Raw genomic sequence first — 288,358 nt, forward strand, 5'->3', positions numbered from 1 at the left:
TTTGGCAATATCCACAACACAGGAGTGTTCTTGCAGTTTGATTTCTCTCATTTGGTGTAGTATTAATGAACATAGAGAATATATGGAAGTGGCCCGCAAGAATCAAGCCCAACTCCTACATTTAGACTATCCAAGAAAATCTAAATACTAAAATATAAAACTCTCTGGGTAACACTTCTCAAGTGTTCCCTTGAGCACAGGATCAGCCCGGCTTTGACGATCGGTTTCTGAGAATGGGAAAGTTGCTGCAGTTCTCTTCGACTGATGACTTGCCAATCTTTACTGTGCCCCAGTGGGGAATGGGTGGGAGGATAAAGAGCCCTGTAATTAGAGATCGGTGAAACATGGTCTGGTTTAACTACAATTTTTTCTTTTTTTATGTTTTTGTCACTAAGCTGTCCCTTAGTAAAAGATGGCAGTACTCCTCTCCCACAGTAGGTCAGTGTGGTTTGTTACTGGATCTGACCAAGTGTTTGGATGTCTGGGAGATGAGGACCACAACAGAACTTCACTACTTCACTGAACTACTTCACTGAACCACAACAGAATTTCACTGTCTGTGAGGCCTCTTCTTCCCAGCAGGGCCCCTGCGGTGACAGCTCCGTTGCCAGGTTGCCTGAGTGCAGGCGCAGTCTAGGCCGATGGCAAGACTTGGTGGTGGAGCTGCTCAACATCCTTGGACGGCTGAACCAAGCTGTGAAAGCTGTCTGCTCCTAGAGCAGTTGCATCTTTTCAGAGGTTGTGCTGGTGGAAAAAGATCAATCAATAGGTTGCGTCTGTCTTTGCAGTGTAATGTATTTATGTTGGCAAGCCTTTGTTGTGTAGGCTCAGCTGAAGCGTGTTACTGATGAACAGGGTGATGTGGGAATTTTTCCATCTGCTCTCTTACTGCTTTTGCTGATCTGTGTAACAGGTTTGGTTTTGACTGTGAAGTATCACACTCTTGTAGCTGACAGTAATAGAGCATACTCGCACAGCTGTGATTTAATTACACTACAGCCCCGTTTTCATTGAGTAATGGCTAAGTCCGCCAGTACAAGAGGCATCTTCTGTCAAGTACAAGAGTTAGCTTAGAGAAAAACTAGCAAACCTGTGCTTTTGAGGTTTTTGGACTTGAACGTCAGATAGTGCTGGCAGAGGCTGTAACTCTTCTTTGTTGTCTGTGTGCGAGTCTGAAGATCTGTCTGCATATATCTGTATATTTTCTCTTCTAAAATCTTGTGAAAAGCAGCATTTTTTAGGAAGTAGTTGAAAATTTAAGTAGTTTCTTCAAGGACAAATACCAGATTCCGGTCAACTTCTGGTTGATGTTTTTTTCTTAAAAGCTGCCAGTTTGTCAGGCATTTGAAATGACATAAATAGAAAGTATTGACAAATTTATAATAGCTTATAGCTGGACTATGCTATATTTTTGCTATATTCAGTAACACAATCAAATGCTTTGGGAGCAGAGATTGGATGCTGAATTTGTGATTCCAAGTATAAAAGAGGTCCCTAAGGCATGAATGTAATATCTTGCTTATAACTTCAAATTACTTTTTATAGCTAGAACTAGTATGTCTAGTGGCTAATTATAACGTAGCCTGATGTTATGCCCAACCACCTCTTTCTCTGCTTTCTCGCATTTAACCTCCTAGGCCTTCATTTCAGAAAGGATTAAGTGCGTTGGAGTCTCATTAAACAAAAAAGCAAACAAAAAATGTTAAACAGTTTACGGAACAGGAATGGATTTAAGCATGGTCTTGATAGTTAAATGTGTGATGAGGTGTTTTACTGAATAAGTTTTTCTTTGTCTGGACCATCCCAGAAATAAAGTGGTGTGAAGCATCTGGTTCTAGGAAAACGAATGCAATGTTACGTACAAATAGAAGTTATTTATACGTTTCTAAACCAGCAAAAATAAATCCAATTGACATTTCAATCCTAAAATTGATTTCTTGGGTGCTTTAATGTTTAGATATGAGGGGAAAGTACAGCACTTTGGAGATCTCGGGAAATGTTTTCTATTTTCCACTTTGAGATTTAATGGTCATGGTTGACTGAATTGGCCCAGAATACTCCTTCCCTTCCTCTCATGTTATGCATTAGTCACCATGGCTGTCTTTGGTGTAATCCTTTGGTGTAGGCACTAAAGCTACGCTGACTTCAGTGGGAGTTTCAGGTGCTTGTGAGTTTTGCTGAATCAGGGACTTAAATTATGCCTTGGACCGTGCTTAAGCAAATAATCCCAGACACTTTCACCAATTGGGTATTTAAAACAGTCTGCTGACACGCACGTTGAGAGCAGTGCGTGTCTTCACTGAAAGAAAGTTCAGAGCAAAGGCCTTCAGTTGTTGTAATTGGGCAGCACAACACAAGGATCGAGGCTTGTTCCAAGAAATCCTGGCAATGCTGACAATAATTTCAATCTGTTCATGCACGTCCAACGTTAGTCATGTGGAGTCTCCTGTCACTAGTGCTGGAAAACTGCTGAAGCCTGTGATGAGAAATTTACAGATGTAGAGTTAGAAATTAAGAGGGCAAATGCTTTCTTTTGGAGGAAAAGAAATGAAGTGCTAGGTGTAAGCTAGGCATTGTATCAGGCATCTGTAATGTAGGTGCACGGGTTTGGTGTTGGTGGCAGGAAGAGGACACCTGTGGTACCTGGGAGAGCTACTTACCCAAGTTGTGGAGGAAAAGTAAGTTGAACATTATCTGTGCCGATAACTTGAACAATGAACATGCAAAAATGGGAGGTGGGAGAGAGAGGCCTTTTACTAAAACAGATGTGGGAAGCTCCTTAATTTCAGGGTAATCAAAATCTGGTTTATTTCATTGAAGCTTTTATCATCTGGGTTTTAGGAATAATTCTTGGCTTGCCATGTTAAATATGTCCAAAGGGCCGGAGAGTGTGACACTGTGCACTGTCTCCTTTCTTTGCATTTTCTAAAAAGGAGAGGATTGGCTTTGGGAAAGGAAAGGGTGAGATAAATGACACCTTGCCTTATGAGCAAACTAGTTGGGGGCCACGGAGGGAGGAAGACTTCCAAAAGAACTGGAAGTGTATCAGCCAGGGGAGCGCTAATTCTGGGATAGGTACTGGCACCAATGCTACGTATTAGCTGCAGGAAGGGTTGGGAATAATCTGACAATTGTACCTAGAAATTGAATGGCTGCACACCTTATTAACTAAAAGACAGGCTTATACAGGATGTGCTAAAGGTGTGAAAATCAAGGTGAATGTGTAGCCTCTGTCTGAAAAGAAAGAGCTGCCTTTCAAATGATGCTGTAAAAAGAAATGAGGACCTGTAGCATCGCAATGCCTTGTTTTCCAAAGGAAGATACATGGATGAATGCTATACCATTAGTATTTGTATGGCTGTAGTTGTCTTAGTTTGACATTTATGTGTTAATGTGCGTGCTCTTCTGAAAGAACTGAATCATGCTGTAGCAGAATGAATGGATTTTATTACAGAAAGCGGGGCTATAGAATGGAGCTGTGATACAGGCTGATGATCTTTGCTTTACTTAGATACTGTTTATCTACTTGTTTATGATTTGCACAATGCATTTATATTATAAATAAAACTAGAAAATTCCTACTTATGAAACAATTATGTTCAGAGGCATGGGAGTTACAAACAGTAACGTTACTCTAAGTGAGCTTTAGTCAAATGGTAGAACTGGACTTTGTGTTTTGCATTTTTCAGCCACACGAGTATAATTCTTCTGAGTGTGGAAATGCTTGGAATGCAGACACCGTTAGGGACAATATTATCCTGTGTGTTTTCTTATTATTTTGACAGAAAAATGAACTGGTAATTTACTTGCTGGGCCGATAAAATATGCAGAAATGGTTAATATTAGTGGCAGTTGTGATTTCTCAGCTGGTATAAAGATATTCAAATTTATGCTGCTTTCTGAGTTACCACAAGCAGAATACCTACCGTGCCCTGCTCTTTACAGCGTATCCATTCTATCATCACGTGAATCTCTCTGCATGGCTGCCCCTCACACGGCAAGAGCCGTTCATTAGGAACGGCTGCCCAGCACTGGCTTGTCTCATTCACATAAATTTGCTGGCACAGACAGTGCACACTAATTCCACATACATGGGCTTTCTCATCCCTTGGGGAGCAGTCTGTCTTATCAGAAACAGAATGACCCTCCTGTCAGCATAACAGATTTATTAACTTACAAGAATCTTGTTTTGGAACCTCCTGCTGTGTTGTGAAGTTCCAGATGGCAAAACAGAAGAGCATGGCAGCATTTCTCTTTGCTTGCAAGCTCCACCCCACCCCGCCTCCCTCATTAAGTGACTTGTTTTTGTCGTAATTTCTGAGCGTCCAGGTACAGAAGTCTTAGAACAAAAGGCTTCCTTTTACATCCGAATAGGGGTATTCACTGCTTTATTTATTTCCCTGTGTATATTTTTTTTCCCGAACTGCTTAACAAGATAGGCAGCCTAGATTGGTTACAGCTACGAAGGATGTCGCAACTGCATGTAGCATTGCAGCCAAAATGGGTTATAAAACATTATGCAGAGTTCTGCTGCTAAAAATAGCTATGCATTGAGTTGAACAAAATGCAGAGAGGCTGGATAAGGTCAGCCTCGGTACAACACTACCCAGTTCTCACAACAGAGAATCTACCCACCTAGTCCACGTGTTATGCAGGAGACGTAGTCCTGCTGTGTACTGGATGAGGACATACTGTTTTTCCCTTCTCAGCCCATTTGGTTATCTGTTGTTCTCCTTCTCTTTACTCCCTGGGCTGTTGTCTGCAGGATCACAGCTTGTTCTTTTCTCTTGCATCAGTGTTATCAGGCAGTGTACCAGTATGTCATAAGTAGAATTGCTTAACATTTATTTATCAGATAATTTATTTACATATATTTAACAGCTTTTAAATGTAAATATACATTACCACCCCCCCCCCACTTTTTTTAGGCACATGCTTCTTCCAGAAAATGGAAGTCTAGCAATGTTTAGTAAAAAGGATAAATCTGATTTGAAAAAATTGCAGGAAATACTGAGCTACTATCAAACTTTTTTTAGTGCTCATTTTTTTTTTGGATACTTCCCTAGCCTTCCCTAACCTATTTGTTTCCTATGAAAAATTAATTATTGTCTCCAAATGGGGCTTAAGGCCTGGATCTGTTAATTCATTTTTTTTTCAGGAGTAGTTCTCTTTCTACAGTAAGGCCTACAAGTGCTTCCACAGGGGGAAAAAAAAAAGACAAAAACTGTAAAATATGCAATATCTTTTCCAGGGGCTGTGTCAAGAGGGGAAGTCAATAACCATTAGCCTCAGTTAAAAATGGGAGAACTGACATTCAGAGAAGAAAAAAAACTGTAAGTGGCTTGGCAAGTCTTAAAAGAAACTTGTAGCATGTCCTCTGAATTGCAGTTCATAAGAACATCCTTCCTCTTAGCAACCTAAATAGTCTATTGCTTGAGTTTGCCATTCCCCTGCTAGTTTTTCTTCCCTTTTCATGTCACTTGGGAAATAAAATTGGACCACAAACTCCTGGGAATAGGATCTGTCATCTGTCTTTGTTCTCTGAAATGGCGGGCACGTTCTTAATTGTAAGAAATGTTAAATTATTTAAAAAAAAATAATTTAACCACTTCCTTTTTTTCTTGCTTGTTTTGTCAATAAATATATCTATTTAAGTGTTGGGCATCATGTGATCATAGCTTCTTTAAACATTCATGTTCCAATGGATTTAATGAGCGTTTGGGAGCCAGATGGCATGCCATATTTTTTTTGAAAACACTTTGGAGCACATGGCAGACAACTAATGTTGAGAGGAGTGCTACATTGAGGTGTCTGCAAAGCAAATGTGTTGCTTGTTACTATTAGAGCAGAATAATTGTTTATGAAAGGCATCCTCAAATTGAATGATGATTTGATGAAGTAAACAGGAATGAGTTCCGCTATGTAAACATTCCACACTGCAGAAATGTTTCCCACTTGTATAAGTTGCCTAAAATAATTGTGATCTGTGTGCATATGCAACTTTGTATTATGCAGTGGTAGTCAAGTAAGTCTAGATTTGGGCAATTTTGCTTGAAAATCTTCAGTCTGTGAGCAATATTAGGGAAAAAAAAAGTATGATTTGCAGGTGATAAAGATGACTTCTTCTTGTAAGACAGAAAGAAAAGCATTCTTTATCCTTCTGTATAGCAGGAAGGGAGAAAAACACGAAAGGAAGAATCACGTAGAAGAAACAATGGAAAGCAATGGACTTCACCATTCCAGTTAAGGTTGGTTGGAGTTGCAGATACATCTTAAAAAGTCATGCCTCATGACCCTCTTGCTGCACAGAATCAGCTATAAGGAGAAGCAGCTATCTTGTTTTGGGAAATAGCAAGGTCTCTGATGAAACGTTTTGTCATTGCTTACGTATTTTCTCTGGCTCAGTAGCTAAGCTGAGACAATCAGGAGGGAAATGCTACCTTCAATCTCCTCAGAATATTCGGTGTTTCGATTAAGTAATTCTCTGAAAAGCTAACCTTCAAGTTCTCTTTTTTTTTTTTTTTTTCCCCAAACATGGACAAATGTACTTCATTCCTAAATGTTAGTCATGATTTTTTTTTTCTGTGCCCTTCAGAAGTGACTTTTTGGCAGATCTATAGTTCCCTAAAGAAATTTACCCTACTCAAGCAGTGGTATATGAATTTTGTGTCTATTGAAAGAACTTGGATGGGCCGAGGGAAAGAGCACGTCCTGCATTCAAGTATAAACACACTGTGAAGAAACTGGATGAAGGGAAGTTGAACTCTGGCAGAAAAGGGAGCTTATCCACAGAAAGCTGGGAGTAATCTGCCACTGTAGTATGTAGAATATAGTATATTTTGTATGTTCAGTATAGAAATGATACAAAACCTTATAGAGAACGTTTAGGCAGGTGAGGATAAAAACAAACAATATATATATATGTGTGTATATATATATAACAGGAAAATTCCACATATATATATATATATAATAATATAAATAATATATATATATATATATATTTATATATAATATATATATAATATAAATAATATATATATATATATATGTGGAATTTTCCTGTTCTAGAAAAGTAGCTCAGACTCCTGTAGCACCCTACAGCTGCATCAGCCTGCATCACATAAAAGACATACCTTCTAGACTGATCTTGTAAATTGCTCTTTCCCCCCCCTTTGCAGTAAATATTTAATTATTTTATAAAATGAATAACTGTAAATATATATGATTCATAAAATTCCTTTCTGAGGTTTCAGGATAATAGCTTGTGCCATCCTAGATTGCTGTAATACTAACTGTGTGTGGCTGGGCAGGAGTGCTTACTGGACCTGTTTTGGGGATCTAGAAAAATGCGTTGGACTTCTAGGACAATCTTGTAATAAACTGTGCTCCTGAAAATCAATACCTATGAAAAATGATTACAAATTAAAACTGTTGAAATAAGGCAAACGTTTTATATAATCAGCCATCACTTGATCTGACATAGTCTAGAGTGAGCAATAGTTAATTCTTTTCAAGAATGCTAATCGATTCTGCTAATTTTTGAAGGAAAATACTCACTGTGATAAATTAAAAAATGGCACTAGCAATCATCTAAAAATACCTCTTCTCATTTTTAATAACCTACTTCCTACCTCATTAAGCCAGCTGATTGGTATTATGATTTACTACGCTAATGCTCAGTCATTGGAAGGAAATACAATGTCATGGGCTTCTGTATCTCACAAGGAGATGAAGTCTTCAGCTGCTCAGTAATACATGAGCAAGATGAAATGACACCAAAGTATTTCTGTGAGGAGATGAGATATGAAACTAGATTTATTTAGGGCAATCTGATGGAGAAAATTGAATGTTGGGTATTGAGCTCCTTGAAAGTGCTCCAAGTGTTACTGTATATGTTTCGGGCTGCAAAATGGGTAACAGCTGTAAAGAATATTGTCTTTGACATTTCCTATAATACTGGTGAAGATAAAGGAGGTGAGCAGTATATGAGATATGAGTGATTGTCACTATCACTATCACAGTTGCTATTTATTATGGACCATGTTCAACACTCATTGTTGGCAAATCATCAGCTGAAGTTCTGCCAGAAGTCCTTATGGTTAGGATCACATCTATTTGCAGTTGTGGCAGGATGACTGCACAGTCCCTTGACTTGCTGTTTTCTGTCAGTAAGTAGATGTGCCACATTAAGCTGGTATTCCTGCACTCAGTAAATCTGTGCCTCATTAGGGTTAACCTTGAAAACATTTTCATAGTCCTGTAATGAACAATCCTGCTAAAATAGGAGGTTATAAAAATGGCTTAATGCTTGTGGATATGCCTTCAGTTTCCTGCTTCAAACAGCCTTTGGTCTCCTCCTGTTCACAAATGTTACAGATTTCTAAGCAGACACTAGGAATCTTGGAAGTCTTTCACTTTCATGTGTCTCAGGTCTGAGGGCTAATTACTGTGTTCACAAAATAAAGCTTTTGCTTCTATAAGTTCTTCTTAGAGCTTATAAAGGTAAGGTAGGTGAAGGATCAAGTCATGTTGCTTATTAACTGTTTTACTACTCCTGCAGTGTAGAGCTTTAGTTGTGTTTATCTCATAGAGTTCAGTTCAAATCATTACGCAAAATCTTTCCACATTTATTATCCCTCCTCTTCTTTCTGACTCTGTTCACTCCCTTCTCCCTGTCATCATCTCCCAACATCCCACTTTCTTCCCTTTCCCCAACAAAACAGACGACACAGTAAATACAGTGCACTGAATATAAATATGAGTAGACATAGTGAATTTCCAGAAGGCTGTATCACAGGACCAAAGTGGGCAACGATTCAAAGCTGTCTATACCATGAGTGGAGATTCAGTAACCGATATTGTGGTTAGTGATGTATTAGGGCAGGAATAACTTCACATCATAATATGACGGAAATCTTGGCTGTTTAGAACTCTTTGCTTATAGTCCGAATGCTGACAGCAGATTATGAGCTAAAGCCTAGTTATATTTGCTGAGAAATACTTTTCACCAACAATCGGAGGAATATCCAAAGAGGCTGTTGCATGGTAAATTATTGAAATGATAAATTCTTAAAGTGATTGCCATAGATATTATTGTGCAGTGTATATAAAAGCACGTAGTGAATGGGAGTAGGGATGACTATGCAAGGCAGAATGAGGAAAGTTAGGACCGTTTTGATATACGGAGAAGTAAAGACTGACGCCCTCTGTGGCAGTGCCCTCCTTAAGTGAGGAGTCAGATGTATCGGGGGAAGTGAGCTATAGCACCAGAGACAGAGATCGCAGTGGAAATCTCTTAGGTCCGAAGTCCATTGATAGATGGTAGGAGGGGCCAGTGCCTGGGATCTGGCTGGAGTCCTGGCCGGAAGGTCATCCGTGCGGTGTTTCTGGAATAGATCCTTTTACAGAGTGGGTGGTGGTGGTAGTGGTTTTGTTTAATGTGTAACTGCCCTGGAAGGGGAGTGCTTGGTGTGAGCAGCGGTGAGGCAAGCTGCTCCTCGCTGCCTGGGCCAGGGAAACGCCAGGGCCGGGCTGTACAAACAGGAGCACAGGCCTCACGCTGAGGTGTGAAATAATCCTCCTTGTGGTGGGGAAACCTGTTTAGCCAGGAGGGTATGAAAACACTGGGTGCTGTGCCAGAATGCTGATGGCTTTGTTTTGTGCAAGCCTGAGGGTGGCGGTGTGTATTTTTTTTTTTTTTTTGACGTAACTTTTCACTCAGGTACAGTAAGTTTCTCAAGAGTGAAACTTGCTCACATATTTGTGGAAAAAGTGTATCTAAACAATTGGGGCGTGATAGTGTTCACTCCTACAGCAGAATCAAAATACATCAGAAATTTTGGATATGCTGGGGGGGGGGGGGGGGGGGGAAGAAAACCTTCAGTAATAAAGATGAGCTAAGAACAAAACCGTGGCCCTTCGGCTACAGCTCCGTGAAGGGGTGCGACTGGGGATAGCGTGCTACGTCGCTAAGCAGCGGGAGGAGCAGGGAGTGTTTCCCCTTCGCACAACCCGTGCTGTTTCCCCCGGCCGCCTAACGCCCCTTCCCCTCTAACTCGTGAGGGGGCGGCGGGGCCCGCCCTGCCACCGTGGCACGGCCACCGCTGCGCGGGGACTACACATCCCGGCGTGCCCCGCGCCGCCCGGGCGGGCGGCACCCCTACGCGCCGCGGGCTCCATCTTGAGCGCCGGGCCGCGCCGGGAGCCGCGCCGCGGAGCCCCCGCCCTACCCCGGCGCCGCGCCGCGCCGCGCCGCCCCGCCCCGAGGAGGTGAGCGCGCAGCCGGGCGCTCGGCAGCCGCCACGGCGCCTCCGCGGCCGGCGGGAGGGAGGGCGGGAGGGAGGGCGGGAGGGCGCCGGCTGCCGCTGCCCGCAGCGCTGGGGAAGGCATGGCTGCGCGCGGGCGCCCCCTGGCGGCGGCCGTTAGGGGCCGTTGGGGCGCGCGGGGCGGGGCGAAGAGGGGAGAGGGGGGGTTCGCAGAGAAGGCGTCCCTTCCCCGGCCGCAGTCAAAACAAAAAGAGAAATAAAATTTTAAAAAAGGGCCCGGCGGGAGGGGGGGGCCGGTTGTCCTCGAGGGCCGGGGCGGCGTGGCACGGCTGGTGAGGGGCTGCCCTCCTGCGCCGTCAGGAGCTTGTATGTGGTGGGCTGCGGGGCTCAAACCGCCCTGGTGTGTGAGGGAGGCTTTTCTTCCCTGCAGTTACGTGACCAGGGAATGTCGTGTTATTCATCCTACTGCGTGTTTTTTTTTTTTTTTCCCAAGTCAACCTCCAAAGAAGCTGTGTGGCTTTTTTTGTCTTAAAACACAGATTGTATGTTGTTTTGTTGCAACTAGGCTTACGTGCTCCCCCTGTGACTACCTGGTTAATGCACAAAGAGACTGAGTATTTCTGAAAACACTACAGTCACTGGGCTTTTTCCTTTGTCACAGAGAACAGGAAGGGCAGAACGATAGATTTTAGAGGCAGTTTCGTCAGCCCAGAACAATTCATGGCACCTTTATTTGCACCAATAGCTTTTGGGGGCCTGTACACCTAAGCATATTCAGAGAAAGGAACGTACATACAGGTATGAAAGCATTTATAAACAGCGTGCGATGGCTCACTGTAGCTAACCCCAGAACTGATTCTGAAGAGCTGCAGAGGTACCTTACACTGATTAAGGCAACACTCAAGATTTGCTGTGAGTTTTTTCACGCTTATGAATATCCTTCAGAGCTCAACTGGACAAGGCCCTGAGTGACGTGACCTAAGCTGACATTGCTTTGGGTGGAGGAGTTAGACAAGATGACTTCCAAAGATCCTTTCCAACCTGTATTATTCCAGGTTTTAAATAAAAATAAGAGAGTAGGTATGTTCAGTGCTGGTAAGAACAAAATATGGAGGAAGAAACAAATCCTAGTACCACATTGTTGCAACAATCAGGCAAGAACTTCCAGGAGCCTGTGTGGATAGATCCATCATGATGGACAAGGAATTGCCTTCACACAGCAAGTCTTTTTGTACGTGTTCTTTTGAAAGGGCCCCCATCTGAGGCACAAGTATTTAGTCCTCTTCCTGCTCCTAGGAGGCCAATTTAAACTTGCCAGCTGGGAAGGGGATGCATGGGTTGATTCCAGGCACTTGGGTTTACTTTCTATTATAGAAAAGGACGGACTGCTCCTTCAGGAAGGTTTTGGTCACAGAAGACCAAAATTGTTATGTCATTGTATGAGTTGACTGTGTTCATTGTTCATGTATGTTTAATACTGTGTGTGATTATCACATGTCAAAAGGGTATAATAGAACTAAATAAGACAAAGGGTAGGGTGACAGGATTAGTGAGCTTGGGCAGTCTTTTATTGTCTTCCACAGGTGTGAGAGTAGCTAAGTAAACCTGGAAGAGGATATAGGAAGAAAGGTAATATGCAGAAGTGTACGTAGTCTCAAGTTATGAGCAGAAAGGGGAAGATACGAGGAGAAAAGCAGAGTATTCACTAATCAGAAAGAAATTTAAGAACAAAAGGAAGTACTTTTCCACAAATAATGTAACTCGTTGCCTTAGGATGTTATAGAGACGAAGTATGATTAGATTCAAAAAGGATTTATTCAAATGTATGGAAAAGAGGTTCATTACTATTACTTGGATTCTGCCTCTGGCTCAGGAAGTCCCTAAACAGCTGATTGGGCTCTGGAGGTTGCCAAATAGAAGTCCTCCATTCTATAGGAGTACTTCCATCTTACAGTCCTGCCTAGACATCTAAGCTAGTTATTTCAGAGTCATTTCACATCTCAAAAAGCATTTTCTTTCTTCAAAAGTAGAAGCAAAAAAATAAATAAATAAAGCTAAGGCTAGTGGTTAAGCATAGCGTTAGTAACTTAGTAGTGTATCTTAGCATTAACCTGGTATAAATATATCAAGTCATATATAAAACATATTATCAACTCATGCTCAAGTAATGCTTGTGGTTTGGGTGTCTAGCACAGATAGATAGGATGGAGTGAGACCTTGAGGCTAAATGGTTTTAGTACTAGCATAGTGCAAGAGTAATATAGTTACAACTAGTATGTTGGCTTTGAATAAGCAGCAGAATGTTATGTCATGGCCTTTGGATATATAAAAATAGATATATAAATTTCCTCAGCTAAATAGGAGTTATAACACTAGTATTGAAACGCTGGATTACATGCATAATTTTTTTTTTTTACTAGTTCAGAAATGTTTAAGAATTTACTTGCATTTGTAGGAGTGGTGTCTAATTTAGTTCCGCTTTTTTTTTTTGAATAAAATTTTAAAAATCAATAATTTTATAATCCAGTATTTTAAAATGCTGCAAAATAGTACGAGTCATGATATTGGCAACAACAGTGTTTGTCTTCTGCAATATTGGGCCTGAAATTCATGCTTGATTTGCAATTTATAAATTATTTTTGAAGATGGGCAAGGTCTGCGCCATTTTTGGAGGATCCCGAGGAATAGGAAAAGCTGTTGCAGAACTATTGGCACAGAAAGGCTGCCGCCTGGCGATTATTGCTAGAAATCTGGAAGTAGCCCGAACTACTGCACGTAGTCTTGGTGGTATGTATGCTGCTTTGTAATAATTTCTTCACTGTCGAATGCGTAGGTAACTTGTGAAAGTAGTTAATCATTAAATAAGCCTTTTTATTTAACTAGATGAAAACAAAGGCTGAGAAATTGGCAGGGGGAGGGAGTTATATCAGTACAATTCTGTTTTTGCAATGTTCTATGGGAAAGTTAAGTATATTACAATTCATGTCTTGCCAGTAGAATAGTTAAGATTCAAGGAAATATTCAAGGTCCCAACAGGGAGTTGGTGTGAACGGTCTCATCCATGGCTCCTGACCAAGTGAGAACTGAGACCAGTCAGCTCATGCTGACTTCAAGAGGGCAAAAATACTGTATACTGTTGTCATGTAGCTAATCAATATAGTACTTGAAAATTGTGCCTGTTTAATTCTCTGAAGATGGAATGGGTTCCTCGTGTTATAACTAGTTCAACAACTGTTTTTTTCAATTGAGTTTATAAATTCTTAAGAAGACTTATGAATGATGCACCTTCTTTTACTATTATTATCATGTGCCTTTATTTCAATACAGCGGGACATCTGGCACTTAGCTGTGATGTATCCAGAGAACAAGAAGTCCAAAATACTTTTGAGGAGATACAGAGGAATTTAGGTCCCATTAACTACTTGGTTAATGCAGCTGCGATCAACAGGTTAGTTATTAGTTACAAGATTATATGTAATTCTAGACCACACTGTTGTCTTGTAAGGTGCCAAGTACGGGAAAGGGCTTTTGCAATTAGTGTGTTGTTAATGAGAGCATCTGAAAAACAGTAGTAGGTATTCACCTGCATTGTATTTCTGATGGAAGTAAAATTCTGACAGCTGACAATAGCTCTCACCGTAGGTTCTGAGTTCATGAATTCCCCCTCTACTCCTTTTTCTTCCGCTTCTTCCCCCAATATATATTTATATTTTCTGGTCTATTTATCAGGGATGGCTTGTTACTGAGAACCAAGACTGAAGATATGATATCCCAGATTCACACTAACCTTTTGGGAACAATGTTGACATGCAAAGCTGCTGTAAAAAGTATGATTCAACAACAAGGAGGTGCTATTGTTAATATCGGTAAGTTGCTTGTCTATTCCGGTGGAATTCTGTGTGAGCAAGTTTTCTAGAAAGGTTTGTCATGTGTAACATGTTGAATGTTACTTGTTACAATTGACAATTTTCTTTGTATTTCTTTGTATTCTATATTTAGCATTTCTTTATGAATTCTTATTCTTTCATTTAATTTTAGCAACTTCTAAATGTTGCTAAACAGCATGTTTCAATAATAAACACCCGAGAGTTTACTGAAAAAAATAATTTTACCATTCTTTATTAGCTCTTTTAGTAGCTAAATCTACCAGCTACTACTTATGAAAAATAATTAAATATGGTGGTTTCTTTTTTCTGTGCAATGATATGTTTTTAAAAAGCTTTCCAGTTTACTCTCCTTGTACGTGTTCCCCAACATAGATACACGCATCTCATCAAAATCACAGATAATTAAGGGATTGCTTATCCCGGAGAGAGGCTATAAGGCTCACTTAGTAATACACTTTCAACTCCTTTTCTTGTAATCTCATTTTCCATTCCAAATTTCAAACTAAAACAAGCATTCAAATTAGTCATTTAATCTTTTCTTTTCTTTGATGTTCCTTTATTTTAGGAAGTGTTGTAGGACTTAAAGGCAACTCTGGTCAAAGTGTATACAGTGCTAGCAAAGCAGGAGTAGTTGGATTTTCACGGTCTCTTGCTAAAGAAGTAGCAAGAAAGCAAATTCGAGTCAACGTGGTTGCTCCAGGTTAGTTTTTGGGAAATTCCTAAGTTCTTGACTGTTGCAATAAATGGTCGTCAAGACTGCTGGATATTTGCTCTACTCTGAATGTAACTTAAGGTAAATTACTTTGATTTTCTTCAACCTTTGTAAGTACATTTTTTGTTTGTTTGCTTTATAAGGTATAATATATTCTTTTACAAAAAACTTCAGTCTTTTCAAGGGAACACTGAGAAATTTGGGGGCGTGTGTCTACCTGTTCCTCTATCCACTCTTACATAATAAATAGCTTTTTTTCTTTGTTCCTCCTTCAAAACTTGCCATCCTTACAGCAGGAAGGATTAGAGCTAGTTATATACAGATAACTACTTTCATGTCCTGATAGAGAATGCTTGTTTGTTATTAGAGAGACTTGAATGTCAGTGAGAAGCTGGCATGAAAGTATCCCTGTTATTCCCATTAGTAAACAGAGAGAGTCTGGATAGACAGTTCTGTGAGGATGAGGCTATTATTTCACAAGTCAATCTATTCCAGGCAAATCACTGCCCTTAAGGAAAAATCCCTTTTGTCTTTTCTGACATTCTCTGCTCAGTGCTGTGTACTCTGCTGCTCACCTTGTGCTAGCTGTCATGCCTTTCAGATTTCTACATAACCAATCCAGCTTCTGAACTAGGCAGGGAAAACACTTTTTCTTGATTAGTAAGTTGAATGGCTCACGAAAGGGACCAGAGCCATCATAAAGGCGCAGAGGTGTACAGTAGAAAGCAAAACTGAGACTTCCCATTCTGGGTGTCAGGTAGAGGTTACAGATCACACATGCTGCAGCTTCATAAAGAAAAGAAACGCAGCAATGGGAATATGGAGCCTCAGAGAGCTGAAATTGTAAAGAATTGTCCTTCAAAATTGTAAAGAAATATTCTTGAAATAAGGGTTATAACAGAAATACTTGCAAGTGCTAGAATAAGTTCTGAAACATAATGGAAACACTTGCAAGCTGTTGGTGTTCCTTGCCAGAGATTTCATACCTACGTTATATTTTGTTTTTCAGAAAAGTGATGCTAAATATGGTTTTTGAGCCCAATTTTAGAGTTACCTTTTCTTTGTTTTCATTGACTTCTACAGATCAGTGTGTTTTGATTATTACATCAGTTCTTTCAAAACGAAGACATTTTATTGGTTAGGTAAAAATTTGTTCTTGGCTCTAAAATGATGTAGACTGAATTCTGAGACTTTGGAGAATGGTAGCCAGTGCTGAATTGTGGTAGTAGATTTTGCTTTAGAGGATTGCAGGGAAAATCCACTGGAGAAATTTAATTGGAGGTTAGATAACTCTTCAAATGTTTTTCCTCTCTTAGGCTTTGTTCACACAGAGATGACTGCTCATTTGGAAGAAGATGAGTTGAAGAAAGCAATTCCTCTTGGAAGATTTGGAGACCCTCATGAAGTTGCACACGCTGTTTTATTTCTTCTAGAGTCCCCTTATGTTACAGGGAGTACTTTAGTTGTAGATGGAGGCTTGCAGCTTCTGACTTAAATACTACCTTGAATAAGTACCTACGTAAATGTCACGATGATAATCTATAAATGTATACTAATTAATGAGAGGGAAATTAATTAAAGATTCACATGTGTGATTAACTTGATATTCTTTAGTCAGAGGAGTAATTCATCAGGAGTAAAGTAAGGTGTGTATGTTTAGCTGCCTGGAAGAGTCCATTTGGTAGTATGAAGTCTGTGTATGTAACAATTTTAAAAGGATCTGGTTTTGGTATGGTGGTACTTTTAAATAACATCCTGATAAATTTTTGAAGTGCTATATTTTTATAAAGTAATGTTTTCCAATGTTTTTTTGGGATAGAGTGGAGACTGTATTCTGAATTATCATGTTACACAAAGATTAATAAAGTGCAGAGACATGTATTGGTTGGCAGTTATGATTGCATCAAGTTTTGCATGTAAGCTGATGACTGTGAACAGTAAAATTTTTTATTCTTATCAGTCAGGCCTTACAAAGCGGCAAAGAGTTTTCTTTGGTTTTTGTTTGTTTGTAGCTGAAACTACGAAGCTAGAAGATTCTGGATCTCCAGCATACCTGAACTGCCTTTAGGAGATGTAATTATATGCATGCAATTATATATGCATACATAGTATGTAATATATAAAAATTATATATTTTTATAAAAACAAACTTTGTAATTCTATTCTTAAATGTACGTACAGCACTTATTTAATTCAGTTGCACTCGAGTATAATGAAGGAGTGTTGATTGGTCACTAGAGTTGCTAATTCTGTGGTATTCTGAGTTTCAATGACACTTGGGCTGGCCACTGGTGAAGAGCAGGGTTGCAGGCCTTGCCGCATAAAAGTCTTTTCAGTGACTCAGTACGTGTTGAGAAAACAAGTATCGCTTCCAAAGTGTGAAGTCAAGGTGCACTGCTGTATATCTTCCTTAATGCTCAGCTCAGCGATGTTATGTTGATGCTCTTTAATACGTATGTATAGTCAATAAAATAGCTGTTTATTTGATTCAAAGCGGCTTTTGAAGCAGGGTAATTATTCAAGTGTAAATGATCTTGAGTGTTCCTCTCTTACTGAAAAATTGCCAAAAGGTTGACCTCAGGCTTTTCTACTGAGATCAAGTAATTTTTGGTAATTGATGTTTTTATCTTCTCTGAAGAAAACTGTGAATGTGGTTTAGGACCTTCTCTTAGCTCCAGTGTTCATTGCATCATGATCCAGATGTTGATTCAGCTTTTGAAATTACTTCCCGTCTTGGCACAAACTGAAGTACAGAAAGAAGAGATCTCACCCATGATAACTTTGAGTCTTTAAAGTCTGACATTTTCTTCATTTCTGCAGCTGAGAAATTTTGTCATTGTGCCAGGAAACAGCACATGTTCAAGCTTCTTGCAGGTATGTATTAAGAAATAATACAAGGAATGGTTGTATTTCCAGGGAGTTTTACAGTGGGTTGTGTTACTCACTTTGGTGTCTGAAAGGTAGGCCTTTCAGGAGGCCTTATCTTACTGATATCTCTTTGATGAGACGTGGTGTTATTTGCTGTGAAAAGTTACATCATATGTGTCTTTGCACCAAAACTATAATTGCTAATTATGTTTCTCTTTGATAGGAAGAGCTGGTCAGAAAATAGCTGGTTTTTTTCAGAGGGTGCTGAAGGTGAGGAAGGACAGCTGGGACTCCCATTTTTACTACTCAGGCAATCATCTGTCAGTGACTTGGCTGCTGCCCATGCCTTTCCTTAGGATTTTACAAGCTAAATCTGTGTGACATATCTTGACCAGAAACCAAACTTAGGCTAAAAATAATTCCCTGTTAGTGAGTTCTGACTATAATTATTATTATTATTTTGTTTAATAAGGGAACTGTTAAATAAGTTATTAGTAATAACATTCTGAGTTTATATTTATGATTAAAACCTGGATTAATACCTTTAGAAGAATTTAGCAATATGCTGCTAAATAATTTTCTGAAAACATTGCAATACATACTATGTTTTTTTTTTACTGTTGTTGTTAAATATGATATAGGACCAGATTGAAGTGTTGTAGCTTTAAAATAGTATTTTTAAAAGACCTTTTTTTTCTCTTTTCTTCAAACGTGGAAATGAGAGCTGAAAACTACTTAAAAGAAAGAATCCTTTTCATGGTTTACTGTGTAAAGCTACTCTGAGAAGTGTGTGTATATATATATATATATATATATATATACATATATATGTATTTAGTTGGCTTCAGAAATTTCTGTCTGAGAAATCTTACAAATAGGTTGTACTTTACTAGCCCCAACATAGGTGTTTGTGGGATTCTTTTGGTGATCCATGCCCTTAGAAAAGTATGCCCGCTAGTTCTGTCCTTAAGCTACTTAGCAATATGACTATTTCTCTTGACGGCACAGCATCTTTAATAGTTTTGGCAAGAGAATGTGAATTTTAGAATTTCAAGCATGCTGTGTAAGTTAGATCTCTGTACTCAAATGCTCTTCTAGTCTTCAGAATAATTCTTAAAATGTTTATAAAACATGCCCTTCCTGTGCAAAAGCCACACTGACTTTCCTACTTTCCTCACTGTGTTTATCCAGTTGTTTATGTGCCTTAGTACAATTTTTGGCAGTTTGCTATGTGAAGAAGTAGGTAAGTAGCCCGTAGTTCCCTAGATCCCTCTGGAATGTCTTAAAAACAAGTTATCCTTCTGCCCACAAAGTTCCCCAAAAGCTTGGTGTCATTTTTGCCAGCTTCCACTCATTTGATGAGGAGTCGGTTTTAACCAAAAAGTTTCAGACTGCAGTCACTTGATTTCATGTAGAATCCAAGAGTGAAAGGCCCCAGCCCTGGCCTAATGTTTTTCTCTGAGGGGTAAAACCTCCAACAAGTTGCCTGTTGAGGTTCTGCCCAAGTTCCTGCATGCTACCAGAAACTAACATAGGGTTTTGTTCAGGGTTTGGGGATTTTTTCCTCTGTGACCTTGCCTGCCTTGAGCACTTGGCTTTTTATTTTGATCATGGGCTTTTTTACTAAGAACCTCTTCCTAAGGTGCTCAGTTTTTATGCACTTTTGCAAATCATTTCTTTAAACTCCGAGCTGTCTGTTAACTTTATGTTCAGTGACAGATGCCATTTGACTTCTAAAGCTAGACTACTGTTCTTCTTAAGGGTGACTTTTACATTCTAGTAGCTTTTAACCCATGCTAGCTTCCCCCACCCCTCAAAAACTGTTTAATTTGAGCTTCTATATTTAAAGTCATCATAGTGCATAAAGTGCATACAATCTCAGTGTTGTCTTTATGCATTGCACTGCATCTTAATTTTTTGACTCATTCTTTTGGTTTCATTTTAACAGATTTCCCTATGTTGTTCCTTTTTTTTTTTTGGAAGTCTGCAGTAGTGGACTGCTGTCTTTATTAATAAACTTGGTCAGTTACCATCACATAGCCAGTCTTTGAAAATAGCGTTTTGAATCATGTCTTGGGACCACAGCCAGAGCTGGGGGTCGCTGATTGGCTGCACGAAACAACCATGCATTAAAAGAATGTAATCTTGGCATCTCTGCTGTGACATTTATCCAGCCTGCTGATAATTGCCATCTTTCGTTACAGTTACATTGCTGGCCTTAGAGTCCTTGATATTCTGCAGGATGTCATGGCTGCTGCCATCATCTTAATTTGTGTGGGTAATAATACAGTCAAACAACAGAGTTTACATTGTTAGGCTTGGAAATTCAATCCCTGTTTGATTTGATGAGTTAATATATTGATATCAGGTTTGACAACTTTCCTATAATTTTGAATCATGTCCTAATTTGTCTTGCTTCCATCATGTTTCTGGGGTGTCTGTTGCATCGCTGTCCTTTTTTAAAAACAAAATTCAGGTTTTCCATCATGTGCTTCTACCATTTATGCCAAGCTATTTATAAAATTTTTGGTTTGTTTTTTGTGCCTGTGTATTTCTTGAATAGGACTCTGTGCTTGACTGACTTACCATGGTTTCTTATTTCCATTTTGAAAACTTCAGTCCACTCTCTTATTAGACATGCAGAATTTTTGTGACTCCCTTCCTACTGGAAGTGAAGGTGTGTGTTCTTACTCATCTGATGTTTCCCACCTGCTACATTGCTTAGAACTCTCCTATAATCTTTTTTTTTTAAGTACTACCATTCTGCTACTGTGTTGGTATAGAGTGAACTCTTAGAAATTCCTATTATTCCGTAGTTCTTAAAGAATCTCTTTCCTCTTCTTACAGTTTTTTTTTTTTTTTTTTTTTCAGAAATGGTGTTCTTTTTTCCTCCTGGATCAGTCATTGAAGCCTTACTTCTTCTGCTTCTCTCTTAGGAAAAATATTTGTAACTTAGAACTTGCTGTAGTGAACTGACTACATCAGGCTTTTCCTACTTCGTAGGCATTGCAATTGGTTATCATCAGTAGATGCTTCTAGCAGGACACATAATGTTGGTGAGAGTGGTTTTGTTTGTTTATTTGTTTGTTTTTAATATTGCGGCTTGTGAGTAGGAGCTGTACTGTGGAACAGCTTTTGCAGTCTTTCTTTTATTGTAACAGAAGTATATAATATGTGCTGAGTATAATGCTCATGTGTTCTTCCCATGAAGAGATCTCATTTCAGCCTCCTGAGGGCAGTCTATCCTAAGGCATTATTACATGGGGAATTGATTAATATCTCTATGCACTTCTAGGGAAGTGGATTACCTGTGTAGATACAAAGTTGATACTGGCATTGCTGTTACCAGTGTAAAATCCAAATGCATATATCCTGGACTGTTTGTGGATGTAAGGAGTGATTTTTAAAAATGGCAAAGGTTTCAATATTGAGCTCAGTGAAATCTGAATAGAAAGTAGATACCTAAATCCATGCTTTCGACCTCTTTAGTACATTAACTACAGTTAAAACATGCACTGCAATGATTATAGCTGTTGGACAAATTTTCCTCCTTTGATCTGTTGCATAGTGTGAGAGCTTGTATTGCACGAAACTGAGGTGACTATTGCCAGTTACAGTAGTGTGAGCCTTTTTTCCCCCTCTTTTAAGCAGAGTGTAGTTCATTTAAGAAAAGCTGATGAAAACTGAAGTTTCCAGTACCAGATGCACCATTTAATTCAGGTAATCAATCGGTTTGAAGGGATGGGGCAAATGTAGTGGTGGAGAGAAGTCTTTGAAGAGCATTGGCTGTACTTAGTGCCTTAGAAGTAAGAACTCTGCTGAAGCCCCAATTTACGTTGTATTTTTACCCACACATTGTTCAATTTCAGCCCATATGCTCATGTGCTGAAGGCTCCTTTTTGCTGTAGATAGTTAGTAGCTGAGTTAGTAACAAATATTATCTGTACCGTGCCTGACATCTTTAGATCAGCATGACTATGACTACAACTGTTCCATTATTTTATGCTTTTATTTTTCATATTAACAGCTCATATCTTTTACAGTCTGGGATATTTTTGGTTCATTTCATGGAAGTACAATATGGGAACTGACAGTCTGTTTTTTCCACTCTATTTTTAAATACATCGGATCCAATTCTGATAGATTTTTTTCTTCTTCTTTCCTTGGTGTACTTTACCAGCATAGTCTCATACATATTTTGAAATAAAAACTAATATTTCTGTCTTAATTGTTAAAACCAAGGTTGCTTTGGCTACTTGCCAGTAAATTGCCAAAAATCTACAAATTGCCAGTTTGGATATGATAATACCAAACATGTTGAGACTACATAATGTGCTGGTGTCACACCAACGGACAGCCCAGCTCCACCACACCACTCTCTCACTCCTCTTTTTTCCTTCCTTAACTCTGCTCTCCCAGAGGCCCAACCATTGTTGCTGCCTGGCTCGGCTCTGGCCAGCAGTGGGTCCCTTTTGGAGCTGGCTGGAGCTGGCTCTGATCTGACATGGGGCAGCTGCTGGGCTCTGCTCACAGAGGCCACCCTGCAGCCCCCCATTACTAAAACCTTGCTAGCTAAGCCTAGTACACATACAAGTGAAAAACCATGAAATCTTACCTGGTATCATCATACCCAAGTTTGGATCTTTTAGGCACTGCATGTCAGTATGCTTAATAGATGTCTCATTTTCGTAACACAAAGTCAGTCCTAAAAGAAGCATCTGGAGTAGTTTTTGACATGTCTTCAGCGGCCACTGGTATTTGTATTTTTTGTTGTTACTTCCCATCTACTGAGCTTACTAGGTCATGCAGTTGAATTTCTTGCATTCTAAATCATCTCCTTAGCTACTAAATAGTGATAACTATTAGTCTTGCTCATTACTGTCTTAGCAGTATGTTAAAAACTGGAGTTTTGGTAATTTCTTTAGAGATAACTGCAAGGTGATTATATGGAATTGCTGAATTATGTTAGTGAAGCAGTTTGATGTTTTGTGAATTCTAATTTACAGATCTCACAGCTCTGTATCTCAAATTCTAAGTGCACTGGAAGTATGTTTTACCTCTGCATTGGAAACTGTATTTTAAAGACATCTCCACCCAAATGTTGAAGACCTGTTAAAGTGTGTTTTACTTCCTGCTGCTGTCAGTGTGACTTTTTTTTTTTTTTCTTTTGGCTAGCTTGTCTTGTTTTACTGAAAGCTTCCTGCAACTCTAGGGAAAAGAAACAATAGTTATGGCATGTGCTTTATGTAGAGGCCATTTAGTCCATCTATGTGCATGAATTTTGATCATGAGATGGCTCTGCCAGTAGTAGACTGGAACTGCATCCATTCTCTGTGTATTCTTGTAGCTCTTTTATCAGAAGGCATATGGAATGGAGACGACCTGTAGTTTTATAGCTCACCATGATTTTCAGCATATCAGAGCGGAGGTCATGCTAAGCCTTCTGCTATACAGCGGAGCTGTGTTGTTTATCAGTAAGTATTAGATGGGTGATGAATTTACTGCATGTTTCTGCAAAGCTGTTCACTACGTTTTCTGTAAAATGTTTGTTTCTGTTCATACCATGGTGTATTCTTTCTAATGACCATGCCTGTACTATCTGGCTTCCAGGAATGCTTATCATGTGCCCGTACTGCTCTTAGATTAATCAAGGTGGTGTCCTTCCATTTCAGCGAGAGCGAAAAGTATTAGATTATTTATGTGAGGTGAGTTCTGTTCATAATAAATTATTTAATGAGAAGTATTTTGGAGGAGCTACTTGCATTGCAGAATTAGTAAACTTAGTTTTGCCTCTTAAAAGGACATTTCATTTGAGCTCCCCTTACTGTATTATTCTTTCTAAGAAGGAACTAGATTTCTGCTGTAGTAACTGCTTAGTAAGGCTCTGTGTAAGCTTCCTCAGGTTTCCACATTGAGAATAACATTGGTTCTGAATTTGGACTTGACTTCTGCCAAAATAGGACCAGACAGATCTGAACTGTGAAGCAAGGACTGTGGAAATGCACTAGTCATCAACACGTTTTTTTCTCACTTAAGGTGCTATGTTCTTTTTGTTCCATCGTTGCCCTGGGCGAAGACAGATAACTGATGTGTTTGTCCTCAGAATTAGTGATTAGAAACACTGTCAACCCATCTCCATTTTTAGGATGCATAGGCTGACCAGAAATTTGTTGTTTCAGCATGACAATTAGTAGTGGTAGCTTTGCCCTTTATTACGCTGGTTTTTGTATGTTGCAAGAAAACACTAATAATCACAAGTGAAAACTTTGTTCTGTTTCTGCAGAGTTGGTTGTTTAATGGATTTGGCACTCTGAAAAAAAATGCTTGGAAGGGAACAAGTGTTTAGTAAGTTAAGAATTACTTCATTCTTCTGTGAAAGCTTCTATTAAGTCTTCTATTATTTCTATTGAGGCTTTGTATCTGTTTTATGCTCTTTGAGTACAAGACACATGAGCGAAACAAGTAATTGAGCCTATTTAGTATTAAAATGCTATTTTTTAGATTTGGAAATCTACATTATGCAATTACACTTTTTTTTTTCCAGGTGGAAAGTGGATCTGGAGCTTTTCATAGTGAAATTCTTGAAAGCTGCTGCTGTTGCATACCTCAAATGACAGCATTCACGTACAGTTCAAGATGTTTGGCTTTACGAACAGTTGTACTGTTAGAGTTACATTTTATTTTGCTTTTTTGTTTATTATACATTGCATGAAGTAATAAAAGCTCAGAGATTGTACAGCTGAAGCCAATCCAGAATTTGAGAAAGGTAAAACTTCTATTGCAGATTGTGTTTAAAAAAATGTTCAGTGACTCTTAATTCTAAAGTATTGTAGGAGGAAGTGGGTTGATAATTAGAAGTAGCACGGTACATTATCCTATGGAATAGTGTGGTAAAATAGGCTTGCTTTTAGACAGGCACTTTCCTACAAATAACTTTAGCAGTTGCTTGGACAAATACTGCATGTAAAAAAAAAAAATCACCAAAATCAAAATCCATTAGTTCTTCATCTCCAACAGAATAGAGATGTGTTACCTGTTTGTACGGGAAATTTTATCGTAATAGGTAATTTTAACACCTTGTGCAGTAACATGGAAGGGTCCTGGCCTTGGCAATACATTTTTGTACCCTGGGTTCATCTTTGTAGAATATCTATGTGATTTCTGGGCCAAGAGTTCACCAAAAAAGCTTGACAATGTATTTAGTTACAGGTTTAAAAAAATCATTAAAAAAAAAAAAAAAAAAGAAAAAAAACAACACCCTAATCCATTCAGTGTGATATTTGTGTTCCTGCTGTAAATGATGTAATCATTCTGACTAGCAGCTATGTGCTGTATTTTTTTTAGTGATTTTTTTTTTTTCTTTTCTTGTTCTGCAGCTGTTTTCTGGCCCGTTTCGGCTACTACAAAACTGGACTGTGAGTGACAGCAATTGCAAGACTTGGCCCTTCCCCAGGGTTTACCTATTTGCACTGCAGTTGTTTTGTAAAGGAAGAATTTCTCCTTCTAGTGTTGGATTTAAGTTCATTCAGCTTCCTCTTCCTCTCGATAGCTGCTGAAATGGCTGTACAGGTACTGCCTCTTGTAATCTAGCTTTTTGCTGTAAATGTGAGGTGAGCATTATGTTTCCAACACATTTTATTGGAGATTGAGTGCAGTGTGGGATTATTTTACGTATTAATAACGTTAAGATTGCAAATTGTAGCTTAATTTTGTATTATGGTTCCTAGCTTTAAGACACTTTAAAGAATACTGTGTGATGTCTGGAATAGATTGTAAAGTTCTTGGGGCAAGAGGGGTGTTTTCATCTGACTGATGTGTTTTACATGCTTACGGTTCTGTTCAAATAGAAATGCTGTGCAGGGGAGGGGCTTTTGCTTTTAGCCTGGTCAGGAGAACTAGCTTAAATGTGAGCAGGCTCTAGTGCCTGCGCGTACAGCTGAACTGTGAGGCAGAGAAGTGAGTCTGTTGTAAACATGTGTAATCTGAGCAGGCATTTCCAAACCATGCATTAATTTACCTACCTATACTCCAAAATGTGGGTTTGGCAGATGGGGCACACAGCCATAGCTGATCCCCCTAGCACCACTACATGGTGGGTAATATGTTCTCACGGACTACTCATATATTAAATCTGTTTGAGTTGCTTGCAGAGCTCAGGATGCAGTTCCCCATATCTGGGGAATCGAGGCTTTTATTAGCATACAAAGTGAATGAAAATGACCTTTGACAGTGGTAGCAGAGACTGAAACTATACTGCATCAGCTGGGGCTTCACACCGGACTGTAATTTAGTTTGATCAACCTCCAGTTGGCTGGGGTGGAAACTTTTTTTAATGTTAGTTGCTGTTGCCATGAAATTGCAGGATAAACATTTATGCTGTATTAAGGTATGCTATGAGCTGGAAACAAACAAAAAAACCCTTCATGCATGTGGAATTTTGCACATCACTCTTGATGCTTGACAGGGGTTTCTGTCAGCATCCCGAATGGTGTTGTATTGGGCCTTGGACTGTGTTGAATACACTTGGATTGATGAGCTTCCTAAATAATTGGAAGTCTTTCCATAGCTAAGCCTGCACTCTTATAGAAGGTTAGAACCCCCCCCCGCCCCCCCCCATGAAGCGTTAAAAGTACACTTTCACATAATACTATCTATCTGTCTTTGGAGTTTGTGGAGGGAGATTGAAATGCTAACAGTTACTTTGATGCATCCAAGAATTCCATTTTTTTTGGCTTGAAAAGTATGTCACTTTTCTTGTGCCACGCTTCTATCTCTGAATCTGTAAACCCAAACAGTCCCAGTAACTAAGTAACAGCACTGCTGAATGTTTTCATAAAAACAACTTTGCTGCTTAGAGATGTGATTTACTACATAAGTGTGTGTATGTGTACATATATACAGAGGCAAAAAGTGATGATGACCTCATCTTAACTAGCTCACAAGAGCAGTCTCAGTTTTTCACTCTCAGCCAAACCCAAAATTACTGTGAGCAGACAGAACTCCATTGACTTCACTTGCAGTTAATCGCCATTAACGTCAGTACTCACTCAATTGCTGATAGTTGTTTGTAGTGATCAGTGCTTGAAATGTAAACCTAAAAGAAAAAAATTCATTACCTTACAGCTTTCCCCGTATCTTTGTGCAGAAAGCAGAGAAGGAGAAGCTAGTTAACATTCAGGATTTTACATGTAAGTCTTAACATTTTGTTTGCTTAGTTTTGGTGCAACCTTTTCAGAATTCTGTTCTTAAACCAATTTAACAGTACTTGCACGGTGCCCCTTACTTAGAATCAGTTGTTAGTCATGTCATATAGCAATTACTAGTTATGAAAACTAGACCTTTTGTAACATCTTGGGGAAAAAAGCATCTTCAGGTACTTGTATTGTGCAGAAGTATCTCAGAATTTATGGGTCATGTTCCTGTTTTATTTAAAAAGATTTAGGGTCACAAGGGCAGCATTATGATAAACACAGTGTAGTCAGCTGTAGATGCTTCATATGGCCCTCATTTTGTCTGTATTCAAAAGATTTAAATTTCTAAATCTTAAATGCGCATGGTTGTAGTGAAACAGTTAATAGTCTTACCAGAAGCAAAACGTTCTATTTGTGTAATATTTATTGATGTTAAACCCACATTATACCAGCACAACAATCCAAAGTAATGATAGTACATTTTTATAAATACAAATAAAAGGTGGCAAAATAATGCTAGTGAAGCTAAACAAAAAAAAGTAAATTAGCATGTCACAGTTGTGAAAAATTTGGCAAATGCTATGACATACTTGTTCTAGAATATAATCAGATTATTCCCATATGACGGACTATGACATTAATTTAGAGTAACGATCCCCGGCACTGGTCATATCCTGCACCAGTTTGCACCGAATAGTACTAACTTATGTGCTAAAGTTTATTAGTCACTAAAAACAAAACAAACTTTGTGTACTTACAAAGCAATACACGTATAGCAGTAATGCAATATATGGTGTACACAATTACAAAATTAAAAAAAAACTAAGTACAGGACTTCTGAATAACTGAACTGAGATAAAAGATTTCAACACTTTTATTATAAATAATGAAAGATACCATATATGTGCTTCATATAAGGAATACAGTGTTTTCCTTTCATAGCAAAGTATGCTCGTACCATCAAATGCTCATTTTTCTTGTCAGGTCTAGTAATTCTTCCATCCCTCCCTCCCTCCCCCTCATCCGAAATTCATTTGGTTCTAATTTAAAACTACCTCGTCAGGTCTGACTAGGTAGGGCTCCAGTTTGATGTGGATTTGCCTTGCATTCTGTAAGTAGCTTTAAGGCATTTCATCTACTGCGCACAGACTGCACCCATTAAAAGAGCTGTAGTTTGCCTACAATAGAGAGGATAATAAAAAAAAATAGAAGTCCACCAGAGACATATTCTATGTTAAGAAGAAAAAATGGCGCACATTTTGGTGGTGTTTTTGTCCATCTTCATCTTCTGCTTCCTCAGATCTGCGAGCTTCTCACCTATGGTGTATACTTGTCATTGAAATTCCTGTTGCAGTCTCAACCCATTTCTCACTTACTATGCATTTCTAAAATCCTCATACGCGTTACGCAAGCTCTAAACAGTCAGACGTCCCATACGTACATTCCCTAATTTTCAGCTCACCTTAGAATTTCAGACTCTTCCGTGGGAGCGTTACGAGGTCACAGGCTGTCCTCGGGAAATCCGCAGAGAGTTTCAACCTCTTGCCCTGACCCCCTCCCACCCCTTGCAGTAACCTACTGCACTGGTCGTACTGTCGGCATTTTTTTCTCCTCTAGTTACTAAGATTTATAGTCTGGAGTAGACTTATTATGTCAGCTCTTTTTCTTCATTAGCTTGAAGAAGTTAAATTACTTACGCTTAAATAATCTTTGCTGTATGTTTGTACGTAAGCTTCCTCCTAGGTGGCAGAAAGGAAAAATACAAAAGAATTTAAAATTATGGTGTCGATGTTGCTTTATAGAATTGTCCATACTAATGGCACTTAAGGCAAGGTTTTTGTTTTTTTTCACTGTAGAATAAAAAGCAGGTTTCAGAGTTACAATGTTTGCTTACGTTTCTCTTCCTTGTCCCTTCCTGTTTTTTTCTTACAATATTGCACTTGTTCACTGTAGCTATCAGAATGCATTGCCATTTCAGAGCTATAGATAACCATACATTCTAATTTGCTTGTGATCTAATGGCCTCAAATAAAACGTCTCGCACCATTAAGATTGTGTAGCATCTACTTACTGCTTACGAAGGCAAGTAGTGATAAATAGTGTTTTCTTCTGAAAAATCTGTCTCACTGATGCAGTTTGGCCTTTATGAAAAGGGTTATTCGTAAGAGCTGAAGCAACTTAGGTATAAGGAATCGGTGAAGGTGATTTGTTGTGCAATGTGTACATTTCTATTAATAATCTACCTATTCTTCTAATTTGGTATAATGAATAAGGAATATATGGTTATTGTGTTTGTCGTTTATCTTTCGTACTTGAAGGTGTCTGCCTTTGCATAAAGTGACATAGGAGTATCATTGGTCAAGGCAATGGCTTTCAGTGTTTCTGCTTTGAAAGAAAATGATGGAAGTGGCAGCTCGGGTCTACAGATCATCGCTCTCTACCAAACCAGACTGCATTGTCAGATGGACTGGATTTGCTTCAGGCTGGAAAGCTGCTTTGATGTCTAGTCCTTGGTCACAAAGTGCAGCGTATCGGCTGGTCGAGGGCCGCACCTTCTTTGGCTTGGTTGTCTGAGGTTGTTGTTGCCACTGAGCTACAGATTAAAAAGGAAAGAAAAAAAGATGTAGACATCTTGACCTCTGCAACAAAGCGTACCAGATGCACAATCAACCCTTTGTGAAGGAGATAACCAATTTCTGAGCAGCTGAGAAGCATCACATCAAAGGCAAGTTTGTTTCATTTCTTGGTGTATGGTTTTTTTTTTTTTATTTTCCTCAGCATCTAGTTTCACCATCAAATGTGGTTAGTAAAAACCAAGTATGTGTTTGTTCCTTTGCCTTTTTGGCATTGCTTTCTACCTTTCTTTGTATCATCGATAAGGGCAACAGCAAGGTATTTATGTCTGTGCACTAATATTACAGTGACAGGCCTGTTCTAGGGGTGGTTGTTGGTCAGGAAAAGAAATCATCTGGTTGTTGTTTGGGAAAAGAAATCATTGCCACCCCTTGTATTCAGAAGAATGCTGAGTGGAGTTTCTAATTCACGAGTCATTGAAACGATCATTTATCGTTCCAATTTTCTCACCTCCTTTGTTCTTGTTATGAGGACTGGTAATGGATTTTAGTTTAAGAAAATGGTCACTGTGCAAGGGGCTGCTTTGGAACAAACTGAATAATTAAGCAGAAAGGCTACTACTACTACATCTACTACACTTCTGGTAGTCACCCGTGTATTACAGACTAATGGATGAAAGAATACAAAAGGTTAGGGAAGTGCTAGCAGAGCAATAGTAATAATGATCCACAAAATTAATGTCATCATGCCGTTATCTGTTGTTAATTAGCTCTATTTAATATACTAAGTAAAAATAGAAAGCATGCATGCTTGTTTTGCTTTAGGTATCTGAAAGATGGTGGGAGTACTTTGACAGAGCATGTGTTGTCTTGATGTGGATCGTTACTATTGAGGAGAAACTATAAACAAAAGAAAAAGAGACCCATGTAAACCATTCTGCGAACAAACCGAAACTTGGGTAACTATTGCTTTTGGGGGATCAATGTGATCATGAAAAAGGAAGCCACTTACTATAAACATCCAGCCTGGCAGTGCAGGACACAATCCCAGCCTCGTTCTTAGCTGAAACGGTATACCAACCGGCATCCTCTTTTGTAGCTCCCTGAATAAGCAGGCAGATGTAGCCATAGTTATCCTGGTGCATGCTAAACAAAAGAAAAGTAGAAAATTACTATTTAAATTGCAAACCAGCGTAGACTGTTTTTAAATGTCCTTATACACAGGCCCAATCCTAGTTATAGATTAATTAATTGTAGTCCACTTCTAATTAATTTAAAACTTCCTCTGAAATTAGCAAGTGGAAAATAAAACCTTGAATATGCCTGATAATTTGGCAGTTTAATATCCTGTATTGAAAAACTAAGCAGCAAAACCACATGCAGCAATTTCTCTTTCAGAATTACAGGTTAAGACATCTGGAAGTCACACTGACGTAGTGGGGATGTCAGAACTTACCCAGACTTTGTGGGGAAAGGATAAAAGATTTCACTTGAGGAATGAGGTACTGAAATATTTGTAGTTATTTTGAAGAACCAGTAATTTATTACAGTGTCATATCAGTAATGAGTTCCTTTTTATATTATTTTTAAGTATTATATTAAATATTATATTAAAATTTTCTTTTTATATTAAAATATTTATATTTAAATCTTTTATATTAAAATTGCTCTTCAGTGTTTTTACAAAATGCAATCAAATACTGGTGACAAGCTTAAAGATCTTACAATCAAAAAAAAATATATATAACGACATTTTTCCCACTGCCCCTATAGTATTTCTACATAAAGATGATTTGGGGGATTTAAAGGCCAGCACTAACTCATAGCTGGATTCAGAGACGTGCACACGCTGTAGTAGCAGAGCTGGGCTCAGCTTTTAGCTGCCTTGGTTCCCAGAGGGAGCACGGGAAAATGGAGCGCTGAGGAACGAAGGAGACAGAAGTGAGATGCTGCACAATTACTCTACTTGAACTAGCATTTACTAAATGCTGGAGAAAAGTGTGCATAAAACCCTGCATAAAGCATTTACCTCTCGTAAAATTTTAAAACCCTCAGCTGTCTCATGGAGTTAGATCCACTTGAGTGGGCATAACTAAACTTTGGGCCAAACGGAGCACACATTAGCTCCTACCAGTCAGGATACTGAGCGGGGAGAAGGAAGAGATGGAGCGTTAGCGTCTCCACTACTTCTGCGTTATGATTTTGCACTGGTATGGATATTTAGCTATCCCAGTACTGTCATTCAGGAAAGCTCTTTTGCTTAACTACACAGCAGAGTTAAGAATCAATGTTTCCGCTGAGAAGCAGATCGAGAAATTTTACTGCAGAAAACCTGGGCTTGTAAGTAAAGCTAAGTCTTAGTTCTAAACGAGAAGAGACCACTACACGGTGCTTAAAGTGCAAAGATAGCTGTTCAAGTCCAAGGCTGGAAAACAAAGCTAACATTTTAATTCTAGCTCAGCCACCAGGCTGGCTGCAAGTTTGAATAAATGTCAAAAAGTATTACAATAACTAGTTAATATTTATGACCTGCTGTTCACCCAAAGCACTCTTATCTTCTAGTTTTTCAGTTGTATTACAGGAGAAACCATTATTGAAGAAGTGATGCCTGATGAGATTACTCTAAATCCAACTAACCTCACTCGGTCAGTGCTGTGTGTGAGTGACTCATTCTCTTTCTTCCAAAATATCTGAGGCGATGGCTCCCCCGAGATTCGACACTCCAGTCGCACTGGAAATCCCTCAGTCACGCCTGTGTTTTGTAGTTTCTCTATAAACACAGGTGCTTTGTGTACTTCCTTAGCTGTGGAAATAAAAATCACAGAAAGGTTGACACTAGTCTTTAAAAAGTGAGCTTTTCTTTCAGCAGTATGCGAAAAAACAGTAATGAAAAATGTAAGTGGCAGGAAACTTAAGTGTTGTCTTCATTAATCATGAAGTCCAACCCTGATTCCTCTGAAGAAAACAGCCACACCAGTATTTTAATAAAGGAGAAGTGAGCTCTAATAGAGCTGAGTGTTTTCCTCCCCCGCCCCGGCCCCCAGGAGAACTGAAATGTGGAGCATGGAGATGAGATTAATTGGCTGCACCGTGCTTGTTAAACAGTGCTCCTTCATACTCCATAAAAGGATGAGCCTTTAATTATAGAAGGAAGTGCTCTGCCAGCAGGTTGGAATGGCATTAGTCTCACATCCTGTGCAATACACAGATCATATCATGCTAGCAACCCAGAGATAGATACGGCTCTGCACAAACTGCCAATAAGAAGCACATTGGGGTGAACAGTCTGGTTTGTGGCCTCAGCTGTCCCTCAGGCTGACAGCCCTCTGTTCCTCACTGCGTGCGTACCCGCAGGTTACCTGCAGCCAACCAAGGCCAATGCAGAACGTAACCGTGCCGCCCAGAAGTGTGCTGTAGTCCCGTTACTGCGCGCTTCCCCCGTCTTAGCCCCCTGCCCCCTCAGCCACATCACCTGACAGCACTTCACTTTTCCTCGTGCAGCGCTCAGCACGAAGGCGTTACCTGCAACAACGAGCTCCAGGCTGAATGTGTTTTCACCAGCTCGATTGCTGGCAACGCACGTGTAGATCCCAGCATCTCTAGCCGTGACTGGCTCTATGATCAAGGAGTGCACGCCGTTCTCACGCACCAGCATCTTGTGCGAGCTATCGGGACGAATGGGCCTTCCATTAAGTTGCCAGCTTAAATCGGGAGTTGGTAATCCACTAACCTTCGGTGGGAAAAAAACAATGGGAAACTGTTAGCCATGCAAAGCACTGGAGGAGTCCTGACTTGTTGCTTCAGAGGAGCTGGGGTTTGTTTGCTAGTGCAGGTGTACCACAAGATTTACTAATTCCATCCTGCATTACACATTGACTCAGTTATATTAATTTACTTGCTTTCTGGCCAACTCCCTGAATTCCGTGATGTCTTATGGGTGTGACTGAAAAAAGATCGGTGTTTAGATATGCTAGAATCTAAATAATAATACATTGCAAAACAAAAGGCAGGGTGACACCTTTTGTCATTTTTGATTGTTTGCTCTTCATGTGGAATAAAAAGATACTCCTTTCTGAATTAATTTCTTGTGGAAAACTTACAGACAAAAAGATGTTAGCTGACTACTTATGGAACTCTAAATTCCATTGCGCTGAGGTATAACCCAGTGACAGCGCTGCCTGCACTAGTTTATACTTGGTCTGTGTGAACGAGTCCGGCACTGCTGAAAGCCGTGCCACTTGCTGGGGGTACTGCTCGAAAACAAACAGCTTCTCCCAGATGTACCAGCAGAAAGCAAACAGAAGTAGTCCAAGCCTTAATTAATTCTGCAAGGCAAAGTCATAAATCAAGATTAGGCTGTCTGAAACTAACAGAGGATCGAAACTGAAGTGGTAAAAGGACTTAAAATGGAGAAGCACTGTCTTTATGGTGTTTGCTGCTTCCCCCCACGCCCCAACATAGCTCAACTCTAAAAATCAGCTTTTTGTTAGCTGTAAGATTTGCCTGCAGCAATTTCACTGGAGGCAAGTTTTTATTGTCAACTTTTGCTGATAAGCAGTGAGATTAATTAACCCACTGACACTGCAAACAGGTAAAATAGCATTAAAAAAAAAAACTTATCTAACTTGTTTTTTTCGACTCAGCCAATGTTATGGAAAGGTAGCTGCTGTCCTTTGCTTGACACTTACCTTGCAGTCCATTCGGCATAGTTTTCCTTCTTGAACAGTCATGTCGCCAGGAGCCTGCAGAAAATGAGGCCGGAAGAATCGTTCCTGAATTGGTTCATTTTCATCACCACTGTCCCTTGATCGAGATCGTGGTCTTAAAATAACACGAAATAAAGGTAAATTATTTTTTTTCACTAAAATCAGAAGAAGTATCTAGAAACATCTAGACAACAATCTTGCTACAGAATACTTACTTGTAATAATCATATATTTATACATGAGAGTACATTTTGTTTAGTCTTTAAATCACTGCAATACAAAAAAAAAAAGCTGGCAAACCTTAGCACATAGCTTCAGTTCCTCATTTCTAGCGTCTTGTGCATTTAAACCCTTCACTGTTGCTGATTACAGCAGACAACGCGCGTACTGTTTGTTAATTATGTTTACCTTTCAGAAAACAACAGCAGCTAAAAGCTAACTCATCTCAGTGGAGAAGAGACTTTTCACGTCACACTTAGTTATTTTTCATCTTCTCTTGTTCTACACCACCGAAGGCTGTATAGAAAATTCTGTGGATTAAAATGTAGCCGCTCTGGATATTTTTTCCTCATTTAATGCTTACGTAGCTTTTCAGATGTCTAAAGCCAGCTCTGAAGCACCTAACTTTTTTTGCCATTGGGCATGCCCACAGCTCCTTCAGTAGCTCCCGCTTTGCAGCTCACAAGCAATGTTTTGTTCTAGTTGGCGATTCCCTAACCATTTTTGCCAATATACATATCTCATATGCATGCAGCTAGGCTGAAAGATGGATGGGTAATTAAAAAAAAGAGCTGTATTCATATCTTTTGCTAATTAGTTCTGTAAGACCTGCTAGAAACGATGGTATCTAGTCAAGTGCAAGCTACCCATGCAAAATCTGCTGTCACAGCGTTTATACGCATCCAGGTCAGGTACTGCTTTTAAGAAGACAACTTAAAGGTCCAAGTGACGAGTGTTTCTCAGTGCCTCGTGAGGCTGAGCCAAGTAGGTTAACTAGCACCACAGAAGGGTGAAAGTACTTCTGAACACCACCACCTCACTGCTGCAGCTGCAAAATGGCAGCATCGATCAAAGCAGGGGGGGGAAAAATTACACCAGATGAAGTGGAAAATAAAGAGGCTAAGTGTTTGTCATTAAAAGCAGTTTTTTAATGATAGTATTTTCTTGAATCTTAACTAGGTTTTTTAAAGCACAGAGTTGAAAGGAAAGCTAAATCAGCATGCTGTTTGGTCTAGTGTCAGAAATTAAGAATGCATTTCTTTTTGCCTCTATAAATTTACCCCTAAAATTGCAGATGGCTTTTAAGCCTTAACCTTGAGAGTAGAAACCACTTATTTTTATTCTAAAACCTGTTGTGGTTAAAAAAAAAAAAAAAAAGAAAGAAAGAAAGATAAAGAAATGAATAGAGCCAAATACTTGAGATGTCTAGGAATGACAAAGTGCAGTAGGCAGGAATACCCTTGGATTAGCTGCAGGTTCGTTAGAGTTGCAATGCGGGCATTAAACTGCAGAGCAACTTGCAGCAGCGCTGACATCATGGTCTAAATGTGTCCAGGGAGACTCCGTGGGGCGGTGTGGTACAGTGCACACTAGCAAGCTGGGGAACACTTCATGACAGACCACGTGATAATCATTACTAATTTGGGATAAAGGAGATCAGGTTTAAATTAATGCTCTAATTGAGGGCAGGGGCAATAGGAATACATATATTTTTTTTTAATTTTCCTTAAATCCCATGCATTTTAAAATGATTTGTTTGGGGCTGTGGCTGCAGTGCTCTTGCAAGAGCACTCAACACCACTTGGGTGCTGCAGTGTTGAGCACCATGATGTCTAGGAGATTGAGCCCAAGCTTGGTACGCCTCAGGTAATTCAAAACCTCATTCCCAGAAGAATGCTAAGAAGGTAATTTTTGCAAGCTAAGCAAATTTCAGAAAAATATGACATTAAAAACAAAATGACAACTAGAAAGTTCTAAATGCTCTAAAACGGCTGCAAAGTAGTGAAGATAACAAAACCAGAGAGCTCTTCTGCCAGAACACGTTCAGTAGGAGATTAACAATACCTCAGGAAAAAGCCTGTCAACAGCGTAACAAGTCATAAAGTTCATTAAGATAATAATTACACTTGTAAAAAAGTTTTTGTTGCTGTGAAGCAAAAAAAGCTTACAGAAAAAAAAACATTGTAAGGCCACAGGAGTATTACTTATCAAAAGTGTATAGAAATATGCATGACAAATCATGCAGCGTATGGGGGAGCGCAGCACTGTGGTATGCTACATGAGGGAAGCTGATGGTGGGAGTCTGTTGTAGGAATGTGTTACATGCTCGAATTTCATCAGTCTCGGGGAGAACGGGGTGATGGGAGTAGTGGGAAAAGCTGCTAAACAGAAATAGCACTGTGCTGAATGCTTAGCAGAAACAGACCTCCTGTACAGGAAATAAGAATTCCCAGTAATTGCCCTAATTTTAATTAAATTGCTATATGGAAATCTCCCATTTGTAATTCATTACTCTACTGGACACCCATCTAAAACTCCAGTGGCACCTGAGTGCTTGCAGCAATTAAAAAGCAAAATACCAGCTGTAAGTGGCCTTGGATTTCAATTGCATTTAGTGAGACTGCAAAATGAGCCTTCCCCGTTATTACCCCTGGGTTCTGCCTGTTACCGAAAGAGATCCGTCTGCATTTTATCCTTCAGAAAGGAGCAGAAGTGTCGCTGCTCGGTGTTCCCTTGCCCTTACCTGTTTTCCTTTCTCCATTCCCCATTTTTAAAGACATTCCTCCTTTCTCACCCTTGTGCATTGACTAATTCAGTTGAAACCTGACTCTTTGAGGCATTTTTTTCCTTCATGGATTATCAGAGACTTTTCATTTTTACCTATTATTTGCAGGTGTAATGTGTCTTATTTACTGGACAGGCTACGCCAAACAGACACAGCTTTTCTGGGCTGTTCTCACAACGCAGCGGTGCCAGGAAATTCCCTCCTGCCCCAGTAAGCGCTTTGAGCTCAATAGGCCCAAACCTGAAGCATGGGAGGGGGCTGGCGGAACACCTCCCCGAGAGGTGCTGGGAAGCACTTTCAGGGCTGTGGGAAGCCCCGTTTGGTCAGGGCAGAAGTAAGATTGATGAGATCTTGAAAATCCAGACACTTCCTAATTAGCAGGTTCTCCTACGTACAGTTCTACAGTACATAACTGCACGAGCAATGTGAGTTTCTTTGCTGCACACAGACGTAAGGGAATTACACCTATTCTACAAGTCATAATAAGGCAATACCGAGCTTCTCTGGCCTGTGTGACCATTAAGCAAAACACATGCCTCGTTATGGCAACTGAACCAGAGCCCTATACTCTGTTGAAAGCAGTTCTGTTTGGGTAACCAAAATGAATTTTTTGTATCGTCTAAAGATGTCTAAGCTGTGCTAAATGGCCTCATAAATGCTTTGGGCAATGGAAAAAAAAGTATTTGAAAGGAAAATTCCCTTATATGGTCCAAAAACATAAACCAAAGCTCTGTATGTGAATAATTGTAAACCTCACCAAAGATAAGTTTAATACTTTATATCTGACTCATAACTCCTTGTAAGAACCTAAACTGAAATCACCAAAATACTAAAATATTTCAAATGCAACTCTAATAAATGATGTGGCTTGCAGTTATTTCTGCTGTTTCTTTAAATGAACGCTTACTAAAAGCTGCAGAAAGTATAGGCTTCCAAGAGAATCCTAGCCAGGTGAGATGTTTTAAAAAACATGCAAATGACAAGGTCTTTCCTAGCAGCTTACAGTCTAACGTGAGAGACAGAGTAGTTAGTGAACACCACAAAGAGAGGAGGAGGCAGGCAAAATAAAAGATACTTTAAAGTCACGTCATTTCAGAAGTTGCTTGTAATTCTTAGTGTGCACATTTTGAAGAAATTTTAGCAGAGGTGAGGTTTCCTCCTGTATGCCATATGTCTACCTTACCTTCTTAGACCAGGTTCTTTATCACAGCAATTTTTCAAAACAGGTATTATTGAAAGAAAAAAAAACACGCACAAAGTACCTTCTGATATGAGGCTGGCCAGGAGATGTCCAAGGGCTGCGGCCTCTTTGATTTACAGCCTGAACCATCAGCCTTCCCGTGCAACTTATTCTGCCCTGTTATGATGATGGAGAGGAGGAAAATTAAAATACTTAAAGCATGTAATAATAAATGTTCAACCTTATCTCTTCTTTGCTGCCCACTTGTTACAGAGTCTGCAACACAATCCCTTCTTTCACGAAGTTATTTAAAATCATTTGTCAAGATACCTTCAGATATTAAACTATTGTATCAGCTTGCAATCTAACACCAAACAGACTGAAATAACTGTGACTGTAATAAAGTTAAAATGTTCCACCATCTCCTTTTTATCCCAGAGGTTTTTTCATTAAAAACAAAACAAAACAAAGCCCTCAGCAGTAGTTCCATCAGCAATTAAGTCTTACAGTACATTGACTAAGTTACTGATGTGGGGGCACTTGGACGGGTTCTCTGTGTATGGCACATGGAAAACAATTTCACCAGGGACACAAGCAGCCTTCAAAAGGCAATTGCCTTATTGTTACTGCTGGACTGGTAGAAATGAAGTCTGTGTCCCACTTTTATTCCCATGACCCGTTTAGTTCACAGGAAAAACAACTGTGTTAAAATAAGCCATTGCACATGACCTACAGCAATTTCTTAGGCAAAAGCTTTTTTTTGTGTTACAAGACCATTAAAACCATCTGGAACAAGTAAATTTCTATTTTAGGCCCACTGCATATTCATCTTTTTCTGGCAGGTGATGAATTCTCACAATTTGGGATCATCTCTGTCTCTCAATACATGAAGGCTACACAAATGGAAACACAAAGGATAGGGAAGAACCAGCTGGGAGCCAAAGATTTGGAAAAGTTGTGGGATGAATGGGAAGGAAGTGATGAATGCGGGAAGTGATTCATGAGAAGATGGCCTAGAAAGTATGGGAAATCCAGACTTGTGGGTGCCTATTGCAAAGTGGAGAGAATGAGATAAAAGGAAAGAAGGCGAAAATAAGGACCCAGCTTGAGGCGATACTTAAAGCTAATGGCAAGAGATCAGTTAAGGGATGTAGCCCGTAAGAAAAGGCCTAAACCAGGCAAGATTTTATGTTTTTCTAGGTCTGGGGTCAGTTTGCTCTGGATTAAGTTATATGGCAAGTTTTACTGCAAACCCCAGTGGTGTCAGAAGTTTAATTCCAGATCACTGCACTTCACATCGTAGGCAATGGCGCAGCATTAACCACCACGGATGATTTCCGAGGTGTGTCAACAAGTCGTTTTACACACATAAATTCTTTAGTATTAGTCCGGATAATGAGACAGCATCAACTGGCAGAGCTTTAACGAACTGAATCCTTTGCTTTAATGAAATAAATCGATTTCTAACAGCCAAGAATGTGCCTTTTTGGTTTGTAGTTTGATGGTCCTAATAGCAATGACCAAAACCCAGCAACTGTCTAGCAAGTATCTGCCAGTCCATCAGAACCCTGATGGGAGCTCCCCGATATCCACATATTTTGCTTTTCTTAAGGAAAGGTTGCCAAATGTGCCTAACTTTGTGATAGCTTTGAGATGTGGACAACTTTCCATTAGGATTTAGGAAGCTATGCCAAAATTATTTCCACCCGGGATGACTTAAAAGAATTGGAATCCAGATCTTTTAGTGTGAAAGGCTAGTACATTAACTCATAGCCCATCTTTGCCTCCACTGTACTGTTAAATGCATAGTAAAAGCAAGCTAATAGCAGAAGAGTATCTTCGCTTGGGAATTGTACTGCGAAGGAAGAATATAATGGGCTTGGTGAAACCGACAGATGTTTTGTTTAGGGGAGCCAGAGAAGGATGCTTCTGTTTTTTCTCCAAAGAGGAAAAAAAAGCACAGAGACAGAATTTTATCATTTAACAAAACTGCTTTTTCAATCCCCAAACTAGAGATAGTACAAAAACACCTCATTTTAGTACATTAAAAAAACCATTAACAAACTAGTGTCATCAACAACAAGAGCTAATAATCTAGACTAATTCACTGTTGTGTCATCAAATGAGCTTTACTCAGAATAACAAATGTTCAAAAGCAAGCCCTAAACATGCTCACATGAGTTATTCAGGGACAGATGTCAGCGCCCAAATTCAAAGGCAGTTTATTCATCAAGTTATCTAAGATTTTGGATCCCACAGTAATACTACATAGGAAAATGCTGCACATGCACTAAAACAACTTTCATAGGAATATGAACAGGATTTGCATCCTAACTTGCATATCTGTGCATTTTTTTTTAAATCATTTTTAAACCTGCTGTTAACTTGCTCAATTTAAGTTGAGCAAGTTAACATGCTTTAAGTTAATTTAAGTACCAAGTGTCGTAACACAATGCTCTTCTTTCCATGTGTAAAAGTTCCCAACTCGAAGAATTCCCTCGGCCTTTTGCTATTTCTTTATTCTGTTATTTGTATATGTAGAAAGAACATAGGTTTAAACAACCTAGATTTAAGCACTGCAATTTGTAGAATCAGGGGGCTAGACTACAACTGCTCTTTCCACGTTGCCTGTGCACAGTCCCATACGTTCACACGCTGCAACACGAGCGGGATTGACAGTAAAAGAGCACGGCACAAATGGAAGTGTCATGTTAAGTAACCTAGCAACATTCATAACAGAGCACAACACTCCTGTTTAGATTAAACTCTGTCTCAGTGATAGAGTTTATTATTTTACAGTGTAATTCTACTTGCAGCCCTGGTCTTGGCAAGCTATTTGGTGCTACAGAAGAAAGTAATTCATTATATCCCTAAGTTATGTTACTGCCTCGGTTTCTCACGTGCAAATAATTTCCCTGGGTTTGCTGTGCTGTAGGAAAAAGTGGATTGAAAAAGTTACTTCACTAGGATGCTCTTGCATTGGATCTGTGAAGGAGAAATAACATTATGAAGCAGTAACGCCGTATTTCAGAACGTTGGTTAAGACTTTGGGATCAACACAGGAGACCGTCCCCCCTATATAATAGGGGCCTGAATTTTTTTTTGTCTGACAGAACCACAACCGCTGCCTCATGTAACCATGTGGAGGTGTGATACACTCCCACTCGCTTCAAAAAGTTGGCCTCAGTCAGTAAATGGTGTCAATAGAAGAAAAATGAAAGAGCTGATCAGCCCGCCTGGGTTACTTCTGCTTGATTTTTCCCCCTTGTATAACACATATGCTATCCATACTCAGTTAGGATACTGAGATGTTATCAGCTGAAACAAATGGCAGAACAGTGATTAAAAACAACATCCATCCCCTCTGAAACCTCAAGCCCTAGGAAAAAAAAAATGCTGTTGAGTTGCTCATCTCCGGAAGATAGAAAGGCCCCACCCTCCTGATGCAAGGTGAAAACAGAAATCTAACCTTATATACTTGATGGTGACTTCATCATTTAATTAAATTATGCATATGTAAGATGAGATAGTTTTCTGAAGATTCATGTTCAGAAGCATGTTTGCTCTGGAGCCAAACCTTCATTTACCTGTGGGTTAGCAGCCATAATAGTGTAATTTCCGTCATCATCCAGGGTGGAGGCTGTAGCATGCAGCGAGCAAGTTCCATCAGGTTCTCTTTGAATTCGGTAGTGATCACTTCTTTTAGAAATTTGCTTCCCATCTTTAAACCAATAAATCTGCGGGAGAAAACAGGGCATGGCTGAGAAGAGGTAGGTGCTCACTGTCATCATTTCTCAATTCACAAACATTCACTGCCGAAAACTTCTCTGGTAAGCAATGAAAGAAATCTGGTTTGATCAACTAGTAGAAGCACAGAACCATGCTCCGTGAACCACTTTCAATAAAAGCCAAGTTAGAGAAGAGCAATGGTTCGGGGAGAAATACTGGAGCACGAGCATTTATGTAACAAACATAGATGTGCAAAGGGCTGTGCAGATCCCAAAGGCAGAGCAGCAGCTGAACATTTCAAGAATTGCAAATAAATGTCATTACAGAGAAACGTTCCAGATCAGACGAGATTACTAACTCTGCATTTTTGTTTCCCTTAAACCTGAAGAAGCTGGAGAAAGAACTTAAAGCTATGGCTCTCTTGTCAGAAAATAAAAACCTAAACCACGGTGATTATCAAAATAATTTGTTCAATGATCTGTTAAGTAGAACTAATGACCTCACTGTTGAAACACCAGATCTGTGGCATATTCTTTACACTGGCTGGCCAGACCAAGAAGCCAGAAGGGGACTCAGGCGCTCGCTGGCAGTGAGCTGTTCCGTATGCACGGGGCCAGCTCAGCGTAACAGCATGACTGAAACCCACAGCGTCACCCAGCTGTGACAGATACCTACAGAAACAGACAGCTTCACATAGCAACAGGAAACACTTCAAAGTCAGCATTTAGACAGCCTTTAATAACTGCGTGCCAACAACAGTAGAGTTCCAAGTTGTACAGACCAGTTAAATTATCTATCAAACAGAGGCCTTTTCCATTACTTTTGATACACAATTTTACTCTCTGGCTGACCCGAGATCTACTTTTGATGAGCCAAAAAATGATGCATGTAGAATAATATCTTACAGTAATCCATAAGTTACACACACACACCACATATGTGTTTTAAATGCCTTAGACTTGAGGTGAAAAAAAAAAAGACTCAAATATTTTGACTTTATTTCTCCTTTTAAAAATAAGATAAAACCCCAATCTGAATTCTGCTGAAAACAAGAAAGAAATGTGAAAGCAGACACAGAAACGTGTGAAAACATTACAGCAGGCTGTAGTCAGCTCCCCAAACTAGTATTTGAGCAGAACATCATTTCCTTGTCATTTCTGAAGTGTGCATTACTCCTAAAGCTCAGCTAACCTCCTTCAGGCACAGAGCTTTACCCCCAGCCCTCACTTCTCTTTAAAACAGCGTTAGCTGAAAATGCATTCCCAAGTGGCCGACGTATAGAGCACGGCACGGAGGTGCAAGAGGGCAGGAGGCGGGTTGTGAAGCCGGCTCCTGCAGGAGGTGGTTTTGTGGTAAAGCCTCAGATCACCTGCAAGTGCATACACACCCCTGCTGCCCTGTAAACAGTTATTCTGGTGGTTTTAGGCTCCCAAATTATCTGAAATTCACCCCGGGTGCTGTGCTCCGCCTTTGCTGGCAGGCATGTCCCCAGGAGGCTGCTTGTGCAAGCGAGGAGGTGTCGCTGGGGTAATGCCGGGGCTGTGCCCCAGCCGAGCCCCCCTCTGGTGGCCAGCAAGCCCCTCATGGTGGCCCAGCCAAGCCCCTGGGTGCTGGCACCTGTCCCTCCAGCAGGGGGGCGCCTGCACGCTCCTGCTGGCCAGAAAGGCCTGCGGGGGGCCAGGAGAAGACGGAGGAGCTGTATGCGCTCCCCACGTCCAGTACTTTGAAGGTACCACTTGTAAAGGCGCATGGATGGACAGCAGCTACAGATAATGACACCAGCCTGGGTTACACAGAATCACAGAACGGCTCGGGCTGGGAGGGACCTGAAAGCCCACCCAGCTCCAACCCCTGCCATGGGGAGGGACACCTCCCACCAGACCAGGTTGCCCAGGGCCCCATCCAGCCTGGCCTTGAACACCTCCAGGGATGGGGCACCCACAGCTTCTCTGGGCAGAAGTTGTGTTTAAGCTGTGTTAAAGCAGAGCTTTGGGAAGATCTGCGTTCAACAGGAAGCGCTGGTGAGCTCTCCCAGCCCTGCCCCACGAGCTGTACTTCCAATCAAGTCATTTCTCTGATGTGACAGGCAAAGGAACATCCAAATACAACGTGTTTCTGACTCACCACTACTGCCAAAGGAGGGAGAAGAACAAGTCCCTCTCTGACAAGTAGAATCAAGTATTAGCACAACAGATGACAGGTCTGGCTTTTACCGTGCTACAAAGGTAACTGTATTTGTCCCGGTTGCATGGCTGTCAGACTGCTTGCAGGAGGAAAACCAAAACGTTTTCCTCATAGCAACTCCTGAAGTGGGAATTTAGGTCTTGTAGTGAGGAGAGGGTGCCTGTTTTCCAGTAAAAATAAAGCAAATCACAATTCCTAATAGAATTTAATTTGCTACCATTATACAGAGTATGTTCTTCATACTTGCCAACATTTCAAAGCTCTAAATTTAAATACTTTTAAATTGCACTAAAACACAATAGAGAATGTTTGGGAGAGAATGAATGGAAATTTCCCTTAAAAATTAACTACCATGTATGGTTTTTATATTAACAAGCATTATGTGTAACTAGAAATGATTTCATTTCCTCAATAGCTGGTTATACTTGTTTCCCATTTTGTCTGTCAGCAGGCTTGCAGAGACTCTGTGGTGCTAACAAAAGATTTAGTAATGTCTTCTCGTCTGCTGACAGAGCACTTACTGGAGATGCAAGAGATATTTGATCACTTCTATACACATGCTAATGGATGTTGGTAACAACATAGCTGCAAAAAATGAGTTTTAACTTGCATGCTTTACATGTGTCATAATGCTGCTTGGAAATCTACTGCATTAAGTAGCAATTATTCAGTAACAATGCACTTATCAGAAATATCAAGAGACATGCCAGGAATTATTACATGGAAATACACACAAATATTAACTGAACCAGCTATCCAAACATCATGCATATGTTGTCCAATACTCATTTCCACTAGGTTTAAGACAATTGACATTGATTGGTTTTACTTCCGTGTGGTAGATTCTTAATGTTGCCTTTATCTGACATGGAGTTAATAAGTAAAACGCTACCACTGTTGGAGACAATGGCCCTTGCAGTAAAGTATTTTCTTTCTAGGACACCTTTTAGTAAATGTACGATTAAGCTACGTAAGCACCGAGCACTGCATCTGGATTGCTTTTATTTGTACCAGATTTTCAGAAACCAATGTGTAATGACTTGAAATACAATGGGATACACAGTACGAAAGGGTTTTTGATCTTGGGCAGAACAGTCATTTTTAATCACTATGAATTATATTCAGCCATGTGAAGAGAGATCGGTACAAGCTTTGTGCAACATTCAGGTCTCAATTGACCTTTCATATGGCATTTTTGCTAATTCTAAAGAGAAATATCCTTTAAAAAGAAGTATTCCACAATCCCTCTTGTATTACCACAGGTTCTCATTTTAATGAGAAAATAGTTTTACATTATGCTGAAGGTTACAACAAAAGTACACTCAGATTTAAAAAGTCATATTTATGAAGACAGAATTTGCACATCAGTATTCAATTTACATGGCATGTTCAGGGGAAAAAATAATCAAACCAATAACCCTGCTTTAGAAAAATCCCTCGTAATCAATGCCAGATTTTAGAAACACTACAGTCCTTCCCAAAGCCATTCCTTGGCAGAGCTGACAGAATACTTAGAAGGGAGGAGCTTTAAGTTAGTAAATTATTTCCAGCTTTTCATTTGCCAAAGTAAAGAATTTATCTGGGGGCAAGACTTCCAGCTTCAACAAATGACAGCAACAGGACAGCCCTCAACCATCGAGCATTTCAAAACTGCTGTCTTGGCATGCTCAAGAAGGTGAGGGGATGATAGAGCCTGAGTATCCAGCTAACAGGTAGCTAGCTATCCAACGGGCCTGAAATTGGTTCTGTCCCAAGCAACTTGAGAAATCGCACCAAGCATCTGCAAGTGAATGGAATAAAGGGCCATAGTCCCAGGTGCAAGAGCAAATCACTTAATATGCATGCTTTGACACTGCACAAAAACAGAGTGTCGTATCTGAATCGGAGCATGTTCACAGCAGCTACTCCTTTATAGTGCGATCCTTTAAGGAAAGCATTAACAATGTGGTCTCCTGGCCGTGCAGCTGCTAATACCAAAACAAAGAGAGCAAGGGAAGGAAGAAGAGACATCCTCTTTCATCTGTCTTAAATCAGATTAAAGTGACTGTGAAACTACACCTTAATTGAAAACTGTGAAAAGAAGGGAATGGCCACAGTTGACTAAGGCTGACTCATAATAGGTCATTCAGCAACTTAGTCATAAGCTCCAGGCAAAAAGAGCACACTACACCTCTAACAGCAAGGAGGCGATTCACTTTCCACCCTTATTCAATGCAACAGGCTTTTCTGTACGGTCATCCCCAAAGTAATGCTGGACACCAAAGGCTTGGTATCAATCGGGCTTCTCAGCGTGTCTACACTAGCTCCAGCTTGAAGCAGGAGTGCTTTTTTTGATACGAGTATCCTGATCACCCGCACTTACATTGTAGTGGTTTGCATTGTGAAGTGGTCTTGGAGCACAGAATTGGACCCCTTTCAAATGAAACTGAGCCATAAAATGTGCTCCAAGAACACATCTAATGTGCTGCATCTGCTGCACTCTGTGGGAAGAGATTAGAGCCAGCCTGCAGTGAAACCTCCTGAAACGCACGCAGGGACAGAGAGCTCATTCTACAGATTTGCTCCTCCTGGTCTGCCCCTTTCTCTGCTACCTGACAAAATCCATTTCTCCTATTTACAGTTTGTGCAATAACATACACTTATAGCATTGGACATGTAAAATCCGTTCAAAATCCTCAATACCTGTACAACTTATACCAGAGATTTTCACATTCGCTCCTATCTAGGAGGTAAAAAGAGCCCCTAGCCACAAGGGGTCACTGTAAGAACTGCAAGGACCTCAAAGGGAACATGCTGGCTTTGACAAGGAGTAGGATGCTGCTGCTGTTTGCTTGCTACCTAATGAGTCGGTTGACTGCCAGGCAATTTTTGAAATGATTAAATACCACCTACCAAAGAAAGGCATTATTCCAGACTACTGACATCATGCAGCTGGTACTTGTGCATTTGCTAAAAGGAAATGCTTCCCAAGCCCAACACTCCCTCAGAAGCTCATCATTACAAAACTCACCATCATGTCTCATCTTGCTATTGGGATATATGGGAGCTTACGGTATTTCAGTCTGCCTTCCTCTAACCTTCAACAAAATTAAATCTTGTTAGAGCGTGTAGATATAAACTCTGCAGTGCTGAAGAATGCAGAGACACCACACTGGTTCCCGAACCAAAAGCAACGTATCTTTGCATTAGCACGTTGCTGTACTTGAGCTAATTAATCCATGTTAACCTGGTGTGCCTGCTTTTGGAACCACTGTGCCAGCTCACATGGGAATTTCTAGCATTGCGTTGCATTCTGTGGTGCAGATACACCCTGAAGGTAACTGAAAATGACAGAAGTATTACTTCTAGGTAAAATAATTGAGATGAAGTCTCAGGAGGGAGGGATTAAGAACTGAAGTCTCATAGTAGATTTTGCCTGCTATAAATTTAAATACATCCAGCGATAACGAATGTGATTTGTCATTTTATACCAGCTAGGGATCTTTCCTGTCAAGAGAGAATGTCTGTTATTCCTGTAAAACATGGTCCATGGGGTCTAGGGGCTCACTGTAAGGTACCAATACAGAGCTCTTCAGAGCGTATCTAGAACCGTTCACCTTCTTTTCTTACCTTTGGCTTTGGATTTCCTGCCACTTTGCATGTAAATGTGACTGGCATTCCCTCAAAGATTTTGTAATGCTTCAGCTTTATCTCAAAATACGGTGACATATTGTTATCAATAGGTTCATCTCCATGTTGCACCTCATCATCTGATTCCTCCACAGGAGATCTCTCCAGCCTGTATTCAATTTCACTGATCAATCTTTGCTCAAAGCTGGAGACTTTATATTCCTGTCAAACAAGAAAGGTACGTATTAGTGTGTAGCTTCAACACATTACTTAGCAAGTTATTTTTCTACTTTTTTCTTGTTGTTGTTATTCTACTGATCTCTGACAATCCATTAAGGTTTTACATATAAAAGGAAACTGTATCTTGTTGAAGAAAAACACTATAATCCATGCCTCCAATAACTTCCCTATGAAACAACGAAGACATCTGGTATGAGGCAACAATTGTATTTCATGTTATCTTAAGGTCTAATTTATAAGGGGAAGGAAAGTCATTGGTTGCTTTCTTTCCATTTTTTAAAAAAGCTTATAAAAGTATTCTGAAGCAGTTCATAAAGACGAAAGAAACACTCTAATATTTCCTTCAGGGTACAGGCAGATTTAGGGTGGGTTTTGTTTCCAGATGGCCATAAGACCATATGGTTCACATCTGCTATTTGCATAGAATTGTACCGGAGGCTGAACCAGAAGGCTAAAATGATTTTGTTTACAGTTGCCTGTAAAAATGAGAAAATGGCAGCACTGTCCATGATATTTGCCTCCCTTCACTCCTGTTACCACGGTCCCCTTTGGCCAAAAGTATCACTTCTTCCTTAGAAAGAAAATTTGTTACGAGAGTATTCAAGATTTAGAAAGAAGAGCGGAAAGTTTCATCTGGTGTAAAATACTACTTCTTGTTTAAATTTGCTATTAAGATACTGGGAAATGTTACTGTGACACACACGCGATCACTTGCCTTCTTGAACTGTTCCTTCTATCTACTTTGCTGTACAGAAGTCCTGCTTCGAATCTTACTGATAGCAAAGATAAAGCCAGAATTCAAAGAAATTCAAAAGCAGGAGAAAATCTTTACAAGGCAATGCTCTTCTCAGTCAGCAGATATTTAGGCACTCTTGCAGATGACCTCTAACTATTTTCTCTGCCCTTACTTTATTTAAGGTAGAAAACACATCTCATATGGAATTTCCTTTCACATACCCATCCTCTGTCATTGACTTCAGCCTGGAAATTACATGCAGCCTTTCTGCTGGCTGGTTACAGAACTAACCATCACCCTCAGTAAATGGAAGAAGAGAGAAATCTTTGTAAACTGCAGACTTACTTGTTTATTTATTTGTTCCCTGAAAGTTTCTCATAAAAGTAGATCACATACTTTGATGATATGATCTTATATGTGGTATACATAAAGAGCAGCTGATTTAGATGCAAGGCAATTAGTATAGGTTAGCATTACAGCAGAAAGATACTGGAGCACACCATTACTGAAGTTAAGGGGCCTGCACTCAGACCACCTTTAGACCAACTGAGTAACAGACCAACTTTAACACCATGAAGGGAATGCATCCCCAGTCTCCCCAGTTATTAATGTTGGTGACCTCTTGTTATTAACCAAAAGAACAGTAAAATGGAAAGGGCAAAGATGACGGGGGGGGGGGGGGGAGTAAAATACAGGAAAAAAAAAAAAAGAACAAGGAAGAAAACGGAGCAAATGTTAACCTTTTGAACATCCACAGGACTCACTACAGAAGCATCAACAGAGCGAGCTTCCTGTAAGGACAGAAAAAAAGATCAAGAGGCAGAAAGAAGACAGAGAAGCAACCATGACAGTTTCTCAGAGCGTTTATCTGGAGAAGGTACTTTATGCGGTAACATAAACAAATGAATGCTACACGTTTCCGAATAGCAACTCTGGCATCTGAACAATGGAGAACGTGTACCTGGTGTTCCAAGCAGACTTTCTGTTGTGTTTTTGGTGTGCATCCAAAAAGTGCAGATTACACACATAAAGACAAGATGCTTTCAAGATAGTAGATGTATTTTTGCCTTGAGAGACTTAAAGGGCAGGACTGAATAGGATAAACGGAAGAGTTTAAAGCAGACAGAAGACATTTGAGAACTCTCACAACCTTATTCAGTATGGAAAAACTGAGCAATAGGCATGTGGTTCTCCAGTTTACTTCACCGATATATAACATATGAGTTCTGTAATCAAAACCATCCTATCTTGTGTATATTTATTGTCTAATGTAGGGCTTTTTTAAAATAAAAGAATCAGCCCGTTAAAAAGAAATTTGAAAGAAATTTTTTCCTATGAACTTGCAGAGTTATGCAGCACCTGTATTGCAGGCTCCTCTTCTGGTTCCTGTATATTGAAGACAGTTGCAGCACTGTCTGCTCCCAGCAATCGACGAGCCATTTTTTCCTCGTACGTTAACCTCTGAACAAAAACAAAACAAAAAGGGAGGGGAGTAAGAATGAGGGAAAAGCAGGAAAAGGTTTTCATTACTCGTTAAGAACTACAAGCAGGGAGACAGTAAGCAACGCTTTACGTAGTATAAAAAAGAGCAGCAATATGTTTTTAACAGAAATTTTCTACCACAGTTTGTAATGCATTTTTTTTGCATTACAAGTGGCTTTTCTGGCTTAAGCAACCCTTGCCCTGACTGTGCCATTTGTTTCCATCCTCTTGCCAGGAACTTGGGCAGGAATGAGCAATAGGAACTGCTTAAATCAGCATGGCCATCAAAAAAGTGCATGTCAAATCATCCCAAATCTTACTCCTAGCTGTTCTGCTCAACTTTTACATTAGAACCACACGGCAGAAAACTCTCCCAAAATGCCAAGGGTGTACTACTCTACTACTTCATTATTCTGTCAAACATAAAATGATAGTTTTATAGAAAAAAAATACTTTTTTAGATTTTAAATTTTTACTTCTTCTTACTCTTTCTCAAATTAAGGAGACAGCTTATAAAAGACAGTGGCAATTTACACTCAGAAGATAAAGCAAGATAAAAGAAAACTAAGTGTACAATTCAAGTTTTCCAATATTTTTCCTTCTGTGTTCAATAGAACACTTCATGCACTTAAGATACATGCTTACCAAGCAACATTGCAAAAATATGTCAGTGAATGAAAGGCAAACTTAACTACATGGTTAAATGTCTCATTTAAAAAGAAAAAAAATGAAAGAAGAATGGAAACTGTAAAACATTACATCTCCTTAATGCTTTCATTTTTAAAAAGCTCATTGAAATTCATTTTTAAAAGATGTGACATAGTTGCTAAAGCATCAGGCTGAGAGTCATGAAAACTAGGTACTAATCTTGGCTAGGTTACGAGCATCTAAACAAGTCACAAACTTTTCTTTAATTTCTTCTGTGACACTCCAAGTGTCCACAGCCATGATTACACAAACAGAATCACCCAAGACAGGAATCTGCAAGGCAAAAGCCTCAAGGCAGACACAAAAACTGAGTATATTCGTTTAAGCTCCCGCATCATCTGATCACAGACTTCTGTTTTCTTGTCCTTGGGCCATGTGGGCTTCTTCAGGACATTCCATTCATTTGTCCAGGCCAAACATCTCTCTCACTTTCCAAAATAGGCCTGACAGTCATGGTCAGCCCACCTCCTTTGAAAAAACATGAACCTATACACTATGAGAGTGATTCTGCCTAACTACTAAGGAAACTACCAAACCCTCTGCAGTCAATGGAGAAAAGTAAGCACACCTGCACTAGTCACTCGCTGAATGCTTCCCCTACTTCACTCCATTGACTTTATTGAGACTTGGCATCTGGCAGCTGTAGAATGGACAGTTGGACTCAGTGGGGTATCTGGAACTTAAATACCATTGTCCATATCCCAGACACTGTAGCGAACTTCTGAGTACGGTCCTGAGAAACCTAAAGCATACTATCTTTCAGTGACACAAAGCTATCCCCAAGTCATTCCTGTGCTTTTGAAAACATTTCACTGACAAAATAGGGATGACAGTCTACATTTTTTATATTACCTTCTTCTTAAAAGAAATTCCTGTTTCAAAGATGCTTAAATCAAGGCCTTAACTCCTAGGAGAACTTTGCAGCTGTTCATTTCAATTGTTTGTTATGCTTGCCCATTTTACCTCGTTTCTTGTCTCCCCAGATTGTTAATGCTTGATAAAGCCTGTGAATTATTACCATAGGGTAGTTCATATCCTTTTGATCAAAAAAAAAAAAAAGTCCCACAACTGCACGATCTAATGATGCCTGATTCCTAATAGGTTCATTTCTCATGATGAACTACCTTGCGCCCCTGTGATGTCCACCTATCACCTATTCTTTCCCCTCTGTTGTCCATCAACTGGGCAAAAGGTAGAGTGGACCTGGGCTGATCAAGTGCTATGTGTACCCTGTCTGTCCAGCCATTCAGTAGTAATGAACAATTAAAGAAAATGGTCTTGGAGGCTGAAAATGCCCTTGAGGTACAGACTGTGATGGATTCTTAAGGGAATTCATCATCTTTGAGCCTCTATTGTTTCGTTAAGTCCAAGTAAAGTTGCCCAGCAGGAGAGGTAACTATAGGCCGAAATGTACAGTATCAGTCCTTAGAGAAATGCAGCTTTGGAAATGCAATTAAAAAGAATGAATACGTAAAATATAAAAATACTTTACACAGAATTATTTCATATGCAGATTATCTGAGAAACTACCCTTGATGCCCACACCCTTTCCCCATGGTATTTTATGTTTTTATACCGGTTGCCCGTTGTTCAAAAGGTCTTCCTTGAAGCGAAGTTTTCTTTCCAGATCCTGAATTACAGCATCTTTTGACCCTTGAATCTCTTCATCTGAAGCTATTCTAGCAGTTCTGCCTGTTTTCTTGGGAAATCCCCTGCAAAACAGTACAGGAAAATTCATTAACTTCCCTGAAATCATTGGTATTTAGGAATTACTGGATGAAATCCTGCCATTAGTGAAGAAAATGACATTGTTTCTTTGAGATTAGATGTCTGGCATCTTACTTACTATGCTGTTCCTTCTAACTCACATCACTGATTTAATGGTTAGTTTAAGGACAAAGTTGAAATTACGCTTTATTTTTAAGCATTAGATAAAATAGGGCTCAGGGTAGCGTAGCCGTGGCTGTAAACATCATCTGCTCAAAGAGGAAACTGACGAGTGATGGCAATAAAGCAACATGAGAGGAAACATGAAAGAGAAAGCATGACTAGATAAGTGGGGACAGAAGATAAAGTAGGTTCCTATTAAGTACCAGATGGGTGAAGACCAGAACGAAGTACAACAAGGCAGTTAATTATTAATTTCCTATATTATTTATTAACTAATTCCTTGGTTCAGCTTTTCTATACACAATGCATAACTTGATGTTTATTCTTCCTATCTCTGTGAACACACACCCGGAAGGCAACATGTTATTTCTGAAAGAATGGCCATTCACAGAGTCCAGGTTACACTGGCAAAAATTAAAATCATGCCTGCAAAGCACTTTTCAGCAGCAGGGTTGGCTGCCAGATGGTAACCACGTAGCAGTTTGCATTCACAGGGCAAAGCTATTCCTCATAATCTGTCTACAAGTCATGATTATACGTTCAGGATGTCTCACTCCCAGTTTCTGGCATGGCACAGGAAATATTTTTTTCCAGTCTGTACTAACACTAAACACTTTTCAGTAATGTTGTGATGGCTCTATTGCTGGAAATACCCCAAAGTTTCTTCTACTGGAGATGAGCTGTTAGTACACAAGTTCATATTGTGAAGAAATGAACATGGCTATCAGTTTTTAAAGCTTGTAGCACACCGGATTTCTCTGGTTAAGTTGCACAACATCATTTAAAACACCAGTACTTACTCACTATTAGTTTTTGTTTCATCTTCAGTGGTTAAATGGGGCTCAGCCCATTACAAGGGAATGACTTATGCAAAACATAGAATCCAATCAGCTAAATTGCCAAACTCACAGGTGGTAGAGATAGAAAAAAATAAACCATCATGCTAGGGGTAAACTTCTTTCCAATATGCAACCCGATAATAGAATTACCAGCACCAAAATGTTAAACTACAATCATACAGAGATAACAAATTTCCTTGCATATTGCTGGTGTTACGTTTCTGTAACATGGTCCACGGTCAGATAAAACTTATTCTTCAGAAACTGTTTTCAATGGTAATCTTTACCATTACTTAAAATGAAGCAATACATCAAAAGCTATCAAAAGCCAAAAAGGAATTAAGTGAATAGATGAAGAAGACAATAATTGGAAACATTTCTGTATAAATTCCTAAAACATTTCATACTCTGTTACTGAAAGTAAATTTAAAATTACTGGAAAATGGTGAAGTTCTTGTGAAAAGAGTTTCATTTTCTTATCAAATCACAGGAGAAGAGCAGACATGTGCCTAATGTTTCAGAATGCCAGAGAATAACATCCCTCACTCTAGAAATATTCAGCCATTAGCTTTGGATCTTTTCAGTCCCCAAGCAGAATTATTCCTTCAGCATTTGGCTGGGGATGTTCTCAGTCACAAGTAACAAACTCTCCCTCACTCTGCTTTGGGGAAAAAGTCAGAAAAAGTATCCCATCTACAGGGAGGCAGGAGGATGCTAAGAGGAAAGGGCAAGGTCTCCAAGGATGCCTCAATAACTCAAGAAATTGAGGGACAGTAAACAAAGGAAGATACCAAAGGAAAACGGACTGGAGAAGGTGAGACGTGGGGATCTGAAGGTAATGTCCCTCAGGAAGCCTGGACAACTGCTGGAAGGCTAGGGGAAAGGTGGCACCTGTAGACCCCCCTGTTTCTCCCCTCGCGGTCTCTCTCTTCACCTTCCAGCATCTTAAGCCACCCAGAGCAGCACTGCCACGGAACTGAATTTTGCCATTCTTTGGATAATTTGGATAAGGCCAAAAAAACAACAAAAAATATGTTAAGAAATACAGTTTTCATTTCACATTCTTATACATTTCATACTCAGGTGATAAAAGCAGTATGAGACGTAGCAGAAAAAAAAAAAACTGCTTGGCACTCAGTAGGCTGTAAAGGTAAAATTTACAATTTACTCAAGAAAGTCACACCACTGCAATAAAAGAAGGGGTTGGGCTAGGTGCACTGGAGTGGATTTCAAGCCACAGGTGAAAGCATTCTGAGGCGTTATCTCAGAAAACAAAAAGTCCCTAAGCAAGCACACCTACTTTTAAAAGGGGAAGGCATACCAAGAGAATCACAGGTCAGTAGGTTCAATGTCCATACCAAACACAAGAAAACAATACTACAGTCAGTTTCAAAACAAAGTAGGATAATAAGGCAATGCAAATTGTGTTTATCAAACCTCATTAATTTCTCTCTCTGTGGGGCTGGCAGGCACAGAGACAGGCAAAAAGAAGTAGCTTTGATACACTTCAGTTTATGTGTTCTGAATAAGCCTTCAGGAGAGTCAGTAGTTCCCTAGCGAATCAGGGAAACACAGCCTGGCTGAAATTTCTATCATATGGCTGCATAACTGTCTAAAAATACTATTCAGAGAGCATTCTTTTTTTTTTTTTTTAATCAGACCAGAAGAACAGAGATCAGAGAGGTCTGTCAAAGGGCTACACTTAGTATTTCAACCTTCACTATTAGAATAGTGGAAAAAGGCACATTTCTCAAATTGGCTGATGACATTCAACTTGAACTGCAACTCGCTTGCAGGTAACACAACTGTCATTTACAATAATCCTCATAATTAGTCTGGAGGTGATCTAACGATGATGAAACTCTGGAAAAATGTTCAAAGCCTGACAGCAATACAAATGTAAAATTAACGCTAGCGTATTAATCATCTCACAGAAGAATCTGAGATTAAAACCTGGACACCAATGCCATTATTTCAAAAGGAAGATCAGTACAATTCTGGGACACAATGGCATAAGACAATAAAGTTCATTGTTTCCTTTTATCCTTCTTGTTGGACACAGAGTCCAGTTTTACCACAGCACTTCAAGAAAAATAAAAACAGACTGAAGAATTTGAAAAACAAGAAAACCATAAGATGGTTTTAAAACCATCTGTAACAAACTCCCTGTAAAAATGTTGGGAAAATCCTGCTTATTTAGTAAGGAAATGAGGAGAATTAAGATAAGAGAGGTGAATCAAACATAAAACATCAGAAAATTGCTGGCATTCAATGATTCTCCATGGCCGCTGAGGACAAGTAGAGAACTTAATTTGAAGACAGACAGAGCTCGCTTTGACAAAAACAATGCACAACTCTCCTCTCTCCTTTCCTTCACCCTCCAACAATGGTAGTAAAACACTGGAACAAGTTATGTAGGGAAGCTAAGGAATTTTTCCTGAAGAACAAGGTAAGCAAATATTTCAGCGATGGCCTAGGGATCCCTGGTAGCATTTAACATGAGAGGCAGACTCCCTAACAACCTTCCAGATCTCTGTGGATGTGCCAGAACATCCTGAGCTTCGCACAGCGGGGCTGGAAGCACTATCCAAGACCCGGTCAAAGCAGCTTGTCTGAAAAACAGATTCTCATCTCTTTACTTACATTAACAAACAAGTATTTACGCAAGAAGCAGCCAGTTTAAAAACATAACTATAAAAATGAATATTAGCCAAAATGTCTTGAAATGCCTTTAGAAGCATGTCTTCCTTGGTTACTCTCATGCTTTCTTTTCATCTTTTCTCGGCAATGATATCAAACAGAAAGTTCTGTCAATTCATTCGTGTATTTGTATGTTCATTTTTTGCCCGATGCAATTTTCAGAGAATATTGGAAGTATTAATAGAGTTGGAAAAGGCATATTTAAATACATTGACACAACAGCAACCACAAATGTGCAAAGAAATGATCAGCTTTTGAGTACTGGGCTGAAATTCATGTCGATTTTAAGCACCTCTAAAATGGGCATCACTGAAGTCACCGAGTGCCTGAATACAGGCATAGATAAAAGCATGCAAGTCTGAATTCTTTTGGTCAGAAAGGGAGCAAGGAAGTTGCTAAAACTCAGGCAAACCTAATTCACACACAGAGATTTTTTGACAGCAAAGATTTTTGCAACCTTGGCTTGGCACTTCTTAGTTTTGAGTGTTTGCCCTAACATTTGTTTAGAAAGAAGGCCAAACCAGCAGTACTTTTCATGTTTTAATTACACAGAGTGCATACTGGATGCGATTCCCTCTCTTTTCCTATGTACCTTTTAAAGTGTAAACAAGGGCAACAGGCTGGCTGTTGTTATCCTTCCAAGAATAAATTCCTGTTTGCAGCCAACATGGCTCAGTTTCACAGAAATCTAAATCAATTCTCCAGTACTGGGGAAATGAACAGTAACTTGACTTCTCTTTTAAAACTAAAGTCTTCCAAAAATACAGCTAATTCCTGTAACCATTTAGCACATTTTTTCACTTACTGTAAGAACAAAGTTACTATAAGCACTATAACAGGCCACGAACTTTGAAGTAGCAGCTGCATATTAAAATTGTTTTAGTCTGATCTTGTCATATATACAGCTCTGTTAGGTAATGTGACATTAAATGCACCCAAATCAGGGGAATGCCTGAGGCAGAGTCCTGACTAAGGATGATTTGTACAAAGTGAAACAAAGGTAACAAAGTTCAATTATTTCTACCACCCAAGAACAAGTTATGAGACTACCAAAAAAAAAACCAACAAAATCATGCTTCAGCAGTGGATAGGATCAAGACTGACGTGAATAATATATAATCCTGAGCACGTCTGATCCCTCTTTAGGACTTGATTAGACAACACACAGAACAAATCACCTACAAAGTGCATGTCTACCACCCAAAACTTATTTTTCTAAGTCTTATCTTTAAAAATGCACTTTTGCTCATTCAAAGAATTACTGTTTTTTCATTCTCCTATTCAGTTCCTTCCCCACCTGAGAAAATTACTCTGCTTCATACTGCACTGATTACCACAGATACGTAAGTGCTGTTTGCTTTTCAAAAGATGTCCACATATTTTATATCAATTGAAAAAAATACTACCTATTTTGTGACTAGTAATCTCATCTGCCTTTTGGATTGCTAGCAGCATTATACTAGAACCGAGGGTCAAGAAGAAATCACAGAAGCACTGACTGCTCTTGAACGTAGAAAGGCTGGCACAGTTCTTATAGTCCTGAACTCTTGAGAAGAGATAGGTAACTGCCAGAAGAATGTGAAGTAAAACCTACACTGGTCTGAGAAAATGTAATATATCAAAAATATTAACTTTAATGGCACATGATGAAATGCTACTGGTTAAGGTCTCCACTAGTGTCAAGCACTGTACCTGGTTTTTAGATTCACAGACATTTCTGTAGCATCCAAATCTACATGAAATAAGAAAGTTATAAAATTAAATCCTCAGAAGGAAAAATCTGCAGACCAAAAAAAGCTATAAAGCAACAGTGCAATTTGCATTGAAATAAATGAATGGGTACAAATAGCCTCCATATCTTTTCAGCAGAAAGGTATATGTACTAGTTCTGTTAGTTAAGTTCACTTGTCATCTTGCCACATTCTTAAGCATCTATAACTATCATGTAGAAAAAGAACTAGATAAAAAACATCTAGAAAATTAAGTCTTCCAGATCTAATGATTGTCAGGAGGTCAGTTATTTTGGCTACTGTCTGTGTGTCTCCACATTAAACTCTTGATCTCTACTTTTAAGCAACTTGAATAGATTAGATCTGGGGCACAACCAGGCTTTCAAAGTTCAAATAGAACAAATACGCATTCATCATATTTCAAAAAAGCTGACACGGATATTCATTTTACAATAATCACTTGCATGTACATAATAAAAAGGTGTTACACTGCCAAAACAAACCCCCCAATATGAGTTGTTCCTTAGCACAATCAACAAGAAGTGATCTGGTACCACATATAAACCACACAGGTGCTGCTCTAATAGCCACAAGTAAGATCCAAGCCATGGGGAAAGGAGGTACAACGCAATAAATCATGAAGCTTTAAACAAAAATGTTCTAATGGACAGGAACAACAGCTTAAGAAAATTGGAGGTTGGGAATGAAAGTAAACCCCTAACATTTGCTGGAATTTTTCCAATGACAGAAACACTTGTTTTCAGATACAGTTTCCTGAGCCCCAGGGTCAACTCCAGGTATGAATGGATGAGCAACAGAGAGAAATGAGGTGAGCTTCCTCAGAAGCGGGAAGACACCCTGACTGTTCTCTGTCTTGTGGTGGAATTCTTAGTCAGGAATTAATTAATCCCTTCCTACATATCACAAATTTCTCATCAGCCATACTGTAGGTAACCTCAATTGTTTTACAGTTGTGAGAAACACAACTTACAGAAATGGGAAAAGTAAATGTCAGATCTACATAGGAGAGCAATACATTTTACTCTAAAATGAAAGCTGACATTTGTACCGACAGACTGTTGAAAGCTGTTAAGATATGAACATGGAGAAATATAGTTTTTCCTCACAGTGGTCACCATCACCGCTGATTCAAGGAACAAAAGGGTTACTAAAATATTTGTCTCTTGGTGCTATTTGAGACAGAATTCAATGCACAAGTCACTGTACACAGCTGCAAGAACACACCATCAGCTCTGATTCAAAGGGGAAAAAATGTGCAGATCTCTCTGATGTTGCTATTCTCATGATTCCCACAGAATCCCTATTAAGATTTTGAATCATAGAATCACAGAATATCCTGAATTGGAAGGGACCACAGGATCACTGAATCCAGCTCCTGGCTCCACACAGGACCACCCAAAAATCAGACCCCGTGTCTGACAGTGTTGTCCAAACGCTTCTTGAACCCTGTCAGGCTTGGGGCCCTGACCACATCTCTGGGGAGACTGTTCCAGTGCCTGACCAACTTCTGGGTGCAGAACCTTTTCCTCACACCCAGCCTGACCCTCCCCTGTCCCAGCTCCATGCCGTTCCCTCGGGTCCTGTCGCTGTCCCCAGAGAGCAGAGCTCAGCGCCTGCCCCTCCGCTCCCCTCCTGAGGGAGCTGCAGGCTGCCATGAGGCCTCCCCTCAGCCTGCTCTGCTCTGGGCCGAACAAACCACATGATTTAGATTTAAGATTCTGGAGATCACTGAAATGGCAATTGATTTAAAAATCATGCGCAGTGATAAAAGCAGCTTATTTAATTAAATTTTAAAAGAGGCTGTAGACGATCTTGTCTTCAAAGCAATGTTTTCTTTTCCATCTCTCCTCCAGAAGAGGAGTATTAAGGATCTCCTCCAGAGATGAGAATTAGAGTAATTCTTCTCCAGAAGAGAATCTAGAGTACTAGATTTACTTTCAACCATTCTTTATAGTCAGATTTTTTTTTCCTGTTTGTGCCTATGGTGATATCATTGAAGATATCTACTTGAAGAAAAAGCTTAAGAAAAAAAAATACAATTTTTGAAGTTATTTTCAAAAGGATGTATGTATAGCTGACAACACATGTTTTTAGAAACTGTAAAGGGACCCAGGTTGGATGACTCCACACCTTTCTGTATAGCAGGATTTATATTCTTTTTATTTCATTATGTTCATTATTTTATTTTATGCTCTTACCCAGAATTTGTCTTTTCTGATCATTAAAAAATGTATACCTATTTTGAGATAGATATGATTCATTTTTGCTATGAACGGTAAAGACCAGATTCTAGCTTTAAAAGATTTAGATGTGGACAAAACACTTCAATTCTAGGTTTCTGTCACACCAAGTCTGTTTCCTGCATGCTTTTTGTAACTGAAAGCTAACCTGAGTCCAATACATTTACCCGACCAAAGAGTTTTCTTTAGGTAAAGGAACAAAGAGCCAAGATTTTTACCAACAGTATCCAACAACATCACTGCAGCCAAGTTTTACCTCAGAAACAACTGATGAGTGTTCATAATTCCCGTAAGTATTTAATTAGCTATGGAGCTCCACCAGCACTTCTTGTCTTGCTTAATAACACAACGCTCTGGCAAGATAACGAGTTTATCAAATCGGCCCCACCACAAAAAAATGGTTGTTCCTAAAGCTTGTTCAGCTAACATCACTACAACACACCCTCGTTTTCAAGCTGTGGCTAACAACAAAGTGGCTAGAGCTTACTGGAAAGTTGAGATATATTTTATTCAACTGAAACATTTACCATAAAACTGTTGCAAATAAATGTTTAGACTATTTAAAGGTGAATTAGTAGGTACTAACTACACAAAGCTGCTGTCCATGTTTCAGATGTCCAAATGAAATATAGAAAATTCATAAGTAGCTGTTCCCATGATTCAGACAAGGCTATAAGACTACATGCTGGGAGGCAAAAAAAAACAAACAAGCGAAAAAACCAACCCAACAACATGCACAATGTCTATCTATCAACTGGGAAGAATATTCATTTTATCAAACTGGTTTAAGTAATGGTACATTATCTACAGAGTCCCAGGGTCCAAAACCAAGGAAAAATTCAACTCTTAGCTAAAATGTTAGCACTGCAATGGTTATTATTTACCTATATTCTGCTCCAACTACGAAAGCAATCAGAAGAAAATAAGAATGCTGCACACTTACTACTGATTTTTTTAAAAACATTTAGTCATGAAAAAACACTGAAATGTATGAAAAAATAAACAATTATTCAATAAATTCTACAGTATATCAAGACACATAAAAGTAGTCTACAGGATTTCTTATTCTGCCAAGTAATGTTTTTTTGGTAATTACAGGAGACTGACATGGCTAAATAATTATTGTTTTCTTTCAGACATTTGATTATCATTGTCAAGGTACTCATGCCTGAGTGAGAAAACAACAACAAACCAACCAAACAAAAATAAACGACAATGGTAAAAAGACCATATAATCAAAATACTAGGAGTGAATTACCAACCCTGAAATATACAGTCACACAGAAAAAATGACAAGAGAAAGGAGCTATGAAAATACTGAAGGCAGACAGGAAAACTGTGTTAAGCGCATTTTGTCTCTTAGAGGCACTTGGTACGAAATTGTAGAAGTATCTAAATGCAATGACAGATTCAAGTCTACTTCCATTGAAGTGAAAATATAATAATAAATAAAGTTATCTTCTAAAGAAGACATCCTACCACTTCAAACACTGTAATTGGAGTCTCTAGTCAAACATGCATCTCCTTTCCATGAAGGGCATTTCAAGCAGTAGCTAGTTCACTTTCAACAACGCAATCATATTCTCAATATCACCACTACATGACAGATTTGAAAGTAGAGATAAAGCTAAATGGCTTGACTAGCTTTTTAGATGCTGAGTTGAAGCAAAACTGAATACCTTAATTAATTCCGTGCACCTTGTCTGTTACAGCACACTGACAGGTAACAGTATTATCCTTTGCAAACAGTGGATCTCAGAGATGCATGGAGTACATGGTAAGAATATAGGTTTAGGATATGGAATACTGTGAGTGCTCAAAAACTAGAGCATCTCAGAAAGATACATATGTTCAAGGAAAGAGTATTTGTGAGGGTAGAGAAAAAGTCAAGGGGAAAGATGAAGCAAAAGCGAAGGTGTGAAAACAACAAATACAGAACTGAAGTTGAAGCACAAAGCAGAGGAGACCAAATGATATTTACCCAGCAAGTCTAAAGACACAGGCATTAGTAGCCTCTAGTAAATGTAAAATGAAAGGGGTGAAGCCAGAGAAAAACAGGCAAAGATATATAACAATATACTTTTTTCTGCATCAAGCAGTACATCCTTTACCATGTTTTAATGTTATAATTAAGATGACAAATGCTCATTGTAAATATATATACAGATGTATAAATCATACACACATACACTCAGCATGGTTAACATGATCCAGCTCCCATCTGGATTACATTTCCTGAGGGAATGGCAGGCCAAACAACCCCAACCACCTAATCGGGCCCAGCTCAGAACCTGAGGCTGCTGTCTTGTCCTGGGGGGAGAGAGACACCCTGTCACATGCACACCCAGGCTGGTGGCTGCTAGTTTTGGGGAAGCATCCTTGCAGAGTGCAGCCTGTGTCCAAAGATAAAAGGAAATGAGGAACACAGCTGAATGCCTCAAGTAAGAACATATGCCCGAACGTAGCACAATACGGAAAGAACTGTATAATCATTCAGGTTGTAAATGACCTCTAAGATCAGTTAGTCCAACCTTTAACCTAGTGCTAAAGTCCACCACTAAACTACGGTACTAAATTCTACATCTACACGTTTCTTGAAGACCTCCAGGGACGGTGACTCCACCACTTCCCTGGGCAGCCTGCTCCAATGTCGCACAACCCTTTCAGTGAAGAAATTTCTCCTAATATCCAACCAAAACCTTCCCTGGAGCAACTTGAGACCACTTCCCCTTGTCTTATCACTTGGTGCATGGGAGAAGAGCCCAATCCCCATCTTGTTATAGACTCCTTTAAGGTAATTGTACAGCACGACAAGGTCTCCCCTGAGCCTCCTTTTCTCTAGGCTAAACAACCCCAGTTCCCTCAGCCGCTCCACGTAAGACTTGTTCTCTAGTCCCTTCACCAGCCTCATTGCCCTTCTTTGGGCAAACTCCAGCACCTTGATGTCCTTCCTGTAGAGAAAGACGGAAGAGAAGCACAGAGAAGCTGCTCTCCACATTAATGGAACACAGTGGAGGCCTGAGCTGTTGCTGCCACCATCACAGCACACAGAAAGGAAATCAAAAAAGAACCCAGTCCCCATGGTTGCCTACAGTGGATTGCCCTAAGCAGAACAACAGCACGTGCCCACAGAGCTATGTAGCTATGTGTCAAATCATGGGCAATTTCAGGCTTTCTTGGGCTGTGCTTACCTGCCAAGCTGTCAGTAAATCAATCATGCAACTTTCAGCAGAGAAACTCAGCCAGTGCAAAGGACACAGAGTAAGACAAAATCATAACCATTACAAGTGCAAGAGCAAACTGTACTATTTATTCATTTTTCTCTCAATTCTGTTTTATGGCCAGATTCCATAATGAGCCATATGACAGAAATCAAGATAAAGAAATAGAAATGCTTATTAAAGCATATATGTGATTTATTACTCTGATATCTGTCCACCTTCCTCCTCCTCTTCCTTTGCATATCTTGGACTGAAATAACAGAAGTTCCCACCACAACGGTATGTAGCTGAGCAAGTCACCTAGATACTGTAGATATGTTTAGACAAACTTCTAGACAAAGTTATAAATAAGCCTTGGATGCAGCTATTCTCATTTTTGTTCTTCAGCATGTCTCTTTGTTCTCTAAGGATGGAATGAGAATCTAGTGCCAGTGGAAAGACAAACTGATCTATGACGGGAGCTGACATGCTCCAAAATACTATTTTGGCCTTTAGGGAAGACAAAAGGGGAAAACAAGTATGTGGAGTTGTTAGGAGGAGGGGTTCTGTTTGCTTTTATGCACTTCTTTTCAAAATCCCCTCCTAAACCCTTTTCCAAACTTCCTTAGGGGAAAGAAAGAAAGAAAAAAAAAAAAAAACCTAGGCAAGAGTCAATACATCATTATGACCACTTTGTTGTCAGATGTACACTTTAATACCTTATACTTCAAGTATCGCAAAGCTATAGGGACTTTTGAAAAATGCTCCCTTTACTTTCTCTATGCACAGATGCAATGGGAACATAGATCACGAATATCATTGAATATGTGACTTTAAGAGAGCTGGGTCATGGGAAGGGTTTTCTTGGATCTCCTTCCACTTTTCTGGGCATGCAGAACCTTTTACTGCTGCTTTCATAAATTCATCAACTCCAGTGTAAAACCTTAGATTCTCCTCTGTTACTCCTACTGTAATACTCTTTCAGAATCTCTTTTCTGTGATAGTTAGAAAACTGTATCTAATCTTTAGCACAGAGGCATTTGCAAACAATTAACATCTCTCTCTCAGCTGGCAGGTAACAGCAAGGGGCCCTAGAAAAGTATAAAATGAAGCAAGTGCAATAATCTTCAGTACAATCTTCAGTACAGTCAAACTCAAGGAGCTCATTAGCTAATACTTACGGAGGTGTCACTCCTTTCGGGAGGCCTAACGCGTTGACAGAAATGGGTGGTGGCTGGGATGGCAGCATGGAGCTGAGAAAAGCTGCTGGAGACTGGCCGGAATTAGGAAATCTGGGAGTTGGAGACAGGCTGTGGGAAGGTGAAGAAAGTGAAGGAAGAGGAGGAGGTGGAGGAGGTGGAAGTGGAAAGGAATCACACGCCGGATATGTCGCGGTTGGACTAAAGACAGGCGGAGGCGGGGGAGGAGGGGATGGAGAAGAAGGAGACCATCCGTACTCCCCTTCTGGAGCAAACTGCTGAGAGAAAGGCGGAACAGGCACTCTCCCAAACTGTTTTTGGGAAGCAGTTGGAGACATAGGAGAAGGCAGGCTGGATGTAGATGATCCTGAAGAAGGAGTCACATAACCTGAAGCAGGGCTGATGTTCTGAGCAGCAATAAACTGCTTAGGTCGAGCGTAGTTGAAGGAGCTGGAAGACTGCATGGTTGGGGAAGTATGAGAGTTGAGAATACTCATTGGCACAGGAGAGATAACAGACTGGCTGGACTCAAGCTCCTGGAAGGAGGGGGGAGGAGGAAAGGAAGGAGATGAGGGAGGGTGCTGATGGTGCTCAGGTTGCTGCTGGTGATGATACCACTGGCCACTTTCTTGTTCCAGACGAATTTGGTTCTGCAGCTGCTGTATTTTTATAGGATCCCTGTAGGAAGGAAAAATAGACAAAAAGATGATCAGACATGCAGTGCTGGCCGGGAGGAGGTAAAAATTCCACTCAGCTGTGGTCTAGGAGAGTCAGAAGCCAGGGAAAGTTCAAAGCATTTGCATATCTTGAATACCCCTATTTTTTCAGAGCTAAAACACTGTTACAGAAGTCCTTTTTTTCAGCTCAAAAAAGGGGGTGGGGGGAAGTGTATGCAAAACAGAAGTCAACAAAACTTTCACTGCTTAAAAATGGTACACTATAAGACAATTTGAAAACATTTAGCATATTTTAAAAGTGATCCAGTTAATGTAAGTAATGTTGATGATCTTAGAAGTTTCATTTCATTTCTTGCCTATTTCATTCTATGGCCAAGTTCCCATAATACGCCTCAGATATTTACTCAGTGACAGCTTCAGCTTTGATTTCTGCTGCAGCCTACTTGTGCAGATCAGACAAGCCTAATTACTGCCATCCTTTTAATGAGCTACTTGGAGAAAATGAACTAACTTCTTTGTTAGAACCATCCATGTACCTGTAGATGAGCAAAGAACACTTCCAGGAAAAATCTATAACCTAAGGAGATGGTAAACTGAGCTTCCATATGTATCTAGTCCCACTTTTTTTTTTTTCAGGTTTTGTTCTTAATTGTAGGTTCTGAGGTATATCTTAATAGGTACTGAATACAGCTCTAAGGAATTCCTAATTGCAATACTATCAGCTCAAATGGAAATGAGACTTTCCTTTAAAAATGCAGACATTCTCTAGCAGAACAATAAAGAATAAAAAAACAATACACAGAAGCACCCAAAACCGTTAATTAAGTCAAAAAATGCATTATGTTCAGCAAGGAAGCAAACCAGAGCATGCATTTATTTCTGTCCACAGAACATTAGTTTGAATGACATTGTGACCTTCCTATTCGTTGCTCCTTTATAACGTTCCTGTCTCTCCGTTTAGACGCTGCAGCAGTCTATTTTAACTGCTGTTCTGCTGAAAAAATAGGAGTGCAATGTAACTAAGGGCCCTATGAAAACGGAGATCAAGCTTAACCATCTGGTCTCTCAACTTAAAATTCATCAGACTGACTTGCTTAAAACTTGTCATGTTCCAGATGGAAAGCATAACTTTATCTCAATACTCCAGATGTCTACGAAGCTTCAGCATATGCACATATACCTTTTCTGTATATTTCATACATAAATACTTTATTATATACAAGTGTGTCATTGTTTATGTATAATTTAGGTCTTTTAAGCAGAAATTTTAGAAGCTGTCTGCTTAATGCATGGCATATGAATGTATGATTCTAGCACAACAGTATACTGTTGTTGGTAGCAACAAAATTGGAAATGCTACTATCATATTTTCCATTCTAAGATTAATTTTGATATTCCAACCATCCACATTTCCCAGAAAATGTTTTCTGACAATAATTCTGCTTATGATCTCAGGCCAAAGGAGATATTTTAGATAAAACAGGGGAGTAAGATTGTTTAGGACAGAAAACTGAAAAATCAGTCCTTTACTTTTAACAGTTGCTTTTTACCTTTTTTTTTTTTGGAATAAAGATAAATCATTCTAACTACATAAGTTATCTCACCAACAATACATATTTCAGTACTTAAAAGGAGATGAAAGTTTTCTGATTCTTTTGAGTCAACAATATCAGTACAAATGCAGTTCAATTGCAGATTTTTATACTTCATTTTTTGATGTTGACAATAGCAACTCTAAATCCATCATTCCATGGGGCATGGGTTGAACCTTAGTCTTCAGTTTTTACAGAACTACGTAAGAACCTCCTTTCCCTACGCGGGCTAAAGCAATTGTGCTTTTTCTTTCAGTTCCCATCATCATTTGATTCTCTTGGCTGATGACAGAAATACTTGATGTCACCTCCGACTGAGGAAAGTCCTGTAACACTGCTACTTTCAGCTCGTTCTGTTTCTTTAGTCTGACTATTTGCAGACCTATTGTCCAATGCCTCTAAAATTATTTTAAAATACTTTCTCTTCCATCATAACATTCCCACCCCTCCTAATTTTTTTATTCATTACAGAGAGGTTAAGGTTTAAAAAAAAAAGAGGAAAATTTAGTATTGTAAATGGTGTGTTGAATATAGAAAAAAAATAGCTGTCTCCAACGCTCCTGTTTACCCAACATATGCTAAAAGCAAGTCAGAGTGTCTTGTCTTGGGACTTTTTTTATTTTCATTGCCAAGTCACATGGCTGCGTGCCCAGCCAACAGCACAACACAAATGACCATCTATGGCCTTGTCAATGGTAAGTAAGCACACTACTACAGTGCCTGCCACCGAAGCGCTGCTGTACCAATCTGGGCAGCAGCAAAGACCAGATTCAGAGTATGACTACAAAAGGTCGGCAGGCAAACATGAGGTTCCTCTGCTCTCACACTAAGCTTGACTCGAGGCCACAAGAATATGCATGCCTGTAAGTCAGGGTTTATTAGCTCGGGACAACACTAATTCCATTTGCAAAGCCTTCTATCGGCTTAGGGTCCAGACAAAGTGCACGTCTGCTTAAAAATTAACATGCAGACATAAGCGTTATCACATCACTCCATGTAGCAAAAAAAATAAAAGATCTTAAAGCAAATTTTCATGTAGAAACACACGATCCTTGTTTGTAAAGGGATGTTCTCCACCTCAAAAACTACCCTTTTAACAGCAGATGCTGCCCTACGCTTATTAATTTCTTGAGCAGATGTACCCTAGGGATGTGTCATTATGAAGAAAGAAAAAGAAAAAAAAAAATCAATTAATCAATTCACAAGTGTTACTTTGCATTGACACTAACAGCAGGGGAAACTCTGCACAGGTCGGTCACTGAAACTCTGCTGTGCCATGGATATAAAGGGTCCCAGCAGTCAACACTGTGCAATGGAATCCGTCTGTTATGTTGTCCTCATCAGTAGTGAAGCAAAGATAATTAAAAAAAAAAACCTCAGTTTTGGATGAAATTACAGGAAGAATTAGTTTAATTGTAATTACATCCTCTCTCCAATTAGCTGTAATATGTTTTGTAATCCAAGTGTTTTAAAGGGCACACATGCTTTAAGGGAACACATCAAGCTTGTTTAAACAACACTGAATAAAACTCATTTTCTCATGTGGATCTTTCAATTTTACCAAGTAATTATAACAACATAAGAATGAAGGTTTTTTTTTTTTTTTTGTAAAATTTGATCAGTTAATGGCAGAAGAAAATAATAAAAAATTCTAACTAGGATAAAGCATATATCAAGAATTTTCAGGAAGTCACTGCAAAGTGGACCAAGTAGTACATAAATATTCTTAAAAGGCCTGCTTCCATATCTGTGAATACTTTATTCAGTACCAAGTATTCTTACCCAAGATTTTTATACAACATTTCAGATGTTCTAATAGATATGTTAAAACAGTTAAAGAAATGCAAAAAGTAGAGTAGTAATATTTTAGCTGAAGCAGACACTAGCTGCAACAGAAGGAAAAATAGCATTTATGCAGTTATGATTCATGGTCCGAACACATATAGATGTACTGTTCACAACATTTAATCTTTTCTTATCAGCTACTAGAATGGGAAGGCACAGCCTTTTCACCTTCAGTTATACGCTTGTATCACTTTGTTTTCGACTTATTATAGATTTCTAACTGCGAAAAGAAGTTGGTGACTGAGGAGGAGGAGGAGAAAAATCCAATTTGTTCAGCAGTTAAGAATGAGGATTTATGTGTGCATCACTAGCAACATCCAGTGCAAGAAGACGTGACAGTAAATGAAGTTACTCCTGGAGCAGTGCTTGTCTACACAATGTCAGTCTTCCTTTTCTTTACAATATTAAATATTGAATAGCTAGAATTAATTTGGGGTGTTTTTCCATACTGCCTCTTCAGGAATTCTTTTACTTACTGTGCAGGTGACTCGCAAGATGCAACATTACACTTTCCCAAGTATTTCTGTAACCCCGCTTTCCTCTCTGGCCTCCCTTAGAAACTAACAACTGAACGAAGACACAGCAACTAGTAATTTTTTAATTAATCTATTGGCTAACCTCATGGAAATTCATGCTTAATAAATTTTAGGGAATTGAAAACTAGAATATAAAATCCATCAGGAAAGTCAGAGTTTCCCTTGCCATTAGAGAAGACAGTGAGTCTCCTCTTACTGTGTCAACAATATTCACAGCAACCTCCAAGCACGGCAGGAGGCTCGCTACTGCTGTCAGGGATTTATGCATTTCCTCAAAGGCAACACAACTACATGAGAACAACAGCAGAGACGAAAAAGCAAGGAGCATCAGGTATCATAGAAAATAAGATTTATTTTTTTAAATTCTAGGAAGCTAGACTCCAGTGTAAAATCTGCAGTACACCACAAATTAGCACTAGAAAGGAGATATTTCAGACCAAATGAGAGAGAGTAAAATCAGGAGACCTGAACTGATTCGATCCTGCAAGTCACTTTTCCATCTGGACCTTGGTTTCCACAGTTTTCACATGAGTTATATGAACTTTATGATACTGTTATTAGACGCCTGGATATCTACTGCTAGCAGCTCACTACTAACATTGTTATTAGTGACCCACGGGTGCAATGTGGCAAAGTGCTCTACCTGCTAATGCAAATAGAAATTCTGGCTGGCTGGACTTTAAGCTCACCACAGGAAAAAATGTTGTATTAAAAATTCATTTAAACTATTGCTCACAGCGGTGCAGATATATGTAAGAATGTTTTTGAACAGTACTGTCTGTAAAGGCCGTGTTTCCTAGAGATTTGGCACTGTAGGGTCACAATCCATGGTGACAACAGTATCCTGAAGAAACAGTCCTTCAGCACTGCTCTCTCCAATGTGCCATTCTCCCCTGCTGCCAGATCACGTATATAATGTTCACTGGCAGCATTAACCTTATGCAAAGATCATAGAATCATAGAATATCCCGAGTTGGAAGGGGACCCATAAGGATCATCAAGTCCAACTCCTGGCACCGCACAGGTCTGCCCAAAAGTTTAGACCACGTGACTAAGTGCACAGTCCAATCTCTTCTTAAATTCAGACAGGCTTGGTGCAGTGACTACTTCACTGGGGAGCCTGTTCCAGTGTGCGACCACCCTCTCGGTGAAGAACCTCTTCCTGATGTCCAGCCTAAACTTCCCCTGCCTCAGCTTCACACCGTTCCCACGGGTCCTGTCACTGGTGATAACAGAGAATAGGTCACCTGCCTCTCCACTCCCTCTCGCGAGGAAGTTCTATACTGCGATGAGGTCCCCCCTCAGCCTCCTCTTCTCCAGGCTGAACAGGCCCAGGCTGAACAGGCCTCAAGGCTAGCTTTAACAGACTGCCAGAAGCAGAAACTGGCCATGGTCTCATTTGGGTCAAAGCACTGGCAAATCATGCACACTCTTGGTGCCAGTGAAAGGTTTGCCATGTGCTGGGAGGTGATGACTGCTGAGGGGACCACTCACTGACAGAAGTGGAAGGGGCAAGCTTCACTTGTCAGTGCCTGCCCACTGCACCTTGCCTCATTTCCAGCCTGGTTTCCATTCCTCTTTTATTCCACAGCAGCAGTCTGGCTCTGTGTCCCCCCTCTTCTTCCATTCTTCACAGCTAAGTCGAAAAACTAAGTGCTAAACAATGAAAAGAGTGTGAGCTAAATGCTCACATTTGAAAACAGATGTTCAAAGGGAAAGCTAGATACGTTCATTTTTTTGGTGAGTAACTACAGAATACTATGTTTTCAAAAGCAAAACACTGATTGCATGGAAGAAGAGCAAACAGATATTAGCAGAATATTCTCCAATGATGCCAGTAAAGATGGCATATTTTAAGGGTAACAGTTACTTGAGGATTCATATTCTGAGGTATGCACTTGGTTCGGACTACAATAGGCTGATTTATTTTTTTTAACCCACTTTAATTTTTGTTTTCTTCTTGATACCTTTTTGGTATCACGTTATTTTTACAATTAATAGAGCTGTCCTTTGAGAACTAAACAGGTAACAACCACTACAAGGAACTGTAATCCAAGCCCAGGCCAAGGGCTTGGACGTAGTGCTATGAAACGGGAGGTACAAGAGAAAGGCAGAGATGGTTGTATATCTCTGAAAAAGTCTCAGGAGGAACTGACCAGTGGGTTGCAGAGTACGTGACAGCAGATGACATTTTCAGGGTGGAAGGAATCCTTCATATTGCAAGGTCTCCATCAGGCTTATTTCCAGGTTCCCAGTATGAGGATATGTACCAGCTTTATGTTTATCTTACATCTCTGGATCTGTGAAAAACATTAAGATTCTTGGAGGAAAAAAGCCCAAAACCTCCTCCGGGAGGCACCCGACTATTTGCAGTGTAACCACCAGCTCCTTACAGATCTGTTTTTTTATATCTTGAAGGAAGAGGTTTTCTCTGCCTAGGTCGACAGTGCTGTCTGTGCTAAGGAATGATAATGGCAAGCTGCTGAACTGAGCTGACTAACTTGGTGGTGCTGACTTTGTTGTTCTCACTGTAAGTCCACAGTTCATGATGCTGCTAGAGAACTGCCACTTGATACTGCTTGTTCCACCCAGTCCTGGCATCCAAAGTGATCTAGAGTTACAATCTGCTCCCTGTACCTTTTAAATGCAAAAACTCTTAAGAAAGCCACTTACACCCAGACTGTCCGTCTTGGGGGAAGGTTTCTCCCAGGGTGGTGCCTGCTGTCCAGGCCTTGACAGGAATCAGCCTTGCACAGACTGAACTCTATCCAGGTAGTGTCTACCACAAAGTGTGGTAAGGGCATTCATGTTTCTTCAGTGTTTTACAACACAGTATGTGAAATAGATTGAAACCAACCACCACAGATAAAGAACCAAGACTAAATACAGTTTTTCTATGTTATAAATTTTTATATTTCCTGATTTGGGCCCTCCTTGGTCCTCCCTCATCATCTTACCAACAGAAAAGGAGCAAATGAAAAGCAGACAAAGAAAAGCAATTTTTGTTTGAAAGAAAGACTCTTACATATATATCATGTATGGAAGAACAATGGACTCACTTTTGCCCCAGATCATTCCTGAGTGAAAGCAGACCGACCCCTTCATGTCTTTCCAGTAACCTGCCCTTTCGGGAACAGATGGTGCAGTTCAACAGAAATATACTAGACATACCTCTGAAAGTACAGGAATACTTTGAATGAAAATAATCAGAATTAACCACAACTTTAAAAGCTTGAGCTAGTTTTCTAAATTAAGATTTGAAACTAGTGCCAGAAAAACTTTGTATTTTGGAATAACAACTGCTCATCTCCATGAAACCTACATTCCAATGAAGATCTAGCTTCTAACTCACGACGAGTGTCTCATAATCATGCCAGAGTTCTACAAGAGCAACCAGTCTGTGTGTTTGCTTCTTTAAGGCACCATCATGCTGTATTGAGAGGCAAGGGTGTTCTCAGGTAACACCGACTTCCATGTCACTCAATATCTATGTTCAGATATATTTCTTCATGTATTTAGATATCACAGAATCACAGAATCATTCAGGTTGGAAATGACCTCTAAGATCAGTTAGTCCAACCTTTAACCTAGCACTGCCAAGTCCACCATCTACACATTTCTTGAAGACCTCCAGGGATGGTGACTCCACCATTTTCCTGGGCAGCCTGTTCCAATGTTGTACTACCTTTTCAGTGAGGAAATTTCTCCTAATTTTCAACCTAACTCCCGCCTGGTGCAACTTGAGACCATTTCTCCTCATATTACCACTCAGTACTTGGGAGAAAAGCCTGATCCCCACCTTGCTATAGCCTCCTTTAAGGTAATTGTACAGCACCATGGGGTTTTCCCTCAGCCTCCTTTTCTCTAGGTTAAACAACCCCAGTTCCCTCAGCCAGTACTCATAAGACTTGTGCTCCAGACCCTTCATCAGCTTCGCTGCCCTTCTCTGGGCGTGCTCCAGCACCTCAATGTCCTTCTTGTGGCTAGGGGCCCCAAACTGAACACAGTATTCGAGGTGTATACATATATAGAGAGATATAGATATTTACAAAATCTAGGACGGAATATTTTCCATTATGATTTATTAGCATGAGAACGCACTAAGATGCAGTTAGACCACTCAAGCTCCTTGGCAGCCCAGTTGGGTAGCTGGCCGGCAGCGAAGGAATGGAGAACTGGAAGTGCTGGGAGCTGCTGTGGTTCCCTTCCTACATAATGCTCCCAGTGCTTCTGCATCTGTGGCTGTTTGGCAGCTGGGACAGCAAACTCACCAGGTTAAGCTACCTCTTGAACACACCGATTAATTTGCTTTCTACAACTACATTTTGTGTCTTACTGGTATAAATGGTACTGTTGGAAACGAATAATTTGCTAAACTGCTGACAGTTACTATTTTGGAGACTGAAATGCACTGAATGCTTTGGAGAGGCTCGTGCAAAGTTTGACAACAGTTAAATTTTCCTCCGATAAGATTGCTAATATATACTTTTCCACCAGATGTATCAATGCTTGAGAGTTATTAAAAATGAAAATATCAACTTAAGCTAGCAGTGAATGAATTAACAGCTGTACTGAAAAGAAATACTCAGAATACAAATGTAATTCCAACTAAAACTGTGTCCACTGAATACTTAGTCAATTTCAGAAATGTTAAAAAATGCTTTTTTAAACAACAAGAATAAACAAAAAACAACACCTGCAAGGCATCCAAGACACAGGCAGCTTTCAGGCTGTCTCATACAAATACATTTACCCGAACATTAAGCTCCCTGATACTGAACAATCCCTTATAAATATGAGAAATAAACATGCACTGTTTTAAAACTTGCAAGGGTTCACATTTATATAAGAGTGGAAATACCTGTTAAAACAAAAACTGAGGAAGGCCAGGGGAAGTGGAGAGGAGGAAAAATGAAAAACAGCACCAGTTTGGGTCCTACCCTGCAAACATGCTGAGATACTTTTTGTCTATGATGACAGATTTCAGGGGGGCTGCAGGGATGTTATTTAATCGTTGTGTGGAATACCTAGAGCTATAACTAGGAGCCATCTCCACCAGCTGCAAACTTTTAACATTTTCACTGCTTACCCTTCAAAGCTTAACAAATTGACAATGCAGATTCACAAGAACTAGTATTTTTCCTTATTTCATGTCAATATACAGCAGTGTTTATAGTTATCTAATTTCACTGTACCCTAATGTACTCTGAGGATAATCAGCCTGGTTTTAGAGCTGACACAAGTACCATATTATGAGCATTCTCTGAAACTAAGCCTGACTTTTCATCAGAGAAACTTTGTACATGCAGACGATAAATGTAAAATGTCTGCATCATGCCTGCATCGTTTGTGAACTCACCTTTAAGGAAATCCTGCTGTAATTTGGCTGTTAAAAGCCTGTCTATCCTAACAAGTGGCAGTTGTAGCTGTGCCCATTTTCCATTATTGTTTGATTATCTGTCAAAGACATCAAGGTAATTTCTGTACTAAGGAAACTAACAGTAGTTATAGTGCCAGTAGTTAGTGAACACAAGGCGGCTCCAAGCAATTCTTCTGGAGACAGGAACCTTTTTCATATCTCTGTAACACTGCAGGGACATTTTTCAAAACATGCACCAGTAAGATAACACATTTACCCTGGGTACAGAAAGAGAGGAAATTGTGCTCTTGTGCACACTTATTGTTCCAGAAAGTCATAAAGACACAATACAGCTTCAGTAAAAAAGCTGAACTTCGTAACTCCGTTAGGGTTACGCCACAAGAATTGGTCTGGTAAAGGAAGCAGAAAGTCTGTTATTAAGACGTAAATTAGTAATGAGGCATTAATAGCAGCACAAGTCCCAGATTGCAGCTCAGTTTACCCAAACTGTAGGAAATCATGACTTCAAATGCAGGAATGAATTAGCCTGAGAATGCACAAACAGGTCTCTGGCTCTAACTGTGCCAGACCACATTGAAGGTTACATTCTGTGCTTACTGGTATATATCCAAAGCAGGTATGCAAAAAATAAAATAAAATTCAAGTTTCAAAAACTTTAGCAGCCTAAAACTCAAAGTGAACTGAAGAAGACTGACAACCATTCCTCCTCTTCTAGATGCAGTATGATACATTTTTTCAGTGCTGCACAGCACATTCACTTTTTTGATTGTTTGTTTGTTTTTTAATTTTATACTTTTGATTAACAAGATACTCTACAAATTACGAGTATTGGCCACCAAAGTTGGGAAGTTAGTTTATTTTCATTCCCACCCACCAGTGACAGCAGGCTCAAAACTGAACCTCCATACTTTCAATACCTGTGAAGTATCTGTGCCTTGGGTTACATGGAAAGACATTCGGTTTGTAGAACTGAAATAGCTACCTTTGGGAGTCAGAATGAGCCATGTTTTTTAAAAGAAAGAAAAAAGGTAGAAAAAAAAAGATGTGTGATATTACAAATCTAGATGTGTGATATTACAAGAGCACACACGTACTGTCAATTGTGTCTTTGGGAAAATGAAAACTACGCTTTAAAACTACTTGAAGAAATAAAGGTCATTTTACAGCCTACATTTGAGGGCCTTTTCCCAGCTATTTTGTATTCACAAAGAAAAACAGTTCTGACATGTGAGCAGGTCACTGCTTCACGTATATCTCAGATATTAGCAGCTGACACATTAGTATTCTGTTTTACTGAAACTCAGTGAAGGTATTCCATCCTTAAAATACCATATATAAAGGAGCCATTGGAAAGAAAATCAATGCATAAAAACTGGTATGTTCTAACTGTGAAATAAATATGTAATTTTGAGTTCTCCCACCATGACAATATAATGCCTTTTGGGTGGCAGCACCACCTTCGTATCACAAAGTTCCGCTATTATACCATTCTTGCTCAATTCCTTCCATATGCACAGACATAACCCATAACCAACATACACCAGCTTTTATGGCAGAAGTAACAAGTGCTGAAGACAGCGATAATCATTCAGCCTGGTTCTCAGTAACTCTACAATATTACTCACAACTTCTGCTTCATGTATTCAATCAATGTAATCCTAATGCAGTCATTTCTTATGCAAGACCGAGAGAAGGGCTCTATGTCCCTGTCATGCAATCTAGGTTGGTAATCTTAATGAAAGTTGTGGCAACGGATAAAAACACAAAAGGATATACTTAAAAGGATGAACAATTGTGTAGTCACTCGACATGCTGCACACCTCCCAGGGAATCTGAATTTACTGCTGTGTTAGGGATTGGTATCATCCAGAGACATTTGGACATCTATTGCAAGAATGTTTCCTCACAGATGCCTTCTTAGATAGCCTTTTTAAAAGCCCTGGTGAAGGATGTCCCATCCACCAACTGGAGAAACAGCAGACTTTCACTGCCGTTGTTCTCTGGCACCTGAAATAGGCACCAGGTTGCTATTCTCTACACATTACCTAGCTGCTCGGCTCCTGCTGCAGGTACGAGTTTGTTCAGGCACGGACAACCTGCCTGACCTGTCTTCCACAAACAGGCCAGTTGAAATACAAAGCTCTGATTAAGTGAATTATTCACTTTATTGGGAAAAAAATACAAAAAAATACCCCAAGTGTCCTCAGCGTTTGCATACAAACGTTTCCACAAGGAGTTGGCAACTGCTCAGTCTATTCATGCCCAACAGATTCTCTATGGGCCGCAGCAGTCACAGAGAAGGAAAACTCCAGCACAGACTGGCAAAAGAGCAACACTTGAAAAATCAAAACACTTGAAAGTGTGGCGAGATGGACCTTATGACAGCTGTACCAGTTGGAAGACAGAGCTCTTTGTAGTCTTGGCTACAACAGCATGCACAACTTGATCTGCTACTGTAGACCGATAACATATTTTTGGTTTATCACGCTTTTTTTGTTTGTTTGTTTGTTTGTTTTCCTATCAGCAACTTGCACCAGCTTCAGTGTGGTACCTGCCTGATGAACACTTCTTTGACCTATTTTGCAGCAGGAGCAATCTTTCTGGATATGGATATCCAGCCAACTGGATGGACTACTTAAAATACAGTGTACAGGGTGCTGTCACTCATATCTGGCCAGATGTGCCCTTTCAGGGGTGTGAGGTATTTTGTCCATTTTTAGAGGCATCTTCCCCAGTGTATAATAGAGATGAAAAAAATGCCAAGTCCCAAAATGTGGCAAAATCACCTACTGCTTATTACAATTGCTCGATAAGCTTAATTGAGATGTCTTCGGCAAATCCTAATGAGAAAATAGACTTGCAGCCTTACTCCTTGACTGAACTCTGCACTTCACTGTAACTTCCTCATTGCTTGTTACAAAATAAAAAGCAAACACCTACCAGCAGAATTACTGAGCAAAGACCTTGCACAGTACACAGATACCACTGCTGTCAAAATCTATTTTAAAATATTCAGAATTTCCTCTGCTCCTGAACAGATTGAACAGACCTGACCAGCACTACTCCCATTATCTATTATCACAAAGAAAAGTGATCATCTTGAAACGACACACATTTGGACACAGATGCTCAGGTTGAATTAACTTCTTGTGCTGGCAACACATCGTTTTAAGTTATATTTTCCTGGTAAATAGATTAATTGATTTTACAGTGCAAATTTAATTTCTTCTTCAACTGCTAGCTGTACAGTGCATTCTGGTAAAACATTTAAAATGACTGCTTTACATATAAATGACGGGGCACATAATTGCTTTTGAACATTTGAGTGGGAACACATTCCATAAAGACGATTCATATCAAAGGCAATTTGTTTCTCAATTTATCAAGTAATATTGTTTATGGAAGACTTATGCAGTATGGACTTCTTCCCTGAAGTACGATGTGCATTACATAATTCCATACAAAAGAAGGAAATGTACAGGTAAATTATGTGGTGATAAACATCTATTGTGGCCAAATATTGTGTTAATGATGCTGAATGGCAGGTCAGCTATATATATGTAGCTGACATATAGCTATATAGCTGACATATATAGCTATATAGCAGATGTATAAACTAGCATGAGGTATCATTCTAAGTCACACAATCTAGAAGGCATTTAAAAGCAAGTATGCTGATCACAACAGGCGAGGCTCTAGCTTTACATTTTGTGTAAGTCTCAATTTCTGGGAAGTCAAATATGTGTTTTGCTAAACAAATATGCTGAAAATCAATCTCTGCATTTACTTTATTGGTTTTCTTGAAAAAAATGTGTAAGTATATAGAATATTGATGCATAGTACATTTAAAAATAGCATGCATTGTGCCCTATGTAGTATCTACACATTCAGAATCAATGTACCCTAGACATTGATTTTACTATTCTATACACCACAGTACAAATTTTATTATTCTTGCCTGCAGCTGATCTCCAGAATTCAATTAATTCTACAACATCTGTCCTGCAGTAAAAACCTCCAAGATGCAACAAACACATCTTGTTCATCTTCAGTTTGATCACAGGGTAGTATGTAAAAATCTAGTTACAAAGAAAAAAGTATTCTTCAATGTTTAAACCCGTTATGTCTCACAAGTGTGAAGGATGATTCTCTCTGTGGACTTGTTATTTTGATCACTCTTGACCCTTCTTAGACCAGAACTGATCACTCAGGGAGAAATACTGGCCTAGATGCACTGCTTCTCTGATTGGGGGTCCCATATTTATTAAAAACACCTTGAGTTTTATGTTAAAATGAATACACAGAAATGGATCATGAGAAAAATAGTTTATCTATTCCTAGAGTGAAAATCCATTTATTTTACCTTGATCAACAGAATTTTATGCTTTGTCCTTGCCAAAAAAAAGAAGTTTTTACATTGAATAGTTAGTAGCATAACATTTTAAGTGTGCTCAATTATTTATGTTGTTTCCTTAACATAACTAGAGTTCTTGGATTATATTTGGAAACTACTGGTAAATCAGTTAGTTAAAATGAATTAAAATAAAAATGGTGCTTTGAGTCCACAAACCTATAAACGTAGTGATACACATCTTTCTTACTGAAGTCAACACTACATAAGTGAGTCTTTTCCTCTTTAAATATCACAGCTTGGACTCTACCTCACGAGTAGATGAGATTTTTATTTTCTCTGTGCTTTAATAAACAACCTACGGCTCCATAATGAAAATATAATTTTGGAGTAAGCTACTTCAAAGAGAAGAATTTTGACAACACCAAACTTGGTAGCAGTACAGTTAGCATCAGTGTGGATCATAATGTTCTTCCTGCATGAACTCTGAGATTCCACACAATCCTCTGTTCTCTCAGCACTTGGACCACAGTGTAGTGCTGGTCTGTCTTAACTTTTTCTCCTCACTGACTTCCCTTTCTCTAGTTATAGTCTTCTCTGTCTTCCTGCCTCTTCCCTTGGCCTACCACCACTTCTTCACCACCCTTCTACAAGCTCCAGAAGTGCTACTTAGGTGCAAGACAGTAGGCCTGTGACTTCACATTGTACTTCACCTTGTATGCCATACGATAATTCTTCGTAGAACGAGGAATCATGAAAAGCCAGAGAGACCAGACAGCATACTGAAGTACTGCAGTTTTTGCCACAGAGGGCAAAATAAGGCAAAGACTTAAGGTCTCTAATGAGTTGTGCAGTATATCGGGGAGAGTGGGTACCCAGATCTGCAGAAAGACTGAGCTGCTCAGTATTGTTGTTTGGAAGAAAAGAAGTGCAGTTCCCTACAGTTATCCTCTTCTGCATGCCAAGACTCTAATGAGCCCTTGCACTTTGACTTACCACATTAATTGCATTCTCACGCCCTACTGGCAATGTTGTCTGAAGCTGCACATTTTTAGGTCATTTCATAAACCTTCAGAGACTGCAGTTTTCCAAATAGATTTCAAGACTTCAACATTAAAGTTACTTAAATAATAACTAATCTGCAAGGCCTTAGCTTTAAAAATGGGGAAATAAACTTTGCTAAGCAAGAATTGATAGCACATAATTCTTGCTGTACACAGTCCAGGCAATACTTCACACATTAGTTATGTCTGATCTTCTACACAAGGGAGAACTTTTGTCCTCAAGAGCCCAATACTAGAAATGGCATCTCATGATCCAAGGCTTATTGTTTTGTTTAAGTTTGTCTTATGTTCAAAATCTGATATTTGAAATTAAGTGGAATCTGTAAGGCATAAGGTCCGGCTTGATTAACATACTTCATAATTGCAGGAAATGTTTTTTGACCCTTAGTTGACTCAAAATTTTTTCTCATGATTATTTAACAGCATGATCTACTTCCCTAATGAATCATTCAGAATGAATGAGAAAAAATTCACATTCTTGGAAATAGTAACAGAATCTTGCAATCATTCTGAAATCCCCTATATATTAAATAACTTTATATTTTTAAAACAAGCTCCAGATGTGTATAAGAATTACTCTTGATTTGTGATAGGCCTAAAAGATCATTTACCTTTTCTTTCTGGCCTTGCAGCACTTTAGTTTGCTGTCATATTGCTCTAATTCTTCTAGCTGAAAGGAGACGTAGGGGAATGTTCTCATCCCATCTTTGGTATCTCACTTACACGAGTACTACAGCCTCCCAGATAGTCAGGGAAGCCTCCAGAGTGCAGTTCAGAGCGTGTAAATTAGATGCTAAATGTCAGAATGCATGAATACCCTCTTAAAAGAGGCATCTTCAGAAGTCATCCCAATAAAGCACATGCTTCGAAATGAAGACAGACGAATCAGATCCAGGCGGAAAACATACAAAATGTCCAACACATCCCCACTGGTGCAGATAAAAATAACGCTATCCAACAATTCTTTCCCTTGTCCATAGCTTAACGGCTCATGAGTCAACTGCAGATCCCACAATACATCACGCTGTTCCACAATCACAATGGACTACCTCACAAAGGTTAACATTTAATTTATTCTCTTAGAAGTACCCCAAATTCTTCACATAAACTACATAGACAACTAGTATGATAGCCAGGACTTATCAACAGCTAACAAATGTACTCAGCTACTTTTGATGGGGAATGCTCTTCTAGGCAGACTTAGTATCAGGGAGGATCCATAGTTCCAACACCACCACACCCAGCTAGGGTCACCATGTAGGAGGAAAATTAACAGAAAAGGTCAAATTGTTCAACAGCATTATGAAGTAACATTGTTAGAGTCAGGAAGAAATCTGGTGATTATTTATCAGCACCATCAGCTGTAGAACAAAGAATTGAACAGAAACCAGGCAAAGCAAAACAAAAAAAAAACCCTACCTCAATAAAAAAAGAGACTTCAGTAGTCCTAAAGAAAAGTCAGAGAAGGTAAGGTAATAAACACAAGATATGCCAGGGTGGTTTTAAACATCACCAAAAAGCATAGTATTGCACCGTATTCCATATGAAGAAGAATGCAGATATTTCAGGCTAGAAGATCAGACTGGAATGTGTGTGTCTGGACTGGTTTTAGTCACATAGGTTAAATGTGAGGATATCTGCACTACTAAGACGAAAATCAGTGTAAATAACCTTTCTGTACTTCGAATTCTTTAAACATTTTAATTCAACTGTGTTGCTGATTATTAAGCAATGCTTTGCAGCACAGAAATACATATATTGCAAGTATAAATGCTAAAAGACACCCTAGAGTCTTGTTATGCACCAGCAGCAAACTTGGTATTTACTGTTCCCAAGTCCAACCTGTTTTATTTCAATAAGATGCCCCCAAATCTTTTTATAATTATTTCCATTGCATATAAACATAATATCCTGGTATTAGTAAATTAGCTTGGCTAAATATAGCAAGGAGCACTCATGTTTTATGGGGGCATTTTCTCTGGTATGCAGCTAATATAAATAAAACAAGCAGAGAGAAGCTGGCAGTGTTCCACGGACATTACATCACTTTGCCTTAATAGGAAACCTCTCTGCAACTTAACATCTTGCTTTAAACACTCAGAAGTGTCCACAAAGTCTTCAGCGAGGATCATCATATAAGGCCAGCAGCTGGCTTGAAAAGGACTAGAACATGCAGCTGGGGATCTCGGTGCAATGCTGGAAAGAGAACCTCTAATGAAGACCGCCTTTAAGTTGTCACCAACTGCACGGCAACAAAAGATACATGTGAAATTCTGGTAAAAAGCAAGGAATCAAGTTCTGATTCCTACAACTTTACTTCAATAGGCTCAGGATTTTCTCTAGTGACCTTAGAAAGCTGCAAGTGAAAAAGGCAAGCCTCATCCCCTGGTCAAAAGTCAGAAAAAGTGACAAGCATCTCCCATATTCTTACATGCTGTTTACTCTTTGTGATCCTGAAAAAAAAAAAAAAGCTGTCTATTTTATGCTACCATCAATATCATCCCTCATCTCTAGTATGACATTGTTCTGAAGAAATTAGTTAATTAATGTAAAATACTGTATGATGTTCATTTACCAACAGCCAGTTGTTGCCTCCCATCTATGTGTTGAGTTTTTCACCATGAACAACAGTTCTCCTTGATTGTACACAATAAAAATAATAAATTAAACATGGAGTAAAAGCCACTGGATCTACAAGGATTTTCTGAGAAAAGATGGTCCTTGCACTCAAATGTTTGCAGCCATTACTGAGAATGGTTTCCATCTCTCAGCGTATAACACAAACAATAAAGTCTAGCAGACAACATAGTATATGAAGAATGAAAGCACCCAGAGGAATTTATGTTCATGCTGTAATTAATGTAAACATAAATTCCAGCTATTGTATTTCAAATGTGCAATTGCTGAGCAATAATCCAAATCCCTCTTCAAGCCTGCATGCAGTATTTGCTGGCATGGAATTTTATTGAGAGCATAATTTATTTAGGCACTGTCACACACATAAAAATGCATTTACCACAGCACAAAACGTCAGGGTACGTCATGCTGTCCTCTGTATTTTCCAGAAACATTTGAGAGGAATTCACTGAGTGGCTCCTAGAGATTTTAGTGGCAGCTGAGCAGCATACAGCCTTTGGAGACTCACAGTAAATGTTGCTGTGTCGACATCAATGACACTCAAAAAATAAAAAGCTAATCAAGTAAAGGTATGCAGCAAATATGTGTAAAATAGAGTACATTGAATACCATTGCTCTCATTCAGGAAACAAGTGGTCTTAAGGTACAAGTGGCACTATATCCCCTTTACTCAGTAGGACATCCCCAAATGTGCCTGTGTACTTTTCCATCCTTTCACACCCAGTAGTGATGGCACAAAGGTTTAGAATCCTTACAGGAGAAGTGGGTGGGTTGGTTTTCGTTTGATTGCTTTAGTTTGTTTGTTTGCAACTTGGATCTGTTCACTGCTTCAGATTAAAGAGCAGCCACACATAGGGTTCTGCTGGTGCCTGTCCAGGAATAAGCAGCTGACAGCCGGACCGAGGAATTCCCTTCCAAAGGAGGGTTTGTGAAGCCATACCTTCCGTATGTAATCACGAAGGATAGGAATGAACTTCCATGTCCACTTCACTTCTGAATGACAGCATTCAAACAAGATCTTTAATTCACACAATCATTTGTAATGCAACTGCCCTAAAATCAATTAAGTCTTTAACACAAACAAAACCAGAGTTTTAAGTTACAACAGAAAGAAGCAATTTTAAACTGGTTAGAGTGGATAACGAATAAATGGAGTAAATCTCATCTCCATCGCTGAAACAACCTAAAGATTTCAAATGGAAAGAATTTGTTCCAGATTAAGACGCTCTCTCCCAATACACAGTAGAGGCCTTCATTTTGCTAAAAAATGTGCACTGATGACACTGAGCTGTGTGGTACGGTCGATGCACTGGAGGGAAGGGATGCCATCCAGAGGGACCTGGATAGGCTTGAAAGGTGGGCCTGTGTGAACCTCATGAGCTTCAACAAGGCCAAGTGCAAAGTCCTACATCTGGAGGACACAAATACACAAAAGCACCAATACAGGCTGGGCGTAGAACAGATTGAGAGCAGCCCTGAGGAGAAGGACCTGAGGGTGTTGGTTGACGGGACAAGGAGTAATGGTTTTAAACTAAAAAAGGGTAGATTTAATTAGATATTAGAAAGAAATTCTTTACTCAGAGGGTGGCGAGGCACTGGAAGAGGTTGCCCAGAGAAGCTGTGCCTGCCCCATCCCTGAAGGTGCTCAAGGCCAGGCTGGATGGGGCTTTGGGCAACCTGGTCTGGTGGGAGCTGTCCCTGCCCATGGCAGGGGGTTGGAACTGGATGAGCTTTAAGGTCCCTTCCAACCCAAACCATTCTATGAACTTAAGACTCAACTGCCTGAATGACAAAGGTATAAGAACAATATTCACCTGACCAGTTTCATCTTTGCTGTACTTTTACTGGTCAGTGAATTGGCTCCTTACTAAACAATTCAATTTTCTTTATTCTAAAATTATACGCAGAATCATTAGCATCAGCCACTGCTCATTTTCTAAAATACCATTTTACCAGCTTATGCCTACTTTTCACAAAACGTCAGGGAAAGCAGAGGAATTAAGTTAGACTCAAAAAAAAAATTTAAAATACTCTGACAGCTATATTTATCTAACATTAATCACATCTAAGTTATGATAAGACTTCACTAAAACCTACTGATTAGATGCCACTGTTCCTGCTAAATAAACTGTTGTAATTCTCAGTTAAGTTTCAACTATTGTACTGTGTTGCATTGTCATTTTGGAAACAGAGAAAACATCTGCCAAAATGAGCTGTAATGGAAAAAATTCAACTGAGTCTCTCTTGCTCATCTATCCAACACTATCATTATGCAAGTTTACCTACTATATATAGCAGCCACAAGAGGACCTGATATGCTAACTGGGCATGTACACATCATATCTACTACATTTACGTTTTATCACAGAAAAAACAAGCTGCAATGGCTTTCCAAACTTGTGTAAATGGGTTCAGGAATTCAAACCGGTAACCTATTTGTTCAGGCACACAGACATTCCATTGAAACTGATGGGAGCAATGGCAACGAGAAGCTCTGAAAAGCAGGTAACTTTTGTGTGACTTTCACTTCATTCAAACAAATCTGTAAATTTACATTTAGAAGTTCATCCATGTTTTATAATAATTTGTTTCAAATTTTAATTCATGCTTTAGGAATATTTTTTAAGGTGAATTAAGTATCTCAGTGATTTGCCTTTAAAAGTCACAGAGGTAGCTGGAGATGCAGAGATTTCATATCCAGATCCCCCATTCAGTCCAATCAGTAGTGATGGAAATGAAAAATAGCTGATGAGAATTTGATAGTATGACTGAAATAAGTCAATCTCCATTCTATTCCCAGAAAAGATATCATAAAATCTAAATATACTACCTTTCATCTAAATGCAGCAGATTTAAGCACTGGAAACACAAAAACTTTCATGCATGGAAGATGTCACTATATGCAAGAGAGCGTGCAAATATTAACTCCGTGACCCTGGTGTCACACTGGAGTCTTTTAAAAGTTTTAAATATTCAGATCAAAGGCAATGCTTATCATGACATTTAAATCCAGATAATTTAAATAACAGTGATGAATGACATCATTGACTTAAAAAATTGCAACAGAAAAACCTTCTTATTGAAGGGTATGGTGGAACTCATGCTGTCTTCAACTGAAGTTTTTAGCTATGAACAAAACAGAGAATTCTTTTTATTCTTGACAAAGTATCTTTGCACTGGAATACACAAAATCCTACCAATGTTGTGGAAGACACCTAGACAGCATTTCTCACATTTACTCTCTGTACTTGCACTGTTCTATACAAAGGGGAGAGGAGAAGAAAAAAAAAAAGATTCTAAGAACAAACCAGCTAAAGAAATCACTTCAGCTACCAAAGATACAGCTTCATTATCTGTGGAACAAAGAGTTAACATTGCTCCAACATTTGTTTTTCCTAAGCCACACACGCCACATTTCTCCTGTACTTGACCACATATATTGCAGCCTGGCCCCCCAGCCATGTAGCCTGGGGAATCTATCAGAACATGCCACAGCTCCTTCAGCTCACGCATTTGGGGTTTCTCTCAAATGCAAGCTGCACAAATGACGTATTCCAGTCTTGTTTCAACATCTACCAGCTCTTGAGACTCAGCACTGTGGGCTACACTCCACAGCACGTTTGTGCTACACAGCTAAGGCACCAGCAATGACATCAAATGTTAATGTACGAGAGGATCTCATGACATCAGTAGAATTTGTTCAATGCCCTGCTTCTGAATGAAAAGTGTTGGCATACAGCCAAGTTTTCTCCTAAAAACTTCAAAATTTCATGTCATTAGCTAATTCATCAAGGGGGAAAAAATGATGGTTCTCCCACTGGATAACTTCTTTTGCTAAATGACTGTGGAAAAGGCACTAATATGCAACTTGCAAAGGTCCATGCATGTTTATAATACTTCGGGTTTCAGGTACTATTAAACATATTTAGCATCTATTATTGCTCACACTCTCTCAACTGCTAGTTTTATTACTGCTCTCTAGTGATTTGACTGCCTGAGCTATAGAAAAGCTACAAAAGGTAGCAACTCTTCCCAGTACACAGAACTGTAGAAGAACTAATAATTTTAGATTAAGATACAAATTTCACATTGCAAAACTAACATAAGACTGCAAGCCAAAATAAATGAAATCTTGAGAAAGTTTACACAGTGAAGCCTCAGGAAAAACTGTACCACTATCAGGTGAGTAACAGTTTAAAATGTCTAGAAATATGCTGTAAGCCAGAAGGTATCTCCTTCAGAACCAACCAAGTACCATTTAATCAGCTGTGGCTTAACAAACGCTTGCTCTCATTTTCTGCAGGAGTTTTAGCCTACATTACAATGGTCTGGAAATGTTTGTTGCTTTTTCCTTTGTTTCAGACTAGGAAACTAGCAGCAAAGGGATGAGTTGGGTTTGACTATGGATGACCTGATACCAGCTAACAAGAATATTATGTGGTCAGCAATTCGTTGGACAGCCAGCTAATTCCAACCTGAATGTATAGATCCAAGACTTTTCAAGGAAAACTCCAAAATGTTGAGCTGCTTCTCAGATTGATAAGGGAAATGTTTTTCCATAAATTTCACATGTCCTACATCTTCTGGAAAGCCCTTAGTCTAAAACTGCTTTTTATCACCTACCTGTCCTTCATGCAGCATGCTGCAGCTACCTCTACCAACCAACCATGAAACACATATGAATGGTTAAATTACTCCACAAACTTTGCCAGTGGTCAGTGGTTTTAGAAAATCCAGAATTTTCCAATACTAAGAGCAATTAATTGAGAAATGAACGCATCATATAGATAGCTTCCTTCCTTTTTAAGTGACTCTTGTCAAAGACGTTGAAAATTTTGTGCAAAACAGTGGACAATCTATAATAAAAATCTTGAGGAATCTGAGATAAAATTAAGTAGAGGAAGCATTTGAGAATAAGCTCAACAACCAACCGCAAAGATTAATATCAGTAGTTCAGGAAGCTTGACAGCAGATTTCTATGATTCTTTATCATAAAGACCATCAGTGATGACATCGAGACAATTTCCCTTACTCATGAGCACATTATGTATTATTCAATTATGGCTTTGTAAAGAATTTAATGTCTAAGACAAGCTGCTTCTGCCTCATATCACTCACTATATAGGGCCCTGGCATTTCTAAACATTTCCATTAACTTAAAAGGTACAGTTCACATGTTTTACAAATGTTTCCCAAACATCACAGCTTCACGTTCATTAGACAGTCCTCCAACACTCTCTACAACCAACTTGCTCTGCCAGTACCGGAGACTTTACAGACACACCAAACATTTTTGGAAAAAGGGAGGATACTTAGTAAAATGTTGTATGTTCCTAATAATTCACTCAATCTCTCCACCAAACTTTCATCTACTACAGGTCAGTTTCCTGCTTAAATGCATTCCAATTCTATTCTGCTCTTTATCAATGAGCTTGTTACTGTAAATATTAGCACTGCAAACAGTTCCTCTAGTTCCGTACACACACAAGAATTCACTCAGTAAACAGGGCCTGTCTTTTGCATTTGTAGGCTTTAATGCTTAAAGCACAAACATCTATCTTCTTAATCCAAAAAAGGACATAATGTGAGCACAGTGTCTTAGTTGCAAGCTGATAATTAGCCTTACTGGCAGACGGAGCTCTTTTGTAAATCATTATAATAAGTGCCCCTATGTGACCCCTCTTTTCCAGTTACCATCTACCACCACAAATGTCCAAGGTTTGTACCGAACAGGAATGTTAACTTTCTGAAGTTACGAAAGTACCATAAAACAAACTTCAAGAATGTCCAAAGTGAAAACGAAATAGCCTTCCCTGGCAGTTTGTAGGAGGAGCATACTGCAGTTAGAAGACAATGAAAACAGAAGTACTTTACTGCCTTCTACTAAAATAACGTGCTAAATCTAGCATTAAAAATATCAACACTTATTTCTAAGTCATACACTTGACCACAAAGAGCCAAGCCTATAGATAATAATCAGATCTCTGTAAGAAGCGTAGGAATGGCTTGCTTCATCTCAAGACTTGCATAACAAAAGAATATGAAACTAATTTACAACAGTTTGATAACTGCCCTGAACTATTACTGAGGTCTGTAACAGACAGAACATCCACTACTGGTGTGTGTGTTTCTGGGGTCTACATTTCTTAATACTTTTGTAGACCTACAAGAATCCCTGAGACGGTTTGTGATCAGAAAATTTCCAGTGTGGTATCACAGACCAGCTGGATACCCTGAAGCTTAGACAGGCAATTACAGGGCCCTGGTCCTTCAAAATGACAGTTCACGCTCCAGAAAGCATTGCTTCTCTCCTTAAAAGACTTCTCAGAGTTGAAATCAGGTCCTTGATCCAGGGCTAACTGCAGTGCATGTGGTCAGGGCTGAACTTCACCATCCTGGGAGTGGTTCCCACCATACAATGATTTGCACGCCACCAGACATGCCCTTGACATAAGACTAGATTCCTGCACCACGATCCATCAAGGGCTGCAGAGAAGGCTCACTTGTTGCTTACAGCTGGTTGCTGAAGGCAGTCATACAACTGGGGAGAGAACAAGGGCAACATGGCAAAGAAAACCTGATTTCTGAGACTTCTGCCCGTTTTTCTGGGTATTTCATAGGATTCAGCTCAACATCATTACTTTTCAGGACATTACTTGGCTTATACTCTTGCTCTCGTTTTACCTCTTAGCTTGACCACTAAATTTTGAAGGGATTGGGAACACAGGAACCTAGAGTTCTAGATGTGGTAGTTTCTAAAATCTCTAAAACACTTCAAGATGCTGTGTTTTGTGGGCAACTGACAACCACAGAACTAACCTCAGAGTCAGCAGCTGAAAGTTCATTCTTTGAGAAAAGCTTGACATACCATTTTGGTTTCATGTTAATATGCACTCTTTGTCTCTCCACCTATGTGGGCAAAAACGCATGCAACGCTCATCTAATTCAGTTGTATATACATGAATACAAGTTCTAAGCTTGGCTTTTTCTTCCCCCTCTTTTTTTTTTTTCCTTCTGAAAGCTGTATCCTATGAACATAAAAAAGTTCCTGAAAAACAACTTAACAGTTTTTCCTTTCTCTCTCTTCCCCCACCTAAAAGAAGGGGTTTAAAGGGTGTTTTAACATAAAGCAGAAAATGGAAGCAGTCATTTTCCAGAAATTCCTGATGAACAACTTAAGAAAATGCTAAACAGTTAATAACCTCAAAATCTCTAGCAGAAACTCCAAAAGCTGCTAAAGATAAAAGAATGGAAACCACATGCAACATCCTAGAGACTCATAAGACAGTATAATGTACTTTCAATATAGTTTGAACTTCCGTAGTCTCACTTTATAAATTGGATTTCATGTCTGTAGGAACTGATAGAAGAGGTGTGTCTCTTTTTCACATTACATGCAGATCTCCAGATTTTTATAATGATATAAAAACTCTGAACATTTATAGGAAATCAAGACTTCCTCCCTAGAACACAGCCAAACAGTATGGCAAGCTATTTAGTGTCTGAAAAAATAGGCTACAAGGGTTATACATGAAAGAGTAAACGTGATTTGGGAAAGACGTTGAACCTAGGTATATCAGAATTGTAACAGATATATGAAAATTATAAGGTAGCTTTAGAAACTGGAGAAAAAAAAAATGATTTTAGCCATGTTAGATGAGGAAACTTTTGTGAAAAACAATACACAGAAGTCTCCAACTCCTCACTGAAAATAATCACCAGTTCATAGAGCAAAACGTTGCCTTGTCGGTTGAGTAATTTCTCAGACATCTGTAGCTATGCACCAATGCTTCTGTCAGTGTGGATATCAATACTTCCTCTACAATTTCTTTACGTAATTATGGTTTTAAGCACCTCAGATTTGCACAAAAGCAAATGGCATCATCTTGCAACCAAGTAGCTCATGCTTTCATTAAAATCCCTGAAAGTTTTGTCAGGAAACACAGATTACACTCAAATGGATAGTGCATGGAAATACCCAATCCACACAATACTATGACCACCTGCAAGACTTTCAGAACTTCACTTATAGTACAAAAGATCACTAGATCTTTAGTCACTGCAGCCATAAATCAGGGTGCTCTTCAGAATCCTTCAAACACTGACAAGAAAGGCTTTATACACAGAGCCAAATTAAGTACAATGAGGTGGGCTGGAAGAAATACAGCACCACTGGGTTTCTGTGCAAGGAAACTCTCCTTTAATTTGTGCAAAACTTTCTACATTGCCTTGGTGAACCTGCTCTGCTATCCAGAGCTGGACTTATTAAAATTGTTTTGCACTTTAATAGCTGCTTTAAACAAGTCATCCTCGTGAGTCAGACACAGGTTTTTACTCATGCTGTGTATGGGGACACACACAAAGATATATATTCATGCACCGTTACATAGATGTGCACACAGAAACAGATTTTCATCATCTCCTATCACAAAAAGGATCCTCATTACCTGTTGTTTGAAGTCAGAAGCATGCATTTTACATACATCTGTATGTACAAATGCACATCATCTTTGAAACGGAGCTGAAAGAAACAACTCTGTTTCTAGGGATTACTTCTGTCCTGTGATTCAGCCTGCACAGAATAATGAATTGAGCTGAGGATTGAAAGTTACAAAAGACAATGAAATCCAACTACAAAAAGAGCATGATGATCATTTTTAAGGAGAAGTCTTCCAAGTTGCGAGTAAGGTGCAAAGATGGGTAGGAGCAAGCCCAACATAAAGCTTGGCCTAAATACAGCAGGTTGGCTCTCCTGAGAAAAGTTGCTGTAATACATGCAGGTCTTGATTTAAACCAGATTTCCGCATTCGGTGCAGCCAGAGAACTGGGGTCATGCTTCTCAAATGATTCTGTGGCAGAAGAATCATCAGAAGATTGTAGTTGGGCTAGATGATCTCTGAAGGTCCCTTGCAACTGAACAATTCAATTCTAAGAATAACAAAAAAGCAAAAGTATTCCATAATCTTCTTCTATTCACTATAGCCTAGGCAGGAGCTCATAATGAAGTTCCTCCAGACCAGTAGATATTGCGTGCATGCATTTCTTGCTCTCCAAAGTGGATTCTTCTTCATCATAGGAGAGAAATTCTTTTAAAATTTCAATTTAAAAATTAAATCCAGCCGACTGAATCTTCATCTGAATTCAATGCTTTTAAAGCACAGTTAAGTCACTTTCTTGTAAATGCAAAACTTAAACCAATCCTGCCCGAGACAGCAAAAGCAAGGAGTTAAATGCTGATGTTGTAAACTTAATTCCATGTGTTGTCCCGTTATTCACATGCATGCCTCAGGTACTGTGTTCTGCTCATGTGTACAGTAGCATACCAAGAAAGAATATCATCTTCCACTCTGAATTTGATGGATTTTGTTAGTTGGAAAAAAAAGTTGACATCACTAAAACAGATTTTTGTGTGTTAATCTATTTTTACATTTCAGCCTGGAAAATAAATGTAATCATGTTGCCAATGAAAACCAAAAATATCTTTTCCTCTACATTTCTGCTGGCTGACACATCATGTCTGCAAATAAGTGTCTTTCTCTAGAAAGCCTTCGCTTCACAGAAAACCACCAGGACAAATGAAACGTGCCACCTTATGAACATGTACCAAAATTTAGATACTCTGGCTATGCAGAACAGCAACTCCTGACACACAGACTCAACTCTTCAAGCAAATAACTCTTCCGTATTTTTAAGGCTGAAGTATGAACTCAAGTTCACATTGCTGCTTCCTGCCCAAAACATTCAGTAGTGAACCATGATGCGACGTAAAGTTGGGTTCTTCAGAAGAATTGGCTTCTTCTCCTTCTATGTTTTAGAACAGCACATGTAATATAGATTACCTTCTGAAACTGGTAACAACCAAAATCCTACATCCATTTCCAGGGGGCGTGGGGAGAGAAGCATTTTTTGGAGGCAAGAAGGAATAAAATTCCCAGACTCAGAAGAATGCACTGGGAAGGACTGGAACGAAGTCTGAATAATTGCTACCAAAGGACGGTTTTAGGACAATGCCATGTTCTACAAGTTGATCTAATTTAATCAAAGATTTCTTACTCAAACCATCCCTGGATATGCACACTATTTTACTCATCTCATGCAGATGCACCATGCAGAAAAAGGCCTAGCAATAAACTGAGCCCACTGCATTTTTATTTGTTTATTTAAACAAACACTGTTTATCTTAAACTCCTTCCCTTTGTGGAAGAGGAAAGTGCTGGGGAGTGCCATACACAATACATCAATTACAATCACTTTCTGCTTCAATAAAGGAAATACAAACTTCCCGTCTTGGCAAATGCTTGAATGTCTTGAGCAGGTGTGAGAATGACCGTGTTAAGTGTCTAGACAGTAATGTGGAGGAAAAATATTTCCTAAGTTTCCTATGTGTGCTTATCCAGAAAGTATAGTTCAGATATGTAAAAAGAACGGCTTTAATTATAGGCTATCCTTCTACAATACTCATGGCAGCACAGAGAGCATTCTTTTTTTTTTTTTTTTAATTATATGAAATCTGAGATGTTAAATTATCTGTAAAGCTCCAGGAAGTTCTGACACTCACAGTCACAAAGGACCGTCCTCTTCACTTTCTGCAGAATGAGAGGTTAAAATGAGTCTTCCAGGCATACTATGACTCGTCTAGTAATTAGACTGTATATATTCTTCCTACTTCTTCCAAATGTGCATGTTACCACTACGAACTCCGTGCTCAGTATTGCTAGTGCAGAATGGGAGCTTCACTCCAAAGGGTGATGATTATTACATAATCTAGCACTAAAATGCTATCTGTTAAGACTATGGGAATATTTCCAAGATGGACAACGATGGATGAATAACAAATTCCATAGGCATATTTTGATTAAAGAATATTCCCAGGATGAAAGATTTCCAGCCAAAGATTATGTTACCAAGAGTACATGGGACTAACAGTTAGTTAATATGTTTTACATTACTCTGACATTTTTATTGGGAAAATAAGCATCTTAGGGTCACCAACTCTTCTAAGGTCAGAAAAGGTCCAGTAGACACCCAAGTATTAGAACACTTCTTTCTTGGAGAGTGAACAACAAATGGAAAGGCATATGACAGTAACAGAAGACATTTTGTATGAAAATTATGTAACTAGCAATACAAAAGGTTATCCTCATCTTTCAGTTTCTTCTCACTGCACCCCATGTATTTCCCCTATCTACACATTTCCATCTTAGAAATTCAGCTTTTCATAACAAAGGTTTTTATCGTTTCTTCCATGTTTAGTGTCCACCACGATTGATAATCTACAGGAAATGGTGCTATACACAGAGAAAACCTATATACAGGACATCACACTGCTTGATGCTCTACTCTGCTCACAGGCACAGGGGTTTGCATTAACATTGGCATGAATAAAATCACAAGGCAGCTACTTAGTACAAAAAGTTGGCCAAGGAAGTAATTTGCTGTTTGAAGAGTGCAGTAACTTCCCATCAAATGAATGATTTTCACAAACCACATCAGTTTACTTCGCCCAGCTGAGAATCAGGTCTCTCACCAATTGTTTTGAAGCAGAGCAATAGAAAGAAATTTTATACAGGAGAGAAAGAAACAATTCCCCATTTAAGTGGGACAACCAGCATCCCATCCCACAGGTCTGTTCCAGTTAGACTGCTCCCTCTTTCTTCCAGTGCCCAAAGCCCAATAGCTGAACATTACTCATCAAATTTACCACTGTGTCCTTACAGAAATGGAGGCATGCTGTTCTAACATAGCTAACATAGCTCTTAGAAATGGCTGCTTTAGTCATTCCGACCACAAAGCGGATCACAAAGCTGCAACCCTGCTCCTATTTGTGGGGAGGTTGGTTTATCCTGCCCTACACAGCCATCATGCAAGCTCAATACATTCTTCAGTGCAGAGCAGAGAATACTGAGCTGCTTTTCTTTTGCCTAGAACTGTAGATCTGTCCTATGCTGCCTAAACTAGACAATAATTGCTTTAGAATAACATTTTGCAAATATTTGTGTGTTCCAATCATCACAGTCTCTGCAAAGAGAAAGCCATAGTCCTGGGCTAGTCAAAATTAATCAGCCCACAGTAACAGGCACATGAGTGACCAGCAAGATGAGCTTGACCAGGACATATGTAACTGTCCGACTCTTACAAAGAAAGAGAAACAAAAACCAGTTTGAAGATCCTAGAGAATTTCCTAGAACTTCATTAAGTAGAGGAACACAAAAACATACATTTACCGCAGTGCTTTATAATGGTATCTTGACTGGTCAGGCTACTTATTGTTACTTAAAACATGCTTTAAACTTGCAGAACAGTTTTTCACCGAGGGGGGAAAAAGAAACAACTTCTTGGCATACATACTGCCAAGAAACCACTACCACACATCCATCATCCTGATTTTAGGAAATCTTTTATGGCAGATTGCAGTATATGGTGACTCTTGGCAAAGTCTGACTATGTGATGTATGCTTTCTTCTATCTCAAAGATGAGAGAAATGTTTTTTATCCCAATGAGACACTTCTACTTCCAACAAAATCCTACCTGCATATTTTTAAGTTTCAGAATTTTTAAGAACATCTGTACACATCCTAACCCATCTTGCCAGTTTCTTTTATTCAGACTCATTGCCCACACCTTTTCCCAAAGGGTTTCTCCGTCTGGCCAGGAAAATTAGTACCAGAATATTATTTCACAGACAGTTCTTCCAGGTTTTGTTCCCCATCCAAAGACAGGATGCAACAGAGTCTCTCTTCGAATTCTGTCCTTACAAGCATTTGCCCCTTTTTCATAGTGAAGCGGTTTAGATACGATCAGCGAACAAGGGCTGAGAGCCACTTCACTTTGTATATGTTTTTTCCATGCTCTCGTTATCAGTTATAGATCTTAATCCTTGTATGTCTGGTATGCACTGTGAATCACAGGATGCCTGGAAACTGTTCGGCTTCCTTAAGAACATCACCAAAACTTTCCTCACCCCAGCACTCCAGTGGATTTTGGTGCACACAGACTTGCGAGTGGACACAAAATTTCCCATATAATAAATAACGCATCCTGCGGAGTTAATTTCACAAATCTACGGTTTGATCCCAAGAACTGTGGTTTCAGTCCAACACAGCCACAGAGTATCGTGGAAAAATGGTTTCTTGACCTCAAAGCCTAATGAAACATAGGATGTGTCCGCTCCTATTTTTAGCTGTATGCTCTGCAGTGCCATATTCCTTCATATAAGGCTGATCCAAATGTTCCAGCAACAGACGTTGGTTTCTCCTTGATAGCCAACGCATATCTCTGCTTTCCAAGTTTCTGTAAACACATCATTATAAGGAAGGCCAGTCTTACTTGTCCCAGCCTTCTTTCTAATTATGTGCCTGCTGCCAGGAAACTTTCGCCTTTTTTTTTTTTTTTTTTTTTTTGGTCTTCGCTACTAAAATTTAAACAAATGTCTGCTACGGACTTGGAAAAGAAAAAAAAAAAAATCTCCTAGGCAGTTACTGTTATAAGCCACTAAGTTACTAGGTAACGCCGAATTCCTCTCAACGCTCAATTACAAACATTTGCCCAAAAAGCTAGCTGCTAGCTGGTCACCAAATATGTCTTTCCTCGTGAACTCCGCAGGAAACCCCCTCAGCGTTTTCTTTGATTTCGGCTAAATCCGGGTGAGGAGCCGCGGCAGGCTCGGGGAAGCATCGGGTCTGCTGCCGGTGGCTCCTCGGGTCCCTGCGCGTCTCCCGCCGGGGAGCAGCCGCGGCTCCGTCAGGGGCTGGCACCCGAACGCCCGGCATGGCTCCGGGGCGCCCAGCGCCGCCACACAAAGCCCGGCTCGGCGGCTCCGGGGAGCCGCGGCGACGCCTCCCGCCCGTCCCATCCCGCCCCGTCCCGTCCTTACCTCGGGGCGCCCGGGGCTCGCCTGGCATGGCCCGGCCCGGCGCGGCTGGGCTCGGCTCGGCGCGGCGCGGCGCGGCTGGGCGGGCAGCGCGCAGGTAGGGGCGCTAAATAGGGCGGGCCCGGCGGCGACCGGAGCCTCGGCCCGAGCCTCCGCGGCGGCCGCTTCACGTTAAGAGTCCCGGGGCGGGGGGGAGGCGGGACCCGGCCGCCGGCGGCAGCCCCAGCCCTGCCCCTGCGGCAGGCCGAGCCTCGGGGCTTTTCGGCTCCTTACCCCCCGAAAGGCCCGGGGCTCGCCTCAGGGCTTCGGCTTCTCGGCCCAGGGGAGGCCCCCGCGGTTCCTGTGGCTCCGTGAGGGAAGGGGTGTCGGCACGGCCCGATGGGCAGCTGGGGAAGCGATGGCTCGGACTGGCCTTAAAGCTTTTCAGTGCTTGCTGCTCTGGTACAGTAACGCTCGCACCACCCCTCGTCAAGGCCCGGGGCTTTCAGGTTAAACTGAATTCAAAACTTTTTTTCTCAGAAAATCCGTATCACCCTCAGACACCTACTTTGCAAACAGCCCCCCGTGCCTCCTTGCCAGTCAGGGAGCAGCATCAGAGCTCAGAAAACATTCACTATGTGCTACAAAAGCATGCCACTTTGCAGTCTAATTACACAAATCCACCCTGAGTGCCAAACACAGACTTTAAACACATTGATTACTACTGCGTGCTCCACTAAACACATCTTTTGGAGCCAGATACCTTGGTGTGTTTCCCCCTCCTACAAGCATATGAAGACCAAAGAATAGATTTCTCTTGCTGGTTCACACCCTTCCCATTAGAATCCACTTGGGCAGGATCCAGTGCTTTCTTACAGATTACATGGCAACATCAGTTTTATAAGGACGCAAAGAACACAACAAATCATCAACAAGATCTACTTGAAGATATACTTGAAGCAAGACAGACAAGCTCAAAGATACACCTAAAAAACTTCTATCCTCAAATCCACTCTTAATCCACCGTGGTGATCGGTGGTATCACCTGAAATTTCCCCAATGTGGACAGCAAAAAAGTGTACAAACAGAAATGTATTAAACACCTTGAACAATGCTTAAAAGATTTTAGGGCAGTTGAAAGCAAGGGTGCTCCTCTTTTTTCAGCTCCACTTTCCAAACTGTGTGTATTATAGTCCAGCTCTGGATGCCTGGAACCTGTTGGATTTACAAGAGCATCATCATAACTATTGTTCTCCAGCTGGAACAAACCCACAAGATGAGCAAGACCGGCACCTAACACATTTCACTCCACAGTGAAAAAGAAGAAGGTGGCAATGAAACTGCTCTGGCTTACTCAAGCCCCTTTACCCCTTTTCATTACCCAGCCCTCTGTAGGGCTCACAACTCCACCTCACTCCAACTCACTCCAGCATGCAGCAGAGGAATGCTGCCAACTGGGAAAAGGGGAGGGCGAATAAAGCATCTTGCAGCTGCTAGAGCAGAAGGTGACAGGCCAGATCCTGGCAGTGACAAAACTGGCGCTGCGCTAGAACTTTGTTTCTAGTTCTGGTACAGGACTAGGGGAAGAAGCATGGTAACTCATACACATAGTTTTAAGATAGTATAAAGGTAAAAAGGGTATCACTCATCAGTAGTCAGGTCTCTATATGATTTTGGGTAAGTATACTGCCTACGGATAACATTTTTTCTAACGAGCAGAACACAGTTCAGCCAATCATGGCTGTAGATAATCTAACACACATAACAAAGAACTGACTGACATACAGTAGGAAGAGCATAGCATAGAAAAAGAGTAACTGGACTTCATATCTCTTTACTGCCCCTTCTCCTTTGTATTTGCTTATAACTGAGTTAATATTAAAATAACTGAGCTCTCCAATATTGTTTCTTCTGTCACAGCTCTTATGTTGCACATATTTTGCACATCTGTTGCAAGAATTTGGGAAAAGAATTCTATGTCTATGCATATATGCTCATGTTCACTTCATGGGGCTGGAAGATGAAAGCAAAAAGACAGCTTGTGCACATCAGCTTAGCTTGAGACACTTGCTCTGCTGTGACTCCACAAGCATAACTGGGCATGGAAAGTAGGAATGAAGCTCAACTTTCTGGGAACCAAGTATGAGGCACAATGGGAGATAAAGATCCAAAGAGAAAGGAAACAAAAACATATGCTTAACTTAAAACTTAATATGATCTGTGATTCCTCCTTGTAAACAACTTTGCCTATCATTCCACTTCCATGAACATTTGCTTCTAGTTTAAGTTTCCAAATATCTGTAGAGAATGTCTTGCAAACTAAAATGGGGGATTTACACACAAAAGGTGATTGCATACAACTCAAATGAAGTCCTGATATTTAAATGAAACATTAAAACAAACAATTTTTGAAAAAATGCAGTAAAATCAAAAGAAACGATAATTAATTTCTACGAACGAATGGAGGTAATGGTAAATGCCATTAGTAAAACAGGGAAAACAGGTAAACCCCAAACTGGCTGAACAGGAGTCTTTTTTTTTTTTTTTTCCCAACATTGATTCAAACCTTGAGAATCCTCACAAAATAAAGATGTCAGTTTACACAATTCCATGAAAAAACAGATTGATATAACTGACTCAATTTCACATGAAATTATAACATTGCTAGTTGAGTACTTACTGTGTAATGATCTATATTAAGTACTATTGAAGTTTGTTCTGCAGGAAAGCCAAGTTATTTAAACAACTATTTTTCACGTAGATATAGTGTTTTCTGCACGGGAAACTCAAGCTCATTCTGAGTTAAATCACTTTTTCTTTTTGCTGAACTTATTTTTCTTTTTGAAATGGGTTGAGAAAAACATTAAGTGGGGAGACAGTTTTTATACCCCCTTTTAAACCAAATGAAAATAGTGTTGCTTAAAGCATGAAAACTAGAAGGGATGACTTCAGAAAAAAAAAAGCCTTACACAAAGTAATTACATCCAGCAATCTGAGAGAAAACAAATGAAGATAAAACATTTCAATGGACTTCTCAAGAGAAGAATACTACAGAATAATACATAGTATATAAATGCAATCTTTTTGCTTGTCCTTTATCTTCAGTGAAAGAAGTACATTTTTAAACTGTGTATATACACTGTCATTCACAAAAGCTAGTTTCCAGGACACTACACTACAAATAATTACATAATTCTATTTCTTTTTTTTTTTTTTTTTCTATATGCCTACTAGTTCTTTCTTCATTATGACATGCAAAATTTTAACATCTTAGCTGTTTAATAAAGATGTGTTAAAAGCTACATTGGAGAGTGCACTTTCTAATCAGGCCAGTTAAGAACAGATCTCAAATTCTTTAAATCAAACCAGGATGTTTTCAAAAAGAAAACAAAATATAACTCAACAATTCTGAGGTGTAGGAAGAAATTATGACTGAGATTCAAATGGCATTTTCTACATGGGGGAGATGCATGGCACAAGATTCTTTCAGTCTTAAAAAGTGGAAATTAATTCAAGAATATAGACATGCCTGTAAATCAACCCAAGTAATATTCAGCTAGCCACAGTGGAGTTTTGCATCATATTACAGTTCAAATGTTGTTAAGCTCAGATGGAAATGGCAAGTAACAGACTCAGAAGGACTAGAAGAGGGAACTGGAAGAGTTTACAAGCATTCAACTGATTCATACGCAGCTGACTGATTTCAGTGATTTATATAGCCAATTCAGCAATCTTCTTGTTTTTCTTACATAAAGGAACTGCATCCCATTTACACTAGCCATGCAAAATAAGCCCTGATGTGCCAACTATTGTGAATTTTCAATCTTTTATTAAAAAAACAAACAAACAATAACAAACCACAAAACTTCCCAATAAAATTACATCTCCTCCCATACTTTCCTTGACAACATTTAAAAGCTTTGCATGGGGACTACTAAAACATGAACAAGACACTTTTTTTTTTCCTGAATGCATAAGATTTTGTGATGTCTTTAGAAGACCAGAATGCAAAGTTATGCTTTCCTAAATACAAAAAGAACTAACTATACCTCTGAAATGGCAATTGACCAACATGTACTAGTCCAAACTATTTAGCACTATTTCAAAAGTCTCCTGAATCCTACATTACAAACATCCTGGACTTGCTAACCCTTCTGGCATTGGCAGACACTGAGGTGGTAACCGAAGTGCTTTGCCTGGTGCTGTTTCCTGTTGCTGAAATTTGCAGTGCCTGAACTAGAAACACCAAGTTGTTTGGAGCTTTTGTTTTTCTTAGCAGTGCTGGAAAACAAAGTATAACTGTATATTACAAGAAAGATTACCTCAGCAAACATTTTCCATCACTTTCAATTCTGCAGATACATGCCAAAGTTGTGTTTTACAGAGAGGAGACTATAGCCAGAGCCTACTTTCGAAAGTAAGTAATACTGCAAAGTCTTGGATCTAATAAAACATGATTCAACCAAAAATAGAATGAAGAGAGGGCCTTTTCCTCAACTTCTAAATATACCTAGAGGAAAACAAAAAATAAACATTTCTATTGCGGAGACACTTTTCACAAGAAGGCAGTTATCACTCTGATGGACATAAACATACACACATGCATATATACATGGTGATGAAGTGACTCATGCATAAGGCTTCTTTGTTATAATACTGATTACTTCATCTTTTGGACTAAATCAGCGAAGGCCTTCAGGGCAAAGAATTGTTTAGATGATATTGATTAGACTTACTGTGCAACCCCTATGACAGCATGAAGAAAATGCTGGGTCTACTACACAGGCACTAGCTAGCAAGGAACCAGAGCAGTGATGGCTGAACATGTGCATAGAGAAGCCAAGCATCCCAATGGCTTCCTTAAGGTACCAAGACACTTGAGGTACCCCAGTTTTCAGTCTTCTCTGACTGTGAGTAATCCTGAAGAGTTTCCTGGCCTGCACAACTATGGATAGAGCACGCTGATGAACTCTGGAAATAGCTACTGTAAAGATAAAAAATATAAGCTGGAAAACAACTCACTCCTCAAACTCACAAGGATCTGGATCTGTGTTAAGCTGCCAGCTTCACTAACCCTGCAAAGGAGAACCACTTGGTAAGGTTCTGTCCAGTTTCTTTTCTCTCCCAAGCTGTGCAGCTGATTCTGCTCAGTGTTTGCTCCCAAGTCTTGCAGCTTTTGCTTGTACTTTCATCCTCCCTCACTCTACTACGCTTTTCAGATTCTCTATTTTTAATTCATGAAGAAAATTGTAATATATTCTTCTGTTTCAATCAGCATATTGGGATCAAAATCTAAATAACCTTGCCTCAGGCTTACCCTCTGTGGTTTCTTTAGTATTGCCTTTATGATTTCTTCTTTAGTTCTTGGTAAATTTGGCATAACATGCTTCAGCTGGGATATTAACATCATATTTGCAAGCATCACTGTGGATCTCTGACCGGTCTACCTACACTTCAGACAGTAAGATCATTAGGAGACTTACAAGCTTATAGAAGGTCACAGGTGCTTAAAGAGACCTGAACGTCAGCCGGATGTCTAATTCCCAGTTCCCAACTCAGACCTCAACACCACATTCTCTTTTTTAATACTCCTGATATGGTAATATTGAGTGTTATATCTTTCCATTAGTCACACTGCAGTAACTTACAGCTGCTGTAATTGGGAGGCCTGTCAGGAAAGATAAAAAAGCTGTTTCTTCCGAGTCAGGCTTCACCCACAATATTTAAAACACTTTTCAGTAGCAGTTTAGGAGCTGATCTAGTCACAATTTCAAGATCAAGGCATAACTTACTTCCTTTCACCAGGGTGTCATGCTCATAGTGCTATAATTGTTTGCTGAAGAGGCTGTGAATTTAAGAAACATTCTACTGCAAACATTTTGAAAACAGAGCAAAGCAGGCCAGCACATTAAACAGTACAGCTTAGGTCTGTGCCCACAGCTATTTAGTTTTCTCTGTTGTAGCTTTCACACAGCCAGCCGAGATCACAGCTGCACCTTCATCTACTGAATGTTTCTGTTGTGTTCATTCTTCCTGCCCTGAGTAAGTCTGAAGTGAAATGGCGTTCTGTCTTTTCTCCTTCTGGGAATAAGACCTTTTAAATTCATCCCATATAAGTAGGAAAAAAAAAAAAAAAAAAAGACATGGGGGATTAGGATCACAGGGTGTGGATTCCATACGTACGTACAAAATGGTAGCCTGCTTGCATTTCTAACATTCCAGAACATTTTCCATCAGGTCATTTTGCTATGAAAGTATTTTCTGTCAGAACTGTCAAGATTGTTTTTGTGTGTGTGTGTGTGTGTTCTCATTTTCTCTCTTTTCTCTTTCGTAAGAGAAAAGAGATTCTCTTTTCTGATCTCAACTACGAAGACCTGTCAGTGTCTCAGGGATGGATAGGTACCTTTCCAGATGAATTTGTAAGCGTTCAACACTGTACTAGACAAAAACCACAAGTTTATTTTTTTCCTAACTCCAGCAGAGGACTCATTTATCTTCAGGCTGCTGCACGACGGGGTTGCCAAAGACCCCTCCTCCGTAAACAAAAATCGATAAAGGGCTTTCGGAAACACGAGCACACATGACAGACACAGCCCGAGCTCCTCAGCTTTGCTGGCACTGGATGACAGGAGGCCAGGGGCGAGCCCTCGAGCCTCGCTCCCCCGCGCTTACCCCTTGGCTCCGGAGCGGCTCCCACAGCTCCCAGCCCGCCTCCCTCCCGCTCCTATTGTGAAAGCCTCCGGCTCCCGCTGCCATATTTGGCGGCGGGGACCGCTCTTTGTCCGCCTCAGCCCCATGGGCCGCGCCTCCCCCGGCTGGGCCGCGGCCCGGCTCCAGCCTCCTCCCCGCCCGGGCCCCGGCGGCCGCCGCCATGCCCATGTAAGGCGCCGCTGCCCCGCCGGGCCGGGCCCTCAGGGCCGACCCCGGGCCTGACCCGCCGCCCGCGGGCCCCCCGCTCCGGCCGCCCGGCCCTCAGCGACCCCCGGGGTGCTCCGGGAGCTGCCCCAGCCCCCGGCGGCGAGACGGAGGCCAGCGAAGGCACCCGTCTGCCGTGTCGGAGCTGGGAACGCGAAAAGTCGTCGTGGTTCTCCCTGTTCCCCAGGACAGGCTCCAGCACGTCATTCACTGCTGCTTTCTGCAGAGAGGGAGGAATCCCTGAACAATGCTGCCTGCTTTTCTTTCTTTTTTTGTTGCACCACCTGAAGAAAGCAAACAAGACTAGATCTCCTCTCAGAATACACCTAAGCTCTTTTTAGCTGTATTATAACGAACAGCTTATCTGCTGGAAGTAGGTGTAAACTTACTACATTTCCACTGCATGACACCTAGTAGCACATTAGGTAATTCACCAGAAAGAATTTACAGTCCCACTGTCCATGCGCGCACAAGGCCAACTGCAAGCAAGGAATCACAGAATCATACACTTAAAAAAATGCCGTACTATTCACTGTATGTTTTATTCACATCATCTAGATTTAATCTTGTTAAAGCGGGATATTGTGGACATTTCTGTGAGTCTTTTTTAAAGAAATAAATACCAAGGAATCCTCCATGAAGTGATTACTTTCTTTAAATGGAAATCTGGAAATGATAATTTTTCAGGAGAATTTTTACTGAATATGTCTACAGTGACAACTGAAATAAAATGAATATGCAGACATATTTCTGCCTAAGGAAATTATTGAGCTGTGACTCCTTAAAAGGAATATCCTCCACAAGTAATGATTCAAAATTAGTAAAAGTCTTGTGAGCCCTCTCTCAGGCAGCATGACAAGAAACAGTATTTTGCAACAAATTAAAGAAGTAGCAGCTAAACTTCTGACTTCCTAATTCTGTCTGAGAGTCTGGAAGCATGCCCATACTTCTCAGTGAGATTCCTCAGTATTAAGATGTGAAAAGATGTCCTTAAGCAATGCCAACCATTCTTGCATTATTGCAGGCTCCCGTGGATGTTTGGGTGAAGCAGAAAACAAGGAGCAGACAGGATCAAAAGAGAGCACTGCGTTAAGTCATTGATGTACGGGGCAATAGTGACTGCTCCTGGGCACAAGTGCCTGAAAAAATAATTAGGGAGAGTACAAAGGTACAATTATAACCACTGTCCTGTAACACTCCTTCAGCTGCACCCAACACATTGAGCTAGTTATGTTTTCCGCTTCACAGAAAACCAACTCTGGTATTTTTATATTGCATTCTTGCCCTAAATAGAGGCCTAGACAAGCTTGTTTGCTTGTGAGAAACTCTCAAACTAGAAAAATTTAAGGAAGCAGCTTAATAAGAATAGCAGAATAAGAAATATATTGACCATATCATATTTACATTACATACATAAGCTACCATGCTAAAATTCAGCTCAAAAACAATAAAAACCCACCCTAAAGCAAAATAAGAAACATATAGCCTACAAAGAAGAGGAACAACTTAGCAGAACTTCTATCCAGCAAAATCTCCTAGTTTCAAGTTATCTGTTTCTAGATGAATTTAAACATTTATAAATGACAAAAATGATAGCATTAAAATAAAACAAAAATAATAAAAAAAAAAGTTAAGCAAAAGTCATAAGGACATACTATTGTCAAACAACAAAACAAAATGGAATGACTCTTAGAGCTCATCCCCTCCGTTCCTGAAGGCTACAGTAGCACTAGTTTATTTCCGACCAACTCCATCATTTCCAGCAGGTGTTCGGGCTTCTGACAAATAACTCGCTGCTGATTCTGCAAACAATTTATTGTCCACTCCCTGTCATCTGACATCAGTTCTTCTGAATGGAACAGATGACACCAGAATGGATATGGTCAGGGCAAAACAACACATCCTCTGACCTCTGAGGTGCTGTTCTATGTTTGTTCTTTTGCTCATGATACATTTCACTTGCGCAAATACCAAAATTACGTCTCTGCTGAATGAGGAACTTGCGATGCCCTCCAGAAAGCTATATAGGAACTTCAATAAATGCATACAAAAACTTAGGCCTCTGCTCTTGAAGATGAAAAGGATGATCTCCCAGCTGTCTGGAAGTTACTCAAGCTACTTTCAGTGACAATTCCAGACCCCTCTCCATCTCATCAAACAGGTTTCAAGGTACAGGTTTTCTCTCTCTACTCTGTGTAGTTAGATTACTACCATTTGCATCAGTGACAATGTTCCAGCCAGTAGAGTGCATGTGTTCCCCACGCCATCTTCTCATCCTGGTAGCTGCCAATTTGTGCACACAACCTAATCTTTCCTCCTCCCTTCAGTGAACCCACTCTTGTAAACTACTCCACTGCACGCAGTAAATCACCAGGTGCAGCTAGACTGAGATGTGGCAACAGCTTCCCTGAGGGCTTGGAATGCTGCCCTCGGAAAACTGAACTGCATCGCTGGCCCACTTGCACCTTGGCCAGGGTGTGCTCTGTCAGGCCAGCCTGACATAAATGCTATGACATTTCTATGTAGTTAAAAAACTGAAGACTCTGTAGGAACAGTGGAATAGATACATCCCAGAAAAGATCACATCGTTAACTTGCTGGGCCTAAATAGTTTTATCATCTGAATATGAAGATGCTAGGTACTGGAGCTCAGACTTCAATCAAATGCAGAGTACCAGCAACAGCTGGTTCAACCTGCTACTGGGAACACTGAACACATGGGCTACAATACTCTTTAATGTTATTAAAGGAATTGTAGAAACAATAAATAAAAAAATCACTGTTTTATCAGTAAAACTGACTTTCTCTGTTAGTATTCAACCTTGAAAAAATTAAGAAGGGAATTGTAACATAAATATTAAAAAAAATAGTAATATTGTAAAGCATAATCAACATATAATCACATTTCTCAGACTTAACATCTTGCTATATTCGGGATGTATAGAGGAACACATGATGAGCGGTACCAGATTCAGCACAGTTCTATGTGAAATTCAACTGGCTACTTACTGCTCCTTTGAGAATTGACAGGTTACTTCTATTTTTGGTTTCTTTCTTTCAAACACTTATTTTTATTTGTGCAACAAGATGTATTTTATCAAGCTTTCATCCCTTGGCAGCTTAGATTTTTCAGAAGCCTTTCAAAATGGAATGGGTTGAAAGTCTTTGGAAATCCAGTGGACTGTATCAACTAGATTTCACTTATCCACATGGTTCTTGTTGATTCCTTCATACAGTTTGAGAGGTTGTGAGGTGTTACCTCTGTTTTGATTTCCCCCAAATGTCACATTTTAATTTCTTTATTTTAGATCATACTATTATTTCTATATTTTCTACTGTTTCCGATACTCGGCTCATCAGTCAAGAGTCCCCTGGAAGTCCCTGAACACTTTTTAAAACTGGGGCTATATTCACCACCTTCAGTGTGTTAGCTAAAAAGTATCTTCCCAAATTGTTGGCCCATGTATAGTCTGTAGTCTTAACGCATTTTTCCTTTTCTGGAGTTTTTTGGATACTCAGGAAAGAAATAAATGTTCACATTGAAAACAAGACAATGTAATCAAGGACTGTTTGCTAACTATTCCTTTCCGCAAACTTCTCCAAGGACTTTCATGTAAAAATAGATATAAGCATGTAGGTGTCCATAGGCAGCCATGTAAACACAGACCAAGAAAAGCATTTCCCATTTTAAGATTAATCTATGCAGTTTAGCTGATCATTAAAATGTTTTCATGGAATCACAAGAAAGATGGGGACAAAACATTTCTATCTCAGCATTTTCACCATAAGCAAAACACTTGATAGTAAAAAAAAAAAAAAAAAAAAAAAGTCTGCATCATGCACTACATGCCTGAACTCACAGCATAGCATTAAATATTTACACATGACTATGTAGAAAAGCTTTTCATGATGCCATAACCATAACATTTTTAAAAATACATATATTTTTCAAGTATCACAGAGTTTTGTCATCTAAATATGTAAGTGCAACTCTAAAAGAAATGTAATTTTTTACTGAAACCAAAAAAACATTTCTTTAATATCAAGACTTTGGTCAATAATATTTCAGTACCACAGATCAATTTATTGCTTGAAATGAATTTTCATTTAATCTTAAAACATGCTTTTCTGATTCCAAATCCATGTGAGCAACATTAACATTAGGCATCTGAATGAAAACCATGTGCTTTTGTATCAAAATAGTATTGCCAGAGCCTTCATTGCAGAAGTACTAAAACATATCCTGGGGGAAACCTGGATAAAAGCTACTCTGAAATATAATGCAGTTATGAGTGGTAAAAAGTCATACATTTGACTTACATTACAGCAGCAGCCAAGGACAATGCTCATGTAATAGAGAGTTGGGCACACATTCATGGGAATAGGAAGCACTATTCTCCATATGCATAGTTGACATGCCCCATTGAATTGTACTGAGATCTGGAAAACATCTTCCAATATATTATTATTGAAATGGAGGAAATGCACTGCATGGTAGCAGAAATTACTGTTAATTGCAAGTAGACGACCGCTTTCCAGAGAGAAATAATATACTGCACAACTTTGTCAAGTGAGAACTAGTGATACTTATAAGTGGTAAACCATAAATAAGCACAGATTAAAGTGAGAAGTGGCAGAATGAAGTTAAGAAATGACAAACTGAAGCTGGCTATAAAGGAAAGCTTGACAATGTTATTCCATAGCACTCACAGTATTTATCTCAGTCTGTTGAGCGAAACAAAAGATCCATGGATCAGGCAGTGCTGTAATAAAATTAACTATGTGATGCAAAATCATTTTAATGCTAGCTCTCTCAGTCCACTGTACAAGTGTGATCTTTTGTAAGAGTCATGTTTACTGGGTGCTCAGAATAAGAATAGAACATTTGAGCAAGCAAACTCCATTGTAATGTATACGAAAAAAGACTTCCATCACAAAGTCCAGGACTGACAAAGCACGTTAATTTTGTCCTATAGAAACCAAGTTTCTTCTCCTTAGATATTCCAGTACAGTATATATATATATATATATATATATATAAAAATAAAAGGACAAAAGGACTTACTTCAACACTAATTTGCAATAGCTGATCTTATAGATAATGTACTCCTAGTGGGAGTTCAGAATGACTTAGTGTGAAGACTTGTAGACAAGGTTTTTATGCTCTATTTACATTTTCTGGGAGCTTAAAAGAAAACAGTCTGAAATAATCTGCAGCTAACATGCTACAGGAAATGAGGGAAGAGAACCAGACTTCTCAAGAAAGACGTACATTTATATAATGGTGATGGCTATGATTTGGCTTAGAAAAAGGAATGCAGTTGTTCTAAAATATACAGAAAAGATGTTGACTGGCGCTTCTCCTTACTTAGCAGATCATGAACTATTGCAGCACTGTATACTGCATCAAAATGCTTTTCAGAGAACTCTTTCACCATTGTATGGTACTTTGTTTACTGACTACAACTTCTTTCCTCAGCAAGTCCTCTCTCCATATGGGAGCCCAAGAGACAGCCAGCACAACCCTCGCCTATGCCAAAGGTGTTGGTGTGAAAACCATGAGGACATTTTCCATCGTTACAGGAGAAAACACTTATAGCATTTAGACACTTTGTTGATGAGTAGCAATATGCTGCTTCAAAATGTAGCATCTTCTTTCATTAAAGATGTCCACAGCACATTGCTAAAAGAAACTGCAATGACCAGCTTACAGCTTTGCAAAATCTTCTATTTATGCTTCCTTTCCATGCCAATCATCTGGCCAGAATAACGTATTTTTAAAATGTTTTCTACAAAGAAGTTTTAGGTGCCTTTGAAATAAAAATTTTGAAGTTGAAATTAATAAAAAGGAAACGTATTTCTTACATCTTTAGGATGTTCCAGCATGTGAACACTTCTCTAGAGAATGAATTTATTTGGCAGAGGATTTTGCTAGTGCCAGAAATGTCTCTTTTCTCTGCACTGAACTATGCCTATATTTGGCCAGTTCATGAGCTCTTTTGTTTAAAAATAAACCCAAAAAACCCCCTTCCCACCAAAAATTCAGCTTTACACATGCTCAGTATGATATTAGAATTTATCAGCCAGATTTTTATCAGTAGGTCAGAAATCCATGGCTCATACACAGAGAATGGACTGTGACAGACCTCTGGGCTGGTTTAGCAGGATTTTCACAGAAGACTTTCTGAATCACAGATACAAGGCATGAGAACTGAAAGCAAAGAGTTCGGCTTGCCTGTGTTCCCAACATTTGCTCACAGGGTGACAGGGCAACTGGATGAGATTCTTTGTGAAGGTGAGAGTAGAGATTAAAGGGAATCATAGGAGGTTATAAATTAACCTCACGTACTTGACTTTACAAATTTCATGTATTTTTTTTTAATTACATGTATGGATAAAAATGATGAATAAACTTGTCCAAATTTGTATTAACTTCAATTTTCATCCATAATTACAAGCTAAACTTCCACAAAAATCCTTTGAGAGAGTTTGAACCAAACATCTCGTTTTGGCTTCTTACCGGTATTTTTGGGAACCATCAAGTTTTGTATATATCAACTATTCAACTGAGATGAAAATAAGCTATAAAGGAATAAGGAACCATAAAAGTGCATTTCCAGAGAGAAAGAAAGTACTGTTAAGACAAATTTGATTATACTGCAGTAAGCCTGAATATTAAAATGATGCATGTTTCATTCAAGCAGGATTATTGGGACTTTTTTTTTTTTCTGAAAATCTCTGAAGTATAATATAAGACTGCAAATCAAGTTTTGATGCATTCTTAAAATATATATGACTTCTTACTCTAAATCACTTCACAGCTATCCCTACATTTTGGCTGGCTATCTAATTTCCAGAAAATGCCGTATTACCTGGACAGGGACAGGTGAAAAAAAAAACAACAAAACACACACCTTACAACAAAACTTCTACTGTTTCATCTTGAATTCTGTGTAAAACATTCTCCCTCTCCCTATGAAATACTGTTAATGACAACAGTGTTTTTCGCTTTTAGCTCACTTCAAACATGCAATAAAATGTCCACACTTCTGCTGTCGGACAGGAATACCACAGAAAGCCAGAAGATTCTGAAGAATCCTCCAGTTAATTATTTTTCTCTTGAAAAAGGTTTTCTGATCATTAAAAATGAAGGTTAAGTAAAAACAAAATTGGAAGTCTCTTTAAAAATGAATTTGAATGTCTATCACGGAGTGGTCAGTGATAAAATATTCTGAAAAGTCAATGAAGCGGTAGATATATAGACTTTCTTAAAAGCACTGAAATTCTATGTAACAGTATAGATTTTCATTAAGTACAGCAACTTAAAAAGTATGCAATTTTGATGGTTGAAGAGGACCATGGAAATACTCCAAAATCACTTTTTTTCCCACTATTATATACAAATTTTTATGAACAGCATTTTGTTTCACATAGTTGTATTAGTTTTTAAGGTCCTAACTGAATTTGTAGCTAGGCTTTAAAAAATAGCGGACTTAAAGTATGTGGGTAGAGTTGACAGATAACATCTACTAACTGACGATATGTAGGTGCTATCAACCTTTGCTGCTTTCCCTTTTATGGTTTCACCTAGGCCACCAGAAGGCCTATCTTGACAAAACACAACACCATGCACCCTTTGTATTACAGAAGCATCACAGGGACTGTTAAGTGAAGTGTGGGTTGAGGAATGGTCCTTCATGGTCAGGGATGCTGCATCTTAACCAGAACTTTTAACAGTGAAAGTACCTTTGAGAGAATACACCAAGGGAGCAGTGCTGCAGGCTGGTGTCTCGGCAGCAATCTATGGTATGCCAAAAGTTTCATGGACTTCTCCAAGCATGCATCGTGACAACAGCAGCAGACAGTGGTTCTTAGGCAGGTTTAATTCATTGTTTTGCTAAATATGTTGGTGACTGATCATTTGGCATATTCACTAATTCTACTGATATCAACACTGATATCCAATTAGGAAAGATAACTAGAAAGTCTTTTAAATTTCTTAAAATGAGTTTACCTTCTAGCCCAAAAAATGCACTCATCCAGAGGAGTTATTTTAAAAGCACTTCAGAGTCACTTACTACATATAGTATGATCAAAAGGGGGAAAACACACAGAACAAAACCATGCCTCCCCTTTCCATCCCCTCAAATAGCCCCCAAACCCATAGCAAATGAAGATTTTTCCATATCATAACAACAATATGTGTATATGTTTCTGGCTGGAAAAAAGATTGCTATCAGTAAACTGATACTCACTAAAACGGACTTTTAAGAACAAGTCTGGCCTCCTTTTTTTTTTTTTTTCCCCAGCAATAGTGTGGGTGCCAGTAAGGAATGACTGACAATTGTGTATTTTCCCTCAAAATTCTATTATTTTGATTAAACTAAAAACATAATATACTTGCAGCAAGGCTTTTGCTACAGTACTGTCTAACACGTATGGTTTGTATTTGGAGAAACATAACACCTTTTGTTAAAACACAGACCTTATGATTAAAATACACAAACATATGCTGACTTACAAAATTTTATTGTGGTTGCCTTAAACTTCAAGAAGTTGTAGAATCTTTTTTTATTTTAGGGAAAAAAAAGAACCCTAGGAATTCATTAAGGAGGATGGAGGGGGTAGGGAGTGAAGGTGAGGATGAATAAGACAGTCCCCCAATATACTCCTTGCCAAACATATTCTTGGATTACTTCTTTGCCAAACCCAAAGTAAATCTTTTGCTGTGTTTGGCATAATGAGAACTCCCTATAGGTATCCTGCATAATGGAACACTGTTTATTTTGCTGCTAGGCCTGTTCAGTTTATGGAGAGTCTGTTCTGAAAGGACTACTGTGCTCCTTTTACAACTTTACACTCTGCTATTCTGTAAAATCTATGCTTTCTTAGGAGGAAAGCTTATTAGGAGGAAAAGCGTGTGTGTGTGTGTGGGGGCAATCTAATTCTCCATGAGATAACCCACTGTGTTAGTTGAAATTGTTTTATATTTAGGATTTTACTGTAGGATGTTTACAGGATTGTGCTATAGGATGTTTATGTTAGAAGACTTTGTAATAATAAATTGTTTAACATACTGAAACCAGCACTTGCACTTAAAGAAAATACTTTATCACATGATAGGTATACCATCAAGACCACTATCTGTGAGTGTGTGGGCCCAGGAAAACACCACTGTCTCTAAATTAAATCAATCTTCCTTATGTGGAAAATTCTAAATAAAGCAGTCTCATCATTATCATTATCATTCAAGGTGGCATACTTAACTGTAAGTATCTCTCACTGAATATTTACAGACATATAAAAACAAAAGGCATTCCCACTAAGTTTTCTATAGCTGTAATGAGATTTTTTTTTAACATAAGACCCCTCTCACTATATTTACTGCAAGTTCCGTAAATTCTTGAAATATTTTGTTTTAGAAATATTTTGCAAATGTTTCGTACTTTAAAAATAAAACAACTCAAGTCCCTTCAGTCATCCAATGGCTATAAAATAACCACCTTCTGCAGAATGCAGTTCCATAAGTAACAATGGGGGAAAAGGTTTAGCCATATTCATTTCTAGGTAGCTGGACAAATACTTTACAGATGGCTCAGTCACTTCATTATAGGCCCCCAGTACTGTTCTAGCTGCACAGGGAAAAGTTCCCAGCTGATGTGTGGTTGCTCTGCCAAGTCTCTGATACCCCTAAAGATGGGCATGATGGAAGATCCAAAGAAAAATCATGGTGGCAGCAGGTTTTATTTCAGCAGCCCTTGCCTAGCCATATGGAACTGCTGCTGGGAAGAAGAATAGAAAAAGAGAGCTCATGTTTCAAGCCCAGGGTGCTCTGGGGAGAAAGACCCAATATTCGGGTTTGCCAAAAGAGGCTTCTATTGTTTCAAGCAGCAACAAAGCCATGTTAAGGATCTCATCTATGTGTGAGGGGAAGGTGAATGCACAATAATTACAAAACTAGATGGAAAAGGTCACCTGAGAAAGTTCTACAGATAAAAATGGTATCAATCATGTAAGTAACTTGGGAAATATATTTTGTTTGGTTAAACATCATCAACAATGGTATACACAAAGTGATATAATAATAATTAGGAATTTTATTTTATTAAAATAATGCAAGAAGCATATTTTAGATCTTTACTGAGTACACGTAATCTTTATTAGTGAGGACTACGCTGCTGTAACATAACCAAGCAGCAATCCAGACATACCACAGCTCAGAGTTTGATGACGCATGAGGCTGAATTCCCCCAGTTAATTTCTGCAGAACCAGTTTTAAGCAGTATTTCAGTGTCTTTAAAAATGGGACAACTGGAATCAATTTACGCTAAACCTTGCACAAACATGAACAAATTTCTACTAAAGGATGTCTCTGCCATGGCCACTTGACTATCTGTACCCATCTCAGGAGTCTGTACCAATCTCAGGATCCCAGGAGGTGTATCCCAAGGGGAGCAACTTCTCGGGCCTTTAACTCTTTGAGGGGCACTAGAGCTGGAGAGGGAAATTCCACACTTTGATACTTCTTACTCTGCTGCTCAGACTACTACAGGTGTCATCTGTGACTAATTCAGAAGCTGGTCGTAACTCACATTTGTTTCTTCACAACGAAGTGTGTTTTATGTCATAGTACTTAAGAGCATTGCACTAAATCAAGAAACATGTTTAAACAATTCCAAAACCAGAAAACAAACAACACCAAAGCGCATCTTACCTTTTCCATGCAAAAAGGAGAAAAGTCTAGCATGGCCACCTACCTCTGCACTATTTGCTACTCACAACCTCAGCTTGTTGCTGGCCTTATCCTCTGACATACCTGGAAGTCAGAATCTTGTTACTGTCACAGGTTACTTTCTTCTCCTTGAACACTGTCTTACACTTTAAGGCTTTTGTCCCCCTCAGCCCACCCTAGGGAAAAATATGTAATTGTTTTTTGGATCCAGTCAGCTAGGTAGTTATACTAGCTCACTTACTCTTAGCACCTTCAAAAATCTGTGCGTTTGATTTATTTGCATCATTATTTCCTGCCTTGTTCTTTTAACAAATACTGCATGGCTTCGTTACTTATGTGCACATTCCAAAGAACACAATACACAGCGAGGTGAGGAAATAGCCCCACATATACATGAAAAGGTAATGCAGGTATTTTTTTTATTTTTTAATTCCTCAGTAAGCTGTGAGAAAAACATGCTTTAAATGATATCAATGGCACAATAGTATGAGTGGCAGTATGCTTTGATACATTTTTTGGAATGTGGTTCTCAAAAAAATAAAATAAGTCTGATAAATCTGCTCACAAAGTGTACTTTCTTATCCTCCTTTAATCAAATAGTGCTTGGACAGTATCCCATACATTCTGTAATAAAACAATATATAAATAAAGGACTTTGGACATTTGAAACAAATAACTGCAATCCTACTCACTGATCTGGGAGCGTTTTTTAAACACCAAAACCCCACATCACAAACAATAGCCACTAAATCAAAGCTGAATCATTTCAGGCAGAAAACTGGGAAAAGAAAAACAAAAATACAACACCGAAAAAGCAACCCACACTTAACAAAGCCTGAATGAATCAAGTGGCTTCAAGCCAAAAAACGCTAATGGAACACACATTAGCTGAGAAGTGAAATAAGTTTCCAGGAATCATGAAAACTGTTTAAGATGTGCAAGGGGGGGAAGCTACTCCACTGGACCATTTTCCAAATGCCTTATCTTGCATTCCTTGCACACCCAAATTCCCTTTAAAGTAATTATGAGTTTAGGCTGCATGCCAGGATTATATAATTATGTCTCAGAAAACAAATGCACAGTAGCACAAAGCAAAAATCTGTATAAACGTGGGATCGGGAAAAAGAAATCCATAGCTGGGAAAAAAAAACACAAAAGTTTAAAAAGAAAAGTACAATGGAAAAGCTGAACTCGAGGTACAATTCAAATCCCTTTCTCTAAAACTGGAAAGCATTAAGGAAGGAGGAGGAAATTCAGAATAAATGGGCTGAAATTGGAAAAGTTAAACAGGCTTTAATGAAGAGGAAATTCAGAGTAAAGGGGGTAAAACTGTAAAAGTTAAACAGGCTTGTCAAATAACCGAAATATTTGAGTTACATTTCCTAAACTACTTTAAAAGGGAGTAAACTAACCAAATGCCATCTGAAATTGGCTGTCCGCCCGTAACTTTGGTTGACTTTAGGGTCAATAAGGCAGAGGACAGACATAAGCTGGACTAGCTGAAAAATCAATACAAATATAGATAAAACACAGATGGAATTTATTATAGAGCAGCTGGAAATGCAAAGAAAGAATTCTGTGGATCTATACTGATGGTATAACTTCGGAAAATATTCTCCAAGTATGAAAGTGCTTTACAAAAAAAAAAAAAAAAACACACAAAAAAAACAGAAGAAGTGAAGTTAGACATAGCCATACTACAGAAAACAGACAGTGCAGCTCTGAAATTCTGGTGTAGTGTTTCTGGTCAGTTCAATGGAGTTAGCATAGAAAGTCCAAATGGACTTGCTAATGAAGATCAATAAAACAATTGCCCAACACAGAACAGGAAATTCTAAGCTGGTTCTTTTCCCATTGCTTTTCTCCCAGTATATATTTTCATTAAATTCTCAACTTCTTGTACTGTGAAAACTTTAAAGGATACCTGGAAAGCTTTCAAGACATTCATCAATGTCGGGATTTTATCTTGCAGGGAGTCATGTCAGAACCAACACAATAAATGTTACCATGAAGTACTGTTAGTAAGCCATTCTTACAAGAAAGTTCCCTCGTGTACCACTGCACGGGACAGTCAGTCATATCTTGCCAAGGCTTATATTTCAACCATCCCTTTTCTAAAATACTCCGCACCAAAAGTAACATTCAAAAGATTTTTAGTAAAGGTGTACTGAAAACATCTTCCACACTTAGGACACAGTTTCACTGTTTAAAAGCTTATCTAAATCTTGGTAAAAAAAAAAAAAAAAAAGGGTGATGATATGGTTGAAAAACTTTTTTTTTTTTTTTTTTGACATTTTTCAACCATACCAGCTTTCTAATTCAGCTGGCCAAGTGGCTGCATGATTGCTAGTGCCTTCACAGGGAAAGAGGTGGTAAGATGGGGGTCAGGAAAGCTTACGCTTTTTAGTGTGAAATGTGGCCCTTGGTGTGGCATGAGGCGGTGAATGAAGGTACTACTGTCTAACTCCTTAGGATATATATGGTACCTGAGACTGCAGGTGAAGAGTCAAGAATCAGATAATTTCATACTTAGAAAGACTAGACAAACAACGCATAGCAAGAATACCCAAAATGTTCTTTAGAGGAAGCTCTGAAACTCAATGGACAGCAAATTGGCTGGGTGGCAGGTCACAGGTATTTTACTGAGACAGAATGCAGCTCCAGAGAGCCACCTCATTTCTCAATGAGGGTATGCTTCTCTCATTTTTATTTATTTTTTTTCTATCTGTATTGATGAATGTTCCCTCTGTTTCTACCTTGCAAAGTTACAAAAAGCCCTTCTGACAGCAAGAGCACACATGCTCCATTAGATCTTGTAGTCCCACTGCAAACGGTATAGAATAGTTTACTTAATAAACATTAGAGGTTACTAATCCTATATTGGATTCACAAATCAAAACCAGAGAAGTGTATAATCTTTTTCAGATGTTTACATGAATGTTGATGTTGGTGAGAATTCAGAAGAACACGTGAAGACAACAGAGCATGTCAAGATTACCAAAGCACAGATATAAACCTTTGAAGACGGATATGAATTTAAGCAAACCCTTTTCTATAATCTGCTTCTCACCTGAATTAACATGGATGACTGCCATTCTTCCACAACAATAAGCAGTACCTTTCAATTTTTCCCTTTGTATGAATACTGAAAAAAGGGCCATAATATTATCAAACTACATTTTTGGGTTGTTTTTATAAGGCATCAGTGGGATTTTAGAAAAGCGGGCAGCACAATGGCCCTATTCCCTCTTTAATCCTCCAACTAGGAGTCCAAGGAGGAGAACCAGATTCCTACTTGGCAAAACAGTCTGGTTTCTGCATTTCTGCTGCTGCAGGCAGCAGTCATTTGCACTACCCCACCTACTTGAACAAACTTTCCTTATTGGCAGTGACCTTCACTTTGGGAGTGCATTGCTAACTATACTGGTAGAGAGAAACCTCTTCAAATCCAAGCTTGCCATCCTACCCACCCACACCACCAGCTCGCACTCTGCAGTCCCACTGCATGGTTTGGGAACGTCAGTTGCTTAAAGCATCAGGAAGATCTGTCTGAAGAGACTTGCTATCAAGTCTCTTGTGGCTATAATCTGACTTTACTGAATATACAACTGAATTAATGTATCCTATTGTATTTGATATACTTGTATATTATTGTGTATTTCTATATACTCATCTCAACTCAAAAAATATCACTCAGCCATACAAATAAGCTCATTTGTGTGCAATTGCCATCAATCTAAAGCACGCTTATTCCAGTTTCATGTCACTGCACTGAGAGATCCAGGAGGCAGCCTGTTTGGCTGAGTTTCCATGAGACAGGTTTTGTCTCACTGCAAGAGAGGGGAGGAAGGGAAGCTATCTTAAAAGGCTTTCAAGAATTTCGCCAAGCCTTTCCAACCACTTGGCAAAGAACACTTTGGGATATACTGAGTCTGAACTATGATGCTGAGCCAGTTCATGAGTGTAATACTGACCACACATAAATTTCAGGGATATTACTTTATACTCAGTCCAGAACACAGATCAGTGTGATGTCAGTCTTGATATTCTGCAGGACACTGTCAAACACTTGTCTTGTTTAGACACTTCCTTTGGAAGCATCGACTCTTAACTTTCAGTTGTTGTCTGTCTGAGGTAAGCTGAAGCTCTCTTCTCCTCCCACCTCCTAGTTAAACTGCATGAATTCAAATGTTATTATTATTATTTTTTTTTCAAACAATGAAGAACTGAAGGAGATTTTAATCATTATTACATATGACTAAGATAAGCTTGAAACAAAAACTCATCTTTAGACTCCTCTGGAACTCAGATTCATATTTTTCAGCCTGAGACGTTTCTTGATCCTGAGTAGAGAGAACAAGTCTGGGGAAAAACTGAAAGGGAAGTACATGAAAATAAATCAAATGCTGCATGGGTTATGGTACTGAAACTCTGCTGTGGCCCTGAAAATGAACAGCCAAAGCACAGAGAGGGAAAACAGCATGGCATGTTATGATTACAAATGCCATTTGTAATAAAAATCTACAATTTCTGTGTAATAGAAACTTGCAACATTATGGTCTGTAAAGTGTTATTAAATCAAAATGCAGGGTTTTTAAGGAGTGTGTTATTCCCTAATTACCTGATTCCACCAATTAGTAGTTCAGCATTGTTCCTCATTAAAAACTTCTACCAGCTTTTATAATCTGATAGATAATGGGTGAAAGTGAATGATTGCTTTCACTGAAAAGAGGCTGGTACAGATTGTTCAGATCCTTCCCATGACTTTCAAACCCCTGCCAATATATTTTAATATCAACAGAAAGCAAGCAGCCTTACTTCAAATCTTTATGCTTTGAAGATATGTGCAAACATTTGCAATAAAACAAGACTGGCACCAGCTTCATTTGGAATGTATAGGCTATGTCAGATTAATGGGAAAGTAAGTCTTGAACATAACAGTAAAAACAGTACAACTGCCAGTTGCTGGCAGTGTAGCAACTGGTAGCTGCTTAATATATTTTTCATGTAGAGAAAGGAAGGCATACTCCTAGATCCTCAATATACTCTTGAAAGAACATACAGTATGACATTTTCCTCAATATGGAAATTGTGGATAATAAATGTATTGTTTTCAGAAATATTTTTGTCTGACACGATTACTATTTGAAAGGATATAAGCTAATGTTACCTGCATTGGCATTTTGTTCTTCATTACAGAGTTCTCAGAATAGGCACTATAAGGAACCTAGCTGAGAAATTAGCAGATGACCAATAGCATTGGTTTTCAAAGACATAAAAGAAAATGGAAAAATGAGAAAAATGAGGAAATTCAGGTTTTCTTGATGTAAAAATAAGTTTTTAAAAGAGGAGATGGTGGATCCTGGGGCTTCTCATGAAATGAAATCATAATGTAATTTGATGGGGCACCTGGACTTTGAAGTCCTTCCAGGTTCTGCAGCCCAATAATCTGAAACCACCCCCATAAGAGTTCTCCCTCTTACAAACCACATAAGAGATGATGCACAAGCACCCTCCTGATATGGCTTTTTTTTTGTGTGTGCATTAAGCAATATGAGCAACCCATATTTCTTTGCAGGCAACCACTTTCACAGTGATTGGTAAATATTTGTTTAATATCAAATGCTGGGACAATTATTGCTAGACAAGGAACTCATCACAAAATGAATTCAAGTAGTTGGCCAGTAGCTGTAATTGCTCTGAGTGGTGATTGCTAGCTAGACTACACTACCATCATTAAACTAAATCAGACCGTACCCGATTTTGAGGCCACAAGGCCATAACTTTAACAAAGCAGTAAGTTTTTCATGAGCCCTCGGCTAGTAAGTGTAGTATTAAATGCAGCGAGTGACCCATTATTTGGAGAACTGCTTAGTTCTGGAAGCATTTGTCCTTACTGCTAGGACTTCAATAGTCTGATTAAGTTTAAAGTGCTTCATGGGTGGTCACGAGTAAAAAAAACCCTGACAATCAAGAAATTACAAGAAAATATGGGCTTCCTGAATTACCTCCCTTAGGGAGATTAAACTAGGAGGCAGGGAATTACAGCATTCTTCACTGTTAAGCAGGAGCTTGGAATTATCTAAAGGAAAAAAGAACTAACAACTCATGGTATGTGGAAATCAGTGGGAAGAAAAGCATTTAAAGCCTCTTTCTAGTTTACAGTAAGTGGCTACAGTCTTCCCTGAGATACTTTTTTTTCCTAATACGATAAAAAAAACATCCATTCAGATTCTTCTCTAAAAGGCAATGCATGAATGTTCCTCATTCTGTTTCCAAGCAGACTGATAAATATATGCAAACAGATACATGCCCACAGGGAGAGGAGTCTGGTTCGGCAAGTTAGTATGATTCATTCTGAAACGCTTGATTGTTCTGTCTGGAGCACCCAGGGTTTTACATCTGCCCAAGTAAATCCTTTTTCTCATTGCCACTTCAGTAAAAGAAAGGCATTGTGGAAGCACATTTAGTCATACTTTTTTTGCTTTGTGTAAACAAACAGTATTAGGGTCAAATCTTTAAAATGAGAAAAAACAGCTGCGGTGTATGGTTAGTATTACTGCACATGGGGCCATGCTGCAGCCACCCACAAACATCCAAACACAGATACCCCACAACCGTTCTTATGGATGTTTAGACTAAGTGCTAATATAAACACTGCATATAACACGTGCATATAACAATTGTGCATACACGATTTTTTAAAAATTTGGCACTTTGTTTCCAAAATCTGAGCTACGATCAGAAAAAACAGATAAAGATTAATTTGTGACACTGGTCTCAACAGCTCCGGATATTGCACTGGGGTTAGACAGAACCATTAAGACATACCTTAGAGCCAAAAAATCCCTTGATGATGAAACTTTGACAGCTAACAACAAAAATTGTAAATATTTTTTCAATTACAATAGGCTGGGATGACTGTTCTTATTTTATCTGGTCTCATTTCCTTTTTCTAATTTTTAGAAAAACACTCAACTGCAAGTAATAGGTTGTTGAAAAAGAACCATAATATCAGAGGTAAATGATATGCTTAAAACAGAGTTGTCAACTTGTGAGGAAAAAAGCATTTGCCATAGTTTTTAACTACTTTAATTATTTTATTTCAGGATTGATTTGCCTTTATTGAAAATAGTGATGAATGTTGTGAAATGCCTGTATGGTTCTGAAATCATCATAATTCTATATGAATTATCATGCATCATGTTCATGCTGTAATGATTTTCATTACATTTTAGAGAGGTTTCTGTGTCTGAGACACACACAGACAAACAATTGATCTTGCACAACCTGAGAGAGAAGATCGCGTGGCTGGGGATAGAGAATGGAAACTCTGAGCAAGTGGAACAGAAACATTTTCCATCAGTATTTTAGGAATTTGTCTTTTCCTTTCTTCTTCAGTTACTTTATCCCTCTAAGCATCAGTGCTAGAGTTTCCCACCTCTCTGCCATGCCAATACAATTCTGTGTGATTAGACTCTCATGTGACAGAAATAATAATTTTGTTAAGTGATAATGATTTATTTCTGTCACCGTAGATGCTCACAGATTTGTTCTTCTCTCCTAAATCAGCTACTAGTTAACCTTTGAAGCGAAATTCACAGTTACATTAGGGAAATTTTGAAATGAAGAACTAGTACTAAAATTACACAGTGCAAGACTCCCAACAGCACTATCACTGCACAGAAGAAGGAAAGATAAAATCACTCCGAAGGAGAACTGAATCTGTTAATTTTTATTGACAGGGGGGTTTGTCTGGCTTTGACTAAACAGTGGAAAAATGAAAAGAATTCAGGGAGAGGCTACTGTGTTTGAAGAAACAAGAACTGAGGGGAGGAGGACAGGGCAGGGGATGGACAGGAAAATGCACAACACAGGACAACAAAGAAAGCAGAAAGCAACAGTGCTTTCTACTGCTACTGCACTGCTCAGTCCCCATGGACTGTTCTCCTCTCCAGATTTCCTCACATTTTTCTGAAGAATGGGGTGAAACCCACTAACAGAGTATAAATCAATTGAAAGTGTTTCTTTGGAGTCTGATGTTATACAATACTTATTATAGCAGCTTCATCTTTTTGGTTATGAGACCCCAAGGGACTGTAAATTCAAGATAAGAAATAAGCAACAGCAATAGAAGGAGCAAATGAACTCTTGGACAAAGATCCCGGGCCAAAAGTCCTCTCTGTTAAACTAAAACCCATTTATACTGCACTGTCGTAAACAAAAACCAGAAAGCAACAAACCCATTTCTTGCAGCGGAGCTATGGAGCAGGAGGCACCTCTGTGGGCACTGCAGGACTTCTGAAGTCACAGCTTTGCATGCAGATATTTTAAGTTGGCATTACTGCTGTAAGAAGCTGTCCCACCAACCTCCAGCTACTGCTTGCTGCCCTCATCCTGGTGCCAGCATTTCTGCAGGCATCTGCTGCCAACCATCTACGAAAAGTGGGTTGCTAACAGCTGGTTTAAAACCACCTCCTCCCCTTGCTATGATTGGGATCTCTTGTCCTCAAATTATTCTTAGCATTAAAAATTCTCTGAAAGAACAAAGCTGTACAGTGTACAGTATAAACTTCCTTGAAACTGAATAGTTTTCTAAGCTTTCCATGGGGTATTTGTGGGTCATCGGGTTATTACAACCACCCACTAAAAATAATAACTGCAAGTGTGTAATTAATTGGTCAAGAAAAAAATACTGCCTTCTCGCCTTCCCAAAGCATGTTTACAGGGATTTTTGGAGTGACCTGCTGTGCTGGGGCAGGTTGTCTGAAATCGCCTGGGCTGAACAAACCAGTTTTAAAAGAACGTCTTTACTTCACCTGAAACAGCATTTGGCAGTTCGGTAAAACAGAAGTATTTTGTCACCATGCAGACAAAAATCAAATTTAGTTTGCATCTAGAGCTATAGAGTTTTGTTTTGCTTAAGAATATTCTCATACCACAGCGACATTGCAACTATGTGCCACGAAAAAGTCAGCATAATGTAGGCTCACTGCAGAAACTACAAATGCACCATCATAGCTCTACATCTTGCTGCTCTGGCAGCATTATTGTGCTGTAAACAATGCCTGGAAAAAAGACGCACACAAAAAACAACAACAACAAAAACAAGAAAAAACCAACAACCCAAGAGTTGAATCCAGTCCAGCAAGCTTAGATTAGATGGCTACAAGCTGACTTGTAAGAGATTGAAGCCTGACCTCTAGCAGACTGTGTGACACCAGCCTTACCAGCGAGACCCACGTGCAAAACATACTGAAGATCATTTGATCACTTAAACTTTGTGATCTGCTTAAGTCAACTGCAAAAGCCTCATGAAGATGCTTTCTCCATTGAAACCTCTGTAAGCAAATTAACTTCATTGCACAAGAGTATTCCGTGAGGAAGTTGAGAATTGCTTATACAGATTGCAAACTCGATCCCCAGGCTTCTTCAGTCTGCCTGAGGGCCAGCAGTGATCCCAATCAACTCACTGCAGAAGCCTTGCAGAGCTCTGAGCAACACTCTATAACAAAGGAGCCAATGGGGACTACATGCGTCAACACCAACAGCATCAGAAGTCATAAACACAGCTCTTAGTAATCAGCACCAAGAGAGAAAGGTCAAGTGTCAATAATTTTGAACCTGTGAAGAATTAGAGACACACAACATCCTAACGCTCTTGAAATAGCAGCATGCTATATCTAGTCCATCAATAAACCTGGAACCAGTTTCAGGGATGTATATTCAAATATTATTAAATAAGAAAAAAAATCATACAAACAAACAGAAATGAGCAACCGACAAAAAAAAAAATTAAAAAACCAGAACATCAGCAAAAGTCCTTTTCAAGGAAATACCACAAAATCCAAACTCAACTCCCATTCAGCACGTTATATGCATAGTGCAATGTCTACCTCACATCATTTCTGAGCTGGTAAGATTGAGGTTTCCCCCTGAGTGCTTAAAACAATCTTTAAGTGAGGGCATCTTTTACAAATATTACTGTAGGAATCCATACACATATGTGGATATGCTCTTATTCATTATCATAACCATAGACCTACTCAGCTTACATTTGACATAACTTTTGTTAATAAAAGAAAGGATGTAATAACCTTACAACTTCCACATTCTAGAAGATCTGTGTAACATCACTGCTCTGAGGACTGGTGAGGAATGTATCTGGGTTCTACCCCAACCAGCACAAGACCAAAGGATCTTTCTGGAACTCACAGAAAGATGATTACTATTGTCTGCAAACATTCAGAAGAGATGAAATGATTAGTTTCTGAAAAGCCCCTTCTCCTTACTTTCATGTTGACATATACAGCTCATTTCAAAGGGTCTTATAAAAGTCTATCCGTTTCTAACCTGAAAAAGAAAAGGATTTAGTGGTATCAAACAAAGAATGAAATCCATTTGAATTTCTGGCTAAAGTAAGCTACAGTACTGCTGTTTTAAAAAAATGTTTCCAAGAAGCTACATACACATGGGGAATTAAGTGGATATTCCAGTAAAGCCAAAGAAAATCCGAGTCAGGTCACTACAAATGAAAATGGGGATCTGAAAGTTTATGTTCTGGATATTTTTGAAATTTGAAATTGATTACTAAAAAAACACAAAAATATCTTTGTCTTCTCAGATTGTTTTTGCATTTTTACCAAAGCTAAAATACTCAATATTTTATGTTTGTAATACTTTGCTCCCATTTTAGAGGGAGTCCTTCTCTCTCATTCACTTTTTCTGAAGTTTATTAAGCATTTCTCCCTCTATTGGGAAGGAAAAATGACCTTCCTTCTAACCACAAATTAAAGTAGTAAAATACTTCAGATGTCAACAAACAGTGTTTTCTGACAGTTTATGCCAAATCCTTTGATCAGATCTAAAAATAAATTCTGATTTATGGAGAATAGTAGATGGTATAAAAGCAATAATAAGAGTCGGTCACAATGTTTAAAAGCATATGGATTCCCATACAAGCAGAAGCAAATGGGTACAGAGATCTAAAAGAATTTGGTACATATTTTCAGCAAGGTCAACAACCAAAATCAACAGCCAACATGCAGAGCTAATAAATTTACTGTCTGAAAGCTAGACTCTTAAAATGTTATTCTGTCTTTAAATATGCTGTACTGCATTTTTCATTGGCAAAAAGCTGATGTAGTTTCCCAATGTTTTTTTCTGAGACATTCCAGGGGTGTGTAAACATGAGATGTACAAGCGGTACACAAGTTGAATACAAACAGCTACTTCCTATTCTCAATATTTCTTTTAAGAAGTTAAATTTATCTTGTCCAAATCCCCAGTCATTGGTTTCACGAGACACTAAAATCATACCGCTACTCATCTGTTGCTACATTTTAACATCTATCCGTAAAACGTTGCAGAATATCATTATCCTGAGCATTGATTCTAAATGTTTGGCTCCAAATATTGCCTGCTCAGGCCTGGCAGTCCAGAGCTTGCTCTTTCCTTGTTGGAGGATAAACTGGGATGTTACATGTGGCTTCAGCAGGGGGGTTTAATACGTGTATGCCTTTTAGGAGGATCACATTTTATCTTTCCAAGCTGTTCTTTTGTTCTGAATTTTGCTGTAAGAAATCACATAACATACTGTACCAACAGTTATTTATAACAGAGGCAAACATTTTCTAAGTTTTACTGTTTATGCCATTATTTGTATTGGTATTAATTGTAGTTTAGTAAAGGAATGTAACACAACATGTTTATGTAATGTACATTTTACCAACAAGTTTTTTTTTTTTTTTTAGCTTACAAATTTCATTAACTTATTTTATTAATAGGTTATTATTTTGTTAACAAGTTATTTCATTAACTTTATTAAAATTTCATAACTTTCATTGACATATTTTGTTTTTATATATATATATATACATAAAAGGAAAGTGATGGCTGCTAAAAATGGTGACTAGAAAGTCTGTTCTGAATTGATCTCATCTCATTTTGGAATCTATGGCACCATTTATTTAATGAACTAAATCTATATCTATTGTCAGAAGCATCACTTTAGTAAGCTACAGTGTCATTGCTTCCTTCAAGTTACATAAAGCTATTTTCTTAAATCAGGGTTAACTTCAGCTTACTTTAGTAAGACTGGTTCTCTGGCAGAAATCAGAGAGGTTTGTTTGGAAAAGGGTTTGACATACATGCTCTCTCTTCTGCTCAGAACTGGCAGAACTAACCTAATATAAAAAGCCTGCTCCATCAAAGCCTGGGAAGCTTATCCACTTGTATATTTAGCTTTTTTTTTTTTCCCTCTTTAAAAACAAAACCACCACCTTTCCTTGTTCTTTGGCTACTTTTGATGAACTATACCTTATGTCCCACAATGTTACTTGCAGATTGTACAGGCAGTAACCATACACAACACCTACCCATATACTTTTTTGAGTTCCTGTGCTTCTTTTCAAAAGCATGACTTAAAACCAAAATTTCAAACCTACCAAGTCCCAGTTTAACAAATTTATGAAAAGCAGCTAGATACTGTAAATGAAGATGATTTAATTCTTTCTTTCACATTTTTGTGTCAGTAACTTGCTAGTATTAAACTCACTTTTCTTTCTGGCAGTAGAACAGTATGTGGCGAGCCTATTTGCAGCATCCTTCAATTCCTTTTTTCTAATACTAACAGAGAACAGGCAAGCTAAGTCTACCAGTCAGCACAGAACATCACCCTATGTTGGGTATCTACTATGACTGACTCAGGTTAAACTCTAATGCTTTCCTGAAATTCTCAGCTGAGTTTGTTTCCCACTAAGTCAACGTGCTGTAGAACCATTTGTGCTCATTACTTGTTGGAAATTAGAGCGTATCAAGGACAAACAACGACTTTCCTAAGATGCTCCTACAGTTTCTTAACAACTGTTTTCTCTACACAGCTAACAGAGGAGAGCCTTAAACAGAGTGTTAACAACCCCGCTGGTAAGAGGACTCTGACAAAGAATGGAAAGGGCTGCCAGACACTGCCTACAACAAATGTGACAGTAAGCAACATGGAAACTTGAATGGCTAACATGCTTGTTCAAAAAAGCTGTGAGAGATGGCTATGACAATATTCTGAGTGCAAGGAAAAGCTGAAGTATCTGTTGTTTTACAGGTTTTTTTTCCTTAATGAAACACACTATCATTAGAATTCAAATATTTACATTAGCCATGACATTCTCAAATATCTTAATTAACTGATGCTTCTTCAGCAGTATCTCTAGCAAGCTGTTTTGTCTGGTTCTACAGTGACAGAGAACAGAGGTGACAGACTGCTTTGTCTTCCTGAAATACAGAACTGATTCAAAACGCCCAGCAATAGTACTTTAAGAAACAGCATGCAACCAAAGCCAGTTTTAACTAATATAATCATCAAATATAACAATGCAATGTGCAACACTCATTTACTATAATGACTTGCCCTGTTCTGTGCATTTCTTGAGAGAAATGTTTTATGGGGAACATCTGCACACCTGAAAGCCTGTTATTTCTACCAAGCTATTTTGGATATGTTGAGTGAGAATTCTGAAAATTAACTTCCTGATGTTTAAAGACATGAACAGAATCGCATTGCTTTTTCTTGTTTGTTTGTTTTTCACCTTCATTTTTCCTCAGACTAGGAATAGCCTGTGAATGATATTTTGTGCTTCAAGATGTATTGAAATTATATATTATGTTTGAACAATAAAATCAAATTCAAAATGCCATAATTGCAGCTTTTTCTCTTGATACACATTACCACAACTACAGTCAATTGTGAAATCCCATGAACCAGTGACAGAAAGAGCTCTCCTTCATGTCTCTTGTCTCTCTACTGTCAGGAAGAAGAATTCATGGCGGAAAAGTAAATTGCACAGAGGAAAAAGTGCACACATCAGCATTAGAATTCCAGGCTTCTGTCTCAGTGACTTAAGCATCTATAATTTAATAAACAAAATACTATCTTTAATTGTGAACAATTCTCAGTCTCACCTACACAAACACATGCACTACGAAAGAAAAAAGAAGATATATATTACCTATCCTACAGCAACAGTCAGTTGAGACATTTGTAATACCGGACATCTGTAAGTTGTTTTTTTTTTCCCCCTAGTTTCATATTGTGAATGTTTGTTTTGAGACAGGTGTTTTAGATGCATGACATGCTGCGTCACAGGGTCAAAATCTTCTGTGACTATGGCAAAGCCGGGACGAGGCTTCTAACACCATGTCAATGGCTATGGCCATGGATAGAATGTTTATGCTGTTGGAGTATTTATGGTGTACTTTTCTGTGGTGTTTACTGATAACCAGCACCATGTTTATGTGTTTTAATGGAAGCTTACGGCACACATTTCTGCCTTCTGAGCCCGACTCGGTGGTTCCACTCAGACATGCGTTTACTAGATAACAAAGTCTGCAAATGTCACTGAAGTACATTTTAGACTGTGTTGAGAGTTAAGTAAACATGATTAGTAAGGGGCCAAAAGGGTAGTTGTGAATTTCTGTTTCTGACAGAAAACACTGTTTATCTTATATTAGTATAAGGAGGAAGAGTTTAATTCCCAGTGAGCATTATAAAAGTAAACAAAAGTTCAAGTGTATCCAACTCAAATCTTTAAGCAATTTCAGCAAGCCAATAACATCTAAGCCAATATGACAACTATTTCCCTGTCTTTAAAATACCACATATATTAATCAAAAAGAATATGATAAAATGAAGCACTTCAGAGGACTTCTCACTTCAGTGTAATCTCCAATGACAATTTTATCCTGTAAACAATTATGAAAATTTACTGAACTGTAAAGATGTAACTAATATGCATATTTGGAGCAATCAACTGTTGGAAAATAAAATCAGACTTTTCTAATAATATTTGCAATGTCAGTATTATAGGTTTTGAATACTTAATAATAAATTTAAAAGCTCCCCTTCCACCCCCCTCCCTTCCCAATGTGCAACAACAGAAGTTAGTAGCATTGAATTAAAGAATGCAGGAAATAAAAATACCTCCATCCTTTAGGTAAAAATGGAAACAAATTGCTGCAGCAAAACTGTTGCCATTTGAGGTTGGTTGAGCTTTCTCTCTGAGAGTATTCAATTATTGTATCACATTCTCAAAATAAGTATGCCATCTGATATTCATTAAACTTCCCCTAACCTAAACCAGCAGCAATCCATGAGATTCTACTTTGTTTTTTGGGACAGCATGTGCTGTTGATGCTCTCTAATTTATTCAGCTACCAGAGAAATACACTACTAAACCACAAAGTTGAGCTCTTCAGCCAGATCACCCCTGGCATGACTCTACCTATTCTTGATCATCTGAGAAGATTCTGCAGAGATAGGAGGTTTGCGTACCCAATTCCCACCACAGCAGCTGAACTATGAAGAGGGAGCATTCAAGCACTCTGAACGCAGGTCCTCATTAGGACTGTAGAGGCTTTAAGCCTAGCAAAGTTTGTTTGCTTCCGCCATTCTCTTCCAAATGAAAAAATAATAATATTGGAATGTAGTTGCCAACAAAAAAAGCTAAAGCAATCCTTAGTTTAAGAAATCAGCTACAGATGGAAATACAAAAAGAAAACAGGTAGAGATAGGAAAGGGAAAAATTCCAATGGAGTCGCACAATGCATTCACTGGCAAGGCACTTTCTGAAAGGCCATGAGATAAACCCAGAAAAATTACCGTAAGAGCACTACCTGTTAATGTTTGGCAAGTACACTGCAAACATACAGGACTGTAGAAGACTATTTCCTTCCAGAGTCCAGGCCAAAATTCAGTATACAGAATAATCAGAAAATTACAAGATGAGAAAGTACCTTTCTGAAATCAGAGTAAGAATTTTTGATTATCCCACAGATCACTCGCAGGATCAGGTATGTTTCTAATATTGTTACATCTCTATTCTACTTACATATAAAACAAGAACAGAGGTTTGGGATCTCGAACATCTACATTCAAAAGTTATCAGCTTACCATTTGCATGGCAGATCCTCAGGTAAAACAATGACACTATCAGCAAGAGAGTATCTCGTCTGATTTCCAGTGAAACAAGAATTACTGGTATACTTTTCTGTACTTACAATGAGATCATATCCAGTTCTGCATGAAGTCTGGAGAAAGATCTGCATTAACCGAAGTCTAAACCAATATATGGCAATTCCGAGAAGGCAGAATTTATAAGGACTATATGAATTTTTATTTTTTATTATTTTTTAAAAACATTAGGAATTTGTAACAGAACATAAGCAATTTTGAAGCTAAAAGTACAGATACTTTTAGAAGGCCAACACATTGACTGCTTCACAGACGTATATAAAAGGATAATATTAAGATATAGGGATATCATGGAAACTGAAAACATCAGAACAACAAAACCTGATTAAGGAAGAAAGAACACTATAGGTGTGATTAATAGAGAAACATAACACATTTCCCAGTCAGATCAGCAATAAAATTCAAACTCAAAGTATGTTAAGTCATCTCTAGAATACCCTGAATACATGGCCTTGTAATGTCAGTAACATTAAAATCAACCAGTATAACCATTTAATATTACAATGAACTCATCGGTTCACTAAAAGCATTTTCCATAGTGTCTTCAATGAAACTTCCTACAAATTTTTGAATTAAAAAGTCAAATGTTTACCTTCTTCCTTCAAGGTTTCACCCACTGAGACCTTAAATATTTTGATCTGTATTTTATACATCTGTCAGGATCATCCAAATATTTAATTCCTTCAAGCAGGAAAATGAAATGCAACAGCTAAATTATAAACCTGAACTCACAAACAAGAAAAGGAGTTTCTACAGCAACTGTTATGTTACTCTATTGAAATGGAAGATATGCTGTGAGGTTTTTCTCTGAATTGACTAGGAAGCCTTTGAGGTCTCATGACAACATGAAAGTGCAGTCAAAACAAAACAGTCCTTAGACTGAAGGAATCATAGAATCATAAAGGCTGGAAAAGACCTCTAAGATCATGTGGTCCAACCATCACCCTACCACCAATGTCACCCACTAAGCCAAGTCCCTAAGCGCCAGGTCCAACCTTTCCTTGAACACCCCCAGGGACAGTGACGCCACCACCTCCCTGGGCAACCCCTTTCCAGTGCCTGACTGCTCTTTCTGAGAAGAAATGTCTCCTCATTTCCAACCTAAACCTCCCCTCGTGCAACTGGATGAACCTTGTGCAGATCATGGATCATCTGTCTGAATTGTGAGGGCTTTCCATCACAATGAGAGAAAGAATGAGAGTGAGGGAAAGTGAGTGAAGGAAAAGCAACTTCAAGCTCTAGTTATTTCAACTTTTTTTTTTTTCTATGACAATTATTTTAACAAAAGTGCCTTAAAAAAGAGAAATGTAAAGAAACACTTTCCTTTAATTGCATTCTTTAAATTCTTAAGCCAAAAGCTTTCCATAATGTAATTTAAGCAAGAGAAAATTTTGCCTTACTTCCTACCACTGTCTCCCCATCTCCATTTTTCACTGCAGAAGTACATCAACAACTACAATAGCATTTGAGTAAACTAACCCTTGGACTGAATTCACTTGACTGAAATTAATGTCACTAAGAGAAAATACTAAATATTTGTAAGTTTTAAGTACTAACATACCAAAACTACTAGAAATTTAAACTGTTGTGAACTTCATCAAGCAATTATGACTGACTAAGCTTCTTCATTCAGTCTTAAATATTTGTTTTTATTTAACTGAAATTGTTAGACAGATTTTAATGACATTCTACCCATTTCCTTAAATACATTTTTCAGCTGCTGCTATCATTTTCTGGATGTCAAACCAGCATTCTTGTAATGGATTGATATTTATCAGCTGTATAAAATAGGCAAAAACACAGGCACTCAGTCTAATAGAGAATTGGAGGCTAAGTAATCAACAAATCAAAGGTCATTTTGAGCATACTTTCATTTGCAAACGTTTTTCTCATCTCATTTTTATTTTCCTTATTGCATTTCACATCATTTCCAAGGTTATAATTTTATAGACAGTCTTCAATTTTATTATGAATCCTGACAGATGATGAAAACACCAAATAAATTGATGTAAAACTATTTTCTGACATGTCTTTGCCAGGTATTTTACAAATTTGGGGCCCTATGACTTCCAAACCATGCCTATGGAGTTTAGTGTTTTCACAGGCACATGGGCAATGGTTGCCTGTAGGTCTGATCAATTTGACTTCAGTTATTCAGTCACCAAAAAACATACATTTGTATATACATATTATTTCTTTGTGTTCCAAGTATTTGTAAGGTCTAAGAAGCTCCCCCTTCTTGGTCAAGTGACCATGATTTCTAGACCTTTTCATGGCCAATAACTAAAGATGCAGTTTTAATTTAGTATTCAGCTGACAAACAACTGCTGTTAGTAACTAACAAAGTTAATATGTAGATTACAGCGAGCCAGAAATCAGTTTAGAGACAGGAAATCAGAACTAGAACATAAGCTCAACTTGAACTAATATATGACAACCAGTATATTTTGCTTATTGTTAACAAGGGTGACTGAAGATCTAATAGTCAGAACAGTAAAAATGTGGAAGGCACCAGAAAAGGAGGACAATTTGCAAAAGGCAAGACAATGAGGGTAAATACAGAAAGGTTGGATGAAGGCAGTGGAATATAAGTAGAGTACTAGAAAGAATAATGCTTGGGATTTAGAAAATGATGTCTTGAAGAATTAACATCAAATAGTATAAATTTATTTAAGAGTAATTGCAAAAGGAATGTTTAAGAAATGTAGCAGTCAGACAATTACATCTGTAGCAAAGAGGAGAAATACCAAGTCATTACCAAAAATTAGACTCATTCTCAGAATAACATTTGCAAAGACAAATGCTAATTAAAAAAAAAAAAGCACAACACCTCATACTTCCAATCCACGATTTAATAAACTCATAATCCACACAGCAGTAAGAAAGAGGAATAAGTGAGCAGATCTATGGAAGCGGGCGGAAAGGATTTTGTGATGTTCAAGTATTGTGATGTAGCTAAGTATGGAAAACCAAGAGAGCAAATAGAATGTGTTACACAAATACATGTAAAGAAAAACCATGAACCAATGGATTTTGTCATGCCATCAGAAAATAACATGAAAAAATACAAGATTCATAGAAAGCATAACAGAGCAAAGTTTTGACTAGTTCTTGACACAGCATGAGCCTCAGTGCCTTTGGCAAAAGTTGAGTCCATATATAATGTATCACTAAGAACCCTATTGAAAAGTCTTTATGGGAAAGTGATTACATAATTTGCAGATTAATCTTATTTTGGTGGTCCTGGAAGACCTCTTCAGGTTGATTAGCTGTGACTAGGGGTACCAGAAATAGAAGTGGAGTAGTAGGAGAGCAGCTGATGATCTTTACAAGCACAGCTGGAACTAAGCCAACACCTTCACTAGGATGAAACATGGACCTAAAATCTGTATCTTCCACACCTCTGTACTATCCAATTTATCATTGCTGAGTCTGAACTCCAGGGGTTTTGATCTTAGAAGATGAAAACAAAACATAATCAGACTTAAAAAACACAAGGTATAAAACACAAATCTCAATGAACGTGCAACAAACTAGTAATTTGCCCACATAAAGGCATGTGGAGTAAAGATAAAAACATAGATTTTAAGTTGCAGTGAGTTGATGCTTTGCATTTTTGAAAAAAGATATTTTATACAGTATGTATTACCCAAATTTGCACAGGTCAGCTTTAATAAATCTGCATTGAGTAATAACAAGGAAGTACTTGAAAGAAACAAATATGCAGTGCCTTAAAGAGGTCATTAAAGAGCATTGCCTAGAAGCATCCTAGAAGCAAAAATTTGAGACATTTACTAGGGTGCTGATTGCATTAGCTTCACATATGCTAATTACTTTTCTGACTAAATACACCACTGCATTTGGTGAGGATACATAAGGCCTGACACAAGCTAACAGGCAGGAGTTTTCAAAGTTCACAGATCTCAACCATATTTAAAGGAGTATTCGGTAGTGATAATTTTATATATTATCTATATAAATATAATTATATATATAAAATATATATGAACATGCACACACACAAATAGCCAGACACTAGATTCACACTTCCTACTTGGCTGTATTCCTGCTAGGGCATCAATGAGGTCTCTGAAAGCGGTCTGCACCACTGGCTCATACCATAGGCTTTTTTCTATAAATGTTGAGCTGTCTGCTGGACAGGCATCTACCTACCCAAGCAACACAGCTCCCTCCACTGGATAAGCCTTTTCTGTTCTTACCTCCACAAATGTCTCTGGGCCAGCAATCAGGCTATTTATGGCAAGAAAAAGCATTAATAAGGCTGGCAGAGCAGGATCTGCAGCACTTGCTCAGTTCTTAGGTCTTCTCTAATCTATTTAGTTGGGGCATTTGCTTGAGTAGATAAACTAGGAATATGGCTTTAACTGACTGACATGTCAGTATCTTTAAAACCTTGGCACCTCCATTGACTCCACATAAGACAAAAACTTAAAACAAGAAAATTCTTATTCCAAAGATTTAGAGCAAGCATAATGAATGAGACAGAAATGGATGCCACTGAGTTCTAACCTCCCAATTTTTTCCACCAGAAAACATTTCTTGATGTGGGGCAGAAAATGAAAACACAATGGAATTAAATGCAAAAAAGAATGGAAGATAAACCTGAGGGCAAGGAACCAAGCCCGAAACAACATACAAGACAAGCTCTGCAATATAATCAGAGTTGGAAACAGCTTGGAAACCATCAGCCAATTATATCACTTCAATAAAAAAAACTGGCATATATAAGGAGGGAACAGAAGAATAATAAAACAAGTAGCTGTGTAACTATGTAAGTTTATGATTAAACTTCGTAAGCTGTAGCATCCTGTCCAGCAATTCTCCTTGCCCAAGTGGAAGCTCCTAGTTTTGCAGAGTTTTTAAAGCACAGGCAAAAACAACTGCAGCTAGATAGGTAGTACCAATTGCAGGTGGTTGGATGTTTCTGCAATATGGCAAGTTCCAGCAACAAGTTTATTAAACAAAGATGACACCCTAACAGTAGCTACTGGGACTCTCAGAGTAGCCAGTGTTTAAACACGTAATCTGCTTTGCTACTTTATTGTGAAATACATGTTCAAAAAAAGTACACATAAAATAAGCTATCCAGAAATTACCTTTGTTAAAAAAGTCTTCAAATTATTATTTTTTTGTTTGTTTCTTTCTTGAAGGAAAGTATACTAAAATGCCTCTTTTGCTTTCCATTCCTTCAAAATTTGCACAGGAAAATGACATAGTTGTCTTCTCTGCTCTATTAACTCTGTGAGCATCTGTGTAATTTCCCCCTACACACACACACCCATGAGTGTATAATTCACCTAACTTTGTTGAAATTCTTTGTAATTTAAAAATAAATCCCTAGGTTCTTGATCACATTCTTTTTATTTCTATGCCATTTCCACAGAATCATCACATTCAACATTAACATCACATTATGCAGGACATGCGCAGTGAAATTAGAATTAACGTGCCAGTTTCAGAAGATGGTTTCACTTGTCAGACACATCCTGAGCAGTGACACTCACATTTGATTTAGTGTGCCTGTAAATCCCGTAACTTGGCTCTCTTGAAAGCTTTGACCAGTATCTCTCAGCCTCTTAAATTTATATTGGCTATTCTTTCATTTCAATAGATTCTTGATCAATTTTATACTCAAAGAATCTGAGAAAAAAATACCATCAAAGCCTGTACAAAAGGTATACACCGTTTTTTTTTCTGAAAGGCAAATCCTCCTGAAGCATTTTCTAATATTAATCAACTTCTTTGTCATGGCTTGATTGAGTAAGGAATTCCAGTTTCACATTTTTGATTAGAATATAAGTGCTGAATGCAGAAGCTTTTTTATTTCTTCACAGGCCTGGGCACCAGGAGTGGCAGAGTGATCTTATATCCTATTAATTAGAAGCTCTTAGCCCAAACCAGAAGATCCTTTCTCTAGGAAGTCACTCAAAATGTACGGATAATGGACGTATTATTATTGAAATTTTAAAATCAATTTTTCCTCTTTTTCTCTTTCCTGCAAGCCAAACACAAGATGGTGAACACAATCTGGCTCAGTTTTGAAGCATCTAGCTGCCACAGCCAAAGTGAACAGCCCTGGAAAATGAATTTTTCTATACTGAGGCAGAACAAAACAAAGGTAGTGTGAAACAAACAAACAAAATCTTTTCTCCCCTTCCTTCCTCCTTTTCCTCAGCAAAAGATGGTATTTTTACATTTTCAGAAGTGGATAACTACAGATAATTGGGGGTCAGGGATATAACAATACCAAGGCAAATATGGCTGCACACCATTTTCAAAGCCATGTAAATATGGAGTAGGTACATATGATATTAAATCTGCAAGGGTTAGTATGCCGGCAAGCATTTCATGAGATTGTTTGAAAAATCAACCCTGTGATACAGAGAGAATCCATGAACACTTCTACACAGACTTCCTACTCAAACCACACTGAGAACCTCTAAGAAAATGTTACATTAGGAGAGCTTGGATTTGCTTTGCTTGATCATTTCCAAATATTAAATTCATCCAGTTGTTTCAGCTAGAAGCAAAGAAATAAAAAACCACAGAAATGTATCAAAAGTCAAAACGTGTCATTTGAATGCTTTTAGTCCAAGACTATCATAAGACTACCATAAGCTGTTTTTGCAGATGGATGGTACGTTTCTTCCTGTATTTTCTGGTTCAAAGGTGCATCATAAACTGCTGGCATACTGTTCTAAACCTTGTTACAGAAAAAAAGCAAACAACCCCAACTGCACAGTCCTTGCTCCCTGACCTTTGCCATCTTTATTCTGCAACAGCGTCTGGTTAGTTTGCATCCACAGGATTCCATATGCTTCCAGCACCAACCGAAAAGGCAGAAGGCCCTTAGCACTTAGAAAGCAGCAGCTCAGATTAAGTGCTTTTTAGAAGAAAAGCCTACTCTTCTTATCTTGGGAGGAACTGGGGGTAAATACTTTGGCAACAAAGGTGTGAAAGAGGCAACATAGCAATGAAGCAACAGCCAGGCAGAAGAGAAAGGGAGGCCACTCTTTTGGAGGCACTGATGATATAACAAGCTTATACCATGTGTTTAACTAAAAACTTAAAATACATACACACAAACTATTGTCTGAACCTGTGTTCATTTCCCTGCTTATCCTATGACCCTCATTATTTTCAAAGTTAGAATAAAAACCTGAAAAAACGCAGAAGTCCTGTGTGAAAATTTTGCTGGCAGCACACACTGCTGCAGTTTTGGAAGGGTATACGCTAAACACACATATTTTATAACTTTCTTAAGGATGTTTGACTCTTCCTGTAAAAATACTGATTAGCTTTTATGTAAGCAGGATGTACAGCTAGTTCTCGCCATTTACTAAAGGTCAGGAAACATCAATGCAAGAGGAAAAAAAAAAAAGAAAAAAACTTAAAAATGTATTTCTCATCTACCTTTAACCTTTCTTGTTGTGGATATCAATTGTTACAATGAGTTTCAGATGTCTATTGCCGCAAATTTTAAATGGCTTAAAGTTCATTTATGTATCCTCTTTAACACTGTTAATAAAGGCATTGGTAAAAAGGAAATTTATCAGCAGTAACTGCTAACGTTTTTGGATCATGCTATTCCTTAGCCTGAAATAGGCAATTAAAGTAACTGAAAGTGGAAGCAGCACAAAAAACAGACGAGTAATTTTTATTTACAATTTCAATTTTAAGTTACTATATGTTCTTAGTTTTCTTTAAAGCCACCTCCAGGAACTGGAACAAAAGTGACATTTTAGTGCCTGACCAGGCTACCCCATGGTATCAGTCTAAAAGTTTTTCCTAATATCCAACCTAAACCTCCCCTGGCGCAACTTTAGCCCATTCCCTCTCATCCTGTCACCAGGCATGTGGGAAAATAGACCAACCCCCACCTCACTACAGCCTCCTTTAAGGTACCTGTAGAGAGCGATAAGGTCGCCCCTGAGCCTCCTCTTCTCCAGGCTGAACAATCCCAGCTCCCTCAGCCACTCTTTGTAAGACTTGTTCTCCAGACCCCACACCAGCTTCACTGCCCTTCTCTGGACTCTCTCGAGCACCTCCATGTCCTTCTTGTAGCGAGGGGCCCAAAACTGAACACAGTGCTCGAGGTGCAGCCTCACCAGAGCCGAGTACAGGGGGACAATCACTTCCCTAGACCTGCTGGCCGCACTGCTTCTTATACAAGCCAGGATGCTGTTGGCCTTCTTGGCCACCTGAGCACACTGCTGGCTCATATTCAGCCGACTATCAACCAGTACTCCCAGGTCCTTCTCTGCCAGGCAGCTTTCCAACCACTCATCTCGCAGCCTGTAGCGCTGCTTGGGGTTGTTGCGCCCCAGGTCCAGGACCTGGCACTTGGCCTTGTTATGGTGACTTATTACTTCCATGTATCAAACAATTATTAAGGATGTAATTATTTCTTACAGTATCCTTTCTTGAAGCCCAAGCGTCACAGAATGATCATGACTAGAAGCATGAGTAAACTCCAAATTAAGCAAATGGCTAGCAAGAAGATCAAGTTCAGGATAATGTCAGTGAAGAGTGAAAAACAGTGAAATAAACATTTCAGCAAAGGGCATAAGGACATTCTAGAAGTGATGGAACTAACATCTGCTTGAAAAACATCTGAGGCGTTGCGTACAAAACGGAAGAAACCATGGAAGACAAAACTCAGCTGCTGAGGCATGACAACTTTTCCATTGGACCGAACTGTGGTAAATCATTATTATTTATAGCTGTTGGTTACAGCAATGTTGAAGAGGGTCAAATGTATTTCGTATTTCAAGAAGGTATTCAGTCTCTTCTTCTTGTTAAACTAAACACATGCAAGTGGAACTGTGGACTCCAAGTAGTCAGGGAGAAACTGATAGAAGAAATTGCACAAGCCCCTGGATTAGACTGTGATTCATTCCATGCCAGAAGTATGCTGAGCTTAAAAACCACAAAGTGAAAGTGTTCAACAAAGACAACTGAGCTTTGCTTTTGCTATTCTAGAAGCAGAACATAGAATTTCATGCAGATTATAAAAGACCAGCAAATATTCATACGACATTGGTATATCTGGATTTTGAAAGAATAGTTCAAGTCTCCTCTTACACTAGTGAATCTATTAGCTGACTCTCTACAAGCTTTGGTTCACCAAATTAAACTATTTTCACCAAATTACCACTTTGAACTTCTGTCAATAAGGATGAATTTAATCTCATGCAGTGCTGTAGCTCAGCTGAGACCAAAAAACTAATCTGCTCCTCCAGAATAAACCACAATCTCATGATAAATTATAAGCTTCCAAGGCTTGGTCCATAGTCTTCTATTAGTGATGAACTAATGTGGCTATATTACAGTCTTCAGTTTAAATGAGTAAGTGAACTGCTGATAAAGGGTTGGGACACACCTGCTCCAGGTCCAAGCTCAGGTGAAGGTAAGGCAAAGGTAAAAGGTATCAGTCTAAAAACTAAGCATCTACACCACGCTTACTCCTTTTAAAACCACTAACTGCTTTATCTTCTTTCAGATAAAGATTATGTTCTTCAAGAACCAAGAAACTCTTTTATCATCAGATCTAATTGGAAGTATTTCCAGCTTGGTTAAGGTAACAGCTATCTACTTCTAGTTGATACTGTATCAGTTGTTCTTGCTTTTATTCATTAGATGAAGTTCAACACGTTATCTTTGGTGAATCATTAGACAGTGATTTTCACTGTATTTTTAAAAACAAAACAAATTTTTCGTAAGTAGCAGTGAACACTATATAATGGGAAGTCTGTTACACAGCTTTCTCTCCTCTTTCCAGGGCAACCTTACTTCTGAGAAGGAAGGCTCTGGGGTGAAGCTTGCTTTTAACTACTCTGCTGGAGCTGCTATCTCCTTCTTTCACAAGTGGGTCTTGCAACAGATGTGAAGGGTAGAAGACCACCTGGCTCACTCCAAATCACATACTATCATCTGCAAGTTGCCTTGCTCAGCAACCTCCCTCCCAGACATGTAATCACCACCATATACTATTCTCCCATCACTCTTTCTATTTCTACCACTCCTCCTCCTCTTCTACAGCGTTGACTCCTTACAATGACAAAGGCCAACAGAAAGAAAAAGGTGATAAATGCAGAAAGGGAGCCCTGACAGCTTGCTCCCTCAGGCATGTATTTTTGTGTGCTTAAGATCAGAAGATGTAGTATATGGTTGCTAAAAGAACAATATTTTTATATTTTGTAAGTTATCCTGTGAAATCATATAATTCAGCAAATGACCTTGCTAAGCCTGAGGACCTTATTTCATTATTCTTATTATTTTTTTTAATATAATTAATGATCCCTTTTGATTATCAATGCAAGTGAAATAAAATATCATTTCAATTCCTTTGTCACACTGCAAAAGTCTTTGAAGGAGATGGAAAAATGGAATCTGCCCAGTGCTAATATCAAGCTATAAATTAAAAGCATAAAAGTCACTCTTGCATAAGTAGGGTGTCATCACTAACATAAGGTAAAAATATTACTGATTTTTTCCCCACACATTTCTTCCTTTCTTGAGGCTTTTCATTTTCAGGTTTTGGGTTATAAAAGAATGACTGTAAAATAGCTGACAGCAGAATGAGTTACATGCTACACGTAAAAATAAGAAATAATACAACCATTACACACCTGAATATGTACTGACTACAAAAATAAAAATAAAAAATAAGAGTAGTGAGAATAAAAAAGGCTAACCAGTGTTGAAAAAGGAACAGCATACAAGAATCTCGGGCCACTATGACATTTAGATAAAGTGACCAAGACAACAAGCACAGAACAGCAGCCAGTAATACTTATTGCTTTTTTTGTGACTTTACCTTAAAACCTTCTATAGAATTTGGTATATGCAATACACTTCCCTTTCATATAGCACTATGAGAAAGAACTATGGATTCAAATCTTTGGGATACAAATTACAGCAATAAGAAGCATTAAGGAGATTGTTCAAGGGAAAGGCACAGTCATTGCCCATTATTGGCCTAACAGTAAATTAGTGTAGGCAAAAATTTACTTCCAACAGATAAAAAGTTTATAGAGACATGAAACAAAACAAAATACTCACAGTTTTGGTTTGGCAAGCACAGGTGGTGGCTCCTTTGCAGGTGAAAGCAAGACAGCTGGAGGTGAGACCGATTTATCACCATTTGGCTTGCTGTTAATCACTCCATTTACTCCATGAATGGGATGGATACCATTTGTTTTTTCCTCAGACGAACTGAGCTCTAGCTGAAGGGCTGCCACACCAGATTTCAGTTCAGTATTATTTGCTTGGTGGTTCTCTGTGTGTTTCTTAGGAGGAAGCTCAAGAGAGCTAACTTCAGCTGGAGGAAGTGGTGGAAAATTGTGGAAATCATCACTGTTGGATTCCCTTGTCAACAATTCATGACTAGAGCTTTCTGAGTTGGCTAAAAGAAATCAAAAAGAACGTCTCTCTGACAAGTCATAAATAAAGCACAGGGCACAGACATGCTGTACTTTGAGGCTGTTAAAAGTGAGATCGCTTTGCTTCTGTGGAGGTATTTTTCTAGACCTGTTGATAATTTATGCTGAATTAGATACATGACTATTTGTTTTCTGACTTTGCCTCATGCAAAAGGCACAACATGGAACCTTATGGATATCTCTCAAACTGTTCCAGAAGTCCAGTCACTAACTGAGATGGCCAAGTACTATGGGGCAACAGCAGCTGAAACAGTATTTCCTCTTCCTGGAGTTGTAGCATCATTTAAAAATAAATCATTTTAAAACACTGAAGTATGTGTGTATATATAGCATGTTTACAATGGCAGCTGCGTTAACGCATTGCACAACAGTCTGTATGTAAACACACTACAAAACTAAACATACCACAAACAGAGTTTTCTATTTTACAAAATGCATATGCCACATTTGGTAGCGTAATTTCATTTGTTTTCGTTTTGCCTTTGCTGCCATCTAGTCCCAGAAGCCTAATGCTTAAAAATCTGCCAGGTTTGTGGCAGACACTTTAAAAATATATTTTACACAAATAAAGATATTAAACTAGAAAGTGAACCAATAAAAAACATTCAGTTTGTTTTAGATGGACAATTTGTGGTTGACAGTATGATTTATAAATATTGATATAAATATTGACAGGTAGCTCACTCCCCCATTTTTCAATGATGTAAGTTAGAAAGGGATGTCAGAGACTATCCTAGGATGACAGTATCCGTCAATGGTAGCACTGGGAGAAGACAAGTTTTTAGCTCTATAATCCCTTGACTCAAATGGAATTCAGTTAAGGTTTCTCAAGATACATATTTTCTGAGTAACAAGCCTGGGATAGGTACAAATAAAATTAATTTCATGAATTTCCTAAAGGTTTCAATTTATTTTCTACAGTTATTATACGGTAATTTCTTTCTGTCCATCCCCCCCATGTATTTTTTTTTTAATGGAGGCAGTGTTTTAATCTTATTAGCAAAATGCTAGCTGCTTGACTAACCTTTGTGTTTGCTAATTTATTTTCTTCATGTATTCTTTTTAGAGGAACCCTACCCTCTAGAAAGAAGTAACGCCGATTCAGCTGTTACTGCCTGAGAAGGTGCTTCACTCTCTCTGTTAGTAGTTGGACTTTTGAAATAGACCTCCAGGGATTAATCTCATGTTATCTGAGGATAAGCAAAATCACATTCACCCATCCCCCACCCAACAACAATTTTTATATTCAGATTATATCATTCAATGTTGTGGGAAACGTAAGAAGATTCGGAGACTAAAAAGGAGATCTACCAAAGGGACTCCTGACTTATGGGGGCTCTTTTCTACACAAGAAGCAGTCCAATAACTTCACAAGTAAATTAATTATCTGAGCTCTATAATTAAAATGTCCTCTTTCCTTTTGTCACAAACCTGAGCAGACGGTTAGTTGCGCACTGCTTGTTACTGAACCGTGTTCATTCGTTGCTGTGCATATGAAAAGTCCTGAATCTTCAGGAAAAGTTTCTGCAATTACAAGGGTACATATCTCTTCTGGAAATAAACAGAAAAATAAGCCACATTATAAACTACTTAAAGAACTATGTAAAGTTTTTGCATTGCACGTTAGAAGGACATGTTAAAGGGCTCCTTAGACAAAGAAATGGCCTTCCAAAGGACATGGCTTCAGTGTAAATCACTTTGTGTCTGAATCAAGTAAATTTACTCAGTCTTCAAAAGGGGCCTGTCTTGAACAATAATTTTGCAATCACGAGTCTGCACAGTCATTTTACACATACGATATCTCCATTTTTATGCAGGAGAATTACTAATTCGTACAAATCAACTTATTGGTTTCCACATACAATTAATACTTGCAAGCTCTTCTTGAATCTGTGTAAATGCCACCAATATAAATATCATATCATTACTTCTTTCCCTTGAATTTTCTGTATTTAATGAACAACTTAGTTCAATTCCCATTCCTCGTAAGGCCAGGAAGTATTTTGTCATCACTTCGAAATTTTTTTATGTAAACTGACCAGAATTAAAAGCTCTGGATGCACCAAGTATGTCCCTTCTATAGAGTTTGGGAAGATGATTTCTGTCTCTAAACAGGAGTGGGAAAACTTAGGACAAAACAGCATCCCCTGAAATTCTTCACAATTCCATGATAAAGACATTCTGCGGCTGTTTGAAATCTCTTCATTTTCCTCTAATGTGCCATCATATATGATGCCTGCCTTGATTATAACAGGGCCCCAGTCTAAAAACTTCTCTGAAAGCCGGGCAGTTCACATTTTTGGGTCAGGTCTCACAGTAATATTTTCTAAGTCCATTCCATTCATTTATTATAGACATATTGAATTATCTAGGTATAATTTTTCCAGATTCTTCAGAGAAGTCACTTCATTTTACCTTTAATTGTAAGTGTATTCTAACCTTTTTTAAAGCCTCAAAATACAGTTAATCTAAATAATCTTAGTATTTACACAACATACATAGACAAACTTACTCCTGGACATTGTTACATCATAGCTTTCCTTAATTAACCAGGAGTTTCTTTCAATTAAACTCATTTTCAAGCCTCAAAACCAACCACGGAAAAGGAATTGACTATAAAACATATTTCAAAGTTGAACAGAATTCTGTTTCATTAAGAAAAAATTACATTAAAGGCATATTGGACATTCACATAGAATCCCAAATATTACAAAAAAAAAAAAAAATCAGTGGACTATAGCTAATAAAAGCAAATTGAGAAGTGCACTAAAATATTTGAGACTCCACTAACTTTCATATGAAAATGCTCAGTAAGACTAGCCTCATTTATTTTAAATCACACAAAGAAAATATTTTCTAGTAGCTTTTTGTTGTTGTTTTCTTTCCTATTTTTATTGTGGAAGGGCAAACCAGTGTCTCATTTAGACAGTTAACAAAAAAATTATGGATTTTTTCCAATGTTTTTGACAATGTATCCAAGAACTTAGTGTGCTGGAAATGGGCTAAAAATGAATGACTAAGTAAAGATTTGGCACAGAGCTGATTTTCAGACTGCAGAACATGCTTTTTTTTTTTGGCAACACAGAGCAGTCATTCTGTGTAGCTGCAAGAGGCATGTCTGGTAATACTGTAGCACGTTGGATCTTATCTGACCCAGATGAAGATTAATGACTCATGAAAGGTCTTATCAGGAAAGTAATGGGTAGCACAAGCTAGTTTTTGAACTACTGAGATCAGCTTTTTTTAGTCTTGGTGTGTCGTAAGCAGTTTAAGCTATATTGTTAAGCACACGTGTGTACTCCTGGATTGAAGTGGCTCTGGGGATGCAATCTGATCCATGCAACATTCTGGCTTCCTGTTAAATGAGCAGCAGAAATCTGAAAGCTGGGTATTTCAGGTCTGCAAAAGAAAATCATTCCCACCATGCTGAGAACTGCTATTTGAATGAGGGCAAAGGTACTACAAAATATAATAACCAATGGAATTCCTATTTTCTGCACAGCCAAATTAATTCATACAGTTACTTCAGTTTTATAATTATGACCACATGAGAAGAGCTGATCTTCAGTGATGAAAGAATTCCAATGGTTTGTTTACTGAAGCAGTATATTTGAAAATTATTCACGGTAAACTGCAGTAATACTTGTGAGAGAAACTGACATTAAATTGGTAATGAAAATAATGAAAGCTTAAAACTCAGTCTTCCTAGCTGAATGAGCAAGCTAAAACACATTTGTGATCAATGATGAGAAAACCAGCTAAAATGAAACATTAAGGGTGGGGGGAGGGGGAACAACAAATCAAAAGGTAGCTTAGGCTAAAAGCATGTAGGAGCGACACAATGCCATTGTCTTTAGTCACTTTGCCTCCATCTCCAAGTCAAGAATCGCTGACCTCCAGGTCCTTGCTAAAAGGCTTACCACTGTGGAAAATGTAAAAATAAAGCACTAGTTTGACAAAAGAAATATTATTTAAAGAATTCCATAACATTATGTGGATGCATAATGCTCTGAGTATTTTTCCAGTTTTAGATCCTGACTTATGTAATTAGTGTTCTTTCTGTTGCTGTGCTGAGTAGAATCTGATGATCTGAAGTAAATAATGTCTGTTCTACTTCCCGGTAATCATCAGCTGACAAATAATTTCATCTCAAAAATGTGTTCCAGAAAGCAGCTCTGAAATGCTGTTCTCAGGGCCTTAAAACATATTTAACACTTGACTAAATGAATACAAAAGCACTCTGTTCACTGAAACATGTAAAATGCTTAGGCATGCAAGTACTTGACTATTTTGTCAGTTATTTAGAAAGAAAGATTACATTTTACCAAGTAATCCCTTCCCTTTATGGTTCATGAATCCATTAGGAAGAAGAATCTTTGCTAAGACCGAACTCCAGAAATCTGTTGCATTTGAACAGATTTCATCACTGACGATGTGTTTATTTCAGAATGTTTCTGTGTATCATACGAAAGGTAGAGTATTTCTCATATCTGCACCTTCATCTCCAAATGTGATCATTAGCTTCCTATTAGTCCATATATAGTCCTGGGAAACAAGTAGGGTGTTTTACTAGAAGCTGTGTATTATGGTGCAATGAACAGAGCTGTTTCTGTCCATACAGGTTCAAATCCCTAAGTTTCCTTCTGTAAAGACAGTGGGTTGTCACAGTGGTGGTTTTCTGTTAGAAATCCAACCAAACCTGGCCATCTTATCTTGTAGAAAACCTGTCTCTAATTCTCCCTCTTTTTCTCCAGCCATCAGATGTTTAACTGCAAAGCAATATGCCCATCAGGTAACTTCTACTCTATTTAGGTGTCTGTGCATCTTAGAGAGATAGAGAATGGAGATGTGGAAATAGAGAAGAACTGAACATGTGGAGTAGCATGTTAGAGGGTAGTATCTCAGCCCTGAAAACACCCTTAACTTTTAACAACACAAACAATGAAAAAGTTACCTATTTCTGATGATCACTATTGCCCATAACATGACCTGGCCAGGCAGCAGTTCTGGCTTATTTAATGTACTTTATGCCACTCAAGAAGTGGAAGGCCAAATTTTTGAAAGATATATAAATCTACTGTACAAATCTGACTATATTTGAGGATCTCTCAAACTGCACTTACAAAATGCCAAGAAAAAAAACTGAACAACAGCAAATGCGATGGTAAGCACATCAATGTAGTTACAGGGCACAGAACCTAGGTTACAGCATACATAGTCAATACCAATGATGGCTGTTACCTAGCTAATTCAGGTACAATAAATTCAAATACTGCTATTGGCACCATGGACTTCAGCCTCTAAGTCAGTGTTCAGAGCTGAGGAGAAACGAAGCCAGTGTAAGTGTCAAGGATAAGTTTATGCTAAAGCTTATACAAAGTCAGATACAAAGCTGTAGATACTTAAGCCACCTAGTTTGAAGTTGTCAGATAGATACTGAAATGAATGCATCTAGCAACGTAACTGAAAATTAAAGCACCCCAATAAGCTTTACAGATTTACAATTCAAGAGGCATAGTAGCAATTGTTTTTAAATTGCATAGTACAAAAAAGATCAGGGGGTTACTTTGGATTTGGAAGTACCAACAAGCAAGAGCAGCTGGGGCAGTCAGACTTAAGATGGGATCGCTGACAGGATTCTGTAGGTACCTTGCGAGAGCAGAGTACAATTGAAAATGTACTTGATAAACAACAGCACATCAGTTGATCAGACTGTTCACCTTTCAAGAAGGGTAACTGTAGATTATTTTCAGTTTTTCTCTTCATTTGGAACCTTGATTTGTACCTTATTTACAACTGTGAGATTGCTGTCTTTAAGCGCTTCTTTGCTCCTCGGCAGTAAAAGAGGCATCCAGATTCCGAGTCACAGCTCCCTCGTTTTCGCTAAATTATGCAGGGATCCAACAAACATCCTGACCTACTGAAGCTCCTGTGTTTTAAATTTTGTCAGCTATCAGAAAGCTCATTTTCTTGGGGGGAGGGGGCAGTAACGATTTCCCCATATATTTTCAGTTTTAAACATTATGCAGAAGGAAAGAGACTGAGTTATTAGAGTTGGAACCTTGGGACACAGCGGCCAGACAGCACAACAAGAAAGCACAACCCAAGAGAAGTGATGATTACTGAGATGTTTTTGGTGAACATACACAGGACTGTGTTTAGGGAAAAAAAAAAAAAAGCATGTGTATGTGGCAATTCCCTGGCAATTTAAGAAAAATTACTTCATATAGTTTTCTTCTTACATGCCATCAGACAATTGTTTTAATGTAATTCAAGACAGTTTGTGGCTGACTCCAGACAGCTGAGTAATGGTCCAAATATCAACAGCTGGCAAATGACTCCATAGGATTTTTCATTCTCAGGCAGTCTGTTCTCCAAAGGATTCAATCAGGATGGAGTCAAAATGTCAAAGAAAGAAGTACAGAGCAGGTAATGCTACAATCTGTGATGCTGGCTTTAAGTAATCTGACTAACTATTAATTCACAAACCAGTCTGGAGAGATTTGTGATGCAAACTGATTTCTGTCTAGACAGCAAGAGGAGTGCAAAACACATTAGGGTAGATAGAATGTACCAAAAAAAAAAAAGTAGCAAAAAAAACCCCTCTTGCTTCTTAATTTCTTATCTGTGAGAGTTCATGGAACATTTTTCTTTTAAATTATTAATATCAACCTAACAAAGGATAACCGATGTTTCTGAGTGCTGTAAAATGTATTGACAGCTGGCATTTAGTTCACAACCAGCAATTAAAGTCCTGCTATGACTTGTTACAATATATGTAAAATTCCACAGATGTGCACTTGGAAATAATTTTAGAAATCATGTCCATCTCTCAAAATTATCAATACTTTTCTAGTATAGGCATGTTGATTTCCCTTCTCAGTCTTACACACATTCTCACCACCTGCACTAAGAAGCAGTAGTATGTCTGCTTATGAGAGATTTCCTCTGCAGGTATTGTTTTGTCTGGCTTCTTAGAATGTGAATTGCATCGTAAACCAGTGCTGTACCTATCTGCTGAAACCCACCCAGCTTCCTGTTGTAGAAATTCCAAGACTCTTCATGACATTCTAAAAAACACTGTAAATTGCTAGCAATGCTTGTCATTTACATCATAAGGAAATATTTACATTTTGCCCAAACTTGATTAATTTACATTCCCATTGCATGCACTGAGTCAGCTTCTACACACATAAGCTGAGGAGTGCACTGTCATCGATTTTAGGGGTGAGTAAGACATTGCACATTATTTAGTGGGGCTTAGTAGGAACTGTCTCAGCACAGCAGGAAAAAAAAAAAAGAGTTTACTAGTATACACACAGTATACAGTGCATAGCAAGTCCAACAGAGATATCACTTAGTTTAATGAATTCAGAGAGAAGAGAACACCAAACTGAAGTCTGCCAAAACAGTTTCAGATTAGATATTACAAGGAAAAAACAAAAACAAACAAACAAAAACAAATTAGTAAATTGCAGACTTAGAAACTTTCTGTCACGTTAGAGGAGAGTGTGAATGTAGTCCATGTGATTCTACACAAAAGAAGCTCCTTGTGGCAGTGAGTAAGATGTACTTGGTACTATTCCCGTAACAGTAGTAGATTAAATCTAGAAAAGCGGATCCTAAAGATGCCGTTACTTGAACAGGAAATATGTTTCTCTGGGAAGGGGAAAAGAATCAACCCAATTATACATATTTTTTTAAAAATTAAAGAAAACAGCTAACTTGGGAGGCTTGTGTCCTGACATATATTCTGAGAGAATGTTCCAAGAGTGATACAGAATTGAACATACAGTAACACAAATCTATTGTCCTTATTACTTTTCATATCTAAAGGCTTGATATGATATCAGAACTCTCCTAAAACAGTTTTGCACTGTAACTTACAGTTTTCAGCCTTAAAGTTTGGGCTATGACTATAAGGTACCAACAGTCTGTCTGTTAACACTTAGATGTGTTTTAATTCCTCTTTAGAAGTTAATTTGAGTTTCCAGCACTTTGTCCTTCAGATGGCTCACATTTCAAGCCTCCATAAAACCAAATGATTCAGACACATGTATTCTGGGCATCAGCTGTTACCAGTGGGGTGATACTACACATCACAATTTGTACTATTAACTCAGGATAAAGCATGCATGTGCATACATGTTTGTATATATGTATGATGGCCATCAAATAAAATAGGTACTACAGGGAAATAATTTTGTGAAACAGTAAGAAAATTAGTGAATAACTGAGAAAGAAAAGCAGATTTCCTCCTCCCCTCCCCCCACGTTCTCTCCATTCCATGAAAACTAAGAGGAAACAACATTTCTTCTAGGATTAACCCTTCACTGCTTTTCCTTAGTCCATACCTCACAGTCGCACTGCTACTTTACAAACTATTCTGCTGCTAAGCCCTGCAGTCAAAGACTGCCAATGCAGCTCCTCAAAGTTCAGACCATGCCCACATTGCAAAGGTCCTTCAGTTCAGTGACACTCTTTGGGAATACCCAGGTCTCAGAGAACTTTTCTGTTTTATCTTTCTTTTTCCATTACAAAATCTCTTTCTAAATCCAAGCATATTCAAGCACAACCAGCCACCCTCTTAAAGCCAGGCTCAGGCCATACCACTGCCTTCCTTCCACCTGTTGATTGACTTAGAAACATTAATGCAAAGATCAAGCATTCTCAGCCTTTTAGCATCTACTTATTATTAAAGAAACTGTGACAGCACATAAGGGCAGACAGCAGCCAGAGAAAACCTGTAGTTGGAAGAACACTTTTTGTTTGCTGAAATGTAGGAGTTATCTTGCAAATAGGCTTGAAAAAATCAATGTGCCTTTCTTTTGGAGGGTCAGATTTTACTTGCATCTAAGACAGCTCATTTCTGTACAGCTAGATTGCCAAAACTAGCATTTAGTGGTTGGGTGTTATGAAATTCTTCTGAGTACAATTTGGGTAACGGAATTTTGTGGGATTTTTTTTTTCCCTCCTCAGTAGCATGTAAATTGCTCATTTTCTAAGAATAAAGTTTGCTTCAAAGTTTAGGCTGTGGGGCTCTCCTTGCTGGTCTAAATGGAATTTACTGTTTAACTAATAAAGGAATTGATGTAAAGCACAGTGTAGAGTATGGAAGGTGTGATAAAGAAACATTGTCTTTAAGGGGGTTTCATATTACCAGTGCTCAGCAGAAACATTTTTCTATTTACATCTTGAATACAAACTCAAAGAGCTAGTGAATCAAGAGATTATTTTTTCATATGATTCTTACCAGGTTCAGTTGCAGATCGTGGCTCTGCATATCACATCACAAGAAGGGGAAACAAACAAGAAAAATGGAGTTAGAGATTACACTAATGAACAACATTATATTGGATGAACATATACTGAAATCTTGTAGGCAAGTACAAAATCTTTGCAGACACATTACAAAATAAGCATGACTAAATGGTTTGCTGGTAGCAATAGTTCAATTATTACTACTAGCCATTAACCATTATAATCACTGGAATGTGAAGAAGAGAGGACTCTATCCAAAACTCAGTCCTGATAGACTAATTTCATGATAATTCCACCCCCCTCAACCTGCCCGATATTAAAAGTAGCCCTCTCAGATTATTGTCTTACTTTTTTGGAGAATTCTGAAGTCTGGAGAATCTTGAATTTCAATGCCCTGTCGAAACCACTTAACATGAATCGGAGGGGGTCCTCTGACCCTGCATTCCAACACCACTACCTGTCCTTCAGAGGCTGTGGAGTTTTGTAGCTCCTGAAATAAAACAATCACAATTCAAATGAACCAGCAGTATTTTACATTAAAAAATATTTTATTTTCTTCCCTTTGTATTTCAACTTTATTTTCTCATTTTATTTTTGCAGTAGTTCTATGAGCATTGCTTTCACTCTGATTACATTTGACTGAATGACTGAATAAGTTATTTTCAAATACATTCTTAACATGACTAAAGATGGAGAAGGTGCATAAGTATTTAATTCCTCAGACCACAAGAAGCAGGCAGTTACGGTCTCATCTTTCATTCTTCATCCACAAAGTGAAATGAAAATTCTGCAGCTAAGCACACATTGATTGACTTGGTCTTGAGAGAGCAGCTTTGCTGCTTTCAGGTCAGCCTCTAGAACAGAGTTGCTTTTCTTCTGAGCCATTTATAACCATCCAAGCAAAATCAAATGACACAAATATGATTAGGATATATTAGCGTGTGTATGAGCACCTTCTGAAGAAACATTATGGCTGTAATATATTCTTACATACATATGAAGGAAAATGCAGACCTATAGTGAAGATCACAATGAGAAAGGAAAAGCACTACTTTAAGTAACAGAGTTGACAGGAGACAGTCACTATTTTTGCCTTTGTTATCTATCTGAAGATTATAAAGCAATCTGTCTTACTCCCTTTCCAGTTCCAATTTGAACTTTGGTCTAACCTCAAAATTATTGCTAGTTACTATTCATAGATCTCTATTTAATCAAATTCATAAGAATTTTGTAACGTGGACAACTAAATTTTTTGAGTTGTTCCCTGAAGTTTATATAGAAAGAAATTTGTGTCAGGAAGCTGGATGAGTGTATTTTTTGTTGTTTACGTATGTTTTTTCCTTCTGTAAGAAAAGTGATTTTGGTTTGATATATCCCTACTGGATTAAACCAGTTAATACTGGATTTCAGAGACAAGAGAGCTGAGGATTGGGAGGCAAGAGTGGGGTTTTGGTAGTTTCTGAGTGGGGACTAGACTTCTCCAATTTCCTACTCTTACTAAGATGTTGCCTGCCTGCCGACCTTGCAGCAACCACATTCTCTAATTTCTTGCACCTCCTTTATTCACTCTCTTGAGATAACTGCAGTTATGTGTGCAGAATTCCAAGGAATAGAATCAGATCTTTCCTGCCATGAGAAAGGGATATGATGGATCCAAGATGGACAGTTTGGAACAGGGCTTATATTTATTTTAGGCAAAATAATTGCTGTTCCACATTAACTTTCAGTCAAATTGTTTTTCTGAAGTAATAATCAGAGAATCTATTTTTTTTTTTAATTTCAACTTTAACAAATAGTTCCTGCTGTGAAAAGGATGGTTTAAGGGCACAATTAAAAGCATGTTTTCAATTAAAGTTGCATCTTAGAGATCAGAGAAATAAGCTGATCTTTTTGCTGTTATGTTTTCCTACCCAATTCCTAATTCTAAAGTTTGATTTGGGATGAATGTGAAGATAAATATTGACTTAAATAATTACTTAAGAATTACTGAGTAAAAAAATCCCATCCAGCTAGTCCACGCTTTATATTTTACAAGATACCCCAATGAAAAATATCTGATTTATTTATTTTTTAATTAACATAACTGGGTGGATTTTTTTTTCCTAAAACAAAGAAAAGTAATTGTCTGCATTATTTGTTCTGTCAGTGAATTAATTATTGTGAATGACGCTTTATCATGATTATGATGTGCAATTGGTGACTACCTTGTTTGACTTTACAAAGATTTCTCAATGGAGAACAGTCATGGGCATAAGGCAAACCCATACAGAATATTCATGTAATTCTTCTAGTGATATTAACAGGGTAGAAGCATACAAACTTCATTGTGGCAGCAGAAATGTATTTCTTAGGGAGTCATTAATACCGAAAAGGACCCACGTAGTGAAAACTGTACAAAAATTTAACATGAGCAAAGACTCCTGTTTTAGGATATAGCATTTTGATATTTCCTTCTGGACTATATGAGTATGATATAAAAGTCATGACGGATAAAGCATACCTTTGTAAATATAGGTGCAGAATTGACAGGCTTAGATCCATCCAGACGGTGCAGGTATGAAGTAGGGCTTTGGACCTGCAAAGAAATGCAACGATAATGTAAGAATGCAAAGAATGATGCTTTGAATAATATGACCCGCATATACCTATGCAATAATAAAAAATTCTCAAATGCACAGTCTTATTATGATGTTCTCATTATGGCACACTTGAATGACATCACTATTTCTCTCTGTTGTATTTCTGATATCAATATGTTTCTATATTTCCAATGAGAACTTTGTAACCAAGCGTCTTCACCTTGAAGTATTTTGTGTGTTTGATTCTTCTTAATATCATTCAAATAAGTCCTTTGCACCAAAATGTTTTTGCATCTTCTGTTATTACATCCCTCAACTGATGTTGTAATAGATAAATCAGGATACCTAAAACCTTACCTAGATTAATCAAAGAAACAGAAAGTAATTTTAACATGTGCAGTCTAACAGTGATTTTAATTTTATTTGCATTTAATGATTTACGTGTAAACCTCTAGGTTATCCACAGTATTATTAAAATGTACCATAAACTAAAGAACACGGATTTTCCAAATTTTTCTCTAAAAGGCACAGAGAAATGATAGTAGTATTTAATTTAATAATCAAGTAACATTCAAGATATCAAGTGATATCCTCTGTAATTTTCATCATCACCAGATGTCAGCTGGTCACATGCTGTGGTGATACATGCTGCATAACAATCCATATGTATATTTACATTTACGCCACATTCACAAGACAACTATCTAACTTTTAAAAATCATCATTCTTAAGAGAATAACATAAGTTTATAGTTCAATGGTATAATTCATTGAATTGACAGTTTTTCAGGACTTACAAATTTTGAAATAAAATTTAAAATACTTCTACTTAAAAAAAAAGAAAAGTGTCTAAAAATACCTGCTGACTGGGCACAGAGATAGGTTGAATTACAGCTGTGGTGACTCCAGACTTTGGTGAAGAAGGTCCTATTGTCAAAGAAACAGAAGTGGTTTTCTTTTGGGCCCTGCAGAAAACAAACAAACAAACAACAACAGACAACTTTATAAATATGAAATCAGAATATGTTACTTAGTAACCACTAAGCCAACTTGTATTTTCTGCATCTTCAATACTTTTATTCAAACTGGGTGCTGATTACATACTCATATCTGTATAACCATCTTACATTTTTATTTTGACTATAAGGCAATTATGTATCTCATTATCAATGAAAAGATCAGCACTGGAGAAAGCTTGAGTAGAACACAATCTTTGGCTAATTTATGCTTTCATAGTAAAAAGTACTCTTATAACATAAAAACTAAAATATATTTTGTTTCTTTGATTCTGTACCTCTGCATATTTTTCTTGAGGCACATGGCTAGGTGGTTCCAAACAAAGGTTTGATTAACAGAAAGTTACTTCTAAATATGAAAAGTTGATTATCTACATGAGTTGTCGGTAAGGGTAGACTTCCCAGAGAGAATAAGCACATTAATAAAGTCTACTGTCATAATACTGCACTTTTATATCACATCAGATGAGAAAAGACAAGACGTACACAACTACACTCCAGATGCTTATTCAGATGTAAAACTACCAAAGATTTTCCAGTGACCCTCATTAAGAAAATTTGAACAGCACTGGTTCTACTTTGCACACTTACTGTGGCATAGCTCCAGATTTTGATTTGAAAACTAAACTTTCACTCTCTGAATCTGTGGAACTGGCACCTGGAAAAGAAAATATATTCAATAATCTTTTACTGATATCTTTGATGTTTATATTCCAAAGGAAAAACTGTGCATTTCACTTCAAGTGACTTGTACTATGCACCATAAGTAAAGACCTTGTAATATAGTGTTAAGAATTCTCTGTAATAAACTAATGCAGTTTTTATCTGATAAAACATTGTAACTATGTACTTCAGACAGTTACAGAAATCATGTCCATGTCAATTGCAAACCATTTTCCTTAGGCTTTTAGCTGTATTCCTTGAAATAAAAAAAAAATATGATGAAAAAACTACTCTACTGGAAATGTACAATTTTATTTACTTGAATGTAAAACTTTAAGCTTAGGAAAACATATGGCTTATATACAGATAATAAATCTTCAACCTTAATTAAGACTACTCAGTATAGCAAGACATTTCCAGACTAAACTTGCTATCCACTATTTCCACAGTTCAGACTATTTACATTGATCTATACATAACATTTACATACTGGTGTTCCTTGCCAGTGGAAGTCTTGATATAATGTATGTGTTTGGAAATATCTTGAACTCACTCAAAGAAAAGATAAGAAACCATTTGTGCCCATTGTCTTAATTTTTCTAGTAACAACTGGGACTTCAAGCAATATTTATTCTAGACATTTATGCAGTACATATCATTCCTCGAAGGATTTGTGCATAAATATGCATAGCTATATTTGTAATACAAATCATATACAATATGCATAGCACAGCATAGCTGGCATAGCATAGCACAGTGTAGCATAGCATAGATTGACTTACAGTGAAACAGAGCTTGAACTCAGGGACTCAAGTACCCCATTTATTTACAGAGTTTAGGCTACAAAAATCAAAGCAATAAGTACCACAGAAAAGGTAAGAAAAGAGAAGCAATGTCAAGTGAGCAAGGTGAATCTGTGTGAAAGTATTTCTCATGAGCAAAGGATAAACAAGTCTTGTGTGGTTAGGGTTGCTGTACAGATGAAGGTGTGAGGCATCAAAGTCATCAAGATTATTAACATACAAAACATTGTTTGAATGACTATCTGCTTTCCTTAAAGACCATAGGGAGGAGCCTAACAGCTTGCACAATTAATTCTCTCTTTCAAAGTTAAATCTAATAAATCTTCAAGACAGCCCTTCCACATAGTAAAACAGCCAGATCTCAAAAAATGATTTTTTATTCGCTGTATCTCTCTTCCTAGCTATCCTGTTTATAGTGCTGCTTCTAGAAGTAGTGCTGCTACTATATCTGAGTATTTCTGAAATCAACCTTCCCTCTTTGAAGAAAATATCTTACTAGAATCCACAAAATTCTGAAAAAGTCTTGGGAATTTTGCTGTTATTATCCCAAGAACACAGTTCTGAGCATAAGAGAACAAAAGGAAGGAATCCCTATAAATAATGCACTTCTGTCACTTTCAGCTCAGTTATAGAGAAAAAAAAATATTGCTTTATTAATCAAAAGCTATTTAATCAATTTGTGATAGTATCATTCAGATTTGTTACACTTATTTGTTACATTAATTTGTTTACCTTTTCAATTAATTACTTAATGAATTTTAAGTAGTTAAAAAACTGGTAAAAGAATAGACATTACCAATACCAAAATATTTGAAGATACATCAACTGAAATAAAAGTCAGATTTCAGTTGATACAATCATGACATAATACAATTATTCACATACAAAAAAAAATTAAGAATTTTATTTGTGGCTGAGACTAACTTTTTTTCAGAAAAAAAAGAAATCTTGCATTATGACTAATTTTGAAGTCAAGAAAGATTTTGACAACTACTAGCATTTGATTCTGGACAAAACCAGTATGACCGATTTATAATCTGACTTAAAGTCAGTGTGCTGAATATGAAGAATTACAGCACACTCACCCATGACTGAGGAGGACTCATTTGGGACTGTCACATTTAATTGCATTTGGAGGAAGTTCAGAACTGACAAAGGAATTACTGTTATCCTGAAAATCATTAACGGTAGAACTAGTCAAATCTCTTATTTACAGAGGCTACTTAAAAGCTACCTTATAGTAAAAGCTCTGCTTGTTCCTACTTTTCCATTTTAATTTTCCTTTTACACCAAATAAACAGTAATCTACCCACTGACGCTTGGAACATCCATTGACATATCTGAATTAATATGATGTGGTGTTCAAAATGTGTTGCATTAAAGGAAGGCTGGGAAACACCGTACAAATACCACTAAAGCAAATGCAATCTTAACATGCAGAACCATTACCAGAAGTAAACTTCAGCTTCGTTATCGTTTCATGTATGTGTTGAGTATCTTTTTATTTCACCTCTTACCTTCAATGAATATTTCAGCTGATGTACTGTCTGAACCAAGGGGATTTGAAGCGAGACAAGTATAGCGTCCAGTATCGTCTTCAAAGGCTTCTGCTATAATTAGTGAATGAAGTCCTCCACTTCCAGAATGGATTTTAATGTCAGGAGAATTCTGGAGTTCTTTTCCTTCACAGAACCATCTGTAGCCCACACACATTTAGAAAGACAAAGGAAAAAAAAAGAACATAAAAGATTGGTTCAGGCTCATCACACAAGAAGACACTACACTGCTGCAAAAATCTAAATTGCTATTGAAAGCAGCACATGGTGCTTTGAAGTCTTTAATGGCATTTGCAAAGAAATAACTTGCTGGCATCAAATTTCTTAAAGATGCAGTGAGACATTTCTGAGTGTAAGTGAATTGTACACACCTACAAATTAAAACTATTCCCTGTCCTATTCAGGTAGAACGAATGCTTTCTCCATATCCCATGTACTGGCCTGCTTTGACTGCAGTCTAATCCATTTCAATTTAACTTGCTTCTTCTTTCATTCTAATACTCACTGATTCTCCATAGAGGATGTTTGATTTTTGTCTATCATGCCCAGTCAACCTAATGTAATCACATGGTACAGATTCTATCTTGCTAAACTTTAAACAGATTTAATCCTGCCTCAGAGCAGGAGCATAAGCTGGTTTTCTAGGCCTGGATTTTTATATATATATAACACATGCTCCCCTATCAAAAAAGGGTATACTCCAGCAAAAATGCTGGTTTCAGGTACAGGCAAAAATAAATACTTATCTAGGGTGATTTACTGCTACATTAAAGCACAGCCTACATTGTTTATGTTGGAACAATAAAGTGTTTGCCAACGGATGCTGCCTGGAGAGCTAGTCCCTGTTCTCAGCCTGCGCTGCTGCCATAAAGGTACCAGCTCCCATCTTTTTCTGTTTGATTCTCTCACATCAGCTACTCCTGTTCTCATAGGCTGCTCCCTGCTTTACCCATATCCCCAGCAGCCCAGCAAGTATGAGAAGTAGACAGCTCTTTTTAGCATTGGGTGGCTCTTTTTTTTTTAAAAGGGCTGCCTTGCATTTTTGTGAGGGCTGGTAGATCAGGGAGTCACTAAAGGAAAATAGTTAGGGAACAGCCTTCCTGCCATTTTCAAACTTTCCTTGCATCCTGAAAACAAATTAAACAAAGTAACCCCAAGGAGTTACAGAATTGCCCCATACCTATTTAGGAAAAGCTTGCAATGCTTCAGGATGACAGCATGCAATAGCAGTCAGTGAGCAGCCTTGAGAAATGAGCTGCCTCACTTTTATTGCCTCTTTTTTTTTTCTTCCTAGTAAAGTATGCAGAACTGACAGAAAACTTTTCACAAAACTCTCTTCTAAAAACATTAGACTGTAAAACTTGAAAATTCATGTTTATTTCAGAATGCAGAGTTAAGAAACCTAACAGATTTGCACATAAGACAATTCCCCTTAATGACTCAGAACTGTGGGCAAGCCCTCTGTGTTTATGAACAATAGGCCTTTCATTCCTGAAGGCTAAAAAAAAAAATAAAAGAAATGTTGATAGTGGCATTAAAACCATATGTAATTCTCTTCTGTAATTAAAAGCCCAGCAAGTTCCTTTTCTGCCTCTTATTGTGCCCAGAAAGTGCACACAAAGTATCATTTTTGGAAGGAACTAACAAACTTCCATTTGTTTACTCAGCAGACCCCTTTGGCCTACTTTTACAACTGTTGGGCTTGGAGACCAATTTATTCTGTCAGCTCAACTGCCAAAATTAACATTTCTCTCCCCCCTCCTCCCCGTCCTTTCCTCTCCTCGTCACAAGTCCTCCCTCTCCCAGCACGAGGACCTCTGCTACTATTTCTACTTACTAGACCTTCAGAGGCCTAACCTCCGGGAAGCCTTGCCTCAGTTACAGTTTAAATGATATGCACAAGAGAGAGGTTAATTCAATTCCTAGACAATCACAGACAAGAGCCTGTAATATGAGGCTCTACTTAACCATTGGTTCTATTTTTCTTTCCTTCCCAGAAACATCCTGCAAAGGAAACCCTCTCCTCCGCGCTTAATTATTTTCTCAGATCGATCCCATCTTAGTTTCATGTAACTTGGGCGGCTTTCCACTCTCTCCCAAATTCCACCCTCACAAAATGTTGAAGAAGCTGTGATAAGCACTTAACCCTAAAATAAAAAGCCCATGTACACATTTTTGTCAGGTGATGTTTAACAAGCAAGCTGCTTTCTCCGGAGGGCAAGTCCTATACGCTTCCTCACTTCATGCATGTCTGCAGCTAGCCTCAAGCAGCGGGCGCTGCTCCTCAGCACTTGTTGGACTGAGCCTCACTGCAGCACGCCAGCGACATCCCACCGACAGCAAGCCCCGGCCTGCTACGTCACACGCTGCCTGCCACACGTTAGACTAACACGTTAACTATGCCATGCCATACAAAATTATCTCAGCCATCATTAACGTGGTGTGTGAGGACTGGAAAGCAGGCCCAACGTTTGACTGCACTGCTCATGGTGGAAAGAACCACTCACATTCATAAAGTGAATGTGTTGAAATGAGGAATACTGGAATAGGTTTAGCTATATTCTCTTTCCTTCTCCAATTGTAATTTTTTTCTTGTTTATCTACAAGTTGACAGAAGGAGAAGATTAATTAATGCGAGTTGCTTTTGGAGATTATATCAAAATTAAGTGAGCAAGAAAATACTCAACTGAAATACCCTGCAAGAACTTGCTAGTTGCCAGTTCAGTTCACCAGAGCTTATGAAAGAAAAAAGAGCTAGCTAAGAAACCTAAATGAAGTATTTTTTGCCAAAACACTGACTAAATTTTAATTTTCCATCTTATATATAAAGCACCAAATTGCTATCTACAGGTCTCATCAGCCCTACTGCCATCACATTTGGAATAGTCATGGTAAGAAGATTTCCTGCTCCTTAAGACTGAAAAGGGTTCAAAGACAAATATTTGAAGCATTTTCTCTTTCTGAAGAGGGATCACCAAAGCAAGAAACAAATCATTATCAAAGGGAGTCTGAGCCAAAGAAACCTGAAGGACTCATGGCTAAACACAGAAAAACATCCACTAAGCAAGTCTTACAGGAAAATTCCAGCCATATACTAACTGGGACAGCATTAACTCATGTCCAGTCTATTCCAGCCTACTGAACCTTGAGAGGATAGGAGGATTACTACCTAGGTGTGAGAAGACGATAATATTGCTTCTGGAGAGCCAAAAAGCCCCAGTCCAAACCAAAACCAAAAGACACTGGAAGTAACACAGGAATAAATCCACTGCCCATGCTTTGCAAAAAAGAGAATTCTCTGTATAGAGGACATAGGTTTAAAGATATGTATATATCACAGGCTCCGGTTAGCAAAGTACAAACATGATCTATTTTTTATGCCTTTGAGAACATACAACAAAGTGTGCAGACAGAAACAAAACAGACAGAGACGAAACAGACAGAGACATTTTTGCATATGTGTGTACATCACAGAATAAGGACTCGAGCTTGCATCCTAGGTTCATTCCTGTAGGCCGTGTTCGTGTTTGTGCAAACTTGGAGAACTGCCCCCTTGAAAAAAAGAACAGTAAGTACTGTAATGATGCCAGAAGAAGACAAAAAGATCAAATAAAAGGAATATACATTTTATGTAACTGGAATTTACTGTACCAGTCATTAACATTTAGGAAACTTCGAATTACACTGAATTTCTCTGATCTTTACTTCTTTCTTCTTCATTCTCTTTCCTCCATTTCTCTTCCTGTCTGCATTTCCACCGTACTACTCTCTGCCTTTCCTGTTCTGCAGCTATGCTTAGTTCTGACCTACGCTGTATCTACTGTACGTTAATATGATAGCAATTAAGTATTTAATGCAGGCACTGAAACACAATCACTAGACTGGAAAGTCAATTCTCCAAGGAAGCAAATCAGAGGTATGCTGGTAGTGGGGGAGCAATGGTTAAGAGACTTGCTTTTCCTGATTCAAACCCTATTTAGCTTTTCCATTGGTTACATTATGGGATGACAGCAAAAAACAGTTGCCAGGTGAGAGGCAGTTCATGCACACTAACATCAGGTAGCAATTCACACAATATGTCTTTCGTTTTCACTCTTCTTTTCTTTATGCCCTCACAACCTCCATGTATGGAAATACATACAAGCACGTGTGTCTGGGATTTTAATGACTGTGAACAAAATATAAACAGAGCTGAACAGTACACTGACTGAGTGAGCACCAGGGCCTTAAGAAAAACAGTTCAGGGTTCTCTCTAATGCATAATCCTGCTGGAACTTGTGTTTTTGGAGAGTCACTGAGGAATAGAGAGGTTTTCTTTTCTGCACACTCTTAAAAGTTAATTTAAAATGGCAGCTGAAGTGAAACTTTAAGATATAGCCTTAGGGAAGAATTATAATAGTGAACTCTGACCACTACAAAAAGTGGAGAGAGATAAGTTGTAAATTAAAAAGTAATTTTATCCTTAGTGGTGTTAAGTATGTCCAGCAAGAGAAGTTAAACTGAAATACGTTAACATTCCAGAACTGGCAGAGTCAGCGTTCCCATCTCTATCCCATGTAACTTCCATTTTGTAAAGTCTCCATTCAAGTTAAACAGTCCAATAATTCCTGACTGTAAAACATCACTACTTAAGGAATCATTATAATATTTTTTTAATCATATTTGTCATAAGATTTAGAGTCCAGTAAACAGATTATTTCAGATGCTTGTTATTTACACACAGCTTTTTTTTTTTTTTTTTTTTTTTAACTATTGGTAATACGGTATTTTTATGCCTTTTTGTTACAAGTTATTTGTAATGGAGCACCCTAATCAAAACAATTGTGAATATATTAATATAAATTATTTGAGTGAAGGTATTTGGAAGTATGACTACATCTCTTGGTAATTCTGCACTGAATTTAAGGTTCAGGACAAAATTGTCTGGAAATACCAATCTATATTTTTTCTCCCTTTTTAATTTTTAAAGGAATTCTTACAGCAGTCCTACTTAGATTCATACATTTATTTTCTTATTGAAAGTCTTAAAGATGGTGCCTTGGTGTTGGAGGACCATAAACAGTAATTTAAAAAGATAAACCTATTTTTTTTTTTTTTATATTTATAATAATTTGACTCTACTACAGAAAACTACAGAGAAGAATGAGTTAAAGATACAAAACTATTCTAACTCAGTAAAATTTAATTATGATAGATTGAATGTCTCTGTATTAAACCTGCATTCTTATAAAAACCTAGAAGATATGCATGATACAATACAGTAATGGAATAACTGAATGTAAAGGAAAAACCAAGGAGATTTAAGAAACAAAACTGAGTTACATTCCTTGTCTATCATGAACCAGTTTAATACTATTTTTTTCTTTATAGAAGCCAGAGATAATATACCATAATGAAAATAGCTTTATTTGGACATGTAATCCAAAGCTATTTATTTGTGATTAATAAACTTTTCTGCTATAGGAGGCTGTGCAAGAGGTTATGGTAATGTTCTGTTCACTACTGGCTACTCCTTGCAGGAAGAACTTTTTTTTAAAAAATGGGTATGTAGACTTTTTTTTTTTTAATTTCATTTCATTTTAAACTCTATGATTATAAGGAAAATATTTAAATGTTTAACAGAAAACCAATGAAAACTATCTAACAACTTCCTTGTTGAACTGGCTTCAAAGCCTCGTAAATACGTTTATGACATAATGCAAAGAATCAAGGGAAGCGACGCGTGTCATCCATGGTATTCTGGTGCCGGGGCAAATGGTATTTCACAAATGCATCCAGTAGTATCCAAATGAGAGATCATATTTCAGGTAATCCTGCTTCATCATGCAGAACAAAGGTATCTATGCTGTTCTTACTGAATAAATAAAGTTGCAAGGAGATAATCTTTCAAAGGCCAAAAAGAAAACAAAAAACAACAAAACAAAAACAGTCAATATTGAAGAAAAAGCCTTTAGGTTTTCTTCTCTAACCAGAATTAACAAATATCTTATGTTTATACAGCAACTTCTTCTAAAAAATATAGTGTATACTGCAGTCAGCCTTCATGTAGAAAATAAATGAATGCTGAACTATATGCTGAATTACTCCTATTCCGTTCCTGAAGTCCAAAGTTTAAATCTTACCTCACATCATATTTTATCTTTGCCCTTTGCCCCAAAAGATTTATCTTTTTTCCTTATTTTTGCCCATCACTAAAACACAAAGTAGCTTACTACTCTTGATCTTGCTGCATGTTTTTTTCAAAACAAAAGTCTTGGCCACGTGTAGGTATAAACCATAGATTTCACAGTTTCAGAAACCTTACACAGAACTTTCTTTTCTGTATTTGAGCACAAGTTAATTATATGTTCATTTCAGAAGCAACAATTTAACTGACAAATACGTGTGGATAAATAATTCAGCTCCTTCTGGATGTGGTTAATCATCAGATCAAGGAAGAGAGAAAATGCTGTGCAATTTAGTTACCAATTATGTAAAGCAAACAGCAGACCTTTTACTACAAGCATGTTGATTATTTACCACCCATGCAGATAGTTATTTAAAAATAACAAATCCTTCTCATTTCATTGAGTAACTTCTATAACTAGTGAATTCATGCCCATATAAACTCAATTTTTGTGTGTTCATATAGATAAATAAAATGCATGAAAAAGTGCTTGAAAAGGAAGACAACAACCTTGCGGATATTAAAACCAAGAATAATTTATAGACAGTTTAAGGTACTAAGGTTTTCTTGCTTTTATCTATAAGGTGGACATTTTGGAAAACTGTTCACTCATCATATAAGTGGTACCCTACTGTAGGTTAATTTAATGAGATTCTTTATAACAGTAATTTCCTTCAGTTCTACCTTACTGTAGAATGAGTGATTAACAATATTTAATGTAAAAATTTCCATACATCATTTTATGTTAGACAGTTCCTTGACACTTTATTTTCTGAAACATTATTTTGGTTTTGGAAGCTTCAAGTCTATGGGAAGATGTATTATATAATCTTCAATTTGACTGAGAATGAGTTCCTAAAAACTCAACTATACATCTGAGATATAAGTCCTATTGAAAATGGGCGTCATTGCTGGTGGACCTGCTTTCAAAGTATGCAAGATGCATTATTACATCGAAGACAGGGATTTCAGAACAAAACCATGATTTTGGAATTCCTAAAACTCTCCTGAAGTGGCTTTTGAGATGAAGTGCTGTCTGTGAAGAGATGGCTAGAGCATCTTCACATGAACTTAAGAAATAGTTCAGCTGTCTCAGAAGTTAGCTAAGCTGAGGAAGGATAAGTTGAAAGAGTCAAAGGGAAAAGAACTGCACTCCTCATCAGAAGTCAGAGTAGGGCACCTTGCTCAATTGAAGAGTCAAAAGAACTCTTAAGCTGTAGCTCCACCACAACTACAGCTTTGTACAACTACAACACAACTACAGTAATGAAAACACTTGCTCAACAGCTTGGATGGTTGTGCTTGAGAACACAATTTTTTCAAGGCTTTGTTACATGGTGTCATTGAAATAAACTTACTTCAGAAAAAAAGCCAATACTGCCTCACAGCAAAATACCTTCAACTTCAAGAGGCCAAGCTGTTAAAGGTCGAGACCGGAAAATCTTTAAGATTAATGTTTAAGAACATATATATGTTTTCTCATTTTCACTAACTGCAGATATTTTGCAGATACTGCAAAATAACTGAACAGTTGCACATTCCCACTTGTTGTTAGCCACCAAATTACATGACATACTTAGTTTTGGAAAAAGATCTGGAAAACAATTGCTTTTTTCATAAATACATCAATAAAAACCATCTGCAAACTCTCTGGGTTTCAGAGTTAAATCAAAAAATTAAAAATTAAAAAATGGATTGTAAGCTGGGTCTTTCATTTGTAAAATTGTTTAAATTGTTTAAAATGCATTAAAGAGGAAAATTCTTTGGCATTCTGACCTATCTACAAATGCAATTCTCCATAACGTGTTAATAAAAATAAAACAAAAGCCAAAAAGCAGGGCAGGAGATACAGAAAAGGAATGTTCATACAGTAGTTTTGTTGTATATATACCTGCATTTCAGCATATTTTAGGCTAAAATCCATAGGTTCTATGAGCAGTGAGATGAAGAATTAAAGTACAATTACAAATTAAAACAAGCAGTGTACATATGGATGAAAATGAACATTCTTTTAATTTCTCAACATTTTACACAACTTTCTATTTTTTTCTTTTCAGGTTTCATATTTCTCCCAAAGTTTTTTTCTTTGAAAAAGTTATATATTTTTATACATTTTTATCTTTACGGCAATATAGGAAATAGCATGCTTCCAACCCCAATAAACATGGAAGCTGCTTCCATGTATCAAAGCACAAAGATGGAATGGTTTATAAATGTCAAGAATGAGTAACTGCACTCCTGAAGTCTGACAATAGCTGACTGTGCAGTTCTGCCCCAATATTATTGTAGATGCTTACATTTTTTTTAAAAATATAATCTAGGTTTAAATGATTATCACTTATAACCCTTAATTTTCCACACTTTTAGAGTTTTATACTCTTAGAGGATTACCACAGAACTGTGAAATACTCTATACAGAATTCATCACTGAACAATAGAAAATACCCAGCATGTGAAACACACAGCATTTGCATTTAACTAGTTAATGTATAAGGAATCCCTATAGTTTTAGGGCATGGAATTCCAGATACTGAGCAATAATTTCTTTCTTTCTGACAGGTAATTAAAGTGAACGTTTTTATACAACTTCCTTCTTGGGCCTGGAATATCTTACCCTGAAGTCACAGTGGTAGACATGATCTTCATTTCAGATTGTTCCACTAATTCATTTGTCAGTATGTCAATCAGCCCCCTTCAGCTGGTGCCTGTAGTTGTGCCAGCAGAAATTGATTTACTTGCTGTTTTGTTTCATGAAAAATTATCATCTCTTTCCAAAAAATCAGAATATAAGATTTCCAAAGTAGAGACGCTGCTCCATATTTTCCACCCTCTGGCTAAAGGAACCCTTTGCCACACTACTACTTGCAAGAATGCAGGAAATATACACATACAATTTTCCTCTCCAAAATGGATTCCAAGGATAATCCAGAAAGCTCTGCCAGTTTTGTTTTCTATTGAGCTTCCTCAAACATTTGTTTAAAGGAAGTTATAGTAAGATCTCTCATACATTTTAAAATGCAGTCTTCAAATGGAACCAGCCCTGTATGAAGAGCTAAAGGTGGAGGAAGCATGTCAGAACAGAGTTACAGTTCAGTTCATCAGAAGAAACACATGAGCATGTGGCATTAGAGATAACATCCTACTTCCATAGCAGTCTGTTCTCAGCCTCTGAGTGTGCTGGAAAAGCCAACGACAACAGCATACTATGCCTCATTTTGTTCCACCCTTCCCTCCCCTCACCCGATTTTGCCATTGTGTTAGGTCAGACGTACCCTCGTGTATTTTCACTAAGACCATTCATTCACCACAATTTCCCAGAGTGTCTAGCATGTGGCACCTATCTTACCACATATGAGCACTGGACCACCTGGTAACAGCAGTCTAGATGGGATCTGATGGTTCAGAGCAACGGTTCCCTCTCACCTATGCATGTTGGCAGTTGTGCAATGAATGCTCTTTCTTCCTGAGGCTGCCCAATAAAATGTTATTCTAAAGAAAAGCTCTGCCAACAGGACTTTGAGCACTGCAACAGTAATGGAGCATGAGGTAATTAGATATGTTTTATTACTGAGAAACAGAGGTTAAGCACTTTGTCCATGGTCACCCATGATATGCAAGAGCCAGGTCAGAACCTAGCTCCCACTGCCTTAACTTTAAGACCACCTTCCAGGTGCTGACTAGGTCTCTAGAATAAGAATAAATTCTGACCTTGCATTACCAGATGTACTGTAAAGCCATAAAATTATTATTCAGCCTTTTAAATAATTGATCAGATTGGAATGAACAGGCTGATGTAAATTATTATACAGCACTGCATGGCAATGCTTGGAAATTATTAAATATTGGAGCTTCATTCTTAGGAGTCTGTTTGCTTGTTGTTGAGGAAGGGCTTGATATGGCTGACTTCCCTTAATGCTGAAGGCAGTTACACACATAAGTCTTCAGTGTGCACACCAAATAACTGCAGCTACATTCACACAAATGGCAGATAGCTTCCCTTGGCTTACGTACACCTAGGCTTACATCAAGTTACCACTTTTAGTACCTGATGGGAGATTAACATGATCTCAGAAGGGAAGAAAAGAAAGAAAACTAGAAGCAGTGAAGACAGTTACAGTGGGATAGAAAAAATAAATACTGAATAATCACATGTAAAATGCCAAACATTTTTTAGACCCCAAGAACTGTTGAGGCTTGTAGGATTAACACAATTGCCTCTCTAGCTGAAATGGAATGTATATTGTCTAGAACTGAAATGCTGCTCTTTGTATACTTCTTAGACCAGAAAAAGATTTTGAACTAGAATACTATAATTATTTTACCATTTGTGTAAGGGAACCTCTTACAGAACTGCTAGGTATAATAACCTTCCAGTGGAATAATATTTTGGACTTTGAGGGAAGGACTATAAAGAGTTAAAGAGTAAAGAAAAAGATGGAAAGTTATGAGGAGAAAATTACATTTGCACAGTTTAAATTCTACACATAAGGTACATCACATTTAATACAATTGTGGTGAGTTAGTGCTGAAATCATAGCTGGCAACACAGACATCCAGGAGTTCACAGGAGAAAAAAAATGCAACAAGAACAACAACAAACCACTGCATAAGGAAACCTTATCAATTTGCAGATCAACAGTAAGCAAAAAGAAACCTTTATCCAGTGTACATTGTCTAATTCATACTGAAAACACAGAAGTGACAACTGTGGAACTTGCAGGCTTTCCTTCAGAACTGGCAGACATCTTGCTGGAGTTATGAAGCGTAGAAAATTATCATACCAACTATTACGTGTATTGCAGTCCCTGTGCTTTTTATAGGCACAACTAAATGATCCCTACAAAAGACAATTATCTACTTTATTGGAGCTGAATTATCCTTTTATTCACATCTGCAACATTAGCCAAACTACACCAGATACGAAGTGAGACCCTACATGTCCAATACAAAACTGTTTCGTTCTTCCATGGGTGCTGTTCCTACCATCATCTCTCTTTTTCTGTGTAAATTCCAAGCCAGAGCCTGTGAATACAACTCTGTTGATTAGAAGATAAAATACTTAATTCATGCAATACTTAATTCAGGGCAGTAATGTAGAAGCTGAGATCAAAGGCAGAAAGCTGTCAGCGGTTTTGTCAGTGCCTTGCATTAAGCCTGACAGCAGTCAAATTGACTCAGTGAGGCTCAGGCTGCAGAGAAAGGCATTGTCCTGCAGAGCAGCCCAGGCTGCAGAGAACAAGCACCTCAGCACTCCTCTGGCTGTGATTTTCAACAGTAGCAGCACGTCTCAGGCTGCCAAGGGAGGAGACTTCTGTCACTGAAGCATTTGAGATTATGATGATTTGTATTCACGGACTGTTGCAGGGATGTTGATGATAGTTTATACAGAATGTTATACACTAATGAATGCAGACAGAAGAGGTAACACTGATCTATTTACCCATCTCTTGACTGTGACTATGCAGCCAAAGCATGACTGAATCTGTTTCATGTATTTACAGATCACAAAAGCAGCAATCATACAATTAGAACAGATGGTTTGGCTGCACTTGCTGGTGTGTGACTTAAAGCTCTATGTAACAATTTCTGTTAACGATTGCCGCAATTTTCATCTCCTGAGCTTAAATCAAAGTCCTCATTCAAGTGCCCTTGAGACTACCAGGAAAACCAAAATGTGTTTTCTGTGGGTTTGTGTGAGGCATCTAACAATGTATACAAATAACATCTCAGAAAAAAATCCTAATGCCTTGGTGTATGCAAAAAACTAACTAGCAACTATTTACACTTTGGTTCTTAGTTTCAATTTTAATTTAAGATATTTACCTTTCTATACAGTGTTTTTTAAAGTTTTATTTATTTTTAACTTTTTCCTTTGTTTTTCATATTTGCTTACTAACCCAGGAGCCAACAGGAACTAACTAGTCAAGGCCCAGCAATAATACAGCTAATTTGCACTATTTTTAAATGGTTAACATTTTTGTCAAATTTTGTTCTCAACTTATGGATGCAAGCTTTCCCAAATATGGTGGTCTCCTTCACCTACAAAGATAAATCCTGCTATATTGTATATATTTGTAATGGCATTGACTACTTTCTTCATATAAGGACAGATGGAAATTTTTGAGAAAACTATTTAAAGAGAAATTGAGAAAAGAAACTATTAAAGCCAGAGCTAAAGTCACTTGTATAATCATAGCATTACAGTAAATAACCTAGAAATTAACTTTCTCTCAATAACAGATCAGTATCTAGAAGAGTCAGGCAAGTTTAGACACTGCAAACCCACATTTGTAACATCATAACTAATTTCTAACCCTGCTGGTGTGGACTGAAACTAGAAGCTTTCTGAATTCAATTTCCACCATTAACTAGCACAACAGTACACCAGCAATAGTAATTAGACCTGTTCTGATTCATAATATATTATTATGAAAGACATTTTTCCCAGTTCCTGATGAAAAGAAGGCTTGGTCTCTATGTAGCAGCAGTCATCTTCACAACTGTACTTTCCTTGGATATGCAATTTCCTTCTATTCTATCTCAGAGGTAGGTACAACAACAGACATGGCAAAAAGTCACCCATTACAAGAGCTAAAGTAGGATTCAAAACGTTGGATTCCCAGATAACATCTGTGGTGTTCTAGGACAAATACAGCGTGCGCCAAATGAAAGGGTCCAGCTGAAAGAGCGGATCAGAGGAAGGAAAGGGTGGGGAAGGAAAACCGACTGTCTTTGGAGCTTCAGTTCTCCCAAGGCAGCAAAACCCATGCCACCATTTCCTCAGCATCCTTCTTTACACACAGCATCCTTTTACCGAAATTACATAGCCCAGGCAAAATGTGACCCGCTTACTTAGCTTATGCAGACAGATACCTGTCATCAGGGTTAACCCCTGCATTACTGTGCACTTCAAAACTCAAAGACTTTGGGGTAGGGCTACATTCACCACCTACATTCATCCCCTAATTAGTAGTGATTAACTGATATTAATGATGTTCAGCATCTACTGAGTACTGAGTTAAAGCACTTTACATGCTCTCACTAGCTGCAAGACACAGCAGGGCTCTCACCCAGCACTTTGGTTCCAGCCTTACCAAACAAGCTTATATCCATGGCTGCCAGCTGCCAAAATGGCACGGTCCAGAAGCACACACGTACCAGTGCCATGTGCTTGTGTCACCATCTGTGTAGCTATGGCCAGTGCCTACTGGCTCCAAACATTCATCTCTTCCAAGATTCGTCCCACCTGCCAACACGTGTCTCAAAGCCAGCCATGTCTCAAAGCGTACCATGTGCATTTTTCATAACCATTATGAAAACAGAAACATGAAACGTTATCAAAAGCAGTTTTCACTGGAAAATTGAAAATTCCATAGGAAGCCAACAGGTCAAGGGTCAGTGCTCAATTCTGCTTTACGGTATACTCATTTCTGTATTGACTAGAATTTATATATATGATTTCTGTGGCCCACAGAAATCCTAGAATTCTTCGATCCTTGTTTCCAGCCCTTTTCCATCCTGCCCCTCTCCACTGTTTAAAAAACTGACCAGAGAGAGGGGATCTATTTTAAATATGAGCTGTGCAACGCAGATGGTGCCAGCATTACAATCAGGAAAGCCATATATAAGTGGTCATTAAGTTTGGCAAGAATGACAAATGTCAGTCTAGGTACAGATTAATACCCATATGCCCTTAACGGCCCTATCAAAGCTGGCTTTAGAGATGTCCCAAAGAACTGAATAATTCAGCCTTTGTATGAAAACACCCGGCTATACCATGCAGCAGAGACTTACCACCTCCGCTTCACTGTATTTGTGAAGCACAGATGTACCTGGAATTTGTCAAAAACTTCAGGCAGAAGATGCCCCATTTAAGACCAGGCACCGTAAGGGCTGTGCTTCCTTTCCTCCTCCCCCTGGTAGAAAACCGGGGAGTTGTATTTTTTTATCCACACTACAATTAATATTGTACTGTCTGAAAACAATTCAGGTTGGTTTTAAGTATTTCATGAATGTTAATACAGTAAAACTGAACAATGACAGAACACGATACGACATAAGGGATAGAGATTTCAGGGTGCTGTAGTATACATTTTGGCCTCTGATTAATCGTCACAACCATTATTCAAAAATACTAATAGCTTTCCCATCTGCATTGCACACTTCAAGGTTACAAAAAAAAACCTGCAAGTAAGTTTTAAACACTTAAATTGCAGTTTATGTGAGGTAGAAATTAACTACACAGTGGTTCGTGAACACCGGCTAAAGGGTTTTTGTTTGTTTTAGTTTTTATCTTTTTTAAATTTATTTAAAAAAAGCAGTTAAAAAAAAGTTAATGTGTCCTGTAAATCAGAGAGAGAAATAAATTTAGGCAAGAAACTATCTCAAAAGGATGTACACAGCTGTATGAGTTATTATTCTCATTTTTTCCCCAGTTTCATCCAGCTAAATTTACTACCCCAGTAAGTAAAGACAGTAAAAAAGTTATTGTATTTGCTGTTACAGAATAATACTTACATACAATTCCTAGAAAACTCTTACAGCACTACTGTAAGAATTGTTCTTCATATTTGCTTCATCCTCCAACCAGAGGATTTTTCAATGTTAGAACTTTTAACCTATTTTTTTTAATTTGAAACTCCATGGATTTGTTTTCCCATTTGTATATAAAAATGCAATTGCCCTTTAAAAGTCACATCCTAATGGTCGCACATCCAATGTGCAACAGCCACACTGACAGGAAAGATGCAGGGAAGACTCAGGAGAGCAGTGGCTCCTTTAGTAGAGTACAACAGCCAGATGTGGTGGAACTTAGCAGTGCCTCAAGGGCAGAGATCATTCAATGTAGGGGCTTCGAAAGCAACAGCATTCTGTCCATGGGCCTCCATGGACAATGAAAGCCTTCTATCAAGTGCTGTACATCAGTTTATGGGAGAAAGGATATAAGGGAGAAGAAAGGACAATGAGAGTATTGAGGGACAAACAAGACTGGCTTAAGAATATTTCAGAATAAACAATATGCATAGAAAGAAAATAGTATTATAAAGTGCTTACAATATAGATAACTACAATTTCATCCTCCGGATTAGGGATATGCTATATTTTAGATAATTACAACAGATACCACTTAGAGAAATTAGGTATGTCAGAATTTTCCTTATGATACCCACGTCATCAGAATGGTAAATTTGGAGTTAAGACATAGAAAAGGTCTTTGTTTATTTAATTTTTGTAAGTTTTTTTTTTTTTTTTTTTTTTTTTTTTTTTTTAAGAATTTAAACAAGACTGGTACACTAGCGAACTATAAAAATTAGCTGGTATTCAAGTTCAGGATGAACAGAACCTTGAGGACAAAGAATGGATTTTAGAAGCAGTATTGATTCCATCTCAGAAGTTAAGTAGACCTTTCAGTAAATTCAGGTCATCCTTAGCCACAATAAAACCACCTTCTCTTGAACATCAGGCTTACATTAATTTCTCTCTAGTGTTTTATACATATCATGTATAAATTATAAATTATATTAATTAAATTATATTAATTTTAATTTACATTTAAGTGTTTAAATATATAGACTTCTCACTCCTCTTCAGAGCAGCCCAAAGTGTTGGTTTTGGAAGCAAGCAATTAAACTGTGTACAATCAAAAAGGTCATTGTCCTTTGTTTTTACTTTTCTTATGTTGCAGAATTTATTTGGAACGGAACGTATTTAGTGTGATTTATGACAGGGAGATCTTCCCTCATATCTGTCCCTCTCCCTCTCTCGCTCTAAAATCAGGCCACCAGTTCCCCTATAACATCCAAAAGAATTCCTGAGATACATTTGCTGTCATGTAAGACAGAGGAATGTTTGTATTCCATGCAAAATATTCAAAGAAGCCAATTCTCCTTTTAGTCAAAGGAACATTAACAACTATGTGTTTTAACCCTGACCTTACCATTAAATGCCATGATCCCAACTCAGCCTCCAGGCAATTAAAAAAAAATAAATCGTTTGAGAATATCCAGCCAACAATTTCCATGAAAAAAAAAAGTTTAAGTTGGAGCCATGTGGTCTCAATCAGGCAGTAAAAAACTCTCTGTATGTTCTTAAATGCACAACTGCAGTATGCCCATAACCTCCCTTTTAAATCATCTTAACCAGATCTGAATCACTCTCACCACAAATGATTCGGTGGCCCTGGAATGTGCTGGGGTAGACAGAGTTGCTCTGCAATGGACGTTGGGACATTTCCCACTTCCCTAGTGTTAAGAGAATAGTCTGCAGGGAAAGAGAAAAAAAGGCTGAAAAAAAAGGCTAAAGCTAAGACAAAAAGTGACATCACAGTTCAATCATTCAAGGGAAAAAGGAAAAAATGCAACTACTGCCTAATAATTCAGTGCTGTGTGCCACAAACCACAGTGAGCCAACACAGCCAAAGAACAGCTTTTTTTTTTTTTTTTTTTTTTTTTCTGAAGCAGAGATACCACAAGCAGCTGGCAGATCCATGTGTAATTGTATTCACAGAGAGCTATTGAATTCATTAAGCTAGCCAGACTCGAAGAAGTTGATCAATTAAAAAAGCAGAACCACCATGATTTCAGTAACAATTTGCACATCCCTTTATGAAGCACTACAGCACTGCTTACCATGGGCGGCTGCATTTTTTTTTGGCACAAATAAGAATTTATGTGGCCCTTCATTAAAAGCTTGTAGGCTGATCACTCAGGATCAACCAACACCTGTGAAGTACTTGTATCACCTGGATAAATGCTGCTAGCCTCCTCCACTGCTCCACTAGAGTAAGCAGGAACTGTAGGCACTAAGCACCTTACCTTTCTCAGGACATCTCAAAAGGAGTTCCAAAACATGACTTACTTCTGCAGTTATAGTAGAGGAAGGGGAATGTAATTCCCTGGGGGCTCCTAAAAGTCAAATTTAAGCAGCAAATAAGCAAGCTTCACTTAACTAACTGTAAGATTCTTATGTCACTTACTCTTTAAAATCTGTCTGCAGCCTGAAAGATTTCTTTCGGTCTTAATCACCTCAAAAACAATTTAAAGATGTAGCCAAAGTGATGTGCATTTAAAACAGGAACAGGCCAGAGCCAAGAAGTTTGGATCCAGATATTAACCTTCTCCTTCTTCAGGGATGTTGGAATCCAGGGGTTTTGGTTAAGGCCCATCTCTGAACTCACTCAGTGCCAAACCTCACAGTCAGTAGAAAATATGATTTAACATATCAAAGCAGGAAAAACAGCATAAAGATGTCAGATTTTTCCACCACATCAATGAAGAAAAAAAAAGAAGTCATTATAGCACCCATGTAAATTGTGAAACTGAAAGCAACTTCTAAGAAAACCTGACATAGTGCCATCGGCAGGGGGGAGCCCAACTCTGGAAAACACCATTCCATTTTTAGCTCCGAAAAAGAATCTTTGCTAGTTCTAGTGTGCAATTCCAGTTCAGTGAATAACTTGCCATAAATAGAGTTAGGAACTGCCATAGAAAGAAGTGCCTCAGTCCATTGCAAACAAAACATGCACTAAATATCACCAACATCCTAACACATTGCAAACTACCCTGCTGAGCATCATTTTGCAATTTTTCCAAAGTAAAAGAATTTAGCAGATTTATTTATTACCAATTAGCACACCAAGCAGACTGTTCTTCCAAATGAATGGTGAAGGTCAGAAAGGGTGAGTTTTGGTTATATGTTTCTGAACTAGAAAAAAACAAAAGTTGCAGACCTCAGAACAAATAGGTTATTGACAGTGCCTGCTATAGTTTGCACAACCACCCATTTGAACATTCAGCATATTTTTCATGTGACTAGATTCACCTTCACAAATCTCTGACAAACTAGCAGAAAATAAGGCAGTAGAGGAAAGGTGCTGCATGCCAGTCTGCATAAAACACTGAAGTAACTACTTGAAGTAGTTAATGGAGCCAGAGTTAAGAGATGAGAAAGGAAAGCTTTCCTCTTTTCAGGTCTATTGTCCTAGTAACCTTTCCCCAACAAGTACATAAATATGTTCAATGACCTGGTCTTCTCTCCTTCCCTACAATTACTACATATTTGAACGTTTGGATTTCAAGGGTTTCTTTTTTATCACTTAAAGATAAGCCATGTAGCAAGACATAACAGCACGCTGATAGCAGTGCTTATCACTAGCTTTAAAACAAATGGGTCCCTAGAGTGAATTTCTTTTGACAGCTAGGTGCCATTTCTGAAAGCAGGGCATTTGGATTAACCTGCTGCTCTGCTGATTTTTATAAAACTTTTCTGAAAGACAAGATAGGGAGAGGGAAAAAAAAAGATCTTTGTTACAAAGCAATTTATTCTGCTAGCAAACTTAGAAGACAGCAGTCTTCTGACAGCAGTCAGCTTTTAAATAAAGCAAGACCAGCTAAATCACTTTGCTTATTGGAAGACAACCAAGTTACTTTTTGCAGCTCTTGTCCTCTCTAAGATAGTAATTTATCCAAGCACATCCACTCTTCCACTGTACGTTAGCTTTCACTTGCATGCAGTAAAACGGAAGGCCCTCCGATCTTTTTGTTTTTAAAAACAGATTTGCTCGGCCCCTAAGGTTGGGGAGGGGGGGGGGGTAAGGTAAGAGGGGTAGGAGGGGTTACAGGGGGCAGGGGGGGACGACCTCTGAATGAATGCCAATCATTTAAAACCAGTCTATTTTTGGTTGCTAAAGATAAACAGTCTTAGGAAGCATCTCATCCCTTTTCACCCCCCCATCCTCCCTGAACTTTAGCTTTATAGGTATCGTCTGCGAGGGAAAACCTTCACTGCCCACGTTCAGCTCTTGCACTTAAAAGAAATGGGTTACTCTACAAGTTAAAGCCACTCTGTTCTACATGATTCAAAACAAAGAAGACCTGCAGAAAAACCAATACTGAAGCCATTTGGAAAGCTTTCCAGAATTGCACAGGTACTTAGGAATGTGGCTAAAATATATACATTCTTGCAGCACGTTTTGGAAAATGAGAAATGAGGAAAATTTTACTGCTAGGCGCTGTTTGGAGACCACTATTACTGAAGACGCGCTGTATGATTCACTCACGCACTTTTTTCCCCTCCCCTATTGTAGTAAAACAGCTAAAGCACCTTATTCTTTCTTGCATCTTTACACACATTTAATACTGGCACTTACCGTTGGGGAACAGATGGACCCCCACCCCCCCCAAAGAAGCTGATGGCTGATCGTCTCTGGATCCTTTATTTCTTGCCTATTCCCAGCTCTGAGCTTTGCTGCTCTAAATTCAGCCTAGTTTGCAGAAGAGCAGAGAAAAAATTAATAGAGAGCCGAGTTGCCAAAATTCCAGCCACTCACGGTCAGCAATGAAGACGTTCTCCCCAGTTCTGAGTGATTCCAAAGAACAAAGCCTGCTGGCAATGAGGAAGCGGAGTTTAAGTCCTGTGGCTTCAGTCCAGCTGTTGCTCTTGCTTTTGCTTCAGCGTACGTGAGAGTGTTTGTATGAGCTTGTAATGCATGGAAGAGATGGGGGCTGGGGAGAAAAAGAGGGTGTGTGTAAGGGGAGGAATGCTAGTCATATCCAAAAATAACATGAAGGAAGTAATGTGCCGATCCGTCTCCCCCCAGTCTCTCCCCTTATCACATGTGCAGAGTATCTCTACCCTAAGATTCTGATCTCAAGAGTAGGTAGAGAAAAAATTCCAGTGTGACTTGCAGCTCGCTTGATTGTGCTATTAAACTGGAACTGAGGAGCTCTACACTTACAAGGACACGTCAGAGAAAGCATGATTTAGTAGCAGTCTACTCGGTAACACTGAAGCCAGAGTGCATTTCACGCTGTATGCATTCGTTTGTTTGCAAACTGGAGAGAAAAAAATAGAAGCTATTATTAAGTTTACTATGTGTCAGAAAAAATAGTACCATGGTTGCCTTTCCAGAAGTTCCTAAATTCCAGTCCTAGGTATTTCTAAATGGTGATTGTTAAAGTAGAAAATGTTGCAAATGTACAGTATAATGCAGAAATAGGGATATAAAATATCTTCAAATAGTTTATTTTTTCAAAAATAATTTCCACAGTCAGGAAAATGCTTTTATCAAAACAACAACTACAAGCAACCAACCAAACAACAAAAAAAGAAAACCCTACAGAAAAATAAATGAAGACTTCTTTCCTAGGTAATCACAAAGCTGCAATGTAACTATTGTCAGCAGTAAAAAGTTTTAGAATATTGGTTTAAATCATAATTCTGGGGTTTTTAAAATCATAAAAATGGTCATTAACAAGTGAACAACAAATTTAAGGAAGAATAATAAACCATTAGTGATAGCGTTGCCTTTTGATTGCTTCATTTAATCTGGACTCTGTCAAATAAATTTGAGGGTCACTAAAGCTACTTCTACGCCCAGAAGCAGTCTCTAATGACAATTTCTGGAGATTGTTTATTATATCAAGTCTGGCTTGAATTTCAAGCAAGTGTCCTCAAGATATTACAAACTAACACAATACATTTTATACTTTTATCATACTACTTTCTGAGAAGTAAGCAGCATTACTTTTTAAAAGGCTTAATTAAAACACAACAATATGAAGAACGGGCAAAGCAATCTTGGATTTAATTTTATCTCCTGCAGAATAATTTACCCCAAGATCCTCAGCTAACTGACATGGTACTAAGTGCTCTAGGAAAGGAAATCTGGTCACCTTCAGCAATGAATAGTTCTGAAATAACAATTCTCACAACAGAAATAAAAATGGGAAAGAAAGAAGAAAAGCATTGAACTGCAGTGTGCCAGTTTCGAGAATGACAGGAAGAAACAACTACCAGTTTACACAAGAGTTTGTTCCTTAATATGGAAGACAGTATAGCTCAGACATCAGACACTGAGATTTCCACATCCAGAGTCAATGCTTTTTCTGGACTTATTTATTTATTTATTTATTTTTTAATCCATTAGTAAGACTAATGGGTCTTTGGATAAGGAGCTTAGGTTTTCGAGAACCCATATAATACTGCTGCCTACATTCCACTTACATTAAAGAAATTACAGCACTTTTCCAAAGCTAGTAGCAAAAAATTATGTTAAATTTTAAAATTACAAATACACTCTATGTTGAAGGTAAGTCTCAGAAGCCTATAGAAACCATCTGGAATGAAAGTAAGTTATGATGATTTAAGTTTGCCTTCCTGCATATTCACTAGAGACTGAATTTCAATATATTTCAAGGCCATAAAAAGTTACAGTAAATCCAAGTTCTGTATCAGGAAGTTCCCTGAGCCCTACTGTGATGTACTTTTCTCCTGGTACTTTACTCCTTGGTAAGCGTTTCAAAGCTTGGCTTCCTTTCCTGTCTCAAGGTTTGCCAGCCCAAATTCTACCTGACAAACCTCACATGCATGAAAAGATCAAGAACAGATAAGATTACCTGAGGGCTTTTAGTCCACACCTCATCTCATCTTGAATATCAGCTGCACTGAATTTGCTGACCTGGCTAATTACGGTTCTAACTTGAAAAACCATATGCTTTCAGTGGACAACAATAAGCCTATATCTAGTTTCATTGCAATTTAGTCTCCAGAAGAAAGATTTGTCCAAAACCTCGCTCCAGACATTTGAATTTGTTCTGCTCACTGTTATTGGAAAAGCAAGGGACTGGAAGAATATGAATTCAGAGAAAGTATAAAATGACAACATAAACATGAATAAGCAAGTCAAAAAACACAAAAACAAAGAACTGTCACCCACTTTCCTCTGCCCTGTCATAACCAGAGATGCAAAATCATCAGGTGGCTTTCTGGAGAATTTGAAACCCTGACAACCAAAAATTCAAATAAAATGTGATAAACTAAGACCGAGTAGCTCAGTGGCTGATGTTCCACAACATTTATCCATCAAACTAATCATTACTAGGATTCTTGTCACTGTCGGAAGTCTACACAGATTACAAATGCATACAGCACAAAAAAATACCTAGAAGTACTTTTTATTGTATAATTAGTGAACTAAAAAACATTACTCCGCTAACATCATGGTTATTTACCTCCAATATAATGTAACCCTATCACATTTAAGAAAATTACAACTGTACATTTGCTAATTTGCAGCTGATTTGCTCCAAGTATCATCTTATTTTTTGACTACAAACATTTCAGCTGCAAGTTTCAATTTCTGATGAACATTTCTCCTATTTCAGTTTGCTTTCCAACTATCCTCAATTCTAGTTAAGAAAGGAAGGAAAAGAAAAGGATATATTATACCTTCTTTCATTGAAAGTTCATTCTCACTACAGGCAGAAATGAGAAAGGTGGGAGTAAAGCTTTGTTTAGTAAGATATAGTCACCATAAACTGGTTGCTCTTTGGACCAGGTGGCTACAGTAATTTCTGAAGCATTAGATACACGGATAAGAAATTATAACAAGCAAACTACAATGCAAATTCAACAGATTCCTTAAGGGTGATCAAGGGTTCTAACCGATGTCAGAATTGGCTACTAGTAGCTTCTGAAAAGCAACATTTTCTCTTATTGCTATATGGTAAGACCCAGTGAGAGAGGTTGTGGCAGACTCTCCGGGACTGTTTGCATGAAGAAGCCACTACTTTTCATTTTTTCTCTCCTGAGAATAATAGTGCAATATAATAACATCCATGTATTAAGGAGAAAAAATAAATTTGACTCACTTCTTCTCACCACTTCGTAGACACAAGCTCCAGTGAACTGGGCCATTTAACAACTAAAGTGTCTCATACTTTGTACGCACAAATGTGTTCCCAATATAGCATATGTAAATCTGACATTCAGCAGTAAAGGTCACACAGTGTTTGAATGTAGGGAGCACTTGCATGACCAGGGCTATAATCTAAGAAAAGAAGCAAGACTGGTGAAAAATGCAAAAAGGTAGGAAGCTGAGGTCAGACAGCCTGCATATTCCTCACACATTTTCTTTTTAGAAAGCTACATACCTTAATTGTTCAAATGATGAGCTATTTTGAGTGTACCTTTGATTAGGTAGGAAAACATTTAAAGGTTTTGGTTTTTCTTTCTTTTTCTTTTTTTTTTTTTTTTTTTTTTTTTTTTCCCCTATCCATACAGCCCCTCCAACTTCTAATCATGATTTCTGTCACTACAGACCCAAAGCATGATTTCCTCTGATCTCTGTCACCCTCCTCACTGCTCCTAAAGATTTGTGTTCTTTTAAAAAGCAGAACCATTTCTGTGGTAGATGCTTAGAGAGGAGTTTTTTCTCCACAAAGATAAAGAGTGAAGTATTTGCATTCTCTGAAGTTATTTAGATGTCAAAATTTCATTCTTAATGGGGCTAAAGAGCACTTAGACATTTTTGAAAGTAAGATTTCACTGTATAGTTCCAAAGTCTTCTCTTAGAGGAATAACATAAGTTAGTATTTAAGAGAAATACAATTCTCCCCCTCCCCCCACACCCAATATATTTGAATAAATGACTAGAAAAAATATGATCTAAATCAGAGGAAATCAAAATTTCGATAATGCTTGCCTTGCATCAAAACTTTCTGTGTAGAAAGAGAAAAGAACATACACTATTCTACCACCTTTGGGGTCTCTGATGTTCTGTTTGCAAGCACTGTTAATTCTCTTAGACGTAAGAAGTAGAGATGCACAAGAACAAGGTATTAGAAACAGCCATACAGGCTGTGTACATAAAGTGATGTGTATAAATATCTCATAATATGATAATTAATGAGATTTCTTCCACACAACCCAAGGGCAGAATTAATATCATACCTCAACTGAAGTTTCAAAGAAATCACAAACTTCTCAAATCCCGTGCCTATTAAAATGAATGGTAGCTACAAGCTACAGCCTCAAGCAGGATGCGCCCGGGGTCAGTATCTGTATCCCACTGACAGCATGCATTCAGGCAAGTTTGATTTTCCAAATGTTTTATTGCTGCATTGTATCGTTAACTGTTAGAAATACATATTTGTTACAATTACACCAATAAAAATTCTCATAATCTGCACTTAAGCCGGAAAGTCAATCAAATATAGGAATGCTGTTGAGTACACATCTCTTTGATTTAGATGCCAGAAGGAATTCTCCAAAGACCCAAATATGCAAGAACAATAACTATTACTTTCCAGACCAGTTACTACATCTGATTTCAATGAAAATTTGTTTACTTTTTGGAGATACATGCAGGCACCCCAAGCCCAAACAAGTCAAATGGCTGAAGTATTTTGTTTAAGTTAAAGAATCACCCATTTCTTTTGCTATCTTTTAAAATCCCTTGTAATCTCAGCATAAGTATATGAAATATTTTAAAATATTCAGCCATTTTGGAAAATCTGTCTTTTACTAAAGCACTTAGTAAATTTAAGAAGCAATACACTGCATTACTGTGTTTTGTTTTTATATATTTTTTCCCCTTTTAATTTTTTTTCAAGTCCTTATCTACATCAATTACTCCAGAAAATCCTTGAGAAGTGCCAGAAAACAGATGTAGCTTGAATACAGCACCTTGGTCACCTTACTAATGCAGCAGAAGCCACGGTTTTTTAGTGACTTTCCTTTCCAAGGAAATAAGGCAAAACTCTGGGACAACTGACCAGACTCTAGTAGCAGTACTACTTGAAACAGACTTTCCTTCATTACCAGCACCTCCTTCCCTACGCAAACAAAGGTCCAGGAAGTCTGCAGGTGACACTGCTGCCATTTTAGCCAAGAAACAAGAAGTGAGAGAGCCATGTTAGAAGAAGCTCATAAACCATTTTCTTTGTGTGGTTTCTGGAAAGTAACAAAATAAACCATGAAATCCTGTACAGTACATATTTTTAAATTTAGTTGCGGTTCTAAGAATCTGTGAAGAACACAGTCGATGAACTTAATTCTTAGCTTAGTTTATGTATTTTGTTAATACGAACATTATCAAACTCATTATGATATAATCTAACAACTAACAGGAGATTATTTATAAAATGGAGCAATATAAAAAGAGGTCTGCATGGCCTCTGTCCTGTAGGTGCAACAAAACCCTTCTGCTCTCATACAAATCAGAATACCGTACAGATATTCTGAAGGAGTTTTGTTTTAAAACTTACTTATCCCTTTCTAGTCGAGCTTTTAAAGAACAATTTTAAGGGTGAAGAAATATGTTTCTGCAGTCTCTATCAGTGAAAGTAGTTTAAAAGAAGCAATCCAGCATTTCTGTTTAAATAAAAATATATTTTAAGTTTGAAACAACAAATATTTTGAAAGAAAAAAAAAGAATGAACCTATGATCCCTAAACTGGGATGGAAACCCCCTTTTTTTTTATCATGTCCTAAAGGTTTATTTCTTGAACACTAGTCAAGTTTTCAACTGACAGTAAGGCAACTGCCATCCTTTGAAAGTCACACAACAGTTATTAAAAAATAAGTTGCATTATTTACAACAAAAACATGGAAAATCTAACCATTCTGTCCTTCTCACTGTACCACAAATTCTTCTATTCTCAGCCAGCAGCAGACTGAGAACAACCAGAAACCACAAAGCTTTAAAATGGGAAGAACAACATCCTTTTAAAGAAACACAGTGATTAGTTTAAGCCAAGTGAAAAAACACTGCATTTTTTCAAGGTGTGTTTACTAAGCAGTAGAAGCATTCAGCAGAGTCAATAGTTAGCCAGCATTTATAAAATCTCATAAAGTAATTAGCTAAATTGAAGAAACAAGCCCTCTGTGTTGGATTCTGAAGCTAGATTCACTACTACTCGAGAAGTTCTTATAGCTGTGACAAGACTTTGTTTTTAATTTAAGCAAACAAGAAAAAAAAACCACAAAACACTACAATTCTTTGATTTACTACTAGTGCAAAATATAAATAGTTGGCACACATGCTTTCTGCTAGATTGGGGGCAGCCTTTCAAAATGTAAAACCAAATTCATGTCTGAGATGACAAACATTATGCATGACTACTTACTTAAAAAGAGATCCTCTCTATCACTCTCGGTGTTTACCCTCTGTAAACAAGTTACAAAGCTAGCAAGCTTTCTTTCTCAAACTTTTATAACATTAAACTGTGAGGGATACTATATTAAACAAAAAAGTATTTTTCTGGAAAGTAAAAAGTATTTTTCATGATCAATGACAGAAAAAAGATTACATTTGGATATAGAGGGTAGGAACTATAGAAATAACTTAGGAATTAACACTTGTCAGAGAAATTATTGTAATCATCAAAAGTGAAATAAAAGTATGTCTAAATCTGTCAGAAGCATATCTAATTCTTGAACTGTTTTTGATGAAATCCTATTCATTTACATATTCTTTACACCTTTTCAATTTGGAGTCAACACAGGTTTTTATTTTTATTTTTTAAAATAAACTATGTGATGTCTCTAAGCATGATTTCCAGAAAACATTTCTGGCACAAACACTGAGGATTAGGTCGGGCAGGGGAAAGTTCCCAATAGATCACCTAGCAGAGACTGCTGACTGGCCCATTAGGGGGTCCCAGTTCACGCACCGCCTGCAATGGGCCTCCCTTGAACATCAATCAGTGCTTTTTATATAAAAGCAAGCTTGCTTTGGCTGTTTGGATAGCTGCAGAGCGGAGGTTGAGTTTTACCAGGATGCCTGCTTCACCTACTTCTGGGACAAATCCCCTTTCATCATTTGAAAAAATCTTAAAAATGCTATTCAGGCGGATTAACTGTGCAGCAGTAATTCTTCAGAAGTAACTTGAGGTAAACCACATATTTCTATGCCTGAGTATGGAAGAAAATCACTTCAGGAAATTAGCTCATGGGTAGATTAAAAAACAAAAAAATACAAATAAAATAAAATGAAGGAAAAAAAACACGTTATGCTTAACAGAAAGTGCCATTCCTTTTCTAATATATTGCTGAAACCTTGAAGAAGGAGAGGGGTGGGGGAGAGCGGGGGTGCATGCTGATATATGCATTTGGGAGTGTTTGTGGCCAGTAGTGTCTGAAGCTGTAACCAAGATTTTTTTTCTGTCTTTAAAGTGATTTTAAAATTGTGATTTTTCTGTAGACTCTCAGATGTTTTATATTAGGACATACAGAGCTGGTTCTACTCATCAAAACAATACTTTTTTGAAATATTTTAAAATATTCAGCCATTTTGGAAAATCTGTCTTTTACTAAAGCACTTAGTAAATTTAAGAAGCAATACACTGCATTACTGTGTTTTGTTTTTATATATTCCAATGCACAGGCTATTTGTTGTTACCTTACTCCTCAACATTTTTCCTTTACTAACTGATCCAGCCAGCTTTGACTGGGAGGATTAGGGAACCAAATCATTTCTTGGGTGTAATGTCCAAACCAGCTATTTTTGTAGCAGATTATTTTTGCCATTTAAAACTTGTATCTGATTTGCAAGCCACTGTCTCAAAAAACAACCAATGTGCAGCTTAAAGAAACATGTATCCGAACTGCCCCTTCTTCAAGTCCATACTGCCTTTCCCAAGGAGCAGTTAGCAGTAATCGTAGCCTTGTTTGTGCTCATAAAGTATGACCCCTACCCCTGAGGTACTAATGGTTGGAGATTTTTTTCTTTTCAGACCTCCCACATATGAAGGTTCGCCCCTCTGCAAACCTAAGTCATCCTGAAGTCTGGATACAGTTTCCCCTCAGATTCACTTTGCTTGCTAGGGCACAGCAGACTATTTTATATAAATTTTCCCTAACACTGCCAGTAAGTTTGGGCCAATTCACGGAGTGATTTTTTTTTTTTTTTACCTCTATCTAATCAATCTAATGCCTACAACTTTTTAATTTTACATGCAATAAAACTCAGGCTATTCTTCAGGGATGATTTCTTGTAGATAAGCAGGATCTAGGTTTTCTCCACCTTGATATTTTACAAAGCTGTCTGTGTTACACAAATCGCTTTCTCTTCCCCTTAAGAGCATCATTGTCAACCCTCAGATTTGCACCTTGCAATTCCTTCTATGCCCCCTAGCTTCCAAACGATATATGCTGTGTTGACATCGATACTTCTGGTCTGGTATCTAGAAGCTGACTCATCAGCAGCTGGGGAAACAAAAAAATAATTTTGCATAATGAGTTGTGCGAACAAAGAAGCCTTAAGCTCAGCAGGTAAATTAAGCTGGGTTTCTTATTTAAACAGAGCTTTGAAATAGCTAAGTTTGAAATCTCTACTTTTGATAAATTCTGTTTGAAATTGACCTCCAGTTCAAAGATTATTATGGTAGAAGGAGGCAGAAATATCCAGCTGAAAGGCAAGCAGGATTTGAGTGTGGTCACACCGAGGAGAGCTGGGGCAAGTGCTGTGGAGCTGGATCCAGAAGGCAAGCTTTCGTGAACAGTTTGGGATACTCTAAGAGCAGGGCCTACACAAAAGGCCACCCAGCCCACTGCTTTTCTTACAGTGAGCTAGCGTGCAGCTGGTGGTTTTCTTGTCCCCCCCGCAGCCATTTGAAATCCCATGCTCTTTTAACCAAGGCTTTTCACTTGGGTTTGTTTATTTTTGGTGGTGGCAAGATGAAAGAACAACAACCAAACAAACAGAGTGAAACAGTAACAGTGTCAGACAAGTCTTGGTATAGAAAAAACTCCTAATTTCATTTCATGTAAAATATTTCTATGATGAAGCTGAATTTGCAAAGTTTCACACAGAAGAAAGCTTCAGGGCACCTGGAAAAGACTAGGTGAAGTTGTCATGTACAGACATCTGGGCAATTAATACAGTGCACCAAATGAGCTTTCTGAATTGCAGCTTTTAAATGAGGGCTGTCTTCTCCCACAGAAGGCCATTCCCTAGGTGCAGTGTTATAGGTCAGCCCCAGATATTGCAAGGGCTAGGCAGGAGGCCATTAGATGGGAGAAGCTGGGGTGCCTTACCCCAAGAGCATTATTCCTGCAACACGCACCTTACCTCTCCTCTTCCTCTGCACTCCTCCTGGCAGTGCGCATGGCCTCAGAAACATGAGAGCTCAGAGCCCTTCTTGTCTGCTCACATTCACTTGCCAGTGAGATGCTGCCTCACTTGGGTGGTCTTAAGTAATCAGTAGGTAATGCTGCCTGCCTAAAAATTTCTCCTCAGTCCTTGTAGACAGACAGAGAGAGAGCTATAGCACTACTGGCAGGCGGGGCAGGAGCCCTGAGAGCCATGCAGCAGGAATTGAGGTACCCTCCTTGAGGTTGCTGTCTGCTCTGTGACTCCCTGTAACCTACATACTTCATACCCCTTTCAGCTTGCATTAGGGGAGGAAGTGCTATTGACCTGTTGTCTTCCTTCAGACTTATTTTATTTAAGAGAGAAGTTGCACCCTGTCCATATGTCAAAATACCTCAGTATGGCATGAGCAGCAGTAACTGCTATACGGAAACAAAAGCAGAGTGATTGCATGTGTGTTTCAGAGCAAAACACGACCACATTTCACATCACTCTGCAAAGCGAGCTCTGAGCTAATTGCATGGCAAACAGGATTTGTGGTGAAAAATGGATACTCCATGCATACACTATCCCAAATGTCTTAAGCAGACATCCTGCTGCTCTCCAGTACAGTATCTCTGATCTTTGCATACCTTCAACTATAGCCTCACAAACTGGAGGGCAAGCTGCCCAAGCAGATCTGGAAACACATTCCTAAAGTTTCACTCTTGCAGCATGGCCAGCTGCTTTCTAACAGTTGATGAACAAATGCAGAAAGCATCCACAAAGCATTCAAACACTCCTTGCTTCTTCACAGCTTCGCTGAGCACAAAAGGGTTAAGCTAGGTTAAGAGGACTAATGAGTAATGCAGCTGGCAAGAAGTTCTCTTTCCCTCTCACTCACTGAAAAGCTGGCTTTTGTTTCTGCATCAGTGAATGAACTCATGCATCAATACCTGTTGGCAAATTGAGGCTTGTATTGCTAAGTTGCATACAATGCTGCCAAGTCCTTGATGTCTTCACAGATCTTTGCTACACAGATTGCTATGCCAGGGACTCAGCAGATCATCAAGGCACATGGTGCCAGAAGTAACATCTCACTGCCACATGCCAGTCAGGGCTCCCAGGACATGGACAGAGCATCTGTGTTTGCCAAAGTTTGTTCACTGCCTCCCTTTTGGACACTGCCTGGAAATACCAACTCCTTCTTTAAAATGGAAGACATTATTTTAAGTGTGTAGCAAACGAAGAAAAACTTATCTTTCCTTTCCCTTCCCTTAGCCTCTGACTACTCCTAAATTAGATATGATTAATATCAATTTATCACTACTTGTTGCAGTGATCTCTGCACTTGGGAAATAGAAAAAAAAGTTACTTATTTACTCTATATTTACACAATTCCAAACACTGGGGCCCTAGATTTGGTGGAGGCAGCAAGCTATTGCTATGCTGTAGCCTCACAAAGAAATTAAAGCTTGTTAGGTAATAGTGCTCCATTTTCTACTGGCAGTTTGCCTGCTTTGTAAAGTAGCCAAAACAACACCAAAAGCATACATAATGTGGGTTAAATCTGTCTGGACCACCCCAGTTCCATGCACAGCTTTCCAGTTCCGAGGGCATCCTTTTGCAAACATTACTTGTCTTGCTTTGTGAGATATCTGTAGGAGGACTTGCATAGGAACTACCTTTCAACAGAAGCGTCTGTAGAAGGAAGTCTGACTATTTTAAAGACACCTACTGTCTATCAAGCATGTAGCTTGCTGAATCGCATTCACACTTCTAGTGTGGGAAGAGGGGATAAGCCTGGCCAGATCTAGATGGTTTCTAGACAACCAGTTTGTATTTCCTCTTATATTACTCATATTACTCTTCAGAAGAGCAGCAAGCTGCTGAGTGACATGGAAAGACAACTGAAAGATGCTAGAAATGCAAATTACTGGGGATGTGAAATAGTATTCTAATTTAAAGATCAAATAGGTCAATATACACAAGTGTCAACAACAATATTTTTATAAAAATTGCTAGTACATACCAAAAAGCATATTTATATTAAAATGTATGCATTTCAACATTCATTATTGGCTGAATAAAAGTGATCAGACTAGATACCTGTACAACTGAAGTACTGGACAAAAGACTGCAAAGCCTTTGAACTACTTAGAGCTAATGGCATGATCCATGTTAAGTATCTCAAACTGCACCATCAATTTTGCAAGCATCATCCTATCTGTGTACTAAGATACTCCTTGCCTTCCCCGTAATATACATTCAAACACATGCACGCACACACACACACACCTCACACAGCATTTATGGTTTCCTTTCATATTCTTCAGAACAGAAAAGAGAGAAAAGGAAAACAAGGACAGATGCCAACAAACAGGTAAGATGGTCAGATAGTCCACATCCATTATTAAACTAGCCTCATGAAGTCAGAGGCTCATGAACTTGTTTTATGTCAGGGCTACAACTGTCATTTGTTCTGCAAGAGGAAAATGGAACTGCAAAATGAGTGCTTGGTAGTAGCACATAGTTAATGCTCTATTCCTTTTTTAAAGGGAGAGATTTTTTCTTTAAATATGTGGAAGCTTTGTGAAATTGCATGTAAGATTGAAGTATTTATACGGAATAGAAGCTATTGGCTTTCTGTTCACATTGTTTATCAGGAACAGCACAAACACTTTTTCTGCTGATACAGAGCTTCAATTTTTTGCTTTTGTAATCCCACTTTTTGTTATCTTAAAAAATGTTCTGCACTATCTAGAGTACTAGAGAAAAGACAGGATCAATTTGGATTTAGTTTCATTTTTAAAACAGCTATTTACATTCTAGATAGATTTTGTTAACAAACACAGGAGCCTGATTGATTGATACAGACAGACTGTAGGCATGTGTAAGCCTGTCTCCATCAGAAGTTACACTCTCCTATTGGATTTTACACCCTTTTTGTGATATGCATCCTTATGCAATTGTTCTGGATAACCCCGCTTGACAACACTGCAAAGCATGTAGCAGTACAGCTGGCCACTCCCCAGACAAAGACATGTAAAGATAAGCTACCCAAATATCAGATCCATTACCTAAGTTCCTAAGTACTTAGTACTTAGGTCCGGCACCAAAGTTCAGAGAAACATTAGCTCAAAGCTAAGCAGGTAAATCTAGAACTCATCTTCCATGTGCCTAATTCTGAATAGTGGCTTTAGGTTCGCTAAAGTATCAGCATACAGCTGAAAATAGCACTTTGAAGTTCCAGATATTAACATAGACAGAGCCACTAAAACCTCCTTTCAAAGCACAGTGAATTTCAAATGAAGAAACAAAACAATTTTATATTTTTCTATGACATTTTCCACTTAAATATATAAAGGAAAAAGAAATAAAAAATCATCAGAATTTTAGAAGGACTTTCTGTAGAGTAGGGAGGGGGAACTCTGCAGACCATACACTAGAGTGCAGTACAGAGGCGTTTGAGCTAGTATCCTGCTGAATATGGACAGTATGTACAAAAGGTACTTCACCTCAGGTCCTTCAACCTGGCAAAACGGTATCAGCAGGTCCCTGACATGTCTCTAGAACTGGAGGACAGCTAAGTGGGTAGTGGTGGATTTTACTGGCATCAAGTGAAATTAAAAAAAAAAAAAAAAAAAAAAAAGAGGTTAGGTATAAACATCGGTATGTCTACAGATAATCAGTATGTCTGCAGATACATAAAATCAAGGCTAAAAGGAGCATAAGCAAGCTATAAAGGGCTGAGAACCTTTCTGCTGAACATTTTCCTCTATAAACATCCAAGCTGAGATATGCTTGGACAAAAGAATACAAACACAGGGGGATGAAAGTGAAAATTGAACTAAACTCAGTACCCCTGGTTACAGCTTTCATTTCCAGGAGATGTCATCTAGTATGTGCATTGCTCACAATATGGGCAAATTGCAGTGATATACCTAAGGATTAGAGTACTATTTACCAGTGACCACCAGGGAGGAAATAGGCTGGTACTACCTCGGCTAGAAGCAAAATGATGTGAAACACAACTGTATGTAATGCCTTTTTTTCCCCCAAATACAATGTGGTGGAACCTACATATATTAATTAGTATATTGACAAGGTTTTTTTTTTTAACATGTGGACTAAACAGTTTCCCTTAGCATCTTTGAAGTAACCCCTGAAATGGGTGCACTTGTGTTTAGGAACAAATAGCAATTTATGGCCTGTTAATGTTAATATATAATCAACCAAAAATGCCACTGGTGAGATAGACATATATAAAATATTTGGCACTAAATCAGAATGCTACGCAAGTTATGTACTTTTCTTACACCATAAATGCTAACTCCACAGTGAGTGGATTCGCCCCGACGTAAATTTTCATTGTAAAATGAGATTCTCTGAGATATCACCTTCAAGTACAAAGGATACCTGAAAGAAAAAAAATAAAAATCTCAGCCCTTGGGAAATAAATAGAGGGTGAAGGACTAATGGCACCTTCTTCAGCTGCAAACTACTTGCGCAAGAGAAATGGGAACTGCCTCCTCAGCTCTCACAGAGGAAACAGGCTCATTTTGGCTGAATAATGAATGCACAGGACAGTTCTAGCCAAGTGGAGAATAAGAAGTGGTTACAGAAGTGTAACTTTGACACTTGACAACCTTGTAAGCTTGACTCCGTATCACATTAGGGAACTCCACAGTCATTAAGCAGTTCTTGTATATAATCAAATCACACTTCATTTATGCTGGTGTCACTTTGGATAGATGCTCTTGATTGTTCTGAGAAAAACAAAATAAACTGTGCAAGAAGATGCAGCAAGCACCCTACGTTTAACAACAATTACTTAACAGCAGGTCTCAACACAAAATGTTAATTTTCTTCTGACACACTAATTGGAGATTTTGACAAAAAAAATTATTCACAAGTGTGTATCTGTTTAATAGTTTTTGGTCTGTAAATTATTTCAATATTTAACTGCAAATACTCCCAACATACGCTTTCCTGGCTCACTCAAGGAGGGAAGAAAAAGAGGCTTCCTAAATTTACTACAGTATAATGCCATTTTAAGTTACTCAAGTTAAAATATTCTCACGGAAAAGGATATTTATCTTAAATTAAAATTGTAATGATTTCGAGATACCTTCCGCCTTCAAATACTCTTGTGAGAAGTGTCAGAAATGACAACCAAGACAGTAGCCACATAAAACAAAGTGCTATTTCAAACACATTTTGCCTGACCTGGAACTGTCAGTTATATCAACATGGATTTTTATATAGTCTATCCAGTACAACTTTATTCTACGTTCTTGTTTATTAATTTTCTTTCCTATTCTTACACAAATAAATATGAATATTGATGAACACATGTTCTTCACTAATTCACAAATTATACAAGTTTGTTTATTCCTGCAGTGCCTTGCTGTAGCATGTGAGATGTTTCAGTGAAATATCAGATACATTCCCATAACGTAAGAGTTGGGTGAGACACAAGGTCACATATCCTGCTCTATGATTGCAAGATTTGGTTACCTAACATTTCTAATATTAACTGTATTTATTGATGTATCTTACCCAAAAGTCTTCGAAAAATAACCATTCTAAAAACTGAATAGTATTTGCTTCCCCTAGCTGCAGTGATTTGGGTGTGCGACATGGCATTGGTGGTACTGTGGTTTTTTTCTTTGCTATATAAAGAGTACGCCTGTGGAAGGAAGTGCATCAAATGAATATTGTCAGAATGCACAGTATTCCACTAACGTGATGCTGTGGTCCTGTGCTTGCCTTTTGGGTTTTACAGAAGTCTTTAATTTGATTAACTGGGAATTATGTTCATCTCTATCATTTCCGGCCATTATTTTAACTCTTATGCTGCTGTTTCTTCTGGTGCTTACACACACATTTCCATTCATGCTTCATCCATAACAGTCTTCAAATTTGTTACAATGCTCTACTGGAGTTATTTCCATAGCTGATAATTCCACTTCCCCACCAGCACTTACACACTGAGAAGATCCCATTCCTATACTGCATAGAGCTTTGTTTAGTAGGATTGGTAAAAACAAAAACAAAAAACTGTTTTCAAAATCTTATCAGTATAGTTAGTTGTGACTGATACTTTCTCAGCCAGTCTGGACCAGTCTGTTTTGAAAACACTTCCAGCCTGTATGTTCCTGGTCATACCCAGGTAATAACAGCCATTCAATCTGACAAACAATTTACTGTGCTATAAAGCCACTCACTAGTCAAAACTACACTTACACCATGCAGTGGAGCATCCAGTTTATTAATTACTTTGGCACAATGTATTAGTAAGTGCTGGCCAATACCTACTTACCTACTCAATGGTGTCCTTTACTCCCTGTACTCCCACACAGCCTGACATGGCTTTTCCTCCTTGATGGCTCTCTGAAAGCAAATTTTCTCTGGTAGCTCTATCTCCTACAGATATTAGTCAAGCTTTAAACAGTTCCTCAGACCCAACTAGGCAGTGGAACTCTCAAATCCCTCTGGAAAAGAGAGGGCTGTATTTAGGGAATGCACATTGTTAGTTTGAAAAAGGTAACTAGAAAAGATATAATTCTTACATATTTAGTAGAAATAACAGATATTTGTCTTTAAAAATATCACATGCTCAAAAGGCAAAAGGCACAATGGCAGAAGCATCAAGTGTGAGTTACTTGTTAAAATAGTAAATTTACTGAATAAGGACTTTCACAGAGTTCCTATATAGGACACAAAACCAGAAGCTAATATCCTCCAGAGCAGCTAAGAGCATTACCATTCCACCTGAAGCCTTACATCCCTCTTGTGTCTTGGACTTCATCCTATAAAGTGGCCTTATCCTAACACTGGAATTTCTGTTGCTTTGCCTTCAGCAGAAAAAATAAAATAAAGACCATAAAAAATATTTTAACTCCAAACAGGAATAAAAATGAATCTAAAATAGTGAAAATGTTCATAACATGCAAAGCCTGTTCACCACAATATCTAATATTCACCTGGATTTCAGGTTATTTTACAGGTTTACTCACAATTCCTCACAGAAATGCTCTTGTTTGCTTGTTTCTAAATCTGAATCAAGAAATACCTAGATCCCAATATTAAACAGTAGTATTTCACTTCTTCTGGCCAACATAAGCAGAGAGACAGTGTTTCAGGCCCCCCCAATGAATGTGGGCACTTCTAGGAATAAGATCATTGGAGCTCACTAGCACCTGCTACTACTGTTACCAAGAGGGGATATTCAGAAATAATTGAGCTATCTACCAACTGCATTTCAAGTTCAAACACTGCTTGCCCTGTATTTTCAAATACAGCAGGATGAGATATGCTGAAGTTACCAAAACACCCACATATCCAAAAGACGAGGTTTGCTTCAAATATGCAGAGTTTCTGCACTAAAATTAGTTTGGCTGAATTAGTTTAGGAGATTATAAACATTTAATCTGATGCTACTTCATGTAATAAAGATAGTTTAAATCAAAGAAGTAAAAACCAACATTAAAAAGCAAAAGACCAAGCAACCTACTATGTAATTATCTTTTCCAAGGAAACATCAAAGTTTGTACAATGATGTACAACAAAGGTACATCTTTTCCATGAGTTAAGTTGTTGGAAGTGACTACTGTGCTTAGAAGAGATGGTAATTTATAACAGATAGCTAATCATTCATAGAGTGAATCAACTCTCAATTTTTATGATGCAGTCCTTCAAGCTATATTTATGCCTTTGGAGTTTAAGAAAAGCAAACGAGAATGTTTTCACTAAAAAGATGAAAAGGCTTTAGTAGAAAATGTCCAGGTATGCAAAGACACCTGCAGTTTTAGGTTTCAGTGGCACTGGAGCTTTAGGTTTACAAACTCATGGTTTGTAGCAAGCCAATAATCTAATACAAGGTAATAATGAATAACTTAAAAAGAAATACCATGGAAGTTTGTTAATAAAATCCTTAGCCTAGGAACATTCCATGATCAAATTCCTTTCTTCTTCTGTAACATCAAGGCTTAATAAAAACAGAAGTTCGCCTACCTTTTAATCTCATTTTATCACTCTGCTGGTATGTTAATCTGTCATCAAGATGTGGAAATCGGAGACTATAAATGTTAATTAAAATGACACAATTCAATTTGGATCCCAAGGAAGCCGTGAAGTTCAGGGCTTAAATATCTCTACGTGTTCTGTGGAAAGGTCAAGATCAAACATGTACAGATGCAATACACGATGATATCATTTCTGTTTATCCATAGTGAAGTGGTGGAGAATTCCTGCTGTAAGAAGACACACATTCTATATAGAAGGAAACACTTGATATCTTGCTACCATATAGACTAAATGTGTTTTCTAACTTAATTGGTGTTATTTCAAAGTTCTGTGTCATAGCGCCATATTTGCGCAATTCTGGTACAAATAACAGCAGCACACTGATCTCCACAAGGGTACGCCAGGAGACAACATAAAAGAACAAAGTGCTTTATAACCAGTTCTTTTATTCTACCTGCAAGGAAGCTTTCTGCATCATTTTCTATGTTTGTAATTTTCCTTGTCTTTAAACACTTATTTCACTCATTGGTCTCCGCACAGCCAGGATCATTATAGGGAAACTCAGGGAAGTGAATTAATGCCTAATGACTGAATTGTTATGAATAGGAATTATACATGTTAGAACTTAAACACCTAAAATTTTATGCTACTTTCATGTTCTCTAAAAACATGCAGAAATGCTCAAATTTAGAACTAATTTTGCATGGGACATGTAATAATGTTAGCAAGTCCTGAAAAAAGGACTTTCATATAGGGTAAACAGACGTTCATCTTAAATTCGTGAACAGAACAATGGCAACAAACCCAACACAAACAAAGATAAAACTTGAGGGAAGCATTCGTCTGAGACAAGAAGAGATTCAAATAAAAGCAATGTATATATCCCCATGCTTATGAGCATTTATGTTTTACTGAAAAATCTGTTTAATATTCTTTGTCAGCAGGACAGTGTGGGCATTGGAGCTTTAAACTTTTGGATCCCATCCAGATTTAAGTTTAACTTTACAGCTCACCTTTAAGGACTGTCTGCAGAAACCATTATATCCCTGACCTTTCTGTTCTTCAGATGAAGTTAACAGAGTATTTTAAGTGACCTACTGAAATCATTATGAGAGCTGCATGATCAGCAGGAATCAGAGTAAGAACATACTCTATACACAATTCAACAGTTTATGGCATAATAAATGTTTTTGTATTAACATTTTTTGTATCAACAATTTGTATAAACAATATTTTTTGTATGAACAATGCACATTTGATCAATTATTTTTCTGACTTCAAGATACTAGATCCGATTAAATCTACCTTCACAGTATTGTTGCTAAGTGGTTTACAGTCTGCAACTTTTCAAAAGATGGTTCTACTGGTTTTAATCTATATATTAAAAGTGGCATCTTTTGTTTCATGAATTTAAAGTCAAGCAGCTACACTGAATGGTAGTATGATAGCATATCCTAAAAATTTTAATATATCCTAAAAAAAATTAACTTTCAGTAGGTCTTTAGATTCAAAATAACGAATATGAACATATTACAACATTTACTCAAAATATATTATAGTGGGTTTAAGCTGAAACAAAGAGGGAAGATTCTCTACTAGAAATTCTACTTTCCTAGAACATACCATTAAACAATAAAGACACCCATTAAAACATGTTTAATATTCCAAATATTAACACACTCTCTGACTTGTATTTTTATGGTTCATCTCCTTGGATCTTCTAAGTAATTTTTATATTAAGAAAATATAAAAGAAAAGAAAACAGACAATGTAATATCCCACTATTTATTCTTCTGTCCAGAGTGAATTGAAGGCAGTTTGGCAACAAAATGAAGAAGATTTAAAAGAGGCATTATTAGGTGGCGTATGTTAAAAGCTTATAAATATAGTGAAGAGTCGTGAGTTGTGTTGTTCTCCCCTTCCTCCTCCTTTCTCCACTCACTGCTTATTTATGAACAGTAAAAGGCAACTGAGTGCAGTTCCACTGATGGCCTTAATAACAGTGAGGGCTTTAAATGAAATGCCAAATACTGTATACATTAATTCTTACTGAAAGTAAGTATATGTTAGCCTAATTAAGAATAGAATTATTTGCAAATATGTGTAAGTCATCAATAATGGTAAAATTAAAAATGCTTCCTACCTAAATTCTTCATGAAGCAAGCCTCTGCACTTTGCAATACTTTCCTGTCATAAAAGTGCCAAGTATTTACAATTTGCAGATGAGATCATACTCTAAAAACGTTAACGTCAGTGAAAAGGGGAGGGGGTTGTCAGGAGAAGGAACTGCAGCACAGTGCTGTTGGCGTGAGCAAAGCTGCCCCAGCGTGCCCAGCCTCTCCTTGGCCTCTCTGGACCACTGGAACAATATTTGCTGGTTGCTATGAGGACAGAAGTCATTGCCAATTCATCCCATTAACAAGACTGAACCTGGTTCTGCTTGATAAGAAAGGTTATTGTTTGAATAAAATGTGCTGATAAAATAATCCCCACAGGTAAAACCAATAGTTTTTATGTGGCTGAAGAATATCAAACTCATGCCTTGCAACCATTCATTTAAGGACAATTTTTATTTGCATATTATCTTTGTCAGTCTTGTTTTTTGGTAGATTTGGGAGAACAATTTCTCATGTATTTCAAAGGGTACAAATAATTTGAGTATTTTAATAATTTCAACCCACAGGTTAAACAATCACTCTCAAATAAATCAAATTGTAAAATGTTTTATTTATTTTTTAAAGTCAGCTGGAGGAGCTGTATGTCTGACAAGCTGACTTGCATGCATCTCATGCGTCTCACTGCATCTCATGAATAACAGTTGAGGGATCTGATCTTCTGGTGTTGTATTTGGAAAGAAAGGACATTACATATAAGCCTACTACACTAAAGAGCATTGCTAAGAAGTTACGCACTCAGACTTTAGGAAATGCCAAACGGCAAACACTTACACTTGAGAGAATTCACTGACATGGTAACAATGTTTGGGAGAAGAAAGGATGGGACTGCTACTTGGTTTCACCACATTTACCAATGCCACAAGAAGAGCCAGAGTAAAGATATGAGAGTTTGAAAGGGGCTGTTCTCCCTCCATTTGTCTTCAACTTGCTATATCCACTCCCATTCCTGCTCCATCTCTTCTAGAGCCTCAGCTTTATCAAACAACATTCAGACTTCTTTATCATACCATGCCTACCTACGTATAAGAATTAGTCATGTCTCAGGACCTTTTAATTTCCTTGTTTCCTTTGCATGAATATTTCACAAGTAACTTCAGAATTAATAGTGAGACAAAAGGTGTCATCACTGCCTTGAAAATAGGATTGCAATATACAATTTGAAATATTTAGGAACTATTTTCTCGGAGAATACTTAAGCCTTTACACACTTCAGGCAGCATTTCTAGCGCTCTCAGTTGCAGCTGAAAAACATCATCTTTGCTTTAGGGCAAAATTCCTCAATCATGGAACCACATATAAACCCAGGAAAAACTGCAGGTTACAACTTGGCCAGCTCTGGGTGGATTTTCATAGGTGTGGCAAAAAGCACATCTCTAGCACAAAGGTTGCCCTGTATCAAATTTCAAAATATGCCCTAAAGAACTGGCAGGATAATACATCTATTACTGGGCAGCATTTTCTTTGAATTTAGGCAAACCAAACACCTAATTTTTTGCCCATTCCTCCCTTAAAAAAAAAAAAGAAGAAAAGAAAAAAGAGGAAAAATAAACCACCACACCCTTAGCTGTCACAAAATCCTTCTCAAAACCTTTTAATTTGTTGAAACTTTTGAAGTTAAGGAATAACACAGCTGTAGTCAGCATGTCTTCAAAGGATAGAAACAATTAAGGGAGGTGTGGATGCCCCCAAAGAAATAATGTATAATATGATCTCATTACAGTATCTGGCATCATGAATCAGAATGCATTTGGTACTAACGCGCCTAGGTGCTGATTCTCCCATGCTACCCACGGTAGGGCTCCCACATGGGACTGGCAGAAGGACGGAATCCCACAACCCCTCCAACAATACCGTCTGTTGCAACATCTATCCAACTCCAACAGGAGGTGAGATCAGACTGGCTTGATGGAACAGAATAGTTGTGGGCCTGAGTCTTCGTTGCCCCACACCCTGCTGAATCCTACTGTTGCCTTTTTAATTTTGAGAGTATTTGTGATAATTGAATCATTCACTTTGACAAGAAGCATCACTATCATAAGACAATATGGTAGGTGTGGTACAGGTAATGACGTTTCACAGGCCTTATATACTTTCTGATACAGAAGTTACTCAGCACTTAATTCCATACCGTGATAGCTTGGGCCCCATGAATAGAATGGTGGTCAGCAATTTGTAATTGTCTTACTCAATTGTAATTGAGTAAGAACGTAGTTATTTCACGGTTTCATTTTCAGCAGTATACCTTTTTCTGTACAATAAGTAAAGGTATTTTTAAACCTCCATAAGCGACCAAAATGCTTTCAAGCTGAAAAGATTTCTAATCCCTTCAAACATCCACAGCCTGCCCTCCCCATGCTCCCTGGTGCTACATGGACACATGCCACGGTCTCTCCACACAGACTTCAAAAATGAACGAACATACATGGTGCAACAAACAGTAGAAGCAGACAATAGTTGCAGGACTCATCACTATACTTTTCAGGATTTTTTCCTGATCTGGGCTGTGCTGAGAGTCAGTGAAATAACACAAATCTGTTATTTTAGTGTGCACATTTAGGATGACACATTCGTACTACAGTCATGAACAGAGTATGCTATTCTCTAGTATATACTCCAGTATACCTTTGTATATGAGTAATAAGTCCTTCCTCAAACAATTGTATTTTCTAGCTTTTCCATCTCTCCCCTCATCCAGTTAAAGCATACTTAAAAAGAAAAAAAAAAAAAGAGAGTGCAGACTGCTTTTCAAACAAGAAGTCTGTTCTCTGAGGTGACAATCTAATTCTAGAAAGCAGTGTGAAATGAAGCTAGTGTCTCTAAAAATACATTACTTTTCAAGTTACATGATACCTTCACTCTCCCAGAGAAAATTTCCTGCTTTGGCTGATGGCCAAGAAGATTATATAGTAAGAGGCCATATCCTCTTGCCTTTCATTATCTAGGCTATATTTCATGCTATTACAATGTAATCAAAATACTTCCTTTTTAGACAATATTTGGCCCTAAAACAGGTCAACATTTTTTCCACTGGTATTTTTAAAGTAGCTACTCTGAAGAAAAGCATCATTGAATCTCAGCATTTCTTCATGTTGCCTTCATGCTGTGATAAAAATCAAAAGTATTCTGTTAGATCTGTGATGACTACCCTCAAAGAGTTCTTGGGCTATAAGGTTTCACCAAGCATAAAATTAGAGGAGTGAAAGGGATTCAAATACTAGGCAAAAGGATCATTTTATTTTTCTCAGCCCAAAACAGGCACACTATAAGAGCTATAAATAGGAATAATATAATCACATGAAAAAAAAGAAAAAAAGGAAAAAAAGAAAAAAAAGACATTTTTTAAAACTTACAACAATTACAACCTTTGTTTCTCTCACTTCAAATTCCTCTCCTTATTACTGTGGAAAACCAAGAAAATCTATTCAAAGTTCCATTCAAAACAAGATAAAATCTCTACAGGACTTGGTGGCCTTACTGAAGTTACACAGTGCATGTATAAATTGTCATCCTGGAAGATTTTTTTTTTTTTTTTTATCATCCCATTACTAACTAAGGGTTTTGCATGGCATATATTTTATACTGTGAAACAGTGTAGTCTCACGTTTTCTGAATGCATATATGTTTGTGTGTACGGAACAAGTTTCAGCAGCTACACGCATATTTGCTAGAATGGAGCAGAATAAAGGAGTGAGGAGTTCTAGACTCTGATGGGTAGCTCTGCAATGGGGTATAATGCCCTGCTTATAAACACTGCAGCTAAGTACAGACTTGTCACAGTCATTTTCTATGACTGTGTGACTTCATGAAAGTCTATGCCACAGCTGAGAGGTGACTACAGCTGGGATGCAGTGGAGCTACAAAACAGTAAAACTGAAGTCCAATGAAGACTGCAAAACTCCCACAAGATGGGGGTGGCCAAAATCATATTTGTAACTTGCACCCAGCTTCATCCAGTCAGCTATGCCTTGGACTTGAGTCCCTGACTAATACTTGCCTTGGTTGCATCTTAGGTTATCCCTGTGTAAGAGTAAGTTACCAAAGGATCTCCTAAGAACCATTGTCCTAAATATTTCTTCAGTGCTGTAACCTGGTTACATCAGACAAAGGACCAAGATCTTTTCTATCCAGTAGGTTGTTCTGCCTCTCTGTTGTTTCACACTGATGCCCATGTTTAAATACAAGGGTTTAAGAGAAGTACATGACAAATTACATTAATCTCTCAGACTCTTGAAATCATTCTTCTAGTTTCCTGTTTACTGCACCTCCTTTTGATAAAAGGGTATTTTGAAATGGGAACTGGTTTTGCAACATGTTTGCTTGCTTGAAGCTCAGACATCTGAACAAACTGTTAGAATCCTTAGATAACACTCAGGAGCCTTCCTGTCCCTGGCTCATTCTCCTTAAATAGTGATGTGCTTCAAAACCAACTTATCATGCAACCTCTTTTTGCTTCACTCAACTATCAAATGAGAACTGGAAGACACTTGCAAGCAACATCAAAATACGACTACAGGATTATCACCATCTTAAAATAAAATAATAATAATAATAATTATTATTATATCTATTGTGCCTATTTATTCAGGACCTTGAGTTTAATTGAACTCTTTAGTATAACAGCTTACATTGTGTGGTTACTAAAACAATGTTTCCTCTGCCCCCCCGTAAGACAGTGATGTTAAGACTAACTTAACGTGTTCCCAGAGCTATTTTGTAGAAAGGTTGCATCTGTCAGAAATGAATCTCCCTTCAGCGAAAATGGTCATTCCGAAATATTGTGGCATTCCATTCTTCAGTGATTGAAGGAAAGGTTCAGTTTTATTCTCGCAGGATTCACTGAATAAACCTAATAGAGCAACTTAATGATTTCAGCTTTGAGTATAGGAAAAAAAGTACTAAGAAGTATATTTTTTGTTGTTGTTGTACAGCACAAGTATGAAACGAACAAACAAGAAAATAGATCCAATATAATATGGAAAGTGAAAATTAAGTGATAAGTATGCAGCTATTCCCTGGGTACCATTCATCAAACAGTACTCAAGAAAGAACTCAAAGGTTGAAAGCATAATTAACAATAAAAAGAAACAAAGGTATTCTAACGAACAACAGAACAGCAATTTGATAAAATATAAAGCACCTTTCATGTATTCAGAACTTCAAACTGAGGGCAAGTGTTTTCTTTTTATGGGAAGGCAAGAAAATCAGTATAGTTTTATGGAATTGAACTACAGACTAATGCAGATACAACTAAACAAAATAGTTCAGCTGAGATAGTTGCTTTTAATATTAAAAAACGACAGCAATAGTATAAAGAAGAGGTACAATTAGCCAAAACTCCTACTTGTGTTGTAGTGGAAGAAGAATAAACAGCTTGGTGAAATACCTGGCAACATATTGAAAAAATTCCCTGGTCTAATTGACAATCCTGCAGCTCAGTTTCTATGGCCTGCTCTAATCTGCAAGTTGTATTTGAAAACCAGGTTGAACCTGAGGCAGAGGGTAGAGACCACCCTAGAATTGCATTCTGGATGTTGTGCATGAGTGGGATAACAGACCATCATCTTACAATGAGAAAGAGGAAGCTTTCTGAATAATTAAAGGAAAAAGTAGGAAGGAAGAGAAGGAAAGAAGAATCCTTAAAAACAGATATAAAGGGTTAAGTGACAAAGTCACTTGATTTCTCAAAGAGATACTTGCTCTTCTATGAAAAAAAGTCTCTGTTCCTTGAAATATAGGTTTTATGAAAAGGGGACAGGCACAGACAGCAGAGTTGAATGTTCTTCCCCTCCCAAAAAAGTTATCACTTGATTTTTTACAGTGAATTATTGAAATCAATTTCTAAAACAGAATTCCTCATTTGTAAAACAGATAAAAAGCTTAAGATAAAACACTGGGAGCTTTATATCTTCTGTTGTATTTGATGGTCATCACATCTTCATTACAGTGTTCTACCTATATTTTATTTAATTACGAGATATAAGTAAAGGGTCTCTTGGTTGAAAGAAAATATATAAGCATGTGGTTGGCAAAAAAGGCTATCAGGTTGTGGTATTCCTTCTAAACCTGGTCCTGGGAAGCTCTGCACCTCACTTCTATCACTTATGAGCAGGATATAATAAGATTTTTTCTACAACAGTGGGAGTCCTTAAAGAGATGTCAAAAAGAGATTGAACTGGAAATAAATAAATAAATAAGAGCAGTGCCTAAGGCATCTCTAACATTCCTACGTAGCGTCTGTTTCTTCAGTTCTTTTATTTTACCCATAAATAGTATGTTTGCATGTACCATAGTGTTCTTGTACTGCTAATTCACCGAATGCCTTAGGCATATATGGGAAGATCCATGCAAAGGGTCGGTGGTTCCTCATGTCTCCCTCTGTCAGACATTTGCATTCCAAGAAGCTTTATTAGGTGTGTCAAGAGAGCCTTTCTAAGGCATCAAGGACTGCTTATTTCACCACTGACATTCCTTAGCTAAGGAAGATATTGCAGTACTCTTCATGGGAAAACACAGATATGCTGTCAAAAGTACAGCTACAGCATTACCAGCAACTACTAAGCAAATTTTAGTAATTATTAAAAGGGGACATTTCACTTTGAATTGTGGTAAATTTGATACAACATTCTCATCTATGCACCTTGGAAATACCCCATACAGTTCTTAAGGCAGTAAAATACAAATAGATTATTTCCAGAAGAGCAACAGTTTTTGAAAGATAAGCTGGAAGCAAAAGCCAGGCTATTTGCAGAAGCATCCTTAATACAGCATCACATAAACAGGATGTAAACAGAACTTCAGCAAGGACTTCTACATCTAGCCCACCATGTCTTCCTTCAATCCACCCTTGGTTTTGGTGTATAAGCCCTATTGCAACAACTGAAACACAAGTTTCAGGCTGTAATAATCTCCGCTCCAGGTGTTAAGATTGTATCTTAAGTAAAATGGATTTTTTTTGGTCCACTTAGATGATGAAACTGATAGTTTCACTGCTGGTGCAGAATAAAGGGAGTTGGCAATGCCCTGGACAAATTAGAGACAAGAAGAGCTTTGCCAGGCAACATGTTTCAGTTTGATAACAGAGTTCATTGAAGTTCACAGGAGATTCATAGCACACATGATAAGGATTACCTGAATAAGGGCCTTCTCTGAAAAACAGTTGAATTTTGTTTTCAGAAAGATTAGTATAAATTTTCTTCCTCTCACTTGAAAATTGAGAATCAGTACTTTAGATTGAATAACTTGCTCTAGGAACAAAAAATAACCTTTTAGATTAAAAGCACTTCAGTTCTATTAACATATTCAAGATGAAGAGCTCTTTGCCAAAGAAGCTCTTTGGCAATGTCCTTCCTGTACTGTTTCCCATTTATTATGATCCCCTATCATTTTGGATATTCACCCTATAACTTCAGTACTAATCCACAGTTAGACAGTGCTGATTTCTCCCTTTTCCACAAAAAGGTGAGGAATGGATACTTTCCTAAGGTGAAATACCAGATTAGATTCCTAAATCCTGAAATACCAGATTAAAAAAAAAAAAAAAGAAAGAAAGAAAAGTGGTGGAGAAGGGCAGAGAGACACAAGATGACAAAGAACAGCAAAACAATATTCTTCTAGCTATTCTCTTTGTTGTATCATGTGCAAAGCACTGAGTTGTCTTAATTACACATTCATAAAACAAAATCAGATAGAGAACTAGATTTAAGTAGCAAATTTCCAAGCCCCTCCATCTGTGAAAGTCAGCATTTTCATTTGCACAATGAGCCCCATACAATTGCTCTGGATTCTTAATTAAGTATGAACAACCCCACTGAACTGAGGGGTAATTACAATATGCACCACCTGATTTTCCAAAGGGTCTAAAATTTAATCTTGTGTATAAGGGAAACCTGATAACCTGATTTACTAGAAGATATCCTTGCTCATGGCAGGGGGGTTGGAACTAGATGATCTTAAAGGTTCCTTCCAACCCAAGCCATTCTGTGATTCTATGAGTACACCACAATTCTCTTTCAGGAAGCAGAAGACCCGAGGGTAGCACTACATAAATTCAATCTAGAGACACTTGGTGGATGTCCACATGTAACTCCTTTCTTGTTCTGTACCAAAAAGCAAATTTTCACTTATAGGTGGCCAAGTTAACCTTTGAGAATGCCAGAACAAGAGAAAGGTGAACACAGTTGTCACACTATGCATAAAAAACTGTGCAGCAAGTTAGGATCATCCTTGGGAATCGGCATGGTCATAGAGGCATGTGGTACTCGCAGTTTGAAGTTTCTAACCGTCACATAACAAAGCAGCCTTAAAATATATAATACCAAGTAAAATACTCACACCTATAATAGGGGTTGCCCGCAAAAACCTGCAATGTCTTTTAGCCAGTCAAACTGCACAACACTAAAGTCAGCAAAGTAGACTATACGGTTAATTGAAGCAATCATTAATGAAGTCAAGTGGTGTGTAAAATGCAACGTATTGAAGGGCATGCCAACTTTGTGCTGAAGGCTGAGGTACTAGAGCCATCTTTCCAATAGGCAGGAGGCAGAATATGAAAGTCTGCTTTAACAGAGTGCAGTAATGATTCAAAAGTTACCTATCCAACACCATCCAGACAGGAAAACTTTAATATTGCATCTACCTTCTCAATTCAGAGGAATTCTGCAATTTCTATCCTCGTGTCATACACCTGAAGAACTGTCCTTCTAAAGACAAAAGCTGTGTAGGAATATAATATGGTGAGCCTGATATAACTGTTAAATTAGGAAAGGGCTTCATTTAAAATCTGTTTCTGCATCAGTTTATATAGGAATTTGCCATGGGTCTTATACCACTCCTGGTTTCTGGAGTGACTTTGGCTGTAATATCATACCATGTAAACTCACATGCAGCCAATATTCAGGTTGCCACTTACCTGGATTATGGCAAGAGTGGTGTTTCTTCTATCCAACAAGAGATTTACTTAATCTCATTTAGGTTGTGTTTCAGTTATTAAAAAAAAAAAAAAAAAGATGTGTAGAGGGGTGCTTTAGTGAATGATTTAGAAATCCTCTAAGAACGAAGAGGGATTCTAGGCTGAAGCACTGAATCACCAACCTCTGTATTTGCAGTCAGTAGTATGTTCTAGAATTGCACTTCTTGGCACCTGTAATAATTCTCCAGCTAACTGCAAATCACTATCCCTACCTACTTCCTTTATAGGTAAAGTCCCCCAAAATTACATCTCGCAGGATTTGTGGAAAACAGGTTTTTATAGATTCCTTCTGGCCATATGGCAAGCCTAAGGAAGCTCAGATAGAATCAAGTCTTCCTCTGTCCCAACCCTCCGTAATTAAACTTGAAAGCCATCACCAGCGGCAATACTGCTTTGGAAAAAAAGATGGAAACAATACAGTAACGTTTACCTCTGTAATGCTGCAAGTATTTTCCTTTACACTTTACTACACAAGAGACTCTCTGTACCAACATCCCTAGCAAATCATAAACTGAGAATTAAGCTGCACATCTCTTTTGTCCTAGAGGACCATACAGTCAAGTCTTTAGATCCTGTCGATACTGATATTAACTGTCAGTAAAGACAACAATATACATAAGCTGTGGGCAGTGTGTGGGAAAAAAATAAGTTCCACATTCCTGTTTGGACTATGTTATACTACTTCTTAACTATAATATAAGCTCTCCCTAAATCAACAGTGTGCCCTGGAATCCAGAAGGGCCAACCACATCCTGGGGTGCATCAGGCCCAGCACTGCTAGTTGGTGAGGGAAGGGATTGTCCTGCTCTGCTCTCCACTGCTGCAGCCTCACCTCAAGCACTGTGTGCAGTTTTGGGCATCACAGTATAAGAAGGACATAAAACTATTACAGGGTGTCCAAAGGAAGGCTACAGAGATAGTGAAGGGTATAGAGGGCAAAAGCTGCTGAAGTCCCTTGGTTTGTTCAGCCCAGAGGTGGCTGAGGGGAGGCCTCATGGCGGCCTGCAGCTCCCTCATGAGGGGAGCGGAGGGACAGGTGCTGAGCTCTGCTCTCTGGGGACAGCGACAGGACCCGAGGGAACAGCATGGAGCTGGGACAGGGGAGGGTCAGGCTGGGTGTTAGGAAAAGGTTCTGCACCCAGAAGTTGGTCAGGCACTGGGACAGGTTCCCCAGGGCAGTGGTCATGGCACAAAGCCTGCCGGAGTTCAAGAAGCATTTGGACAATGCTCTCAGACACAGGGTTTGATTTTTGGGTGGTCCTGTGTGGAGCCAGGAGCTGGATTATTGATCCTTGTGGGTCCCTTCCGGTTTGGGATATTCTGTGATTTTATGTTTCTAACATCTGCAGAAGAATAACTTCTAGTAGCAGGGACTCCCAAGCATTCTTAAGAAAGCTAACCAATGCTGTCATAAGGAGTATTTTCCCTTCTGAGTTTCTCTTTTTCCACATTTGCTTCACTGATGATTGGTTAAATATAATTCTAGTTTAGGAGACATAAAATCCATATTAAAGAGCTGTTAAAGTGCAGAAATGGAAATCGGGAGACTATACCTTTATTATTATTATTATTTAAATCAGTTTGAAATAAGATACTAGTTTTCAACTATGCTATATTATACATAGTATTAAAATTAGATGTGTCAGCTTAGTGCATGAGAGAACTCAAAGAATTTGGGAATGCTAATCTCATTCATTGATTATCATGGAATTCATTTTTCTGAGGGCTCTCCACAGGGCAATTGTGAGAATTACATTTTCTATGAATCAGTCATTCAGAATTAAGGCAGACCCTTAAAAACATTCTCTTTCCCCACTTTTTAGTCATATCTTTAATTCTGCATAAGAATTTTCCTGAAGGATTTTTGCCATTTAAAAAAACCACCGAAACATACACTCACTAGCTTTTCTTTATCCGGTTGAGGCACAGCTCAATTGGCCATTGCAGATTTTAAAAGTGTTTGGTTTACGCTGCTGGTAAATAGGCTATTTGATTAGTAGCTATGGCAGTTATTTTAATATAGGTCTTTACAGTTTAAAAAGCAGAAAATTCTGGAGGGATATAACTGGAACTAAGAATGACTTTTACCTATAAAAGTATTTAAAATGAAGAAACTGATTTTATGTATTTAGAATTAGAAAAATAAAAAGCCACTGTTATACATTACACTGCATTAGTTAGTTAGTTTAATTATCTACAAACTTTCATTCCTGTTATTTTCTGAACTAATTGGTTCACCTATTACTGTTACTCAGCTAGCAGAGGAACACACTTCCAGGAAGAGACGAGCAGATCAGAAAAAGTTTTTATGACCTTCCCTTTCTACCAAGTGGCGACAACTGATACTAGCCAGCACCCTTTTTAATCAGCCTATCCTGGAAAATAACAGATGTTCACTATTCAAACACCTTAAAATTTACAAAAACTAACTTACATAACTCAAATGTGTATTGCATTACTTATTGTTTTCCAGAACAATGCTTAAGTTGAAAATAATCATCTTACTACTTACTTAAAAATAAGCAAACTTACGTGTAATCTTAGTTACCATCTCATTCCATAGGCAAAAACAAAAAACAAAACAAATTATTTAAGCAAACTCAATTCAAAGCTTTGAAGATAGATAATTGTCATTATAAGATCCGTGTTTCTACTTGATCTCTGGGCTTAAGTATAATATCACAAATAATATCTCTGGGCCAAATCATCATGACATTTACTATCCAACATAGGGCATGTAGAATAAATAACTACAGCAGTGAGTTATTGCAAACACTTCTACCTTCAGAAAAAAAACACAACAAAAACAAAACAACTCCTTTTCTTCCTTCTACACATCATACAATGATCACTTGTCTTAGACACTGAAGGCGTTTATTTATCTGACTGATAACATCAACACTTATTTTTGCAATGTTCTCTACCTTGACAATCAGCAGGAACACATGTCAACATACAAAAGAGAAAAAGAATTTTCATTACCGATTTTGCAGATATTTCAGAGAATGCCACTGCATTGTTACTGGCTGTATTTTGGTCAAGTGAACGTGCCTGTTAAACTAATCATCATAGAATTTATATTTTTGTTGGACGTGATTCCACTTCACTCTCTTATTCCCAGGAGGAAACTGTGTAAGTACTGCACTTGGCACCCTTAGGGAAGTTGATTTGAACACAGTTTTCTTCTGCTGGAAGAGGTGTGCTTCAAATCCTAGGGTATTTTTTTATTCCTGCCTCTTGAAAGCAAAGCTGTCTTAACACAGAGGGTCACACTTGACTGAGGAGACCAAGATTCCCTTCAGAACTGGCTATCTGGAAAGCATATACCAAGGATAACAGGTTCTGACAGCATCTGACACTATACCTGGCCCCCGATTATCAGTGCATTATTAGTAGAATGGTTAAAGTGCAATGCCACAGGGAAAAAAAAAAAAAAAAAAAGACTAAGGATGCTAGATTGTGGCCAAATGTTAAGCAGTCTTCTATGAAGTTTGTTACCAACTTACTCTTGTTAAGACTACTTTACAGGAGTAGGAGGCCCCCATTTCAGGTTAGGTCAGTTAAATGCATGCCTAGGCTACTCACAGGACAAGCATTTAAGTGGTCTTCCCATAAGCAATGATTTACTGCTGGACCATGTGTTATCTTAGTGGCTAAATTGTGATATTTAAAGAATTCAGCTGGCTATGTCACCTGTCAGTTGTAACATAAACAAGAGATGGATTCTGTGTCTAATCTTTTTCCCTTGGCCATCTGAAAAGCACATCTTTATAAAATTAGAGGAGATAAACTAAAGTTGCTCATACATTATACGGGCTCTTTATAAAGCACTGAAATACTCAGATGAAAGGCACTGCATAAATACGAAGTATTAATTATGTTTTATGAAATTAATGCACACATGCACTGCAAGTATAAATTATTAATATAACAGAGCAATAAAAATCACTTTGATTTGAAGCAGCATGTTAGTGTTAGACTAAAAGAAACATCTTCTTGATGGACTTGTTGCACAAAAATTTTAGTCCTCTACTTGCTTTCACCTGCAGGTAGCTGGAGAGGGGTGAGGAAGCAGTGTTTTATGAGTGATTCTACCTGCTAATTATCTCCAATTCCCAAGTGTTTTTAACTTACTACCCTTTCCCACAGGAAGTCTAACCTATTTGAGTTCACACTGCTATTATTCTTGAGTTTTGTACTCATTTACACTGAGTAGTATCACACTAACTGTAGTATATGACTTAAGGAAAAGAAGGTTCTTGGTGTGTAGTCCACAGTAAGCGCTTTGATATGCAGTACTTCGGTACATCAAATAAGATGCTTCCATACAGGCCCTTTTTATAGACCCTTTTGCAATTTACAGGCATCTTTGTATGTAAAGGTGAAATTGTCTAGTTGAATTACCTCTTCTCTAACCAGATTTCCTAGGCATATATTCAAGAAGTCTTCTCATTTTCTAATTTACAGGAACATGCCATATGAATACTTGTTCAAGTTTCCAATACTTAAGCAAGTCCCTTACTATTGCGGTTCCTTGTAATTACTCACTATTGCTACCGACCAATTCTCTTTTGTATCATCTCAGGCAAGACAGCTGACAGGGCACAAAATAGCAATTAAGTCCATTTCTTCCATTAATCCATACAAGAGTTTTCTGGAGGACAAAAGCTAAAAAGCACATAGAAGAGTCTAAGGGGACAACACCTCCGTGAAAGTTTATTGTATACAAAGCTGAACTTCCAAATTCTGTTTGTTCTGCTATCTCCTCCATCCATCACTGTGGATTATTTTCTTTTCAATATCTAAAAGCATAAAAACCAAACAAAACAAACTAAAAATGACAACAACAAAAAACTTTTTATCTGCACTTCTTTCCTAAAGAACAAGGAACGTGAAGACTTCTAACAACAGAAAATGTTCTGTGCATAAATAACATGGTGAGAAATCTTTATCATGCCTCAGATATAAACAAAATAGTTCTTCTGCATATAGTGCATCTTCAGAGGTTTGCAAATGTCTGCGTAAAGCAGGAACAACAGACTTCTTTCATCATTATACCCCTTGAACATGTCTACTGCATACTGTAAAAAGCTTCCCAGGATTTTAGTCTCTTTCTGCCGAACTCACTGTTGATCAGAGTAATGGGTTTCACTGAAAGGGAGATCTTCAGAGGGGTTCACAGAAGTAACAGGTCTATTTACTGCTGTTCTTGCACCAAACACCTCAACTTCAACTTTCCTGCTCACTTTCCACCTCCGTGTTCAGGGTAGGAAATACAGATATTTTGGGAAGGACTTGCTCTCGTATTTTTATGTGACAGGGAATAGGTGGGCAAGGGATTTTCTTTTACTCCTTCCTTCACCTTTGTATGAGCTTAAAAGGCAAGCCCATAGCCTATTAAATGATTCACATTTACAGTCCACTTAACAGAGCCCTATTAAACTGTAAAACTTGTTAGAAAGAACACACTTTCCAGATGGGTTCTAGAACTAATAAAATAAGCACAATTTTCACTACTGTTTAACCATATTTCTTCTATGTTTGGTCTATTATAAGCTATTAACCAATAACCTTTTCTACTTCCCTCAAGGTCCTGTCAGCCTTAATTGAATGAGGTATAATACTTGCAGTCATCAGCTATGCGTGCTTGCAGAAAAGTCTTATTTGCTCAATGTCATCATCCAGATCTCTAAAGCTTTCATATTGTCAAGAATGCATTTAGCAAGCTTGCTCCAGACATGTCAGCTTTGCATTATGAAAGAATTTTTAAAGCATCAAGTTTCAAAGTGATAACTGTATTTACTTCATTTACATTTATAAAGAAACATATTGTATCTTACAAAAGTATGTCCTGTTTAAGTAATGTTCTTAAACTGCTGTAATTAACTTTAAGAAGCTTAAACAATCCAAGATGTGGTATTGCCTTTAGGCAAAAGAGCAAACATGTCAAAGAATATTAAGCATAATTATTTAAATAGGATTTGGTATAGCACTGCATACCTGTTGAACATTCATAAGTAATGATACCACAAGTACTGACTCCAAAAACTTTCCTTTATGTAAAGCCTCACTACTCCATTTCCCTTCACATTTCATACAAAAGAAAAAAAAGTCCACTCCTTAAACATGTGGATCCATTCCCACCTCTATTCTACCCAGCCTCCAAATTTCGTTTTCATTTTCACAGATCAGTGCTTTCAATCAGTCCGTGACAAGCAGATTGCTAATGTATTTCCTCACTGTCAGACTTTGTGGCTGTTGATGCTTTGCACAATAATGTAAAGGCCCAGAGACAATATATACAATTTATAAAAATAAATGCTGAAATATGAAGTAAAAGCAGCTTCTTGGAATACTGCCTTTGGCACTATTTTAGTGCCACTTTTGTTGGAATTCTGATTTTAAAACTACTTCAATTAGGCTTTTTTTTTTTTTTTAAACTAAAAACATTTAATATGGACAAAGCTAGTACAGTGAAAGAGCTTTCTGAAGACATACGGCGCCTTGTTATTTTAGCATTCATACAAGTCTCATTCAGTTCCTATGTAAATAAGAGTCAAAACTTCTTTTATATATATATATATATATTCATTCTGCAGATAACAGCACCATTGTACTAATTTTAGAAGAGTATTTTTTAGTAATTTAATTCTAAGCTTTTCACAGTTGCTTCAAGTATAGAATCAGTTTAAAACATACTTTGATAACATTTTCTTCTAATCTTTGAGTCTTTTTATAAATACTAGTTAATAAATTATTTATTTGTGGAGCATTAGCAAGGAACTTCAGATCCGCATTCTTTTACTGAGAAGCAGACCAAAGAATAAAGAAGCTAGCTGAGATTCTTTTAAACTCTCAGTAATGTAATCAGAAATACACCAAGGCAGAGATGTTGCTATTCAAACAGAAAACAATAAAGTAACTAAGCTGGAATTCTCTTCCTAAATACAATTTGAAAGAGCAGTCCTCATTTCAACAACTATCCCATTGTTTTTACAATTGCCTTTTATAACATCCATCTTCAAATAAACAGATGATGATAATCCCGGCCCGTGCCCCCATCTACATCTGATCAGCTAGTTTGGCATCTGCTGTGTGGCTGGCTCTGATGTGTCAAAGAACAGGTAACTGTTCAGCTTGTTCTATTCGCAAGAACATTAATATCTCTTTTTTTTTGGCAAGAATATTAATATCCATTTCTGTCTTCTATCTATCCAGTAGTTTTCATTAAAAAAAAAAAATGCAATATTTTCTATCTTTTTCCCCCTCTGACCAATTTCTTGAGAAAAAAGCAGGTATTTAAACCTTTCCAATTCATATGATTATGCTCCAAAGATTTTTTTTCAAAGGTATTACAAATCAGAAATTCAGTCTAAATAGCTATCTCAGTACAGGACTTCAGAAAACTAGATTCTTTTCATTACTGAAATACAAGAGAATGGTCAACTAGTATTGTCATGCTGGTACTTGACTTTTTTTTTTTTGATGACACAAAATTGAAATTTACAGAGATGTTCCTGAAAGTAGCATAAGCAGCAAGTATTCTTCACTCATTCTGCAATGTATCAGTGGCTTTAAATGGACTTGTCTTCTTCCACTGCAATATTAACTATTTAGTGGACATTCAGGATCATAGAATGGCTCAGGTTGGAAGGGACCATAAAGATCATCTAACTCCAAACTCCCTGCCATAGGCAGCGATGCCACCCACTAGATAGGGTTGGCTAAGGCCCTGGCTTTGATTTTTTTTTTTTTTTTTTTGAGAAGGGCTTGGGGGTTTTATGCTATATACCATAAAACTTTCAGCTATGGAAAGAGAGGAAACGGCTTGCATACATGATCTAGTGTAACCATGTTCCTAGTAATTTTAACATTACAATTTAACTATAATCTAGAATCTCTTTAAGAAACCAAACCAAACACACTTGTTTGCTTGATTATCTTTTAAAATAATGAATCCTCTCTTTCCCCAAGATTTTGAGTTAGGGTTTCGCTTCACCCAAACTGCACGCAAGTACTTGCTGTGCAGCTCAGCACAGTCTCCTGAGCGTGGGATGATCCCTGCCTGCCGGGATCCCTGCCCGCAGCTCCTCGGTGCGGGGCGCGGCGCAGCCGTCCCGTGCTGTCGCAGCGCCCTCTCCAGCCCGGCCAGCGCGGCCCCAGCAGGGTCCGCAGCGAGGTTACCTCTGCCGAAAGGAATAGCGGGGGCAGCTGTGCTTCATTCAGCTGCCGCGTCTCTCCTCTCTTTGAGAGCCACGACGAGATTAAGACTAAAGGAAAGTGTATTTTTAGTGAGAGATCACGAAAAGCAATTCTTTTTTTGGTAGTAAATATGTCATCTTTAAGTCTATTCACAAATTTGTGTGCTGCTGCCAGATGGAAAATTATTAATGATTATTAAATAAAAGCAATTTGAGGGTGAACCATGAAAGTGTATTAAACGGGCTGTCAAGGAGCTTTGCAATGAACGGCGAAGTTGGAATGAAGCATATTTGCTAAAGTCAGCAATGATGCGATCTGCAGGCTATCAAGATAGCATGATTACAGGTTCCAAAAATGGAAATAAACAGTTGTAAATTAACTGATACTGATGAGATTACAGCATGCTTGATTTTTAAAATCACGTACTAAGTATATGTAAAAGCATAATAGACTGATCATGGTAACATTCAGGTGAACAGTAAACAGCGAACAAGTGAGCAGTGTCTAGTAAAACAGTCTACAGATGTCTACAGATGGCCTTTCAGTATTTTAAGTCTTATTAATGACTTGATAACTAGTAATCTATATTAAAAACTTTGTGTCTCTCGCTTTCATGGTGAGAATTTTTTTAAGAAAGTTTGCTGTTCACGTTATGGAAATATGGATATTTTCCAAATTCAGATACTAGGAATACTAAACAAATATGTATCAGGGTGAATTCTTGCTTGCAAGTAAAGACAGTTTAGTTTTTCTCCTAGTTGTGGTACCTGTGGATATAAGCTGACAGAGGAACTCTTTTTTCCCTGTGCCACCCACTGGCATTGAGATGGGAGAACGGATGGGACCTCACCTATTATAACCAGCTGATAATGAAGTGCTTAGACTGAAGTATTTGCCTTAAGTTCTTTCTATTGTCATTGTCCCAAACAGGTGAAATAAGTGACTCTTGGTACATGTGCTTCTCTCTAGTGACTGCAGATGGAGTCTAGGGTGACTTGGTCAGGTTAAACATCTAATGTACAGGCAGGTAAAATTAGGTAAAAAGATCTTTAGTATTAATTAACAATAATTATTCTCCTTAGAGGTAGAGTAATAGCAACAGACAGAGATACTATTTTACCACTCAGAAGTACTCCAAACAACATACTAGCTGTCATATTATCTAACCCAACAGCAACAAAAGAATCCTTGGAAGTTAACATCTTGTGTTGCCCTACTAGCTGCCTCAGTACCACTGGCAGGCTGCAATATCTCAGCGAGGCGGAAAGAAGAATCTAAGAGAGAAAACACAAGAGGGAGGATCCCCTGCCTTTCATAATTGTACCTAGATCCACAGTTTTGCTTGTCTGGGATCAGCTGACTTCTGTTTGTAGGATGATCTAAGTTTTTAGCTTGAAAACACAAACAGTGTTACAGTAAAGTGATTGCTATGTTCTGTTAAGGAAATGTCAAAAACTTTCAAAAACTTATGTTCAGATGTAACTAAAGAACCTTACAAAAAGTTCGGATGAGGAACTACAAACTCCTGTCTAAACAGGATGTTTTGGACAAATTTTTCCCTTAGGACTATTAAATATGCTCAAATGACTTTAAACCAAAATAGGTTGTGAGGAACTATTAAATCAGACATATAATCGACCTGCGGATGTGCTAAGCAATCGCATTAGCATTAAAGCTCAGACCTGTAAAGTGACAAATACTGCCTGTGCAGTGCTGGTTCCTATTAGTTTTAGGAGCAAAGGAAGGGAGGAAGTATTATGGATTACTCAGCCCTCAATGTTACTGCAAATGTAGCTTTTACAATTGTTATAAACACATTAACAAAGATCTAATAATAATAATAATAAAAGGTATGCTGCAACTACTTTTGTATTTGTATTGTCATCTAACAGAACCATGTGCACATAAATTTCACTACAAAGCATTAAAAGAAGTTTTGAAACGGGGACCATCTTACCATCTTCTGGAAACACCTTACTGAAGAGGATGCTTTGCTAGATTTATGAAATTTTCACATTGTCTCGTACTAAAGACTCCAAATTCCATTGGTATGGGTTTTGGAAACATTCTAATTAATTGACAGTAAAAACATATACCTGTAAGCTTCATACATTCTCTTCAGGGGTAAATAAGAATTCTTTCACTTATATTAATGAGGTAAGATACACAGAATGCCATTTCTGTTTCTAACTTTGCCATGTGATTCTTGAATCAAGCAGAACCTCATTTCCCAAGCCATGGAAGACTAGAGTGCTAAAGAGAGCTGAATCTGTTATTCCATGTGCTTATGAACCACTGGATGATACGCAGTTCTTATGTGACTAATTACTTCTAAGCAGGTCCACTGATACCTTTCCTCAGCTGTCTTCCCCAATCAGGAGATGATGATATCCAGTGGCTTTGCTAAAAGACACGCACTTACCTGACATCAGGGACCGGGTTGCCAGCAACTCTGCACTCCAGCAACACTTTGTTTCCTTCAGCAACTTCCTGGCTGCGGAGCTTCTGAGTGAACTGAGGTGGTGAAGCCTGACTGATGAACGGGTGGCAAAGGACCATTTCACTCTGAGTGATGCTCTCCTTTTCAGAGAGGTGCTCTCTGTTGAGATGAACCCCAGATAATTTTGCCCCAGGCTCAGTTTCTTGATGTAGCTTATCAAAGTCCTGGTTCCTTGAGGTACTTAGAGTTGATTGTTTCTTCTTAGGAGACAGGTATCCGCTGTCTGGAGAAGAAGAGTCCCCATCAGGACTTCGGCCTCTTGTCTTCGCTGCCTCTCTAAATATAGATGACAGTTCCTCAATGAATGTGGCAGCTTTGTCACACAGCTTATTCCTGAAAGGAACTTCTCCCTGGGATGCTAATTCAGACTTTGGGCATGTCTTGGGCGCACCTGGACCATACTGCTCTGAATGTTTCAGGCTTCTAATAAAGCTGGGACTAGCAGGTAGCAAAGGTGAGGTGCCTGCTTGCTTCCTAGAGACTGTGGCAAAACAACTTGCTGTTTGAGGTGAGGTGAATTGCTCTTTCTGACTTGTCGAGGGAATGTGACTTGCAGCAGATGAAGTCAGACTGCTTGTTTGAGGCCTCTGTAAAGTATCTTGCTCATGCAGTTTGGTATCCCAGAAAGAAGCATGCTCTGAAGCACTAGAAAGAGAGGTGTTGAAATGAGTGAACTCTGCTGCTGCATTCTGATTCTCCTTCACAGAACTGGCAATTGCTTCCCGAGCTATATCAAGGCTCTTACATATCTCCTCCTGGGTAAGGAAGGCAGAAAGTTCACTTGAAAATTCTCCATTCTGCATGTCTGATAGGGAATCACAGAAAAAGTCATGGCAGGATGAAGCTTCTGACATGTTTCCAGGATATCCCTTATTGGTGCCTCTCTCTGCACTGTAAGCCTCCTTCAGCATTAAAGAAAGAGGCAATGATTGGCCACAGTTTCTGTCTTGCATGCTGGAAGACACAAATGCAACTCCTTAACAACAACAAAATTAAAAACTAAAACAAAACACTGCTATATTCTGGTTCCTGTAAATTGGACATAAAACTGGGAGAAGAGCAAAGCCGTGCGGTGCATACTGTAAACCTTAGTTTGTATTTCAAAACTTCAAACAAGCCAGAACTAAAAATTGGCTAGATGGAAATTAGAGCTCTCAGAAGTCATTTTTCTAGTTCATCTTCTGTCAAAACTCTAAAGACATCCTTTCGTTGTATTGCCTAGCACAAGCTTAATTCTGCTGGACCAATCCGAGCAATTTATTATTTCACAGCAATGCCATTTACCACTATTTACGGTTGTGATGATTTGGGGAATATATTTACTTTTCTTTTTCACACAGGATTGCCTTCCATATTATTAGACACTAAATCATCACATTCTGAGAGAAAACAATGTGCTAGTTGAAATCATTATAAAAATTTACACGTTTACAAGTGCCAAGGATGTTTGGATCAGAATTTCCAAGTTATCCTTTCTTATTAATATTGATGATATGCTTAATACTGTTGCACTTCTTGTGTTAATGTTTTTAAACTTGGTAGCTTTTAATACAACTTAGTAGCACTTCTCTAACCACTGAAGTGGAATATCAAAACTACCACATGCTAAGATTGCAACACTAAGAAAACACATTTCACAGCCTCGGTCATCCTGCAACACAGGAGCGTATAACGTATACTCTGCACCAGTTTCATAAAGTACAGAAGCATCTATGCATCTTCAGTTTTTCCACAATCTTACAGCGAGGATGAGTATTCCCTGCCTCTGTAAAGCCAGCAAGATGAGACATCAAAGAAATCTCTCAAACCCCAAGACAAGGATCTGCCTGAAACTCCATTTACTGAAATTTATTTGTCCTGCTGGTGACTTGATTGTGGATGATCTGATCTTAAAAGTAATTGATGCTTTAGCAAAGTATTGAATTAAGTTGAACATCAATGTTTTTAATTACCCTTGACAATTATTCTCTTCTGATGATTTCTATGAAATTAATTCTACACAAGATTTTTAAAGACTTTTTTTTCCTCTTAATGCTCCAAAGTTTTTCTTCAGTGAAATATAGGTGGCTTGACAGTCATGAGATTCACCCAGATGCATTTTAACATCAGCTTGTGTAAGCTCCAATTACCTTTAGTCACTTCCCTGGGGCTTACCCGGCATGTAGTCATTAACTGACTGATAGATTATTGGAATTCTTGGCCTGGCATATGCATCTCTTGATATCTCTGCTTGTCTTGCCAACAGATTACAACTGGACACATAAAAGAGAAGTACAAGGAAACCAAACTATTTTGGGATTTGAAACGTATTTTTATAGAATACATTGACAGGCTTACTCTTTGATGGGATTACGTCTTTCTTTCTTTTTATCTGTATTTACAGCTCAACAAATTTAGCAACCATTCCAATCTACTGTTAACAAAATCTAAAAAAGTATATACAGTATAATTGACTACCACACAGCAGCTTTAAAGAATGAATCTGAGAAGCCAAGCAAACAGTAGGTCTAGAAGCTCAGCTGTTAAGACATAAGCTTAATGAATGCCAGGGAACCAAGGGTTAAGTCTGGAGAGTGCCTGTCTCCGTAACCTTAGCTTTTAAAACTTCGTATTCATATGAACAAAGGCACTAGTTTTCTCTTTAGATAACTTGTTGTAAATATCTGTGCTTAAATGATGTCTTTATTTAAATCTGATTCATACTACTTTCTAGCTTGCTCCCAGCTTGAAGTGTTATGTTACATATTCAGATAAACTTCTCTGACTTCCAGCCCCGAGTTGCTCTGTTGTTTCAATGCATTACGGGTCAATGGAAAACTTCACCTGTTGCTAGCCACCAGGACACGATGACTGAAATGAATCTATTAGGAATTACTGTATCTCCTCCTCAGTTTTATGCTGTATTTTCATTCATTAGAAAAACTTACTGGATACATAAGTAATAAATTTAGACATTGAGCTTTGAAAATTAGGTAAATCAATCTGTAGCTGGGTATTTAGATAAAGTTGATTAATTGAAATATGTGCTCATTATTGGCAATTAACAGTGCTGATTAGTGTCCTCAGTGACAAAGTTCTGGTGCCCCAAAATGGATTTATATGTATATTTTTATATTTTTTTTGTATTTAAAATAAATATATTTAAAATAAATATATAAATATATATATAAATATAAAATAAATATATATATATATATATATATATATGTATATTCAGCTGTCTAAAGCTTTGAGTATAAAGACTTTTTGTCAGTCAAATGATAACACAACCCCACTAGTCTTTTAGATCAACTTGTAACTGCAGCAAACTGGAGGTGATACTGCAAATCCTATCAAGTAGCATATAAGATCATAATTAGAAATACCTAATGCTATTTCTAGCTTCCTCAGGTTAGACTACAACATATTTATAACAGTTTTCATCATCACAACTCATTAGGTAATGTGTGAAGCCATATACTGTATCATTTAAAGACACAAACAAAAAATACAATGTTGTAAGCAGATCAAGGAGTTGAGCTATAGCTCCAGCATTATTACATATGAACTATTTACGTGGTCCTATCTGCTATATATTTAAAAACTGCTCACAAGTAAACACACATTTTAATATCACGCTATTTAAATATTTCTTCACAAAATAATGTAGATGCTCTAAGGAATAATATGATAAACAGTCAACTCAAAGTGTACTAGATGACAGTCATCTCAGAAAACATTTTAATATTTCATCAAATCAAGGTATTCAAGAGATAAATAATGAAATACAGGAAACCACAGAAAATCAAAGGACTCATTTCAAGATAAGTGTAAGCATCCTGAATTAGGGGATGCTCTGCAAAGAAAAATAATTACCTAAAAAAATAAAAATAAAATACAACCCAAAACCAATATGTTCAACAGAGTAATGTCAAGGAAGAAACGCATCTAGAAAGATTTTTAAAACAAACAAAAAAAAACATTTTTCCTCTAGATTTTTAAATCCTGCATGATTAGTCTCCAAAGTACAATAAATTAAATTTAGTGGAAAATATGAAACAGACCTTACAATGAACAGGCTTATCTGAGGAGTCTCAAGTACAATTAGAAGCAGGTAAAGTTGCTTTTTTCCTTCTTTATCTAAGTAGGCTTAAAGTTCCTCCAGCTATTCACTAAAGATTGCTTGGTCCTCAGTAAACATCGACAAGACTGTGGCCTGTGCGTTACATCTGTCCTCTGTGACTATGTAATTCTTACCCCACTCATCTATATTTGGTAACTGAACTCATGTTTCAGCAGACTGCCACTATCTGGAATTCCAGTAGAAGCAACATTGTGCCTGGAAGTAACACAAAGTTCTGCGTACTTACTACTCGGAGATTCAGAGAACTTAATCATTTAAATGAACAAGTTCTGTTGCATTTAACATAGCCGTTTAGACTGTCTTAAAATATTACTCTGAAGTTTTAGGATGTGATTTTTCTCATTATTAAAGTGCTACTTCCACAGAGAGTAGAAAACACAGTGTGGAAAAACTAATTGTGGAAAAAATAAATTTTCTACATTGTTCTGTCTTAACAGATTATTTTAAATAAAATTAATTCTTTTTATTATGATTAATAAAATAAGTGCCTTTTTCTACTAAAAATAGTTTAAAACTAGTATTTCCTGGTATACCTTTAAAGTTTCTATAACAAAAATAAATAGATTTATTAGCAGAATTGGTAAATCTTTTTGTAATAATAGATAATTATTAATCTGTAATCATACACTACGTTATAAATTTTACCCACTAAATTTTAACTTTTTGGATGAGCTAATCCTATTGTCAGAAAATAATCACCTCCCTCAGAAGTGACACAAAAAGTCCGGGTAAAACACATATGCCTTAAAAAGACCCCATATATTAACACCGAAATAATCAAAATGCACTGCTGGTTTCTATAGCCCTTTAATGTGTAATGAGTAGTCACAGTCAACTCTCCCTTATGGTCCTTGCCAAAGAAGTACCATCAGCTCATTAAGGACTCCTGTAAGCTGTGCTTCAGGGAGTAAAAATGTTCTGTCCAAAAGTATAGTTGTGCATTTTTAGGCACATAATTTCCTTTAATACTCAGTCAACACAGAAGTAAATGTGAAGATTGCTTGTTTAATCTGTGGACTTTATCACAAAATGTCCAAAAATAAAAGCAATAGTTGGGTAGGATTGTTTCTGCCAGATTGCAGTCTATCAGAAGTCAAATAGAGCCAAAAGCCCCAAATAGATGGTATAGATCTCTGTCCCTTCTGCCAAAGTCCACTCTCTGATCTAAATTCCTCCCATGGGCTGGAACTTGTTTTTAGCTCAGTTTTGCCCTGCAGCAGATCCACTGTTGTGATGGAAATGCACAAGAGACCCATAGCTCCCTATTGGTCCCAGACCATCTTTAAGTGTAAAAAGTTATCACACATTTTATTTCACTAGTTAGTGTACTATCTTTTGTTGTATCCTCATATAGGCAGTTCCTGTCCTCTAACCAGAACTTTAACAGATTCACTGTTGGATTAGGAATACTTTCTTCACAATGTATATGGACCCCATTCTTATGTCATGGGATCTTTACCATGTTCACATGAAATTAATGAAAAGGATTTTATTACAGGTCATTTTACAGTAATTTCAGTGTGTGAAGTAAGAGCAGAATCTTCATTCTAAAAATTTCAGGCTAAAAACTGTACACAAAAAGGAGCTGGTCATCTAGCAGTTAACCATTGTACGCCTAATTTTTAAGCACCCGCCCTGCAGAGTGGAATCCAGGCCCTGTGTCTGGTACTTAGCTTCTCCACTAAATGCATAACGGTTAGGCACCTTGGCATGGGAGTCAAAAATAGCCAGCATATAAACAGCAACAAACTGCCTTGGGCTATCTTCAGTATTTTCTACAGGGAGGGGGCAGATAAAATCTTGGTTCTTGGAATTGTGTGTTTAAATTGTCACTTCTGGGAAGAAAGTATATCTGCCTGGAGACACTTCCAGAAATAATTTTTAAAGGAATTGAGCTTTTACAAATACAATTGGACTGGTGATTTGTATAAACAGGTTTGCCTATTATTTTCTGTACAGCATAATGATATTAACACTTGCCCAGAAAGTGAAAGATCTGTGATCATTTTATTTCTAATGCCTTCAAGTATTAATGAAATAGTGGTTATAACTTGCAAACCATTTAGGGTAAGGTTTCATACAGCTGTACTAAGCCAAGAACACATTTTCCCAATGTCAGTCTACTAAGATTTAGGGAATGCTAATATCCTTTGACTTATGCTGAATCTGTTGGAAACTTACTTAATTTTTGATCAAGACCTTCCACTTTTATTGCAAATGCAATGTGTGCTCCTTTACAAAAGTGATAGACAGTGGTAAAACACTATCAGCAAATGTCAGTGGAACTAAAACTTTTGAAAAATTACACATTTTGAAAGATAAACATGTGCAATAAGTTGCAGTGATATAGTTTAACATTTTCATGTTAAATATAAAAATTAATAACAACATACAAACAGAATGAAGGATACTGTCCATTATATGCTCACTCCATTCCTATTGCAGTATTGTGGCACATTCGGCTGATGAATTGAGCTCCAGAAAGACAACATTTTTCACTATTGGTTTGGTGGAGCAGAGCTAGACCAGTTTCACGAAACTTTATTAATATTTTCTAATACTAGTCAGACCGAGTCATTCAAAGCCTCATGTCACAAACTATAAATCTACTCCGGGTATACAAGCTTTCCATTCCATCTAATGAAATTATTACACTGCAAAATATTTTTAACTGGGCTAAAAAGAAAATATAATAACAATCACAGCTCTTTAGACTAGTATTCATGCACTTATTTGGGAGAGCAAAAAAATTCTGTTATGGTTCCAAGAATATTTTGTATCTTACTCTAAATAGTGACAGGATAAAATACAAGTAAATAAGCAATCTCCTCTCCAAGGCCTTTGAAGATATGAAGTCCTTCACTAGTTGCCACAGAATCATCTAGTGATTTTGAGTCCCTGACAGACTTCTCTTCTTTAATTTTATTTGAATCATACCATCTCTGAAAACTAAAAGCAATATATATTGGATTGCCTGTGCTTAAGCATACTGGGTCACTGCCTTGCTATCGTTTGATGCCATATATAGCTTTGTGTGTTTATTTTTCCCTCAGTGTGCACAGTAATGCAAACATATTCAATTTTCCCTGTAAACGTATTTGTGAATAAATTTGTTACATAGCTAGAACTAACCTGTGTTTTTTATAGAGCACACCAGAAATACCTACCTGTTGTAGGTATGTGAAGGTGTCAAACAGAAATAGTCAAACAGTGCAAAGGTACTCAAACACCATTTTTCCATGTTTTTGGAAGAGTTTTTCTGAGGAGTTTCCTAAGACAAAAATATATAGTAGTACAATTGAAAAGCTCATGCAGTTTTGCTTGCAGTGGTACAGGATGTTGATCTACAACAAATACAACAATTGTTAAACTGTTAAAAAGAACAGTAATACTAACTCACATCCTTCTTTTACAGGATAATTTATCAACAAAATAAGTGATTAACAGTTTACAGTAACAACAGTTCAGTAAGCTTAAAAGCATCAGTTTGCCAGAATTACCACAGTTATGAGCAGGAAGGGAAATCATAAAATAGAAAGGAAAACTAGTAAGTAACTCACAAAGAACTAACACTGTTTTTTAAACTAGGGAAGAGATAAAGGTTTCTCAATCCAAGTTCTACCATAACAAAGGTTTTAGTGAGGCAACGTACCCCCAGACTGAGAAACGCGTCCCTCAGCTCACTGTATCTCTGCACTACTAGAAGACTTGTAGTATTGTTCTCTCTCAGGATGCATTATCTTTCAATCTACCACTAGCCAAACGAGTAAAAACTGAACTCATGAACAAATTACCACACTACTGAAGAGCATCTTCATCATTCCTTAAAACCTCAAAGGATTTTGTAAGAAACTGTGATTAATATGCTTTCGCATCTGGGGCTGCCAACACACCACAGCCTCAGAGGATTTAGCACTTAGGTGCAGAAAGGTAGAGCAAAGCCGCTCTGTCTGTCCTTGCCAGCAACACCTGGGAAGGCCCCATGCCTGGGGTGGAGATGTCCCTGACTGGGTTACGAACACAGGCCTGGTCCGGCAGGTGCTGCCCACCACCACCCAGGTGCGCTCCACAGGCAGCAGCTGTGCCTCAGGCAACGCCCACCCAGCCCCCAAGGCCTCAAGGGACGTGCCCCTGAAGGAGAAGGGTGCTGAGGGTTGTGGGTGAAGGCTGCTCACCTCATGGCCGTTAGTGCTGGGAGAAGTGAGGAGGGTGCCTGTAGCTGGTGGTGCAGGAGCTCCCTATGACAGTGATTGCTGAGGGAGGCACATTGTGGTGAGCCTTCAGGGTGAGGGGGAAGGTGCTGCAGGCACTCTGGTTGTTGTGGCTGGGTGGGTGTCATGGCCCAGGCAGCCCTGTGCTTTCTGTGCTCACCTTTGGCTTTCTCATCTCAGCACTGCCTGTCTGTGTTCTCCAGCACAGCTTGGGAATGGCCAAGGGACACCTGAAGCACTGTGCAGGCTTCCTGTGTGCGAGCTTCCCTAGCTGGCTTTCAGTAAAAGCAGGTGAAGTGAGTGCTAAGCAGACCCTCGCTGTTGTAGAATTGCCTTTAACCAGGTGGAATACCATTATGTGTTTTGATAGACCTATTTTAATGCAACTCACTTAAAATCACTCAAGTACTATTAAGAAATCACCACACATTTGTGCATCAGTCAACTCATGAGGGGATGTGAGGGAAGAGGGGACAAAATGACAGAAGTTCAATTTTACTTCTAGCAGTTACTGAACATGGCATTTGATAGTGAAAATGTAATGTCTAAATAGTCCAAATAAGTTTTTTAAATGGAACGATCTTGTTCTCTTGATACCCAGGATTTTGCCAGTTCCTGGAAATCCAGGCCCTTTCCCTCCTTCCCTCCCCACTCAGGGCAAGCTCAGCTGTGGTGGTGCCAGCAGTCAGGAGTTGTGTGTGGACTGTTTGTCCGGGGGCCCGCCTGCACAATTTCTCATGGAGATGCTTCCCTGGCATTGAGAACTTGCACAGATGATCTGATTTACAGGTACGGATACTTTTTAATAGTCCTTGAAAATCCGTATAGACTAGGCTCACATCTGTACAGAAGGCCTTCTCACTTATAATGGCTTTTCACTGCCTAATTCTATTAAAATATTTAAGGCATGCTACAGAATAGTGACGGAAAAGAAATGAGGTGGCAACAAACTGGGTAATTTAGTAAACCTGGTTTAGAAAAAGGTGTCAAACCTGTTAATAGGTTTGGCTGATTTACTGTACTAAGTTACAACAGTTTTCAATGGTTAAGTAGAAAGGCCATTCCAGGTTTTAGCAATTGGAAATAAGAATTTAAGCTGGTGTTAATGCAAAAAAAAAATTATATAAAATTAAATAAAAAATAAAAATTCAATTGAATATAGATATAAATATTCAATTGAATAAAATTCAATTTATTGAATTAAGAAACATGCGAGAAAGGAGTGAAAGTATTAGAGGACAAGACTGATGAACTCTTACAAGAGTAGAGAAGACGGGTAAATTCTGGCAGTATAGCACATGGTAGTGTAAATGAGATTGGATAGTCTCGTATGTAAAGATTTCAGATTATATGATAAAGAATACTTTTCTAAAAATGTTTAAGCTCTGTGTAATTTAATTTAAATAGTTCAACTATTACTCTTCTCTAAGTTGGTTATTATCCAGTGTTCTGTGAATATCGGTCACATTCATCTGGCTTTTCCATTTCTTTTATTTAGTAAATTAATTACACTTTTTATCATACTCTGTACAATTATCTGAAAAGTTATCCAACCCTCTGTGCCCTGTGTAGTGTTGAACTCCAGTTTAACTTCATGTGCTTCAGTGCCACTCTCATTAGCCGTTACCTATATACCCCTGTGAAAAATATTTCAAACAAATCTGAATTATTTAATAAAGTCTTTTTGAAGTTATGCATGTTATAAAATTCTTATGGCTGCATAGTGAGAAAAATGAGTGCTTTATTGCATCATGAGGCATCTTTTTCTGTTATATGTACTAAGCCTCTGTCAGTGCAGTTCATTTAGGCTTTCCTCTTCATTAGGAAAATGATCCCCATTAAATTAATTTTAGCTGCAAGCCTGTAGTGCGTATTTCACATGCGTATATTTACAGACAGTCATGTGCTCAAATTCCTTCTTAGCATGTGAAATATGTTTGATCTGAGCAGCCACAGACACTGCTGAAGTTCAATAGCAGATTAAAGCCTGTTTCTTTACAAGGGGATTAACTCTGAAACAGGAATGTGCCTCTTTCAACAAACTGTGAAATGCTGATCTCTAGGAAAATAAATATTTACTTTTCTTTTTCCTCTTACCATAATACAGCTTTACATTACCTTACCTTTTTAGCAGCTATTGCAAACTGTTTTTTGATTATGCTAAACATATTCGTAGGGAGGCTGAGCCTGCCACCTAAAAACATGTCTGATGCAAGATAAGGGTAGACAGCTGTGTATTGCTGCCAGAAGTCATAGTGCTAAACAAAGACAAATGTGCAAGAATGTGACATCCATACTTCTGGAAAGAGGAATGAATGCTGAAGGAGGAACAGGGAACAGCTGATTACTTCCGCTGTTAACCTCAGTAGGACTAAATTTATATTAAAAAAAAAATTACAATACAGCTGGCTATTTAGAATGAACTGCTGAGGGATTTGTCAATCAGTAGCTTCTATTAGGGAGACACTTAGCTTGGGAGTATTTTTGGAAAGAGTTTCCATGGAGTTGGAGGGACTTCAGGCCCTTTACTTTTTTCTGATTGGCCAACAGACAGGTGCTGAAGAAGGTGGTGGCAGAAATATTCCAGACATGGTGAATAGCACATAGACAAGCAATGTCAACTTACTTTTTGTTTTATGATAGGCTATATCATGTACAAATATAACAGAATTTCTCCTTTCTCTCTTTGTGATGTGAAACACAAAAGTTCAGACAAAGTAAACACAAAGTAATGGCAGTAGAAAATGCAATATCCCGTGTTTACAATTTGGGAGTGATCTAGTGTTCCATAGCAATCATTTAATGCCTTAAAACAAAAACTATGTATTTTTTCTTCTAGGATGAAGTGTTCTGCATACTTCTGATTTACAAATACATCAGTTTTATGCTTAAAGTGTCCAAGTCATTCAAATAGGAACTTATTGTTTTAAATTAAACATTTACTTCTAGAGATAAATCATGTAGTGAACAAATTATTTTTGAAAAGAGATACTCTTAGAATGACATAAAGGAGTCCTCAGATCTTGGGGGAAAGTAGGGCCTTCTCAGTGGCAATGAAAACTTGTGTGGTGGTACTATACATCCTTGTATTTCTGCATTTTGAAGTCAGTTTTGTGAGTTTGGGGCCCCTGATTGGATCCACTAGTTTCATCAAAAGCAGGACTTAGAATTTTGGCAGAATGTTGATGTTGTACGTATAGTAAGTGCACCTCTCTTCAGGCGTTACAGCTCAGAGACAATGACTAAACATTGTTGGGTACAGTCTTGGTACTGTGACAGTGATAGACTGGAAGAAGGGAGGTCCAAGATTTTTAAGTAAAACTGTTCAACATTTTCTCCATTTAAGCAGGCTTAATAAGCCTTTTCCTTTTTCTAAGCAGTGATAATTCCTGGGAAAAGAAAAGAAAAAAAACACAAACCTCTCTTTTGCAGGCATCTAAACATATTTTACCAGGAACTCTTATCCTTTTTCTGCAAGTTGAAGGGATGATATTGTAATATTCCAGCAAACAGTGAAGCCCAGAGGGTTTCCTTTATAGCCAGCTTTGATGCTCTTCAGTTTTCTGGGCATTTGTACCAGCGTGAGTATGTAGTTTTGAAAGAAACATATTTTTTTCAAATACGTTTTCTTGGAGAGAGCAAATACAGCAAACATCAAGAGTCAATGAGTTTGACAAAAAAGATTTCAGAGGTAAAAAGTTTTTGTGTTTGTCACACTTACCTGTGGCTCGAGGAAGTTACTTTAGTCAAAACTTTTTTTTTGGAAGTTTATCACAGAGGTTTTATTCTAAGTATTTCCTTATTGTTAGAGAGAGCATAATTATCATAATAAACGGTATATCTATTATTCATGCTTTGTCCAAAACAATAAATGTATTGCTTATTTCAGGAAAAATTCTGAAGAAAGCATGATGGGAAGAAAAAGTCTCATGGATTGAGGTAAGGATAATTTTATTTAAAGTAAAAGAGGAAGGGGGGGCGGAAGAAAGAAGAAAAAAAAAACAACAAGCAAAGGCTGCATGAAAGCAAAGAGAGAGGGGAAAAAAAACAAGTACTCTCTGCTTCCCATCAATGAGTGATGTTTGGCCATGTCAAAGCAGGGCTTCGATATGTGTAGCAGCTTCTGGGAGGACAGACGTCTTCATAACGAGAGCTCCCCTCACCTTCCCTTTTCCCACCTTTTGTTGTTGAGTCCGACACCACAGGGGAAACATAAATCTTAAGGAAGATGAGAACTGAGAATAAATGATTTAGGAGTTTGGTTTAATTTTGTTAGCATATTTGAAACTTTTGAATAACTATCTGTGCTATATTAAGATCTTGAAACTTTTGAGATGCAGACCACTACTTGTTATTTGCCTTATTTTAGAAGTATTAATAATCTTAAAATGCTCAATACAAAAAATAAAATAAAATAATATTTTAAATTTTAAGTATGACATTTCACATTAATGGTCTGAAAAAGTATTTTAGATGCTACTGACAGTGCCTCAGTACTTTGAAATCTTGATGATTTCACCTCACCACTAGATATGGACCAAAAAAATTAATATTTCGTATGTGATGAGGTAAAATTTTAATTTTTCCTTGACTAGTGCTGGAACTTTAAAGTGTCTTCAACCAAAATAACGTCAAAGGTAAAAATGAGTTTAACTTTTTTTAAAAAGCCCCACTTCCTCCGCCTGATCCATTTTCCTGCATGTAGGTTTCTCTGAATATTGTTTCCCCATGATTTTTCTGAAACAGCCCTTGTGTGTTTTTGCTGGGGCAGGCCTGAAATGAAAGACAAAGGCATAAGATTTGAAGGTTCTGGCAGGCAGTAGCTTAAAGATGCTGAGTTCTGACTGCTAGCCAGTTTTATCAGCCCTCTCGATAACACACCAAGTGCGGCCCTTGCCAAGTGCTCAGTAAGTCTTTCCTTAGAAATTGGTAGTTCTATTGTCATGAGTTTTTGTTACCTTAATTTGTTTGAACTCAGTGTATTATGTAAGTGCATTTTTAAGGCCTTACCATACTACCTTGATAATTTTGTCTTATTTGTAGTTTTCACTTACTTTTTCCAGAAAAAACCATCTGTCAGAATATGCCTATCATGTCAAATCCCAGGGAGAAAATGTATAAAATAAAACAAGTTCGTATTGTGATTGTATTAAAAAAGATGAGGGATTGTATCTATGGTCTTTATCTAAAAACACTGCTCAGATACTGTTGTATCAAGGGGTTGATGGACCTGTTTAATCTCCTGCTGGTCACAGGCACAAATGGCATAAATGAGGAAACCTCTTAGGCCTGCAGCAGGTCATTTACATCCTGTTCATGGTCTGCCACCCAATGGCTGTTAGACAAATTGATGAAAAATGTGTTGCTTAGTAACAAAATTGTACCTTTTTACCAGTGGATTCTGCTGTAATTCTGAGGAGCTTACTATTGCTGTTTTGAGAAGTTTGCCATGTTTGCATAGCTGTATTACCTTTGCTAGAGAAGTAATACAATGCATTGCATTATTTTTTGTTTAGATGGTTACAAGAAGTAAAGAAATACTGGCAACATGCTGAAAGCAAACAAGAAAGCTCCAGTTCATTGACAACTTCCAAGAAAGGAAGAAGAAAACAGAAAACTACCAAGACAGTAAATAAAACAGTGTTAAGCTGGGTAAGCAGGGGAAATTAAAATAATTTTAATTCAAAGATTAGTCTCTCTTTTAAAATACAGTTAAAAGTTTTAAAATATAGTCATCTAAGTTCAGGCACTTAATTCTGTATTTAGAATTGGATGGCGTGTCTGCATCCTTAGTACCTACAACTACCACTGACATAAATGGGAACCTTTGCAAATATGGAGATTTATCAACAGTGCCATAAAGCTAACCCAATGCAAAAGTTTGCTGAGGCAAAAAAAAAAAAGGCAACCCTAGTTTTACTCCTTCCCTTGTTCACTCTCTTGTCTCCTGTCCTAGATACGTAACCCTACCATGTCTCACACTGACTCTGGTACTTGTCTTGTGCCACAGCAAGAGAATTTATGAAAACGATGCAGAAGAGAACTAATCCAAGAAAGAATCGAATAGTTTTCTGTCAATTTAGTGAGCACAATAAACTCACTGAAGGGTAAAATGAGTGACAGAAACAAAACCAGGAAAGTGATGAGGCTGTGTGGTTGAGAGTGAGTGATGGGTGGCAAAGGAGTGAAAGGGAAGAGCTGATGGATTGCCATTATGAAAAGGAAGTATTCCCAGCAACTGCAAAGAACTGTCAGCTCACCTGTCACACTAACTCATACATCGCTGCAAAATACATTGTGTACAGTGGAGAAGATAATTTGAAACCCTCCCTCCTTCTCCTGCTCAGTTTTGCCTCAGCAGCTGCCAGTATGACTATACTTGTACTGTATTTGTATCAGCACAAGACTGTAGGGCTGTAGCATACAATGTGGGGATCATAGACACGATCCACACTGAAGATAATCCTTTTCTTTTGACTGCCTATATTTAACCTTGCATTGCTCAGTGATCCAGGTCAGAACAGAACTCAAGATGTACTTTCTAGGCATCACTGAGAAGGCGATAATAGCTTTCAGCATATCTATATTCAAATCGTGGCTTTTTTTATAATAATCTGATTAAAAACCCTAAATGTGTTTACAGTGCGTTATGAAGAGAGACACAATGATTTAGAAAGATATGTATATTCCTTGGTGATTTTATCATCCATCCATCCATGTGCTGCATTAACTGTGAACCATGTAAGTTCAATAGTAAAAGTAAAAAGAAAAAAAAACATAAAAAGATTAGAAAATGTTTTAAAAGTTGTTTAGGTTCTGTTTAGATCATCAGATGCAGGACTGTTATTTAAACAAATAATTAAGATTCTTGATGATGAGTATTCCTGGATCACTTTGGAGCACAGTTCAAATTTGGAATATTTTAGTGGATACTATAAAATAGAAATTTTCAGTCTTCACTATATTAAAATGCATGCTGAAATGCAGGCATCAAAACCAAATGAATAAATATCAGAGTGGAAAAAAAAATTCTTATGGCTGGCATAAGAAGGAAAAAATCACAGCAGTAAACTGTTTCATAGAACTACTAGAGCAAGTTCAGAGGAGGGCTACTAAGATGATTAGAGGACTGGAGGACCAGCTGAGAGAGCTGGGCCTGTTTAGCCTGGAAAAGAGAAGGCTGAGGGGAGACCTCATTAATTTGAGGGGAGGGCGTCAAGAGAATGGAGCTGGTCTCTTTTCAGTTGTGTTCAGTGACAGGATAAGAGGCAATGGGCACAAACTGAAGCACATGAGGTTCTGGCTGAATATGAGCGGTCAATTTTTACTGTGAGGGTGACAGAGCACTGGGACAGGTTGCCCAGAGAGGTTGTGGAGTCTCCTTCTCTGGAGATATTCTAAGCCCGCTTGGATGCCATCCTGCACAACATGCTCTAGGTGATGCTGCTCGGCAGGGGGGTTGGATCAGATGATCTTCAGCGTTGCCTTCCAACCTTGGCCATTCTGTGATTTCTGTTTTGTTGTTATTGTTGTTTCCTTTGGAATAATTGAAAAATATGGCTTCCCTTCAGAGCTTGCTTTATCACCTCAAAAAAAAATAAAAAAATTATATGACACTATGGCAAAAGTCAGTCAAAACTGGCCAAGAGCCCATGTAAGTACACATTGCTTTTATTTCTACTGTTTGCTGGAGCAAATGTTTTGTAAGTGAATTTTTCATGTTCACATTTTCCACGCATTTTAAGGAACTAAATCCTGAGGAATTTAGCTGTTTTAAAAATAATCCATTAATCAAAAAAAGTATGCAAGAAAATATGAAAATGATTTGAAAATTGTCAGAGGATTGTCTGCCTTACTTAAGGCTATTAAAAGATAATTTTGATATTTTATTAGTGAACTTGAAAATGTCATGTGGAAGAAGAGCAAGATCTTGCATTTGATTTAACATTCTGTGGGAAGTTGGAGCAAGGAAGAGGAAGCAGAGAAAGCATGATGATGATGTAGCCCCTGCTGTGACACATTCTATGCTTTCTGTAGCATTGACTATTTTGTGCTAATTTATGTTATTGGCTAATGATCTGGGGACGCACTGGGTATCACCTACAGTCGAGGTCTCTACCAAAGATTTATCTATTTATCTTTATTTAAAAGAGCTACATATTATAATTAACATAAAAGAAGATTTATGTGTGTAATACCTAATAACATCTCTTGATCTGTTTTCATTTTTGGGTCGTAGTCAAAGCATTTTCAAAAACCCAACAAAATAAGTACAAATTAATACATAGACATTTCTTATACCACAACCAAATCCTTTATCAGGTTCTGTAGAACCTGACCTTCATCCAAGGATTAATATGTTCTCCTTCTACAGATTAAGTAATTCCTAAAATCAAGCCCATATTCATGCTGATTAGTTTTGCTGGAGCAAAGGTACCACATAATGTGAATAAGGATAACAGACCATATTTCTTCATCACTTTTTATTTTTGTTTTCTTAAAAAGATGTTACCAGAAAGCTGTTATGGTAATGCTCACTGTGAAAATTATCATGTTCTTGCTCCAGTGAAGTAAGTTCTAAAATTAACTGAAATACTTATGGCTAAATTCCGTGATATAGAGCTCCACTAAAATGTTTAATCTGAGAATTCTGGGATTGAAATGTGTGACTGGGAGTCTGGATTCTCTCAAAACCCAGGCATTTTATTTGACATTGCCACAATGGAGAATATTACAATAAATAATTTGTTTTTATTATTATTTATCTTAGACTTTGTAGAAGTTGATTGATCAAACAAAGTCAGTGTAACAAAAAAACTCACAACAGTTGTGTGGAAAGGAATTGGGTATCAGCATGTTCATACAGATCACAAAGGAAGACAGTTGGTGGAGATGCTGTTCAGAAAAGGATTTATACCGGTCTTACTTTTCAAAGATTTTGTGCATGTGGAAACAACTTCTACTAGCTGTCTCACATCCTCTTTTTCCTAACTGCTGATTGGCAGGGTTTATTAGCTGCCAAAAGAGATTATTACTGAGGGGGAAGGTATTCTGGTAACCTTTACTAACATGGAACAAATATGCCTCTTTTTTTAATAAATATTTTACTAATGCTGGAAAAATGACACTGCCAACTCTGTCACTCAAAACTAGAATGATTGTTTTGTTGTCCTCAAAATATGTACAAATGTTTATTCTGCCAAGATAGCTGATAAAGCTGACTGCACTATTGGAAAAGCAGTACAAAGAACAGATGAAGATTAGAATACTTATTTGTATGGTGCTTCAGTTTGTTTTTTTTCCAGTATTACAGTAGTCTCTCAGTCAACTCACATGTTCTCTCTGCTGTTATCTCAGAACTGCTGGCTTGCTTCCGAGTAGTCTTTGACCTTACAACTCACCTGACTGTTGTGAAATGCCTATTCCCCTTAGATAGATTTAGGGATGTGCACAGTTCCTTCTAAAAATAACATTAAGTACATTAAATGTGTAAATACAGAAGTATGCTGATATAAATTCATATGTTAATGGTATATCTGCACAATTTGGCAAATCAATAACATTCCAGAATATTCTGCTATATTTTCATCTTTACTCCATTCCATAGCCCTTTTTCCACCTGATAGACATTTGCATGTAAAATTAATTTTCATACTTGATTGTCCTGTGACTTTTTCCCTGAATTACTCTTCACAATAAGAACTTTTATTTGAGGAAGAGTAGTAAAACCTTTGGGCTATTGTTCTTCCTATGTTTGCAGTACTAACCATTATGTTTTTTAAGCTTTTTTTTTTTTTTTCCAGTGATAATATTTTTAGCTTTACTTACATAATGGAACAATGAAGCATAGGCACTGACCAAGCTAAATCTCCAAGAGTAGCTGTAGAATCCTTTGTTCAATTGCTCAAAATATGAAACCTGAAACCCACAATGTAACTGTCACACCAAAGTGTAATTAAGAGACAGGTAGATTTTTAGCAATTTGTCTATGAAGTTCAACATTTAAACAGAACAAACACTGATTCTGGAATATCTGATCTCTACTACAAGTCTTTTGTTTTAGTGGTAAAGCATTTGTTTTGTGTTTCACCTGTACCTTAAATAATTCAGGAAAAGAGATGTTTGATTTTGTAAATTTTGTGCTTCAGAAATTTTGATTTGCAAAATAGAAATTTATGATTAAAAACATGAATTTTCACTTTTTTTTTCCTTCTTTTAGAAGGTGGTTACAAGAACTAGAACGTTGGCTTTAGGAATCAACCTACTATGTAAATCCATTCTCTTTGTAGAGAACTCTATTTACTTGGATGCTCTGAACTAGAGCCAGGTATGGAAATACATAATCAACAGTTATACTGAACATTTGAAATTCATATGTACGTATATGTGCATACTGCACACAATTATAAATCAACATGTTTTCTTATCTATAATTGCCTGGTCACCTGCAAGAAATCCTCGTCCAGCATGTAAACATTCAGAAAACATAAAGGGAGGTTTCTGGATGTTCCCTGTTTGGCTCAGGTAGGCTGTATAAAAACATTAAGCTCTGCAACCTGTGTAAATAATGCTCAAACTGAACTTTTCACTTCTCATCCTCTCAGGATTGTAAGAGCCAGTGTTCTGTGGTGTTGACTGTCTAGGACTACTTCTTCCCCTTCACACCATTCCCTACAGCATAAATAGACATTTTAATAGCCAAATAAGAGTTGTCTGAAAACGATGCATGCTTGAGGCCAGTGTTTATTAAATTTACCTATAGTTTCATCACTAATGAATGGTAATGCAGCACAGTTTGGGTTTGGCTTAAATATATAGGATGAACAGAATCTGGGATAACCGACAGACCACAGTGATTTGGAGAAGGATGGTGGTTTTTATTGTCCCATAAATTAGGGAAAAAATGGGTTACGAGTGGGTTCGTCATTTTTGCTGTGTAGTGTTGAAGCTGAATTTTTTCCTGTGTGACACAGAAGAAGGATGAATGTAGAACTGTATGGAAATCAAAAAAAAAAAAAAAAGAAAAAAGGGCATGGATGAATGGATCCGTAAATCACACGTACACAAAAAAAGATAATTTTAAACCTCTACTTTAGGTGTGGTCACCTGAAGAACGGGCATTAAGAGGGAGGGGAAGGAACAAAGGACTGTGTCCTGCCATAAATGTGAAAAGAAGTCTTTTAAAATTTTTTTATACTTTACAGTAACTGCATGTAAACACCTGTTACTCCAATAACAGTGGGTAAACTCCCATTTACACTTCAGAACTCCAATCGTAGTTCTTTACAGATCTTCAGCTAGTGCAAGGGGCAAAACTTCAATGTTTGAAACACTTTGAAATGAAAAAAGGAAGCATACTTTTTAAAACTTATTTCCTTTAACAGATGAGTATGGTCCTATGTGCCTACTCAGTACAGCCAGCTCAAGATACAGTCTAGGCCCTGACTGATTTGCCTCTGTTTCAGCTGTCGGGCGCTCGCCAGGAGCCCACGATGACCGTGGTGCCCATGATGGCCAATATCAATACACCTAATACAGAAACTTTGATGAAAGTATAGTTTGACACACTTAAACACTCCTCTATTATCTTCTTTCACCTTACTCTCTTTTCTCTTTCTGTGTATAACCTTGGAGTGCAAACAGTGCTAAATTTTTCTCCACTTCATTGCTATCTCAAATCCTATCTATTCTCCTGGACATACTAATGTCCACAAGTTGCATTCATGACATTATGGTATCAGTGATTCAGTATGTTTCTATGTACTGTAGGAAAACCAAGACCCGTCTGACAACACAGTTCATTTCAAGGCATAGTGTAGAATATTACCAAAAGAACATTTTGCTAGTGTAAGAAATGAAATAAAAATGTATTTCTGAATTCTTCTTTTAGACCTCTGGATGGGCTGGACAGCATGGACTAGATCTACTGGAAAATGTGATTTTCTGTAATATTCCACTGCCCAAAATGAGAAAACTTATAAAATTCAGCGTACCCCATCTGAAAGGCTATTTTCCACTGAGTATCATTGGTATTATCATTGGTATTAAAGCTCATGCTTTTTTTTTTTTTTATGATGATAAGGCAGATGCAAAAGCCAAGGTATGGGGTATAGTTTAATTCCTCATTTTGACAATGGGTTCTGTATCTTTCAGCTAAATGTATTTTTAAATTATTAAATGAATGTGTTAAATCTGTATATTATTTTTGGTAAGCTGAAAATAAGCATTCTGTTTTCAGTAAGCAGAGAAAAAGCAGCACTTCTAATATATTAAATGATGAAACTGTTAACCTTTTTCTTTCGCTGTTCTGCATATTTAAAAGTGTAATATGTCTGTTTTCTTTCTATTAGTTACTTAGAGTGCTCATAGGGATCTCTAATCAGGAGAAATAACTTCTATTACTTGTTCAGAAGGATGGAAGAAAGAAAGCTGTAGTGCTAAGAAAAAAAAAAGTACTTTATACTGCAGAAGAACAAAAGTATACAACTTTTTATAGCTGCACCTTTATCTCTGTTTAATTTCTCATTTCTCTTTATATTTGCAAGATAATGTTTGCCCAAAAAGGGAAGAGAAGATGGGGGAAAAAGACACTCCTTCCTAATCTTTCACTTCATTTTTCTTTTCCCCAGACACCTCAAAATCATTACTGCACAGCTAATAGCTATTTACTAGCAAATGATCTGGTTAGAATTTTTAGAGATTGATAATCTAAGGTATTTTTCTCTCAAAGGTTTTGTCAGCAGTGAAGCATTCATTTATGTCCTTCAAACAGCTAAAAGCCTTAGAGATGTTAAAACTACTTTCTATTTTCTGCGCAGTTTCTTATCAGAGGTAGATCTTTGTTATATTTTTTCTGTAACCAAATAGATTATTTCCGTATTTAAACTCTTGTGGCCACAACATCATATCTGGGCACAAATATGCAAAATTATTTTCAGGGTCAATGGCTTTTCAAATATATTATGCCATTTAGGTTTAGCACTTAGTAACTAGCTGTACTGGTTGTTACTGCTTTTACTGTCCATAAGCTTTCCAGCTCTGCTGTTCAGGCCCCAAATTTTCTATGTACTTCACTGTGCATGTACATCAAAAATGCTGAATGGTGAAAAGAGATTAAATGTTTAGTGATTAATGCTTTCTTTTTCTTTTCTACATGCTTTAGTTTACATATTTGTGAAATAAGGATAAGGTTAATGCTATATTTCCTTTGGAGGTTAGGAATTCTGCATACCAGATAGTAAGTTCTGAACACCACCACTCAATAAACACATCTCAGTGCATATTGAACAATCAGTATAATTTTCTCTTCATAGGCATTTTATGTGTATTTTTGCTAAAAAAATATTTAGTTGTAATTGAATATAGTGTCATATTTCAAGCTAAAAGCCATCTTGTGATAATGCTTGGTATGAATGGAGACAGTTCCCTACTTAGTGATTTGATGGATTTCATGCATAATGCTAATCATACTCTATGAAAATGAACGAAAACTGAAGTCTGTGGTAAGATATATTAAGATAAATCCATTCAGTATCTCACCCAAATATTCAGTTTTTCAGGGATATCTGGATACAGCATGCAACACCATGGAATATGCTAGGCTTATTACACATTTGTGCTATTGTGAACCTTCTAATATTGTTCTAATTGATTTTTTAAAGAAAAGCTTATTCCGTAAGCTCTGCCAGACAACTCTAAAGGGTAAGTCCATGTCAATCACCTCTTTCTTTAACTTAAGAACTGATAAGTATGTTAAAAAATATTGACTGAACAAGAAAATTTTAAAATAGAAGGGAGAATGGGGATGAGAACAAAACTCTTTGTAAGAAGAGCACCGAGTTAACCAAGCTGCTTTTGGTACAGTTGTGCTTCAGCCAGCTACAACTCTGTTTTAAATAGATATTGAATATACTTTTACCTTAATGAATAGCTAAAAATGAGGTTGAGCATGTTTTTTATTTTTTTTTTGACGTGACTGTTGAGGATAAACAGCTGAATGCAAAGGCATGACGTGGCAGAACATGAGAAGACAGTGCAGATACTCATTTTTTGAGTGGAGAATCAGACCACGCAAATGTAGCTCTTTTTTTTATCAGTCTGACAAAACAACGCTATCAATACTATCAAAGGCAGCCAATAGATCTAGAAGAATCAATATCATTTTCTGTTAATTGCCGGGAGATTACTGATCAAGAGCAACACATTCATAAAAAATGAAGACAACCGAGAAAACCAGCATGTATTTTAGAGAATACTCTTAAAAACTTCCCTAAAACTACTAAAGACAATATTGCTTATACAAGTGCGTATAAAACTTGTAGACATTAAGTGGCATATGTAGGGATATTGACCTTTTAAAATAAGATATTGTTTTACCTTTATTCTACTCTAACTATTTAAGTGACTAATTTTTGTTCTAAACCTAGCTAATTCTTTATTGTATGTTAGAAACATTTTAAGGTTTGAACAGACTCATAGACTTTTTTTTGAAAATGTGCTGAAAAAGCTGATGCTAATTTTGGCACATTTGTTTGGAAGAGTATATATACCAGCTACTTTTACAAAATCTAAACAGAATTTTTACCAGTCAAAGATAAGATAAAGGTTTTTAGCTGTATTTTTAACAGTATGTTAAACATTATGATAAAGGAAAGCAAATAAAAGTGGGATAAATTATAGTTTTGAAGTTAATAAGGAGTTACTGAAATTTGTTTGAAAGGCAGTTCAGATTAACCTCAGATACTGTGAGGGACCTGAGTACACTGATAGTCTTTAATTGCCCTGACCAGCCTCACCTGGAATCTAGACCTTTCCTCTACCACCACCCCCTGCACACCTCCCACAGACAGGAGGCTCCATTTAAGCTTCCGTGTCTTGCAGCTAGCTGATCTTAGTCCTTTGTCAGATCCTTAGCTGATCTTAGCTTCTAAGCTATTGCTTGGATTTTCTGTATTGATCTTGGACTGGGCTTTTTTTTTTTTTTTTTCTTTGCTTTGCCCAGTGACCACTGGTGAGGTTACTGTCTGGCCTGTGGCGTGTTGCCATGTGTCATGTCACCCTGCCTGGCGCTGCTGGCCTGGCCACCTATGCTGCTGTTCTTGCTTCTCAGACTGATTGCTGTGTCTGTATTCTAGTGAATTTCAAATATAGTACTTGATTTGATTAGAGTATTTCACATTTTATTCTAGTTGCTCAGAAACTCCTGAAACATAAATGTAAATTACGTTTTTCTGTAGGTAATTCTTGATGATGTCCCAGAAGACTTTGCTGTAGCATTAAATGAGTGCAACAGTAAGGTAGAGGGGAACTTTGGCCAGTTCATATTGATTGTTTCTGGAGTGGCTGATATGAAAGAAGAATATTCACTTTCCCCCTTCATAAATTGGTAAGTAAATATTTTTATAAGGAAAGAGTCTGTGTAACTCCAGAAGACTGCCATATGGATTACGGGAAGATTTGGAGGAGCTTTTGTGTGCTCGTGTGGGGAAAAATGTAATTCTGTGTAATATCAGGCTTGATGTGCCCTCATTCTCTTATCACGGTTATTCTTTTGGTAATCAAAACCTGTTTGCTTATTGTGTCCCTGCCCAGTGCACTAATGAATATTTGCTGTTGTTCCTGTGCTTGCATTCCTTTAACAGGTTTTTTTATTTTTGTGACGATAATCAGATTGAAAGAAAAGTAAGGCATGCTCAGTGCACTTAGTCTGTACATTTGATGCATATGTAGTGTATAGAAAGACTGCTCAGGTTTCAGTGGGCTGCCACAAATAATCCTTACTGAATTGGACCAGTATTATTTCACAGGTACAGCTTGGCCCAAATCTTGGCGGACTTTTGGTGGGACTTAAAATGCATGTTTAAAACTAATTAATTTTTTTCTATCCTGCATATTGTGGGTACGGGCTTCTAAACCATAGCTTTTTGAAAGGAAAAAGGTGAAATAATACTGGCTAAAAGCAGCCCTATTTTCTAAATTTGTCTTCAGTAATTGCTAAAAGGCTTGAATCTTTGAGTAGAAACACCTATTCATCACGAAGTAAATAGCAAGCTTGTGAAATCTGAGATCAGTTTCATGTGTGTGAGAACAGAGACTAGTGATACCAAGTGAGGAAAGTTTGACCAGGGTGTAAAAGGATCTCAATCGCTTCATAAAAACAAGCAAAAACCTGAAGTACATAGTTGATTTTTTATTAAATAAAAAGTAAGTCTGCAAGATTTTAGATATTGTTCTTCAACTTCAAATTTGTAGACGTAGTGCCTAAATAACACTAGTTTGAAGATGTTCTTTTTATTGTATGGATTAGAGAAGAATTGCATTTGTAAATATGACTACATTTTAAATCATGTCTGATTAGACTTCTCGTGTAACAAATGCACTGACACAGAACTGGTGTTGAGATGAGTTGTAATAGTGGAGGAATAGCTAATTCATCTTTTATTTGCTTGTCTGGAAATGATAATGGTCTATTTTGTGCATAAACTGTCAATACTGTATGTAATTAAAAGGCTTACAGGGACACACATGGGAGCCACAGAATGGTTTGGGTTGGAAGGGACCTTAAAGACCATCTGGTTCCAACCCCCTGCCATGGGTAGGGACACCTCCCACCAGACCAGGTTGCCCAAAGCCGCATCCAGCGTGGCCTTGAGCACCTCCAGGGATGGAGCATCCACAGCTTCTCTGGGTAACCTGTTCCAGTAACTCACCATTTTCTGAGTAAGAATTTCTTCCTAATATCTAATCTAAATCTACCTTTTTTTAGTTTAAAGCTGTTACCCATGGTCCTATCACTATACTCCCTGACAAAGAGTTCCTCTTTATTCAAGATGGTTTTATTTGAGAAAACTCAAATGAAACTATACATTGTGTTTTATTATGTTTTTGAGGATGTTAAGGTACTTAACAAACACTTAGGGAATTCAAAGCAGCTGCATGGGAATTGTATTTTACAAAGAACAGGTTTTTATTTAATGTCAGATTCTGTCTTTTGTCTCTCCTTTTACAGCCACATGAAATTTAGTGATGATCAGCAGATTTTACACCTAGAAAAAAGGTGTTTCACACCCTTAAATTTCGTCGTATAGATCAGATTTGATTTGCTAGGAAAATATTTGTACTGTCAAACATAAGGACTGTAAGTGTTTTCTACCACTCAGAGTATTTCCTGTTAACTATTGACTCTTTCTATAAGGAACAAATTGTGTTCTTCTTCATATACCTCCATAGTTGCATTCAGTGTGAATTTCACTAATGTGTTTAATCAGCAGCAACCTGGAGAAACACAATGTTAGAAGCATGTGCTGGATCTTCAGTGTGCTCCTTGGATTTGTTCATGAGCATCTGGCCTTGATGCAGCTGGTGCAAGCTTTGCTACTTTAATCAGGCATTTTTGTGAGTGGAATGTTATTAGGAAGCACAGTCATTTAAAATTTCATCTTAATGTGGAGGCTTTGGGATACACACAGTACATATAGAGAACAACTAAAATTATTCATTATGGAATAAAAATAATTATTTAAGGCTGCTTATTGACCAGATGTATGACTTCTTAAGGAAAATGAGAAGTAAGCAGCTTTTTTGTGTGTGTCTGCTGCTAGCTTGCTCCAGTGACTTTGAGTGTATTAGGCAATTTCAGCCAAATTTTGATAATGTGGAGAGTTCCTACATTATGTATTAGGTTCCTACAGCTTTTGTAAAAGAGCTAACTGGGTAAAGGAAAGACAAAGAGGCTGGAGCACAGTGATACCCTTGAGAGAAGAGACCATTGTCCACCAACTAGTATTGTTTAAACCAATCTTCAGAACTATGTGATTGTGCTAATGTAACAGGAGTTCCTGTCAGCATGGAATTAGTGCCTTGTATGAAGCATGGGATAAACTAACCCCTATTGGGAAGGGGTTACTGAGGACCCATTTGATGTGATGGGGGAAAAAAATAAAGACAAGGCTTTTCTAAGTTACAGACGATGAAAGTCTTGTGTGGTGTATAATTCCTAACTTTAAATCTTTTGTTACTTTATTCCTAATATTCCTAACTCACCTTTATGTACTACAGCATAGAACACTACCAAAATAGAGTATTATTGATGATGGTACTTTGGACCTTAAATTCCTTTGAGTAAAAAATGCCCATGTGTAGCATAAAGTTCATGTTCTTGGTGGACTATTCACTAGTGCAGAATACTTTGTGTTACATGTGGAGATGTAACATTACAAAACTGTTTACAATCTATGTTACAACCACTTGGTACGTATAATTTTTTGAATAATGTGATATAACAATAATATTCAATAATCTGAAACTTAAAAATGCTTTACATGAGCCTGTAACATTCAGGTAATATTTAAGTGGATCAGTCAGAATACTAGAATTTAAGAGTATGGTAAGCTATTTCCTCAGACCATGCTTCACACAATTGATGTTAAAGCTACAAATATTCTTATACTTTGCTCAGAGACTTGATAATCAAGACTGAAACAGTCTGCTTCCAACCACTTTGGTCTCTCCCTCCTCCAGAGCAAAACCACTGAGATCCTCTTCTAGGGCCTCACGTATTCTGCTAGAAAGCAGAGTAATTCGTCCAGGCAGAATGTGCTAAAAACCAACTTCCAAAATCCCATTTGAATTGGAAAATCATTATGAGCAGATAAAGGTTCCTAGGGCTGGGGAGAGACCCATTTGTTATTCCTATAAACAGAATAGAAATATATCAAAATCTAGCTGATCCTAAGAAATGGGGCTGAAATATTGGATATTGAAAAACCATCTATGATAATTAGTTTCAGGAAAAACATGACCAGTTTCACTGTTTACAAAGTTGAGTGAGAAAACACAGAAAACATACTAATAAAAATCATTGGGTAACTCTGAGTAGTTTCTAATTTAAAACTGTAGTTTGTTCATAGTCATAGTGTCTCAACACTAAACAAATAATTTTTCTCCTATGTAAAAGCATTTGTATGCTTAATTTTTACTTTCATTTTCCAGTGTTTCTCTAAGTGAACTCTGAGGCCGAAGAGGACTATGTCGTGCAGGCATTTAATCAACCATGTCAAAATTTCTCAGAAAAGCTGAAAAAGGTCTAATGCTAAATATAAAAAGAATCCAAAATGATTTGCAACATACCAGAACTGTCACTTCAACTTCTCACTGGATTTTAAAGTATGTATTTATAGCATGAAAGCAAATACATTCTTTTCACAGAATTTTAAAGTAACTCAAGTATCACAAGAAATCATAGAAATCTTAAAATTAAAGATCAGACATTCCTTTTAATTATTTTTATCTGAATCATGTTCAGTGTGGATTAAGAATGTGTGGCAGTTACTGGATAGATGGCTTTGGGCATAGTAAAATATACTTTGGACTAAAAAAAATGAATCACTTAAGTGTATAGTATTAGTCAAATACTTGAATTACTCCATTAAAGTAATTTTAAGCTTAAATTTATTTATATGGATCAGGACTGTGGTGATTTCATTAAATTGTGACTGAATAAACCCCTAAGTGTGGATTGTGACTCACTGAATTAAACCTAACCCCCTCCAATGGAAGAAGGCTCAGTGAAGATGGGCAAGATGTGCCCACGAAGCTCACAGGCTAATGCAGGTGTGACAGGCCACAGCTGCTGCTAAGAATCTGACTTCCCTCAACATGATAGGGGACCTTTGTGAGGGTAGCTTTTTTTGCAGATAAACAGCCATCAACAGTTGAGTGCTTTAAATATTTCTCCTCTGGTTCATGAGAAGAGAGTGAATGTGTCCCTGAGTTAGCCAGATCAGTTTGGGGGGAAGGGAGGGAACCCGTGGCTCAGCCCAACACAGAGTATTAAACACTAAACTAGTGAAAGAATTTCAGAAAGAAAAAATGGGCTTGAGCTGGTTTCAACCCATGGATTCCCTCTTGGTAACAGAGGATACCTCGTGTCATATTAGTGAGTGTATTATTGAGACTGGTATTGTAACTGAAATGTGTACTGCAGTTGCTATATTTTTGTTAGGTTTAACTTATACTTGTAAAGTATTTTCATTATAGTCTTCAGGACAATAATTATTTCTATTCAGACATGCACTAGTCTTTCCACCGCATGTAGTGAATCTAGAGCTAGATTCCAAAACAGCTGAGGCACGACTTACACAGTATTTGGGCTTATGCATTTATTTTAAGGAGAGAACTGAGCTTAGTTTACATAGGTGGTTCCTGACAGCTTCATGGAAGTGTTAAGGAATTTTTAGGTACCCCTTGAGGCAAATTAACAATGATTGTGGTTAAGTATAAGGAGATTTAATAGCCAATGCATTGGACAGAGTCCTGGTACTATAAGTGGTTCTACAGGGAGTCTACAAAGATGCGGCGTAAGCAGATTCTTTATATACACTTGTGCCAGTAACAATTAGATTGTTACAAGGCAATACTGTGGCATTTCTAATCAGCAAGGGAATCTGTACTCCCTCATATAGGGTTGTATCTCTGGCATTCCTGCTTCTGCTGTTTAACCTGACTCTGGAGTTAGGCCTGCCTACTGCCGGGTCATGTCAGTGCTCTGTCGTGAATTCCCATTGCTGAGCAGTTACAGTTTGAATTTCCCCATTATAAGGTATATCAACCTTTTTTTAAGTGCAGCTGTTTTCGTGTACTAGATGGTCACTGCCAACTACTTGATGACTTTAGGCACTCTGATTCAGGCCTGAATGAATGGCTGTTCCAATTCCTCATCTCAAGTATCTCTCTCTGCTCCTTGTTTCTGCCTCATGCATTAGGTACAAAGATCTGGAAGACACTGAGTTAATCTTGACCACATGTGAGTTGCTCACTCAGCTGCTCTCCTACTCCCCCTTATCAACAGGATAGGAGAGAAAATTGGATGGAAAAGCTCTTAGGTCAAGACAAAGACAGGGTGTCTGCTTACCAGTTACCATTACAGACAAAACAGACTCAACTTGAGGAAAAGTAATGTAATTTATTGCCAATTTAAGATTTGGGTAGTGAGAAACAACACCCCTCACCTTCCACTCCACCTTTTTTTTTTTTTTTTTTTCAGGTCCTTTTTTTCAAACTTTACTCTTTTACTCCTGACTCCTCTATCCCTTCTGAGCCCCTGAGTGGTGTATAGGGCATGGGGGTGGTTACAGCCAGGACATAACAGAGAAAATGACACTTCCTCTGCCATTCCTTCCTCCTCACACTTTACACATTCTTCAGTGTGAACCCTCTCCATGGGTTGCAGTCTTTCAGGATAAAAGTTGCTCCAGCATGGGCTCTCTATAAGCCATGGTTCTTTCAGGGCCTTTCCACCTGCCCTAGCATGGGGCTCTCCATGGGTAGAGCTAGTCTTGGTGTTTGCACTAGTGCTTGCCTTTTTTTTCTTTTTGATTTTGGGTTTATTGTTTGTTTTTTATTCCTCACTCAGTCTGTGTGGAGTTCTTGCCATTTCTTAAGCATGTTTACAGAGAGGTGGCACCAACTTCCTAGGAAATTAATGTCTGTTCTGCGTTTCAGTAGGGTGAGAAGCAGAAGATCTAAAATACGCTCTTCTCAACCAAAATGCATCATCCAGAGGGTTTCAAACCTGTTGATAAATGATTTCCCATATAATTTGGGAAAGGAAATATTACCAATTATTTACTAGGGCCTTACCTACAAAAGAAAAAAGTATGCTCAGGAGAAGGAGCAGGGGCTTATCTTGCCAAGCTAAACAGCATAATTATGACATGACACTGGAGCACTGGAGATGTGCTACTGTACTGTAAAAGAAACTTTTCTCCTGAGTTCCTGATTTTTTTTTTGGACAGGTCTCAAAGGAAATGTGGGGTGTAGAAAAGATCTTTAACCTGTTTTTATGGCAAGTGTTATGTGTCAGCTGTCTTCCAGGGAGGCAGTCCCAAAATTGCCTGAATCCATAAAGAGACTACTTATGCATGTGTAACCCAAAGAGTTTTCTGTGCTGTGTTCTGTGCAAGCATCTGACCTAAAGGCAGCCTGGGCTTCCTGCCTCTTGCCCAGACAATCTGATGCACACATTCCAATTTCTGAAATGTTTTCTTCAGCAGTGCCTAGGTACCCAAGTCCCCTCATGAATTGAAGCTTCACTATTTTCAACGTTGGGTTAGGGATCTAGTGCTGCTCCTGCTAAAGGAGTTGTTTATGTGGAATTTCCTACTGGTAGAAGAGTAGACTGTAGTGACTAAAGGGTGAGAAACAGGAATTAGTATGTTCTGCACTGTACTTTGCAACGCTTATAAACAATTTTCTTAAGTAACACAGTAACAGCTCTTGCACCCTTATCTGAAGCTGCTAGGATCTGAGAAGCCTAATTTCACTGCAAGCTGAAGCAGTGAGATATGAATACTGCTTTGCAGTGCTGTGTTCAGGGACACAGTTTTCCAGAACCTCAGAAACGAAAGGAGAAACTGACACTTGGGGAACAGAAACTGAAAGCAGACGGGATGGGCGGTGGCAGCACCTTAAAAGAGGTGTGCTGGCAGGCACAGTGGCAAACGGCTCTGCTGCAGGTCCCAGCCTGGCCGGGCTCTCTTAGAGGCTGCGTGTGGGGTCGCAGCTGGGGCAGGAGGTAAGGCTGGGTCTGGGCTCATGGTTAGTTTTGGGGCTGAGAATGGGACTGGGGCTAGGACTAGGGTTGGGTTTAGTTCTGGAGCAGGGACTGAGTTGAGGCAAGGTGTTTGAGCTGGTGTTGGTGTTTTCATTAGGGTTACGGTTGGAGTTGTGTGTAGGGCTGGACGAGATGGTTTGACAGTGTACGGGGAACGCAAGGGATGAGGCAGAGGAGCAAGGGCAGGGTGTCTGAGCCAGCCAGTTGCTCCTGCCTGCACCATGGCCCCAGACACCTTGGGTGGCATTGTGTGTACCACAGAAAAATAATAGCCAATATAGCAAATTATGATTAACCACCTGCCAAGGGTCCTTTCATGCAAAGCACAAAACAAATATGTAATGGTCTTGATAGTCTTTGGTAAATTTTAGCAATGACAAAAGCTGATGTTTTCATTATAATTTATAAAAAAAAATATATTTATTTAAAAACAAAAACGTACCATGGGAATGCTCACAAAATGCTTTCTGATTTTTCTTCAAGTTTTATTCCAGTCTGAATATGTAGTAGATAATTTAGTGGTTCAAGCCACAGAACATACCGTATTTCCTGAAATTTGTCTCTTGATTACTTAGTTTTCTTTTTTGGATACAGAATCAAGATCTGTGATGGATTCTGCAGAAGGTAATTTCAAGAAGGTTGTTCGTGATGACACAAATGGAAGTACGAGTAAGGATGATAGTGATGATATGGATGTCGAGTGTATTGACAGTGAGGAAATAGGCTTCATTTCAACAAAGAAAAACAAAGAGGGTGGCAGTACAAGTGACCATGATGAGGAGGATGAGACCAATGACAATGCAGAAGCAGCTGTTGTGCAGATGCTTAAAGAAAAGGAAGACAGAGAAAAAGATGTTGAAGACCCAGATTATGGTAACGTTTATAATATCCTGACCACTGAAGAAGTGACACAGCAGGAATCACAAACTGAAGGCAAAGATTTCAGATTTCTTCAGAATGAGTGGGATTCCCAAAGCTCTGGTGAGGAGCTGCTGTCATTTTATGTTTGTGTCTAAGTATTTTATTGCAGTGTCTTACCTTTTGACTCTTTTATGATTAATCAGTGGGTTATGGTTCTATCAATAAGTATATGTGTGGTTCTTTTAGAAATAAGAAAACATCTTGAATTTCTGAAGATTTTGAAGCTACACGTTTGGTCGTCCCTGTCAAGAGCTCGGTAAGTACAGCAGGGTTCACTGAAAGAAATAGAATAAAAGGTAACAAAAACAATTTCTATGAACCAAGTGCACATCAAAGGGTATTATTCTTTAGTGCAGCTATATTCTTGTCACTTAGGTTTGCGGAATACCTGGAGACATAAGCATATTTAGGATTTAGTATTTCCCCGAGAACGTGAAGGAAGACTCCTTTGTGCAGGCTTCCTCTTATGTTACGCTAGGGATTGTCTGCATGTTTCATGAGCTGACCTACAATTTTAACTGTTGATATTTATTGTTTTTCAAATTCTCCATTGTGCTTTTTGAGCATGTTTCCTCACCTGTTTTAAGGATACTACTGTTATCAAATTTAAGAGAGTTTTCCTACAAAATTTTCCTTTTCATATATATCTACTGTGCCTTTTGCACATTTGTTTTCATGCATGATCTTCTGCATCTCCAGAAACCTTTCCTTGCTTGATGCGGAGAAGGATTAGTGGTAGCACAGTCCACACTGAGAGTGAAGCGTCTTAGCTGTTTCTGGAGCTGATGTGCCAATGAGATTAGTATTAATTAAAGACAGACAATTTTGATGTATGAGAGTGATGTTTTTGTTTATGCTTAATGCATCAGATATCTGACTGGGTCTGTAAACCAGAAGCTGTTGATCCCAGTCACAAAGGAAAGCTGAGTTTCCCAGGTATGGATCTAAGGTGATGTGTCAGGAACTTTTGACAGCCTTGAAGAAAGTGAGCACATTGTTACCCATATGAGTATTTATGTTCCAATAACGCATACTAGTACGGTAATATTACATATTAGACTGTGTATTACCTAGTAGTATGTAATAGACAAACATGAAAACAGACAACCTTCACTAGAAGGGCTTGCCTCTTCATCTAGACCTGTGAAAGTTCTTCTGTCTCCTTGGTCTGGCCTGTACAAAACTTCATGTCCATGGACTTTCACGGGTACCTAGAAAGTCAGTTCTAGGACGTATTCAAAACTACTGAGATACTGACTGTTTGTACCTACCATTGTCACAGTTAAGAGGTTTTGTTTAAAGTCTGGCTTAAAGATTGGTTGAGGCAAATTGTATGAAGTTTCATAAATAGTTTTGTGAAATGGGAAGGGGATGAAGAAGTCTTCTAATTCTTTGGTCTATTGAAGGAATGTGTCATGACTGGATTCCTCTTGCTGTTAAGGTATTTTTCTTGCCATAAACGTTTATTGGAGAAGGGAGGTAGTTGCCACTGTTGTGATAGTTGTTGATAATCCACTTGCTATTTTTAGCTGGAAGCTAAAGGCATGAACATTTTTGTGGTTCTCTCTTGGGCAATATTTCTTACAGAACAAACTGCAACTTCTACATAAGCGCAGAAACGGATTAAGGATGTCATGTAATAGAAACCTCAGATGCTACAAAAGTATTCAGAATTGTAAAGGAGACTATTGCTTATACATCTAGTAACTGAAAGGATTGCAAGCTATTTGGTTCTGACCTTAGATCCGAGAAAGAATGCTTTCTATTGATTTAATTAATATATTTAATGTGTAGTTGATTTAATTAATAAAAACATTTATTAAGCAAGTTATTTTATAAACTATCAGAAAGCAAGCTTCTTCTGTCCCATGTTCCCAACTTTCTTGGCATAACATTATGTACACACTACTTCCTTTTTTTTTTTTTTTCAGGTATGTCAGTTTGTTAAAAGACTTCGTTGAGTCTGAATTCTTTGTGATAGATGGGGATTCCTTAATTCTTATGTTGTTAAATGAGGAAGTACAGTATCTAACCTTATTCTACCTAATTGAATGCTTCTTGCAAGATTTCACTCAAAAAGGAGCAAAATATATCGTCGTTTTCTTCAAGGTAATGAACAACTAACGTTATTTGTTTGCTGTTTACACCATTACACTCCTTTAAAAGCAAATGTTTGATTCTAATCAGATTCAGGAAACTTCAGTGTGTCAACAAATAAGGAGATTTGTGACATTCACCACAAATAACACATTTTTTTTTCTCCCAATCTTTTTGTGTATGGGGTTTGTTCTCAATTCTTTGGAAAATTTTTAGAAATTCAGTAGTATTATAACTCATACAATTTTTTTGCTGCACAACCTACCATTAAATGTACAAAGAATGGCAGGTACCTATATTGACTTGTAGGAGATTTTAACCATGATTTTCTTGATTCATTCAAAGCTGGAGTCCTACAAAGTTATTTTTGATTATTTTAATGGCTTTGCATTTTTTCCTGACATGGAAAAACCCTTGGAAAGAGGGAGAGCTCTCTAGAAACCAAAAAAAGTAGATCTGCAATGAAGTATACAGGGAAAAATAGAACTGGGTAGTAATCATACTTTGCAAACGTGATATACTTTTAACAAATAGTCAAATTAGATTTTAACAAGACATCTTAATTGTTAATTTCTCAACTTTTGAGGTCTGATCGTATAACCTCAGTGTTTTTTTTGACATAGTTTTACATTTATATACATACCTGTATATTGTATGTCTATATGTAGCCAGATATATCTATTGCGTTTATATACCTGAAAATAATTTTTGGTTGAATTTGCTTGACATGACTAGAGCAAAATTACTAACAACGTACAAAGGCACTGTAATGATGTGATATAAAATAACATTATGATGTTCATAAACTGTAAATAGAATTCAAATATATAAATACTATACTTGCATAGTATTTATGCAATCTGAATTTGAATGCGACTTGCTGGAATGTAACTGAATACTTCCATTGTTCTCATTTGCCACAGGATGCAGAGCAGATGTACTTTCCCTATCCTCATTTTCTTTTCTTACGTACTGCGTTAATAGAACACCTGAAGCACAACACACGCACTACTGTTCATACAGAATTTTCCAATTGTTTATCACCAGCATGGGAGATTTTCCTGAAGAAAAGCTATCCTTATTTCATCATTGTATCTGACATAGGATTGACCTCTCTCCAAACCAACTATTTGACTATTTTTATTGCTCATTCATTGTCAAAGAAAATCACTATTGTACTTGCTTCAGGACAGGAATATGATACTCTTAGAGTTTATGGATATCATCTTCAGAGTATGCGGAAACACAGGTTATTTTTTCAAAAGGTAAATTTCACAACTTCTTTTTGGTTTGCAAATAAAGGTGTTAGTTCTACTTAGTGGATTTAATTAAAATATCTGTGTTAATATTATATATATATATGTTATATATAACATATATATATAACATACATATGTAATATATGTGTTATATATATTAAAATCATAAGACACTGATACACGGCTCATCTGTTGATGGTCCAAGAAACATGTCTGATGGTCTAAGAAATATGTAGATGTAAAACTTAGTAACGTGGTTTAGTGGTGGGTGGTCAGTACTAGGTTAGAGGTTGGACTAGATGATCTTAGAGGTCTTTTCCAACCTGAATGATTCTATGATTCATCCAATGATCTTGAAAGTCTTAATAGGAAAATACTGTGATTGGTACACATTTTTAAGCCTTAATTGACTTTTAATGTTATGGAATAGACTGGTGTTTAAAGGAGTTTAATTTAGAATAAATGTTTATTGGATGCTGAGTTTTTTTTTGGTGGGTCTGTGTATATGTGTATATATGTATATGCATATATATATATACATATATATATATGAATGGTTTCTGTCGGTGTCTGTGGCTAGTAGTCCCTGATGCATTGTATCTGTTGACTTTTGCATATGATTTGCCTTCTGCACTTCTTAGTATGAAAAAGATCTGCAATGTCTCTGTGAAGCCACAGTCAGGTACAAAGAACCATCCCTGTGTCTGTATGGACAACTCAGGCTGAGCCTGGAAAGTGTACAAGAAGAGGTAATTTTACCCTTTGCATCCTTTTCTGTTTTCTTCTCAGATCAACTCTCTCTCCATTCCTTTAACTGAAATTCTGTCCTAGCCAGAACTGGGGGCTCTTTCACTTATCCTGAAGTGACAGCCTGAGGACAGGAAGGTCTCCTCTGTGCCCACTCTTCACAGCAGCTTAAAGCTCTTTTTTCCTTTGAGGTTCATTAAAGTAGGTTCATTAAAGTAGGATGCTCCAGCTGGAGGCTGGTGGGATCCATCTTGTCAGATATTTTCACCTTAGTGACTGCCTTTGTCTTGTAGAAGATGGGAACTAGCTCATTCTTTAATCTTGTTTTACAAAACTGTAGCCTTAAAAAAATAAAAAGTGTTCACATGGAACCATTATCACCTTTAGTGCATAACATACAATAATATACCTGTACCAGTTTCCTGAGCATGTTGTGACTCCACTTCTGCTCCCGCTGAGAACGATAGGAGCTGTTGGCTTCCTTGGACTTTAAAGGGATTGGTGCTGGTCCAGCAAGCTGAATTTTCAGTCCAGATAAAAATGCTGCTGCTCGTAAAGCATTTTAAAGTCAGTAGAAACACAGCTGCCTGGTGGCTGCTGCTGCTATTTCATTTTATTATAATTATCTTTCCTGAGGCCAGCTCAGTAATGAGGTACACCGGGAGCAGGAACCCTTCAGGGCACAGCGAGGGCAGGCAGCTGCTCCCTGCGGTGGGGTGGCCGTGGAGGCTCCCTCAGGGGTGGTGGGCCAGGGCCCCACAGCCAGGGCCTGTCCCAGTGCCCCAGCCAGGCGCTGGGCAGCTCCAGGACCAGGCATCGGGCCTCCCTCTGGGGACAGGGACAGGCTGAGGCTGGGCCAGGATGTGGGCCTTTGAGGCTTTGGGGACCTGGAGACAGGCCCTGCCGCCCTGCTGTGCTGTTGTTGGGGTAGGGACTGACAGCCCATGGGGACCTGGGTTCTGGGCAGGGTATGGGGAGCCCCAGGGGCAGTCAGGGTTGCCTGTTGGTGCACCTCATGAACCTGACCCAAGGGAGGCTGTATTTACTAATGATTATGCACACTTTTCCTTTTGTAGTTTTCAAATCCTTTTTTTTTTTTTTTCTTTCTCATTCTGTGATGGTACTCTTTAAGGAATAAAACTTGTCCTTGTTTTGGTAACTGTTATTATAGCAGTAATTTGTGCTAGTAATAATGTTGTGATTGCAGGTTTGCCGGACTATCCCTCTGTTGAAACAGCTGTGGCCTGAAGGATCTGACATTCAGCGTGTAGTCTGCGTTCTTGCTTGTGCAGTGGGATTAAAAATCTACAGTGATATGCTGAAAAATGCACATGCTTCCAGGGGAGCAAAGACAGAGAAATCAGAAAGAGTAAGAATGTTATATATCTTTTCAGCACAGTGACTCTAAACATTTTGCTAACAGAAGAGATGCTTCTTCCGGATCCCAAGCTGAAGAGAGGGTCAGATGCTTCATTTGATTGCACCTGTAAGGGGACTGGTTCAGATAATTTGTGGGGCCACAGATTCTCCAAAGTAGTGTGGTGTGTCTGAGTGGCACCATCATTCCTGCAGCAGCGGCTGTTCCTGGGGAAAGTTTCTCCTTACAAGTGACTAGTTCCATGGGAAGTTTTACCTTAGAAGATTGTTGTGCTCTTTATTTTTCTTTTCCTTATGTTATGCCTTTACAGTAGAATACACTTTTCCTCAAATTAGCAAGACGGGGTTCTTTCTAGATGCAAAGAGTCATGATACCATTTTTGTGACTGTACTACAAGTCTTTTATTTACCTCAAGTTAACACAGAATCAGTATATCAGTAACTTTTCTAGAAAGGCACAGGAAACTGTTTTTAAGTTTTGTCTTTATTTTTAAGTCATATTCTTTTCAGAAAAGAGATTGTTTACAGTATAACTGATCTGCAGCTACCAGCACTACAAGAGTGTTCATTTTGAAATGTGTGCACAGAAGTAATTACAATGCACAAATTGTTTAAATAAATCAAAATTATTAGCTGCTTTAACAAAGTGAAAATCACAGAATTAAGTAGAGGTGAACACAATATTTTACTGAAGGATGTGATCAACTTTTCTTCTGTCATCTCTCAACAGGGAAGAAGTAAACCACTATCTCCAGAAGCAGCAGCTGACCTCTGTAGAATGCAGTGTCTTACAGTGGTTTTTCTTCTTCATATGCCTCTTTCTCAGAGAGCTCAGATTAGGGTTATGAAATCCTGCTGGACTAAGCAAGTTTTACCAATAATAAAAATGGTGTGTATAACACTGTCTTACTTCTCCTGTCATCTGGTACAATTATCATTTCAGTTTTAATTTTTCTTGGTAAATTGCTTTAGTAGTCTGAGATCAAAGAATCGAATGTACTTGCTGGAAAGAAACTTCATCTGGTTCAGGAATCTTGTGAGCCAAAAATCAGTGGGTCTAAGAGAATGTTTGGGGTAATATCTCTGTATAGTCGACCTATTTTTAGGCATTTACAGATGGCCAGTGTCAGTATTAGGATTCTGGGCTTAGATGGACCTTGTGGTCTCATCCAGTATGGGAAGTCTGACGCCAGGCCTTCGTATTAAAGTCAATTATTGCAGTGAAGGAGATCTAGAAGTGTGCTACTTAACTGTTTCCTGATCACAGAGAAATAACAGCATGTTGATTTTCATGCCTATAAAAACTGAGGTAGTTAACCTTATTCTGGAGATGCTTTGATGCATCCACATGAAAAGGTGCTACATGAGAATTAATTGTTTGCTCTGTTTTAACAGCAACAGTTGTGTGCGCATTTTGTTCTGAAACAGCTAAGTGATAAAAATGATTGGAAACTGGATTTAACATATCTACCTGACCTAAATGATGATTCACTGCTCATAAATCTTGCACATTATTATGAGATTGAATACTCTGAAGGTATTTGTCTTTGTTGAACACTTTGCTTTCTTACATTTCTAGTTTTATTAAGCTGCAGAGTAAAAATGAGAATTTGTGTACAAGCATAAATCAACATAAATTTCTAATTACTTGTATAATAACAGATACGTTTTGTCAAACAATAGGGAATTTTTTTCATATGCAAGTCTAGAAAATCACATATTCAAATATCTCTCACCAGTAGTCATTCACAATACTTTACCATGTCATATCTTTGATGTACTTATGCAAAGGAAGCATAGGTAGTATGAGCTCTGGGTCACTGTTTTTGGGTGTTCTCAACCGTTTGGTTTTTAGCCCATTTTCTATCCAATTCATTTTGTCTTAGTTCAGCATAGTCAGAATGGAGACTAGATTCTATCCCTAGTATCACTGACATCAGAGATTTATGTTTTTTTAGATTGAGATAAAATTGGTTCAGACAAAATCTGATAATATCTTGTAAACACATGAAGCTGGGAGCTGGAACTTCAAGAACATCATCGTATATGTTAAGATTCACAGAAAAGCTGCAAAAGGTGACAGAGCAAGAGAGTATGGAAAACTATTTATAACAAAATTTCTTTCAGAGTAATTCTGTTCACCTGACATCCAGTGGTGAGCACTGGCAGTTGGTCTGTCTGATAGTAAAATACAACTTTTTCTTTATGAGTCAAGTCACAAGATGTCCTGTAGAGAAGTGTAGAGAATTTTTTAAACAAAATATAAATTAGAAATGGGACAAAGATATTTTTGTAATGATTCCTATTGTTTATTAGGTACCAAAATAGAATTCTGAATTAAAGATCTTACCCTGAAGAAGGTGAAGGTGAGAGAAACCCTTCTGTAGCTGTGGAATTTGAATTTCCACAGACAGTATAAGTCTGGTATTCTTTACAAAATACATTTTGTCAGCATATTTAGTAATTTATACCCTGGACTATTAAACACTGAATGTATGGCATCCCATCCTAATTTATTCTAATGTCCAGAGACCTTGGATAGGATTGAGATCTTTGTGCCTGATGCTGCATAGGTGAATAGGTAGGTTCTGTTTAAGGAAGCTGTAATCATAAAGCTCCTAATTTCCTTCCCCCCCCCACCCCCCTTTTCTTTTTTCCTTCTCTGCAGGATTAGAATTCCAAAAGGAACTGGGGAAAGAAGTGGAGGATGAATATCAAAGTTTATGGGACGCTGTAACCAAACTGACTGTGAAATATGGTTTTGGAGATGCTTTCCCAATACGAACTACTTCCCAACTGTTCCTTGATCAGGAACAGACATCATTTAGAGGTATTGACAACCCCAAGAATTAAAGAGTTAGAAGCATGGTCTTCATTACTGTCACAAAAAGTTTTGGGAGTAGTGATCTGATTTTTATCCTGGTCACAAATCTAATCCATGCTTCATTTATACTCTCCTTCCTTTCAACCCACTAGTGTCTGACGTTTCTTGAGAACCAATTTTGTCACGTGTTTTGCTTAAAACATTCTAAACTTTATTAAGAAGAGGTAGTTTGCAAGAAATTAGTTAAGAACTGAAGCATAATTCTACTTAATTATATGGTGTTTTTCAGCTAGTATCAACAGATGTCAAGCGGGCAAAGTGGGCTCTAGTGGACTTCTTTGTTACGATATAGGCTATTAAGGCACCTTCTAGCACAGTACTGGGACTGCTTACTTCTGTAAGTAGTGCAGGAAAGCAGATGCCTGTGAGATGGAGTAGGTTGTAGCATTCATAGAAGTAGCGTAGGTGTCTAAAATAAATTATAAGATTATCTACTCAGAAGCAAAAATATCTGCTTTGTTCCTCTTCTTCCTGTGCTTGAGAAGAAAAAGGAACAGAGGAACTGATGAACTGCTGCTTACTTTTTGCATATTTTACTTTTTGGAAATTCATTTTTAATGTAACTTGACAGAATTTCAAAGATATGATATGAAATCATACATATTTTTAATCAAACTTTTTTTTTTTAATGCTGTACAGTGTATGAAGACAAAATTCCTGCTGTAGGACTATTCCCAGTGAAATCTGATCTTGTTAAAGAGTATGCTGGAGATATTTTGAAAGACCTACCTGTTTTAGACGAGTATGTACTATGAATTTTATTAAGATTTTATATTGTATGGGTTTATTTACTACTGCCCTGGAGTTTACATCCATATTATGCTCAATTTGTGTGAGTTTAGAAATGCTTTTGCTGTGACTAGGGAAGGTTTCACATTTACGTGTACTGATAAAATACTCTGTAAATATTAACAGAAAGTTCAGAAAAGGAATGAGTAAGAGTCAGTATCTTATTTTCTCATTCAATTATTTGTTTGCATTAGTGATTCTTATTTGCATTCAGTGATTCTTATCCTATGTTCTGAAACAATTGTTCTGAATGCACAATTTGTCCTCTGATTTGTCCACAATTAAGGCCTCATCTTAAATTGCAAAGCTCAGTTTGATTTCAGGAAAAGGAAAATACTGAGTAACAGTACTGAATAAAAGTTGAGAATAGATTATCATTTTTTACATTTGCCCTGCTTGTGAAGGTGGGTTGTGTGCTGGACAATGATTACTTTTAGCCACTTTGGGAAAACAGAGATTCGTCGTTTAAAGGATATTTCTGTGAGTTATGTAGTCACATTGCATTCCATGATTGAACTATATGAAAGTGGGAAAGTGCATTTTTAATTTATTATATTTTTCTGAAAAGCTGAGGCTATCTTGACAAACTATATTTGGAGTAAAATTAAGCTCTACGTTGGTTGTCTGCCATTGTAAATTGTTTTGATAAATACTCAGGTTTTTTTATATGTTTTAAATGTTTTATTAGAGACGTCAGATAACCTTTTTAATTTCTGCTCTGTTTAATGTTTGTATCTTTCAGCAATGATCCTGCAATTTCTTCACTTACTAAATACAAGGAATTTGATGAGCATCGTCACTGGCATTCTGGCAGACCACTGACTGAGGAGTATGAACGTGTACACTGCAATGCTGATGGTAAGAAGAGCTAACAAAACCCACTTGTCCTTGCTGGCTAGAACAATACTGTAAAGGTTAACGTTGTTGTAGAGAAGGACTTCTCAGTTCAGAAAATATTTGCAACTGCGTAAACACTTGCCAAAAAAGAGCTACTGCAATAGCTAAATTATACTTGAACATACTGCAGAAATTCATCAGCTAAGTATTGTGTGTTAGCTATTAACTTAATAGCTCTAACAAGTATAAGGGAGCGTTTCTAGTCAGCTGTTCATGATGCATTCTGTTGTGTTTGCAAAATGCTTCACAGATCTATCTATATATATATATAAAAGTACATGTGCAATTTCATGTCTAAATCTATAGTTTGAGTAATGTTTTCTAACCAAATTCGTATACGTGCAGAATCTACTCAGATGTTTGCCCAGCACATGCGTAGCCAGTCAAATCTTTTGAGAACAAAAATTAAAATAAGTAAAAGAAGTAAACAAAAGGTGTTTGTATTAATGTTATGTATTATAGTTTCCTGTTTGTTTCTCAGCTTTGAGGTACTAACAAAAACAAAACATGGACTTAATTTTGATCTTAGACTTGCATATTTACATGAAATGAAGTATACGATACTGTGTGTACCAGCATGTATGCATCGCTATTTTTCTCAAAGATGTTTCCATCATCGTTACATCACACAGTGAATTAAACTCCCTCCCAGGAGGTGGGAAGTCATGGATTACTATTGGTGCTCCCTTTTGTTTAGGGTTCTCATTCAGTGAATAGAAAAATTGTTTTCCGAGCAGGCATTTGCATCATTTGACCTATGAAAAGTGTTCCATCTGTTTATCTTTCTGACTGGACAATTTTTTGCATTCTTTTTTGCACTGTGATTTCAACAGGAAATACGGAGAGCAGTCACTCTGATCATACCTGCACCAAGAGTAGCTAGAGCATCCTCCATAATGTTGGAGTTGAAAGTTTATGTCCACTCCTACTGAAGAGAGAGCCCTCTCTATTCCATGTCTTGCATGAGTCCTCTTAACACTGGACTGTATTATCTCAGTCTTTTATGTGTAAAACAGAGAGAAATACCTAAGCTTGAGTGCAGAAATATCCATGTGCTTGATACCTTCCATTGGGTCACATAAGTGTTCTTCCATCTTACTTATGTTCTGACAGTCTTGTATTCACGGGAAAGAGGTCTCTTTCTGATGATCTGAATTGACTTCTGGAGACACTTTCTTATTTTCTTTGATTGTGTGAGAAGCCTAGGCATTTTTCTCAAGCAGTTGTAATTTCTTTCCAGGTGTCCTGTCTGTTAACTTTTCCAATAATATTCTTGTGTGCCTAAAGAAGTCTGAATTTGAGTCTGACATATCTCTCAGATAGTTCAAAGGACTGTTGAATTTCAGTGAGTCTCAGTAGCAAGCCTCTTTTGAAATGTGATTTTGGCCTTTAAGTTACATTTATGCTTTATCCAGGTATCTTTTTTTGGGGGGAGGAATTCTGTCAGTGTGTTTTTGAATCAATTACGTTTATTTGCAGCAAAATCCAAAGATCCATATGAAAGAAAACAAATTCAAAAGTTACAGACTTTTTATCGTTTTTATGGAAGCACATTGCAAGAGAGCACTTCAAAGTTTATTGTATGCCAAAAGGATGCACCAGGGAGTGCTAATAATCCTGTCAAAAAGAAAAAAATGCAAGTGAGTATATGCAAGTTGCTCTTTCCAAGTCTACTTTTTACTATCCAGAAAAACATTTCTACTGTATGAATCACACAAATTAAATATTATACTTTGAATGCACTAGTAGTTTTAGTTGAAGAAAATAAATTATCTTTGTAGTTCAAATTTAATTGACTAATTGGAAAAAAGTTTGTTCTATTTGGAACATTTGATGAATGATTATATTTTAACTGACACAAGTAAATTAAAAAAAATGTAATATCGGATCTGTAAAGGCTGCTGAGATTTGGCTTATGGCCTGTAATAGTGTGTGGAGTGAAGGAAACTGTAGGTCAATTTAATTTTACTTTAAGAAGCTACTGACAAATAATGTAAAATCCACTATTTGGTTATTTACTTCCCTGCATTGTTTGGAAATATTCTCCATGAAAGATCTTGTAAATATTGCTATTAATTCTATATGAACATTTTCAGACATCACATGATATGTAACATATTCTTGTGTACTAATGAACAGTACTGAGCAATAATAATTTGAGTAATATTTCATAATAAACTATACTATCTTTATACGGGTATGGGTTATAGATTATGGCCTGTTGAATTGCCTGTGAAAGTCCGTATATGGAATCTTCTTAACTTCAAGTAAGATTGAACCCTTAATTTTATTTAATTTATGCAATAACACCTCAAAGGTATTTGGATTATTGTTACCTATGGATGAAATAATAGCTTTAAACTTAACTTTAACTGCTGTTTAATTTTTTCCACATCTGTGCATTTTTATACCACTTGTGAAGAAGCTTTTGACTTTTAAAATACAGATTAGATAAGCTTTTGAGAAGCAAATACTGGGATTCATAGATTTCGTCTCCTTCAGAGTGAAGTGCTATTTTAAAAAATCCTTGAAACACAATGTACCACACAGATGAATTGAAAACTATAATGTATCTTGAGTTTATGGATTAGTTTTTTTTCAGATGATGCTTGAGCATATAATGATGGTTAGTTCGAATATCTTCATTTTATGTAGAAAAGTAAAGCAGAAATAATTGCAGAGGAAAACAACAAGCGACTAAAAATTAAAGAAGAAATGAAAGAACAGGAGCAATGGAAAACCTTGCAGATGTCAACTGAAAAGGAAATAAAAGCAAATCTGACTGTTGGAATAAACAAATTGGAAAAGTTTCTCAAGATTCTTAAAAGTAAATCTGTGAAGTTCAGTGTAGAATTGTCAGGACTGTCTGCCTGTTTAGAAGCATGGAAGGAACACTGCAAAGAACAAGGTATGATAGCCAAATGCGTGTTCTTTATTTGACTTGCACTCCCTTTAACCAAGAAAGTGAGTGACTTTAGACGTTCTCTACAGGAATAAAGGCATGTTAAAACACTTCTGTTTTGGGAGTACTAATGGTGCTTTTAAGTGTTAACAGACTGGTCCTCATTTGCAATTTCAGGATTCTTTGAGTGAGACATAAAGAATCTGCTAAAATTAGCTGATAAATATTTTCCTGTTTCATCTTGTAAACATTGTATGCATAGGTAATTTGTTTTATTGTATACATCTTTAATGATTATGCATCATGAACACTAAAATATATCTATACAGAGGTGAATTGTTTAATTAGCTGAGTTGGCTCACGGTCTGAATAATGCTGACTTGCACAGAAATTTATACCACCATTGTTAGTGGTCTCCAGTTTCACCAGAATTAACTTATTCAATCTATGCTTTTGGTCAGAAGGATCCAAACAACTCTTTTGGAAACATGCTGGGGAGACCTGTACATGTTAGTGTGAAGTATGTAGCTAATAAGATTGAGTAACAAATACGTGAGTCAGGAAAATGAAATGGGGCAGCTCAGTTATTGTATAGATGTGAGAAGTATGACTTTCTGTTATTGTTGAGCTTGCAGAGGCAGATAGAATTGTTTTGGCGCCTGGTCTTCATTGTTACTCCTTGTAGAGCTCACAGAAGTGTGGGTTGTATTCTGGTTGTCTTTGATTAAAATGTACTTTTTAATTGCCATAAATGAGGTTGGATGGATAAGGTCTGTTCTAAAAATACCTAATATAAAAACACTTCCAATGATAGAATTGGCTCTCAAGTAACTATTGAGTTGGCTTTTTCTTTTTTTTTGAAAGCTACCAAATCTAAAGATTTAAGCAAAGCTGTTCAACTCATGAGGAGAATTCATATCCTCCTTGAAAAATATCAAGATCTCTTGGAGAAATCCCATCTACAAAAGCTGACCCAATGTCTACGACTTCTTGGATTTGAGAATTTGGCATGTTCGCTGTCTGGCCAGGTAACTTTATAGACTGTGATGATTCTATTGTAACTGGATCTCTAATTGATATAAACATAAGCATGTAACAGTGTGTAGAAAATCTATATTGAGCTTATTGTAATTATATTGTGCCTTAAGTTTAACTGTCTATTCATGCTTCAGAAATTAATGAGTAATCTTCCTTAGTTCCATGGATATATTTCTTTGCTTGATGTGAAAGAGAGTTGACACAATAGGCCACTTCCCCTTTATTAAGTGGAACTATATATGGCTGTGAAGGACAACCTGTGAAACATGTTAAGAGATGTCTATATCTCTAAGAGGTACCTGTTGTTCCACTCATCACATCAGCTGAACTCTGCATGTCAAAAATAAGAATTAAAATGTTCATTAACACACCTAAACATGCTACTTTATAGAGGAAATCTTTGAGACTGACGAGATAGATGAAAACTATATTCTGTTTGTTTTTATGGTATTACTCTACCCTGTTACTGAGCTATGATGATCGCCTCTGAGGGAAACTGACACTGAATTGCTTGTCTTCTCTAGCACAGCTGAGACCGCCAGATAGCTACTCTGAATTTGGCCCTGAAGTAATTTTTCTAAAGACTGGACTTGTGCTTTTCTGCTCACTTGCAACCTTCCCCCTGGCTGATTTAAAAGCAGTTCTGTAGATGTGATGTTACTGGGGAGAGGGGATGCTAAAGTGGTTTTCAGGTGGAAGAAGGGGGATATAACTCACAGCCTGCAGAATATGAAGTCAGTAGCAAAATGAAGGAGGATTACAATGAACCATAAAACCAGTATGACTTCAGTTTTCAGTATCTCATTTTTCATGTGCAATAGTGTTAGGAATTTTTTGGAAGCTCAATTCTGGAAATCTTTTATTGTCCTTCTTTGAGGATTGGGACTAAGAGACGAGGGAGGAAGAGATTTGTAAGACTCTTCCCTTTGGGAGTGGAAAGTATTTGTCTCCTTTTCTGTGTGAATTTGACTGATGCATGATGATAGTTTGCTTTTGGCTACATAGTTACTGTTAAGGGTGTTTGGTGCCCTGAATAAATCAAAATCACTGAATAGCTGAGGTTGGAAAGGACCTCTGGAGGTCGTCTGGTCCAGCTCCCTGCTCGAGAACCTAGAGGAGATTGCCCAGGACTATGTCCAGACAGCTTTGGATGTCTTCAAGGAGGGTATCCCCACAATTATCTGGGCAACCTGTTCCAGTGCTCAGTTGCCTGCTGTGGTAGTTTTACACCAATGGCCAACTAAACTTCACTACACTGCTCTCTGTCCCCCTCCTCAAAGGAAGAAGGGAGGGGGAGAAAATATGATAGGGAGAAAAAAAGCTCACAGGTTGAGATAAGAATAATTTAATTAAAGGAAAAAGAAAGAGGAAAAACAAGCAAAGACTGCACAGAAACAGAGAGGGAAAAAAAAAATATCCCATCAGCAAGGGATGTTCGGCCATGTCCTGGGAAGTAGGACCTAGATAAGTGTGGCAGCTGTTTGGGAGGATGGACATCTTCATAATGAGCCCCTCCTCTCCTTTCCCAGCTTTTGTTGCTGCACGGGACACCACACAGTATGGGACATCCCTTTGGTCAGTTTGGGTCAGCTGTCCTGGGAGATATCCCCTCCCCACCTCTTGCCCAGCCTGCTGGCTTTGGGAGTTTTGGAGGCAGTCTTGGTGCAGTGCCAGCCCTGCTCAGCAGTAGCCAAAACCTTGGTGCGATATCAGGGCTGTTCTAGCTACAGTTCTAGTACTTCTAGCACTGTATGTGCTGCTGCAGGAAAGCTAACTCCATCCCAGCCAGACCCACTACACCTGCACAGTACAGAAGTGTCTTCTTCCTGTTGTTTAGACAGGACCTCTTGTGTTCCAGTTTGTGTCCAGTGTCAGGACAAGAGGCAATGGGCACCACTAAAAAGAGCCTGGCTCCGTCCTCTTCGCATGCTTCCTTGAGGTATTTGTACATGTTGATGAGATCCCCCACAAGCCCAGGCTGAACGCAGCCCTGAATGACCTGATCTGTTTGCACCTACTTTTAGCAGGGAGTTGGATTAACTGATATTCAGATATCCCTGCCAACCTAAATTATAATGTGATTTTCTGATATTCTGGTATATGTTGTAACATGGAAGGCTTTGCTAAACAACTTTCAAGATCAGATGGTGTAACCAAACATGTACACGAACATTGAAATTTGTTATGTCTTACGGTATACAGGTGCTGCTTAAAAATATAATGCTTTACAAAAATTGGGATCACAATCTTCATATTGAGTTTCTTTTCACAACTTTGATTCATTGCATAAAGTGTCAGGGCAGGCCCAAGAAAAGAGAAATATAGGATGAGAAGGATCTAGCAGGTGATAGCTCAGAGAAGCCAAGCTCTGCCTTCTAGCCAGTTTCATAAGCTCTTCTGACAACAAAACCATCAAAAATGAGGGTTACTGAAGACATTGTTTACAGAACATAGTAGTCTCCTTTGAACAGATACAAGCTTATACAAAGCTATATAAGAGAAAATGTATTTTAAAATCACCTGCACTTTCATATATTTTTTGAAGCTTTCAGAGTTCCAGAGCAAAAGATGTGCCATTTTCTGAATCTCTTGCTAGTTTGCAAACCAACTTGAAATTTATTATGACCTTATAGGTTAGAGAAAAAAGTGATGGTGAGAATACAAGTAGATATGCTATTGAGGTGGGACCAGTTCGCTTCCAGCTACAATACATGGACTATTATTTGCTCAGAGAAGAGAGAAATGATCCAGATCCCCGAGTGGAAAATTTCATACCAGACACGTGGCAGGTAATGAGACACAAACCATTTGTGTGTAAAGTTATTGGAAATGACTTTTTTTTCTTCATTTTAAAATACATGTGATTCTACTTCTTGCTAAAAATAGTGTTTCACTAAGGTGAACAAATTCAGAAGATCATTTTGGATGGTATTCCATGTTCTTTCTAACCTGAGAGCTTTTCTACTGAGAGCTTGGCCCAAGGAATTCAACATAAGAAATGCCAAATCCATGGGATTTCACTGTTCATCATAATATTTGATGGTGATAACCCCCCGTTTAGGTAATCTCTGATTACCTAATCTCTAATCATCTTCTACTTATTGCTGCCTAAAGAGTGAACCATACTATGAATTGATAATAACTTTTCTGTTTAAAGCACAGTAGGTCTAACTCGGGTCTGTCTGTTATTGGACTGGGGAGACCAGCTGAATTTTCCATTTTGTGTGACCACATCTGGAAAACAGATACTTGCTTGAGAAGCACCTTTGAACTCAGCATATATGCTAATATAGAAAGATAGTGTTAATGCTACTTATTTCTCCCTTCTTGTACCATTCCTCCCCTTCCTTCTACAGACCTATTTAAAGTGAGAGGAAGCATGGAGGAAGACAGTAATAGGAAGAAAACAAATTTATTAGTGTATGCTAAGAGCAGAAGAGAAATTTGGCAGTAGTGCTATAACTATAATAATGCAAGAAAAATTACTGCGTTGTATAAAACAGTGAAGTTTTTGTATCTAAATTGTACATTGCTGAGTTAACTGTTTTTTATTTTGAAAATGTCCAGTTTCAGACTGTAAGTATTCTGGTATCAAAATCTCAGGCCAAATAGTTGAAACAAACAAGTGGGAAGTTGTAGTTCCTTTTTTTTCACTAACAGTTTGAGAAAAGAATACAGTCATAAAACTTCTAGGTTAACTGTGACTTCCCCTAGTCTAAAATCAGCGAAAATTAAGGGCAAAAATAGAAACATTTTCACAGGAAGAGCTAGTTCACTCAATGAGAACTTCTTAACAAGACATTTTGCTCTTCTCTTAGCGAGAACTTCTTGATGCTGTTGATAACAATGAGTCTGCAGTGATAGTTGCTCCCACTTCATCGGGAAAAACATATGCATCATATTATTGCATGGAGAAAATTTTGAAAATGAGCGATGATGGAGTAGTTGTGTATGTTGCTCCTACAAAGGTAAGGCTACATCCTACTACATATTTTGTATGTCTGACTATGATATTTTTCAGTATGATTCTGAAAACATTTGGGGTAACTTATTGTACAGATTTAGTTGATGTATGTCTTTTTTATTAGAAACATGTAATTAAGCATGCTTACAAAAGATCTGCAAAATATTTAAGTTCATGTACAGTTTTTTGACTGTTTATATAGCTATTTTAAGGTCAGAAACATTAATACATATAAAAGTGCTAGAAGTAGTGTTAGGTAAATGGTGACAGTGCCAAAAGCCTACAGACTTGGTGAAAGTAATATTAAAACAGAACAAAAACCAATTTTTCCAATTGAGTTCACCATTAGATGCTTCAAGAGAACTTGTGAAACTCTAAGCGTCTTTGGGATATTTTATAATGAGTGTTTTATCCTTTTTTTTTTAGTTAGAAATTGACTCAAGAGCTGAACCAATGTTTTGATTTCTTCCAAAACTTATTTTAAGCAATGCAAAGTTTGAATATGGAATTACACGTGCTATTATTGAGTAATTTCTTTGGATCCTTTTCTATATGTAAAATATATATATATATATATATATATATTTGATATGGCAAAACAAAATGGGCATCAAATTCATACTTTCATTTGAATATCAGAGTCTGGGTGCACAAATGTATTTTATACCTGCAGGCCTCAGGACTCTGATGTCATTGAAGTGCTTGTAGATACAGCAGAATGCTATAAAATAGTTACAATACAGAGTTAATACTATATAACCCACTTCACAGAACACTAGATTTCTTTGAAAACATTTGAGTATAATTGAACATCAGGTACCATTTCTGTTCAAAGTTAACACTGATGGTCTAGATTTAATAGAAGTGCTGCAATAGTATTTTGCAGTCTAGTACATTAATATCAGTGCCAAAATTGAATACATTTGTATGCCTCAGAACATTGTATGCCTTTAGACATCCACTGTGTAGTTTTGTTAATGATCTGCTTTACTTAAGGCCCTTGTAAACCAAGTGGTGGGAACTATATACAGTCGGTTCACCAAGAAACTTCCAGATGGACTGGTGTTGTGTGGAGTCTTCACACGAGATTATCGTAATGATGTCATGAATTCTCAGGTATATTTTTGAGTGTTTTGACTTGGTACTACTGATTTCTCTGGGACTGGTTATTCAGCCAATCTGCTCATCCGGCCCACACTTCAACAGCTTGTCTATGAGCATCTTAAGGGAGACAGTGTCAAAAGCTTTATTGTATGCTAGGCAGACAATATCCACTGCTCCCTCCTCATTTACCAGCTGGTCCTTTCATCATAGAAGTTTATCAGGTTGGTCAAGCACGACTTCCTCTTGGTCAATCCATGCTAACAACTCCTGATGACTTCCTTGTCCTTCATGTACCTGGAAATGGTTTCCAGGATTAGTTGCTCCATCACTGTCCCAGGGATCAAAGCGAAGTTTACCAGCCTGTCAGTTCGCTGTGTCCTTCTTCTTGCCCTTCTTGAAGGTAGAAGTGAAAAATTAATTTTTGCTCATCTTTAAATCAAATACATATTTTAAATGCTTTTTTCAGTATAGAATCTGTTCTGTTACATTTGATCAGCCAATTTATTTGAAAATAATGCTTTACAAACCTTTTTTTCTTAGATACTAGTGACTGTGCCTCAATGTTTAGAAATCTTGATGCTGTCTCCTCGTTGCCAGAAATGGGTCAAACGGATACAATATGTTATATTCGATGAGGTAGGCATCTTTCAGTAATAATCAATTTAATAAGTTTATGGGGAAAAAAAAAGGCAGAGGAAAACTATCAATAATTAAATTTTTCACTACATGCATTATTGCTGGTAAAAATCAACTTTGAGAACTATTACTTCAGACTTGCTTGCTTTTTCATGTTAGGTAATAGTCTTAATATGTTCCAGTGCAAGAACTTAAAACTCTGATAGTCCTGAAGAGGACATACTGTTCAGTCAGAGCTACCAGGAATTTCCTTTATTTCTCTCAAGCCAGTCAACTGAAAAACTAAAGTTCACCACTGTAGTCTTAGTGGTGAAAATGAAGCCTGGAGGTATTCCAGGTTTCAATCATAGACATATCCCTTCATGAGATGTTTGTCGGTCTTTTGAGGGCAAAACCAGTGTTTAATATTGCTAAATTTAAAATTTGTACTGGATTCTTTCTTGTATATCAACTTAATTGCTAATGGATGTCAGTGAATATCTAGGGTACAAACAGTGAATGTAGTATTGAAGTTAGTATAGTCTAATTCACTATCCAGTGAATTTGCAACATAAGAATTATTCAGTACTGATCTTGCCAACCTTTTTGATTTTAGCAAAACACAAAACAGCTCCTGTTTTGTGTGTACTTTGATAAGGTAGTTTTCTTACATTTTTTTTTTATCCTTTTTCCCAAAAATATAGGTCCATTGTCTTGGTAGCGAAATTGGAGCAGAGGTTTGGGAGCATCTTCTGGTAACAATTCGGTGTCCGTTTTTGGCTCTCTCTGCTACTATCAGTAACCCAGAACACCTAACTGAGTACGCTTGGAATTTTTCTCATTCAAAAGAGCATATTTAAATTGGATATGAACTATTGATACGAACTGATGGGTATGAACAATTACGATTGAGAGGCAACAGATTTGGAATTATACTGTTTTATGTATTATATACATATAATTGACACCAAACAATTTTGTAACTCTTAACTCTCTGTAATGAGAATAGGCATTCATTCCTATTCTTTCAGACCCTCTAAGAGAGCTGGGCAGAGTTGTTCAGGAGTTTTTTGCATCTATTTGATTTGCCAAAACCTGATAAGCATACTTACCCATCATCAGTCAAGGAAGACACCTGTCTCTGTATGTATAATGATGGTGTGATTTCACATTTATGAACTGCACCCTGGGATAAACTGGAGAAAATTGCACTGAAAATGGTGAGAGGGGGGACTGGAAATTCTATAGGAGAAGCAGAGCAGAATGTAGTACTTCATCTATTATAGTTGTATCAGATTTCAAAAAAAAATATTTTTTACAGCTTGGCTTTATTTTATTCTTGAACTGTAGGTGGTTACAAAGTGTGAAAAGGTATTGGCAACGTGCTGAGAACACGATAGAAGAAAGCCCTACCAACTCTGAAAAGAATTCTACAAGAAAACTTAAAGTGAAATCTAAAGTAAAAGAACAAAAAAAATCATACCGTGTTAGACTAGGTGTGTATCAGAATGTTTTATAATAATAATAAATAAATTGTAGTGTCCTGCCCGCAAACACTTTGATCACACTGCGTGGACTTAAGCATATGTATGGTTTTTAAATAAAATCAAATCATACTACTTGCTTTTTAAAACCAACAATGTATCATGACATTTTTGTTTCTTTGCAGTCCTGTATGGAGAAAGATACAACGATTTGGAAAAGTATGTGTGTTCTTCAACGGGTGGTGATTTTCTCATTGAACATTATCACCCATGTGCTGCATTAACAGTCAATCATGTAAGCATAGCACTGGTGCAAAAATAGTTTATCAACAGTTAAATTAAATAATATGGATTCCATCAAAATGATTATTTTCTTTTGTTTAAACTCCTTGCAGATTGAGAACTATGGTATTCCTGCAGATCTTTCTCTGTCTCCAAGAGAGAGCATTCAGCTGTATGACACAATGGTAGAAGTCTGGAAGGAGTGGCCAAGGGCACAGGTGGGTATACAGATCTGTGGACAGAATATATAAAAAGTAAATAGATAATAAAGTAATGCAGTGTTTTATATCGTTGCTTTCAAGGAGCTAGATCCTGAGGAGTTTGTCTCTTTCAAGAATAAAGTAGTAATAAAAAAGATGGATGTCAGGAAATATGAGCAGGAACTGAAGAAAGAGCTAAGCAAATGGATTGAACTTGGCCAAAGACAGAAGGTAACAGTTGTTAGAGGGGTGTGTTTTTAAGACTCTGTACAGCTGTAATGTAATGATTATACAGTAATATAACTAGACAATTATGGGAGCTTCTCCTCCCTAATTATTACTTATAAGTATTAGCTGCTGCTGTGCTGAAAGATAAGTGCTAATATTTGTGGCATTTCAGTAAGAATTTTCAAGGTTGTTTTCACAAGCTTCTCTGGGAATCAGACTTCTGGTACTGCTGCGAGATTCTGATTTCTGATTCTTTTAGTGTACCTCCTACAATTAGTGACAATATTGTACCACAATTCTGCGTCTTTAGCCTACTTCTTTTTCTTTTACTGATCATTTGAAACCTTCCCTGTAACCAAGGACAGAAGGTATGTTTCTATGTAAAAGACAGAAATTTAAGTAATGGGCTTTAAATTGGAAGATCAAGTCCTTAATTAGAGGCCATATATTCCTATATCATAAATAGGTGTATGAGGAGGTGGTGAATAAAAAACAAGGAGACAATAAAGAATATTTTTGGGAAAAAAAAAAAAAAGCTTCTTGAAATGTGACGCTTGAATGTGAAAATATATCATAATTGGTATGTTAGTAGTGCTTTATTATTTCCACTGTGATGGTAAACGTGAATGCTACGGTGATTTGCATTTTGAGTTCTTACTGAAGTCATTGTGTTCTGAAGACCTTTTAAGTCTGTAAACTATATGAGGCCACTGTAGTTCTGCATGATTTAAAAAATCTGAGCTGATAGAAGCTGTCACAGGAAACTTTGCCTTCAGCCAGAAGTTTGTGCCATTAAAATCTCCTCAATAATATTTTGGTCAGGTATATGAGCTTCTGGATCACTTTAAGCCCCAACCTGTGGATTGCTCAGATCAGGAAAAATGGATGCAATTTGCATGCTTTGTTGAAAAATTGCATGAGATGGATAAATTGCCTGCCATAATTTTTATGTAAGTATTTATATTCCATGTGTTATGTGTGTATTGACTAGATTCAGAAAAATGGTATTATAGATAAATATTGATATGGCTTGGCAAATTCCATTTATGTCCTTTTCTTATATTTGTTCTAAAGTTTGTGAAGTAAAGGCTTACAAGCTCTATCAATCTGTGTACCTTTATGGGACTAAAGTTTTAGCTGAAGTAAAACTGGGAGTGATTGATTATTGAGTGGAAAGGTTAGAATCCATGCATGATACCTGAGGAAAATTATAATCTGAATCACATTAAAATGAGAGTTGGATTCTCTGTTGCTTTGCCCCAGTGTAATAAGTAAAAATTGTGCTGTTTAATTAGAGGTGCAAACAGTGTATGTTGGGGCAGATTTGCTAGGGAAAAGGGCAGAATGAGGTCCTATGAATATGTCATTTAACGTGGTTTTAGTACAGAGCCTCTCACAACATTATCGTATATACAGTAAAATGCATGAGTGAAACTTTTGCATATATCTGAGATGTATTTTCACAAAACATCAAACATGCATAACCTACTGATAATACCATTATTGTCAGTGATATTGCTAATATTAGTAAAGTAGGCATGTTACCTCAATGCTTGTCCTAATAACGAAAAGAAAGTACTTACCATTAAACAGTTGTCCAGTGCATATTCTCATTGTAGTAACATGTAGGAACAATCACATAAATGTGTTACATAAATATAAGAAGTTTACTCATCTCTGTATGAAGCATTGCCTTTCCTTGCTTTGAATTGTTAGGGGGAGAATGTTCTCTGGCTTTTCAGTTCTTATGTGTTTTTGCTGTTTTAAAAAAAAAAAAAAAAAAAAGCATTTCTATTTCTGAAAGAACTCTAGAAAGAAAGAAGCAAAAAAGTGTGTATACAGGTCAATGGTGCATCTCAAATGACTCTAATTGCTAATAAGTTATTTCTTTTTATATTTTGAGTGGCAGTCTAGTTGCAAATTAATGCTATGACTGATTTCCAGCAGTCTGGTTCTAAATTAATGCTATGGCTGATTTCCAGCTGAAGCCAACAGATTTCAAAAGCAGTCTTAGATATTTTTAATTCATTCACATGAGTGATTTTAGAGCTGCTGTATTAACTGCATTGTCCTTTTGAGGCACTTAATAGGACGTTCCAAGGTGCTTCTCCTCAGGAGAGACAGATGAATAACTTACTCTCATCTACCCTGGAATGATGAGTCATTATAAATTTTTGGTGACCAATGGCTCTTACAAGGGGCTGTGTGTAGAGTATGTATTCTCTTTTTAATAGACAACTGATAAATGATCATGGTGGAACAAGAACACGTTATAGACCGGTGAACATGGATGCATAACCTAGATGTGAAGTTGGGGTGTGAGCTTGAGAAATCTGTTATCTGATGTTTTAAGGCATAGGTGTAGTGTAACTGCACTTCATAGACCTCCCCAATGTTGTAGTCAGACAAGGAACAAGCATCAGAAGGAATTTCAAAAAAAATAAATTTCTAGTTACATGTCCAAGTCCTGAGAATTTGTGATGGAGATGAAGGGGATGAGGAGCCCTCACAAGAAGTAGATACTGACATGGAGTAACAGATTGGTGCTGGCAAGCTTTTTTTCCCTAAGCCTTTATTGATGTGTGAGGTTGGAAAGCTGTCACCTGTTATGGTATTTTGTCAACATGGAATTAGTAAAGACTTCTGAGAGAGTAGGTATCAGAGCTGTAGAAACCAAGTTGCTATTGCAGCTATTGGTGGTAGGGAAAGCAGTACCTTTTCTTTTCTTAAAGCCACCAGGGAAAGAAGTATGCTGGCACCATATTTGTACTTAAATGGCTGAATAAACTCTGTGACAGAGAGAACTTTAAATCACCCAGTGTGGGGTTCAGAGGAATCAGGAGTAGATGGAAAATAATTGCAATTGAGTTCTGTTACCTGTAAAGAAGTGAAAAGCTTAAGTTAAGAAGTTACCTCTGAGTCTTAAGACCTGTGTTTGGCCTTCATGAGGATAAAGTCCTTCCATTTTTGCTCCTGTTCTTGATGACTGCCAGATCTGAATGACTTGTGAGCATTCTAATGGACTAGGATGCAACTTCATGCCAGGTGTTGCCAACCCTTGTATGGTGATAGCTAACAGTCTCTTCCCACTACAATAAGAATTTAAGAAATGTTTTCTGACTGAGAAGCTGGAAGAGTCCCAGCTAAGCTAACAGTCCAGTATTGAAAAAGCTATGAGAAAGAACAGCTGTGTAGAATACCAAGAAAAACAGTCATTCCTTTTCAACTGGCTAGTTGAGAAGGATTAAATGATTTAAGGTACAGTCTATTTTATATGTATGTCCATGTGCCAATTTAGGGAAAGATAGGACTGTTTACTGTAGATAATTAACTGGCAGAACCATTTTACATGTTACCACTCAGTTTTGAAATAATTGTAGTTTGAAAGTGAACACAGCCTATGGCTTGGGGATCAAATAGCAATGATGCACTTCTAATTATTAGAATTTACTGTAGTCAAGTAATAAGGCTGAGTATTATTGTAGCAGCATTACATACACGTACAAATAAAAATTTATATTAGCGTTCACCTAACTGATGTATATCACATATTATTTACTTCAAGATTTGGCTTAGATTCAGTGGAGCGTGCAGCCAATAATATATTCATCCATTTGTTGGAAAAACGAAAAAATGAACAAGACCCTAAAGCCAAGAGGGAAATAGAGGACATAAAGGACAAACTAAGAAAAGTGAATAAATCGCTAATGAAATGCAAGCCAAAGTAAGTATTGTAACTATGTATTGTGAAAAAGCTTGTATATTATGACAGAGCAAAGTCTTGTGGTAAGTTATTTCTGGGGAATGTACCTTACAGCAGCATCCAGTTGTAATACAGTAGTCGCGGTTCTTCTGCATGCTCCAGCAACCCACAGAGTAGGAGCAGCTGCATGGTGGGTATCAATCAGCAATACCTAGTGTGTAGTTAGGCAGCAGAGAGATACCAGTGTGGCTGACACTGTGTAAAGTGCTAGCACTACAGAATGAGGATCAGAGAGAAATTTGAGTATGCGAGATTGGTCAATTTGGAATAATCCAGTAATGAGGTGATATCGAGCTATTTGTTTCCCCCTTAGCCTTGAACTTTCTCGATTTTTGTGATCATAGGGTATAGATTTTTAAAGGCATTTAGGAATTAAATATGGATATAGTTACTAGGTTTGTCAGGAACACAAAGCACCATTTTTTTGCCCTCCTAATTGTGACAAATTGCAGTGCATTCCTCAAGCATAATATTGTGAAGGAATGAACTTGGCTGACTTTAATGGTACTAAGTGAGAACTTGAAAATCCAGTAAGAATTTAGACACGTACATTGAAATAGCATGAAAATATGCTTCTAAATATTTTCCCTCTCTTCTCTTCAAATCCTTCCCTAAATCCTTAAAGTCAATGTCATTATTGGCAGTAAATGGATCACATTTCTCTTTTGTGTTGATTTTTTTCTACTGTGTAATACTGTTAGCTTACTAATTTGCTAAACAGTGGTATTAACGATTGCTGTCCTCATCTTCCTTCAATTTTCCTTGTCACCACAATTACTCATCTGTACTTCATCCAGAATTGTTTGTTATTTTGCATGCAAGCCAAGATAAAATGAAGCTGTTAGCATTATGAGTAAATCTACTTCAACAGATCTATCTACACGTTTGAGCCTACAGTTTAAAAGGGAATGCATCTGCAACTTTTAGAACACACAGAATATATTAAAATAGAGAAATATATGTTAATTACAGAACTAATGTTTTTTATTGTATATTTTATACAGTGATACCAAAAAGTTGAAACCCAGTAAAGTGGAAAGCATAATGCAGCTTTCGACTATGAAAAAAGAGTTAGAGAAAAGACTTAAAAAGCTTAGTGTGATACCTTCTGCGTGTACATACGCTGATCCTAAAGCAGTAGATGAAGATGTAAGTAACTCGCTGATACTTACATGTTTTTGGTTTTGTATGTCTAAAATGCTTGAATTTGTGCAAAATTTCATAAGACATCAATATGTGATGCATTTGTATTCACTGACTTCATGAAGCATTCTGAATTCGATTCCAGGTCTCAATCTTAAATAACCTTGTTTTTAAGATGTACAGAGAACTTTCATTCTGCCAAATAAAAAGATATTGACTTGTTCTTGTGGGATGTACATGACAACTAATTCATTTCCATGAAATAGTAGCAGTGCAGTTCTGTTACTTGTTGATTCAGGTTTCAGACTCATATTTTCTGAATCATTAGCATAGGCTATATGTCACCTCTCTGTGTGAAAGATCTATATAGACCTTTCTGAACCCTTCATATCATATGAAAATAACAAATTATTTTAGGCCCTAAAAGTTCTAGTCTCCACAAAGCAAAATTTTCCATGTTCTTAAGCATGTTTATGCCCCCTAAGGAAGGAAAAGCTCAGAAAAGCACTGAAAGTCTGCAGGTGTCTATCACCAATATTAATGCATATATTTGTATACAAAGTAATTAAGGAATAATTTATGAAGGAGATTTATATGATGTAGTTTCCATCAATAGTGGGTGAATGGGCCTTGATCCCCTTTGGTCTAAAGTTCCTGAAAATGACTCTGGTTCACATAGCTGTCTCTCCATGGCTTTTGTTTAAATTAAAAAAAAAAAAAAAAAGTAATTGTGATACATACATTTTAATTCAGAGAAATGATGTTCAAAAATTTGAAGTGTCTTGGTAATTCTTTGTGCTTATTGTTACATCTCTAGAAGGAAAGGTAAATGTTGTGTATTGGGACCAGATGTGAAAATTCTCATGATTCCTATCCTGGGAACTTGGGATTCCAATGGCATTTTTAGACTTTTGTCAGCCAGCATCAAAAGAGTATTGCTTTCCCACAGGTGCACATGGGTAAAAACAGTGAAGTAGTTTGGACTTTTGGAACAGATGGCATTTAGCTACTGGGTGAAGTTCAGAAAACGCTGAAGAAGCTTACTTTAGTGCTATTTCTGAATTTGGGAAAGCTCATAACTGTGTGGTGAAATGGTACCAAGGGGGCATGACAAACAAAAGCAAAAGAGTATAATCTTCCCACAGCTACTTTGCAATTTGTTCAGAGGTAGTGGCATGGTGTACATGGTCATAAAGCCATGTGTTGAGTAGAAAAATTAAGGACATGTAAATTTGCCGTGTCTGGTTGCAACTAGCTGCATGATTTGAAGATTGGGACTGTGTAATGGCATTTTTTGTAAAAGTGAAAAAAAATGATAGCGTATAAAAATATACTGAAGTGCCTGGATTTGTGGACATAATGAAACTACTGATGGTATACATCTAGTTATGTACTTCGAGCTTCAAGTTTACTGAAGATCTTAAACAGATATGTTTCTCTGTAGCACTTGGAACTTTTATTCTGTTTTCATTGACAATACCTGGTTGTGGTTAATACTTAACATTTCTTTTTTATTTGTAGACTTTGAAGAAGATTTTTTATCGACTTAGGTTTGAGAGAAAGGGTTACCTTCAGGAAATGCTGGCACGGAGGGGCATTGGGTATCATCATGGATCTATGGCCATAAAGCAGAGACAAGCAGTGGAGATGCTTTTCAGACTGGGATATATCAAGGTTGATAAATCAGGATCAGTTCTTTCTTTTTCCTTTCATTTTCTCTATACATGTAATTTAAAATGTCTAGTGTACCTTTCATCAGTGGTAGAATATATTGCATTTACTTTATCATGCTCATTCTTGAAATGTTGACATAAAGGTTTTCAAATTAATAAAATGAACTAAGTGAATTGATAGCTGTAGAACTTAATTTCTAACTAAGGGTTGCTGTCCTTCAGATTAGCATCTGAACAGTTAAAAGATGTTGACCTGAAACAACTAAAAGTGTTTTAGTGAATTGAACTGTATAGGACCATGATACTTTGTACTCTTTTGATAGAATATTATTTCCATTTGTTCTTCATAAAAGATGTGGTATAAACTTTCAAGATATTGAAGTTTCTAACTTTATATGCGTATATAATAACTATGTTTACACAGTGAAATTCATGTATTATCATAGCTCTGTTAAATTAGTCAGATTAAATTTTAGTCCTATGAAAAATAATAGTAAAATTCCTGTTGATATAAGCTGGATATTATAGGTTTTTCAAAATTTGGTATTACCATTTCTCATAGAAATACTCTTGTTCGATACTTTATAGGTCGTCACAGCTACTTCAACACTTGCTCTAGGAATCAACATGCCATGTAAATCTGTTGTCTTTGCTGATGATTCTGTCTTTTTGGATGCACTGAACTACAGACAGGTATGGAAATAGAATGCTTGCAGTTTCTATTACAAGCACAAAGTAGCTGGCATCACACAAATTCAGAAAAGTGTCTTTTACATATACTTCTGGATGTGTTCTGAGTTTTAGCTGTTTACTTTGGTGACAATAATAATTTTAGCTAGTGTGATTTTACTGATGTTTCAGAACTGACAACCCACAAACAACGTGCATAGTCAAGACCTGTTTCAGCATTGAAAATATTGCAATTGCTCACTGAGTGGCATAGACTTGGTTTTCAGTTATGAGAGTCATTAGAGAGAAGTTCTTTGTTCTAGACATTTTTTGCACATGTGAAAAATATGCTGTAAGAACATTCAGTGGGGATGTAGCAAAGAGAAGAAAGATTGCTGACTAGATTAATTAGGACCTTTGAGTTAATTTGAGTTAATTCTGTTGTGGAATGCAATGTGGTACTGTGTGCAAACGCAGTAACACAGAATGCCTCAAGTCATGTGACAATTTACTGGGTAGGCTGAGAAACGTTAGACTCTTCATTAGCCTCTGTTCCCTGCTTTTCTGCTTCTTTTCAAACCTGTATTTTAATAAAGTACTTGCCTCTGGCTCAGGACCGTGTCAGCCAGATGCTGCTAATAGCGTCACCTGGCAGGTAGCTCTCAAAGTCAGAGAGCGAGTGGATTTGTGCAGCAATGAGACCTATGTGCATCTCCCTTCTACTGTACATAAATGATATGACTGCAGCTTTGTCATGTTGTCTGGTACAAGGGGAAAGTACCAGTACAGGTCTGGCACAACAAACCTGATGAAGAAGGGATGATCCAAGCGAGGGAATGCACCTTTAGGTAACTTCCCTGTGCTCTTACTCATATTCTCTGCTCTGCATTCATGCTGAAGCTCCCTCTGCTCTAGAAATAATTCAAAGCTAAATGTAACTTGAAAATGAAGCTGATATATAGGTTTTAAATGAAGTATAAATTACCTTGAAGAAATACAAATATTAAAAAGATGTATGAGACCGTAAGTATCCTTTCCAATGTTTAGGTCCTGTGACAAATGTGCGACTTCATGAAAATAAGGTAAAAGAAAAAAAAAACACTTTAAACCAGCTATATCTTAAATACAGCACATTTTTGCACGCATTACTTGAATAATTTTGCATAAATACCTTATTAAGATTGTGTAGATGGTAGCAGTATATACAACTTAGATGTATTTTATCCAAAATTTTAATAATGTTGTTATTTTAATAATAATACAAAGATTTTATTCTTAGATGTCAGGACGTGCTGGAAGACGGGGACATGATATGATTGGAAATGTGTTCTTCTATGATATACCACTGCCCAAAGTTGAAAGACTTATCAAATCAAATGTACCTCAACTGAAAGGCCAATTTCCTCTGACTATTACCTTAATACTGAGACTCATGCTGTTGTCTGCGAAGGCTGATGACAAAGCAGATGCCAGTGCAAAGGTTTAATATTTTTTCATAGTATAATTTAATTAATTCTTACTCGGTTTAATTGAACAATATCTCCTTAACATGAGTTATGCATTTCAAAACTAAGCAATCTGTCTCCAAATGAAATCTCATACACTCCTATTCTGTATCTAGTACCTGTAACATCTTCTCTAATGTATTGCACTGTCCATTTTCATGCATTTATTCTTTGCAATAAATATTATTATCCAACAGAAAGCTACTATCAGGAAGGTATTTTTACTCTGACTCTTGTATACAATTTTTGCATTAACTTGGAGAATCACAAAATCTTCCCATATTTAAAATTTCAGCTTTATTTGAGGAAAAGATGTGAACATATCTTTCTGTAGAGAGGAGGGAGCTATGAATTCCTATCTCAATTGAAACAAAGTGAAAATGCCACGTATTACTCACTTGTTGAAATCAGCGCACAATCCATCAGCATGAAATCCATCATCTCTGGAATCAAAAATTGTTATTCTTGCCATTTAATGTAGTGACTTAAGTAAATTAAGTAAACAGTCCATGATTATGATTACAAACTTCTCAGAGATCTCCTCTTGTAATTGTTCAGAAACTCTTACATCCAGCTGATCTGTTTCTCTAGATCCATTCCAGCATATAGACATTTTTAAGGACTCAAGGAATTCAGACATAAGCGCAGTCAACTTTTTAAGATAATAAATTGGTAAACTGTGTTAAATATTTAAAATAGTATTAAAGTGTAAGGAATCATTTAATGGTTAGTTTAATGATGCAAATTTAATGGTTTTAATTTAATGATGCAAGCTTATATTTAAATCCTTTTCCTATAGATCTGTATATGAATTTCATGTAATCAGCTTTACAAACCTCAGCATAAGTTTAGAAAATTAACATATACCTGACAGACAGAATGGACATTTTCACAAGCACTTTCAAGAATTAGGCATTCAATTTAAATAAATAAATAACAAAAATCCAACAGTACCTCCAACCTGACATTTCTAGTCTGAAAAGTGATTGCTAAAATAAAGCATAAAAGCTGGATTTTGAATTTGTTTGCTTGTTACAATACAGACGTTCCCTTGCATTTCTAATTTTTTTTTTCTTTTTTGTTTGTTTGATCAGGCATTGTCAGTGTTGAAGCACTCACTGATGACTTTCAAAAACGAAAGACATGCTGAAATATTAAAAATTTATTTTATGTTTTCCTTGCAGTTTCTTATCAAAGAGGTATGTTTTAACTCATTCTGGATGTTTGTCTGTAAATACAGGTTTGCTTATCTGAAATGTGCAGATTCTGAAAACATGTTAAGAACTCCTGTTTGTGTTCTCTTTCATTTAAGAACCATGTTTTTTATATTACATAGAAATAGGCCATTTCTGCTGGAAACAAATTTAAGGAAACAGATTAAATTAAGGTGCTTTAAGTCCAGGGTTAATTCTGAGCTACTTATGCAATAAATTGGGAAAGTCTCATGGTATGGTCTATATGATCACACATTGATTAGGAAAATGAGTTGTGCATTTATATTACATATACAGATATTTGAAATATACATGGATTTGAAATGTTAGAGGTTTAAAATATACTAAGAATAACATAGTTTCCAAAACGCGGGGAGGAAATTATACCTCTAACAAAAATTTAGGAAATAGCTCCTAGGGAAAATTGAAAATTTGTGGTGTATCTCTCCATTGTAATAGTTTCAATTTAATGGATACCATTTTGGATTTTTTTTTGTGCGTAACATCCTTTTTAGCTTATAGGCCAGGCCTACAGACAGGAAGAGGCATAAATAGTATGATTACATTTAAGAATCATCTGAGTCCAGTTTTCCCAGCATTGCTTCCAGTTAGAAGCCCAGTGGCTCTGCCCTGCCTCTGATGAGTGTCCCTTATGTGTGAAACCTGGAGTCTGACAATCCCATTGAAGAGAAATCCCATCTTCAAGTCAGTGTAAGGGCGAGATTAGTAATATTTTCAAAAAGTTACAGTTAATTTAAGAACTGGTCAAAACAGGCTGATGTACCTTATATGCTGTCTCTAATATTTTTCTTAAGGAAGAGTATTAAAAAAAGCAACTATAGAGAGTGATGGTTATCTAGATACTCCCTCCTTTCTTACAGGGTGTGATGCAGAGTGTTCTCTGCCAGGACAGGTGTCATAGAACTTACAGCCTTTGATAGAGTTTTATTACCTGAGTTTGTCCTGTTGTTTCTGTGTTGTTTTTTTTTTTGTTTGTTTGTTTTGTTTTTGAAACTATAAAGGCTTTCAGCACCTTGACATCCTGCAGAACATATTTGACAGATCACTGCTTGTGTGCTTTTATCCCATTGAACATTTGGATTTTCTTTTTCGAATGAAAGTTGCATCAAATCTTTCTTTGGTGACTGTATGCACTTTGATTTGCAACATGGTCTAAATGGGCACTAAAACTATGAAGTCAATAATTATGCTTTGCACCAGGAGATGAAGATTTCCCATGGAAATTCTCAAATAGTTGGTGACTTGTTTTTCAGTAATGACAAAGTTTTGGCTTTCATGGGGAACTGAGTAGGTACCTATGCATTGGGTTGAAGGACTATTCCTTTGAATGCCACTATTTTATATTTTTGTCAAATGCAATTTCATCTTTCACAACTAAGCTTATTTTGCTTTTAAATTAAATAGAGCTACTTGGATCAAGAAGGTAACCCCATGGGATTTGCTGGACTTGTGACACACTTACACTATCATGAACCCTCAAATTTTGTCTTAGTGAGTTTTCTTGTGAAAGGTTTGTTCCACAAATTGTGCCAGCCAATTAAGAAAGGTAAATAATATGCCATGCATCTTAAGTCTGTGGCAGCCTCTGTAACCCCAATGGTTCTAAAATTCTCTGGGTGCCTGCCTTCTTGCTACTGCTGCCTTTTGCTGGCCTTCATCTCTATCTCGTTGGTCTGTGCCTATACACACTCTGCAAGTGCTTGTATTTTGTCTGAGAAAACCAACACGCATATGGCAATACTAATACCATGAACCTAAATGTACTGTTTGTGAAAAATTATGAGATAAAAAGAATGCTGTACATAGAAAAGTCCATTTGATCTGGAAAAATTAATAATTCTGACTCCAGAGCAAGATTTGAATGCCATGTAGTAAATAAGATGGATGACCACTCTGAATATCAACAAGTTAACAAAAGTACTACTGCTAATGTCATATTACATGAGTAAAATTCATTTTGTGCTGACAAGCTGAAGTGTGTAAACAAATGCAAAACTATGTTGGATACTGTTCTTATAAACTCTCTTGACAATAGCAGCTGGGAGGGAAACTCCTGAATGGAAGTTATTTTAAGCAAAATGTTTTTGGTAAATTTTCATACTTAACCCATGTGCCTACTGTTTTGACAGACTCAAATGACTTTTCAGATGATGTCCTGGAAAAGCTAGTGCTTATTCTAGCAAATCTGTTTGGGCAGAAGTATCTTCCGGCCTGCTCAATGACATTGAAACACAAATTTTACCAGTCCAAGGTAGAGAAATGATTGGTCTTTATTGTAACTTATGTTGTGTGCCACCTTAATGACTATGTTTCAATTTGTTGGCTAGTGTGTTGTCATTGTGGATGTACAATAGTCTGGTGGGTGAGCAGCTAGCCGTACTTTCCAGATTAGGGCAAAGAAGCCTTGATACAACCATAGAAGTAGCAATTGTGTGTCACGTTAAATGAAAAGTACTGAATTATTCAAGAATTACTTAAAGATGATGTGTTACTGTCATATTTCAAAATCTAAAGTTATGGAAAACACAGTGTCTCTTTATACAATACAACCCAACTATATTTTTCGCTAAATGGGAGTTTACTTTCTTTTCCTCACTCTAATAGAATTTTGTCTTTTTCTAAGGAGCTGTAGCTTTTTCTGCCAAATACCAAAGACTCATAAGGACACCAGCATGTTCTACAGTGCATGGCACCATAGGCTTAGGGCTATCATTATCCAACAGCAAGATAGTATTGCTAAGATGAACATTAATATTAGCTGTGCACTAAGTTAACCCACCATGGGTATGGGCAGAAAGTGAAACACTTGTAACATACTCCTATTGTCTCTTTCATGCAAACCCTTAAAGCTTTGGCAGACACAGCTGTGGCTGGAAGAAAGGAAATTTTTTTCCATCTGAAGATGCTTTTTTGTCCGGTTTCCAGGAAGCGTTCCAAGAAAAATGTCACTAATTTCTGAAAAGTGGCCAGTCACATAAGAGGGATTACTGGACTGCTGTGGCTAATGGCAGCAAAGTATCAGGGTCTGTCATGTTGTCAGGGAACCTTTTCAACACTGAGATATACAAAATGAGAGCTGGGAAAGGCAGCACTCCAAAAGTCCCCTTTTAGCTAACTAATCATTAAATAATAAAGCTGAGTACTCTGTGAGTAAAAATTCTAGGAGTTTTATACTTTTTGTTTTCCATGTCTTTTTCTGCATGAAATTGATGTTCATCTTTCTTTAAGATCCATGAATCAGAATTCAGTCAGGCAGTCTGACAAATTGGGTTAAATTTGGAGCTGTAGTCTTCTTTCTACTACTGCCCTGTCTGTGTACTAATATCTTATGTATGCACCCATGTAGAACTTACACTTCTGGAGAAATTACCCAAATTAAACAATAAACTGCATGTTATTTCAGGTCTTCCTAGAAGATCTGCCAGAAGACTTTGCAGAAGCTGTAAATGAGTACAACACCAAAGTTGAGGAAAATTTTGCTCATTTTCTTCTGACAACTGCCAAACTGGCAGATATGGAACAAGAATACAGACTTCCACTGTCAAAGACAGGTAGGAAGTAGGGGGTAGGGTGGGAAGCATAATCATTTATGAAATTGAGTATATTAGGAAAGTTTGTTTTTTTTTTTGGTAAAGGAAAAAAAGTGAATTCAGACATGTTAATAAAGAGAGAGTTTCGATTTTACTTTTGTTTTACAAATGTTGTATATAATATAGAAGTTGCGTACAGGAAAAGGATCACTTTAGTTGGTATTCTTTTATGAATTTATAGTGGAAATAAGGGGAATTCTTTTAAAATAATTTAAAGTTCTTTTTAAAACTAATTTTTTTAATAAAAGCCTTTTTAAATATAAAAATGAAGATATTTGTAGATGCCTGTGATATGTGAATTGCTTTCAGTCTTACAAAGGTTAGATTTTCAACATCTGAACAGCCTTAAGATTGAATTAACAGTTAAAGAACATTGTACCACGTGTTAAATCAATTAAGTTACTTATGCCAATAGATGCTGTCCAATGACCAGAGCGGTATGAAAAGACATTAGTATAAAATTACCAAGCGACATGGATTTTCACTGGGAGAAAAATATGTAACTGTTATGTATAGTTACTTCCTGGACAGTAGATGTAAAAGCAATGCAATATACCACTATTGCCTACATCCTCTGAAAATAACACAACTTCAAACATATTTTTTCGGTAAGGAAGCATTTAAAATATAGCAGATAACTCTATTTATTCTTCCTTTTTTCCTACCTTGGTACAGTGATTTTGTTAGTTCGAAAAAAGAAAAAAGCTAAGTTATCTTACAAGCTACCACATAAACAAGGTAAATCCAAAACAAGACAGAGTACTATACAGAAGACTGAGTACTACATAGCTTAGGATGGTAAATAGGAGTTTTCCATTTTTGTGCTTTGTTCTGCAATAGACAGCACGGGTAAGTGCTGCATGATGGTATCATGTAAGCAACAGTATAGCAAAACCTTGCTTTTTTATATTCAACTTAAGATTGCTTATTTTAACAATAGAGAGACCCCACACCTTGATACATTTTCTGAAAAAAATAGAAAATTAAAAGCTGTAAATCACAGAATGATGGTGTTCCAAATCAAGAGGAAAGTATAAGTATGTGGACTGCCTTGCATTTTCAGGATACAAATTCCTTTATATATCTTAGTATTACAAGTGCTAATTTTATCCAGGATGTGAACCATGGAAATTGACTTTCCTCCTCTAATTTAATGGTAAAGTTTCATATTAAAATGAAAGATATAACATTCAGGCTTGGTTGTATTCTCCTCATTTTTTAAACTGTTTTGAAAGAAAGAAATACATTGCATTAGATTCACAGAAACAGAGATGCAAGATCAAACAAATGCTGGAAGAGACCTTTGGACTTGCACCAACTTTGGGGTGAGGCTGTGAAAAAAATATGCAAAATTGCTGTGATTTTTTTATGAATCACAGAGTGTAGCTACAGCATACTTAACATCATACAAAACAGAAATTGTTGCAGTGTAAGGATTAAAAGTATTGCTAACAACTTGGAAAGAAAGAATAAGTTTTTACTTAGGAAAACAAACAAAAACACCTAGAAATACATTCAAAAAAAAAAACAAAAAACAGCCAGATCTTCTACACCCGTCGATTGATAGTATAGGCAGACCACAAGCCAGCTGAAATGCCATTCTCTTGTAAACACAAATTTGTACTGGGTTGCATAAAGCACAGTGCTTGTTAAGCCCGAACGTGGCCTCAGTTGAGTACACATTCTTTAGATCGCCATGCTTCATGGAAAACATTGGCTGGTAATCCAGAAGATAGCAGTAAAATCTATTAGGGGTCTGTATTAAGACCTGTGAATACAGGTTGAAAAAACTGTTCTTCAATGCAGGATATAAAGTAAGTCTTCTAATACTAACATTCCATTGTTTTTGGCACAGCTGTGTATGGTGTTAGCTATTTTGCCTATGGCTGAGTTGAGGAAAAAGGTTTAAGTTACAAAGGGGTTTAGACTTCATTATATTCACTGCTAGTAAGCTTTTGCCTGTATACTGTGATCAGTCACTTAAAAGCTCTTAACAGAAGAAAAACATCTATCATGAAGGATTTAAGTTTAGATTAACTGTATTTCCTATTGTTGTCTAACCACACTGAAAATTTCTCTTCCAAAATTCATTGCGGGAAGGCAGCACGTGTCTGCATTATAGCTTTTGTATTTCAATCTTCCCATCTAGATTTTACATCTAAAAAATGGCATGGCTCTGAACTAGCATCTTATTTGATGGACAACACCAAACGCATATCTGCTATCTCACCTTTTGCGTGTTTATCTGGAATGGTTGACGATGATCTATTTTATGCAGAGAATGTTAATAAAGTAAGTTACTTTTCATGGGGGGTAGAAATTTATTAGTCTAATAAAAATATTTACTACAATCTTCTTGCCTCTGTCTGACATGAAGACAGTATACTAAGTGTTTCTCTTTAGGAGATACAATTTGAAAAGTCTCAAAAAAGAAACAGCACTGAGTAGCACCAAATTATCACAATGCAAAACACAGAATAGGTAAATGTAGAAAAAAAATCCATAAATAGTTTGCTTTCTTGCAAGACTCTGGTTGGTTCCTTTTGGCTCTCAGGTAAATTACTCTAAAATTATTTGAATTATTAATTTGAAGCTAAATAGCTTCAAACCATATTCACAGATTGCTTTTCTTCACTTTTTTTTTAAGTCAATCACACAGTAGTCTTAAGGATCCTAGTAAAGGTATGCATAATTGCATTGATAATTTCCTTCTTTACTCGGAGTTCAGTGATTGTTATCTAACATGAATTAGGGAAACTGTAATAGAAATCGGTATGTTTACTGTTAGCTTGCATTTCGCTGTTACCTTCTACATGGGTTTTGTAGCATTGGCGCGTTACCACATAACGGATAATTAGGATCATAATTAGAAAAAATCAAGTTACTAAGACTGGGAATTTGAAATTCAGTTTCACTCTTAAAATGTGCTATGCGTAAGCTTGATACATTCAAAGTATCAGCAGGAGGGTCTGAATACATGACCTGTACATACAGAGAAGTCTTCGTCTAAAACTTATGGGTAAACAAGTGGCCTAGTTAAATTATTTGTGGAGCATCCTAGAGCAGCATAAGCCACTTCAGCAAATTATCTTGTGTCTACAGCCTACGTCTACTTGTGCAGAGTTTTTGAGTGGCCCAGTATTAGAAGTATGGAACTTGTCAGCTGTGTGACTGAAGCTGCAAGTTTTAACACAACAGATGTAGCAACAAAAACACAATAGTTACTCAGCACTTTTTTTCTCCTTTTTCTTTTTAGGCTGTGTTACATTCCCTTGGAGTTAATGTCAAAAACTGCCCTCTGCTTTACTTGAAGAAGTATGATAATCAAGGACGACGTATGCCACTCAATGCATATGCACTGGACTTCTATAAGCATGGTTCCTTGACTGCCTTGACAACCGATAACTGGTACTTACTACCAGCTTTAGTATAGCTAAATAGCAGCATTGTTTTCCATATGGTACATGAGCACATCTTTTTGTCTTTAAAGCCTTCTCCCTCCAGAATGTAGGGATTGAATTAACCATATGTTAAATATGATTAAAATTGAATGTCATAATGAGTGCAAAACATATACTGCATTAAAGTCCCGTGGCAATGGCTACAAAGCATAAGCTGGATTTTCAAAACAGTACTGTAAATGTGAAGTCTTGACTTCAGTGACAGATTATTTTGAGATTGTGCCACAGTTTGGTCAACCTACTTCTTGTTGCTTATTGCTTCAAAAATACAAACTCAAAAAAAAAGTGATAACAATGACAACACATCTCATTTGGCAGGTGCATCTCTTTGCATAATCTTGTCCATTTTATTTGCCTCTTCTCTTTATAAAACTTTTAGCTTGGCCTTCTTAATCAAGTCATTCACAAGAGTTTTATTCCCAACCTCAGCTCCCAAAAGATCAGTCACAAGCTCGCTCTCCCCACTACTCTATCAAGTATCTTTATTTTACGTTCATGCTCTATAGCACTTTTATATGCGAGTAACAAAATACCACCTCTTTCTGCTCCCCGAGGGGGATGGGACAATTTTATATCTGCTTTTTTGTAAGCACTTCAAAGAAGAATCTGGTATAAACAATTAGAATATACATTCCGTGAACTGTTCACAGAATCACAGAATTGTAGGGCTTGGAAGGGACCTCAAGAGATCATTTGTCCAACCCCCCTGCCAAAGCAGGTTTCCTAAAGCAGGTGGTAGTTCTTAGTAAAATAGCAAAGTTTGACATGAATGCTACATTGTCAAGACACAAGGAAATACGCTCCTTATTTTCAATACAATACTGACTGCAATTTTATGTCTTAAAAATTAGTGGTATTCTTAATCACTTGGAATTGAGATTTATTAAGCTGCAGCCCACTAATTACACATCGTCTTTGCAAAGTACAGGATCTTAGCTATCTGTAGAAAACTACTCTCCTATGTCTCTGACTCCATTTAGCCAGCAATTTCATATGAAATGCAGCCTTCCTGTTTAGCTTGTGACAGTTTAGTTATTCAAAGAGCTGAAACCATGTTAGCAGTATTAA

General features: G+C 37.7%; 4 protein-coding genes across 19 annotated transcripts in view; 2 read left to right on the plus strand and 2 right to left on the minus strand.

Moving 5' to 3' along the window:
• The first annotated feature begins 10,128 nt into the window (after window positions 1–10,128).
• On the plus strand, window positions 10,129–17,360 carry CBR4 (carbonyl reductase 4). The gene is made up of 6 exons (XM_040557085.1): window positions 10,129–10,272; window positions 12,914–13,055; window positions 13,596–13,716; window positions 13,998–14,134; window positions 14,721–14,855; window positions 16,184–17,360. The coding sequence occupies exons 2-6, from the start codon at window positions 12,914–12,916 to the stop codon at window positions 16,360–16,362; spliced, it is 714 nt and encodes a 237-aa protein (XP_040413019.1). The 5' UTR covers window positions 10,129–10,272; the 3' UTR covers window positions 16,363–17,360.
• A 9,972-nt stretch (window positions 17,361–27,332) lies between these two features.
• On the minus strand, window positions 27,333–177,521 carry PALLD (palladin, cytoskeletal associated protein). Of its 11 annotated transcripts, XM_040557077.1 has the most exons (22): window positions 177,115–177,490; window positions 173,948–174,047; window positions 172,305–172,701; window positions 157,583–157,761; window positions 155,191–155,257; window positions 154,443–154,548; window positions 153,506–153,580; window positions 151,354–151,495; window positions 150,998–151,021; window positions 143,176–143,295; window positions 141,365–141,707; window positions 64,660–65,355; window positions 52,435–52,570; window positions 50,028–50,129; window positions 47,693–47,914; window positions 41,758–41,907; window positions 38,253–38,347; window positions 34,188–34,320; window positions 33,022–33,229; window positions 32,137–32,302; window positions 30,512–30,645; window positions 27,333–29,519 (listed from the first exon to the last, which is right to left on the minus strand). In XM_040557077.1, the coding sequence occupies exons 5-22, from the start codon at window positions 155,196–155,198 to the stop codon at window positions 29,347–29,349; spliced, it is 3,033 nt and encodes a 1,010-aa protein (XP_040413011.1). In that variant the 5' UTR covers window positions 155,199–155,257; window positions 157,583–157,761; window positions 172,305–172,701; window positions 173,948–174,047; window positions 177,115–177,490; the 3' UTR covers window positions 27,333–29,346. The 11 variants fall into 11 exon arrangements, with proteins under 11 accessions (XP_040413011.1, XP_040413012.1, XP_040413008.1 ...); XM_040557078.1 differs by lacking the exon at window positions 172,305–172,701 and having other exon boundaries at window positions 176,935–177,521; XM_040557074.1 differs by lacking the exon at window positions 172,305–172,701 and having other exon boundaries at window positions 177,115–177,332.
• A 24,039-nt stretch (window positions 177,522–201,560) lies between these two features.
• LOC121070231 (palladin-like) lies at window positions 201,561–225,637 on the minus strand. Of its 2 annotated transcripts, none has more exons than XM_040557084.1 (4): window positions 224,816–225,637; window positions 223,808–223,911; window positions 216,440–217,471; window positions 201,561–201,693 (listed from the first exon to the last, which is right to left on the minus strand). In XM_040557084.1, exons 2-4 carry the CDS (start codon window positions 223,879–223,881, stop codon window positions 201,681–201,683), a joined length of 1,119 nt encoding a protein of 372 aa, XP_040413018.1. In that variant the 5' UTR covers window positions 223,882–223,911; window positions 224,816–225,637; the 3' UTR covers window positions 201,561–201,680. The 2 variants fall into 2 exon arrangements, with proteins under 2 accessions (XP_040413018.1, XP_040413017.1); XM_040557083.1 differs by lacking the exon at window positions 224,816–225,637 and adding an exon at window positions 224,435–224,621.
• A 13,948-nt stretch (window positions 225,638–239,585) lies between these two features.
• Window positions 239,586–288,358, plus strand: part of DDX60 (DExD/H-box helicase 60) — a 49,901-nt gene continuing 1,128 nt past the window's right edge. Inside the window, exons 1-38 of one of the 5 annotated variants that reach the window (XM_040555288.1) lie at window positions 239,586–239,972; window positions 240,088–240,236; window positions 243,842–244,015; window positions 248,058–248,444; window positions 248,571–248,640; window positions 250,316–250,493; window positions 251,405–251,746; window positions 252,382–252,489; window positions 253,695–253,856; window positions 254,595–254,753; window positions 255,260–255,401; window positions 256,533–256,694; window positions 257,388–257,490; window positions 258,280–258,395; window positions 259,914–260,074; window positions 261,090–261,342; window positions 262,201–262,364; window positions 265,008–265,163; window positions 266,193–266,342; window positions 267,335–267,454; window positions 267,983–268,078; window positions 268,762–268,877; window positions 269,408–269,553; window positions 269,727–269,836; window positions 269,937–270,041; window positions 270,126–270,254; window positions 271,074–271,201; window positions 273,817–273,975; window positions 275,019–275,163; window positions 276,679–276,831; window positions 277,419–277,523; window positions 278,779–278,979; window positions 280,099–280,203; window positions 281,644–281,785; window positions 282,369–282,490; window positions 283,643–283,790; window positions 285,979–286,121; window positions 287,086–287,237. In XM_040555288.1, the coding sequence (XP_040411222.1) occupies window positions 248,072–248,444; window positions 248,571–248,640; window positions 250,316–250,493; window positions 251,405–251,746; window positions 252,382–252,489; window positions 253,695–253,856; window positions 254,595–254,753; window positions 255,260–255,401; window positions 256,533–256,694; window positions 257,388–257,490; window positions 258,280–258,395; window positions 259,914–260,074; window positions 261,090–261,342; window positions 262,201–262,364; window positions 265,008–265,163; window positions 266,193–266,342; window positions 267,335–267,454; window positions 267,983–268,078; window positions 268,762–268,877; window positions 269,408–269,553; window positions 269,727–269,836; window positions 269,937–270,041; window positions 270,126–270,254; window positions 271,074–271,201; window positions 273,817–273,975; window positions 275,019–275,163; window positions 276,679–276,831; window positions 277,419–277,523; window positions 278,779–278,979; window positions 280,099–280,203; window positions 281,644–281,785; window positions 282,369–282,490; window positions 283,643–283,790; window positions 285,979–286,121; window positions 287,086–287,237 (5,324 nt within the window). In that variant the 5' untranslated portion in view covers window positions 239,586–239,972; window positions 240,088–240,236; window positions 243,842–244,015; window positions 248,058–248,071. Of the gene's footprint in view, window positions 239,973–240,087; window positions 240,237–243,841; window positions 244,016–246,955; window positions 247,425–248,057; window positions 248,445–248,570; window positions 248,641–250,315; window positions 250,494–251,404; window positions 251,747–252,381; window positions 252,490–253,694; window positions 253,857–254,594; window positions 254,754–255,259; window positions 255,402–256,532; window positions 256,695–257,387; window positions 257,491–258,279; window positions 258,396–259,913; window positions 260,075–261,089; window positions 261,343–262,200; window positions 262,365–265,007; window positions 265,164–266,192; window positions 266,343–267,334; window positions 267,455–267,982; window positions 268,079–268,761; window positions 268,878–269,407; window positions 269,554–269,726; window positions 269,837–269,936; window positions 270,042–270,125; window positions 270,255–271,073; window positions 271,202–273,816; window positions 273,976–275,018; window positions 275,164–276,678; window positions 276,832–277,418; window positions 277,524–278,778; window positions 278,980–280,098; window positions 280,204–281,643; window positions 281,786–282,368; window positions 282,491–283,642; window positions 283,791–285,978; window positions 286,122–287,085; window positions 287,238–288,358 lie in introns of those variants that run through there. The other 4 variants (XM_040555289.1, XM_040555287.1, XM_040555290.1 and 1 more) reach the window with 4 other exon arrangements.

This window comes from Cygnus olor, chromosome 4, assembly GCF_009769625.2.
Source record: "Cygnus olor isolate bCygOlo1 chromosome 4, bCygOlo1.pri.v2, whole genome shotgun sequence".
In the NCBI taxonomy this organism is placed as follows: Eukaryota; Metazoa; Chordata; class Aves; order Anseriformes; family Anatidae; genus Cygnus; species Cygnus olor.

Bases quoted from the DNA above. Each gene is read 5' to 3' on its own strand.
- CBR4 (XM_040557085.1), top strand. From the start codon at position 12,914: ATGGGCAAGGTCTGCGCCATTTTTGGAGGATCCCGAGGAATAGGAAAA. The intron at 13,717-13,997 runs GTTAGTTATTAG...TCTATTTATCAG, and splicing joins AATGCAGCTGCGATCAACAG to GGATGGCTTGTTACTGAGAA. The intron at 14,856-16,183 runs GTTAGTTTTTGG...TTCCTCTCTTAG, and splicing joins AGTCAACGTGGTTGCTCCAG to GCTTTGTTCACACAGAGATG.
- PALLD (XM_040557078.1), bottom strand. The intron at 153,581-154,442 runs GTATTTTTAGAC...ATTTCTTTGCAG, and splicing joins TCTCTGTGCCCAGTCAGCAG to GTCCAAAGCCCTACTTCATA. The intron at 141,708-143,175 runs GTTTGTGACAAA...GATTTCTTTTAG, and splicing joins GCAACTAACCGTCTGCTCAG to CCAACTCAGAAAGCTCTAGT.
- LOC121070231 (XM_040557083.1), bottom strand. From the start codon at position 224,461: ATGATGAAGATGCTCTTCAGTAGTGTG. The intron at 223,912-224,434 runs GTAATTTGTTCA...TTTTTGTCTTAG, and splicing joins AGATGCTCTTCAGTAGTGTG to GAAACTCCTCAGAAAAACTC. The intron at 217,472-223,807 runs GTAGGTATTTCT...TGTGTCTTCCAG, and splicing joins CCTTCACATACCTACAACAG to CATGCAAGACAGAAACTGTG.